The sequence below is a fragment of the Bubalus kerabau genome, chromosome 10 (genome assembly GCF_029407905.1).
Source record: "Bubalus kerabau isolate K-KA32 ecotype Philippines breed swamp buffalo chromosome 10, PCC_UOA_SB_1v2, whole genome shotgun sequence".
NCBI lineage: Eukaryota > Metazoa > Chordata > Mammalia > Artiodactyla > Bovidae > Bubalus > Bubalus kerabau.
Window position 1 is genome coordinate 81,757,340 of NC_073633.1, and position 224,600 is coordinate 81,981,939.

At 48.4% G+C, this 224,600-nt stretch overlaps 3 protein-coding genes and 2 long non-coding RNA genes across 11 annotated transcripts; 3 read left to right on the forward strand and 2 right to left on the reverse strand.

Moving 5' to 3' along the window:
- Positions 1 to 7,020: 7,020 nt before the first annotated feature.
- LOC129620639 (40S ribosomal protein S17-like) lies at positions 7,021 to 7,501 on the forward strand. The gene has a single exon (XM_055536426.1). It carries the CDS (start codon positions 7,036 to 7,038, stop codon positions 7,441 to 7,443), a length of 408 nt encoding a protein of 135 aa, XP_055392401.1. The 5' UTR covers positions 7,021 to 7,035; the 3' UTR covers positions 7,444 to 7,501.
- A 3,317-nt stretch (positions 7,502 to 10,818) lies between these two features.
- Positions 10,819 to 29,716, reverse strand: LOC129621669 (uncharacterized). 2 transcript variants are annotated; one of them, XR_008699593.1, is made up of 3 exons: positions 29,614 to 29,716; positions 21,741 to 21,928; positions 10,819 to 11,009 (listed from the first exon to the last, which is right to left on the reverse strand). It is a non-coding gene; the product is annotated as an uncharacterized LOC129621669 (long non-coding RNA). The 2 variants fall into 2 exon arrangements; XR_008699594.1 differs by having other exon boundaries at positions 21,741 to 21,905; positions 29,614 to 29,670.
- Positions 29,717 to 29,919: 203 nt separating this feature from the next.
- Positions 29,920 to 75,571, forward strand: PLEKHG3 (pleckstrin homology and RhoGEF domain containing G3). 4 transcript variants are annotated; one of them, XM_055538354.1, is made up of 18 exons: positions 29,920 to 30,306; positions 60,370 to 60,759; positions 61,895 to 61,992; positions 63,153 to 63,222; positions 63,495 to 63,541; positions 63,648 to 63,798; positions 63,881 to 64,012; positions 64,248 to 64,430; positions 64,652 to 64,744; positions 65,018 to 65,104; positions 65,335 to 65,368; positions 65,717 to 65,809; positions 68,679 to 68,717; positions 69,132 to 69,151; positions 69,583 to 69,921; positions 70,384 to 70,497; positions 72,447 to 73,830; positions 74,226 to 75,571. In XM_055538354.1, exons 1-18 carry the CDS (start codon positions 30,043 to 30,045, stop codon positions 74,954 to 74,956), a joined length of 4,269 nt encoding a protein of 1,422 aa, XP_055394329.1. In that variant the 5' UTR covers positions 29,920 to 30,042; the 3' UTR covers positions 74,957 to 75,571. The 4 variants fall into 4 exon arrangements, with proteins under 4 accessions (XP_055394329.1, XP_055394330.1, XP_055394331.1 ...); XM_055538355.1 differs by having other exon boundaries at positions 69,583 to 69,834; XM_055538356.1 differs by having other exon boundaries at positions 30,164 to 31,048.
- On the forward strand, positions 31,060 to 39,662 carry LOC129621668 (uncharacterized). Its single transcript, XR_008699592.1, has 3 exons — positions 31,060 to 36,676; positions 36,938 to 36,996; positions 37,438 to 39,662. It is a non-coding gene; the product is annotated as an uncharacterized LOC129621668 (long non-coding RNA).
- On the reverse strand, positions 75,409 to 214,230 carry SPTB (spectrin beta, erythrocytic). 3 transcript variants are annotated; one of them, XM_055538352.1, is made up of 36 exons: positions 213,105 to 214,230; positions 150,779 to 150,977; positions 131,640 to 131,791; positions 130,031 to 130,204; positions 129,038 to 129,129; positions 128,513 to 128,593; positions 128,077 to 128,192; positions 127,584 to 127,696; positions 126,404 to 126,591; positions 124,597 to 124,714; positions 123,367 to 123,525; positions 122,069 to 122,371; positions 120,895 to 121,045; positions 119,461 to 120,331; positions 118,302 to 118,439; positions 112,293 to 113,049; positions 111,467 to 111,669; positions 111,279 to 111,369; positions 109,903 to 110,049; positions 108,827 to 109,090; positions 108,238 to 108,444; positions 107,721 to 107,810; positions 104,286 to 104,564; positions 102,596 to 102,726; positions 101,490 to 101,694; positions 100,847 to 101,221; positions 99,038 to 99,282; positions 97,755 to 97,893; positions 97,217 to 97,301; positions 96,418 to 96,614; positions 96,070 to 96,119; positions 95,524 to 95,602; positions 84,275 to 84,537; positions 80,995 to 81,168; positions 80,691 to 80,733; positions 75,409 to 80,545 (listed from the first exon to the last, which is right to left on the reverse strand). In XM_055538352.1, the coding sequence occupies exons 2-36, from the start codon at positions 150,924 to 150,926 to the stop codon at positions 80,378 to 80,380; spliced, it is 6,996 nt and encodes a 2,331-aa protein (XP_055394327.1). In that variant the 5' UTR covers positions 150,927 to 150,977; positions 213,105 to 214,230; the 3' UTR covers positions 75,409 to 80,377. The 3 variants fall into 3 exon arrangements, with proteins under 3 accessions (XP_055394327.1, XP_055394325.1, XP_055394328.1); XM_055538350.1 differs by lacking the exon at positions 213,105 to 214,230 and adding an exon at positions 207,835 to 208,017; XM_055538353.1 differs by lacking the exons at positions 75,409 to 80,545; positions 80,691 to 80,733; positions 80,995 to 81,168; positions 84,275 to 84,537; positions 213,105 to 214,230 and adding an exon at positions 207,835 to 208,015 and having other exon boundaries at positions 95,249 to 95,602.
- Between the last annotated feature and the right edge of the window lie 10,370 nt (positions 214,231 to 224,600).

Consider the following 224,600-nt stretch of genomic DNA (forward strand, 5'->3'; position numbering starts at 1 on the left):
CTCAGTGGCAAAGAATCCACCTGCCAATGCAGGAGACATGGGTTTGATCGCTGGTATGGGAGGATCCCACGTGTGGTGTAACAACTGAGCCCAGGGGCCACAACTATGGCGCCTCTGCTCTAGAGTCCGGGAACCACAACTACTGAAGCCTGAAGCCCTAGAGCCCGTGCTCAGCAACAAGAGAAGCCACTGCAACGAGAAGCCCGAGCACCGCAACTAGAGAAAAGCCTGCACAGCAACAAAAACCCCGTACAGCCAAAAAATAAGTGAATAAATAAATAAATCATTTTAAAAGTGGTTTTATATTAATATAAGTAAATAAAAATGTCTAAAAGTTTAAAATGGTACAAATGAACTCATTTGCAGAACAGAAATAGATGTAGAAAACAAACGTACGGTCACTGGAAGGGAAAGGGGAAAGGGAGGGGGAGGGGTAAATGGGGGCAGGGGGCCTTTGGACCAGGGGATTCCAGAGCCTGGTCTGGAGCAGTGCTACACCACTGAACATTCTTCCATGTTGGAAAGGCTCTATATCTGTACTGTGCCATCGCTAGCCTCGGTGGCAATTGAGCATTTTAAATGTGGCTAGTGCACACAAGGAATGGAATTTCTTAACTGAAACGTTGTCATTAAGGGACTTTTAAGTTGCCACATGTGGCTTCTGGCTACCATAGGCCTAGAAAGTAGGGCGAGGGGGACTCTGAATGGACACGTCCTGTTGACTCCATCCTACGGGGGCGGTGGGGTGGGGGTGGGGGGTGGGAGGGGTAGGCAGGGGCTGGAGGAGCACCAGAATAGGGCTTTCAGGTCTCGGGAAGATACTAGAGATGAGATTTGTTCTCAGAAGGAAAAGGCTATATAAGGCTGCTTATCCCTGGGCAGTGTGCTGTCCAGATCTGAGAAGAGGGGCAGAGGGCTGTGTGCTGGGGGAGGGGAGAGACTCGAGGGCACCCCCAGACAAGTCCTTCTGAGATTTTTGCAGGGACCTGTTTCACATGAGAGGCCTCCTTTGGTAGCTGAAGCCTGCTAGGACTGTGGGTACTGGCAGACGGAGAAGATTGTTATTTTTTTCTTCCAAGGCCATGTGAACGGGGCAGGCCGTGTGCATAGTTTCCATGGCATAATCTGACTAGAAAGCCCTGTGTGTCTGTGGGGGAGGGATGCAGAGGGGCCCTCAGCCCAGCCTCAGTCAGAACTGGGCACCAGCCCAGGAGACGCATTCCCTCCCGATTTCTGCAGGGTCCTGAACCGAGAGGTGGGGAGGGCCGTGCCAGGCTGGCCCAAGCCTTTGGAAGCTTGCTTGGTTGCTAACTGGGGTGAGGAGGTTGGCTCTTCCTGTTGCCTGGATGTGCAACAGAGGAAAGACACCGTCCGGAGAACTAGGCCAGGTGGAGGCTCAGGTGGAGCACGGGAGATGGATTCTCAGGGAGGCAAAGCCCAGGAGAGGTGAAGGAGGGTCTCTGCACTTGGCTGCCTTCTCCCACCTGCAGAACAGAAGCTGCCAGCAGGCTGGCTGGGGCCCAGCCCTGGGGAGGAAACAAGCAGGATTATTTCCCCAGTGTGAGTCCAGGCAGGTTCCCTGAACACTTTCGCTGGCTGCCGGAGAAAGGATATCTGTAAAGAAAAGAGGCCTCCCTCCCAGCCCTCGAGAACTGGAGATGCAGAGATGTCAGGGATGCAGAGCAAAGGCTAGCATTAATTAAGTATCTCTGTACTGGGTACAGGGCTCTGTGCTAAGCGTTCTGAACTTCTGATCTCATTTGAAACAATATAGATTAATAAAATCATTATAAGGGACTTTCTTGGCAGTCCAGTGTTTAAGAAGCTGGGCTTCATTTGACAGAAAACAAAATTCTGTAAAGCAATTATCCTTCAATTAAAAAAATTAATTAATTTTTAAAAAAAGAAGAAGAAGAAGCTGGGCTTCCACCTCATGGGGTATGGGTTTGACCCCTGGTCAGGGAACTAAGATCCCACATGCTGGTGGCCGAAAAATAGAAACAAACAAACAAAAAAATCATTATAATAGCTAATATTTCTTGAGTGTCTACAAACGGACCAGACATCAATCCATTTAATCCTTATGACTCCCTTGTCTTTAGAAGGAAGGAAACTATTTCTCATTTACAATTTTACCCCAAGTTGCTCAGTCAGAAAATGTTCCAACTGAAATTTGAACCCAGACGCTGACCTCACACGCCTGCTCTTAAACCACTGATTTTCCTGACAGCTGTTCTGGGTGTAACATGGATTTCCTGAGGCTCTAGCCCAGGGTCTTCAAAATGATCCCTCAGCTCCGAATTACCCAGCTTTTCCCAAAGCTCCTGTTTTCCTCCTCTCTCCTGGCTCCTTGGAGTCTGGAAGCCTGGCATCTCAAAGGCTCCCTGTCCTTGGATAGCGGCTGTCCCTTCACTTGCTCTGGGTTTGTTGTGACGTGCAGGCCGGCTGCCCCGGGGCCACGGAGGTTGCCCAAGACAATCCTGCCTTTCTGAGGGGCTGCTGGCCTCCGGTCTCAGCCACAGCCCGCACACACAATGCCCTCTGTCTCCACCAGGGCAGAAAGGAGCATTATTGCAGTCGGGTGACTCGGGCTCCACTGGGGTGATGTTTGTGGTCTGCGCCTCCCCCACCCGGCACCTCCCCACTGGCCAGAGGCAGGCCCAGGGCACTCGGGCCTGGGAGTCCCTTCCCCTCAAGGCCCCTGCCTTGGCTCCCAGATCAGACTTACCTCTCCCCTTCCATCCCCTCCTGCTGATCCTCCCCCAGACTCACGTCTCACACTCCCAAGTCTGTGATGCTCTAATTTCAGTTACTTCTGGGAAAGCACACAGCCTTGTGCCTGGTACAACAGGCTGCCACAAATGGGACTTTCTCTTCTGCTTTCTGGTTTCTCATGCTTGGATGTCAGGCATGTTGGAGATTATTTTGTTATCAGGAATTTTGAAAGAGACCCTGGAAACAAGTGTGTTCTTAACAGCAATAGCAGCCACAGTTTTCTAAGCCATTGGCCATATGCCCAGCATGGGGCGAAACCCATATCCTCAGGACAGTCCTGGGAGACTGGGCTCTATTTATTTATTTAGTTATGGCTGTGCTGGGTCTTCTTCAACCCATGCAGTGGGATTGCTGCATCCAGGCTTTCTCTAGTTGTGGCCAGCAGGGGCTACTCTTTGTTTCTGGTGCTCCGGCTTCTCATTGGAATGGTTTCTCTTGTTGAGTAAGAGCACAGGCTCTAGACGCAAGGGCTTCAGTAGTTGCTGTGCACAGGCTTAGTTGCTCCGAGGCATGTGGAATCTTCCCGAACCAGGGATCAAACCCGTGTCCTGCATCGGCATACTTGCATGCTCAGTTGCTAAGTCGCGTCTGACCTTTGGGACCCCATGAACTGGGATTTTCCAGGCAAGAATACTACAGCGGGTTGCCATTTCCTCCTCCAGGGGATCTTCCTGACTCAGGAATTGAACCTGGGTCGCCTGCATTAGCAGCGGATTCTTTACCACTGAGTTAAGTGGATTCTTATCCACTGAATCATGGGGGAAGTCCAAGGCTGTGCTCTTTTCTAGTCCCACGTGAAGTATGAGAAGAGGATGCTCAGAGGCTTGGAGTGACTTGCCTGAGGCAGCAAAACTAGTAAGTGGTGCCCGTGGGAGTGGAGCTCAGCTCTGACTTCAAGCACGAGCGATTGACCATTTTCACAGCGCCTTGGATTCGTTTCCCAGGGCTCCAAAAGCTAGGTGGCCTAGAACAACAGACACGTATTGTCTCAGGGGTGTGGAGCCTAGGAGTCCGAGGTCAAGGCCCTGAGAGGGCTTGTTCTTTCTGAGGGGTATGCGGAGGCTCTAATCCTGCCTCTCCCCCAGTTCCTGGGGGCTCGCTGGTAATTCCTGGTGCTCCCTGGTCTCTGGATGCATCACCCCAACGGCTACCTTCATCTTCACTTGTATCCTCTCTGTGTGCGTGTCCATCATTTTCTCTTGTTGTTAGGACACCAGTTGTGTTAGACTAGAGCCCACCCTGATGGCCTCATTTTTATTTGAATATCTGCAAAAACCTTATTTCCAAATAAAGTTGCATTCACAGGTACTGTGGACTGGGACCTCAAAATCTTTTTGGGGGCACACAATTCAACCCATAATAGTGCCTTTCCCTGCTCCGTATCCTGGTGGCTCAGGCTTTCTCTCTATATATATTTCTTTCTTTCTTTCTTTCTGTATTTTTAAAAAAGATATGTATTTATTTGTTTGACTTTGCTGGGTCTTAGTTGTGGCACGTGGGATCTAGTTCCCTGACCGGGGATCGAACCCAGGCCTCCTGTATTGGGAGCGCAGAGTCTTAGGCACTGGACCACCAGGGAAGACCCGCAGGCTTTCTTAAGTGGACGTGATGTTTCCCTCAGTTCTAAGGGCAAGACAATCTTCATTCCAGGACCTCTTTCACTGGCTCACATAGTGTACACACACACACACACACACACACACACGGCAATTCAGTCATGTTGACTGAAAAGAAAATGCACAGCCTAGAAGTTGAGAATTGTATATATTTTTTTCAGTTGACAGAACAGAGGCTGGACTGCCACATTAACCACACGAACCCCTGGACTCTGTGGAAAGATGGCCACATCCAGCCAGGATGAGGTGTGGAGGGCACCAGGGCCACATCTGCGTGGACTGGAGACTGCCTGCGGTGCAGACGCTCGACCCTCTGAGCCCAGCTGAGCTGCTCTGAAAACATCCCCTCCCCCACCCTCTACTCTCCGGACTCAGGCCTCCTTCCCTCCACCTCCAGGCTCGCAGGAGCAGAGGGCGTCATCTCTGAGCTCCAGCGCGTGGCCTGGGAGTGCTGTTTAGGGAGCACTGAGGGCGGAGGGAGGCAGCCTCCAGCTTGTGAGCCGCTATATGTGGATCCTTCCATCTGCACCTCCAGCTACACACAGGTTTCCTTACCTGGTTAATTGTTACTTCTGCTGGGTCTCAGCTGATAAGCCCCCTCATCAGGTGTAGATGGGGCCTGAGGAGGCCCCAGCCTGGGGTAGGAATGGTGCTTCCTGGGCCCTTGACCTGAGGCGTACGGGCCCTGCAGACATCTGGCCCCAGGCACCCAGGGGCTCACCTAGCCCACAGGCCTTCCCCCCACCTTCCCCCAAGCTCCTCCTGGGCCTGCCCTAGCCTCCACTCCCTGCTCGTCCTCCCATTCCCCATGGAGGTTCCTGCTCTACTTTCTGTCTCCCGTGTCCCTCACTCATCTCTGTGACTGGTTTCCTTCTGCCAGGCTGCAGTGCACACACTCATACATGCTTTACACAGTTACACGTGCTCACACCCACCCTCACAAGCCCACACACGTTCACATACACCCAGAAACACTTACACACCTGCACACACCCTCTCACAAGGCTCACACGCTCACACATGTGCACACATTCCCATCTGCCCAGACACACACAGCTGTACCTTCTCTCTCACACACCCATACACTCATATACACACGCGCCTTAGATTTGCTCCCAGAACCTCCCTGCTAAGAGCTCTGCTGTGTCCTGGGCATGGGCTTCCTTGAGTTGGGTCCTTAGTGGTCGCTTATAAATGGATCTCCTGGGGATGAAGCACCCATTGCTCTTACTGGGAGAAAGAAAACTGAGGCAGAAAGAGAGGTTCAGCCCTCCAATCAAACCTAGATGTCCGCCTGACTTCCGCTTGGATCCCAGCTACACCACTCTGTGGCTGTGTGGATGGAGGCGCATGCCTTGTTTCTCTGAGTCTCAATCTTTTTATTTGGAAAATGGGAATAATGTTCTCAGTTTTACAGAGCTGTGCTCAAACTAAAACATAAATTTGAAAGATATAGCCTGGCATAAAAGAAGCATTTGTTGTTATTTATTTCAAAATTCAATTGTGTTTATATTTAAAAGATAAGTCACATAATTCAAAATTCAAAAGGCAGGAATGGGTATAAAGCGAAGTCCCCTTCTCATCGTATCCCCAAACCACCTAGCCTCCTTCCTGCAACCACAGAATCATTGCTCTGTGCCTCTTTTTCTCACTTAACTATAAATATAGCTCAGAGACTGTTCCATATCAGTACATAAATGTCTTCCTCATTGTTTCATGGCTCCATTGAGTTCCATTATGTAGAGGTACCATCATTTATTCAACTAGTTCTCAGGGGATGAGACATTTAGGTTGTTCCTAATCTTGTGCTATTTTGAACGAAGCTAAAGTGAGGAATCTTGTATGGACATCAATTCCAACAGATGTGAGTGTATCCAGTAATACAGAAAATATTGTCAAATATCCATTAAGACCCCCAAAGCCACTTTTCCTGACACATGGGTCACTCCTCTTCTTTCACAGGTACTCACTCTACAACCGAGAAATCTGATGGGAAATACTCCAGCCCTGGATTTTCCCAGCGCCTTAAACCAAACCCTAAGACCCTTGCTTTGGCTGAAGAGACAACTCTATAACCTTTTGATTCTTAGCATTTCAAAGGATTCGGCCCACCTGGAAGGAGCAAACACTGCCAGGATGTGGAAGGACAGAGAAGAGTTATGTTATAGATCTGCTGAGGAGAAGAGCATTTGCAAACCAAAGAGCCCAGTTCTCAAGGATTTGCCTATTGGATTCAATCAGCGGATAGAACTCGGACACATAGGACCTGCCATGCACTGTGCTGGGGATGAGGAGGGGTTGAGGGAAGACAGGGCAGACCCTACCCTCACAGAGCCTGCAGTCATATGGTGGAGACAAACACAAAGCAAGCAATTCACAAACAATATGAGCTGTGGCAAAAAAGCAGGGAGCAAGAATTTCCCTGGTGGTCCAGGGATTAAGAATCCACCTTTGAGTGCAGGGGCATGGCATGGCATGTTAGTTGCTCAGTGGTGTCCAACTCTTTGCAACCCCATGGTCTGTAGCCCTCTAGGCTCCTCTGTCCATGGAATACTGGAGTGGGTTGCCATTGCCTTTTCCAGGGACCTTCCAGGGACCCAGGGATCAAATCTGGGTCTCGCTCTTTTACCAAGGACCCGCCAATATGGGCCGCGTTCACACCAAAACCGTAAAGAAAGCTGCCCGGGTCATCACTGAGAAGTACTACACACACCTGGGCAATGACTTTCACACCAACAAGCGGGTGTGCAAGGAAATCGCCATTATTCCCAGCAAGAAACTTCGCAATAAGATCGCAGGCTACGTCACACATCTGATGAAGCAGATTCAAAGAGGCCCGGTTAGAAGTATCTCCATCAAGCTGCAGGAGGAAGAGAGAGAGAGGAGAGACAATTACGTGCCTGAGGTCTCAGCCCTGGATCAGGAAATCATTGAAGTAGATCCTGACACTAAGGAAATGCTGAAGCTCTTGGACTTTGGCAGTTTGTCCAACCTGCAGGTCACTCAGCCTACAGTTGGGATGAACTTCAAAACACGACGTGGAGCCGTTTGAGTCTTTCTACTGTGCTGTAATATTTTCAATAAACCTCAGACAACAACAACAACAAAAATCTGGGTCTCCTGCATTGCAGGCAGATTCGTCACCTCCTGAGCCACCAGGGAAGCCCCTTCCAACGTAGGGGACTTGGGTTCAATCCCTGGTACTGAACTAAGCCCATACGTTGCACTGGAGAAGCCAGAAAATTGCAACTACTGAGCCCATGTGCTCTAGAACCTGTGCTCCTCAACTAGAGAAAGCCTGTGTGCCGCATGAAGACCCAGTGCAGCCAAGAAAAGCCTTCTTCAGCTTAGACCAGAATTCAGAGACAGGCTAGGACATCCCTTGACTCTTCTTTTCTGAAGCCCCTTTAACTTTTCTTTTCTGAAGCCACTTCTGGTTTTCCTTAGAGTGTGCCCAGAGGCTCAGCCTTCTTCCCTGGTTCCTTCTACCCCCTCACTGTCTTTCTCGCCCTGGCTCTGGGCAGCTGGGGGCCCACACACTGCCGTGGAGAGGTGGATGCTGCCCTTGGGCACAGCTGGAGCGGTGGTGGCTCCTCAAGATCTCCTGCTGCTGCCCACCACCCACCTCCCCAACCTTGGAGAGCTGCTCTGGAGCTAGAAAGTAAGAAGGGCTGGTCTGCCACCCACTCCCCTTCCTCCTGTCAAAACTTGCTTATCAGGGCCAGCTCACCCTTCCTGACACACAGGAAGGCAGCCATCTGATAAACAGGGTTGTACCCTGGTGTCGGCCACTCCCTGGAATATTTGCATATTTGATAATACAATGCAAAGGAGTGAGTTGCTAATTAGGGGCCATCCAGGCTCCTGGGAAGATTTTCTTTAGGAGACACACAAGGGACTGGCTTATATTTAACAGCATATCTCTGCGCTGTTGCATTGCTGTTTTTAACTGTGAGGAGTCTGTAGAAACCAAGCAATTGCCCAAGAACAGGAGCTCCTCATGTCCACCAAACTCGCCTCCTGAAAGGTCAACTCTTGCATCCGTGGACCCGCGGCGTGGTGAATGCAGTACCGCCCCATGGAGGAAACGCACTGGCAAAGTCTCAATGGTGTTAGCACAGCGGGCTGATGTTTAGCTCCTAGAAACAATCTATTGTGAAAGAGAAAAATGGAATGAATATTATCAACATAACAATATAAATGTAGGCATACAACTGACAGAAGTTGGGGCTGGAAGGGGCATCTTGATGGAAAGATAGGTAAAAGGCCCTAGTAAACTCATTTTACAGAGCTAGGAGACTATCAAAAATTGACCCAGCTAGTAATCAAGTGAGTTTTAAGTACATTGCTTAAAGTTACCAAGATAACCAATAGAGGGACATCCCTGGTGGTCCAGTGGCTAAGACTCTGATCTCCCAATGAGGGGGGCCAGGGTTTAATCCCTGGTCAGGAAACAGATTTCACAGGCCGCAACTGATTTCCCACGCCGGAAGGAAGATTGAAGATCCTGCGTGTTGTAACTAAACCTAGCTCAGACAAATAAGTATTAAGGGACTTTCCTGGTGGTCCAGTGGTTAAGAATCCACCTGCCAATGCAGGGGACATGGGTTCGATCCCTGGTCTTAGAAGATTTCATTTGCTGAGGGGCAATTAAGCCACAACTACTGAGCCCACGCTCTAGAGGCTGTGTTCTGCAACAAGAGAAGCCACCGCAGTAAGATACTTGCGCACGGCAACTAGAGAGCAGCCACCATTGGTACAACTAGAGAAAGCCCTCCCATGGCAACAAAGACTCAGCTCAGCCAAAAATAAAAAATATAATTAAAAAAATATTAAAAAAAAAAAAGAAAATGCATTTGAGTCAGTTCTAATGAAGTGGATGAACCTAGAACCTATTATACAGAGTGAAATAAGTCAGAAGCAGAAAGATAAATATCGTATTCTAACGCACATATACAGAATCTGGGAGAAGGTGATGGCACCCCACTCCAGTACTCTTGCCTGGAAAATCCCATGGACGGAGGAGCCTGGTAGGCTGCAGTCCACGGGGTCGCTAAGAGTCGGACATGGCTGAGCGACTTCACTTCCACTTTTCACTTTCATGCATTGGAGGAGGAAATGGCAACCCACTCCAGTGTTCTTGCCTGGAGAATCCCAGGGACGGCGGGGGCCTGGTGGGCTGCCGTCTATGGGGTCGCACAGAGTCGGACACAACTGAGGCGACTTAGCAGCAGCAGCAGCATACAGAATCTAGAAAAATGGTACTGAAGAATTTATTTACAGGGCAGTAATGGAGATATGCAGTTGACACCACCCTTATGGCAGAAAGTGAAGAGGAACTAAAAAGCCTCTTGATGAAAGTGAAAGAGGAGAGTGAAAAAGTTGGCTTAAAGCTCAACATTCAGAAAACGAAGATCATGGCATCCGGTCCCATCACTTCATGGGAAATAGATGGGGAAACAGTGGAAACAGTGTCAGACTTTATTTTTCTGGGCTCCAAAATCACTACAGATGGTGACTGCAGCCATGAAATTAAAAGACGCTTACTCCTTGGAAGGGAAGTTATGACCAACCTAGACAGCATGTTCAAAAGCAGAGACATTACTTTGCCAACAAAGGTTCATCTAGTCAAGGCTATGGTTTTTCCTGTGGTCATGTATGGATGTGAGAGTTGGACTGTGAAGAAGGCTGAGCACTGAAGAATTGATGCTTTTGAACTGTGGTGTTGGAGAAGACTCTTGAGGGTCCCTTGGACTGCAAGGAGATCCAACCAGTCCATTCTGAAGGAAATCAGCCCTGGGATTTCTTTGGAAGGAATGATGCGAAAGCTGAAACTCCAGTACTTTGGCCACCTCATGCAAAGAGTTGACTCATTGGAAAAGACTCTGATGCTGGGAGGGATTGGGGGCAAGAGGAGAAGGGGATGACAGAGGATGAGATGGCTGGATGGCATCACTGACTCGATGGACGTGAGTCTGAGTGAACTCCTGGAGTTGGTGATGGACAGGGAGGCCTGGCGTGCTGCGATTCATGGGGTCACAAAGAGTCGGACACGACTGAGCAACTGATCTGATCTGATCTGAATGGAGAATAAACTTATGGACATGAGGAGAGGGGAAAGGGTGAGATGTATTGGAAGAGTAACATGGAAACATACATTACCATATGTAAAATAGATAGCCAACTGGAATTTGCTGTATGGCTCAGGAAATTCAAACAGGGGCTCTGTATCAACCTAGAGGGGTGAGATGGGGAGGGAGATGGGAGGGAGATTCAAAAGGGAAGGGATATATGTATACCTATGGCTGATTCATGCTGAGGTTTGACAGAAAACAACAAAATTCGGTAAAGCAATTATCCTTCAATTAAAAATAAATAAATTTAAATTTTAAAAATATTTTAGAAAAAAAGATAACCAGTAGAATAACTGATAATTGTCATGACTAAAAATAAAGAGGAGTAGGGTGAAGAGTGGGAGTTGGTTAGTGGGTTAAATTCTCATCTTTCTTAGGCAGGAGTCAGAGGCATCTGAGGTTGATAAACCAATGTTGAGGAGCCAATTCCTTTGTGGGAGGGTGATGACCATCTAAGGACTGAGACCTGTCAAGCCAGTTGTCTCTGGAAAGGAATAACAGTCAGGCAAGGAAGTGTTAGTTATTCCCTATAAACCCCATGGTACTACATTGAAATGATAGACTGGTTTTACTTTCATGAAACTTATAAGAAATTCTTTTTCAATTTTCCACATTTTCTGTAATGGGTATTTGTGATGATGATAATGAATGATAAAAGAATATAGGAAAAAAATAATTAGTTGTAAATATTTATTGTGTTAAAAACATATTATAAAATCATGACAAAAAAATTAAGTCTACAGCTCAATAGTGTTAACTGTATTCACTGTTGTGCAAGAGACTAGAACACTTTCCTCTTGTGAAACTGAAACTCTAAACCTATTGAACAATAGCTCCTCCTTTCTCCTCCCTCCAGCCCCTGGCAACCACCTTGTTATTTTCTGTCTTTATGAATTTGACTACTTTAAGTATCTCATATAAATGAAATCATACAATACTTGGCTTATTTCACTTAGCATGATGTCCTCAAGTTTCATCCAGGTTGTAGTATGTGACAGGTTTTCTCTAATTTTTAGGGCTTAATAATATTCCATTGTATGTATTTATCACATTTTCTTTATTCATCATCTGTGAATAGACCCTTGAGTTGCTTTTACCTTTTTTGCTGTTGTAAGTAATGCTGCAATGAACCTTGATGGGTGTATAAGCTTGATTTATTTCTGAAAATAGATACCCCGGAGACTTTCCTGATGGTCCAGTGGTTAAGAATTGCCTTGCAATGCAGGGGACTCGGGTTTGAACCCTGGTCAGGAAACTAAGATCCTACATGCCGCGTACCACAACTACTGAGCCTGTGTGCTCTGGAGCCCGCGTGCCCCAACTAGACAGCCTGTGTGCTGCAGCGAAAGATCCCGTGTGCTGCAGCTGAGACCCAATGCAACCAAATAAATAAATAAAATAAAAAAAAAAGGATACCCCCAATACATATAGAAACTACAGTCAGAGAAGACCCATAACTTGTTTAAGTCCCTCTTAGACTACAGCAAGCTCAGGGGATGCACTTTTGGGCTCCTGCCTTCATTCTCCTGACAGCAAGAGAGTTAGTTAAAGCCTGATTTCTTGAGATGGTCTGGAAGCTGGAAGAAGCATGAATGGCATGGAAGGTACATAGAAAGAAGCCAAATCGACACCAGCCTGACACATAGTGCTCCTCCCATCCATCCACCTTCATGGTACTTTCCATTGTTGGCATTCTCCCAGCCCTGCCCATACCTAACCCAGTGCCCTACTATGGCTTCGGGTGCCTGTGAGCAGCTGTGATCTGAGTTCAGTGCAAAGGCATTTGATTAATCATCTCACTTTCCTGCAAGTTCACTCTTTTCTTTTGTCTTAGGCCTGTGTCTTGTGTTGATTTACAGGTTGGTGGAGGGCTCTGCTGGGTTGTCAGGATCCATTCACCTAGTCCCTGACTGTCCTGGTAGAGCAGATCCCTTTCTGGGCTGGAGGCTGAGGGTGGAGCCATGTCACCAGCGCTGGCTAGCTTGGACGGTTTCCCACAGTGTTAGGTGACAGATTGTTCTTGGAAAGGAAATTATTTAAGTTCAGCTTTTCCTCTGATGATCTGGGAGGCACTTGGTCAACACATGTGGGCTGAAACCCCGCAGGGACCTGGCCATTAATGGACATGTGAACTGGGTCCTCAGGCAGGGCATGAGACGCATCCCAAAGCGGGAGAAGACTGTGGGGTATGGGAATTCTGAAGCCTGGGGTGGGGGCCGTGAGCTCCCCACAGGGCTACTGGGAGGCGTGGAAGTGATTTCCTTCCTCATTGGACTGTGGTGTCGGGGCCACCTGGTAGCCTCGGATGACCCTTTGTGAGGTCCTTTTCTGAGCCAATGGCTCTGGGGGGTGGGGCTGGGTGACAGTTGTCAGAGTTCAGGCAGCTGATGTCTGTGTCTAGGAAGGAAGTTGACACCAGGGGTCTTCCCCATTTCCCATTCTACACCATCTGCCTTTTCTGACGTAGATCCTTGATTGGGATGTTCCGTTCCAATTTATCCTGCCTTTTCTCTCCCATGCCCTGGAGGTGGGTGAAGGAAGGATATTCTCCAAGGCCTTGTGTCTAATACATAGCCTCTAGCCACATGTGGCCATTGAGATTTACATTCACTGCAATTAAATAAAATTAAAAATTCAGCCCCTTGATTGCATTTAGCCACATTGCCAGAGGCTACCGTAATGGACACTGCACACTGTGGACATAAAACATTTCCATCATCAAAGAAAGCTCTGTTGACAGGCTGCCCTAAGCCTCCTGTCTTTTCTCCTCTATGATTGTGATCTGAAGTGACTGAAGCTGCTGCTTCCTTAGGCTGGGGACATGCAGAGAGTGCTGCCTATTGAGAATCTAAAAGCAGAGAATGAGTAGTGTGGAAATGCCCTCAGTCCCCCACTCAGGACTGAGTCCAGGGCAGCCTTGAGCTCTGAAATCTTGCTCTTCCTGAGGGTGGCACCACCTGAAGCTACCACCCAAGCCCTCTAGCTTCCCAGGTGGCTCAAGTGGTAAGGAATCCGCCTGCCAATTCAGGAGCTGCAGGAGCTGCATTTTCAATCCCTGCATCGAAAAGATCCCCTGGAGGAGGAAATGGCAACCCACTCCAGTATTCTTGCCTAGAAAGTCCTTATGAACAGAAGAGCCTGGCAGGATACAGCCCAGGGGGTCACAGAGTCAGACATGACTGAAGTGACAGAAAGTGAAAGTGAAGTCGCTCAGTAGTGTCTGACTCTTTGCGACCCCGTGGACTGTAGCCTACCAGGCTCCTCCATCCATGGGATTCTCCAGGCAAGAATACTGGAGTGGGCTGCCATTTCCTTCTCCAGGGGATCTTCCCGACCCAGGGATTGAACCCGGGTCTCCCACATCGCGAGCAGACGTTTTAACCTCTGAGCCACCAGGGAAGCCCCTGAAGTGACAGAGGACACTTGCAAACTATTTAAGTGAGTTCTGGCTTGCAGCAGGGACTTGGTTCTGCTTGCCACCAAATCCATTTCATGAATGTTTCAGGGTGTGAGGGTGCTCCCACCTAACCTGGTCTTCTGATCTAGATCCCTGTCCTAAAACACCACACCTCAGTGACCATCCAGTCAGTAACCCTCCTCTGATAGACAGTTGTTGTCTGTAGGCCATCGCTCCTGGCAATTAACCATTTGCTTCCCTGTGAAAAGACTGGTCATTAGAGTTTGGAAGGAAGTGGGGACATGTGTCTGTCTGGGACGTCTGTAACAGGAGATGAGGTTTTCCAGAACAATGCAACACAGCCTTGCTTTCTTCCCCATACCTGTCCAAGATTGTCTTTTTTGTCTTTCAGATCCACCCCTCAGCACCGGGTATTCCCCACATGACAGCCAACTTTGGGACTCCATCAATGAACCCTTTTTTTTTTTTAAGTTAATATATTTTTTATTGGAATATAATTGCATTACAATGTTGTGTTAGTTTCTGCTGTACAACAAAGTGAATCAGCTATTTGTAAACATATATCGGTGGCACAAGTGGTAAAGAATCCACATGCACAAGATGCAGGAGATGCGGGCTGGATTCCTGGGTCAGGAAGATCCCCTAGAGAAGGAAATGCCAACCCACTGCAATATTCTTGCCTGGGAAATCCCATGGACAGAGGAGCCCGGCAGGCTACAGTCCATGGGGTTGCAAAGAGTCGGACATGACAGTGTGCGCACACACACACACACACATACATATATCCCCTCCCTCTTGGACCTCCCTCCCCCCCACCCCCCACCCCCACCTCTAGGTCATCACAGAGCACCAGACTGCGCTCCCTGTACTATACAGCAGGTTCCCACTCACTAGTTTACACACAGTACTGTGTATATGTCAGTGTTACTCTCCCAGTCTATCCCACCCTCCCCTTCCCCACCCTGGGTCCACATGTTGATTCTCTACCTCATTGCATCTCTATTCCTGCTCTGCACACACCACTTTTCTAGATTGCACATGTATGCTTTAATATGCAATATTTGTTTTTCTGTTTCTGACTTACTTCACTCTGTATGACAGACTCTCGGCCATAAAAAGGAATGTAATTGGGTCTTTTGTGGAGATGCGGATGGACCTAGAAGCTGTCAGTGAATCTCTTTTACCTGCTTTGTCAGGATCCCTGACAAGAGGCCGAGAAGACGGTTAGGAGGGATACTTCGTCTCTTTTCAGTGGGGTGGATAAGTTCAGAGATTATGAATCTAGGGCTGCTAGCAGCCAGCTTTCCTGCCTCCCAGTGAGAGCCTACCTGGAAAGTGGAACTCAGCAGAGAGGGAAAAGGGGAGAAAACAGAGCCCTGGAATATTATTAGAGCCAGCCATACCTCAATATTTTGCAAACTAATGGACTTCCAAGGACTTTCCAGTTATAAGAGGCAATTAAAGCTGAAGAGAGTATCAAAGACAATTTTCTACTAGAGTTAGCTTATGTTGAGTCTCTGTCACTTGCAACCAAAAAACTAATACAAAGTCATTGAAGTGAAAGTTGCTCAGTCATGTCCAACACTTTGTGACCCCATGGATTATAGAGTCCATGGAATTATTCAGGCCAGAATACTGGAGTGGGTAGCCGTTCCTTTTAGGTTGAGATATTTGGTAGGAGGAAGTCTCTACTGGAAAATCAAGTTCAGGTCCTTGCTAAGATACCAGCAAGGAATGGTCAGACTGGGGACTTCCCTGGTGGTCCAGTGGCTAAGACTCCGTGCTCCCCATGCAGGTAGTCCAGATTCAATCCCTGGTCAGGGAACTAGATCCCACATGCTGCAACTAAGACCTGGCACAGCCAAACAAGTAAATAAATAAGATAAATATATATATTTTTTTAATTATTAAAAAAAAAAAGAGAGCCCACCTCTTTGAAGACACCTTCCCTGACCATCCCAGCCTCTACCCTCTGGCTTCTAATATCCTCTACCCTCTAATATCAATTATAATCATCAAAGAACTGAGAACTGTCTTTTACCAATGTCTGCTTTCATTGTCTAGAATGGCACTCTAAAGATTTTACTGTTACATGTTCACAGCTTGTCACTCTGTCTCACTTGGTCAAAGTCAGAGATGGGGCCTGACACTTTTGTGTCTCTGACAGGATCCAGCATAAGGCCTGGCACATAATAGCCCCTCAGTGAATATCTGTGGACTAGAAACTTGTGGATACAAGTGTGAGAGCCACAGGAGTCCAGTCTGTATGCAGCTCTGCTCAGGGGAAATGAACTCCACTCAAGTATCCCCGATGACAGTAGGTGACATTCCTCTAGCAAAGCTAGAGGGAATGGGGATAAAGAGGCAGGAGGAGCAGAGGAAGAGACTGGAGAAGAGGTGAGAAAGTAGATCTTTGCTGATGGCTGAGACCTTCCAGGGAACGTCTCCTAGGTCTCCTGGGACAGTGGGGAAGAGAAATGTCTATGTGTCTCAGACTTCCTCTGAGCTCCCTCGGGGAGGAATGCAGGCCAGGGGGCTGGGCATAGGGTGAGGAAAGGCACAGGTCAGAATTGGCTCCTCTTTGGAAACATCTTCAGAGCTGGGGCAGGAGCCACGTGGGAGAAACTAGGGTCCCTACTCCACGGTCACTCCTCCTTCTGGATCTATTTTTGATTGCTTCAGGTCTTAGTTGTGGCCTGCGGGCTCTCTAGTTGTGGTGCACAGGCTTAGTTGTCCCATGGCATGTGGGATCTTAGTTCCTCGACCAGGGATCAAACCCGCACTCCCTGCATTGGAAGGCCGATTCTTAACTACTGAAACACAAGGGACGTTCCTAAAGGTCTTTTGAGTGATGAGATCTTTGACATAAGAGTATGTCCGCATTCTTCGAAAGCTAACAGTATGTGAGCGTATGCATTCTGAGTCATTCCTAAAAGGGGAAGGAATCTCTCTCCTCCCTTCAGGTGTGATCGTTGTCACATCTGAGAGCACAGAAAATACTACACAATTAGGCCCTCAGCTGTTCCCTAATTGTTTTCTGACCCTTTTCTTTTTTGATTTGATTACACATTTCCCTCCTGGGGCAATGCTACATCTTATTGTAAAGTGTGTATCTCCCAGCAACCAGAACACACTTGGATGGATGGATAGATGGGGGTAACTTAGTAAATATTACCTTCCTACATAAACAAATGAACAACAAAATCTGTATGAGTCAGGGTTCTCCACAGAAATAGAACCAATAGGATGGAGATGAATATATACACAAAAAGTTTTACTATAAGGTGTTGGCTCATGTGCTTATAGAGGCTGAGAAGTCCCCTGATTCACCATCTCTAAGCTGGAGACCCAGGAAAGATGGTGGTGTGGTTCGGAAGGCCTGAGAACCAGATCACCAATGCTGTAGGTTCCAGGCCAAGTCTGAAGGCCTGAGAACCAAGAGTGCTGAGGACAGGAGAAGACCTATGTCCTAGCTCAGCCATCAGACAGAGATTGAATTCCACCAGTCAGAGTCTACCAGTTCAAATGCTAATCTCTTCTGGAAACATCCTCACAGACAACCAAAAACAACATTGAACCAGGTGTCTGGACATCCTGTGATCCAGTCAAGCTGACACATAAAATTAACTCTCACAAACCCTAACATTGACCAAGCACTTATTATATCCCAGGCACATGCTAAGTACTTTACTGATATTATCTCATTCTTAGGGATATATATGTGTAAGCATTCCATAGATCCTTTATATTAAGTGACTTCTAGGGTCTCTTCCAGTTATAAGATTCTTTAACTTGACATGGCAATAGGAAAACTAGGATATTGAGGTGTGGGGCTTGGATACCTAACACCTAGAAGCAGAAATACAAATAACATTATTAACTGTTCCTTTCTGTGGACTAGGAACTGTGCCAAGTACCTCACAGATATTTTCTCCCTTATTCCTGAGATAGGAACTACTACTATTCACTCCATTTTCAGATGAGGAAATCAAGGCAGAGAGAGATTAAATGGCCTAAGAAGCAGAGCTAGCGTGCAGGTCTGTTGACTCCCAAGTCTGTGCTCTTAACCATCCTGCTTCCAGGGGGACTGTAAGGCCCTCCACCTTGGCCTAGATGCCTGAGAAAGTGCCTTTCCCTGGGGCCACAAGGAAGCAGGTGATCTGGGGGAGGGAGAACCTTGCCGTGGGACCTGTGAGGCTTAGTGAGGAGGAGTGGCATGGAGGACATCTGGGGCTGAGGAAGGTTCTGGAGTTGATGTTACAGGAGCCTCTGAGCCCAGCAGGAAGGAGACTAACTCTCCACTCCCTTCAGCAGCACTTGGCAAACCCCAGCTTTGCTCCCTCTGTATCTCCCTGGGGCAGAGAGGACAGGATGTTCTGGAGTTCTAGCAAGGGGACCACTCCTTGGCAATAGGCAGCAGAGCTATGATTAGGGCTTAAAAGTCTACGGTTGCCAGGCAAAGGCTTTGCCTCACCTTTTATAGCCGGCTAGCTTGAGACATCATGTCACAAGTATTTAGAGACTTTTGCTTCCCACAACACCCCCCCCTCACCCCGCACCCCGCCCGCCACCCCATCTGCTTTATGACCCTGAACACATTCTTCCTTTTCTTCCCATTGGTTCAATTTTCCAGCCCCTGGAAGAAGGCTGTATCTCACTAGTGAGCCAAGAGGCTTTCTGGTGACTTGAAAGGGAGTTTATACTTTCAATTGGTTTTATTGGGCCAAACACGGTGGGGCATTTCTTATCTTGGGTTTAATTTGCTTAAGTTGCTTCTACCTTCTCTGCTCGGCTGTAGGGCTCCTTGGGAGCTGGGGTCGGGTACTTTGGTCGCCTGATGAGTTTAGGCTGCAGAGGGGCCTGGGAACATTGTCCTGGGTTTGCCATTAAGGACCACAGGACCTGGAACCTGGTACTTGACCTGAGACTCAATATTCTCATCTGTAAAATGAGAGAATACTACCTGTCTCCAAGGGTTGTTGGGCGATCCTCAAAGGATGGTTGACTAGCCTGGTACTGTGTTGTCCCCATCACAGCACAAGCTGAGGACAACCACAGGCCTGAGATAAGGGTGTTTGGATCAGAGAATCAGGAGTTAAGAAGCCAAGCTTCTCTCCCTAGACAAGCTTAGAGGTGAAGGGGAAAGAGCTTGTTGGAGGTGAAGGAGAAAGAGCTTGTTGTAGCTGAAAGATCCAGTGTGGGGTTCCTTCAGATGGTAGAATCCATGATTTCCAAGATTGAAAGAAACCCTGGCAATCCTCTAAGACCTATAGGAAGGCAGTTATATAGCAGGAGAGTGAGAGAGCAGGCAAGGCCCTGCTTCTGAAGGGATTGGAGATTTTGAAGGGAGTGCCTTCAAGAATAGGATAGGACCAAGTGGGGACTGACTGGGAGCCTGGTCACTGTTCAGGTGGACAAACAAAGTTATTCCATCCACCCTTCTGTTGATGCTTCATTCTCCGTGGAGAAGATGCCGGTGGTTTAGGAAACGAGATGGACCTGGTCCCAGTTGCCCTAATCCAGTTGTAACCAACCCATGTTTCCTGTGTGGTCTGGCACAGAAACCAAAGGAAGGGTTAGGCAGGTCTGGGCCCCATTGTCACCTTGGCACTGCTGCTGCATCCTCTTTGGATAAGACAGAGAAGCCAGGGAACCCAGAGGCCCCTGTTTGAGAGGAAAACATCAACAACCAAAATTACAGCCAGGAAGAACTGCCTCCATCTGCAAGTAACTGGGCAATTACCTCCTAATTAAGCTCTTATTAATTTGCTTTCTGAAAGTTACAGTATAGCACTTGGTAGGTGCACCCCACCCTGCTTCTCTCTAAGGTGTTGATTAAGCACTACACATGGAACCAAGGTGGAACTCTTTCATCTGATTAAATATAATAGCCTGATTAATTCCAACATCTGAGCTCTTAAAAGCCATACCCTTTTATCTTTGGAGCACTGGGAGGGATTTCGGGGGTTTTTATCTTGAGTCCTGTGTTTCAGGGGAGGGAGAAGAAGCACCAGGAGGGGAAAAGACACAAAACAGAATTCAGACTCATGTTTTTTAAAGTGTGGTCTAATGAATCTCATATCTGACTCACCTGGCTATTTAAAAAAATGCAGATTCCTGGGGTCTGTTTCTGAGTCAGAAATTTGCCAGGCAGTTTTTATGAACACCCAGGTCTGAAAAATTCTCATGTAGACGTGGCAAGCCTTCTAGGATATCAATAGCATAGATATATGAAGTACTCAGACAAAATCAATATGGTCCATGACCTCAGCCATGAAATTAAAAGATGCTTTATCCTTGGAAGAAGAGCTATGACAAACCAAGACAGAATATTAAAAAGCAGGGACATCACTTTGCCAACAAAGGCCATATAGTTAAAGCTATGGTTTTTCCAGTAGTCATGTATGGATGTGAGAGCTAGACCATAAAGAAGGCTGAGCACTAAAGAATCGATGCTTTCTAACTGTGGTGCTGGAGAAGATTCTTGAGAGTCCCTTGGACAGCAAGGAGTTCAATCCAGTCAATTCTAAAGGAAATCAACCCTGAATATTCATTGGAAGGACTGATGCTGAAGCTGAAGCTCCAATACTTTGGCCACCTGATAGGAAGAACTGACTCATTGGAAAAGACCCTGATGCTGGAAAAGATCGAGGGCAGGAGGAGAAGGGGGCAATAGTGGATGAGACGGTTGGATGGCATCATTGACTTAATGGATATGAGTTTGAGCAAACTTCGGGAGATACTGAAGGACGGGGAAGACTGGTGTGCTGCAGTCCATGGGGTCTCAAAGAGTTGAACATGATTGAGCAACTGTACAACAGACAACCCAAAACACCATCTCATCTAATAGTTCCTTAACCCCCCCTCAGAAAATTTTTCGCTTTAACATTAGGTTGGGTAAAGCTTGACTATTCCACGTTTACACTTCATTTATCGACACGTAGTGATGTGATGCAAATAGGAAAACTGCTAGCCCAAAGGCCAGAAGTCTTTCTGACTTACTTCCTTATTAAAAAGTCACAGATTCCTGGGGTCTGTTTCTGTCTGGAGTGAGAAACTTTCCAGGCAATTTTTATGAACACTCAGGTCTTAAAAGTCTCAGCTAGAGGAGGCCAGAAGTTAGAGAAGGAATAGCATGTTTATGTATAAATCACCCCTAGATCATCAAAGGCTGACATCTTAGTGCCAACTCCCAGGTCTCAGGTGTTGTAAATGCTGGTTTATAGCTCTTTTATCTACTGATAATAAAAGTGATCTCCAGAAATGGTTCACATGTGCTCCCAGGTTCTTGAAAAACCACAAGTGATTGGCAAATGTTTCTGTTGTAGACACAAAGTCAAATAAACAGCCCATTTTCCTCAAGAGCTCTCCACAGCAGCAGCCATGAGCCTGAATGTAGTAAGGAGAGGAGCTGTCTTCCTCTCCTTCACTCCACACTTTCTTCCTCTTTCCGATGTAAGATTTTTCTGACACTTAGGGAATCCAGGGGCTTTCCTTGTGGCTCAACTGGTAAAGAATCTGCCTGAAATGTGGGTGACCTGGGCTTGATCTCTGGGTTGGGAAGATTCCCCTGGAGAAGGGAAAGGCTGCCCACTCCAGTATTCTGGCCTGGAGAATTCCATGGACTGTATAGTCCATGGGGTTGCAAAGAGTCCGACATGACTGAGCTTCTCTAAGGAGTCCAGACTGAGGAAAAGAAGTTACTGACAAAGAACTTCAGGAAGCAGCTCCCGTGCACCCACTGCCCCTTGCCCAGGTCACTGCCCTTTCTCCTCTAATGGAGAGTTAGTTACAGACCTTCCATTCTACTCATTTCAGGAAGCCTGGGGGCTGCTTGGCTTTGAATCACTGTCTTGTCAGGCATAGTGAACTTCATTCAGTGTGCTCTGAGGACATGAAGAGTTGGGTCCCTGACTGCTGACAATTCTGATAGGATTCTGAACATAGGTAGCCTGGGTAACTCTGGAACATGTGATAATGGCATGCTTTAAAAAAAAAAAAAAACAGATTTATTGAGATGTATTTCACATATCACACAACTTGCCCATTTACAATATACAATTTAATGATTTTTAGTATATTAAATATTTTTAGCATTTTATCACTACTAAAAGAAACTCCGATCCTGGCAGCAGTCACATCACCCCTCCCCCATCCAATCTCCCTTCACCCTACTCCAGCTCTAGGCACCCATTCATCTACTTTGTGCCTATTTGCCTATTCTGGACAGTTCATGTAAATGGTATCACATACGTATGTGTGTGTGTGTGTGTGTATATATACACATAGATATATATGTATGTATGTACATATATATATACATATATCTGTGTGTATATATATATATACACACACATATATATATTACATATATATGTGTGTCCTAGTGACCAGCTACTTTCACTTAGCATAATCTTTTCAAGTTCATCCATGTTGTAGCATAAATCAGTACTTCATTCCTTTTTATGACTGGATAATAGTCCATTATATGGATATACATTTTGTTTATCCATTCATCAGTTGATGGACATTTGGATTGTTTCTACATTTTGGTTATTATGAATAATGCTGCTATGAATATTTGTGTACAAGGGTTTGTGTGGATAGATGTTTTCATTCCTCTTGGGTATATACCTAGAAGTAGAATTGTTGGGTCATATGGTAACTCCATGTTTTACCTTTTGAGGAACTGCTAGACTGTTTTCCAAAGTGGCTACACCATTTTACATTCATTAACTTTGAGAGTTCTAATTTCTCCATTTCTTCCTTAACACTTATTATTATGTGTCTTTTTTCCCCCGCCCCTATTATGTTCTTTTGATTTTAGCTTTTCTAAAAGGTATGAAGTGAGGACTTTCCTGGTGGTCCAGTGGTTAAGACTCCACGCTCCCAATTCAGGGGGCCTGGGTTTGATCCCAATGCAGGGGTCAGGGTACTAGATCCTGCCTGCTTGCTGCAACGAAGGTTCCTGTGTGCTGCAACTAAGACCCAGCGCTGGCAAAAAAAAAAAAAAGTATGAAGTGATATATATATTTTTTTTAATTTGCATTTCCATGATGGCTAATGACTCTGAGTATCTTTTTATGTGCTTATTTTCCATTTGCACATCTTCTTTGGAGAAATGTCTTATTTAGATCCTTAGCCCATTTTACAATTTGGGTTATTTGCCTTTTTATTATAAAGTTGAAGGAGTTCTTTACATATTCTAGATACAGTCTTTCATCAGATATATGATTGCAAAATCCTTCTCCCGTACTTTGCATTTTTTCACTTTCTTGATGTCCTTTGAGGCACAGAAGTTTTATATTTTGATGAGGTCCATTGTATCTGTTGTTGTTATGGCTTGTGATTCAGATTTTGAGAAACATGGCTAAAATGTAGCTTGAAACTCAAAGCTTTGAGGCCTCAGAGTTTGGTGGTGCTTTATAGGTTGCAGGGATTCCCTTCGACAGAGATTTCCTCCCAGTTTAGGATTTCACTCCCCACCCAGCCAACCGGCCCTAGCTCCTTCTCCGGGCTGGAAGCACAGAGCCCCAGGGAACCTTCACTGTGTTTACATCCCCTCCCTCTCCTGAGGTCTACCACAACAGAGCAGCTGAGATGACAGTTTGGAAATGTCCTTTATTGTGAAAACTCAATGGCCTTTGTCTCTGGGATTTGAAATTTAGATGCAAATGTTGGCAGCCAAGAGTCAGGAAGGAGGAGGGGAAGGGCTGGGAGAAGAAACCCTGCCATTGATTTCCATAGTGAGTCATTCCAACTCTGTGTTGTCTTGGTTTTCTCACCCATAAAATGGGGAAAAATAGTCCAACTCCCCATTTCAGTGGGGGTACTTTGAAGATGAGTTAGAATACTTTGAGATCTTGGATTAAATGCATTACTGAGACACAAGGTGTTATTATAATAATAAATGACTTAATAGCAGAAAGGGTGAGGTCGCTAAAGCAAAAGGCTGAAGGAGAGGCTCTGCGCTGTGGAGTGGCTTCAGTCTAGAGCTGCTGGGCCAGACACAGAGTTTAATTCTTTATTATTATTATTGTTCAGTCGATAAGTCATGTCCAACTCTCTGCAACTCCATGAACTGCAGCATGTCAGGCTTCCCTGTTCTTCACTATCTCCAGGAGTTTGCTCAGATTCATGTCCATTGAGTCAGTGATGCCATCCAACCATCTCATCCCCTTGCCCCCTTCTCCTCCTGCCTTCAATCTTTCCCAGCATCAGGGTCTTTTCCAATGAGTCAGCTCTTTGCATCAGGTGGCCAAACTCTGGGATCTTCAGCATCAGTCCTTCCAATGAATATTCAGAGCTGATTTCCTTTAGGACTAACGGGTTTGAGATTGTGTTATTTCATCTGAGTTCAGCACTGCTCTACGATGGTAAAGAGTCTTCCTGCAATGCAGGAGACCTAGGTTCAATCCCTGGGTTGGGAAGATCCCCTGGAGAAGGGAATGTCAACCCACTCCACTATTCTTGCCTGGAGAATCCCATGGACAGAGAACCTGGCAGGCTATAATCCATGGGGTCACAGAGTCGGACACAATCGAGGAACAAACGCTACTGAATATGTCCTATATGACTTCTGCCACAAGGCAAGATTACACTCTTTTTAGGAAATAAGCTATACATTAAAACAAGCAGAAGCAGCGCAAGACATTATAATCAAGGCGTGAACTGAATAGCAAGTGTCAAAAATAAAGCAGAAATGCTGAAGAGCCACGTTCCCTTATTATGAACCCAAGGTCTCCCACACATTAGCTGCATGACTTTGCCTCAGGTTCTTCTTCTCTGACTACAATCGTTCATATAAAGGACTTGGAATAATGGCTGGCGCATAGTAAGCCCTCAAATATTGTACCTATCTTGTCAGGCTTGGGTTTTGCTGGTTATGTAATATTGACTAAGTGGTTAGATCCCTGGGACCTCCTGTTATCCCATCTGTAAAATGGGGATAAGCATACTTACTAGCGAAATGGAAAAAGACCCTGTGGGACCCTCCCAGGTACAAGTCCTTTCTGTATTCCCCATTTCTAGTTTGTATAAAACAGACTTCGTTCAGCCTCCTGGAGTTCTAAGGGGCAGATTCAAACAGCTACTAATCAGGGAAGGGAGGTTATGCAGAAACAAAGGAGGAAAAGTTAAGAAACGATGGTGCAGAAATGGGGCAGGGTCCAGGTTCCAAGACATTTATTGTTTAGTCTCTAAGTTGTCGTTGACTCTTCTGCAATCCCATGGACTGTAGCCTGCCAGGCGCCTCTGTCCATGGGATTTCCCAGCCAAGAATACTGGAGTGGGTTGCCATTTCCTTCTCCAGGAGATCTTCCTGACAAAGGTCAGTGATCAAACCCACGTCTCCTGTAGTGCAGGTGGGTTCTTTACCACTGAACCACTAGGCAAGTTGGTACAAATCAAGGAACACACACAACATCTTTGAGTTCTTCTGCAGAAACTAAGGCCCCGCCCCCTGCTCCCCACCCCCACCCCCATCAAGGTGGAGCATCAGGAAAGATTCCTGGGATAGGGCCTTGTTACCTTCAGTTCAGTTCAGTAGCTCAGTTGTATGCGACTCTTTGCAACCCCATGAATTGCAGCACACCAGGCCTCCCTGTCCATCACCAACTCCTGGAGTTCACCCAAACTCAAGTCCATCGAGTCGGTGATGCCATCCACCCATCTCATCTTCTGTCGTCCCCTTCTCCTCCTGCCCCCAATCCCTCCCAGCATCAGGGTCTTTTCCAATGAGTCAACTCATCGCATGAGGTGGCCAAAGTATTGGAGTTTCAGCTTCAGCATCATTCCTTCCAAAGAACACCCAGGACTGATCTTCTTTAGAATGGACTGGTTGGATCTCCTTGCAGTCCAAGGAACTCTCAAGAGCCTTCTCCAACACCACAGTTCAAAAGCATCAATTCTTGGGCGCTCAGCCTTCTTCACAGTCCAACTCTCACATCCATACATGACCACAGGAAAAACCATAGCCTTGACTAGACGGACCTTTGTTGACAAAGTAATGTCTCTGCTTTTGAATATGCTATCTAGGTTGGTCATAACTTTCCTTCCAAGGAGTAAGCGTCTTTTAATTTCATGGCTGCAATCACCATCTGCAATGATTTTGGAGCCCAGAAAAATAAAGCCTGACACTGTTTCCACTGTTTCCCCATCTATTTCCCATGAAGTGATGGGACCAGATGCTATGATCTTCGTTTTCTGAAAAAGCCAACTTTTTCACTCTCCACTTTCACTTGCATCAAGAGGCTTTTTAGTTCCTCTTCACTTTCTGCCATAAGGGTGGTGTCATCTGCATATCTGAGGTTATTGATATTTCCCCTGGCAATCTTAATTCCAGCGTGTGCTTCTTCCAGCCTAGCGTTTCTCATGATGTACTCTGCATAGAAGTTAAATAAGCAGGGTGACAATATACAGCCTTGTATAAGGAAAATATACTCCTTTTCCTATTTGGGACCAGTCTGTTGTTCCATGTCCAGCTCTAACTGTTGCTTCCTGACCTGCATACAGATTTCTCAAGTGGCAGGTCAGGTGGTCTGGTATTCCTATCTCTTGAAGAATTTTCTACAATTTATTGTGATCCACACAGTCAAAGGCTTTGGCATAGTCAATAAAGCAGAAATAGATGTTTTTCTGGAACTCTCTTTCTTTTTTGATGATCCAGAGGATGTTGGCATTTGATCTCTGGTTCCTCTGCCTTTTCTAAAACCAGCTTGAATATCTGGAAGTTCATGGTTCACGTATTGCTGAAGCCTGGCTTAGAGAATTTTGAGCATTACTTTACTAGAGTGTGAGATGAGTGCAATTGTGTGGTAGTTTGAGCATTCTTTGGCATTGCCTTTCTAAGGGATTGCAATGAAAACTGACCTTTTCCAGTCCTGTGGCCACTGCTGAGTTTTCCCAATTTGCTGGCATATTGAGTGCAGCACTTTCACAGCATCATCTTTCAGGATTTGAAATAGCTCAACTGGAATTCCATCACCTCCACTAGCTTTGTTCGTAGTGATGCTTTCTAAGGCCCACTTGACTTCACATTCCAGGATGTCTGGCTCTAGGTCAGTGATCACACCATCGTGATTATCTTGGTCATGAAGATCTTTTTTGTACAGTTCTTCTGTGTATTCTTGCCACCTCTTCTTAATAGCTTTTGCTTCTGTTAGGTCCATACCATTTCTGTCCTTTATCAAGCTCATCTTTGCATGAAATGTTCCCTTGGTATGTCTAATTTTCTTGAAGAGATCTCTAGTCTTTTCCATTCTGTTGTTTTCCTCTATTTCTTTGCATTGATTGCTGAGGAAGGCTTTCTTATCTCTCCTTGCTATTCTTTGGAACTCTGCATTCAGACGCTTATATCTTTTCTTTTCTCCTTTGCTTTTCGCTACACTTCTTTTCATAGCTATTTGTAAGGCTTCCCCAGACAGCCATTTTGGTTTTTTGCATTTCGTTTCCATGGGGATGGTCTTGATCCCTGTCTCCTGTACAATGTCACAAACCTCCGTCCATAGTTCATCAGGCATTCTATCAGATCTAGTCCCTTAAATCTATTTCTCACTTCCACTTTATAATCATAAGGGACAGAATGTGGTCCACTGGAGAAGGGAATGGCAAACCACTTCAGTATTCTTGCCTTGAGAACCCCATGAACAGTATGAAAAGGCAAAAAGATAGGACACTGAAAGAGGAACTCCCCAGGTCAGTAGGTGCCCAATATGCTACTGGAGATCAGTGGAGAAATAACTCCAGGAAGAATGAAGTGATGGAGCCAAAGCAAAAACAATACCCAGTTGTGGATGTGACTGGTGATAGAAGCAAGGTCCGATGCTGTAAAGAGCAATATTGCATAGGAACCTGGAATGTTAGGTCCATGAATCAAGGCAAATTGGAAGTGGTCAAACAGGAGATGGCAAGAGTGAACGTCGACATTCTAGGAATTAGGGAACTAAAATGAACTGGAATGGGTGAATTTAACTCAGATGACCATTATATCTACTATTGTGGGCAGGAATCCCTTAGAAGAAATGGAATAGCCATCATGGTCAACAAAAGAGTCCAAAATGCACTACTTGGATGCAATCTCAAAAATGACAGAATGATCTCTGTTCATTTCCAAGGCAAACCATTCAATATCACAGTATTCCAAGTCTATGCCCCAACCAGTAACGCTGAAGAAGCTGAAGTTGAATGGTTCTATGAAGACCTACAAGACCTTTTAGAACTAACACCCAAAAAAGATGTCCTTTTCATCATTATAGGGGACTGGAATGCAAAAGTAGGAAGTCAAGAAACACCTGGGGTAACAGGCAAATTTGGCCTTGGAATACGGAATGAAGCAGGGCAAAGGCAAATAGAGTTTTGCCAAGAGAATGCACTGGTCATAGCAAACACCCTCTTCCAACAACACAAGAGAAGACTCTACACATGGACATCACCAGATGGTCAACACCAAAATCAGATTGATCATATTCTTTGCAGCCAAAGATGGAGAAGCTCTATACAGTCAGCAAAAACAAGACTGGGAGCTGACTGTGGCTCAGATCATGAATTCCTTATTGCCAAATTCAGACTTAAAGAAGAATGTAGGGTAAACCACTAGACCATTCAGGTATGACCTGTTACCTTACCACCAACCAATCAGGAGAATGTCTGCACACAGTGGAGTATAAGAAAGACTCTGACCTGTTCCCCAAATGATTCTCCTTTTAAAAATTTTCCATGGGGAGCAGAGACTCCACAGTTGGCTTTTGGCTAGGAGTCAGTCATCTCCCCAGGTGGCTGGCCTCCTGAATAAAGCAAGGTTTCCTTTCCAAGAAGGAAGCAGATGAACCTGATATCCAACACTAGCTCACAAGGCAGCTGTGAGGATGGAGGGAGACAGCGTTTGTAAACACTGCGGCATGGCAGGAACCCTGCAAATGGTAAACATTCACTAAATGAGTTACTATTACTATCAGTAACTGCCTGCTGCAGTCCATGGGGTGGCAAAGAGTCAGACCCAACCGAGTGACTGAACAACCACCACCACAACCTCGATTACCTGTCCTGGCTGGGGGTGAGGGGTACTGCTCACCAATGAGCTATCAGTAACTCAGTCCAGCGGGACTCTTTGCTACTCTATGGACTCTAGCCCACCAGCCTCCTCTGTCCTTGGAATTCTCCAGGCAAGAATACTGGAGTGGGTTTTCCTTCCTCCCCCAGAGGAACTTCCCTACCCAGGGATGGAACCCTCTGTCTCTTGCACCTCCTGCAATGGCAGGCGGATTCTTTGCCACTGCACCACCTGTGGCCTTAGTTAAGCCAGAAGCCTTCTTTGGAAGCCGGAATCTGAGATGGGCAGGACTGATAGGATTTGGGTGATCAGAGAAGAAAGCAGGATCAAAGAAAAAGCAGAAGCCTGAGGCTGAACTACACTCTGGAACGCTGAAGACTGGGGCTTCTCTTTCTCCCCGGAGCTCGGAGCCTGGCCGGCCGTTTCTTGCTGAGCCGCGGTGGCTGTTTACCTCCGATCCTGCCCCCGCCCCCACCTTCCGCAATCTCTTTCACCTTCCCCTTCGGGGCGGGCAGGGCTCTGCTAGGCTGGAGCCGGCTCTCCCTCCCGCAGGAATGTGCGACCCTCTCTCTCAGAGGAATGTGCGCCCGGCTTCCCGCGCGGATCAGGCCCAGCGCCTACCTCTTTCTCCCGCTGTGGGTAGCCGGGAGCCCCGCTGTCTTCTCCGTACCCTCGGCCTGGATCCAGTTTCAAAGTCACCTGAAAGCCATTTCCTTCCGCGCCCGCCCCTCCCCTCCCGGTAAATCACCTGGGGCTTGCATTTCCCGGGAGTAGCTTATTTTTCTTTTCTTTTGGGCTTGTTTTGTTTTTAAACAGGAATATTCGTCCTTTACTAGACACACTTAATGTCTACACACTAATGTCAAATGTACCCAGAGGTTCTGATGTCCGTGTCCCATCCATTCCTCCTCCCATCCCGGGCTTCTCTCCCTGTCTTGTGCTGGGACAGCATCTTTTTTTTTTTTTTTTTTTTAACACCTTTATTGACGAATTATTTCCGGTTTATTTAAAGTTTGTGCTCTTGCTCAAAAGCCAGCCGGTCCTTATTGAATGTCTCCGTTCCCGCCCTCAGCCCCTCTTTTCCAGGTGCGCACTTTTCCATGCCGAAATGATTACATACAGACATCAGAACAGGGGAGTTTCTCTTCGTTGTACCAAAATGGGTCTTTTATTACACGGGGTTCTGCCTCTTGCTTTTCTCATCTAACACTATCTTGGGGGACTCCCCAAGTTATCGGCTTCTTCATCTCTTTCTTGCTCGTTTCTCAGAGGTTTGGACTTACATCTGTAAAGGGTCACGGGAACCGAATTTCGGTGAGGAATTCAAGACGTGCCTTTCGGACTCAGAAAAGCCGAGGTGCCCGGCTTTGGAAGGGTCAGGGCTCCCAGATTCGATCCCCACTAAAGGACCTTTCCTGTTCGTAAAATCGGGGCCGTTTAGGCCCTCCGGTGCCCTCTTGGGAGGCGGTGATATCAGGTCTGTGACACCAGGGTGACCCCCTCGGCCCCCACCCCACGTGCGTCTTCGTGTCTTAGCGCGTCTAGGTGGCTCCCGGGCGGGTAGCGTTCCTCCCGGCGCACACCGCCGGGGCCGCGCGCTCGCCCCACCTGCGGAGTTAATCATTAGCAGCGTGCGAGCCCTGCCGCCGCCGTCGCAGCTTTTACCCCGATTTCCAGCTCGCAGTGCCGCGAGGTTCCCCCCGGCCCCCGCCAAGCCGCCAATCGCGGGATTCCAGCCGCCGGCCCAAGTCTCCACCCACTGGAAAAATTCCTGGTCCGCCCTCCCGGTTTCCCTGCCCCCTCCCGTGGCTGCTCCAGCTCGGCTCGGCCCCGACTTCCTGCTGGGCACTGGGAAGGCGCGCGCGGGCTGGGGTCCCCGGGGGCCGCGCTCGCAGCTGGCCGCGCCCCAGCCGCCAAGGGGTTGGCGGTGGGCGGGAGCGGCCGGCAGTCTCGGCCCCTTCCCGGAGCGACTTTCAAACTTGCGCCTGCGTTGCGGCGGCACCTGGGTGGCTTCGCGCGCCTTGCGTTCCGGACCCGGTGGGGCAGCCGCTGCTCGGTGAGTGTCCCTCGGTTCTCTCCGAGCCCTCCGCCAGCGCCGCCGGCCCAGCGGCAGTGCCCGGGTGGTTTTGAAACCCGCACCCTCCCAGGCACCCGCCCCAGCGCCCTGAGGGGTGAGGACTCGGGGGAGGCAGAAGGGGGCCCGGGTCCGCGTGGGCTGCTTCCAGGGCGACCCTCCTAGCCAAGGACTGGAGCGCGGGAGGCTCGTGCCAGGAGACATTGTGCTCTAGCCCCCACCCCGGAAACGAGAGGAGCGAATGGGCCGAGTGGCTCCAAGGGGCTCAGTTTGAAACCCTGGAAGCCCGCGAGGCTGCGCCCACCCGTGCCCACTGCGCGCTAGGTTGCCGGAGGGCTGGTCCTTGCCTCGGACTGTGGGCCCGGGCGGGGTGGACCCTTTTGGGGAAGGCTCCGCGCCTCTGACCCCGGGAGCCCGAAGGCGCCAGCAGTCTGTTCCGGGTTGGTGTCACACGGTACTCCTTCTGGGAATCTCAGCTCACGTCCCGGAGGGATTAGAGTGGGTGCCAGAAGTGGGGTGCCGGGGAGCCGAAAGCACAGAAGCCACTGCCTGCCACTGTCTACCTCTACCTCGCCCACTCCCGAAATTGGTTTGGTTCATTTTCTTCCTATTCTCAGCCGTTTGGTTTGGAAAGCTAGGAGACGGCGTGCCAATTTCAAGACGTTTCGGTAGCTACTTTTACTCTTTGGAGCTACTTTTGAAAAACAAAAGGAAGAACGGAGTGGGAAGTGTAATAGTGGGAGGCGGGAGGGGTGTGGCCTGGGCGGGGTGGGGGCGGCTGGTGTTATTGAGGCCATTTTAAGAGTTCATCCTCAAAGTCACTTGCCTGTCTCCCGTCGTGGGCCCCCCAGGAGGCGATGCGGACCGCATCACCCTCCAGGGAACCCTAACTGGGGTTCCCAGAGTCTCCTCAGCCCCACCTCTGCGCAGCTCAGTCACACCGACCTTGCTCAAGAAATAATAAGCAGAGTAATGACAGCCCCCCGGGCTCCGCGCTGAGCACGCTGCTTGCCTCCCTTCAGGCAAGTGCCGTTCCATCCTCTCCTTTGCTCAACTAGGGATGGAGTGAATGGCTGAACTGGGAGTGACTTCACCCCAACCATTTCCAGCAGAAAACCTAGGGAGTAAGAACCCAGAAAAGTTGTACCCCTTCTCTCTTATCCTCTTCCCTGTGGTCCTGAGAAGCCTCATCTTCCCTCTTTTAATAGGCTTCTGTCTCTGCTGCCCCCACTTCCAGCCCCTTGGATATCTAAACCCGGGATACTTTGCTCTGGGGCTGGGGAAGGGAGTAGGCTTGGGGTAAGCCAAGTCCTAGAAGCAGAGAGTGATTTGCTGAAGAGCTGCCTTGGGCTTTGTTTTTACTGATTTTTATTGGAAGCGGGATAGGGGGAGAGTGGGAAGAGTCCTGGCCTGGGAGCCCAGCACTGGCTCTACTGTGTAGCATCAAAGACTGAGTCATTCGGGCTGGAAGGCACCTCGGATGTGCCATTTACACACGAAGGCAGCAGAGCCCAGAGATGTGAGGTGATTGGAGCCAGGTTCCTACTGGGCAAACGGGGACCAGAACTCAGGTTTCCTCATGGTCTAACCCGTGCTTTTCCCAACGTGACCTAAGTCACAAAGTTTTTTTCTGACTCAGTTTCCTCTTGAGTAGAGTTGGAGGCTTGCCTACTTTTCCTCCTAGAGGGGCCTGGTAAGGATCAGAGGAAGCCAGGTATGTGGAAAGTGCTGCATAAACTCCTATACAAAATGAAGGCTCAGTGTGGCTAGGAGGAGCCCCCGAGAGTTTTACAGTTTATTGGAAACGTCCCATGTGTGCCACAAGGAGACAGGAGATACCAGGAGCCAACGGTGAACACTTCCCCGGCCTGTAATAGCTCAGCTCTAGGGTAAACATTTGCCCTACCGAATCGACAGCCATCCCAGGGTCACTGTGTTTACGCTGGAGGCGGCCAAAGGCCATGGCCTGAGGGCTGTCCAGGGCAGGAGGGGAAAAGGAACTGTGTTCCAGATGTACGGCTTGCCCCTTCACCTCTGCTGTCTTCTCGGAACCTTATAAAGGCTCTGCTTCCAAGCCTGGGGGTTGCCTTGAGCCCAGGCTGAGCACTGACTTTGAAGGGTTAATCGGAAGCCATCTAGCTCTTCCTGGTTGTATTGAGAGGTTGAGGGGACTCTGGGCACTGGGAGGTGCTGCCTTTGCAGCTGCCCTGAGGGCTGTCTTCAGCTCCTCATTTGTCCCCCTCTCCCCACCCCAGGCTGCCCCTCTGAACCCAGCGGCTGCTCAGTCCTGGCCAGCTGTGTGTCCATAGGCCTTTGTTTCAGAGTTGCAAACCGGCCCTCCCCAGCAGAAGCCCTGAGGCTGGGGCCCTGGCAGCTGGAAGTCACTTCTGCCAGCAGGAAGGCTTTACTGGAGTCCACCGGGGACCTGGCAGACCTTCATTTCCTCTTGTAGGTCCCATCTGGAGCCCCCAGCTCACCCTGGCCAGATTTCTCTCACCAGATCCACCGTGAATGGATGGATCATCCTCTTTTTCTTCCTACACTCACACCCCTTCGTTCTATTTTAAAGGGTTCTTTCATTCATTCAAGAGTTTTTTTTGCATCTGCTATATAGAATGCTGGACGCAGGCGACATGGCAGTGAACAAAATATATTAGAGTCATTGACCTCATGGAGCTGACTTCTAGTGGGGGAAGCTGACAACAAGCAAGATAAATAATGGAAAGCAAGTTGATGATGAGCAGAGTAATGTGATGGGAAAGGTGGATGTGAACTGTCATGGAGTGGGTAGGGTCATGGAGTGGGTGGGACGGTGTTTGAGATGGGGTGGCCCGGGAGACATCCCGAGGAAGGGTTCTTCAATAATGCCTGAAGGAGGAATTTTCCTTGTCTCTGGTTTCCTTTTCTTGAAACCCAGTTCAAGGAACTCACTGTGGGGCTTGACAGCTTCCTAGCCCTGCGGTGCTATAACCCTTTGAGCCTGTGTTTCTCACCTGTAAAGTGGAGTTAGTCATCATACCTACCATGTACAGTTTTGTGAGACTGAACAATGAGCTAACGTCTGTTTGATGCTTAGCAGAGCCTATAGAGGTCTTCAGCAAGTGAGAGTCTTCTATTTTGTTATTTCTCCAACCAAATTCTGCAAGGGTAGCCCAAGCTCTTTATTGCCATTGCTGAATGAAAAGCTTGAAGCAAGTGGGGAATTGGAGGCAGGTGAATGGAAACCCTACTCAGTGCAGACTTTTGTAGTTGGTGAGGCTCTTCAAGCCTCTCCTGGAATCAAGGCTGGGGGATTGTTGAGGATGTGGGCTTCCCAGGTGTGTGTGCTGCTTCTAGGGTGGAACTGGGGGCAGCCCTGACCCTCCCTTGCTCTGGAATTTCCCTTGCTTCCAACCAGCCCTGATGAAATCACACCTTCATCCCTGGCCTCTCTACCCTGCCTCACAGCTGGAAAGGCTAGCTGTCTCTCCCCCAATGTCTGTAGATGAATTCCACTGGGAGAGGGAGAGAAAAGGCTGGTGAAAACGAGGGAGGGGCAGGGAAGGCTGGGCAAATGGTGGGTGGAGCTGTTTGAGGAGAGCCTGCAGAGGTGCCAGAGGGTGCTCACAGAGGCTCAGGCAGCCCCAGAAAAAGTTTCAAGAAGGGTCCACCATGGACCAGAATTTCAAGTAACACGAACAGACAGACACTGAGTGCTGAGTCTGGCTGGACTCCGCTCAGCTCTGCTTCCACTCAGCCAATCTGAAGAGTCTTTTCCCCTCTCAGCTGAATCAGGACCTCAAAGGGAGGTGCCTGAGCTCAAAGATAGCTGCTGTCAAAAGCGGTGGGGAGCGGTTTCCTGGGGGCCGAGCCTGGCTCAGGAAGCAGCGATGGGCGGTGGAGGGCGGGGGCTGGGGAAGTGGTCATCAGCCAGACCGCGCCCTCTGAGAGCCCAGTTTCAGGCACAGGAGGCCCTTGAGGTGAAGGAGTTTTCTGAGCCTACCAGTGGGTGCCTGAAGACGAGGTAAAACTAGGTGTAATCTGGCTTCAGAGGAAGTTCCAGGGAGGGCCCTAAACAGCCTCAAGCAATTTTGTGATGTTGGGTGACCTCAAGTCAGGAGAATGAAAACTGGGCAGGGTTAACTAGTTTGTGATCCGAAGGAGGTACATCCAGAGTTGATGGCCACCCCTCTGGGTGTTGGCTGTCTGGGATAAAGACTGGCCTTGTGAACAGGGTTTCTGCTCTGTTCTTATTTTGATTAGCAGTTCTCTGAAGGAGCCCTCTTTGTTCCCATATAGCATGGAGAACAGTGTAATCCACAGGGTGTGATGAGCTTGTGCTGGGGTCTCATCCTGAGAACAGTCTGGGCTCCTCGATCTCACCTACTCCAGCTTTTGTTCCATGGAGTTAGAGGAAGAAGGCAGTGGTGGGGGTCAAGCCTAGCCCTGGGTGGACTGTTGCCATCTGGGAATGTCACCCAAGAGAGAATGGGACTTTTTATAGTTCTCTTGCTAGCCTCTGGGGAGGGAAGCCTCCTGGCTTAAGCTCAAGGAACGGATTTTTAAGGACTCTCAGACTCTGTTTCATGCTGAGCAGACTCTGGGGCCGGCCATAGGACTTGAATGAGGTTCCAGTGGGCACGGTGGTGACTGCGCATGTTGCGTTTTGGGAAATAGACTTTGAGGGTACTAAGGGTTGCTCTAGTTGTTGCTGGAATTTGGCTGAGAATGAAGGGAGGGATGCTAGACGAGTGAAGTCCATTTCACTATGGTAACGGGATCTCAGGAGGAAAGATGGGTTCTACAGGTACTGGAAGCTCTAAAAAACTTTGCTCCCCAGGCCACAAGACTATGTGTGTGTATGTTGGTCTATATATATAGGAGTGTGTGCACATATGTGTAAAAGTCAGAGATTCTTGAGCAATAGATGGCAAGTATTTATTGACAGGAAAAGGGAACCAGTATTCTTGCAGGCTCTGTCCTGTGCATCGCTGCATCTCCAGTGCTTGCTGCATAGTAGGATTCCAGTAAACATTTGTTGAACAAATAGAACCCTACTGTGTGAATGAAACTTTAGGAATTAGAGAAATTTTCACACTCTTCACAAATGTTCTACTCTGTCCTAGTAGAGCAGAAGATTCTAAGAAGTTGAAGCTGTGGTACAGGGGCAGGCAGCTCTGTATTCCTCCAGCCTGGACCAGTGAAAGGGTGCCTCGGGTCACTGGGACCAGTCCTCCCAGGCCTGCTGAGAGTTTGCCCCTTGCATGTTGTGTCCAAAGTAGAGTATGCTTTCAGTCTTGAAAATAGTTCATCCCATAATATGTCCTGTAACCCCTCTTCTACCGTATTTACAACATGGCCACCCAGTGGCCTTGCTTATTTGCAAGTAGCCAGGAAGGTCTCCAGGTCGACTAGGACTCAAGTTCCTGCATTCTCTTTCACACCAGCTCCCTCAGACCCTGTTTAACTTTTATGTAGGAGTTGTGTCATCTGATTTCTAAGCCCACAACTGAAAGGCAGCAGCAAAGGAAAGAGTGCAAAGAGACCAATGTAGAGAAGAAAAATGACCACAGTGCAATTGACAATTGATGGAGAGGATGGAGAACAAGACACTGGAAAACAGGCATGAGTGTAAGAGCCAGGGGTCATTATTTACGTAGGGGGCGTGCTTGGCACACCTTGGCCTTTGGGGGCATCATCATTTTGATAATTGATGCTTTGCTGGTAATTGTGACCCAGAGTCATCAAGCGGAGGTTAAATGATATTTCCTTGGATATTTAGGAAGGGAGGGAAGGACGTGTGTAACGTGCTTTTGAAAGATGTCCCAGTCAGATTGACTACAATTTTTTAAGTGTTGACTCTTAGGTAATATCACTAATCTTCTCAACAAGGCATAGTAGGTGGTGGTACCCTCAACTACAGATGAGGAAACTGAATCCACTCACACAAGGTAGGTCACTTTTCTGGGATCTCAGCTAAGACTTAGCAGAGATGAGGTCTGAACTTCTAGATGACTCTAGAGCACATGCTCTGAGCTCTACCCCAGACTCTTTGGAAACTGGGCACATGCTTAAAAAACGTGCCTTTTGGATAGCTCTCTCTGCAGGGGTTCCAGCTGGTCAAGGTTTTACTGTGTTACTGTGGAGTCAGGATGGGCCCAAACTTAATTCAGCTCCACCCATAGCAGACTGCCAGTTATCCCAGAGAATGCTTGCCTCAGTGGAAACAAGGATGCCTTTAATACATTTACATTTTTTAAGCTTCTACCTGAGTGCTGCACAACATTTCCAAGGCCAGAAACTGTTAGGGAGGGGCTGCAATTTCAAAAATCCCAGGCCTCTTTCCATCAGGAGCTTTTGTTCCTTTGTTTGGGTTCTGGATGCTGCTGAAGGGTGCTGTGCTGTGCTGCTCAGCCTCCACGCTGGTTGTTCCAGTCGTGTCCAGGGTGGTGCGGCCCGCCCCTGCGGAGGAGCACCTACTCCTGTCTTCTCACCATCCAGATCTGGCGAATGGTAATTTTCTCCAATTTATTTCTGTCATTTATTGTAGAGATAGAATGTTAAACAGATGCAGTCAGTGCTTTCTTTTCTAATTGCTTTCTCTTTCCTCCCTCCCCAGAAGTAACATTCTCTTGAATACGGTGTTTATCACGCCTATGCATGTCTTCATACTTTTTACTGTTGTCTGTAAGTGATTTATAGTTTCCTGTTGTTTTGATGTTGACATGTATAGCATCATGTTGAATAAACATTGTTGTCTAGATTTATCCATGTTGAAATATTTAAATCTAGTTTATTCACTGAACTGTTACATGGGGTCTGTCATATAATTATATTATAGCTTCCTTATGGACAGACTTAGATTGTTTCCGTTTTTCTCACCAATATCCTGTGTTTATCATCCATGTGTCAATCTTTTCTACCATGTATGTCAGTGGTAGGATTATGGGGTTGTAAATTGTGCTTTTCAAGATACTGCCAAATAATGTCGCTGCATGATTTGTGAATCAGTATATGTTCTTACTAGAAACACAAGAGCCCCTATTTCACTAACATTTGGATTGTGTCTTGTAATATAATAGATGTAATTTTAAGATTATTTTATAAACTGCCCCTTAAAATTAGCACTTTTGATTGAAGATAGGGATGAGCATTTTTCATGTTTATTGCCTATCCATGTTTATAATTCTGTGAGGTTTTTGCCTTTTGCATTAAAAAAAAAAAAAAAATTAAACCAAGTAATACATCCATGTGATTCAAGCCCCAGAATGTAATAATTAGTGAAAAGTCTCTACCCTTTGTTTCCTTGCTCCTAGTTCCCCACGCTTTGACAAGTTATAGGTTCTCAGTACTTTTTCAGTTTTAGTTGCCGTTTTCTTGCTGATTTTTAGAAATTAAAAAAATCTATGTATATGTGTTAAATGAAACAAAGTGAAAGTGTTCGTTGCTCAGTCTTGTCCGACTCTTCGTGACCCTATGAACCGTAGCCCATCAGTCTCCTCCGTCCATGGAATTCTTCAGTCAAGAATACTGGAGGGGGTTTCCATTTCCTCCTCTAGGGGATCTTTCTGACCCAGGTATTAAACCTGGATTTCCTGCATTGCAGGCAGATTCATAATCTTTTGTGGGTTTTATTCATCACATATAGCTCTGGATTGTTTTAACTTTAAGTTATTTTTCATAGGGAAATTTAAATTGTAATGTTGTCATATTTACCAGTCTTTTGTTCATATCAAGAAATCTTTTCCTACCCTGGTTTTGATTAAATGGGTTCTTAAAAAATCTTTTATTTAAAGTTTTTTTTTTTTTTTAACTGCACTGAGTCTTTGTTGTAGTATGTGTGCTCTTTGTTGTAGCTGGAGGTCTTCTGGCTCTTTTAATATATAATTTTATTTCTATATGTTTGGCCGTGCTGCGTCTTCATGCTGTGCGGGCTTTTCTCTAGCTGTGGTGAGTAGGGGCTGCTCTGCAGCTGCGGAGTGCAGGCTTCTCTCTGTGGTGTCTCTTGAGCACACAGGCTTCAGCAGTGCAAGCACGTGGGCTCAGCAGTTGTGGCTCCCGGGCTCTAGAGCACAGGCTCAATAGTTGTCGCCCTCGGGCTTTGTTGCTCCTCGGTATGTGGGATCTTCCTGGATCAGAGATTGAACCCGTGTCTCCTGCAGTGGCAGGAGGATTCTTTACCACTGAGCCACCAGGAAAGCCCTCGAAGGCCTGCATTGGAAGGTGGATTCTTAACCACTGGACCACCAAGGAAGCCCCTTTTCCTATTCTGATTTTATACTTTTTTTTTTTTTTTAATTTTGCTTCTACTCTTTAACATTTTAAATTCATCTGGAGTGTATTTTCTGAATGTGACCATGGTTCTTCTCTCTGGCTACATATTAAAGCCTCATGGGGAGCTTTTAAAAATAGTACTATTTGCTTTTTAAAATGTCTGAGCTTCATTTCAGATCAGCCCAATAAAATGAAAATATCTTGGGGTAGGGCCCAGGCATGGTTATGAAATGGCCCAGGTAACTTTTATGTTCAGCCAAGGTTGAGAACCACTCAGCCTTGTAGGATGGAAATGATTTTATTTTTTCCAGAGAAATAGCCAGTTTTCCCAGTGCTAGTTATTAAGCAGTCTATACTTTTCCTGCTGACTTTTTACTTTTTTTTTTTTTTTTTACTTTTTAAGAGTTGATTCGATAGCTTTATGAGATATATTTCCTGTATCTTAAAATTTACCCATTTTTTAGTATATAGGCACAGAGTTGTATAACTATCCCTGCTATCTAATCTTTTTTTTTTCTCTTTTGGCCCTGCCGCTCAGCTTGTGGGATCTTAGTTCTCGACCAGGGATCAAATACAGGCCCTCGGCAGTGAGAGTGCAGAGTCCTAACCACTGGACCACCAGGGAGTTCCCTCTGCTGTCTAATCGTGTGTGTTTAGTGGCCTCAGTCATGTCCACCTCTTTTGAGACACTACGGACTGTAGCCCACCAGGATCTTCTGTCCATGAGATTTTCCAGGCAAGAATTCTGCAGTGGGTTGCCATGCCCTTCTCCAGGGAATCTTCCTGACCCAGGGATCAAACTCAAGTCTCTTAAGTCTCTTGCATTAGCAGGCAGGTTCTTTACCACTGGTGCCAACTGGAAAGCCTGCTATCTAAACCATTTTTATTATCACAGTTTATTAAAAGAAACTACTTTTTGCAGTCATTTCCCCTATCCACTAGCCCCAGGCAATCACTAGTCTACTTTTATCTTTCTAGATTTGCCTGTTCTGGACCTTTTACATAAATGAGTTCATACAATGTATCGTTCTGTTGACTAGCCTTTTCATTTAACATAATGTTTTCATCAATGTTGTGGCAGGTTATCAGTTCTTCATTTTTCATTCCATTATATGGGTTTACTACATTTTGTTTATCCATTTATCAGTTGACAGACATTTGAGCTGTTTCCACTTTTTTTGTATTATAAAACTGCTATGAACAATTGTGTACAACTTATTGTGCGCAGCATATAGATCTCCTAGCTTCTATATGACCTGCTGGGAGATTATTATTTATAAGTTAACTTTTTGTGGAATTGTTAAATTGTTTTCTAAATAGGCTACACTATTTCTTACCAGCAATATATGAGTTCTAATTTCTCTTTATCTTTTCCAACACTTGTTATTGAACATGGTTTTGATTTTAGCCATCTTAGAGTGAGTATGAAATAGATTTAATTGTGATTTGATTTGCATTTTTCTAATGACTAATGATGTTGAGCATTTTTTCTTATGCTTATTGGCCATTTGTATATTTTTTTGGAGAAATATCTATTCAAATTGTTGCCTATGTTAAAATTGGGTTATTTTATTGTTATTGTAAGGGTTCTTTATATAGTCTGGATACAAGTCTATTATCAGGTTTACAAATATTTGCTCCCATTCTGTGATTTATCTTTTCACTGTCTCTCTTTTAAAAATTTTTCGAAAATGATGTGTAATTGATATATTATTATTAGTTTCAAATGTACAACTTAATGATTCAATATTTGTATACATTGTAACATGATCTAGTCTCATTTTTTTTATAGTGTCTTTGAAACATAAGTTTTAAATCTTGATGAAGTCCAATTTATCTATTTTTTTGTTTTGTTGCTTGTGCTTTTCCTATTGTATCTAAGAAACCACTGCTTGCCCAAGCTCACAAAATTTACCTCTGTGTTTCCTTTTAGGAGTTTTATAGTTTTAGCTTTTACATTTAGGTCTGTGATCCATTTTGACTTAATTTTTGTGCATGATATGAACTAGATATGCAGATTCATTCTTATGCATGTGAATATAGCTGTGCTAACATGGTTGAAAAGACTATTCTTTCCCTACTGAATGGTTTTGGTACCCTTAATGAAAATCAGTTGACTATAAATGTGAAGTTTTATTTCTGTACTCTCAGTTCTGTTGCATTAATCTATATGTCTGTCTATATGTCAGTACAGTCTTGGTAACTATAGCTTTGTAATCAGTTTTGAAGTTGGGAACTGTGAGTCTTCCAACTTTGTTCTTTTTCAAGATTGTTTTAGCTATTCCGGCTCCCTTGCTTTTCCATGCAAATTCTATGATCGTCTTGTCAATTTCTACAAAAATGCCAGCTCGAATTTTGAAATAGATCGCATTGAGTCTGTAGATCAATTTACTGAGTATCTCTAACTTTAAGAGTGTTCTGATCCATGAACATGGGATGTCCTTCCATTTATTCAGGTCTTTAGTTTCTTTCAAGTGTTTTGTAGCTTCCCATATACAATTCTTAGATTCCTTTTGTTAAATATATTCCAAAGTTTTCAATGCTTTCTGAAGCTGTTATAAATGGGATTGTTTTGTTTCTTGGGGGGAGGGTAAGCCACTCAATTTGCAGGAGTTAAACCCCTTCCCTTGGCAGTGAAAGTGTAGAGTACCAATCAGTGGACCAGCAGGGCATTTCCCTTCATTGCATTTTGTGCTACTAGTATATAGGATGGAGAAGGCAATGGCACCCCACTCCAGTACTCTTGCCTGGAAAATCCCATGGATGGAGGAGCCTGGTGGACTGCAGTCCATGGGGTCACTAAGAGTCAGACACGACTGAGCGACTTCACTTTCACTTTTCACTTTCATGCATTGGAGAAGGAAATGGCAACCCACTCCAGTGTTCTTGCATGGAGAATCCCAGGGACGGGGGAGTCTGGTGGGCTGCTGTCTATGGGGTCGCACAGAGTCGGACACGACTGAAGTGACTTAGCAGCAGCAGCAGCAGCAGTATATAGGAACACAATTGATTTTTGTGTATTGCTCTTGTATCCTTCCATCTTACTACACTCTTTCATTAGTGGAGTCCATTAATGGTTTCATTAGTGAATTTCTTAAGATTTTCTATATATATAAGATCATGTCATCTATGAATTTAGTTCAGTTCAGTTGCTCAGTCGTCTCTGACTCTTTGTGACCCCATGGACTGCAGCACACCAGGCCTCCCTGTCCATCACCAACTCCTGGAGCTTACTCAAACTTATGCCCATAGAGTCGGTGATGCCATCCAACCATCTCATCCTCTGATGTCCCCTTCTCCTCCTGCCTTCAATCTTTCCCAGCATCAGGGTCTTTTCCAATGAGTCAGTTCTTTGCATCAGGTGGCCAGAGTATTGTAGTTTCAGCTTCAGCATCAGTCCTTCCAATGAATATTCAGGACTGATTTCCTTTAGGATGGACTGGTTGGATCTCCTTGCAGTCCAGGGGACTCTCAAGAGTCTTTTCCAACACCACAGTTCAAAAGCATCAATTCTTCAGCACTCAGCTTTCTTTATAGTCCAGCTCTCACATCCATACATGACTACTGGAAAAAACCATAGCTCTGACTAGATGGGTCTTTGTTGGCAAAGTAATGTCTTTGCTTTTTAACATGCTGTCTAGGTTGGTCATAACTTTTCTGCCAAGGAGCAAATGTCTTTTAATTTCATGGCTGCAGTCACCATATGCAGTGATTTTGGAGCTCCCCAAAATAAAGTCTCTCACTGTTGCCATTGTTTCCCCATCTATTTGCCATGAAGTGATGGGCCCAGAGGCCATGATCTTCGTTTTCTGAATGTTGAGTTTTAAGCCAACTAGAAATACTTTTACTTCTTCCTTTTCAATCTGAATGTCTTTTATATCTTTTTCTTGCCTAATTTTCCTGGCTAGAACTCCAGTACAATGTTGAATAGAAGTGTCATGAGGGGAAATTCTTGTCTTATTCCTGATCTTAGGGGGAAAACATTTCTTCTTTTTCCATTGAGATGAAGTATCTGTGGGGTTTTTTGTATGTTCTTTATAAGACTAGGGATGTTCCCTTCTATTCCTAGCTTGTGTCTTGTTTTTATCATGGAAGGGTGTCAGATTTTGTCAAATGTTTTTTTCTGGGTCTATTAAGGTGACCAGATGGTTTTTGTATTTTATTCTATTAATATCTAGAATTATATTTATTTTTGGTTTTGGATGTTAACCCAGTCCTGTATTTCTGGGATAAATTCACATGGTCATAGTGTATATTCCTTTTTATATGTTGCTGGATTCAGTTTGTTAGTGTATTGTTGAGGATTTTTATAGCCACATTTGTAAGGGATGCTGGCCTGTAGCTTTTTTTTCCCCTTGTGATATTTTGTTTGGACTTTTATCAGGCCTCATAGAATGTGTTGGAAGTGTTCCTTCCTCTTCTGATTTTTGGAAGAGTTTGTGAAGAATTGCTGTTAATTCTTTAAATGTTTGGTAAATTCACCAGTGAAGCCATTGAGTCCTGGGCTTTTCTTTATTGGAAGTTTAAAAATTATTAATTCAGGCTCTTTGCTTGTTAACAGATCTCTTCAGATTTTCTGTTACTTCTCAAATCCTCATTGGTTTATGTCATTCTAGGAATTTGTCTAGGAATGGCATCAAAGTTATCTAATTCATTAGCATATGTTCGTTCATAGTATTTCCTTATAATCCTTTAAGATGTTCTTTTTTGTCTTTGATAATCTGCATTTATACTATGTATGATAGGTCTAAATGTGGACTTTTAAAAAATTTAACTTAGATGTGCTTTCAATATGAGGACAGATGTCGATATGTTCAGTTCTGGAAAATTCATATATATTCTGTCTTTGAAAATTGCCTCTCCCTTAATTCTTTTCCTTTTCTTCCTCTGGAACTCTTTGGATCTTGTCTCTCTCTCTCTTTTTTTAAAGATTTATTTATTTACTTTTTTTTTTATTTTTTATTTTTGGTTGTCCTGAGTCTTCGTTGCTGCACACAGGCTTTCTCTAGTTGTGGAGAGCAGGGGCTTCTCTTGTTTTGAAGCATGGGCTCTAGGTGTGTGGGCTTCAGTAGCTGGGGCTCATGGGCTCTACAGTGTGGGCTCAGTAGGCACATGGACTTAGTTGCTCCATGGCATGTGGGGTCCTCCCAGACCAGGGATCGAACCCATGTCCCCTGCATTGGCAGGCAGATTCTTAACCACTAGACCACTGGGGAAGCCCTGGATCTTGTCTCTTAATGTTCATATTTTCTATATTACTCTTCACATCTATTTCAGGATAATTTCCTCAGTTTTTTTTTTTTTCCCCATTTCACTAATTCTTTCTTTAGCTGTATTTAATTTTCTGTTTAACTTACCTATTGGGTTTAACATGTCAATATTGTATACAATTAACCCTTGAAAAATTTGGATATGAAATGTGTGGGTTCAGTTATATGTGGATTTTTTTCAATAAATATGTACCATAGTACTACATGGGGCTCAGTAGTAAAGAATCTGCCTGCCAGTGTGGGAGGTACGTATTTGATTCCTGGTTTGGGAAGATCCCCTGGAGAAGAAAATGGCAATCTGTTCTAGTATTCTTGTCTGGGAAATCCCATGGACAGAGAAACCTGACAGGCTCAGGGAGTCTCAAAAGAGTCGGATAACAGCGACTAAATGGTAACAGCAGTACCATGCAATCTGCAGCTTGTTGAATCTGCAGATGAGAAATCATGGATACAGAGGGCTGGGTGTAAAGTTATACATGGATTTCTACTGCCCCGAAGCCCCATATTGTTCAAAGGTCAACTATTTTATTTCCATTTAGTTCTTTGGAAGGAATGATGCGAAAGCTGAAACTCCAGTACTTTGGCCACCTCATGCAAAGAGTTGACTCATTGGAAAAGACTCTGATGCTGGGAGGGATTGGGGGCAGGAGGAAAAGGGACGACAGAGGATGAGATGGCTGGATGGCATCACTGACTCGATGGACGTGGGTTTGGGTGAACTCCAGAGTTAGTGATGGACAGGGAGGCCTGGCGTGCTGCAATTCATGGAGTCGCAAAGAGTCGGACACGACTGAACAACTGAACTGAACTGAGTACTTTTTCAAGTCTTTTTCAGATTTTTCTTTTATTCCTAGTTTTTGGAGTATCAATTTCTTTCATCTTCTGACTTGCTTGACATGGTTTGTTTTATTGTGTGGTTAGTAATTTTTATACTGAGAAATAGTGGAATGCTTAAAAGCATCATAAGTTTGTACTTACTATGATGATGGGCTTCCCTTGTGGCTTAGCTGGTAAAGAATCCGCCTTCAATGTGGGCAATCTGGGCTTGATCCCTGGATTAGGAAGATCCCCTGGAGAAGGGAAAGGCTGCCCACTCCAGTATTCTGGCCTGGAGAATTCCATGGACTGTATAGTCCATGGGGTTGCAAAGAGTCGGACACGACTGAGCGACTTTCACTTTTACTTTACTATGATGATGAGGTCTCAGTTCAATTCAGTTGCTCAGTCGTGTCCGACTTTTTGCAACCCTATGAATTGCAGCACGCCAGGCCTCCCTGTCCATCACCAACTCCCGGAGTTCACCCAAACCCACGTCCATCGAGTCAGTGATGCCATCCAGCCATCTCATCCTCTGTCGTCCCTTTTCCTCCTGCCCCTAATCCCTCCCAGCATCAGAGTCTTTTCCAATGAGTCAACTCTTCCCATGAGGTGGCCAAAGTACTGGAGTTTCAGCTTTAGCATCATTCCTTCCAAAGAACACCCAGGGCTGATCTCCTTTAGAATGGACTGGTTGGATCTCCTTGCAGTCCAAGGGACTCTCAAGAGTCTTCGCAAACACCACAATTCAAAAGCATCAATTCTTCGGCACTCAGCTTTCTTCACACTCCAACTCTCACATCCATACATGACTACTGGAAAAACCATAGTCTTGACTAGATGAACCTTGTTGGCAAAGTAATGTCTCTGCTTTTGAATATGCTATCTAGGTTGGTCATAACTTTCCTTCCCAGGAGTAAGCCTCTTTTAATTTCATGGCTGCAATCAGCCATCTGCAGCGATTTTGGAGTCCAAAAAAGTAAAGTCTGACACTGTTTCCACTGTTTCCCCATCTATTTCCCATGAAGTGATGGGACCAAATGCCATGATCTTCGTTTTCTGAATGTTGAGTTTTAAGCCAACTTTTTCACTCTCTTTCACCTTCATCAAGAGGCTTTTTAGTTCCTCTTCACTTTCTGCCATAAGGGTGGTGTCATCTGCATATCTGAGGTTATGGATATTTCTCCCGGCAATCTTGATTCCAGCTTGTGCTTCTTCCAGCCCAGCGTTTCTCATGATGTACTCTGCATATAGGTTAAATAAGCAGGGTGACAATATACAGCCTTGATATACTCCTTTTCCTATTTGGAACCAGTCTGTTGTTCCATGTCCAGTTCTAACTGTTGCTTTCTGACCTGCATACAGGTTTCTCAAGAGGCAGGTCAGGTGATCTGGTATTCCCATCTCTTTCAGAATTTTCCATAGTTTATTGTGATCCACACAGTCAAAGGCTTTGGCATAGTCAATAAAGCAGAAATAGATGTTTTTATGGAACTCTCTTGCTTTTTTGATGATCCAGCAGATGTTGGCAATTTGATCTCTGGTTCCTCTGCCTTTTCTAAAACCAGCTTGAACATCTGGAAGTTCACGCTTCACATATTGCTGAAGCCTGGACATACCAAATGTGTGGGTGGTGGGCTGAGGTGGGGCAGAGGAAAAGACTGGCAGAGGAACTTTGTATGTCTGGCTGCTTCCTGTCATACAGGTCTCTGCCAAGAGTCACCTTTACAGAGCCTTCCCAGGCCTCCCTAACTAACACTGTCCACCCGCATACTGCCTTTTCTCTTTTTCATCTTTTTCTTAACACTTAACACTGTCCAGGAATATATTAGATATTTGTCTACCTTTTGTGACCGTCTTCCATATTGGAGTGTAAGCTCCATGATAGTAAGGATTTGTCTTATTCACTGCGTGTGGTTTATACTGTCAACAAATATTTGTGAGCAGTCCTGTTTTTAGATGGAAGTTATTTGAGCCCTGATGATGCAGCTTTCAGCTGGGCTGAGCCTGACCAGGCAGCAGAGAAGAGGTGAACAGTTTGCCTCTCCATCCCCAAACCTTTTTCTGTGTCTCCACTGGAGATATCTCTTTCTCCCATTACAAGAGCCCAGAAAATACCATCCTTCCTGTGTGCTTCAGCTTTCTTCTGGCATGAGTCCTACAGCTGCCAAAATCAGGAGTAGGGACTGGAGCATCAGAAGCCCTGGGGGAAGAAAATGCACAAAACCCTGGGAAGATCTGCTCCTTAACCTTCAGGAGGCTGTGACTGAGTAAAGAAGGCAGCACACACAGAAAACAAGTGAGGACACGTGCCCATTCCCTGAGTCAGCTGTGTGGATTAGAACTCCTGCTGTGAGCTTGCGGTAGGGAGGGCAACCTGTGTGCTGGCCCCTGGGTCACATGTTGACACAGAAGTGGTTTCTGGAGGCATCAATGGGCAGGTTATGAATTCTCAGCCGACTCCATGTTGGCCTCCTTCTGAGGTTTGCTCCATGCTGTAGGAACTTGTTCTGAGCATAGTGTTACTTGTAAAAGGGCAGAAAGTGCCAGAAGGCGTTCCCGCGAGGTGGGCAGGGTTGGCACCTTTCCATCCGTCGTTGGCTGTATCTGTTGGCCCCACTGATGTTGGGGTTGAGGAATAGTGACGAGCACCGGAATTCCGGCAAACCCTGGCTTTCCTGCTGCACGGCTTTTGGCGAGTAAATAGCTCCGCCTCACTGGCTTCCCCGGTGGCTTAGCGGTAAAGAATCCGCCTGCAACGCAGGGGACTCAGGTTCAATCCCCTGGAGAAGGGAATGGCAACCCACTCCAATATTCTTGCCTGAAGAATCCCATGGACAGAGGAACCTGGCAGGCTACAGTCCATGGAGTCGCAAAGAGTCAGACACAACTGAAGCGACTTAGCACACAAACGGTTGTGGTAGGGAGAGTTCATAGAGAATGTGTTTATTACCACATTGCCTGCTATTGAGGTTATGCCAGCCCGGCATCTTGGGAGCCACTTATGCCTCAGTTTCCTGATCTGTAAAACAGGGAAATAACTCCCAGCCGCTGCAGCCATCTCTCCCCTCTGTCTCTGGCTGTTGTAAGGGTTAATGTCCTTAGGCTTTGAGGGCCTGAGGTGGGGGAGGAGCCACATAAATGGGTTATTGTTGTGCTGGTGAATGCTCCGGCTTTGTTCAAGTGTCTTCACTATTTGACTTCCTGCAGTTAGCGTCCCCAGTCTTGAATTGCTGGAGACACTTGCGCGTCCTCAGCGGTTGGTGGCGCTCACCTGGCCTGGCTGAGTTGGGGTGGGAAGCTCCATTTCCTCTGTTAGGGGGCCCCCTGGGCATCAGGAATGAAAGAAATGCAGAAAGTATGACCCACACGCGCAACTGATTCTGAATAGGACGTTTATTGAAGAGGTTTTGCAGGAGGCGGCGGGCGCTTTAATTCCCGAGGCTGTTGGTGGCAGCTCTCTGCTCGCCCCAAGCCTGTTAACTGCTCGGCTGCCAGGGCCGAATGCGGCTCCTGGGCCCCACGCGGCCCTCCTGGTGCTCAGATGGGAGCGCTTTTGAGGAAAGCGGTAGGTACCCGGCTGGCCAGGCCAGGGGGTGCGAATGGGGCAGGAGCAGCACTGTCAAAGGCCTCCGAGTCTTGCCAGACTCTGCCGTGAAACCCGGCTGGCCACAGGCTTTGGGGCGAAAGGTAAATTTCTCCCTTGGGCCTTCAGAAACTGAGGACAGGTTGAGTTGGTTCCTTTTTAAAATCCTGCCCGGTCTTCTTCCAGGGGATGTGTCCATTGAGGCCGGGCGAGAGCGAGAATCCTATGTTCCTCTTTGAGTTACTGCACGTGGTTCTGCGAGGGGCTTCGGAGGGTCTTGTGATCTCTGAACACTCGGAGTTGGGCGATTAGGGAAGGGGCTCTTTGTAGAAGAACCCAGCACACCCTGGGAAAAGCAGAGTTAATCTCCCACTTTTTCCGGAAGTTTCCTTTTCCCAGAATCCACAGAGGGTGGTTATTTTAGATAAAATCTAGGGGTGGTGGCAGGTTGGGCAGGTGGAAGGATGTTGTCCCTGACCTGGACTCTTCCCCTGGTGGACACCGCCAGGCCGGGGCCTTGTCCACCCCTCCCAGAGCTCTGGGCTGCAGAAGCCGGGAGGTCAGGGGCAGGTTGCTGCCCTGCCCTGCCTTGAGCTTCAGCCCTGAATCAAGGCCTGGCTTTTCCAGGAACAGGACTGCTACCTGGGCCATGCCCATGTGGACCCACCTGCCCCAGAATCTAGGGTTTGGTGACAGCTGCCCCCTCTGCATGTGTGTAACTGCTCAGCTGAGGGACAAAGCTGCTCTCCTCCCACTTGGAAACTGGTTGGATGAGTTTCTCGGGCCTCCCTGGTGGAGGCCCCTTAGAAGGGAAGGCAGGGATCTGGGGTGGGGTGGGGGTGCAGAGGGGCCCCCCTGGGCTCTGGGTTAGGGATCCCTGAGGGACAGGGTCATGCAGGAGGCCCTGCTCTCCGAAAGGCCAGCTGCTTTGAGAATTACAGACTCACACTTGTTGTGTGAGTCTGTAAGCTATGCCTTGGAAAATCTACTTTCCTAGGTTGTCTGGGTCAGGTGCCAGGCTCAGGGTCGGCGTCCAGGGCAACGAGGGGCTTTGGTTGGAGCTCTTGCTCTTGTTCCTGAGGGCCAGGAGAATCAGGGTGTGTGCCTGATGGCAGCAGTTCATGAAGGGGGCTGCTGTTGCTTGGAACTGAAGACCAACTTGTGTTTGGGGGAGCCTCCCTAATTCTGATTTCCTTGGGGAAGGAATTTGGGGAAGGGAAAAACCCTCAGGTGGTAACACTGACTCCCCCAGCCCCCACACAATGCCCCCAGCTGGGAGCTGCTGTTCTGGAATCCCAGGGGAAGATTCCCTTCTAGTTAAGCCCTGGCATCTCAGTGTCTAGACTTGGCATTCACCCCTCTGCTTTTAGAAACATTTCGTATCTGGGTAGTTTCATATCTCCACATTTATTGGGGGCCTTGTTTCTTCCCCCTTCTCAGGGGTTGGGATAGGTGTCATCCTTCTTCCTAGCACATTCTCCCCATCTCTTTCTCTCCTTGAAGCTCTCTGTAAACAGCCAGCATCTTCTTTGGCTTCTCGATGCTTCATGAACATTCTGGCTGTGTAGACCCCTGCGGCCATAGCACCACCTAGCAGTTTGTATATTTTAAGGGTAGTTTCTCACTTTGTCTCCCCGAGTCTCTGTGGTGGGTCTTCCAGGCCTGGCCCGGGTGTGCCCATCCCCTTGCTGCCATACGCCCCAGGTCCTTGTGTGGTCCAGGTCCTCACCTGGCAGAAGCTTTGTCATCATTCAAGACTCAGCGAAAATGTCACTCCCTTAAAGCTGCCTGGGTCCACCAGGTGGCACTTTCTACTTCTTCCATCAGCAGAGTTTATATGCATTTCTGTGCCAGCACTTGAAGCACTGCTTTGTGGATAATCTGTTGATATGTCTATTTTTTTTTTTTTTTATTGGTTACCTAGTCTTTTTTTTTTTTTTTTTTAATTTTATTTTATTTTTAAACTTAACATAACTGTATTAGATTTGCCAAATATCAAAATGAATCCGCCACAGGTACACATGTGTTCCCCATCCTGAACCCTCCTCCCTCCTCCCTCCCCATTCCATCCCTCTGGGTCGTCCCAGTGCACCAGCCCCAAGCATCCAGTATCGTGCATCGAACCTGGACTGGCAACTCATTTCATACATGATATTTTACATGTTTCAATGCCATTCTCCCAAATCTTCCCATTTTTTAAAAAATTATTATTATTATTTTTTGGCCGCACAGCGTGACTTGTGGGATTTTAGTTCCCCAACCAGGGATCGAACCTGTGCCTCCTGCAGTGGAAGCACTGAATTTTAACCACGGGACTGCCAGGGCAGTCCTTGCTTCCCTTTGTCATTGATGTGCTTGTCCGGTTTCTCCTGATGCAGTATTTGTTCTCCAGAGCGGGTTCTGTGTGTGACTCATCTTTGTGTCAACCCACAAGGCTGCCACAGTGTCTTTGTGCAAAGTGGGTGCTTGAATATACCTGAGCAGTGAATTCTGAAGCTCATGACTCGGGAAGGGCCGTTCGTCTTATCCCTAAATGAGCGGGTAGAGGTACGCTTGCGGTACAGATGGCTCACTGCCCCTCTCCCTGTCGTCCATCAAGTTAGGAATAGAACTAAACCTGGTTTTGAGCCATGCTGGCTGGAGTCCCAGGGCCCTTCAGGTCCATTCTGCTGCCTTCCCCTCTTGAATATTCCCTGTGATTTAGGAAATGGGCAAACACAGGGGCTTTTCCCTCTAAGTCCTGGCTCTCTCATTTGTCTACCCTGGAGTTGGATTATATGTTTTCTTTAAAATCCAAGGACGGGTGTCAAGGATGGTTTCCACCAATTGCTTCCCTACCTCACGGTACCTTAAATTCTGTTCGTGCTCAGGCCTGTTGTTCCGCATGGTCTGTTCCTCTCCAGCTCTCTCCCTGCAGAACCCAGAGGAATGAGCCCTGCCTGCTACAGCATAGGACTGACTCATTCAAACTTCGTCTTCTGGTTTGACCTTCTGTGGGGCCTGGATATCAGACTCGTTTCCATTTCCAGCTGAATTGCTTTATATTTGCCCTTAAAAGATCATGGTCCAAATCTGTGTTGGGATCATAGATGATGGATGATCAGCAGGATCAGGGTGAAGTGGGGAGGGGAGGGTTGGGTCATGGTGGTACATGATTAAACTTGTATCTCTGTTATTGACTTGAGATATGGGTCTACTGTTTTAGACACGCATCAGAAAAATCTCTTATCCTGATGCTTATGGACAAATAGTAACTCATCCATCCTTCTCATTGCTACCATTTATTGGAAGGTATACTGCGTGTCCTCTCGTTCTTGGAGACCAGCGAAATTGGTAGTATTGCTGTGTTTATTTTACGGGTAAAGGAACTTGAAGTTTGGTTAGATCCAGTGACTTGCCCAAGGCCACCCATAGCTAGTAAAACAGAGTAACTGGGTTTCAAGCCACATCTGCCTGACTCCAAAGCCTGTGAATCCGTTTACTGCATTTAATCTCTGCTCTCTGGACTCTCATGCACTGAGACACTTGCTCATTATCTCCTTCTCATCTGAGAACTCAGATCCAGTGGGCTCCTCTGTTCCCACTTGCTTTCCACTGAGATTCTCCAGTTCCTTTGAATCTGATGCAATAGTAAATGCTGCAACTCTTAAAGGTGTGGTTCAAGGTTGGCGGCCTCAAAATAAACACCCCCTATAGTGGGTGTACGGGGAGCAACTAGATGGTTAATTAGTGGGTCTGGGTCTCTGAATTTTGCTGATAAGGAGGGGTGGTCCTGTGAGCCTCTAGAGATGGGAGAGGTGAAGCCTCTGAGAACACTGGAGGTGTCTGTGATTTCTAGCATGGTCTTCATCCCCTCCATCTTCTGGGGACATTGTGTCTGTGTCATTTTCCTGCTTAGTGACAAGCTGTGACCTACCCTGGCTATGAGCAATAGCAATTTCTCATCCACAGTAATTGCTCTCCTTTGCCTTCAGTTTCGATGAAACCTCCTGGTGGACTGCTTTTCCTGGGATATCTGTAGGGCCCTTTTGCTGTAGTCCCTCTTCAAACTCCAGAGTGGTCTCTTCTTCCAGTTTTTGTGGCTGGTCATTTAATATGTGGCGTGGCAGGGCAGCTATGCCCCCGCTCCAGTCCCTCTTCTGGGGCCTAGAGTATGGGGCTGCTGGGGTGAATGGGCAGTCACTGCTCCTGCATGCCTCTTGGTGAATCGGAAACTTGCTGGCAGTGACTAATTGGAAACTCATTAGACAAGGAGGAACTGTCTCAGGTCTTGACTGAGGCCACTGTTTGTCTTTCGTCTGACTACTGTGGGAGTGGAGAGGTGCAGAAATTTACTGAACACCTAGTGAGTGAATTGCCTTCTGGGGGTGAAAGAAGGCCCAGCCCACTAGGTTTTTACTATCTAGTCTGGAAGGAGATCTTGCACATGAGAACCCCAAGGACCTGTGCTTTATGCGACACTCAGGCTCAGTGGAGTTCAGAGAAGTGCCTGTGTATTAGTGTCCCATGGCTGCTGTTAACAAACACTGCCATCTTAGTGCCTTAGAACAGCACCCGTGCAGACTTCCCTGGTGGCTCAGTGGGAAAGAATCCACCTGCCAATGCAGGAGACACAGGTTCGATCCCTGGTCCGGGATGACCCACATTCCATGGAGCATCTAAGACCCTGCGCCACCGCTACTGAGCCTGCGTGCTCTAGAGCCTGGGAGCCGCAGCTACTGAAGCCTGAGCGTGCTAGGGCCCCTGCCCTGCAACGAGAGGCCTCTGCGATGAGAAGCCCACTCCACAACTAGGAAGTAGCCCCTGCTCGCTGCAACTAGAGAAAAGCTCACACGGCGACAGAGACCCAGCACAGTGAAGAATAAATGAAGCAGCAGACATTTATTATCTTTTAGTTCTGGAGGTCAGATGTCAGTCTGGGCCTACAGGGCTATTTTCCTTCTGGAGTCTCCAGGGAAAATTTTGTTTGCTTGTCCTTTCCAGCTTCCTGAAGCTGCTTAGATGCTTTGACTTGTGGTCTCTTTCCTCCGTTGACGAAGCCAGCAGCCTAGCATTGACCAGTTTCTCGCTCTATCCCTCTGCCTCTGCTGTCACATCAGCTTCTGACTCCTGCTACTTCTCTCTTGTGAGGCCCCTCGTGATTACCGTGAGCCTACCCACATAATCTAGAACAGTCTTCCCCATCTCAAGATCCTTAACTTGATCATACCCGCAACATTTCTTTTGCCATATAAGGTTAGCTACATAGATAGTCTCCTTGTATCCAGGGATTAAGATGTAGATATTCCTGGGGGAGAAGCATTTTCGGCCTGCATCATTGTGTGTGTTGGATGGGTTGGTGATGGTTGGGGAGGCCTTTCTAAGGATGATGATTGGACCACATTTGGGGAGGGAGAGAATGTCTGGGACACCTTGCAGGTTTGAGAAGTAACATGAGCAGATATTGGGCTTGTGTGTGGTGGAGACAGGGGGATGTGGGTGAGCAGTACTCCCACTGACATGAGATGCCTGGGGCTTTCCTTCCCTTCCAAGGCCAGGCCGAGGGAGTTTTCTGGACTTTAGTCTGTAGGCCCAGACTCTGTCCCAGAATTCAGGTGGGAGGGCTCCATTGGCAACCAGAGTCCTTCCTAGCAGCTGACTCAGGCACACTTGGTGGCCCCCTGCTATTCTTGGGTGGTGGGAAAAGGAATTCATGAGGGAAAATGAATTCATGAGGGAACAGGAATTTGAGCCAGCTGGCCTGGGTTTGGGTGGCCCAGAAACCCTGGTCACACAGTTCGCACAGCCTCTGTGATAGTCACGTTGCTCACAAGGAACACAGTCCCTGGAGAGCTTCCCTTGTCCTTAGGTGCTTGGGGCCCCTGAGTCCCCAGGGAGGGACAGGAGGGTCAGAGGGAGAGAGGAAAGAGTCAGCCCCTCTCAGGGATCCTCCTTGTCCTCAGGAAAGCCTCAAGGGTGTGGCGAGAGGTGACCTCTGCTGGTGTGACCTCACCCACCTCTGCCCACCCTCTGCTGGCCCAGAGAACCATAGGAATAGATGCTCAGGAGCTGGGCTTCTGTGGGGACAGTGCTGGGCAGCAGCGTGTGTGTGTGTTGTGTGTGTGTGTGTGTGTAGACCCTCATGATACTGAGCTGTGTGTGTGTGTGTGTGTGTGTAGACCCTCATGATACTGAGCTCTGTGTGTGTGTGTGTGTGTGTGTGTGTGTGTGTGTATGCCCCTGCGTGTAGCACACCTGGGCTCAGGATCTTGAGGTGAGACCTCTGGAAGTTCACATTGCTCCCGTCCTGTCTGTCTGGAAGAGCTGGAGCATTTCTCTGTATCTCCCTTCTGCTACCTTATGGATGAGCAGATCCTGACAGTGCAATGAGGGGAAGATCAAAGGCTGTGGCTGCCCGGGTTGAAGAACCTTTGGAATACTTAGCAGGTGTTGGGAGCTGGGAGATGAGAGAAGGTGGAGAAGGAGGGCTGTGCTGCCTGCGGTCCCCAGGGAGGGAAGGACTTGGCCCACTTGGCAGGTACCAGATGACCACTCCCCTTCCCTCCTGGGGCCCCTGGACTTTGGAGCAGTTGCGTTTGGGGGAGCTCCTCTGTCGCTCCATCTGCCTCCAGAGCAGGTGTGGCATGTCGGCCTTCCGTCTCCCGGGTGTGGGGCGAAGGGTAGTAGGTGAAAGGATGACGTCAGCCACCTCCACACCTGGACCCAGCCTCTCTGAAGCAAAATGTTTTCTGGAGTATCTCCGAGTGCTGGCCTGCACAGCTCCTCCTACACAGCCTCCTGCCTTCTCGGCCTGCCGGCCCCTGAAGGAGGGCTGGAAGGGTGTGTTAGTGAGACCTGGGGACTCCCAGGACTAGAGAAGCCGAGGTTGTCCAGAAGATTCCATCCAGGTGAGCGCCCCCATGGGACCTTCTTTCTGAAGCTGGGGTGGAGCTGGAGAGCAGGGTCCTACTGCCTTATTGACAAGAGGCCTGAGGACAGAACATGGGGGCTCTGGTGGGTTTGGCTGGTCGTTTTTTTCTGTTGGAGGCAGGAGGCCGGGTCAGATCGGGGGCACGGTGCTAAGGCCTCGCAGGGAGGAGAAGGATGTGGAATCTGGCCCCAGTCAGCCGTCCTGGGAAACTCAGAGGCCTGCTGCAGCCTGCCTACCTGCCTCCCTGCCTGGGGATGTTCAGGAAAGGTCCCCAGGAGGTGTGAGTGGAGGAAGGGTGTGGATTGGGTTTAAATTTAGAGAAAGTTGAAAAGAAACTCATCTCGCTTTTTTTCCTGCACCCAAACTCTTAAAGGTACATGTCTGAGCAGCTTATGGGGCCGATTGGAAAGGTCTCAGGGACCCTATCACAGTGGGCTTCTCAGGTGTGGGAGATACAAAGTTTTCTAGAAGACTGACTGATGATTGATTGGATTGATTCCTGTTAAAAGACGGAAGGGGTCAGTGAGGAGGGATATTTAGGGAGCTGGAGACCAGGGTGATGCGGTGGGCTGTGGCTTGGGGTTTGGCTGCTGTCTGTCACCTCCTCTAGGCGCCCACTGTCCCAGCAGACAGTGTCTTCCAAGATGAGTTTAAAGACCCCTGAGTTCCAATCTTGGCCTTGGGGTGAATCTTACCATATGGGGTGATGTGATAGTCCATGGAGAGGAAGGAAAGGCTGCCTCTACCCGGGAGCCCTTCCGTAGGCAGGTCTTCCACTGTCTCTGGGGGGCCTGAACGCCACTACAGAAAGGTGTGTGTGTGCTCACTTGCTCAGTCGTGCTCAACTCGGCGATCTCATGGACCATAGCCTGCCAGGCTCCTCCGTCCGTGGAATTTTCCAGGCAGGAACACCACAGAAGGGTGGAGATTGGGTTTTTAGAACCAGAGGGCACTCACACGGGGTGTGATGTCCCTTTTCCCTCACTATCTGATGGTGTCTGCTAACAGTCCCACCTGGACTCTGCCTGGTCTTCTCTGACTGCTCCATTTGCTCTTTACCCTTCCTTTCTGGGTCTCTGTATTCTTTTCCAGCAAGTCCTATTGCCCAGGGGAGAGAACGAGAGGCTTGTGAATCTAGGTCTCCTGGTCACTGCAGGGCTTCTCTCATCATCCGAGGAGTTATAATCTGATCCTGGTGCCCTCCTGCCACTTCCCTTCTCTAGCACCTGCAGTCCTTTGACCAGGAATATGTGTTTTTCTGTGTTGTTCCAAGGAAAAGGTAAATGCGCAAAGGTCACATAGTAGGAGGTCTAGAAATAGCCTTAAGGAATCTTAATTCTCATTTTTTTTTTTTTAACCTCCATTGGCCTTTGTGAGGGAAGTAAAATATTAAAAGCCATGACCTTTATGTCTTAATATGTTCCCCATGGTTTATGCTTAGGCAAAGCCATGGCATCTAGGGCTGTGCTAATCCTTTGCTCTGGTTCTAGCTGGTGTGAAATCCATCAGGGAGGCAGCCATCAGTGGGCAGGGGCAGAAGAGCACGCACACTGAGGCCTGAGTGCCTGAGTCCAGATCCAGGCTCTACCGCATGCTCTTTCTGTGGCCTCAGTTTCTGCATCTGTAAAATGGGGATAATAATAGTACTGACTTCATAGAGTTGTTATGAGATAAAAGCGTCGTTACGTTTACAGCACTTGGACCATTTTTAGCTGTTAGCCATTATGCTTTCTTTTAACCCCAGGAGTATGTGGGCATGGGTGCTATGAAAATATGAGCTTGGTTTGCAGGCAGGTGGCTGTGTGCAGTCAGAGAAAATTTCTCCAAGTAGAAAAGATGCATTCGTTCCTGGGCTTTTGAAGTGTGCATGGGGACCCTATGGTGATGAAGTCCCTAATGAGTGACCTCGAAGATACCCTTTAGAGAGAAATCTCTTGAGAGACTGTGTGTGGGGTGGAGGTGGGGGGCTGTGACTAATCCTTCACTTTGAGGCCATGACCTGGCCAGCTGTGAAGTCCATTAGAGACCTGGGCCTTTTCCGCTTAGCATCCCCACAGGGGCTGACTGACCCCAGGTTTCATCTGGGAAAGGTCTTAGGCCACAAGTCCCTACCCCTTTGTCCCAGCTGGGATTGACAGGCCTCGGGGGCTGGAGGGGAGACGGGGTAGGGGGGTGGGGTGTGCCTGATGGTGCACTTGCTTTGAAGGACACATTTCCTGGCGCACAGCATATATTCAATATAGGTTTGCTGAATTAAATCAAACACGAAACTGTGTTATATAAAATGGTGCATGGACAGATGAATAATCACTGCTGAGATATACAGATTTTTAAGTCACAAGAGGGTCAGTCACTTCACAGAGTCTATTCAGCGAGTCCCACCGCGCCTGGGGTTAAGGGCTGGGTCGGAGTTCGGGTCTCTTTCTTTGTCTGAAACAACAGGCCACCGGTGGGTAGAAATGACTAGCTGGTTCATCTTAAAGGCTCTTCTGAGGAGACAGGAGAAAGCAGCAGTGCTGTGTTTCCCAGGGGCTCTCCTGAGATGCTGGGTTTCACCAAGGTGATCCTGTTAATTAATGCTTTGACTGCATCTGGAAGGAGGGAGCAGTCAGGACTGGCCCCAGCGCTGCCATGGTGTCCTCATCTGCAAGATGAGAGACTCATGTGGAGGGAATCCCCTCCTTTAGCTGAGACCTGCAGTGGGAAATTGCTGTGCTTGGGAGGGTCCTCGCTGGGCTAGCGTGCACGGCAAACAAGTCTCTGTGCTCCTGACTTTAGCTTGGTAGTCATACTGGTTCATCTACCATCATTATCGGTTTGCCATTTGCGGATCACGTTTTAAGGCCCCTGCCCTTAGGTCACTGCCTGCGGCTGGGAGTCTTACACAATGAGTGCTACAAAAGGGATAACCCTGGGGTGCTGTAAGAGTACACAGAAGGGACCCCCAGTTTTGGTTTCTGGGTGTATGTGGCTTCTCACTGAGATCCAAGGGTTGGTATAAGTGACACAGGCTAGGGGTATGGCGTGGGTGTTGGGGAGGAAGTAATGGCCAGGTAGCGAGAACACTTGCAAAAGCCAGAGCCCAGGTGGGGACACTGGTTCCAAGTTGGGGTAGAGGCACAGAAAACCAGGGGGGCAAATTCGAGATTGCCAGAGTGATAGCACCATCTTGACCCTTCTCATAGCTCTGACTTGTGGTCCAGTCACTTGTGAGTCCTAGCGCTAGGGGTGGAAGGCATTGGGACAGTAGGGTGGAACAGATGCTTTAGAACATTTTTCCTGTGGAAACAGCAGTCAAATGAACATTCTGGAAAGTGATGTTGATGGGCGTTGGTGCTCTGGGGTGGGGGTGGAGTGTCCTTGACTTTCCCAAAGGCCACAGCTACCGCCCTGCCTCCCCAGCTTGCCGCTTCAGGCTGGCCTATCTGTGAGCCACCCCATCTGTTTAGGGAGTAAAGTCCGCCTGAGGCTATGTTTGCCTCACCTGGGAGCAGTTTCCTGCTTGCTATGCTGCCCTGACCTGGCTGTGCCGAAGGGAGTTTGGGAGACGTACCCGTGCCTCAGCCCTGGGGAATTTCCTGTGCCTCTGGAGCCTGGCTGAGTCAGAAGCAAGCACCGGGGACTGGGGCAAGGAGGTGACGTGGGCTCAGCCTTTGCATCATCTCCTCTGTCTTCCCCGTCAGTATCCAGAAGGTTTCAGGTTCGTGGTTAAGGCACTGGTGCCCCAGAGATTTTGCAGTCCCACATACTCTCTGGCATATAGGTTGTTAAGAGCCAGATCCTTGACCGGTGGACACTTGGGGAGTGCTTTTTGACAACTGCCAGTACTATCACTGTTTTTGATGGTTTAATGGAGCCGTCGCTCTGTGCTGGGCACCAAGTACACCCAGCAGCTCGCTGCATACTGCGGGGGGACAGCCTCAGGGGAGCTGGTGAGGAGCAGAGGCTCTGGGAGGCTGGGTGATTTGCAGGAGCAGAGGGGCCGGGCTGCAGATTCCATCAGAAGGCACCCCTGACCGCTGCCAGCTGTTCTGGGGCCTCAGCTTTCTGAGCCCTTGGTTGATCCGGGAGGTGGTCCACCTTTCTTCCACTCTGGGAAGGATGGAGGCGACACTGTTGGATACAAGCAGGAATGTCACTTGGGCGTCCTCGTAGATGCTCATACAATCGGAAGGAAAGGACCTCCTTGAGATTCAGAATTGTTGCTTTAAAAATTGTGGTAAAATACATGTAACATAAAATCCACATTTTAAAATGTTCAGTGGCATTGAGTGAGTACATTCATATTGTTGTGCATCCGTCACTATCTTCCATCCATAGAACTTCCCATTATCTTGCACAACTGAAACTCTGTATCCATTAAACAGTAACTCCCCATTCCCTTCTCCCCCAGCCCCTGGCAGCCACCCTTTTACTTTCTGTTTCTGCGAGGATTCCAGAGGTTTGACCCTTTGTCTGTCCTGCCCAGAACATCCCCGGAACGCCCTCGCCAGGCAGCGATGCCAGGATGCCCGTCTCTGCCTCCCTGCACCAGAACGGCAGCCAGGAGCGGCCAGCAAGCCTGACCTCCACGACCTCCTCGTCGGGGTCCTCGCGCGACAGCCGCGGGGCCATGGAGGAGCCCAGCGGCTCCGAGGCTTTGGCCGAGAATGGGGAGGGCTCCCCGTGTGGCCAGCATCTCCCCAACAGCAACAACAACTCCAGCGGCTGGCGGAACATGCGGGGGTCCCTGTCGCCCTTCAGCAAACGCATGCGGCCGGTGGCACCTGGGGACAAGTTCGGCTACCTGGGCCGGGTGGTGCGGGAAATCGTGGAAACGGAGCGCACGTATGTGCGGGACCTGCGTAGCATCGTGGAGGTGAGGCTTCGGGGAGCTGAGGTCCAGAGGAACAGCCCTCTCTTCTGGGGCTGGGGCTGGCCTCTGGCTTCCGGTGGCCCAGCTCTTGGGCAAAACCCTACTTCCATCCATGGGAGGAGGAACGTTCTCCCTGACATATTGCTCTCAGTATCTGCTTCCCTCATGGCGCCTGCCGGGGATGCTGCTGGCCGCTCATGCCACCTTGTGACTTGGGGGGTCCCGTCAGTAGTTGGGCCAGCAGAACTTCTGCGGATGGTTGGGGTGTAGGCACCCTTCATGGAGAGTGGGGATTCCTGTGCTTAGCCAAGAGGGAGCCACAATGAAGAAACTGGCTCTGGGCCCCTCCCTGCACAGTGCCCAGATTCCTCTTGTTTCCTGCCTGTGGAGTCTTAGGCACCTGCGTAACCCCTGCCTCAGACTCCTCCTCTGTAAATTGAAGAGGCAGGGCCTTGCAGGGCCAACGTGAGCGTTTCACACTGGGAGGGGCAAGGAAGAAGGTGACTGTGTGGCTGCCGCTGAGGAAGCTCTCTGCCCTTTGGAGGGACATGTGCTCGTTTCCTAGGCCTGCCTAACGGGCAGCCACACACAGGGGAAGCTGAAGATGCATACGTTTATCTTGTCCCGGTTGAGGAGGCCAGAGGTCAAAACTCAAGACTGCTGGCCGCGTTGGTTTCTTCTGGAAACTCTGAGGGAGAGTGCGTTCCAGGGCTCTCCCCTAGCTCCTGGATGCTGCTGGCAACCCTCGCTGTTCCTTGCCCTGTAGCTGTGTCCCCCCATTATCTGCCTCTGTCTTCACGTGGCCTTTTCTGAGTTTGTCTGTGTCCTCTCCTCTTACAAGGACACCAGTCACTTGATTCAGAGCCCACTCTACATCCAGTGTGGTAGCATCTGATGATCCTTAATCATTATATCTGCAAAGACCCTATTTCAAAGAGGGTCACATTCTGCGATTCCAAGTGGGTATTATTATTTGTGAGGCGGAACCAGCCGTCCCAGGGCAGTAGGTGACGTCTGTGAAATGGTCACAGCAGGAAAATGCAGCCCAGGAATGAGGCGTGGCTGGTGAGTGGGGCGATGGGACAGGACTGGATTGTGCCCGGGGGGCTGCTGGGCTCTGACGCCTCTCTCCACGCAGGACTACCTCTTGAAGATCATTGACACGCCAGGGCTGCTGAACCCAGAGCAAGTCAGCGCCCTCTTTGGGAACATAGAAAGCATCTATGCACTGAACAGGTATGAGTGAGCTTGACACACCCCATGTTCTTAATGTGAGCCCCATCTCAGGGCCTGGAGAGGGGCCCCGATGTCCCTGATCTTACTCGGGGGCTGTGATGCACGGCCCAGGGTCTGATCGCTGAAGTGGGGAAGAGTGGTCCCTCCCTGTACAGTTAGCTCTCTTCAGGAGAGAGGGCCTTTGGGCCTGTGTGCCCTGGGCCCAGTGTGCTACCTGATGGGCAGAGGGGCTCGTGTGAGGCGGTGTTCATGTTGGGTCCAGGCTGGGCCAGCACCCCTTCAGGGACTATTGCACCCTTGCACGTGAAGCTCTTCCCCCGTCCCTCTCATCTTGGTCCCCCACATGCAGATCTCTTTGTTCTTCTCCACCTTCCCCCTGATTCCATGGGAAGCTGGGGCTCCCTGGAGGTGATCTGACCCATTAGGTAGGGGAACATACAAGCCCGGCAAGGAGTGAAGAGGAAGGCTGAGCAAGGCCTGGTGAGGGGCTGCTTCAGGGACAAAAGGGCTCCATGAAGATCACACATGAGTGGCTGCCAGGGCCCCCAGACTCCCCAGGGAGAGGGCACTGGCTAGGAGGAGCAGAGCTTGTGGGGGCAGCATTGACAGGATAGGAGGAACCTTGCCCCAGGCCCCTTAAGATGGGCAGAGGGACTTACTTCTGGGCAAGCTGGGAGGCCCGATGCAGCTTGGACCGGAGGGTGTGGGCTTGGGCGAGGAGTAGCACAGGAAGGGAGGCCGGGTGTTCCTCTCGTGCCCCCGTCTCAGAACAAGCAGTGGTGGGACTCACCCTGTCTCTCCCGTTTTCTGCATCCTTCTGAACTGGGGGCCTCGGTCCCTTTGCTAGTTCTCCCTATCTCCTTCCCCTTTTAATGTCTGGTTCTGTGTGTTTGACTCCTTCTGCCTGCAGAGGAGCTGTGTGCCCTTCCGAGGTGGGTACTGGTATGCTTTCTCCCTCTCCTGCTGGTGGAGCGCATGGCTGTTTTGCCCCCATCTTTGCTGCGGTGCTGGCTCCTTTCCATAGTTGCTGCCCCTGGTGGCGCTCACTGACACCAGGGCTGATGTGTGTCTGGGCACCAGGAGGTTGGGGAGGGGGTGTGTTGGTGACCATGGAGGCTGTGAGTGGTCCACGGTCTGATGACCACCTTCCCTTCACCTAGCCAGCTACTCAGAGACCTGGACAGCTGCAACAGTGACCCTGTGGCCGTGGCCAGCTGCTTTGTGGAAAGGGTAAGCACGGCTGGGTCCTGGCACCATTCTGCCTTGCTAGGGACCTCTCTCCAGGGGAAGCGCTGGGTGCCTTGCCTTGAATATCAAGGGCATTTCGGGTGGCACTGGGGGCTGCTGGGTGGATGGCATGTCTGAGACGGATGGGTACAGAGATGAATCTGCAGATGCTTGGGGAGAGTGTGCTCCGGGGCCCAGAGGCATGCCTTTGATACACCCAGGCTTACAGGCAAATGCGAGTCTCCCTGAAATGACTGTTTTTGGTCTTTCTTTAGAGCCAAGAGTTTGATATCTACACTCAGTATTGCAACAACTACCCCAAGTGAGTAATTAGGATGGAGAGGGGAGGCAGAGCCATCTGGCAAGTCCAGAGCACCCCGCCTCCTCCTCCAGAGCCCCTCTGGTGACGGCCCCTTTCCCACTGGCAGCTCGGTGGCCGCCCTGACCGAGTGCATGCAGGACAAGCAGCAGGCCAAGTTCTTCCGGGACCAGCAGGACTTGCTGCAGCATTCGTTGCCCTTGGGCTCCTATCTCCTCAAGCCAGTCCAGCGCATCCTCAAGTACCACCTGCTGCTCCAGGTAACCTGGGGCTCCTCCCGAGGACATGGGGGCCTGAGGGAGGGGCAGGGCCCTTGAGCCCAAGCTCCCGCCCCCCGCACAGGAGATCGCCAAGCATTTTGATGAGGAAGAGGACGGCTTTGAGGTGGTGGAGGATGCCATTGACACCATGACGTGCGTGGCCTGGTACATCAACGACATGAAGAGGAGGCATGAGCACGCGGTCCGGCTCCAGGTGCTCTGGAGCTGAGAGCTGAAGGGGCGGGCAGGCAGGGGTACTCGGGCAGGAAGAGGCTTGGAAGAGGGAATGCAAGCTGAGGGGTGATGTCCTTGAAGACGGGCTTCTCTGGGGGGAGCCTTTGGTGCGGCCTGTCTCTGTGAAACCCAGGCGGTGACTCCAGGGGGCCCTGCGTGGTCCCAGCAGGGTCTCCAGCATCATGATCCTGGGGCTTGGGGCTTCTCTGTTGCAGGAGATTCAGTCTCTGCTCCTCAACTGGACGGGGCCAGACCTGACCACCTACGGGGAGCTCGTCCTGGAGGGCACGTTCCGCGTGCACCGTGTGCGCAGCGAGAAGACCTTCTTCCTCTTCGACAAAGCGCTGCTTGTCACCAAGAAGCGGGGCGGCCACTTTGTCTACAAGGGCCACATCCCGGTAACCAGGCCACACCTCCTCCTCCCCTGCTTCCTGCCTTCCTGACGGGCCGGTTCCACTTTCCAGCTCTGCGCCAGACTTGGCTGGGCTTCAGGTTGGGGTGGACACAGCTCCAGCCTTAGAAGAATACTCTCCCTGCCTCCCCCAACGGCCTTGAGGGGTGGGGTCCCCGGTTGGCTCCCCGCCACGGGCTTGACTGCCATCTCCCCCTGCCCTCCCAGTGTTCCTCCCTGATGCTGATCGAAAGCACCCGAGAGTCCCTGTGCTTCACCGTCACGCATTACAAGCACGGCAAGCAGCAGTACAACATCCAGGTGAGGGGCGGGCCAGGACAAGACCCCCACGGGCCTGCGGGGTGCAGGCTGGGAAAAGACCCGCCCCTCCCTCAGCGGCGGGAGCCTTGGAGTCTCCCCCTGGAAGGCAGAGGTCCTTGGGGGTATCTCTCGGGCTTGTGCTGAGGAGTTGAGGGAGCCTCAGCACCCCCAGCCTTCTTTCTGCCTCTGCCCCCCTCGGCGGAAGCCCAGCCCATGCCAGATGGCTTCAGGCCTGTCATGGTGACCCCCTCCTTCTCTCTTGGGTCCACCCAGGCCAAAACAGTGGAGGAGAAACGAAGGTGGACTCACCACATCAAGAGGCTCATTCTGGACAACCACCATACCACCATCCCCCAGAAGGTGAGTTCCCGGGGTGCCTGATGGGGGGCCGGGAGTGGCTGTCCCCTAGAGCCAGCTCCGGGGAACCCTGGGGCCTCACCTTTGGACACTGGCCCCACTGGACAATGGGGTCAGTTCAGCGGATGCTGCGGTCCTCTGTACCAGCCCTGTGGGGGGTCCTGGTACTGCAAGGCCGAGGGAGAAATGGCTCATAGCAAGGTAGCCATGAGGTGGGTTTCCTTCCCTTCCAGGCCAAAGAAGCCATCTTGGAAATGGATTCCTATTGTAAGTTCACCCTTCCTGCTTGCTTTGTCCCTAATGGTGCTTGTCTCTTGGTCAGACTGTATCCTGGGGGAGCTTTGCTGGATACTTAGTCTAAAGAGTAGGGAGGATGGGGGAGGCTCCTTCTGTAAGGCTGGGGGTCTACTGCGAGACCAGGGCTTGGTGCTGATGACAGGCGGGACGCTATGTGCCTCGCGCTCCTGGTGCGCGGGGAGGTTGGAAGAGCTCTGCAGGCTTGTGGCCCTGGAGCTGAGTTGTGGTTGGGGGCAGCAGAGTTGTGGTCAGGGGTGGGCAGAGTCCATGCCAAGGCTGATGGTATCCCAAAGGCCTGGTCGTCTCTCTTGGGTGCAGATCCCAATCGGTACCGCCATAGCCCAGAGCGCCTGAAGAAGGGCTCCCAGGACGACGTGTCCACCCACGTGCACCAGGGGCGCCGGCAGTCTGGTAAGGCAGGGACTTTGTGGGCACAGAGGCTTCTTTTCAGGACCTTTAACCAAGTGGGGAACCAACCTTCTACAGCAGCATTTGGGGCTGGCTCTCACCTCTCTGGAAATCCCAGGAAGGGTTGAGGGGCCAGGGGTAAGTGTGGTGTGGATGGGTACGTCTGGAGCCTCCTGCCTTCCACCAGGCATCTCTGACACCTTCCTGCCTACCCAGGGCTGGACAGCTCTCCTTTTACAAGGCCCTAGGAAGGCTTGTTCCAGGCACCCCTTCTTAGCCCCCCCACAATTGACTCCTTCCTCCTTTGCCACTTGGAACACTGGGAGTTAGCCAGAGTAATGCTCGGACGTCATGGATGGTCCACAGCCCAGTTCTGGAACAGAGCAGAGGCAGGACGTGGGGAAAATGAGTTGGATTTCAAGTGGCACCAGATCCAGACAGGAAATATTTACTTTGGGTCTCAGGGAAGAGTTCTGTTCTCCTTTCCTGGGTTTTGTTCCACGACTGGGCTTGCTGCTGTGTACTTGGAGGTATTGAAATGAACCATTTATTGAAAAGAGAAAGCCTTGCTTTTATTCTCTGCCCTTGTAGTGATGAGTGTGTGTGTTTTCTGTGTCAATTTTCACCCTCTTCATTCAGTCTGAGGCCCAGGGATAGATCTGGTTTTGGCCAGGCACTTGTCAAACTACCACCTGAGGTGGGAATTGGGGTGAGAACCATCTCAGAGACCCCTAAAGAGAAAGACTAAGTAGTGATGGGAGCTGGGTCCTGGCTGGGATCCCCACAGTGCGTGGGGTTTGATTGGCAAGACCCACAGGTCCCCTGAACAACTGTGTGGATTGACGTAGAACCTTCGGTTTTTCTGGAGGATGAAGCCGAGCAGTGTCTGGAAAGCTCTTGTGTGTTTTGTTTGGTGGTGTTCTAGTGGATCTCAGACCTTAGGCAAACTTGCCGTGGTTGCAAAAGGTCTTTGGTGCCATGTGTTAAAAGCCTCAAATTGGGAGTGTTACTTCCTAAGTCTCTGGCCCCTCTTGCTTCTCTGTCCCTTCTTCTGTAATTCTCTCATCCCTCTAACATTACCTCTTAACTTGCCATAGCTTTGACTTGGAAGCTTCTAATATGTGGAGGTATTTAGTAAGTGGCGGCAGTGGTAATAATAGTACTACCTGTCCTAACATCAGCTGCAGCAAGCGAGGCACTCGGGAGATGAGCTGTTTCAGAGCTAACGGTTCCCCAGGCTGAGGTTTTAGCCTGTAAACACTAAAACAGTTGGGTTTTGTTTTTGTGTTTTAGTTTTGTTGTTTTTGTTGAGTTGCTAAGTTATGTCTGACTCTTGTGAACCCCATAGGCTATCCATGGGATTTCCCAGGGAAGAATGTTGGAGCGGGTTGCCATTTCTTCCTCCAGGGGATCTTCCCAACACAGGGATTGAGCCTGAGTCTCCTGAATTGCAGATAGATTCCTTTCCACTAATCCATCAGGGAAAGAATTCACTTGACAATGCAGGAGACGCAGCAGGAGACACGAGTTCGATCCCTTGGTTGGGAAGAACCCTTGGAGGAAGAAATGGCAACCCGCTCCAGTACTCTTGCCTGGAAAAACTCATGGACAGAGGAGGAGCCTGGCGGGCTACAGTCCATGAGGCCACAAAGAGCCAGACACAACAGAGCAGTTAAGCAGTTCCATCTTTACAGTGAACAGTGTTACTTCTTATTAGTCCGCGTGCTCTTCTATAGGAGCCCTTCCTTCTTCCCTCTTCTGTTACAAATTAATCGATTGAATGGGTAAGAAATGTGTGTAACATCAGTCAGGACCTCAATGAGAGGGAGGATCCGGGCCAGTGGGAGAGCGTTGGTGCTTGTTCTCAGTCATCTGTTGTGACCGCCTCCAGGCCTATTTCTGCTTCATACGTGCAGAGTTGGGATGGGCAGATAAGTACACTCTCTGGATAAATAAGGTGCTGTTGTCATCATCTTAGATATTCTTGTTAAATATTCCTGATTACACAGTTTAAACTGAAAGAGTAGAGCCTTTTGTACTTCTCGCTTTAAAAACGACTAGGTGTCTGGTTACCTCGATGCAGGTGGGGGGTAGGTGTGTGTGCCCGTGCGCATTTAGAAAAAACAGTTCTTCAATACTCTCTCCTGTCCAGGAACAGCTGAGGCACCTCGGGAGAGCTCCCTTCTGACTCCCAGTTTATAGTGGGGCTGCCATTTGATGCCAGGCGGTCGAGGGCAGTAGGGGCTAAGGGCACGGCTCTGTAGAGAGGTTCCTTAGACCTGTCCTCTCATCCTGGCCTCTCTATCTCAGGTCTGCCCCCAGAAAGGCTGCGTATAAGGTGCTGACACCATCGGCCTAATGGGTGTATTCTGTCCTCAGGGCCTGGGCAGCCCTTGTCCAGCTGGGCAGCGGGGCTTCGTGGTGCCAGGCCTTAAAGGCCATAGCAAGTTGGATGCAACCTCTGCTTTCCTGTGGGGGCGCTGTGAAGGGGCTTGGGTGTCACTAAGGCCCTGATGTGCTCTGTGCAGAGAGGTGGGGCTTGAGGTGGGGGCCAGGGCCCCCAAGAGAGGCTCGTCATTCTCAAGAGGACAGTGTGGGGCTGTGGCCCCAGAACTGAGGGCCCCAGCAGGGCTAGTGGGCAGGCCTCATTTGGGGGGCTGTCAGTCACAGCAGAGCCCCCCAAGCTGGGGTGGGCAGTGGCTCCCTGTGGACTGGGCGTGAGGGCAGCCTTTGTCAGGCCCCGGGGCCACGGGGGCCCGGCTGGAGTGGACTTTGAGCTGGTGATGGGCCGGTGGCGCTGTGAGTATGGGGCTTGGGCCAGGCCAGGCAGTTTGCAGCCTGCACTGACTCTGCCTGTTGCTCTCCTCCTCAGAGCCAACCAGACGTCTGTTCAGGCAACTCAGTGAGAAAGGTGAGTGAGGGAGTAGTGGTCGGCTATCCCCTTGAGCCCTAGGGCGAGAGTGAGCGGGAGGAGTGGACGACCAGCAGGGTGGGGGCGACGTGGATGGTGAAGAGGGGCCTCTGTTTCTCCCTGGAAGGGGGCCTCTCACCCTTGCTGTCCGGGCTCTCCCCCTACACACCTCGCACCCTGTCTCCCTGTCCTTGGTTGATAGCAGGAGCGAGTGACCCCCACCCCGGGCTCCTGTGCCATCAGTCATTCCTTTGGAAGTCCTGTGAAGATTCTGGGAGCAGGAGCCCCTGATGAGGGCTTTCCCGGGGGGTCGTAGGCCTCAGGCCTGTGTAAGGGGGCTCTTTCTCCTGCTCACCGATCTCCCCTCTCCCTCCCCCCTTGCCCATGTGCCGGGATCTGGCGGTGGTGGAGCAGCCAGAGCCACAAGAGTGAAGGTAAGGCCAGGGGTGAGGGGACTGTGGACAGGTTGGGGGGAACTGCCCGGCTCAGCCCTCATCATTGTCACTTACTCAGGAGACACCTGTCAAGCACCTACTGGGCACCAGGCTCTGTCTTGAGGGTCCTGGAGATGAATAAGCCCAGAGTACCCTTCTGTACCTTTTTCCTGGGGTGGCAGCCTGCCGGTGGCTGGCCCAAGCCTGGATCCTCTCATATTGCTCTCTCTCCCTGGGGCAGGCGGGCCTGTCAGGGTCCTGAGATCCTGCCCAGGCCCCAGGCCCAGCTTCCCACCTCTAGAGTCCCCCGCGCCACTCGGGAGCCCAGAGGTTGGGTGTCTATAGATGCGAAGCCTCCCCAGCCCCAGCAGCTGCAGGAGGAGGGGGGTTGCCCAGAGGCTGGTCACGAGGGGGCCTTGTGCTCTGCACAGCACGCGGGCAGTGTTGGCACGCTCCTGGACTTTGGACAGCCCCCCTGTGCTCGGGGCCTGCAGTTGGAGGCCGAAGGGGCTGCCCAGGAGGAGCAGGAGGAGGTGATGGAGGAGGAGGAGGAGGAGCAGGCCTTTCAGGTCTCTCTGGAGGACCTGGCAGGGCACAAAGGCAGCGAGAAGGGGGCCAGGCCAGAGCCCTCAGGCTCGGAGGAGGAGGAGGAGGAGGAGGAGAGCCTGGCAGTGGCGGAGCAGGTAGCCGACTTTGCCAGCTCCCTGCTGGCCGCCCTCCACTGCTGGCACTATCGGGCCAACGCTTTACTTTTCTCCCGGGGCGCTATGGTGAGGTGTCTCTTTGATCTCCCCTCCTCCTTGCATGCTTCCTGGCATGTGCATGCCCAGCCGTGAGTCCCCTTCCCTGCTGTCCTCACCCCTCCGTCCTTGTTCCTTCATTCCTGCCAATGGCGTTTCTTAACCCCCGGCTCGCTGTCACGCCCTGGTGAGCCCCTGGCATTCATTGTTCCAGTACTGGAGCTAACCAGCATGCTACTCAGTGGGCATGACTAATGGGGCAGGCTGGGGGGTGGCGGGGAGGTCAGCACACTGCGGGTGCATGCCTGGTGGGGATTTCTGAGTCTCCCAGACTTGGCAGTTCAGGCCAACTCTGGATGGCGCAGGTCCAATGCTGGATCTCAGTGTAGCCCAACCCCCTTGGGGCTCAAGAGGTGCTGTCAGGGTTGGGATGCAGAAGGGACCAGCTCCCTGTTGTTCTGGAAGCTGATGACTGCCCTCTGCTTGCTGCAGGGGAAGGAACGCAGGGAGTCTGAGGAACCCAAGAGCTGTGGGAGGACCAGGAGCCTGTCTCCAACTCCTGAGGAAAAGTGCCTGAACTTTGAGTCTGTGACTTCCCTGCCAGAGGTGAGTGGCCAGCAGGTGGAATGGGGATTGTGCATACCCTCCTGAGCCCAGATCTCCAGCTTTGTAGGTGGGGCTTTCAGACATGGCTCTCCTGTTAGGCCCATGGGGACAGGGAATCTTGCTCCCCAGGATTCTCATGCCTTCAGGAAACCTGTCTGGCCTATGGGCATGTGGCTTGGTGACAGACAGCTTCTTACTCTGAATTAGAAAACAGTACCCCTCCCTCTGGGGCTTCCCTGGTGGCTCCATGGTAAAGAACCTGCCTGCAGTTCAGGAGATCCCGGTTCGATTCTTGGATCAGGAAGATCCCCTGGAGGAAAGGGCATGGCAACCTACTCTAGTATTCTTGCCTGGAGAATCCCATGGACAGAGGAGCCTGGCAGGCTGCAGCCCACAGGGTCGCAGAGTCGGGAACGACTGAAGCTACTAAGTGGGAGCAGCACCCCTTCCTTTGGGCAGATGCAGTCTCTTGCCAAGGGACACAGTTATTGGAAGTGACCAGAGTTTAGGTCCTCTTGGCCAGGCCTCCTTGCATAGAGCATAAGGCCCTGCCCTGCCAGCATGCCAGACATTTAAATCATGCCTGTCCCACCTGGCGAAGGAATAAGGTGTTGATATCTACTGGACACCTTCTATATGCCTGGTGTTCTGTTTCTTCCTTCTGTTTTCTGAACCAGCTGTACCAGGGAGAACGAGACTCAGAGAGGTTAGGTGACGTGCCTGACATTGCACAGCTTCTAAGGGGCAGAGCTCAGGTTAGACTTGGGTCTGTGACCCAGAAGCCTGCACTCTTTCCTCCCCACCCGCACCACCAGCCCATCGCTATCTGTGGGTTATATGCAACAGAGTCCTTTGCTTTCCCAGAGATACAAGGAAAATTTCAAGAAATCTAGACCCCCAAGGTGATCCTTACAGCCAGGACAAGACTTATAGCCTGTGTGACACTGGAAAAGGGTTTAGAGTGGTGCTGGTTGATGATAATAGAATGTGAGCCTCGTGTAATTTTGAATATTCTAGCAGTCTCAGTAAAGGATTATTTAACCCAGTATATCCAGACTATTATCATTTCAACACATAGTATCAAAGCTACTCGTGAGGTATTTTGTACTTTTCGGTGTGAAGTTTTTGCAGCGTGGACTAGCTGCATTTCAGATGCTCGGGAGTCATGAGTGGCTGGCAGTCATTGTGTTGGACAGTGTCCAACCCAGGGCCTAGCTCCTGGGTCCCACTGTGCAGATGCTAGACTAGAACGGTTGGAATCAGCTCTGGTTCCTCAGATTTTAGAGTGCTGTCTTGTCTTCTCTCTAACGACTCTTCTGGAAAGCCGCCTATACTGGCTGATTTTACGATTCAAATGACCTGTGATGTGGTCAGAAGGGAGTTGCCGACCTTGTTTCCTCCTTTGCCATCTGCTGGGCAAAGGCAGAGTCAGGCACAAAGGTGGAGGCTGCCTGGTAGGAACCTCATCTCCATCTTCATCCTCTGATGGGATTTCAGCACATGGTCCTATTGCCCTCTGGATCTTGACCCACACAGGAGACCCTGGCCCTTCAGGGGAGTCATTCAGGCCCAAGTTTCAACCCAGAACAGACTCCCCACTACTAGGGCTTGATGAAGGGGCGTCCCGGGGCTGTGGATCTGATTCAGTATTGCATGTTCTCACCCTGTCCCTGTACCACTCAGGGAGGCTGCCACTGAGAGGTGCTACCACTCTGCATTCCTAGAATTTTCCTTGGCTTTGAGGACATGGGCCCAGCACCCCAGCTGCAGGGTGACTGAGGGCCATCCTCTCCTTGCTGCCCCACTTTTGAGTGCTGTTCCATCTGATTGCCTGCTTCTTAAACTGCAGCCCCTTCTTACTAGGCATTGAGCAGGCCACACTGTCCACACATTCCACGGGTCCCCTGAGGGAGGTTTTTGTCTCATGCGAGCCCTTTGTGCTATCCCAGGTTGAGCCAGACACCGAGTCTGGGACCGAGCAGGAGGTGTTTACTTCCGTGGAAGGTCCTAGCGCCGAAGAGATACCCTCAGACACAGAGGCCCCCGAGGTCCTCGAAATGCAACTTGACCCCCACCAGCTGCTGCTGGGGCTGGAACCCCCCGATGACATGGCAGAGTTCATGGTGGCCGAGAGCACCGAGGACCCTAAGGCCCTGAGCAGCGAGGATGACGAGGAGGAGGTGGGGGCCTCCCACGAGCCTGAGAGCCTCCTGCCTCCCTCTGTGCTGGACCAGGCCAGCGTCATTGCCGAGTTGTTCGTCAGCAGCGTCTCTCGGCGGAGCAGCCTGGCCCTGGAGGACGGCAAGTCCAGTGGCTTCGGGACCCCAAGGCTGACCAGCCGGAGCAGTAGTATGGTCAGCCTAGACGATGGTGAGAAGGGCCCAGCCCCACGTGGTGGCACCACAGACTCCCTGGGCTCTCAGCTCCTTCCAGAAGTGGACCTCAGCATTGGGATGGCCGCAGAGAGCGAACCTTCTGTCAATGGGACAGAGGCCCCGGGCCCAGGCTGCCTAGCAGAGCCAGACAGGTCTTCCTGCCCAAAGGAATCGAAGCTTTCCTCTCAAGACCGGCAGTTGCTGGACAGAATCAAGAGGTACTACGAAAATGCAGAGCACCAAGATGCAGGCTTTAGTGTCCGGCGCCGGGAGAGCCTCTCCTTCATCCCCAAAGGGCTTGTGAGAAACTCGGTCTCCAGAATCAACAGCCTTCGCAAGCCAGACCCGGAGCCACAGGCTCCACTGGGGCACAAGAGACAGGTGGGCTCACGGATGGCCCTCTTTGACTGCCCAGGACCAGGCCAGGCTGGCACTGGGGACCCAGCTCCTATCACAGATGCTGAGTTCCGCCCATCCTCGGAAATGGTAAAGATCTGGGAGGGAATGGAGGCTCCCAAAGGGAGCCCTCCGAAGGGGCCGGGCCAAAGCCAGGCCAACGGCTTTGACCTGCACGAGCCCCTGTTTATCCTGGAGGAGCACGAGCTGGCAGCCATCACCGAGGAGTCAGCAGCTGCCTCCCCAGATAGCGCCTCCCCCACCGAGCCCCGCAGCCCCACCCACCTGGCCCGGGAGCTGAAGGAGCTGGTGAGGGAACTGAGCAGTGACGCCCAGGGGAAGCTGGTGACCCCGCTGCACCCCCACATCCTACAGCTCTCCCATGTGATGGATAGCCACGTGAGCGAGCGAGTCAAGAACAAGGTCTACCAGCTGGCTCGCCAGTACAGTCTCCGGATCAAGAGCAGATCAGTGACAGCCAGGCCTCCACTGCACTGGGAGAAGGTGGCTTCCACCGTCCCCCTGGTGCAGGAGGAGGTTGGCGCACCATCCGGCGGCACAGGTACGACGGGGTGGGGAGGGGGCCTTTCCCGCAAGCCTGAGTTGGGAGCACCTTTTAGGAGCCAGTTGGCTTCTGGGGAAGTGACCCCCTACAGAACCTATACCAGAAAGAGGGCTGAGGTGAGCCCTGGAGCTGCTCTAAAGCCCAAGGGCACAGGGCCATGGGCCTCTCTTTTCCAGGAGAGCAGAAGCTCTTGTCTCCTCCTTTTGATTCCTGACTCCTCTTCCCCGCCTTTTCTTCTTTCTTCTCATTTTCCCTTTGATACGGGGGCTGCAGATGGTAAAAGGGATTTCTCTCCCATCACACCTCAAACCCCAGCAACCACCCTTGCCCAGAAGGGGAGCTGCTATAGCCAGTTCAGAGAGCCCTCACGTCCGCTTGCTCTCTCCCCACAGGTATGAGCAAGCTGGGGCCACCTCTCTCCAACCACGAGCAGTCTGCGGTCCAGGAGCGCAGCCTGCCCAGGCCTGGCTCTTCCAGGGAGATGTCGCCACAGCGTGTCTCCTTCAGCTCCTCGGCCACCAGCCCAAGGACCACCCCACCGGGAGCCTGGCACGGCCCTCGAAGCCCCTTTGACACTGAGACCTTCAACTGGCCCGACGTCCGAGAGCTCTGCTCCAAGTACGCCTCCCTGGACGAGGCGCTCCAGACCAAGGGCGGCTGGCCCAGCAAAGTGCCAGTCAACCGGAGCCGCTCGCTGCCGGAGAACATGAGGGAGCCACAGCTGGTTCCTTCCGGCAGGTTGGGCCGCTGCGGCAGCCTCAAGGCTAGGCGGGCCCCGTTGAGCCCAGAGGCGGCCCAGCCCCAGCCTCTGGGGGAGTTGCCCCCAAGCGAGCCCGACAGGGGGGAGGCCCTGCATGTCACCGCAGACCTCACGCTGGAGGACAACCGGCGGATGATTGTCATGGAGAAGGGACCCCTGCCTGGCCCTGCCGCAGGGCTGGAGGCGGCCAGTGGGCAGGGACTGAGCTCTGCAGCCGCCCAGATGGGGAAGGACCAGGAGTTGCAGGAGTCTGCAGAGTATCGGCCTAAGGAAGAGGGTCCCAGGGACCCAGCGGACCAAAGCCAGCAGGGCAGAGTACGGAACCTAAGGGAGAAATTCCAGGCCTTGAACTCCATAGGTTGACTCTGAGTCCTGGGGGAGGGAGGAACCACGGCGTCCTCATGCTCGCAGCTGGGCTCACCTTGCTCACTTGACCCCCTTCCCCTGCCCTCAGAAAGGCCGCCCCTGGGAGAGCACCTGCCATGGACCGGGACTTGCCGGCGACTTGACACAGGCCCATATGAGCGCCTTTCCCCTGTGAGGCCAGGGTGGCCAGTTTTCTTGTATATAGTTCTGGTAAGACGCCACATATTTAAGCTCATCTCTTCCCAGGGAGAGCAAGCCCTGCTCAGGCCTCCAGCATTGCCTGGCCACTGCCAGACCCAGGGCCCACCCAGGGGACACATAGGAAGCTGGCCTGGGGAGGCTTTGCTCTTTAACCGTGCCTTTTCTTAGGATCCAGGCAGGCACAAGGCCCATAATTTATTGCTTCCCATTCTGTGGTATGTTAGTGTTCTCGTGCACACGTGCGTGTATGTGTGTGTGTGTGTGTGTGTGTTGCTTCTCCCCTCCCAGGAAAAGTCTCGTGGCCTCTATTCAGGTACTTGTGTGGGTTGTCTTGCTGGCCCTGTGGTTGTTGCTAATGTACACACATTTCATTATTTGCCAATGGTGTAATAACCACTGCTGACCAACCAACCTGTGTGTGGTCTTCTTCCTGGGGTCTGGCTGGGTTGGGAAGGGTCGATTGTGCCCAGGGCTGTCTTAGGGGAAGGGGGACTTGGGCTTTTTGCTTCCACATGTACTTAATATGCAGCCATGCTCTCAAACCACAAGGCCCAGGTCCTGGTGGAGGAGGCTGGGGCAGCAGAATGTGCAGGAGGGGGCTTGTTCTCTGTTATTTCTACTCCGTGGGCTTCTGTCCACCCACAGCCTGGCGTCCTGTCTAGTCGTGACTGTGCCGGCCTTTCGCTCTTTTCCCCGAGAGCCAAAGTTGGATTGAAAGGGGTGAGGTGGAGGGCGGGATGTTTTTCTAACAGACAGATATTTCCATGACTGGTGCCTTTTATTCTCTCCCTCTCTGGTTCCCAAGAGGCATCCTGGGGGGTGAGGATTCTCAACTTAGAGCCTAGGAATATCTTAGGTGGCTTGCAGTGTCAGGTGAGGGGTACAAGTGCACGTTTTCTGAGATGGAGCCTTATTTTTCATTTCATTCGCAAAAGTGTCTTTGATTCCCAACGGGTGAGAACGCCTCCCTATTTCTAACTGGGTGTTCTGCCCCTTTCCCTTGGTGGACCAGCCTTGTTTCACCCTGTCTGCCTGGGAGAACTGGGTCTGCAGGGCCAGGTGGGAGAGCTGTCTTGCAGGTCTTCTGACCTAGGAGGATAGACTCAGCCTAAAGATGAGTCTGCTGAGTCTAATGAGGTCAAGTATCAGAGGCAAGAGGAGGCCTTCCCTGGGCAGAAGCCGAGCCGGTCTGGCCCACGTTCTACCAGCTGCCTGGAATGGTCTGTGGCCACTTGCGCAGTTGCCGAGGAGCGTGCTGGTTCCTACCAGGCAAGTCAGATTATAACGAGAAGTCACACACTGGAGTGAGAGTTAGGAGACCCAGCCCTGCACTTAACTGGCTGGGTCACCTAAACTCTTGCTTTTCCCTCCTCTATAAATTGAAGGGGATGGATGAGTTGTTGCTTCTCAAACTCTGACTCAGACTCTTCAAGGGGTAAGGCTTGGGGGAGGGGGTAGTAATGAACACTTTCCCCAGCAGATCCATAGACAGCCCTCTAGGTTATTATGTGGGAACCCTGAACCAGCTCAGTGGTTCTTATTGGCTGCCCATTAGAATCACTGGAGAGGGAACTTTTTGAAAAATGCCAATGCCTAGGTTTCATTCACCCAGACCAATTGAAACTGCCTCTCCAGAGATGATGGTCTTCCCAGGTGGCGCAAGAGGTAAAGAACCCGCCTGTTAATACAGGAGACAGAAGAGATGCAAGTTTGATCCCTGGGTTGGGAAGATCCCCTGGAGGAGGACATGGCAACCCACTTCAGTATTCTTGCCTGGAGAATCCCATGGACAGGAGCCTGGCAGGCTATAGTCCATAGGGTTGCAAAAAGTCAGACACGACTGAAGGGACTTAAAGCACACTCATCCTGGAAATGAACCCCAGGCGTGTGGGTTCTGATATTCAGATCTCTGTCCCGTGCTCCATGCAGAAAGGCCTGTAGCAGGCCCACAAGATGGCTGAATGCATGAATAAGCGAGTTTTCTCAGGGTCACAAGTGAAGCACAGGACCTGGGTCCTGGCAGGAGTTGTTTCTATGAGACTCCAGGGACAAGTCAATGGCCTGGCTGTACCTCTGTCTCCATGGTGGTCCTGGGTTCACAGATCCCGCCTTGCTTACTCAACCAGCCCTCTTTGGTCCAGTTCAAAGGGAAATAGGCCAAATAGAATTATGGAGCATTATTGATTTATTAGAAAAACTAGTAAATGGGTTTCCTCTGGTTCATGGAAGCACATTTGAGCAGGTGGAGGACAAGACCTGGTCGGCCCCAGGGCCAGCCCCAGATTGCAAGGTCTGTGCCCAACAGGGTTACAGTCGTCTGCCGCCGCCTCCTCCGTTGCATCCTCCCTGAGCTTGCTTGTCCAAGGGACCGAGCCATGGGGTCTTCTGGATCTCTGCCCCCTCCCACTAAAGGGAGGAAGGAGATCCAGGGCCACCCTTGGGGACTCTACGTGCCCTCCGATAGGCAGGAAGGAGGGGTGGGGTGGCAGGGAAGCCGAGCCTCCCGAGGACCCTCCTGACCTCCCTCAGCTACAGTCCACTGAGGCCAGGGGGACAAAGGGGAAGAAGAGAGGGTGGGAGGACCACCTGACCATGCCCAGAAGGAGCTTCCTCTAAACTGCCCTGGGGAGGAAGCCTGATATGCTGGTGTGGACTGGAGCTGTTTGGGGATACTGTTAAAAGACTGCAAAGTAGAAAATATAAGGAGGAAAAAAAAACTTGACAGGGTGCCAGGAGCTTAACCCCCCCATGTGGCTCAGAGTCCCAAAGCTGGGTGCCTGCAGTTTCATTCCAGATGGTCAAGGGTCTTGGGGCCTGTGTGATGTGGGAGAAGGCTGCATGGGAAGTTGGCGGTAGATGGTGGGTCACATGCAGCTGGTTGCTGCCCTTGCCCAGTCCAGGGGCCCAGGGGTGGCAAAATCCTAGCTTTTCCTTGAGGCCCCTTCATTCCTGGGACTGTGGAGTTGCTTGCTGAAATTCCTCACTTCAGAAGCACACGTGGAGGGCAGAGGGTGGCCCCTAGTGTCTTGGCTCCCACAGATTGGCCCATGGGGGCAGCTGAGAGAGACTTGCCACCACCTGCTCTTCAGCAAGGAACAGGCTATCTATCCTGGAGCAGGACATGCCTTCAGGTGCACCTGAGGCCTTTGTTATTGCCAGGTGAGCGTCACTACCTCATTGCCTCCTGCCTTGGTTTCCCCTATGTGTAGCGAGGTTGGCGAGTGGTATAGATTAGGTTCTCTGTGGATGCACAGAGGGCCACAGGGATAGGTCGACAGAGGACACATGAAGACCCTGGCTCCCAAGGTGGGACCATGTGTCAGGCCCCGTCAGAGAACTTCCCTCCTGTGGTTCTTGTCCGCTGAAGTTGCCTTCCCTTGGCATAGTAGTAATTGGTCTCGAGCACTAAGGGCTCCTGGGAGGGCCTAATAACTCCAGATGCTTATGCCTGTGGTTTCTGTCTTAGCTTCACCCAGTTCTGGGGGATCGTCTCAGTGTGTCTAAGGCTCCTTCCCATGGGGAAGGTGATGGAAACAGCAACTGCAGGTCCCAGGGTCCTTTCTGCTCTGCCCAGGGGAGTGTCTGCTGCCTGCAACTCAACTTTTGGACCTAACCCAAGTTAAGATGCTGGGCTGGAGCTGTATTGCTTTCAGAGGGTGGTGGAAAGAATACTGTGGAACCAGTGGTCTGTTCCCTCCAGATGTCTGACTTTGGCAGCACGGGGACGGTTATCCCTGGGGAGAGAGGTTGCAGGGCCCCTTTTGGCTGTACCCAGGATTGGGGGGTAGATACCCATGTAGCCCCTTGACTCTGGCCAGGCCCTTCAGGAGGACCTGCGTGAGGGTACTTGCCACATCTTAATGGCTCCGGCCCCAACATTTGTCCCAGCTCTCCTGGGGTTGTTACATGGGTTTAATACCCAGGTGTGGCTGCATCTGCCACCTCAGGGTGACAGGTCGTGAACTTTGCTGTCGGTTCAGCCAGCACCCTCAGGTGGTGCCAGCTGCAGCCAGGACGCATGGAGTATTTGGCTTTGGGATGCTCTAATGCAGGCGCTGCGGTGTCCATCTCATATGGGGACCTGCACTGTCTCCCTCCGGGACCTGGGGTCTGAGTGGGGTACTGCTGGTCTAGCAGCTACTGGGAGTGCGGCAGACCCCAGGGTGGAGAGGTGGCGCCTGGGGCAGTGTGGAAGTCTTATCTGCCTCCTTCTGGCCTGAGCCCTAAACTCTAGCTGTAGTTTTAAAAAGGAGGGCCGGCTTGAGAGCTTAGGGTCCAACCACCGCCTGGCCCAGTGGCAGCAAGGGGGTGCTGGAGGCGGCGAGAGGCCCTTCACACTTAGGACCTATCGATTTTGGACAGTGCCCCCTCTTTTTGTGGGAGGAGGGGCTGCGGTGACCCCTGAGGTGGGGAGGCAGCGGCCCCTGACCCCTGGCCCAGAGACTCTCTCCTCATGCCCCTAGGGAGCAGGCCGGGCCTTCCCAAGAACCTTTTTTCTTCCCCTGGCTATGACTGTGTGGGACGGACCCCAAGCAACACTTGCTTTGGGAGTGGGCAGCATCTCAGGAATCTTCCCTGCTGGCTCAGAGGGTAACGTGCCTGCCCGCAATGCGGGAGACCCAGGTTCGATCCCTGGGGCAGGAAGATCCATTGGAGAAGGAAATGGCAACCCACTCCAGTACCCTTGCCTGGAAAATCCCATGGAGAAGGCTTCGGTCCATGCGGTGGCTAAGAGTCGGATACGACTGAGCGACTTCACTTTCGCTTTTCAGCATCTGAGGAACCCCCATCAAGCCTTCTTCTCCAGCTTGTGTGGGAATGGGGGGGGGGTGGGGGCTGGCTCCCCTCGGCCCCGTAAGGAGGGTCGGGAGAGGAGGGTGTGGGCCTCAAAAATCGTTTCCTGCCCCCAGAGTCGGAGGCCCCGAGGGCCCGCGGAGCTGGGGGCCTGTCCCTGGAGCCCGCACTCGCTGTGTGCGGGGCCCCAGGGCAGCGGGCGCGGAGGCAGGCATGGGCCGGGCCGGGCAGGCGGGCGACGGCAGCGATCGCAGTGCAGCTGGGCCCGCGCCCGGCCGGCCGGCCGGCAGCTCAGAGCAGGAAGGCGGCAGGCAGCGGCAGCGGCCGGGCAGTGGGCGGGAGGAAGGCCCGGCCGAGGAGGGAGGCGCTAGTCCCCGCACGTCCCAACGACGCACCGGCTTCACTCGCCGGGCCCCCGAGAGGCTACTTCTTTTTGGGGAAGAAGCTGAATCTCTTCTCCTTGTCCTTCTTGCCGAGGCTGGCTTCGGGGCCGGTGATGGGGGGAAGGGGCAGGCTCTGTGCCTTGACGCGGATGCTCTGGGACTCGTTGATGGCCGTGCTCACGCCCTGCAGCCAGGACAGCATCTCCTCCTGCAGGGCGGGAGGGTCAGGACCCCCAAAGGACGGGCTGCCTCTAGGACAACCCCTTCTGAGGGAGCCTTGAGGCCAAGGGACACGGGTCCCTCCCAACTGCCCCTTGTTGGCGGGGGTCAGGGCCAGGCAGCCCTGCACTTACCTCATCCTTGCCGTGGAAGAGCCACTCGCTGCCGTTGCTCAGCCTAGGAGGACAAAGGGTTTCCCCCGTGGCCACCTCCGGATCTGACCCCCCAGCTCCCCGAGCTTTCCCATGACCAGGACCCTGTCAGGCAGCACAGTGCTTTCTGAGAGAGGCAGAAATCAGGACCACCAGCCTCTCTTATTTGAAAAATCCCTGAGGGGCACCTCAGGCCTGCAGCTGGTCACATACAGTGGAACCTTGATTGGCCACTTAGGCCAGATCGAGCCACCAGGGAAGGAGCGGTGAACAGGCAGGGCCTCACCTCAGCTTGAAGACATGCTTCTTCTTCTTGTAGTTGGCAGCAATCTCACAGATGGCATGTCTCAGGGCCAGGGGCTCCTCCCCGTGGTAGGGCACCCCCAGGGCCAGATTCTTGGCATCCTTATAGAAGGCCAGCTCACTATTCCTGAGCACACAGTACAGGTTGTTCCAGGACCTGTGAAGGTACACACAGGCAGGTCACCTACAGTCCTCACTTGCATGCTCAGTTGCTCAGTCGTGTCTGCTTCTTTGCAATCACATGGATGGTAGCCCGCCAGGCTCCTCTGCCCACAGGTTTGTCCAGGCAAGAATACTGGAGAGGGTTGCCACAGTCCTGATACAGCATCTCTATAATCAGTTCCCACAGCTTTACCATTTTAAACTACACCAACTTTACCGTGATCAATAGTAATACATTTTACGGCTAAAAAAATTGCAATTAAAAATAATCTGCATGTGGGATTTCCCTAGCAGCCCAGTGGTTAAAACTTGGCACTTCCAATGCAAGGGGTGCAGGTTCGATCCCTGGTGGGGGAACTAAGATCCCACATGCCATGTGGCATGGCCAAAAAAAAAAAAAAAAAGGATCATCTGCATGTAATTCCACTACCAAAGTCTACTATTGTTAACATTTTATGTATTTCCTTCTGGTTTATTTTCTATTCACATATATAACTAAAATTGGATTATACTGTATATTCAATTTTATTTTGTACTTTTAAGTTTAACACTATGTCATGAGTATTTCCCCATCCTCAAATATTTGAATCCTCAAATGTTTCTTGAAAATAATTTTAATAGCTGTATGATATCTTGGAAGGAAAGTTATGATCAACCTAGATAGCATATTCAAAAGCAAAGACATTACTTTGCCAACAAAGGTTCGTCTAGTCAAGGCTATGGTTTTCCCTGTGGTCATGTATGGATGTGAGAGTTGGACTGTGAAGAAGGCTGAATGCCAAAGAATTGATGCTTTTGAACTGTGGTGTTGGAGAAGACTCTTGAGAGTCCCTTGGACTGCAAGGAGATCCAACCAGTCCATTCTGAAGGAGATCAGCCCTGGGATTTCTTTGGAAGGAATGATGCTAAAGCTGAAACTCCAGTACTTTGGCCACCTCATGCGAAGAGTTGACTCATTGGAAAAGACTCTGATGCTGGGAGGGATTGGGGGCAGGAGGAGAAGGGGATGACAGAGGATGAGATGGCTGGATGGCATCACTGACTCGATGGACGTGAGTCTGAGTGAACTCCGGGAGTTGGTGATGGACAGGGAGGCCTGGCGTGCTGCGATTCATGGGGTTGCAAAGAGTCGGACACAACTGAGCGACTGATCTGATCTGATCTGATGGTATCCTATCACAAATAAAAATAATCCCTATATTGGTGGACCTTTTAATACTGGAAAATTTATCCACAATTGAAATAGCAATATGATAAACATCCTTATGGGGCTTCCCTGATGGCTCAGTGGTGAAGAATCTGCCTGCCAATGAAAGAGATGCAGGTTCAATCCCTGGGTTGGGAAGATCCTCTAGAGAAGGAAATGGCAACCTACTCTAGTATTCTCACCTGGGAAATACCAGTCTATGGGGTCACAGAAAGAGTCGGACACAACTGTAAAGAACAAGAGCAACAAAATGTCCTGATGCCTTAATCTTTCCTGTAACTCTGATCTTACCTTGAGATATATTTCTAGAATTATTGAGTCTAAGACCAACAGTGTAAAGAACTTTCCAAAGTACGTTCATAGCCACCAGCATATCTGAGTCTCACTCGTGCTTGTGCTCATTCAGTTGTGTCACTCCTTGTGACCCCATGAACTGTATAGCCCACCAGGCTCCTCTGTTCATGGGATTCTCCAGGCAAGAATACTGGAGTGGGTTTGAGTCTCACTACAGCCCATGAGTCTCACCACAGAACTGTAACATGAACAGAGCAGGGTTTTGTTTTGGTGGTAGGAGTATTTTGTTTTATTGATGATAAATGCCTGGTATACTGTGCTAGCCCTTTTTTAAAGGAACGTGTTTGCGCAAATCAATGCTCAATTCAAATGGGAGGCTTGGTGAGAACAACCAACAAGTGAGCTCATAAAGGAGTTCACCTGAGCTCCTTCTTTGACAAATACAGAGCACGTTGCCCTTGGACAATGAGAAGCATTAAGCGCATCTTCCTCCTCTTCCTCACCACCCCCTCCCCCACTCCCTTTTGAGGGCAGAAAGATGGAGAACTAGCAGAGCACATAGGGAGGAAGGACTGGAAGGTCAAAGAGAGAATTCGACCCGTTCAAAACTGGCTGCAGAGCCATTCCTCAAAGCCCAGATTTCCGATACCAGCTCAGGGATCCTCTGCTCAGACCTGGCCCTCACCAACTTCTCTGAGCTGGTAGCTGCTCAGGAGGAGTAAAATCCTGCCTTGGACAAAGGACAACCTCTTTGAAATGGTTTCCCCCGTCTGGAAAATGAAACCTCAATATCACAGGGTGGTTGTGAAAACTTTGTCAGTCCTGACGTAATGCCTGCCGCATAGTAGGTACTTTATACATGTTAGTTTCCCCTCTCCTGCAGCCCCTCCATATAAAGCAATAAACCTCTTCAGGGTGGTCGGGCCCCAAATTCATTTTTGGAATTTGAAATAGCTTTGGTGTTTCCTCCAGCCCAGGCTCTCTGTATGTTGCCAGCTGGCCCTGGGAATAGAGCTGGCTTCAACCTCTTGACGCTGCCCGGTTTCTCTGAGACCCTGGACCGCTGCCTGAAGGCAGAGGCCCATAGAAACTCTGGGTTGTGGCATCCCCGGAGTAGACCACACTCAAGGACACGACTGCCTCTGAATGAGTTCCTCAGGGTCATATCATTCCTAGGAGGGCCCTCCAGATGGCATATAGGTCAGCTCTTTCTCCTTCCCTATTTTATGGCTGGGGAAACTGAGGCCCAGACTGGGTAAAAAGGAGGACTGGGTCAAGGACAGGTAGGTCTTGTTAGTGCCAAGACCTACCTGTTAGCCTGCCCTGGTAGAGTACCAGCTAGTGTTCTCCTGCTCTGCACCAGGCCGCCCCCACCACCCCCATGTTACAAATGAGAGGCTGAGTAACTAGCATGAGATCATAGGATTTGAACTCAGGCCCACAGCTGAAGGCAGGCTTTCCCACCATGCCAAGTAGCCCCCCGGAGTTGGCTCAGAAGGCGCCCGGGAACTCTCAGACTAGAGGCGGAGGGCCTCCTCACCCACAGACTGCCCGGATAGCTTTGCGCATCCTGTGGCCCCACGGCCCCTCCCTGACACACCTGTTGGAGGCCTTCTTGTTGGGCCCCTCCAAGTCGTGCTTCCGGCCCAGGAAGCCCTCCATCTGCACGCTGTGCCCGCGGTCCCGCTGGGCCGGCAGTGTGGTAGGCTCATCGCCCTCGCTCAGCGGTGTGTCCAGGACCTTGAAGACGGGCTCTGTGGTGGGCCTTTCATCTGTGCTGGATTTCTCCTCCTGCCCGTCCTCGTGGGGCCCTGGTGGGGGTGGCGGCTGCAAGTCCTGGGGCCACGGCCTCTCTTCTTCCCCCTGCTCCAGGGCATATGGGAGGAGCGCACCTTGCTGAGGGCCCAGACCCGGGCGGCCACTCTCAGCTGAACAGGGGAGGTCAGCAGGCCTCACGGAAGTCTGGTTCCTTTCTCTTTGCCCTCCCTGACCCACCCTGGCCCTTCCCCAACCTGCTGTGGGTGTCTACCTGGCCTGCTTCCCCAAATTCCCCCCTTCTCCAACCTCAATAGGAGCAGAAGGTTCTTAGAGTGAGCTGAAGGGGCTGGGCCAGGGGATTTCTGACCCTGCTTGTTGCCTGACTCCAGGTGCCCATCCTGGCTTCCTGTCAGAGGCTCCAACTCTGACTGAGTTAGACCTGGGCTCTGACAAGATTTCAAAGTCAGATTTCAAATGAAGAAAGGGCTCTGCTGTTAAGATAGAAGAAAAAAACATTTGTACTAGGATGTTGTACAACTCTCAAGTATTAGTCGCTCAATCGTGTCTGACTCTTTGCGACCGTAGCCTGCCAGGCTTCTCTGTCCACGGAATTCTCTCAGGCAAGAATACTGGAGAATCCAGGCAAGAATATTGAAGGAATTGCCATTTCCTTCTCCAGGAGATCTTCCCAACCCATGGGTAGAACCCGGGTCTCTCACATTGCAGGCAGATTCTTTACCATCTGAGCCACCAGGGAAGCTGATGAGAACTTGCTTGTTATCTTCAACTTGTGTCTGGGCACCAGGCCCTAAGTCTCCAGGTTAGTGTTTTGTCACTAAGTCATGTCTGACTCTTGCGACCCCGTGGACTGCAGCCCACCAGGCTCCTCTGTCCATGGGGTTTCCCAGGCAAGAATACTGGAGTGGGTTGCCATTTCCATCTCCAGGGGATCTTCCCGACCCAGGATTTGAACCCATGTCTTCTGCATTGGCAGGTGGGTTCTTTTACACTGAGCCACCAGGGAAACCCAGACCCTCCCAACTCATGGGGGGAATAACTGGTCCCGCCCCCTTCATTTGGTGGGGATTTGCTGGAGGAGGGCAGTGGTTCCTAACCCCAGCTGCCTTTTACAATCACCTCGAGAGCTTTAACAAAATATGCGCAGGACCCATCCTCAGGATGCTGAATTAACTAGCTTGGAGTGGGGTCTGTGCATTGGTATTTCTTAACAAGCTTTTCATGCGCTCAAGTGTGCTGATGCAGAATCACCACCTAAGGAGTCAATGCCCCAGGGAAAGGCTGTGGCTTTTGCCTCCTTGCACCTCCCCATGGAAGGCGTAAAACTAAGATTATGGCATCTGGTCCCATCACTTCATGGCAAATAGATGGGGAAACAGTGACAGACTTAATTTTGGGGGGCTTCAAAATCACTGCAGATGGTGACTGCAGCTATGAAATTAAAAGATGCTTGTTCCTTGGAAAAGCTATGACCAACCTAGATAGCATATTAAAAAGCAGAGACATTACTTTGCCAACAAATGTCTGTCTAGTCAAAGCTATGGTTTTTCCAGTAGTCATGTATGGATGTCAGAGTTGGACTATAAAGAAAGCTTAGCGCTGAAGAACTGATGCTCTTGAACTATGGTGTTGGAGAAGACTCTTGAGAGTCCCTTGGACAGCAAGGAGATTCAACCAGTCCATCCTAAAAGAAATCAGTCCTGAATATTCATTGGAAGGACTAATGCTGAAGCGGAAACTCCAATACTTTGGCCACCTGATGGGAAGAACTGACTCATTGGAAAAGACCCTGATGCTGGGAAAGATTGAAGGCAGGAGAAGGGGACGACAGAGGATGAGATGATTGGATGGCATCACCGACTCTATGGACATGAGTTTGAATGAACTCTGGGAGTTGGAGATGGACAGGGAGGCCTGGTGTACTGCAGTCCATGGTGTTGCAAAGAGTCAGACACGACTGAGGAACTGAACTGAACTGAACTGAAGGCAGGATGCTCCCAGCTCCCACCCAAGCCAAGTGAGGGGCCTCTAGTGGAGCCATGGGCTGTATGTCAGGTGCCTGTGAGAAGGGGAAGCAGACTCTTGTCCCCTGGCTGGGTACCTCCTTGTGCAGAGCCTTGCTGATTCACTTCTGTGCCACTGCAGCGGGAGAGAGAAGAGGACAGACTGAGAGAACAAGGGGCAGCCTGCTTTCGAGTGCAGCGCAAGAATGCCAGCTGGGACAGGAATGGGTGGGTCTCCTATGTGCCAAATAAGCACCCAGGAAGGCAGCCTAGCTGGAGACATCTGTCCAGAACTCTGCCTCAAAGGTCTGATTGCTGAGGACCTTACAGCACCAGGTGGGAAAGGTCTTGTAGTCCCCAAGCAGGTGGGGACCAAGGCCATTGAAAGCCCAGGAGGACCAGAACCACCTCAGGCAGTAAGGAGACACTGCCCTCTTTTCTACTCTGTCCCAGCTGAAGATGGAGGCCCAGGAGAGTGCCGGGGAGGAGCCAGGAAAGAGCAGACCCTGTGTTTCCCACTGTGGGTCCTTCAGACCTTGGATCAAATCCAAAATAGAGAAATGGAGAATGAGAGGAGTTGAGTACCATTCTGGACATCAGATCAAAGCTTCAAACTGAAAGAGACTGATTGGACTTTTTAACAGTTAAAAATGATCAATGTCTGCCAGAGCTGGCACCAAGGAATGGGACGCGGAGGTTCAGTGGAGATGTTTGACGGCAGTGGTTGGAAGAAATGTAAAGCTGGTCATGTTTGCATCCCCTAAATTAGGACTAAACGACTTCCCTTGTGGCTCAGACAGTAAAGCGTCTGCCTACAACGTGGGAGACCCGGGTTCGATCCCTGGGTCAGGAAGATTCTCTGGAGAGGGAAATGGCAACCCACTCCAGTACTCTTGCCTGGAAAATCCCATGGACAGAGGAGCCTGGTAGGCTGCAGTCCATGGGGTCGCAAAGAATCGGACACGACTGAGCGACCAAACTTTTTCTAAATTAGGACTAGTCAACAAACTAATCTGGGGTTCCCTAAGATCCCATTTAAAGAAAGGAATAATATGGCTGGAAAAGGTTGAAAATCACTACTCTAGTCTAACACCTTCAATCTATGAGACAGTCTGAGCTCAGAGGTTAAGTGACTTACCCAGGGTCATACAGCTTTCATTTCCAGTTAAGAGCATGCACTGAAGAATTGGGCAGGCCTGACTTTTTATCACGTCCTTAGGGTTCTTATCTTTTCCTTGTCTTAGGGCCTCTGGAGAGTTGTGGCTGGGCCACACCCATCTTTATGCATCTTGCAGGATTTATATGTTTGAGTGTTGGCAATGAGCCAGAATCGACCACAAGGATCTGGAGGCCCTAAGGCCTTGCCTGGACCATCCTCCAGCAGGGAGGAAGGGTGGGAGTGGCAGGTTGAGTCTGGGAGCCTGGGTTCTGTGCACCCAGTCAGGCCAACCCTCTGACTCAGGCATAGAGGTCGGGGAGGTAGTGAAGCCTTTCATCCTCTCTCCCCAGCTGGCCCCTCTGCTCCTCCTGGCAATGGGCCAGGCTCTCCGGACTCCCTGGTGGGTCATGGAAGATGCCGTGGCAGATGTTGAGAGGGAAACCCAGCAGAACCTCTCGGCCTTGTTCACCCCCTCACTCAGCCTCTGCCCTCCTGGGACTGGTTTTACTACAGGCTTCTGTGTCCACATTCTCTTCCTATACTTTCATTTCCATGCTCCTTTCCTTTTGGGAGGTCTCCTCTGAAAACACATTTTTCCAGGACTGCCTCCCGACTTAATTTCACCTTTTGTCTATTTCCTCCTGATGGGTGCCTGATCCACATTCCCTGGCAGGGACAGTCAGAGCCCATGGCCAGTGTGATCAAAAGTTAAGCAGCCAGGTCGTGGGTGGGCTTTGGAAAATAGGGGTTTTCCGATGTATGCAAAGATTTCTTCTGTTCCCTTGACTATTCACATGGAGACAATTTAAAACACATCCTCGTCTCTCTACCCTGAAGGCCAAGGCCTGAGGAGGAGAGAGCCAAGAATTAGGTGGAGGCGAGGGGTCTGGTGGCAGCTGCTCCTTTCAGACCCAGGGCGTCTCTCCCTCCTGGGTTGGGGGAAGGGACACAGCAGAAAGACAGGGGCATGGCTTGGGCAAAAGGGTCCTCCTTTTATAGTCTCCAGGGGTGAATATGTTCTGTGCCAGCTTCTAAGAGAGCAGGGCAGGCACTTCTGCTGTCCCAGGAACCATATTGCACTCTGATACAGATTCTGCAGGCAGAGGGATCAGTGGACAGCAGACACCAGGAGGGGGTCGGCTACTTGTGTGCTGTAGGGACAGGCAGGCTCTATTCAAAGGCCCTGGATAGCTGAGACGATCTGACTCCCTTCTATCCTCCGTGATACGTGGCAGAAGGCAGGCGTGCTGCTCCGGCCCTTCGGTCAGCAGGAGGACGCATAGATTCCACCTGAGGGGTAGCCCAGCCTAGAGCCCTTGCCCAGAGGAGCTGGGGACACTCTGAAAAAAGGAGGATCCAGCTACTTGGGAGAAACTCTGGGTGTCGGGTCAGGAGGGATGGGGAGTTTAGACCGTGAGTGGGAGTAAGAGCAGGAGAGAGAAGGGCCTGAGATGGCACCTGGAATAAGCCTGGAGCTTCTGTTCCCTGGTGTGGGGGCCCAGGGGACTGGTGGATGGGTGCGTGGGGTGCATCTGAGGTGGGTGGGTAGGGCTCATCTGAGCTAGGTGTGTGTGCTGGCTGCTGGAGTAGGGTAGGGGACAGGCAGTATTGGCTGCTGTGGGACCATCAGGGGAGGAAAGGCCACAGACAGGAGAGCCTTTTAGGACCTCACAGAACTGTAATCAGACAAGGAGAGGCCTGAGCTCCTGACGGGCAGGGCGTGGCCACCTCAGAGTCTTTGCAGAGTCTTGTATGCTTGACTTTGTAGGGTCCTGCCTTGCTAGGAAGCTGACTTGGGCAGGGGAAAGCAGGTAGATGTCTCCTCCCCAGAGGACTTTCAAGAAGGTGAAAAGGAGGGGGACAGGATGGGTCCATTTCTTATGCGGAATAAAGGGGCTGAAGGTGTAGTTCCAGACCTAGCCAGCAGGTGGCATAAGGGGCCCGCACACAGACAACCAAGTCTCCATCCAGGGAGAAAAACCACCTGGGGTGTGACCACAGGGTCTCTGAGACGTTCTAGAAGATGCTCAGTGATCCCAGATATATGAACAAGCAAGGAAATGCATGTGAACTTCTCTCTGAAGGAAATGCTGGTAAATGAGAAACGGGGTATGGGGATGCATCCCAAACAAAGACTATTCGACCTTAGCTGTGAGAGGTCTTGCCCACCTACCTCACAGCAAGAACTGCGCCTCGAGTGTGTGTAGGGGGTCTCTGGGGAGGGGCGCTGCAGGAAGGCTGGTTTGGGAGGGTTTTGGCAACGAATGTTAGAATTCTTATGGGGGAGGTTTAGGAGATGAAGGACTGTGGTGAGAGAAGGAGAAAAGAGTGAAGGGAAAATGAAGACAGTCGCCTGCTGGGCATTCTACCTATATTCTCTTTTGCTGTCCTCACCCTTTCTGAGAGGTGGGCATCAGTACGCCTGTTTCATAGACGAGGGGAACTGAGGGCCAGGGAGAATGAGTAACGGGCCCAGAGTCACATGACTACTGAGTGAAAGCTGAGGATGCAGTGGTCTGGTCCCAAACCCTGAGCTCTTCCCACTAAGTCCTGCTGCAAGAGATGGGGAGGCACTACTGCTCGGGAAAAGGGGCTATCCAATGGGGTTCATGGTCTAAAGGGGAGTCTGGCTTACAGAAGATGCGTGGCTGACGGGCTGAGGCAGCGGGACTATGTCACAGCCATGCCGAAAAGGGCCAGAAGAGGGGCTGGGGGCCACACAAGACCTAGGCTTGAATACCTCAGGCAACCAAATAGCCCCGCGAGACAACAGGGAGGGGAAGGTGGCCATTTCTGCAGCCGAGAACTTCTTCCTTCCCTAAATGTCTGTGGTCTGGGCTTTTATTGTCTGGGTGAGAAGGCTCTCAGCAGACAGGCTGGGAAGGCTGTTCAAAAGACACTTGTTTGCAAGAGAAGAGTTGAGAGCAGCCAGAGAGATGGGAACAGAGGGTGAGCAGAGACAAATGCCGGAAGAGAGAACAGAGTTGTTTCTAAACAGAGGGAAATGCGCGGGAAGAGCTGAGGCCGGCCAGGTGGGGAGTCCTCCAGGTTGGGGGCCAAGGGGAGAAGCTCTCATGAGGAGTGGGAAGGGCAGCAGAGTGGCTCAGCCCTGTGCCCTGGGGGCCGACTGTTAGAATTCTTCTGGAGGATGTTTAAGAGATGAATGAGACAGTTGGATGGCATCACCGACTCCATGGACAGGAGTTTGAGTGAACTCTGGGAGTTGGTGATGGACAGGGAGGCCTGGCGTGCTGCAGTCCATGGGGTCGCAAAGAGTCGGACATGACTGAGCGACTGAACTGAACTAAGAGATGAAGGACTGTGGTGAGAATCCAGCCACTGGAAACCAGGGAAGACAAGGGAGGGATACACAGCAGAAGGCCACCAGGTGAAGTGAGGGGGAGGGAGGGGAGTGCGCAGGGTCCCTTTGGACAGGGAAGGTCTCCCCCCTGACCATCCTGGGGGAGAGAATGAGGCTTCCGCAAGGGTTGTCTTCGCCATTTCTATCACCAGTGTGGGCTCTTCAGGTCCCTACCATGAGGAACTGGAAGCTGCTTGATGTCTCTGAGCCAGGCATTCAGACCAAAAGGAAGACACTGACTCCCCCATCTGGATCTGACACCCAGTGGTCAAGTTGGCAACTTCCAACCCCATTTCTGAGATGCCTTCAGTGTTAACTGAGTCCCATGCTGGGTCTATCGAGATCTGGGATGCTCTGAAACATGGACTGGCAGACAAACCTAGGGGTTGGTTGCCTTTGAGCAGCAGGGATGGGAAGATCACGCCCAACCTCAGCATAGAGAGTGGGGCACACCCAGCCTCGGACAGATGTCCAGAAAGAGCCTAGAGCCAGTTTCCCCAGAGTGCCAGGGCATGGTGCCAGGCTGTAGGCAGACACAGCCCTGCCACGCTGACTCAGGCATTCTGGGGAGACAGACACACCCAGGTTCGTGGGAAAACTGATGTTCTTTCCCGACCGGGTCTGCTCATTATGGACAAACACACCATTTGCCTTCGCTGCAAAAACGCCTGAACCAGCAGCTCAGCTTGGCCTCGGAGTGGGAGGGGAGAAACGATCCGGTAGAAAGGATGGAGAGAGCTTGCTCAGGCAAGAAGCAGCACAGCTGCTGCGTCCACACCCACATCCCTTCCCTCCAAGGACGTCAGAGTCTGGCCTCTGGCAGCTGATTAAAGCTCTAGGCTGCCTGCTGCGGAGGCTGGTGCTGGGGGCTGGGGGCGGGGGGTGCGGTGGGTGGGTATTGCTAAGGTGTGGACCACCTTAGCAGCTGGAGCCACCAGGCACTGGCTGAAAGGTGAGCAGCTGCAATCCAGTGCCCACTCAGTCCCGGGACACCATCCCTCATGTTCGAAAGTGCTGGCAACTTGCCTGAAGCCACATCAACCTCCAAGGCTCTGGAAGGGACAGACAAGGCACCTGGGGGTCTGGACCCTCCTATTCATCCCAGATGAGTTGGCAAGTCTTCCCTCAGGGAAGCCAGCTGCAGGCAGACTTGGAAGGTCAAGGGGAAGAGTGACGTCTGTGAGCTGTGCTTGGCTAAGAGAGTTTTCCCTGACAACCTGATGAAGGCCTGACAATGAAACGCATCCAGGCAGTTGCTTTTTGAGAGGCCTGGCCCCAGAGTCCCTGCACCACAGAGGAATCCATCCTTGGGGCTCAGAGTAAGACAGGGCACATTTGCCCCAAAACAGTGAACCCCGAAGGCAGATTCTTTCTTGCTGTGGCAGCCCACTAGAAGCACCAACCCTTTTCAGGGTTCTCGCTCATCATTACAGCAGCTCACTGGGAGAGGTCCTAGAGCAGGCACAGGGCACAGAAGAGGCCCCCGGGGCTGGGCCCCCAAGCCTGGGTTGGCTCGGATCCTCTGCAATACCATTTCTTCTCCATAAATCAACCTCTGCATCTCACCACAAATGTTACACTGAGGATTCCCAGGCAGCCAGAGCCGAGCAGATGAGGGTGCTTAGCGGGACCTCCAAGCCCTCCCCAGAGCCGCACCCAGGGTGAAGGGGAGACACATAACGTGGAGGGTGTGGAGGGGGCAGGCTCAGCCTGCTGCCAGGCCCCCCTCTGCTACCCCAGGACCACCTTCAGGGTAGCCCTTCAGTCCACCTCCTGGCCTTGGCAGGAGCAGAGGTTCAACCCTGCCTTCCTCTCTTCCCCAGGCAACCAAGGAAATCACCCTAGCCCTTTGCCATCTCTTCCCATCTCCAGCCTCACGCCAGCTGGCACCTGACCACTGAACCAGGTTCTTCAGAGCTGAGAACACCACGAAAATGGAGAAACCCTTCTCTCCCAACCCTCCTTTTATTTAGGTACATGGTTCACATTCAGGAACGTTCTGGACTTTCTGTAATCCTGCAGAGAGAGATCTATAAAGGGCAAGGAGACCCAGGAGGATTAGGACGTTTGTCTAAAATCTCTCATGACATTTCTGCAATGAAGGACTGGAACCCAACATCTAGACTTCCAAAATTTCACTCCAGGAATTTTGCCATTTGTGAAAACTTGTTTCTTCTTAATCTCACGCACTCCTGCATACTTACCTGTAGAATGGATTTTTTTTTTTTTTAAATCAGAACATGCTCTAACATGGAAAGCTAGGAGGTGATGGAGGCAATGGATTGTATGATAATGATATGCTTGAGGAAAAAACCGAATGCGTGGAATAGCGCTCCAGCCCCTGCCTGTGCGTATGTGTGTGTGCACACACCCGGGAAAGGAGGAGCAGGTAGGGCTGGCAGGGTGGTCACTGTGGGCTGTGCAGCAGTCCGGACAGGGGTTCAGGTGCCTGGTCTGCTCCCCCAAGCAGGAAGCTGGCATGCACTGGTGATGGGTTTCACGGGGAGCCACAGTACATACATCTATCCCACGGGGCACCGACACCAGACCATACACAGCAGGGATCTGTCCCACGGGGCACCAACACCAGACCACACACAGCAGGGATCTGTCCCACGGGGCACCAACACCAGACCGCAGACACAGGACAGCACGAGCACCAAGCCTAGCCCGAGAGAAGGCTCAGCGGACCTTCCTGCTGCCAGCCTTCCTGGGAGAGGCCTGCAGCTTCTGGAAAGGTTTTCCAACCTGCATGGGACTCTTTCTCCACTCTTCTCATATCAAAGAACAAAGGGGTATCCCACTCTCCCCCTTGGAGTTCCGTGGATCCTCATGAAAACTCAACAAAGGGCTCAGAAAGGAGAAGCGGCAGGAAATCTGTTTGCATGAGGCCTTGGGCCTGGTGTTCATTTGATTTGCCATCTGGTCTCCTCCTGGTACCGTGCACAGGCCACTTGCCCCATCTGGCAGGGTGGCTGGCTCTCTGGGAAGGGTCTCAAGTGTGGGCTCACTCCTCCTTCCAGAGAGACACTCAGGTCCAAGCAGGTTTTATTCCCTCCAAATCCAGCGGCATTCAGGTGTTGGATGGAGGTGGCCCTGATGCACATGTAATTACATTTGCACAGACGTACACGACACAGACAATGGATGGATCGCTCAGGTGGTCACAAAGGAACCTGCAGACCTGGGACACCACCGCACACAGACACACAGGGACGCACAGCTGAAGCGCAGGTGGCAGGAACAGTCACAGCCCCAGTGTCCGCAGTCCATGCCAGCCCCCACCAGAGTTCTCTCTCCTTCCAGTGAGGCTGTCTCTGGGAAAGGAGGGGCCAGGGCGAAGTTCACTGGAGACCCCCACACTGCCACAATGGGATCTTCAGAGGGAACTCCTGGGAGAGACCCTCCAGAGGGAGTTCAGGAGTGCCCTCTGCTGGACATGATGGGCTGGTGCAGCTCAGAAAGGGAGGCCTCTGGTGGGGCTGGAGGCAGCTCAGAGTATGTGTCTGTGTTGTGTGTGTGTGTGTGTGTGTGTGTCTCAGAAGTGCGGGAACGGCCGAAATCTAGATCTGACAGGGATTCTGCGCAGGAAATGCATTTTTCTGGGGTTGATGTCATACCAGAAATTTCCACCAAGAACTCCTAAAGGTTCAGGCAAGCTCAACTGGGTACCTGCACAGGTGGTGGACACGCAGTGGCAAAGCCATGCAAGGCACATGCTGGGTTCTTGCTTTCTTCTCAGTCAGCGGCTCCCAGGACATTTCCCCAAAACCGGGGTCAGAGCCTCCCAGACTTCCTGCATAGACTTCCTGGGTCCTTTTAGCTAAAGGATCTGCCAGGAAAGGCCCTGGAGACATCTGGGCCTTGGGTACCCACCTCCTCTCCATCCTCCCTTCTACAAGTTGGAGACCTCTGAGGCAGAATCCCTGTGGCTCTCTTTTCCTCCCGAAGGGCTCCCTCAAGTCTATTCTTGCCTCAGAATCATCTCTGTCTCCAGCTCACTGACCCACAGGCATCAGGCCAGGAAGATGCAAAGTGGGGAGGGGCCTCTGTTTCAGTGGAAGGAGTCTACTCGAGGGTGAACGTGTCCACTTCACTCCCCTAAATGCCACGGTTGGGGCAGGGAAACCACACGGCCCATTTGTGAGTATGTGTGGATGTGGATGTGTGCATGCGCAGGGGGTACTGAATTAGGGACAATGTTGGGGGGAAGGACAGTGTATAAAAGGGGATCATCCCTGCTGTATAAACTGTTCCCCCTGATGGAGATGGGGATGTGTTTATATAACAAAATTTATTAGACCACATAAAACCAAACTAAGAGAGTCATGTCAGTGGGCTGGCATGTCAGTTTCTTCTTGATTGAGGGGAGGAGGGGAATTATTCTAGAAATTAAGCTAAGTAAAAAAGGAAAAGTGGTGGAAGGATTCTGGGGGTGGGGGTGGGGGTGTACCCATCCTGGCCTTCTGCCCCCGCAGAGCCTAGTCGGGACGATGGGTCTCTGGCAGCAATGAATCCCAGGAACTAGACAAACGGGACAGGGAACTGACCGGGGATGTTCTCTCAGTGGTGGCTTGGTGGGGACCTCGGGGAGCCTCCCCTGCTGTCTCGCCTTCCTCCTCTTGAAGCCTACGGAAAACAATGTCCCACTTCAGAAACGAGGCTGGAGGCCGAAGCCCATTTCCAAGGCCTGGCTTCCAACCTCCTCCCCAAAAAACACAAGCCAAGTCTGCAGCTCCACAATCTGCAAAGTGAAGGCAGATGCTTCAGAAAAGGCTGGTTCCAGGCAGCCCGGCCTCTGGGACACATGTTCAGCTGGTTCCCAGAACAGGGGGCGACGGTGCAGCAGCCATGGCCCGCCTCCCATCCTTCCCCATGAGGACTCCAGGACACCCAGGACTGGGGGGAAATGAAGTCTCTTTTCTGTATTTAAGCTCCAGACACTCTGGATTTCTCTGACTAGTGGCCCAGGTTTGAGAGGTCACATATGGTGTGTCAAAATGTCAGGGGGCCTGTTTCGAGTAGAAGCATCGCCCTTCCCCTCCCCCTCGCCCCCCCCTCAGCAGAGTGCTCCAGCCAGTCCTCCCCACACTCACCCAGGCTCCTCCTCGGTTCTCTCTGGGGTCTGGCGCTCTTTGAGCTCAAGCTAGGGAAGGGAAAGGCCAAGGAGTCAGAGCAGCCACAAGGGCGGCCTGCTCTGACAGCCTTCCCCGAAAGAAGCTCCCTGTACCCAACATATCTGATGTTTGTTCCTTCCAGAATCAGCCCCCCTTGTCTCTTGCCTTCAAAAGTCCATCCTTCCTCCCACTCCTGTTTCCTTCCTGCTCTCCCCACTTGCTCAGCCTTTTACATTGCCCACAGGTCCCCCAAAACCGCCTAAGAACTCTTGACTGGAGGGACCCCCAAGGCTGTCCACTACTCTGGGCCACCCCTGGCCAGCTCACCGTGGTGGGCTTTTCTAGGGCAGCGAAGCGGCCTTCCCAGCTGGCCGCAGATTTCTCAAAAGCCTCATGCCTCTTGATGAGCTTTTCCACACTGTCCACCGTGTGTCCATAGTCCCGGCTGGCCAGGTAGGGCTCCTGGGCGATCAGCCATGCTTCGGCCACGGAGGCGTCCCGGAAGAACTGACACACTTCCAGCACTGCCAAGACAACAAGGCCTGGGGTCTGTGAGCGCCCCCGGACCTAGGGGGCCTAGGGGAGGTCCGCTCACAGACAGAGGTGCAGCCGGCGGGTGGCTGGGCGGACTGGGCTGTCTTCCCAGGCTGTCTCACTCACTCACAGACGTGCACAAGCAGCCATGGGAGAGTCCAGGTCTTTGTGCAGCCTCCACCCGATTGGTGGGCTCTCCCCACCCCTCTGGTCTCCAGCCGCGGAGGACAGAACCCCTTCTGTGCAGCACACACCACAGGTCAAACAGCTGGGATGCACTAGAGCCTTAGCCTGACCCCGGGAGAGGCCACAGCTCTATGGGGATGCCAGTCCAGCAGGAGGCGGGGGTGGGGGCAGAGGGTAGACAGGGAGTGGGTGCTGGCTGTCAGAGGTGGGCTTCCATGACCGTGTCTGCTGGGTCTTCTCCGTGAACCTCCTCCCCCCAGCCCCTGAGGCTCCTGGCCCTGAGTTCTGCTGGTGAGTGGTGTTGTGTGTGTTGGGGGCCTTGTCTCCTCCACCGCCTTGTGTCATCACCCCTCCCCGCACCCATACCCACCCCTCCCCAATTGCCTGGCTCCCAGGCTTCACTCACACATGCGGAGCCGCTCCCAGCGGGCCTCCCACTTCTCCTTCATCTCCTCCCTCCTGGACACCACCTGCTCCTGCTTCTCCCTGATCTGCGGGAAGAAAGGGAAGGCAGCTCAGGCTTTGGTAACCCTTCCTCCCGCTGAGGGAGGCGGTGTGCGGAAGGGCCCTGCAAAGCCGGCCGGCCTTGGTCACACAGCCCTGGCGTCAAGTCTTGGCCCTGCCAGCTGAGCAGCCTTGGCCAGGTTACTTAACCTCTCTGGGGTTAAATGTGTCTCACCCAGGAAGCAGGGATTGCCAAGCCCAAAGCATGCACACGAGAGGGTTTAGGAGGGTTATGAGCCCACTAGCCCTTCGAAGCAGCCAGCTCCTTGAATGGGTTTGGTGAGGCTGTAAATCCCTGGGTCAGCACAGAGCCCCAGTGCTCCTGGGATGAAAGAAAGATGAGCCTCTATGGCCCACAGGCTCCTTCCCAGGAAGCTGTCTGGCCTGGCAGGAGCGGAGGCGAGAACAGGAGAGGACGCGTGTCCGTCCCGCTGGCCCACCTCGTCTGAGGCCTGGTGTTGCCTCTGCAGGAGGGACTCGCCGAGCTCCAGGCAGGTGCTGAAGTTCTTGCTGCGGGTCTCTATCTCCGCCTGGATGCCCTGGTGATACTTCATGAGGAGTTCCACCGAGGAGACGTCCCTGAGGGGCAGGGTTGGGAGTTTGGTGAAAAGGGAGACTTGGGGTGACTCTGGCCACTTGACATCAAGTCCCAATCAGAGGGGGGGCCCCCATCTGCCTGGGAGTCTGACCCCACACCCTCCTCTCTCTCTGGACAGCCAGGAAGTCCTGCCAACTGCCCGGTCCAGCAGGAACACTGATGCCCTAGTGGCCTCCCTCGGCCAGTGGTTAGGACACGGGCAGGGGTGCAGCAACCACACACACACAAAGAAATGTTACATTTGGCAATAAAGAGGAATGAAGTACTGATATATGCTACGTAGATGGACCTTGGAAATACTGTGGACAGTGAAAGAAGCCAGTCCCAGAGGACGACACATTCTATGATCACAGTCATGTGGAAAGTGTACAATAGGTAAATTTAGATACACAAAGCTGATTAGAGGGCGCCAAGGGCTGCGAAGAGATAGGAGTGGGGTGATGACTGCTAAGGGGTACCGGGCTTCTTTTTGAGGTGATGAAAATGTCCTAAACTTATACAGGGGCGATGGTTGTCCAGCTGTGACCATGCAAAACAAACAGCGAACAGCACGCTCTAAGTGGCTGGAGGGCGTGGCATGTGAATCATAAGCTCAGTCAAGATGTTAAATATAAAAATTTGAAAAAAACAAAAAATTTGACCACCAGGACAGGCGCCCTAGAGGCAGAGGGCCGGAGATGGGCACAAAGTGTGTGGTGAGTTCCAATCCTGGCCAACTGCCCACATACCTGCCTCTGTCTCTCATAGGCAATGAGCTCCTTTCCCGAGTTTTAGGGAAAAGGTCCCCAAAAGCCCGTGCTAGGAGAAGAGTGACCACTTCTGGACCTGCCCAGCTTTTGATGTATAAACTATTTATTTTCACTGACAACCGTGGCCACTTGTGCCCCATGATAGAATCTGAATGACAGATGTGTTTCTCAGCACTCTCAGGATTCTCTTTACTCTGCAATGGTCAGTCCTCCCAGTAGCAGCTGAGCCACTAAGATTCTGCCTGGACCCAGCCTCAGGTGCCCCTTGGGGATTCCTGCGTGCCCACAGTCTGGGAGACCTCTCCAGGACGGGCTGGCATCCCGGTCCTCCAGCCTCTGGGACAAAGTGGTCCAGGGGTGGGGATGCTGCTCTCACCTGGGCTTCTCCTGGGTCTCGATCTGCCGGATGATGCTCTCCATCCAGGAGAGGAGGTCTCGGGCCATGCTGAAGAAGCGGAATTTGTCTGCCGTGTCCACCAGCTGGGTGCGGCGCCCGGCACAGGCGTCGAGCAGTGCCTGCCACGCGGCAGACACTTCCTGCTCCTTGTTCTGGATGATGTCTGCCTTCTCCCCAGCATACGCCGTCTGCAGGCGGGAGGCCACGTCCTGGAACTGCTGTACCTGTGATGGGGCAAAACTGACTGTCGTTCCCCAGGCCTAGGATGGGTGAGAGTGTCTGCTTCCTCTGGGTATCCCTCCTGAGGACGGTGCTGGAGGCTCCCCACTTCTTGGGTGCTGGAGAGAAGGCTCCCTGCTTTGGCACCTCTGCTGACCCAAAGCGCCCCTTGGGTTCTGATGAGGATTTGGGAGTGAGAGGGGCTCTGTACCCTTTGATGTGTGATTATGAGAGTAATTATATACCGGGCACTGCTCTAAGCACCTTTTATGACTCTCTCTGTCTTTATAACAATCTCATCAAAGAGGTACTGTGCTTATCCCTGTTTCTGAAACAAGGAAACTGAGCTTCAGGGAGGCTCATGACTGGCCTGAGGTCACGCATGCTTGGAGAGGGCACAGCTGGGACTGGAGGCATCTCTCGACTCCCTGTTCCAGATTGTTCTTCATGATGCCATTCCCTGTTCAAGGCGGGCCCCAGGGCAGTCAAGCCTCACTCCCGAGACCCTGGTGGGGCAGTACCTGCCTCAAGGGCTCTGGCATCCCCAAGGCACCTCCAGCTGGATGACAAATCCCTAGGCTGTCCCCTTCTTGGTGACCCAGGGGCCCCACCTATTAATACTTTGGTGCTTTTTCCTGAAATCCCACTGCATCAGTGCAAGACTGCAAGTGAGCCCAGCTCTCCCTGTTCCTCTGGAAGCCCGGTGAGCACCCCCAAAGTGACCTAGCCCCCCATCAACCTTTTCACCACTCTGGACTCTGCAGAACCTTATGGGCCTATAGTAGTGCCTTAGGGGGCACCCCATGATGGGAGGGGGGAGTCTAGGCTGATGTTGGGCCCCCCTCCAGCTCCCACTTGGAAAGGCTGAACAGCCCCATGGCTAAGGGTTCAAAGTCTACAGCCAGACTGCCAGGATCTGAATCCTGGCTCCACTGCTTAGCTGCATGTTTCCAGGCAACTTAATTACCCTTCTATGCCTTGCTTTCCTTATCTAGAAAAGGCAGAAGACATTACTCCCTTCCTCAGAGTGTGGCTGAGTGTATTGCTTAGAACAGTATCTGGTGCTAGAAAAGCGCTACATGTGGACTCACTAATGATTCTGTAACACTCTGACAACCAGATAAATTGCATTTTAAGGTACTTTGCATTGGGTTTTGGAAAAGGCTCCATTTAAAGTGAAAGTGTTAGCCGCTCAGTCATGTCCGACTCATTGCGACCCCATGGACTGTAGCCCGCCAGGCTCTCTGTCCATGGGATTCTCTAGGCAAGAATACTAGAGTGGGTAACCATTCCCTTCTCTAGGAGATCTTCCTGACCCAGGGATCAAGCCCAGGCCTCCCACATTGCAGGCAGACTCTTCACCATCTGAGCCACCAGGGAAGTAGTTCTAAAGCTCAAGAACATTTGAAAGCCTCTGCTCCCTGCCTTCCTGCCTGGAGCTGTTGCCTCTCTAAGGAGTGCCTGTTCCAGAGATTTCCTCTCTAGAAGCCAGGAGAGGACCTGACACTACAGGGTCCCAGGGATGCTAGTCAGGGGCAAGGTGGAGGGACAGCTGGGGACCAGAGGCACCTGCTCCCCCAGCAGGTGGAGCTCCCGCTCAAAGGCAGTGTGCGTGCGGTGGAAGGACTCCGCGGTGCTGGCGTCCAGCCCCACATCCTCGGGCAGCTCGCGGTGCTTCTCGCCAATGAGGCCCAGGATCTCGGAACCAGTGTAGAAGTAGCGCTGCAGGTCATAGGAGGCGGCCAGCAACTGCATGCGCGTGTCGATGAGCTCTAGCAGGTCCGCCCACATCTCGTTCAGCCCGTCCTTCCACTCGGCGATGGTGGCTGCCTCGGAGTGGCCCGCGTCGATGAGCCGCTCAATGATGGCATTCACGTTGTCCACCCGCTCCTGCCCAATCGCCCCGGTCTCCCGGGCAAAGTCCCGGAACTTGTCCCGGAGCACCTGGACAAGGGTAGATGGAAATGTGGTTATTGGTTATCAGGGCTCGGGGTTCACATAGACTCCCAATGGCACCTGCCACCGCCTGGAGCTGGGCTCTGACACCTTCCCTAGGGTGCCTGAGCTCACATGGGGGAGCCCTCATCACTGCGGCACATTGCACCTGGCAGGTGTGTGTGTGTGTGTGTGTGTGAGCATGGAAGGGGAGAGACAGCTCCCAGGTCTGCTGCATCAGAGGGAGACAAAGCAAGCAGGGGCCGAGGATACTCACAGTCACGTGGTCAAAGTCTTGCCCCATTTCCGAGGAGGAGGCCACTGTATCCTTCTCTGCAATCCACTGCTCCAGGTCATCCACCTCCCTCTTGAGCTGGAACAGGTGGTACATGTTCTCCAGCTTCCGCCTGCGCTCCTCTGCCATATCCTTCAGCCCTGCATACTGCTTGTCCACCTGCCCCTGAAGTCTGATGATTTGTTCTCTGGGATTCAAAAGAAGAAAAGTCCTCAGAGGGGGCGGCCAAGAACCCAGGGCAGCCAGCTTCAAGGAGCCCGCCTCCTCCTTCCCAGCCCTGAGGCCTGGATGCATGGGGGAGCACAGCTTCCAAGATATGGCAGTGACTTTTCATGGGGAAGAGCTGGAAGAAAAGGAACCATCCCTTAGACCATGATGCTTCAGGGGATGAGGAAATGTGTCCTCTGCCAGGAGTTGCCTCCTGTCCCTGCCCCTGACTCTGGGAAGCTCAGAGAGACTGGTCTGGATGGAGAACTCTTCCACTGTTCTTCCAAGGAGGCTGCCAGGGGAGTGGGCAGTCTGAGCCTGGCTCCACCAGCAGCAGGCCTGCTTGGCTCCTTAGGGAGGGATATGCGGTACCAGGGGCTCTTCAGTCCCTGGGGTTCCTTAGGAGATGCTGAAGTGGCTGCTGTGGGTGCCCTGAGGACAGGGCCCGGCCTGGGGGCAGCCTGAGGTGCCTGACCCAGTGGGCTCCACTGACGCTGCACCCACACCACTCAACAGTTTAGACGGCATATCAGGATTTTGCCGAGGCACAGCGAGATCCTGACCTACCTTCTGGACCACACACAAAAAGCAAAGTTAGACTAGGCTAAAAGATGCAGAAGACTAACTCCTCCAAAGACGGGAGCTCTCAATTCACCACTCAGGCAGCTTTGCTACTCTGTTCCCTAATCTCTTTGCCAACCAGGCCTCCTTCCATCAGCCCTGTTTGAAGTCACACTAAACCACGATGCAAGAGGGAACTGGGGCCAACCAGCAGTCCAGAAGGTAGACTTCTCAAACTCGTGGACCTGAAGGGATCCTGCTTGGCAGGGGCAGGGGGCGTGACCAGGACCTGGCCAGGTCACCTACGGAGGCACACGCACCCCTCGGGGTGGCCTGCGGATAGCAGGCCCTGGGCCCGGCCAGCCAGCTGCTTGATGTTCCTCCCATATTCCTCCACTGCCCGCTGCTGCCGCAAGTGGCGCTTCAGCATCACGATGGCACTCTCTTCATCCTGGGAGGAAGTAGACTGTCAGGGCACGAGTTCATTTCATCCAGGTCACAGCCCAGCTCCAGGAGGTGCCCGAGATGCGGGAGGGCCAGGCTTGCGGGACACCCCAGGAGCACTGTACAGTCTCTTCCTGCTACTCCCAGTGCCTGGCAATGCCCGCATCCTACCTTCCTTTCGACGCCCTCAATTCTTACCTGACATCCACCCCCCCAGGCCCTGGTCCAACCTCTCTCCTCATGAAAACTTCCTGTATCACCCCAGCTTTTAGAGATCCCCTAACCTCACCTCTCACACCCTCCCACCACAGTACATCTGCATAGAACCCCTGACACACAAAAAGACGTGAAGAACTCTTGGGTTAGAGCAAATCTAACTAGAAAGCTGAGCGCCCAAGAATTGATGCTTTTGAACTGTGGTGTTGGAGAAGACTCTTAAGAGTCCCTTGGACTGCAAGGAGATCCAACCAGTCCATCCTAAAGGAGATCAGCCCTGGGTGTTCTTTGGAAGGGATGATGCTAAAGTACTCCAGTACTTTGGCCACCTCATGCAAAGAGTTGACTCATTGGAAAAGACTCTGATGCTGGGAGGGATTGGGGGCAGGAGCAGAAGGGGACAACAGAGGATGAGATGGCTGGATGGCATCACTGACTCGATGGATGTGAGTTTGAGTGAACTCCAGGAGATGGTGATGGACAGGGAGGCCTGGCGTGCTGTGTGCTGCGATTCATGGGGTCACAAAGAGTCGGACACAACTGAGCGACTGAACTGAACTGAACTGAACATCTGAGAAACTAGAAGCAACATAGGAGTAGGTAGAGGAATTAGTAAGAAATGCTACACGGTTAAATGTATAATGTGAAAGTGATTTGATATAGATACACACACTAAAATTCACAGCCAACTTCAGAAGGTCCATCTAGTCAAGGCTATGGTTTTTCCAGTAGTCATGTATGGATATGAGAATTGGACTATAAGGAAACCTGAGAGCCGAAAAATTGATGCTTTTGAACTGTGGTGTTGGAGAAGACTCTTGAGAGTCCCTTGGACTGCAAGGAGATCCAACCAGTCCATCCTAAAGGAGATCAGTCCTGGGTGTTCACTGGAGGGACTGATGTTGAAGCTGAAACTCCAATACTTTGGCCACCTGATGCGGAGAGCTGACTCATTGGAAAAGACCCTGATGCTGGGAAAGATTGAGGGCAGGAGGAGAAGGGGATGACAGAGAATGAGATGGTTGGATGGCATCACCGACTCAATGGACATGAGTTTGGGTGGACTCTGGGAGTTGGTGATGGGCAGGGAGACCTGGCATACTGTGGTTCATGGGGTTGCAAAGAGTTGGACATGACTGAGCAACTGAACTGGCAAACAGGGCACCTGGCTGGAGTACATGCATCATACGTTCTCAAGAGGAGGGGTGTCCTGAAGGCAGCTGGACCCCTGCCTGCTGCCCTCACCCCTCACACCTGGCCTTCCAGGTGCCCCTCTGACAGCCTACCTCCCCCCTGGCTCTTCTTCTCAGCTGGTTTTGGTTCCCAACCCTGGACCCTGCCCGAGCCGACCTGGGGGTTCTCATCGGAGAAGACGTAGAACTTCTGTTCGCCGATCCAGGCCTCAGCCTCGCCCGCGTCCAGGTAGTACTGCTGGGCCTCGCTGGCCTCCTGCAGGTGCTGCAGCCGGCTGGCTGCGGCCTCCCGCAGTGTGTCCCATGAGCCTTGCAGCTTCCCCAGGTGCTCCTCCATGTCCTGGCAGTCAATCTCGGCCGCCGCCACCAGCTGCTGCCCTCTGTGCAGCACATCCTCCACCCGGGGCGTGTGGCCCAGGATCTCGTTCTGCAGCGTCTGTGGCCAGAGGGGAAGGGCTCAGGGGCTGGCCTTCCCACCATGCAGGGCAGCCCAGGGCCCCTCCCGGGCACCTCTCGTCCCAAACCACTTAGGGAAGCTTGAGCAGAGCGGGTGGCCGTAAAAACGGACTGTGACCATGTGCCCAGCGCAGTGCTGGGTCCACCCACTCTCCTCTCACCCTCCTGTGAGCTTCTGAGATAAACACTGGAGGCCAACACAGAGCGGTTAAGTCCCTGTGGGCTTTGAGTGACAGGGTGGGATTTGAACACGGCTCTCTTGGATCCCAGAGCCGGAGCTCCTGACAGCTCCCTACTCCTGTTTCAGTAGAGCTCGATTTCAGCACAGCTCGATTTGCTGTGCGTGGTAGAGGAGAGGAAAATGACTTTTGTTTGTTTGTTGTTTTTGGAAAATGACTCCTAAATGGCCTTCTGGGATCTGATTTTAGCAACTTTTACTCTGTATAAAACAATAGTCAGCAGTTGTTCTTTATTCAGGGTAGGATTTTGTTTTGTTTTCTCCTGTTTCTATTTCTTAAATCTTTTCTGAGCTTTGTATTATTTCCTGCTTGAGACTTTGGTTACCAAAATGGTATTTTCTTCCCACTTTGGTGATGGGCAAGAACAGGATACATGGCCAGTGCTGTGACCGTCAGCATTCAAAATACATGGAACTATCAATACCTGTAAGTCACCTAACTTGTTGAAAGGCACCTTTACACCTGATGCTTGGAATCTCGAGTCAGACAATTTCCTGTGGTCTCTGCAATTGTATGCAAACAACCCAGGGTGTCAGCTTCCACTCACCTGTTTACTTTCCCTGAGATCTATGAACTCTTCAGGTATACTAGAAAGCTATTTCTGTCTCTCTCCTTTTAAGCAAATTCCTTCCTAGGCTTCTGCTCAGTGTGCTTACTTAGGACATCTTGTTCCTTGACTCCATCCATTTAATACCTAGTTATTAAATTATTTCCAAGGTAACAGGCCCAGTTCTAGGGACAATATGGGGACAAGATAAACAAAACCCCTGCCCTCATAAAGTGTACACTCTAGTAGAGGAAAGGGTAAACATGTAAATAAATAAATGAACATAGATAACAGGTGCTATGAGGAACAGACACCAATGAGATGAAGATTGTTCTCCGAGGCGTGGCAGTGGCCACTCTAGCTGGCGGTCCAGGAAGGGTTTTCTGTACAGATAACATCTGAGCGAGACGTGACAGATGAGAGAAAGAAACTCCAGAGAGATCTGGAGGATGAGTATTGCTGGCAGGGGGACAGAACCAGTGTCAAGGAAGTCCCTGGAAGGAAACCTGTATGGTCCAAAGGGCCAGGCAAGCTAGAATACTATGAGGGAGGGTGAAAGGGATAAGACAGAAGATTCAGGGGGAGGTGGGAGCCAGGCCAGGCTGGACAGTGGTTCTTAACCCTGGTTGAACATTGAATTACTGGGGGAAACTAGACATAGATAGGGCCACCCCATCCCCAGAGATCCTAATGAATTGATCTGAGATGGGACCCAGGCACTCATATGTCTAAAGGTTTCCCTTGGGTGATTCTAATGTGCAGCTAGAGTTGAGAACCCTTCATGAGGCACCTTGCAGGTTGGGTTCTAGTCACAGTGATGGCCATTAGAGCAGTGGTTCTCAAACGGAAGTTATCAGGCTCTGCTCCCAGAGTTTGCTGCAGAGGATCTAGGGTGGAGCCCGGTCAAGTGTGTTTTAACAGGCCCTCTGGGTGAGTCTGATGCACACGGACTACTGCAATAGAAGGAATGATAAAATGGAATTCCAGCTTTAGCGGGGCTAGCCTAAAATCATCTTTACTGGAGCAGCCACACTTACCCAAGAGATTGTCTTTCCCTTCATGTTAAGGGGAACCCCATCCATATTATTCTTGCCCTTCTCCTGAAATAGCCATATTCAGCCCAGGGAGGTGAAAATCATTTGGCAATAACTCTGAGGCTAAAGTATTGAGTGTTGAAAGGACCAGAGGTGGCTCATTTTATAGTAGAGGAAACTGAGGACTCAAGGATACTGTCTTCTGCCAGCCTTCCCCCTTTAACTGGAGGCTGATGTGTTAGTGGAACCCCTACCTCCACCACTTTCTAGTTTGGGTACCTACGTGCTGCCACTGGAGCCTCAGTGCCGTGATCATGCCAACTGGAAGCAAAGAGTTAGAGGGAGGTTTCAAGAAACCACTTTTAGTATAATTAATTCATGCCCTTGCACAGTTGCTGGGTTCTGTGGGCAGATGTTGGCTGCTGACATTTTTGGAAGAAGTAAGTACTGTCTGCCATGACCTTCCTTTCCCAAGTTGCTGCAGTACCGACTGTCGCTCTGGGACATTCTGCTCTTCTCTAAGTTCCCAGATTCTCCCTGATCGACACTGCAGCTGCCCCCCGCTTCCTGAGCCAGAGAGCAAACCAGGCAGGAGGGACTCCAACTAAGAGCAGGGGTACAGTCCGCCCCTGGCCAGACTGCATGGTCAGACCACAAACCCATACCACTGGCCTTCCCAGAGGACACAGGCTTCCCTGCAGCCCTGACAGAGGACGAGCCTCTGCTTGCTTCCAGGCTTCTGACCAAGGCCACAGAAGTTCCCAATCAGGCCTAAAACAGCAGAACAGCCAATGGATGTTTGCTCCTATGGCTCAGAGTCCAAGTTTAGTGGCTTCCTCTAAAGGAAGCGGGGGTTAGAGCCCCACAAGCATCCTCTTGTGTTTCAGAGAGTAGAAGCCTACTTGCCCTGAGGAGACCTAACTGGCTAAGCTTAGCCCTGAAAGAGGGACAAAGCAGCGACAGGAGAGACACCAGGAGCTATGAGCCTCCTCTCAGGGAGGCAACGGAATACAGAAGCTGCAAAGCACGTGAAACCCCAGGCCAGGGCCTCCAGGTCCTATACTCACCTGTGCCCTGAATGGCCCCAAATTCTAAAGCACCTGGACTCCTCATTCCTGTTCACCAACCCCCATGGTTCCCCTAGAATTCTCTCTGCTATCACCAAAGCTGCAGGAGAATACAGACTGGGAACCCTGAAACTGTCAACAAGAATAGTAGTCTGTAATCTGCTGCTGGGGCTTTGTGTCGTCAGAGCTGGGCCTTCTTCCCTGAGGAGTGGCAGGGGCAGGAGGGACTGACCAGGTAGCAGGACTCACCTGATTCTTCTTCATGAACAGCTGCACGGTTTGCAGGTTAGTGCCATAGTCGGTCGACTGGGCCAGAGGCAGCCTCTCCTCCACCCAGAGCTGCGGAGACCAGAGGGCAGGAGAGAGCTGATGACAACCACAGCCACCCTTCCATCACTCACCATGGGTCAGACACAGCTCTGCCTATTGTGTCCCTCCTGTTCCTCCCAACACCCCATCAGTGTTTTGTAAAAGGGGGGCATTCTGATACTCTGAACCGAGGCTCCAAGTAACTTGCTCCTGGTCACTTCAAGGCGGGTGGCAACATTGCTGGATCTCGAGCCCAAGTCTGTCTGGCCCCTAAGGTCCACGAGAGAGCCACTCTTCAAAGGGCACTGGCTTACTTTTATGTTTAATGTAATCATTACAAGCACCCTATGAAATGAGGTGGTGAGATGACCAGGCGTCTCCTACCAAGAACTGCCCTGGGCAGCAGCCAGCCACTCCGATGACAGCTGGGGAAGGGGGGGCTGCTGTGCCCACTCACCGTCTCATCCTCTAAGTCCCGGCTGATCTGCAGCTTGGCTCTGGATGATTCCAGCTGCTTCTTCCTCCTCCCCAAGGGCTCCAGAAGGTCCAGGAACCGCTTCTCGATGCTCAAGTCTTCATCCCCCGCCTCCTCTCCCAGCGAGGGCATCTGGGCAAACAGCTCCTCCAGCTCCTCCTTGCGCACATTCACTTGGTCCTCCACGCGCTGGGACATGAGAGGATGGTGTCGGCACCGGGCCTGGCACCTGGCAAGCCCCCCTCCTCCTCATCGTCCGTCCACGTCCCACCAATCCTCCAAGGCCTGGCTTGCACTCAGCCTTCCCCAGGGAGTCTTCTTGGATTGCCCCCACCTCACCTTTTGCTTCTCTGAGCACCTATGCCACACTTCTTATGCACACTTTTATCACCCTGGCTGGATCCATCCCTGTCTTACCTGCCGCAGAGGGCAGGAGCTGGGTTATAAACTGGGAGACATGATAAAAGCCAGCCTAGCTAAGGGAACAGGATGGTACTCCCTTTCAGGTTGCAGATTTGCTGCCAAGACTCCCTCCATGCCAACGGCCCCAGTCTGCAACCCGTTCACTTGCCTTCAGCTTAGCCAGCATCCTGTTGACACTGGTCAGGTCCTTGCCCAGGTCGTCTGACTGCAGCTGGTCCTCCATGGCCCGGATCCACTTGTTGAGGTCGGCCTGGGTTTGCGAGCGCAGGTCAGAGCTCCTGGCAGCTGACAGGTGCTGTGCCATCTCTTGTGTGTTGGCCTGAAGCTCGTCCCAGAGCTGGTGCAGGGCTTCCAGCTTCTGCGACACCAGGGCCGCAAACTGGGGCTTCTCTTCCATCAGCTGCTTTCCTTCCTGTGTGGCGAAGGAGAAATGTTCACCCTACAGTGTTGGAGAGGACCCTTGGAGAGTCGCCTTGCTCCAGGTGGTTGCCAAGGGCTAACTGAGGGGAGGTTGGTGAGGCAATGGATCTGTCTAGAACTTGGGTGAGGCTTAGCTGAAAAACTCTGTACCTCCAGAGTTATTTGCACCAGAAACTGAGGCATGTGGAGGTTAAGGAGTCAGGCAGCCTGGCTTGGAGCCTGTACACTTAACTACGATGGACACAAACTTGTGTGGCTCCCAGGCCTGCTTTTTCTGGATAGCCACAGGAGCAAGAGGTTCCTCTTTCTCCTCTCTTTCTCTTCCCAGGCCTGACTCCAGCCATATTTTTGACTTGGGCCCCTGGACAAGCTTGTCACAGACAGGACCTCTGCTATGAATGACAACTCCCTGGTGGTTCTGCTCATCCAAACAATGAGGGTCAGTAGTCCCTGGCCCACTCTGCTCATCTCACAGATCCCCCTGCCTCTGGGCAGGACATCCTGGTGAGGATGATGGATGGCAGACAAGAGATTACTGCCCTCCTGGCACTGGATGCACAGGCTCATGTTCTTAGCGTCCTGGACTGTCCCGAGACTCAAGTGACCCACAGGAGGCACCCATTCTATGTAGGCTTAACAACATCAGATTATCAGGAGTTCCAAGGTTTAACTACTACTTGGAGAAGTTTTTCACATCCAGGTTCTTTACTGCTCAGCAAGCTCCGGGCCAGTGTCTGTGCCCCATGTGCAGCCCCACTCAAGGAAGCATCCCCAAGCAGAGACCCCATAACTTGCTCTGCTCACCGCGTCAATGTTCTCCAGCCACCCCTGGTGGGAAGCCAGCTCTGCCATGAATGCCTGGTGCTTTAGCCATTTGTTATGAAGGTTTCGAGCTTCATCATAGGAGACATCCTGAGATGTTAGCAGCTTGTCATTGATCCAGAGAGTGAGCTGTGGGCAGAAAGAATGGGATCCATGGTCCCTGAGTGTCCCTCTTTGGCCAGGGGCTCATGGATGAACCTGCTGCCCACCTCTGGCTGCAGAAGAAGAAGGCCAAGGGGAGGAAGTATGAACACAACAGAGTACTCCCCTCTGACTCAGGATCCCTAACTCCCAGGACAGGAGACTTAACCTGCGTAGTCTCAGGGCTGAAACACAGGCTCCACCATGTCTTCCCCTCTAGGACACGTGCAGTACGACACCAGGATATTCACACTTCTCTCCACATTTCCAGGACCGAGGACAGGGCCTGGCCTATAACAGTAGCTCAACATGATTTTACTGAATGGTGGGTTAAACCCACCCTTTGGCAGTAGGGTGAAAAAAATGTTATCTGAGGACAAAGCCAAGGGCAGATCCTATAATAACAGTGAAGGAAGAACTTTTGAGTCTCTCATGTTTCCAAGATGTCCTGGCATTACACCAAGCTTGGCTTGTACCAAGGGCAGAGGTGGGTGAGTACAAAGTCATTTGAGTTGAGAGCAAAGGGGTATGAGGATGGAAGCAACAAAAATGTCAGGGGAAGCCCCATTCCACTTGGAAGCACTGTTCATGGAGAGACCTAGGAGTGCAGGGTAAAGATTTTCCTGGACAGCTCACCCCAGGCTGAGTGAGGAACTTCTGAGTCAGCAGTTCTCCAACCGAAAAGCTTGTTGAGAATGCTGCTCTCTATCTTACCCCCTAAGTTCTGATTCATCTGGGCCCAACTGGGGCCCAGAAGTCTGAGTTTAACTAGAGCCAGGACCAGCTCCATAATTTGCAGGGCCTGGTGTAAAATGGAAATATTCAAAGTCATTAAGAATTGCAAGCCAGCAACAGCAGAGTATTAAACCAAACAGGAGGCCCTTGTACATACCGGGCCCTGTATGAATGCAAAGGTCACATGACTTTCAGGCCAACCCTGACCAGAGCCCTAGGTGATTCTAATACAGATAGTCCTCGGGGCACTTTTTGAGAAATCTTGCCCCAGACTTGACAAATTAAAAGATATCTTTACAGATTTGAAAAAAAAAAAATCGTGAAACCAGATTCTAGAAGATGAAGGACTTAAGCCATTATGAGCCCAGAGCTCTCTGCTTGTGGAATCCAGACTCCTGAGTTAGAAAGGACTTCCCACCTCCAGGGCACCATGCTTCTAGAGGGAATCTCCTGCAAAGTGGCCAGCCTGGCTGGAGCCTTACCTCCTGGCAGTTCTGCAGGAAGTTCTGGAGCTCCAGGTTGTCTTTCAGAAGGTCCGAGGCCTCTTGGGCCTTCTCGTTGTTCTTCCTGTGCCTGCAAGGAAAGCCGGAACCACAAGTCACGAGGGTGCTGTGTACTGCACCACTACCCTACCTGGCTCCGGCCCCCTGACCCTCGGGGCAGAGAGTACCTGTCCTCAATCAGCTGCACCTTCTCCTTGATCTTGTCTGAGTAGAGGTTCCCCTCAGCTACCAGCTTGTTTCCAGAGTCCACAGGACTCAAAACCTTATCCCGGTTGTTCTCCATAGACACCAAGAAATCCTCAAACTTCCGGATCCCGGCCTCTGCAGCTTCTAGGGAGTCTGGGGGCTCCAAGTGAGCCAGGGTATATTCCTGTCGAAGCAAGTTTCCAGACAAGGCATGGAGGTGAGGAGGTGGAGGAGAGGGCCCTTGCCAGGCAGGAGCACCGTGTGCAGCCATGCAGGCTACAGCATGAATGGCACCCCCTGCAGTTGTGCAGGGAGGAAGGTCCCTGAGTCCTGTTTCCTGCCCGGGCCCAGGGCACCTGATGAGTAGGGTACCCAAACCAGATGGAAGGATAGCCATCCAGGGAAATATTCTTCTCTGAAGGCAAGAAGAGAAGGGGATAACAGAAGATGAGATTGTTGGATGGCATTGCTAACTCAATGCACATGAGTCTGAGCAAACTCCAGGAGATGGTGAAGGACAGGGAAGCCTCGTATGCTGCAGTCCATGGGGTCACAAAGAGTCAGACGTGACTGAGCGACTGAACAACAACAACAAGCCTTTAACTGGCCCAAGAATAAGACACAGTTTGGGACACGGGACTGGAAAGGGCACATGATAAGGAACAAAGAGGACTGTCCCCTGAACTAGAGAGAAACTAAGAAAAGCACAGTGTGATCCCTGAGCCCTGTAGCACGTCCGCAGGCTTATAACCTACAAATTCTCTCTTGCCTTGAGAGATGCCCCCAGCCCCCAGTGCCTCTCCCTACCTGGTTGCTGAGGATGGCCTCAGCCTGCTTGGCATCTTTCTGGAACTCCTGGAAGCCGAGGCACTGGGTGAGGGCCTGGCTGCGGCTCTCCCACATCCGGCTCAGGGCATCCCAGCCCTTTTCTAGGCCGTCTAGTCGCTGGCCCAGGAGCAGGTACTCTGGGTCCGTCTGGCCATGGGTCACCTTTTCCCCGGACACCCTGACTTTCTGGTAGCTCTCCTGGTGCCTGTCGATGTCGTCCTTGATGGCCATGTGCTGCTGCAGGAGCTGCTCGGCCTCCGGGAGGGACTCGGGCATGTCCTTGGAGGCCACATCCTTCTGGGTCGTGGATAGCCAGGCCTGGAAGGCATCCAGATCCTGCAGGAAGGCCTGCAGCTGGCTGGCTTCCCCCAGGGAGGCCTCCTGGCTCTTCAAGGCCTGCTTTAGGCCCTGCCACAGCTCCTCCACGTACGCCTGCCTCTGCTCAATGTCCTTCTTCAGCTCAGGGTGTGACGCCATCAACCTCTGTGACTCCCGCTCCAGGGTGCCCAGACGGGCCTGGATGGCAGCCACGTCACGCTCCAGCCCCGACAACTTGCGCTGGATGGCAATGACCCCCGCCAGGTCCCGACCCAGGTCCTTTGTGGACTCCACCACCTTCGTCTTGTCCATGATCCACTTGCCAGTCTCCTCGCAGTCCACGCAGTAGTTGTGGACCCGGAGGGCCGAGTCCACTTCCTCCCGCCGTTCGGACACCATGGTCTGGAAGTCCTGCCACCTGCCGAGGGAGACGGGAGTCAGCCTCTTCCTTCACCTTTCCCACAGGGTGTCCCTTCCAGATTTCCCACCAGAGTCTCCCCTGATAGAACCTGCACAGTGAAAAAAGAGTCATCTCTCCAACCAACTGTGATGCATCAGTGTATCCAATTTTACCCAAGACAACAGAACTGCCAGAGCTTTCCATTAGCAGGAGGTGAGCTGTGATGTTATTACAACCATCAATAAAGCAACATGATGCTCTGTATGTAAGCTCTATATGTAGTTGAAACTCAGGCAAACATACAAGTTCCCAGATTTTTTGAAATGCAAGCATATCTCGTTTTATTCAGCTTTGCTTTCCTGTACTTCACAGATACTATGGGCTTTTGTTTTTGTTTTCTTTTATGAATCGAGGATCTGTAGCAATCCTTTGTTGAAACATCTATTAGTGCCATTTTTGCAACATCTGCTCACTTCATGCCTATCATAGTTTGGTAATTACTGCAATATTTCAAACTCTCTCATTATTATACTCGTACGGTGCTCTGGGGCAGTGAACTTTGATGTTACTATTGCAAAAAGGTTATGACTCACTGAAGGCTCAGAGGATGGGCATTTTTTTTAGCGATAAAGTATTTTAAAATTAATGTTTGTACATTGTTTTCCTAGGCATAATGATGTTGCACACTTAGCAGCCTACAGTACTTTTTGTAAACAACTTTTATATGCACTGGGAACTCCCCAAATTTGTGTGTGACTCATTTTATTTTGATATTGATATCTTGATATTTGATTATTGGGCTGGTCTGCAACTGAACCCACATTATTTCTGAGGTATGCCTATACTGAAAATAATTGGAAACGCCCCATTATCAACATAAGAAAGCTTTATGACACAGGATCCCAGCTGCCCCAGAGGAACCACACAAATGTCTAAGACCATGTTCTAAGTGCCCAGGGCCTAAGGAAAGCCAGCATGGCTGTCAAAGAAAAGAATCGTAGTGAAGAGAAGGAAGAAGAAGAGGAAGGGGGAAGGAGAAGTTGGGATTGTAATGAAAACAGCTTAACCTTCATGTGCTGTGTGGAAGGAACCTGGGGAGTGTGCAAAAGATGGCCAGATGTCCTGCAACTGGTGTGCGGTCCACAGTAAGCCTCTTCTAAAGAGCCTCTCAGTAGCCTGGGCACACCACCAGGGACACCTCCCTGGACCTGGGTTTACTCATCCTGCATCACTGTGACCTGGAAGCACACGAGAGTGCACTGAACGTGCAGTCACTAACTGAGCTCATCTCTCTTGATTACCCACAACGTATAAGCATTATGAAGAGCTTTGGGAACATACGGTCATAGCTAGACTTTACTCTGGCTTTGGGCCTTAGGGAATAATAGTCATAGCCAGACTTTGCTCCATGGAGTGTATGAGTTAGAAAGAAAGTACGATAAACTCATCAAACAACAATAATATAAAAGTACGACGTACATAGCACACACCAGGCAGAAAGGACTAAGGGAGCTGTGAGGAGCAGGAGGGGTGGTAAGAGCAGGTCTCACAGTGGTCATCTGAGCTGTGCTTCAGTGAACACATCACCAGCAGTGAGCTATTTAAGGATGGGGCCCTGAGTCACTCATCTTTGAAGCCCAGGCACCTGGGGATGGAGGTAGAGGGAGGAGGCAGATGGACTGGGTAGAGTGCACTGTGGGCATTCCCAGGGTGACCTCAGTCTCGGGGTGGAAGACAGGTCTGCAAAGCAGTGGAAAGAGGGCTGGGAAGGATCGGGAGCTCCGAGAGAGAGAGGAGGACGAGCCCAGAGAAAGGATGGGAAATTCCAGGAAAGAGGGAAGAAGAGTCCAGAGGTAAGGCCCCTGACCTCTGGGGAGTTTTGTGCCTGTAACACGGATGCTGCTGAGGCTGGATGTTAAGGGAAAGGGGCTGGAGGTTCCCCTCAAGGTGGTCTGAAACTACTGTGAAAGGAAAGCGAGGTGCCCCCGGGCTGGGAGGCCTCCCAGCCCCGTCCAGAAGCCACAGGAGATCATCTGGCAGTGCCCCTAGGAAGGAGGCTCCATGGTGACTTTCCAGACTTTTCTTGGTTTGGCCTCACTGCAGCCACCAGGCAGGGGCCACACAGGGGACAGGGTGACGTTCGGGTCTCGTCTGCTTCCCAAACCCACCTTCCCCTCCCCGGCACCATCTCCAAAAGGGGGGACGTTGTTAGAGCTGCTCTAGGCAGCACTGGCCAGGCCATTCAGGAGTCCAGGTGTGGTCCTGGGCCCAAGATATTATAAGATAATATTGGTCAACCAGAATGTGTATGGTGGGCGGTAATCACATATTCGGTAAGTGCTTGAGTGACTCAGGTGTGCTGCTGCTAAGTCACTTCAGTCGTGTCCGACTCTGTGAGACCCTATAGACGGCAGCCCACTAGGCTCCTCTGTCCCTGGGATTCTCCAGGCAAGAACACTGGAGTGGGTTGCCATTGCCTTCTCCCAGGTGTGCTGAGCCTGGCACATTTCCGTTCTGTCCTCGGTCACGCACGGTGTCACATCACACAAGCATCACGTACGTGTCTTGTGCCACTGTTCTAGGCTCCGGGGGTAGAACCACGAATGAAGTAAAGTGCTCCCATTCAAATGGGCAGAGGCAAGTAAGTGCTTACTCCATCAAGTGGTGACAAGTACAATGGAGAAAAGTTAAGCACCAGTCCCTGGTGGTCCAGTGGTTGAGACTCTGCACTTGTAATGCAGGGGGCGCTACTTCAATACCAGGTTGGGAGACTAATATCTCACATGCTACGTGGTGTGACCAAAAACCCCCAAATAAACAGTTTTTAAAAATCCAATTTAAAGGGGAAAAAAAGGGGGACTTCCCTGGTGATCTAGTGATTGAGAATCTGCCTGCCAATGCAGGGGACATGGGCTCACTTTCTGGTCCAGGAAGATTGCACATGCTGCGGGGCATCTAAGCCCTTTTTCTGTAACTTCTAAGGCCTGTGAGTGGCAACTACTGAAGCCCACATGCCTAAAGCCTGGGGTCCACAAGAGAAGCCACAGCAATGAGAAGCCCGCACACTGCAGTTAGAGAGTAACCCCTGCTTGCTGCAACTAGAGAGTAGATCCCACTCACTGAAACTACAGAAAGCCTGCATGCAGCAATGAAGACCCAGCGCAGCCAAAAATAAACGAATAAACAATTTTTAAAAATCTTTAAAAGGAAGCAAGAAAATGGGATTGAGGCAGAGGAACTGGATGGGAAGGAGGAGATGATACTGTGAATGGGGTGGTCAGTGTAAACTGCACCAAGAAGAGGACACGTGACCTGAGGTCTGAGTAACGTGTGGGAGTGAGGATACCTGCGAAAAGAACATTCCCAACAGAGGGAGCCTCAGACAATAAAATCTTGGCACTCAGAGCTGTGGACGCTATATACGATGCTGTGGACACTATATAAGATACCGTGGGCATTGTATAAGATACTGTGGCCACTATAAGATACTGCTCTTTATTCACTTACAGTCTAGTAGAAAAGTTCTTAAAAGATGAAAGTAATTATAATAAAAGGTAGAGTGTGAAACTCTAAATCAGTCAAGGAAAGATACTTTTTCATCCTGGAAACTGTGAAGGAGAAAAACCTGTACTGGCCTGAAAATAAGCACAGTTTAGACCATATTGTTGGAGGAGGATGGACCCTGTAGAGAGAACGGCACCCACATGGAAGCAGGACCGTGGGAGCAGGTGAAGGAGGACAGTTGTCTTTAGAAACAGTCGAAGAGCTATCACGTGGAAGAAGAATTGGAGTAAGTTTCAATATCTCTAACAGGCAAAGCCAGAACCGATATATACAAATTTCAAGGAGGCAGATTTCCACTCACGATGAAAGCTGACTTTTTTTTTTTTTTTTTTAGTTCTACCAGTTTATTGCTACCAACCCGTGACCCTCCACCCTCGTGCACACATGCTCAGTCATGTAACCCCATGGACTGCAGCCAGCCAGGCTCCTCTGTCCATGGACTTTTCCAGGCAAGAATACTGGAGTGGGTTGCCATTTCCTTCTCCGAAAGCCAACTTTTTAACAAAAGGGACTGACCCCAAGTGGGGTGGGCTACATGGGAAGGAAGCGTTTGTGCAGGATGCGGGCTGCCTGGGAAATGTGGCTCGGGAAGCTTCCAATTCTCAGATGTAATGGAAACCCATCTTACCTTTTCAGGCCTCTAAGGATGGCAAGTACCTTGGTGTATTCCACTTAGGACAGTGCATGGATTAGGGGTCTGTAACAGCATTCTCTGACTATAGCTCCTCAAAGCAGCAGATTACTGGCTGACAAGTTCCTCCTGTCTGTCTCACATACGCGCGTGTGTGCGTGCACGCACGCACACACACACACGCATCACTGTTACCGCCAAGCCTAAAGAAGAACTGGAGGTATCCCCCTCCTTGGCATAAACCTCAGCTGGCAGAGGACCCTCCTGAACTACAGCCCCCTTCTTTGGATGCTGAGACAATCTGGTGGCTCCCAAGTATCAGGAGGTTACCCCTTGCCTCCTCTTAAGCACCCTGTGCTGCTCCTTTTCTTTACAGCCAAGTCTTCCCTAACCCCACCTCTCGGGTTGCCTCAGGCAGAGCAGGGCTCAGGCACAAGTGTGGGGTAATGGGTTGGGGCAGTGGTGAGGCAGTGAGCATGGAGCTGTGCATGTAAAGCCCAGGGCATTGAGCGGAACACAGGGGCATGTGCTGTCCTGGTGTGGCAATTACATCCTAAGCAGTCCCTCTCCAAAGGCTCCTTAGGGCCTGTTTTTCCTTCTGGCCATGACGTGTGCTCAAGGCTTCTTGCTAATTCTCCTCTTCATTCAAGCTAGTCTCATTATCAATGCCGCATTTTGGCATAAGCAGGAGCTTTCTTTTATGGACAGTACTTAAGAGCTCTCAGAAAACAATCTTCCCTGCCTAAGAACCTGCGGGGAAATGTGGCCTAAGAACCACATGGCCTGATTCTAACTGTGGAGGCACTCAGGGCATTCCTCCATTGCTCAGCACACACCCACTCCAGGCACAGCACTGCAGCTCTGTGAACACATCTCTCTCCCTGGGCTGGTCACCACCCAGGTCCCTCCTCCCTGAGGCTATAGCTCCAGGGTCAGAAGGAGACCATGGCAGATGGAGGCAGGAACTCTGAGGGTACAAACCTGGCACGCATAGCAGGCCTCCTGACTTCCGGGCCACACCCCACAGATGTGCCAGAAAAGAAGCCCCCATCTCCAAGCCCTCCCCACATCGCACCTGGTGTTCAGGCGGTCCTGGTACTTCTTCACTTCCGCACTGCGTGGGTGGTTACTCTCTACCAGGCTGTTGGCAGCAAGGTTCACGCCATCAATCTGAGTCATCAACGTCTTCATCTCCTGGTCCAGGATGTCAAACCTGATGTGGACAGAGAAAATGAGGATTGCTAAGGCAGCGGCGGCTTTTGCTTTCTGCCACGCTCTTGCTTTCTCCTTCCACCAGGTAAGAGGGGAGAAAGGAGAAAGGTGTGCTGACACTCCCTCTTTTCTGGTTCATGGGTCCAGTTTCATGGTTTAGCATTTCCTGGATGAGGCTAGGAGAGACTGGTTACTTATACAGGCCAGTGCCTCAACAGAGATGGAGGAAAAATGAGGTGTGGGCGGTGTTGATGGCCACAGAAAGCACCTGCCACACCTCCACTGGCCCAGCTGCTGCTCATGAACACGGTTCCACTGCTTCCACCTGAAGGTTACCTCCCCAATCAGGTGCTCTGTCCCTGGGGAGGAGAAGGGTGCGCTGCTGAGGCTGTGGGCATCCTGTGTTATGAAAGCTGACCCCTCTGATATAAGAGCCCAGGTCCCTCCAGCATCAGCATGGGACCACTGGGATGGGATCAAGGAGTGGCCTCTTTCTCTCAGCTCCTTGGATTCTGTACTCAGGATGCTGGGGACAAGCCTTGCCATGCTGGAGTGCTGATGGAACTCAAATACTGCAAATGAGAGTGGCCTTGGACTGACGGTTTACAAACTGGTCTCTGAGGCCCCTGAGGGTTCATGTGGTTTAGGGACTGCCACCAAAAGACAGAGCTTATGGGCTCTAGCCTCTCACCTCCCCCTTAATCATGTCCCCTCCACTTTCCTCTGTGTCACATATCAGGGGTTCCATATACAATTCATTTGAACAAAGGCTGTTGTCACTGAAAAGTCATTGAACACTTGGACTAGAAAGAGCCCCTTTGGGAAAGGCCCCGGGGTGGGGGAGGCGGGGGTGAAGTACCCAAAGCCACAGAGCCAGATGAGAACTCGTGACTCCTGGTGCCTGGCCTCTGGGACAAAGGGCATCCACAGCCTCTCAGAGAGGGCCTTGCTGATCTGCAGGCTGTTTGGGGACTAGAAGTGCAGACTGTAGCGGGTGGTGAGAGGGGAGGGCCAGCTCTGACCTGTGCTGCACGACCTCCAGGTCCTCCAGCGTGTCCGGGATCTCCATCTGGGCCAGCCACTTCCCCTTCTCGCCCATCCACAGCTCACAGGCGTCTGTCTCCCCAAACACCGTGTACAGGTCCAGGGCATCCTGCAGCCTCTGCTGCCGCATGTCCGCCTGGGCCACCACCTGCTGGTAGAGATCCCGGAGTGCCTGCAGCCGGTTGGTCACGTCTGGGGAATCCTGGAACCCTTGGGGGAAGGCCTGTGCCTGCTGTTCCAGGTGCTCCACCACTCCGCGGCTCTCCTCCAGCTCCTCCAGGAAGTCCTTGTGCTTTTTCCCCAGGGCCCGTGTGGCCCCTTCATCCTGCCCCACGTCTTCCCCTGAGAGCAGCCGGTGGGCATCCTGTAGCCAGGCCTTCAGATCATCTGCATCGCCCTGGAACTGGAAGAAGTTCTCAGTGTCCTGGAGGTTTTTCTTGCAAAAGGCAGCCAGGTCCTTCAGCTCGTTCCACTGGTCAGACACCTTCTTGATCCGGACCTCAATCTGCTCATGCCCAAACTGCTTGCGTGCCACCATGCCCTCAGCCTCCCGGAAGATCTGGTCCAGGTGGGCATCCAGCCCGCGCAGCTCATCCTCAAAGGCTTTGTGCTTACGCTGCAGGATGAGCACGCTGGTCAGGTCCTTGCCATAGTCCAGGGAGGAGTAAATCTGCTCCTTCTCCTTGATCCAGCTCTCGGCCTCATCCATCTCCCAGAAGAACTTACAGAGCCGCTTGGACTGCTCCAGCTGGGCCTTGCGCCCAGCTGCCGTGTTGCTCAGCTCCTCAAAGCACTGTTCCAGGTGGCTGACACGATCCCGGATGACCTGGGGGTCACAAGGCTGGTACCCTGGATGGCATGGGAAGAGGAAGGACAAAGGGGACAAGGGCTTCATCATCTCTGGGCAAGCTTCAGATCTAGAACCACACCACCTAGAACCTGCCATCTCACTGGGGCTTTGGGATTGGATGCAGGGGGTCTCAGTTGCTCAGAGGATAGGCTTTTAATTGGTTCTTTATAATGAGTTTCCACTAAAACTCCAGGAATAAGAGAGGTTAAAAGTTGGATCAGCTCTCAGCAGAAATGCAAAATGTGAAATTATTTTTAAAAAGACCCAGGCATTAATTTCTAGATGATTCTTCCGAGAGGCAGCAGGGGTCACCTATTTAAGACCTGAGCTAGCTGAAAGGATGAAAGACGAAGGATGCCTTCTTGGTGCTTACACACCTTTCTGATAATAGATGACTGAAGCAGTCACCTGCTCTCTGGAGAATTTTGCTCTCCCTCAAACTTCTTTCTGGTACCACGTGTTGGTGAAAGAGGCAGAATTCTACAGCTAGATTTATCCACCCTGGGGTGCTGGAGTGCTGGGCCAGAGGCCTCAACAGAAAAACCTCAACCCGCAGCCTTACCTGGCCCCTCAGTGAACTGCAGGGTGGCCGCGGTGATGGCCTTCACTTTGTCCCCTTGGATGGCAATGTCAGCCTCCATCAGCTTGTGTTTCTGTAGCAAGTCCTCGACCTCCAACAAGTGCTTCCCAAACTCAGCAGACAAGAGGTGAGCCTGGCGAAGAGGACAGACAGGGCAGAGGGAGTAAGGAGAGGTGAAGAGACCCACATGCTGGGAGAATAACCTTCCTAAGTGAGGGTCCATGACACTGGGGACCAGGATGTCAGATGCAGCTGGAAAATGCAGCTGCTCCATGGGAAAGAGGCTACAGAGCGGGAGTTCCCACTGGGGGTGCCCATCAGAATCATCCAGGGAGCATCTTTCAAGAGTTCAAGTCCTCTATTCAGTCTGCCCATGTGTGCCCCAGGGGTAGGACCTGGGTGTACGTATTTTAAGAAAGTTCCACGGGGGACTTTCCTCATGGTCCAGAGGTTAAGACTTCACCTTCCATGCAGGGGATATTGGTTTGTTCCCTGGTCGGGGAGCTAAGATCCTACGTGCCTCAGGACCAAAAAACCAGAACATAAAACTAAGCGACACTGCAACAAATTCAATACAGACTTTAAAAATGGCCTATATCTTCAGGATGGGGAACACATGTACACCCAAGGTGATTCATGTGAATGTATGGCAAAAACCACCACAATATTGTAAAGTAATTAGCCTCCAATTAAAATAAAAATAAAGAAAAAAAAAGATAAAAAAAATGGCCTATATCAGAGAAATCTTAAAAAAAAAAAAAGCCGCAGTCAGTCTGCTGTGAGTCTTCAGTTGAGAGCCGCTATGACAGCGGGAGAGGAGACTCAGACTTCCCAGTGGCCTGGATGCCAAGGTCTGGGTGCCAACTAGAGTCAGATCGTGATTACTCAGAGCCCGATTCTCCAGGCTCCTGAGGGAGGTCTGTCTTGTCCAGGGCCTGCAGGCCGGCACCTGTGTAACTATGAACCCCAGATTTCTTGATCACTGGGGATATAGCAGACTGGAGCAGAGCGAGCCAAGCTGTTGAGAGACAGATGCCATCAGACACTCTGCTGCCTTAGATGCTCTGCTCTGACTCGGCTGTGGGGCTGGGAGGCGCCTACAGAAGCACAGCTCGCTGAAGCCCCATGTGGAGGGGGCAGGGGTGCCCAGGCCCACCTTGATCCCGTCCATCCAGTCAATGCTGTGCAGCATGTCCTGGAAGAGCTTCTGCAGGTCCAGCGTCTTCTCCAGCCTCTGGCGCCGGGCCCGCAGCAGCTCCTGCAGGTAGTCCCACAGGCGCAGGATGTTGTCCTTGCGGGCCGTGATGCGCTTCTGGTCATGGTAGTTCTCCTGCTCCAGCTCCTGGGCCAAGTCCTCCAGGGCCCGCACCCGCTCCTCGTAGGCGGCCGTGTCTGTCTCGATGGCCTCGTGCTTCTTCTTGGCAGCCTCCACTGCAGCCAGGTCGTACCCGAAGTTATCCTGTCCCCCAGGGAGAAAAACAGGCAGTTTGGTTAGGGTCCCCTTGGTTGGTCCCCAAGCGCAGAGAAATGGCAGGTCTTTTAGGAGCAACTTCTGCAGGAGAAAGCCCTTCTGCCATCTTTTTCAGCCTACCTTATCAGAGACAAGTTCCAAAGACTAAATGTCTCATGAGAACCTTGGCAAAAAGCTCATGATTTTACTCACTGGGCCATCCGTGTGATGACTATCACTAACAGAGCTCTTTCCCACCTGCTGGCACTCACCACCTTGCCTGGAGAGGACCTGTTCTGGGCAGGAAGGGGCTTCTTACTGGAAACCCTGCAGCTGCACACAGAGGGCTTGCCCTGTGCTCTCTGGGGCGCCTGCACACTCTCCAGTTCTTTCAGAGTGCTTGCTTTCCCCTTCTAGATGGAATTTAATTTGATGCCAAGATCTAGGTGGGAAGGGACAGATGTTCTCATGGAGAATCAGTCCTGGGGTCAGTTTTTAGCTAGGGAATGTGACATAGTCCTGAAGGCCAGAGTCCAAGGGGCATGTCTGACACCCACAAAGTACACAGCTTCCATCGCATCCCCAGAGGACCCCTGAAATGTTGACTTGAACTCTGGCTCTGGGTGATGCTCCTGGCTCATGGGGGATAACTTTTGGGGCCATTTTTGTATTGTGTGGCTCTTGCCTAAAGTGAGACTTAATAGGGAATTCCCTGGAGGTCCAGTGGATAAGACTCCACGCTTCTAATGCAGGGGGTCCAGGTGCGATCCCTGGAGGGGAACTAAGATCCCACATGCTGAAACTAAGCCCGTGCACTGCAATGAAGACCCAGTGCAGCCAAAAAATAAATAATTAAAAAGTGAGACTTAGTCGATCTGGGAGAGTTCCTTTTCGGATGTCAATCCTGACCCACCCAATCACAGGGAGCAGGGCTGCAAGGCCTGTGGAGAGGCTTATCCCACTCTGCCCGCCCCACCATCTGCACCCCAAGTGCACCCCGCTACCTGGGCCACGAGGCGCTGGTTTTCGTTGAGCCACGTCTCTCTCATGGCAGCTTTTCTGTCAAAGCGCCGGGCCAGCTGCTCCAGCTTCTCCTGCCTGATGAGCTCATCCCTCAGGGCCAGCTCCCGCCGGTACTCAGCTTCCTCCAAGCTTTCCCAGGCCTGTGCGGGGGTGCAGATGAGAGCTCTTGGGATTTGGGGGTCCCATCTCGACTCTTTCACCAGTACTGAGTGATTTGAGGAATCTAGACAGAACCTAGCCTTCCGGTTTTCCTGTTTAAGCCAACTGAAGATTCAGGGAGCACTGATCATGACCTCCCAGTCCGCTCTTCCCCTAAACTGGCCTTCCCGTAAGTCGGTGTTGATTTCATATAGTGTTATTGCCTCTGTGGGTGCTCAGTAAATTCCTATTGAGTAAATGGCCACCCCCATTCCACTGGAATTTCCAGGTGGTGGTAGGCCTCCAAATCTCCAAAGTGTCACAAGGCATTCACCTTCATTAAAAATAGTTGATATTCCCTAAAAGCTCTCCAGGTTCTATAGAGAATAGGCTATAAACTGGACTCTGGGCATCTGAAGAGGGGACTGCACAGGTGGACAGTGGGTATAGCCTGACCTCTCAGTGCCAGGCTTGGATAGTACCCTCAACAGCCAGCTGGTCATTATTAACAGCACAGAGAGTGGCTTGGCTTAACCCTGCCCAGGAACTATTCCCTACGCCCGCATTAGGAGAAGCTCAGTTAACCCACTGGCAAGCCTGCTGAATCCCTATTCTCATGGCATTTGAGCTGGAACTGTGTAGCAACTGCCTGTTTTTATTTTTTTTTAATTGAAGTATAGTTGACTCACAGTATCGTATTAGTTTCAGAGGTATAGCATAGTGATTCAATATTTTTATAGATTATACTCCATATAAAGTTACCACAAAATATGGGCTATATTCCTTATACTGTACATTAAATCCTTGTATCTTATTTATTTGATAGGTAGCAGTTTGTACCTCTTCATCCCTGTCTCCTATCTTGCCCCTCTCCCCACCCCTGAATGGAAGGATGGTGGGCAGAGTCTGACCTCTCAGAGCTAGGCTCAGACAGCACCCTCAATAGCCAGCTGTGTCATTAACAATAGCACAGAGAGTGGCTTGACTTAACGCTTTCCAGGGACCATTCCCTGTGCTTCTATCAGGAGCTGAATCAACCCACTAGCAACGTGAAAGGGAAAACGCTGCTGTACCCGGTTGATGTCGGACACCAGTTTCCCATCGTGGGGCGTGTACACTTTCTGATTGTTGGCTCTCATCCGGGACTGGATGGTAAAAAGTAGGACTTCCAGATTCCCCTTCTCCTGAAACCTGTGGAAAAAACAGAGGTTGGGTGATAAGTGTTGAGACTCCCACAGCCAATGTTTCTTTCTTAAGTAAACATGGAACCCTGGCATCTTGGAGCTTGGATAGCAAAGCATATTTCTCTTTAAAAAGTAAAAAGAAACCCAACATTGTAAATCAACTATACTTCAGTAAAATTTTTAAAAAGTAAAAAAGGATAGAGGATCTATATGTTTTACCTGTTACAACATTAGTCTATCATACTCACCACCTGAGACCTAATAGGGGTTGAGTCTTTGCAACATAAATCAAAGAAAACACAACTACTTCAGTGTTTGCTTATCATTTGTTTCCATGGGGGAATGGCTAAGTGTTCTGGAAATTCCTGTAGGTATCAAGTTTTACCAATCAATACAAAGAAATTCTTCCCTGTTCTACAAATGCTAAAGGCTCCCCACTAGCTCTTTACTCAGTTTTTTATGGAGTGAGTCAATAAGCCTTTGAAGCAGCATTATCCATGTAAGAACATATTGCACAGAAAGCAACTTTCACCTGAGTACTAATGAGTTGGCTGTCCTGACAACTGTCCAAAAGTCCAGATGCTTCTGAAGGGGGCGGAAAGGCTGGGCTCGGGGAGGATCTCAGGGGGAGGGGATGATGGCAGCAGGATGGATGTCTAGAACCCAATGTCCAGATGAGCTCCAGGTAACTGAGTATTTTCCCATTTCTGCACGTGGCCAAGTATCTGCCCACTTTTCCCTCCTCCGTGTGGCAGCCGCAGATCAGCTGGTAAGCAAGGTTCCCAGGCAGCCCGAGGCCAGCCCATATACCTGCTGCTCATGGGCACGTCAAGGAGGCTGTGACCTTGAGCACTGTCTTATGCAGCCAAGAGCTACCACCCCTGTGTGCAGTGCCTGGTAGACTCACAGGAGGTATTACCTGGATTGGATTTAGGACTTTAAACATGGTTAGTGTCAGGCCAGAAATCAGATATTCATTTATAGTACATTCTAGACTTTGCGTCTGGCCTTTCCCTGTTTGCGAGTCATGAATGAACGAGCAGGGGAGGAATAAAGCACAGGTACCACCGATGAGCTAGAAATCTGTTTCAGGGGAGCTGGACAAGCTGAAGGCAGGCGAGCTAGAATGCCGTGTATGTACGTGTGCGTGTGTGTGCACATGCGTGGCTGTATTTGCGTGTGCATATGTGCATGCAGGCCCTGCACACACTGCAGTGGAGCAGAGTCCCAAGAGGCAGGCTAAGTGCTCTGCTGATGGATGAGCAGTGACAGACGGGAGAGAAGAAGAAGGATGTGTTTGATGATCAAGGAGGCCGCACGTGGCGAGCTCTGGGGCTGCGGATGCAGAGGTTGTTAACGAGAACAAACCCACAGCTCGGTGTGCAGGAAAGAGGAAGTCTCCAGCACAGGTTCTTTGAAGAGATTCTGAAGCCTGAGATTTCACTCCTGCTCCCCACTCAGGGATCTGGATCTGAGAAAGTACTTCCCTTGGCTGAGTCAGGGGTTACCCAATGCCCATTTCCTGCAGGCTGACAGCTTGGGAGCAGGGAGACAAGACAGGATGAAGCAGGTGACAGACAGGCAGCTCCCTGACGTCCAAGATATGCCTCTCAGATCCCTTCTCCAGGCCCTCTCACCTTTGGGAGGTGGTTTCTCAGCAGTTGATGCCCACCCTCCCAGGTGCCCGGGCCCTTACTTGGGTGGCTTCTCGACGGTGCGGTAGGTGCTGAAGGCCTGCAGCTGCTGCTGGACACCGGCCAGGGAGTTGGCAAACTTGCGGCTGTTCAGGACAGTGATGGTCTGCTCGATCCAGGTAAGCAGGTCCGAGGCCAGCCCACTGTACTTCTCAATCATCTTCTCAGTCTCAATGGCGTGGTCGATTACCTAGGGAATCACTTTGTGACTCATCCTCATGAGAAGAGTGAGGACATCAGTGAAGATGCCAACGGGGACCACAGTTGAGGTGGTCCTCCTCCTCACAAGCCCTAGAGTGTTTATGTTGGCTTTGTCCCCAGAGCCCAAGACCACTGCTGAGCAGAGGACTGGATAGGTGGTGCAGGAGGGACCCAGCTGTGTTTGGGATCAGGAACAGCTCCCTGCCCTCTGTCACCCTGTAAAAGACTGGAAAGCCCACTGTCCCAGGACATCAGTCACCAGAGGAGCCAAAGTCCTGTTTATTTAAAAATGGGTATTAAGGATCGAGGTCATTGGAAACGACCCTGATGCTGGGAAAGATTGAGGGCATGAGGAGAAGGAGGCAACAGAGGACAAGATGGTTGGATGGCATCACTGACTCAATGGACAGGAGTTTGAGCAAGCTCTAGGAGATGGTGAGGGACAGAGGAGGCCTGGCATGCTGCAGTCCATGGGGTTGCAGAGTTGGGTGTGACTGAGCGACTGAACAACAAGGATGGAAGGCTTCCAGGCATTGCCTTTGCTCAACACCAGTGCACAAAGATGAATGAGAAATGGTTCCTACCCTGGAGGACCTAAGGACCCAGCGTGAGGGTCTGTAGAATGGGGTGGCTCTTGGGTACGTTATGGAAGCCTGAGAGATCTGACACCACAATAGACTAATAAGTAAAAGCCTGTTTTGCTCCTGAGGGAATGTTCATGAGACATAGGTCTGCAGGAGGAAGGTGGATTCGGATCTATGACCTTGTTGAGGACAGATCATCAACCTGCGCTGGAATTCAGCTTGGGAGCCATCAATGTGGCAATGCTTGGCTTCAGAGGAGGCTGGTGGGAGTGATATGAGCCCTTTCCTATGGCTGGGGTCCAGACATAAAGCTCTTAGGCGAGAAAGGGAGTGTCTGTCAAGGCCTGCACACAGAGAGCAGGGACCCGGGGGCCCTGGTTTCACAGCAGCTCCGTACCTTACCAACTCGCTTGCCCTCCACCGCCAGCACCTTCATCTTGGAAAAGTAGTGGTAAAACGCCACCACGTAGGTAATGATGGATTTCTCATCAGGGTTTTCTGTGAAGACATCTGCAAGGGGAAAGTGTGGGCTCTCAGGACCAGTTAGAAGCTGGAAATGTCAGGCTCAAGGGGTTCATCTCCCTGTGTCTCCAGCACAAAGTTCAACTACACGTACAGAGTGACAGGCGAGAGTGGAAGAGGAATGGGGCTGCGGTTTAAGTCAGAGGATGAAATCCATATTACAACCACAAAGCAAGGAAGAAGGGAAAAGGAGGGCAAGACTACAATGGCTCCCAAGCGGGCAGGGGAGGCATTGGAGCCAGTCTGGAGCTGAAGATCAGATGGAACAGAGCCCTGGTCCGGCCCCCAGGCCCACATTGTGCCCCCGGCTTGTCCAACACCGCCACACACCTCCAGGTGCCCTGCCCGTCTGGTGGGTGCCAGCTCACCTTCAGGGTCAAGGAGCGGGATGATGCCCAGCTGACGCTCGGCCACTTCGAAGGCGTGTTCCAGGTTGTGCCGGGCGTTAGAGTCCTTCAGCTTATCGAAGTCGATCAGGTCAGGCCTGGGGATGAAGCTAGACTGTTAGAGGGCAGGGGGCATGGTGTCCCCCACCAACAGGGCAAAGACCCTGGGCGGATGCAAGGAAGTGGCTGAGCCGGAGGAGTGAGAAGAGGACATGGGATGGAGGAGGGAGCCGTGAGCACCAGCGTGTGGGGAAGGAGGATTTAAGGGAGGCAGGATGCTGAGGATGAGAGGAGCAGGCACAGTGAGTTTAACGTTCCTGTGGAGCTCGGATAGTAACCTACATGCTACGTGCAAAGTATCCAAACCCCCTTCCCCGCAAGGGTTCCCCGGCTCCCGCAGCCTGCTCCCCCTTCTTACCGGTGCTTGTGGATCAGGGCGTTAAAGGCCAGGCCATCCTTCCAGCTGGAGGTGAAGTTGGTGACATTGACATGGGGGTAGCTGCATCCAAGAGAAACATTAAGACCTAAGAAACAGATTCCTTTGTGGTCCCTACAAGTGTGTGAAGGAGAAGGGTGGACCTGACCCTTCTCGAACGGCTTCAACAAGACAGCAGCTGTTAAGTCCCACAGAGAGGCTCCCCCATCAGATGGGCCCAAGAGACACTCACCCCCACAGACCCCACATCTGACCCAGGCAATAGGGGATAGAATCCTGCATTCCGGGCCTCTAAGAATCAGGTCGGGATAGACTTTGCATTGAATATGCCCAAGCTGCTATAGCTCCGGGTAATGAGTGGTGGGGTGAAGAGGGCGGTGGGGCCGTGTCAGCGGCCGGCGCCCGTGGTGGGGTGAAGAGGGCGGTGGGGACATGTCAGCGGCTGGCGCCCGTGGTGGGGTGAAGAGGGCGGTGGGGCCGTGTCAGCGGCCGGCGCCCAGGCCATACCCTGCCGTCTTCATCTGACACCACAGCAGCAGCGCGTCCTTGGCCGAGCGCGTCTCACGGCCTTCTTGAGTTTGGACAACGATGTCCTGAATCTGGGGGCACGGGAACAAGAGAGGGGAGACTGAGATTTGCATCTGGCCCAGAGTTCTCCCTGGAAGAACCCCCTTCCTCTTTCCTCCTCAGGTTACCAGCCCTGCAGCCACACCACAGGCTGAGGCCTCGGGTCCCAGAGGCCTGCTACCCTGCTGTACTCCCCAGGTCAGAGGAGACGGCTCCCATCAGAAACTCAAAGGGGAGGCCAAGAATAAATGCACGTTGGCCTCATTCCTCCTCAGGAGGCACGACGCTGCGAGGGCCGTGGGATGGCATGACTGTTGGAAGGTGTCGCATTTGGATTAGCGGCTCCTCTTGCCTGTTCATCCTCCCTGGTTCTGCTGTTACTACCATTTCATCATACACACCCACAGTGAGTGAGACTGGACCCCCGAGACCACTTGCAGGAGATCCTCAGGATGGGAGTTGAGTGTTATTTTTCTTCTCCCGGCCCTTCCCTCCTCCAACTTGGGTTCTTTCTGCCCCAAACCAGCAGGTGGAAGACCCTGCTTTCCTTCCCTTGGGCTTCCTAAATTTCCTTACATAACAGACCTGGACTTTCAGGGTGGGAAAAGAAAAGCTCCTGACTGGAAAACACAGAAGCAGATTTTCTGCACTGTCTTTGCAAATTTTGAATCAAACTATTTAGAAAACCAAAGAGTTACCCATGTGGGGGAAGGGGGCAAAAGCGGATCTGGCGAAAGCAGCCAGATCTGAGTCCAGCTCCCAGTTTCTAGCTTCTCTCTCAAAAGACCACGACACTGACTGGGCTGCTTGCGCTCAGATTCAGCAAGTTGGTGATGCTCAGGATGGTCTCTCCTTCCTACAAGCACTGTCGCTGGGGACACGCATGTGGGCACTCACACTCATTCACCATCTTCTCAGGCCCTGGGGACCCACCTGGAAGCGCAGGATGATGGTCCAGATGAGGCCGAGGACTAGGCGGTGGTTGCCGTCCACGATATCGTGGGAGCCCATGTTCTCCAGGTGCACTCGCTGCTCCCTCAGGAACTGCAGGGCCTTGTCCACATTCTCCAGGCAGTGGATGCGCATCTTCCCCTTCGTGGGCTTTGGCTGAGGAACGCCATTGCCCCCGTGGGCAGGGAAGAACCTCACGGTCATGCCTGGACCAGCTCCTGTCATCAGCATCCACCCTCCATGCCAAACTGCACCTCCCAGCTCACTCCTCAACAACGTTTCAACCCCCCCACTTTCAGCAAAGTTCAGGGGATCCCTCCCTTGAGCACCCAGAGTTCTGCAAGTGGGCTGTACAAGTACTGATCCTTGGTCTAAACAGAGCCTTGTGAGTGGTAATAGACAACATTCAGATAAGTAACACAACAGGGAGTTAACTGAGCACCTACTATGCGCCAGGCACACTTCTAGAACTATTTACTGCTGATTGGCGATAAGAGTGGCTTTCAGTTTGGAGATTAAAATGGGTCCATCCTGCCATCTGACCTCCTCCCTCCTCACCCTTGAATGGCCCCAACCGAAGCTCAAGGGACCACCATTGCTGAGTAATTGCATCATCTGAAGGGTTCTTAGTGGTAAGTCTCTCTAGTGGGCCTTCAGTGAAGGGTAAGAGGCATTCTTTAACTTCAGCCTGGAGTTGAAAAGGCAACAGAAGAATGTGGAATCTTTCATTCAAACCCCAAGGGTCTTAGCCTACGTCATCAGGTACAGGTATCATTTTACACGTGGGAGAAATGAGACAAAGAAGGTCCTGCCTGGTAGGTCCAAGGTCACAGTGGAAGTGACTGAACAAAACATGAGCCTTGACCTGGTTCTTCTGCAGAGGCAACATTGCTGCTGGGTGAGTTACAACTGAGAGGGCCTGAAATAAATCTCCACTTGTAAGAGTGATGAACACACAGGAAAATATCTTCCACTCTTTCCTCCTGGTTCCACAAAAGATGCAAATTCTCCAGTTGGGTAATGGGATCTGTCTTAGCCTTTGCAAGGAGGCTGAGGGTAAGCTCACTGCAGGCCAGACAAAGACAACCAGATCCCAAGAGAAGAAAGTCAAGGAGGTGGGAGTGGCCAGAAAAAAGCAAGAAATTCTGAGACATGTCAGCAAAATTAACTGAAGTTTTGATTGATATATTAGATGGAAAGTCATTGCATTTATGCTGGGACATACACGTGGGGCTAGTGGTAAAGAATCTGCCTGCCAATCCAAGGGACACAAGAGATGTGGGTTTGATCCCTGGGTTGGGAAGATCCCCCGGAGTAGGAAATGGCAACCCACTCCAGTATTCTTGCCTGGGAAATTCCATGGACAGAGGAGCCTGGCGGGCTACAGTCTTTAGGGCTGCAAAGAGGTGGACATGACTAAGTGACTAAGCACAGCACATGTTTAGATGAGTAAGTTCAGAGAACCAATCAGTCATGTGGACACACTGCATCGTTACTATTGCAGGTTGCGAGAAGTGGAGAGGTCCCAGGCCGTGTCTTTCCTGCAGAGGGGACCCAGGACCAGCCACAGGGCCCAGGGGAGGGGCTTTACCAGCATCTCTCCGGAGAGCACCTCCAGCAGCTTGATGAGCATCCGCCCGTCCCGCAGGTCCTTGTAGAGGTCGGTGATGCGGCAGGACACGCGCGCCAGGTGCGAGTTTGCCCATTTCGTGAAGGTCTTCTTCTGAACAACTTCCCGCTCGTCTGGGTGGGGAGAAGAGCCTTGGGTGAGGTGTCTGAGATTGGCAGAGTCCATTTGCCATGTGATACGGGGCCAGAGCGTTTTCCACCTTAACCCAGAATTGCCCCATCCCTGGCAGAGGAGGTGGGTATATTTATTCCATCCCATCTATCCTATTCCCCTCTGGGGAGCATTGGTGACCAGAGAGCAACCTTCTGTTAACTTCCAGCACTATGGTATCAAGGCGCCCCGAACCTAGTCACCTGCTTGCCTGTGCCCATCAGAATGCTCTCTACCCCTGGGTCAGCGAGCTCAGATTTCAACGTCAGGTTCACCTGTCCACTCACCCAATACTCCCTCTGTCTAGAAGGCTTTCTCTCTGGCCCTCTATCTCATCCCATCCTTTTCACCTAACTCCTAGTCATACTTTAAGAGTTAGCGGAAACAGTGCTTCTCCGGGAAGCTTTTGTGACCCCTAGGTTGGGTCTCACATGGTGTGCCCTGATCCCTACATCTGCATTGCTCATTTCTCTCTGCTCGTACTTGGATTTGTTGAAAGTCTGTCTTTCCTGCAAGATTGCAGGCTCCTTGAGTCCAGCAAAGTTGTCTGTCTTGTGCATCTCTATATCCCCAAAGCCTGGAGCCTGGCACACAGCAGGTCTCCAGAGCTGTACTGTAGCTGGCTGTGTGGAGGTTTATCCAGCTCCTACACCAGGTCTCCTGATACATAAAAGCAAAACACACTGCCTGCCCTCAAGGAGCTGCTGGTACGTAGAGGAGAAGGAAGAACATGGAGACAATGAGACCATGTGGAAAATGCAATCCACGTTGGGTGAAGGGTTGGGGCTTGGGCTGGAGGCTGTGCACTAAGTTCTCTTTCTTGCCTCCAGAATGGCAGGCAGGATTTTCCATCTTCAGACCTTGGAAGCTGACACCCTTGGCCTGAATGAGCCTCAGTCCAAACCAGGCTGCTGGCCCAGGCTTTGCCAGTTCAGGTGGGCTACCTCTTATTACTTCCATTAAAATAGTTACTGTAAAATAAATGCTGGTATCTGTTTGGTTAGGGCTGGGAAGCTTGATTGAGATGCTGGAGAGAAGACAGGGACTGGGACTTTAAAAAGAATGGAGGACAAGTTAAAAGAGAGAGAAGAGGAGCAGAAAAGATAGAAACAAGGAGAGCAGTTTAGTGAACAGCCTGTGGCAAACTGCTTCTGGGCATTGTGGCTGAGGGTTCCAGGTGGGAGCTGACCTGGCAGTATGGCTGGGCCATGGAGGGTCCCTGGGGAGAGTGTGCTTAGGTTGGTTACAGTCAGGGCAGACTCCAAGCAGTCCAGCCAGGAGGGAATGTCAGCACCGTGAAAGCAGGATAAATGTCGGCTCAACTGAGCCCAAACCGTGGAAGGGCTGGCTTCTTCAATTATTAAATATCTGACTTAACAACAACAAGAGGAGCCCGGCCAGCATGGCCTCTAGGGGATACTCCTGGCGGTTCCTGAGGCTCACAGCATCCATTTCCTTCCCACTTCGTGGCTATTTTGGTGTTAGCAACTCAGACCCTTTATTCGCTTATTCATTCATTCAGCAATTGCTCACTGTACAGTCATTAGGTGCCAGGCTCTGAGTGGAGGTGGGGCATTCAAGGACAGGAAAGAGTCCCCTCCTTGTCGCAGACAAACTTGATTATAAATATGATGAGTTCTGGAGTCATGTGTAAAGAATTCTCTGGAAGCCATCTAAATAAGACTTCTAAGAAGAAGAAAAATACTACAACTGACTACACAAATCCACCATAACAAATATAAAATTAAAATGTGGCTTATTCATTCTGGGCCTCTGGGCAAAGTTTCAAGGGGAAAAAAAACCCTTATTCTACTGGATCCTTCCCTAATTTCTAGGTTTGCTTCAGCAAAATGTAAGTAAACTTTTGATGATATATTGGAAGGAAAGCAATTGAATTTAAGCTGGAACATGTTTAGATTCAATAGAGCCAGCCTCAGCCCCATGCCACAATGCATTCCCTAGAGATCAGACCGGCTCTGTAAGAAGCTAACCTTTCTAGTCGGTTGTGGAGGGTTGGTCCAAGGGGCTGGAATTTTTGCCCTTTAGGAGGTAACTGTCTCAAAAGGTCAAAGTCCTTTCTTTCCTTCATCTTTTCTTGTCTTTAAAAATCTAAAGAGTTCATTATGTGGGTGCTGAGATCTGTTTACTTGTGCTCAGCAAAGTGTAAGGAAGAGCTTCTAACTGGGACATGGAATTTGATTCTAGGCTGCCTGCCTGGTACATGGATCGGTACAGATGTAAATCACGCTTAGAGCTCTCCAGTTCTCAACAAATGACGTGTATGAGGCCTCTAAATGCTGGAGCTGCAGGTTTAGAGCTCAGGCAGGTAGCCTCCTGGCTGCCTTTTACATGAAGGCTGGGGTGCAATTGCCTAGGACACCGGGCACCCTGAAACAGTCTGTACTGTTGAGATGGGGGAAATATTCCAAGAGGCTCACGACTGTTAAGGAGAGGCAGGCCCCGAGGTGGGGATGATTTCCATCAGCTCATAGCCCTGGCTGCTTCTCATCAACACGCTTCACGCTCACTCCCATCAGGTGCTCAGCAAAGCTGTCCGAGTGCAGGAGAGGGAGGCGAGTGGTGCAGAGCAAGCTGGGCTGGGAACCCTGGGGTGCGGACAGACCAGGGAGACAGCCAAGCACTGGGACCGCTGTCCCCAGGGGACCCAGGCCATCCTGCAGGGAACCACTGTGGAAAAGAGGCCTCAGCAAGGCCCTGCCATGGGCTAGGCCTTATTTCCGGGGCCCTAACTCTGCCAGTGTAGGGCAAGGGGCAACTACCAGCACGGCCTGACTTGAAACCACCAGAACCTCAGAAAATACTCATCTCCACAACCATCAAGCTCAAGGCCTCTTCATTCCTGCCTGTTCCTCTCCCCTCCCTTCCTTGACTCTGGCCATCCTCCTCAGAAAATTCCCCTTCCTCTCTGATCAGTGAGCTAGAATCACTGTCTGGGTATTGTGACCAGCTGATCTTTTTTTTACATTCCCCTTCAAAGGTTTAGTTTGAGGTCAAATAAACCCAACACAACTCAAGTATTTACCCGCTAATCAGTTCATACATGGAAAGTGCTTAAAATGTACCCGCACACAGAAAGTCTGAATAAACGTGAACTATCATTGCTATCACTGACGTTACTACCATCACTGGCTGCAGGGCCCAGAGGCTGAAAGAAGCAGGAGACAGGCTCACTCTCCCCAAAGGCCTCGCAATCTAGTTGAGGAAACAAGGCAAAGACCCACTGATAGTTTTATAGCCACCTAAGAGATAAAAGCGGAGAAGGCAATGGCACCCCACTCCAGTACTCTTGCCTGGAAAATCCCATGGATGGAGGAGCCTGGTGGGCTGCAGTCCATGGGGTCGCTAGGAGTCGGACACGACTGAGCGACTTCACTTTCACTTTTCACTTTCATGCATTGGAGAAGGAAATGGCAACCCACTCCAGTGTTCTTGCCTGGAGAATCCCAGGGATGGGGGAGCCTGGTGGGCTGCTGTCTATGGGGTCGCACAGAGTCAGACACGACTGAAGCGACTTAGCAGCAGCAGCAGCAAGAGATAAAAGACCCTGATGCTGGGAGGGATAGGGGGCAGGAGGAGAAGGGGACGACAGAGGATGAGATGACTGGATGGCATCACCAACTCGATGTACATGGGTTTAGGTGAACTCCGGGAGTTGGTGATGGACAGGGAGGCCTGGCGTGCTGCGGTTCATGGGGTCGCAAAGAGTCGGACACGACTGAGCAACTGAACTGAACTGAAGAGATAAAAGGCAGTTCATTTTAATAATACAAAAGCTGTCACAAGGTAATATTGGATTATTATCAGATAAGAAGCACACAGAATAAATGGTCAAGGATCAAAGTGGAGAGAGGTCATTTCTAACTGGATCATTTAAGAAGGGGCTTGTGAAGAAAACCATTTTGCACAGGCAGAGGAGGAAGGAGGGGACCCGTGACACGGGATACATAAAAGGGTGGTGCTTGTTCAGGAGTTGCTGACTAGCTACAGGTAACAAGAAAATATGTGGAAAACAGGTTTTAAATCAGATGTGGAAAGCCTTGAAGGAAAAGCTAAGAAGTTTAGATTTAATCCTAGAGGCTAAAGGACCCACTGAAGTGATGGCAAGATCATTTCCTGAAAAAGGAATTTGGAAAACTCCCAATGATAATAAAATGACAAAACGTTTCAGCTTAAATTTAAAAATAATTGTGCAAATTCTATATTAATCTAGAAAGTCTCCAAAGGCTCACCAAAGACTTGAACAAATGGAAAAATCACACAAAATTCTTGAATAGGAAAACTCAATATCATAAAGATGTCAATTTATCCTAAATTTATATATTTAATATTATTTTTTAAAATATATAAGTTTGAGGGGAAACTAGAAAAACAACTAGAAAACTCATTTTAAAAATAGCTAAGAAAATTTCAGAAAAGAAGAGTAATAAAGGGTAACCAATCATCCCAGGTGTTTTTTCTAATAAATATTATAGTATAAAGTTATAATAATGAAACTGTGTGATACTATCATATGGATAGACACATTAATGGAACAGAAATAGTCCCAAGTATATATAGGCATTTAACATCTGATAAAGGTGGCACTTCAAATATGAAGAGGAAAAATGGATTATTGGGTATAGGGTGTCGATGATAAGATCTCTTCAAGAAAATTAGAGATATCAAGGGAACATTTCATGCAAAGATGGGCTCGATAAAGGACAGAAATGGTATGGACCTAACAGAAGCAGAAGATATTGAGAAGAGGTGGCAAGAATACACAGAAGAACTATACAAAAAAGATCTTCACGACCCAGGTAATCACGATGGTGTGATCACTCACCTAGAGCCAGACATCCTGGAATGTGAAGTCAAGTGGGCCTTAGAAAGCATCTCTACGAACAAAGCTAGGGGAGGTGATGGAATTCCAGTTGAGCTATTTCAAATCCTGGAAGATGATGCTGTGAAAGTGCTGCACTCAATATGCCAGCAAATTTGAGAAACTCAGCAGTGGCCACGGGACTGGAAAAGGTCCGTTTTCATTCCAATCCCAAAGAAAGGCAATGCCAAAGAATGCTCAAACTACCACACAATTGCACTCATCTCACACGCTAGTAAAGTAATGCTCAAAATTCTCCAAGCTAGGCTTCAGCAATATGTGATCCGTGAACTTCCAGATGTTCAAGCTGGTTTTAGAAAAGGCAGAGGAACCAGAGATCAAATTGCCAACATCCGCTGGATCATGGAAAAAGCAAAAGAGTTCCAGAAAAACATCTATTTCTGCTTTATTGACTATGCCAAAGCCTTTGACTGTGTGGATCACAATAAACTGTGGGAAATTCTGAAAGAGATGGGAATACCAGACCACCTGACTTGCGTCTGAGAAATCTGTATGCAGGTCAGGAAGCAACTGTTAGAACTGGACATGGAACAACAGATTGGTTCCAAATCGGAAAAGGAGTACGTCAAGGCTGTATATTGTCACCCTGCTTATTTAACCTATATGCAGAGTACATCATGAGAAATGTTGGGCTGGAGGAAGCACAAGCTGGAATCAAGATTGCTGGGAGAAATATCAATAACCTCAGATACGCAGATGACATCACCTTTATGGCAGAAAGTGAAGAACTAAAGAGCCTCTTGATGAAAGTGAAAGAGGAGAGTGAAAAAGTTGGCTTAAAGCTCAACATTCAGAAAACTAAGATCATGGCATTTGGTCCCATCACTTCATGGCAAATAGATGGGGAAACAGTGGAAACAGTGTCAGACTTCATTTTTGGGGGCTTCAAAATCACTGCAGATGGTGACTGCAGCCATGAAATTAAAAGACGCTTACTCCTTGGAAGGGAAGTTATGACCAACCTAGACAGCATATTAAAAAGCAGAGACATTATTTTGCCAACAAAGGTCCATCTAGTCAAGGCTATGGTTTTTCCAGTAGTCATGTATGGATGTGAGAGTTGGACTATAAAGAAAGCTGAGTGCCCAAGAATCGATGCTTTTAAACTGTGGTGTTGGAGAAGACTCTTGAGAGTCCCTTGGACTGCAAGGAGATCTAACCAGTCCATCCTAAAGGAGATCAGTCCTGAGTGTTCATTGGAAAGACTGATGTTGAAGCTGAAACTCCAATCCTTTGGCCACCTGATGCAAAGAGCTGACTCATTTGAAAAGACCCTGATGCTGGAAAAGATTGAAGGCAGGAGGAGAAGGGGGTGACAGAGGGTGAGATGGTTGGATGGCATCACCGACTCAATGGATGTGAGTTTGGGTAAACTCCAGGAGTTAGAGATGGACAGGGAGGCCTGGTGTGCTGCGGTCCATGGGGTCACAAAAAGCCGGACACGACCGAGCAACTGAACTGAACTGAACTGATAAGACTCGGTGGCCATCCAGGAAAAATTAAATTAAATTCACATCACATACTCTAAGACAAATTTCATTTGGGTCAAAAATTGAAACATAAAAAACAAAACCATAAAAATACCAAAATCAATTATAGTAGAATGTTTTTTATGTTAGTGTAGGGAAGGGTTTTCTAATTCCAACACAAAATCCAAAGCCGTAAAATTAAAGACTAAAAGTTCAACTGCATTAAAAAATGTTTGTGTGGGATAAAATACCATAAGCAAAGTCAAACAAACGAGGCAAAGTATTTGTAACTCACATCACAAAGGGCTAACTTACCTTGTAGGTAAAGAAAATCTATAAACTAATGAGAAAAAAGACCAATAATCCAATAGCATAAAGAAATAAGAATGTGAATAAAGAGTTAACAGAGAAAAGTTATAAAAGTCTCTTAGATGTATAAAAAATTATCCAAGCTATTCATAATAGAAATACAAATTAAAAACATACATATACATACAAACCTAATACATAGTCCTTAATTAGTTTAAACAAACTAATGATAAAAGACATCTTTGAGACAACAGGAAAATTTGAATATTAAGTGAGTATTAGATTGTATAAGGGAATTATTCATTTTATTAGGTGTAGTGACAGTATTATAGCTAAGTGGGAAATGCTCTTGTTATTCAGATATTCATGCTAACCTATTATGATAAAGTAAGAGTAGAATGTCATGATAATCTTCACTTTACTTTAAAAATATTTCAGCCCCAACATGAACAAGCAAATATGGCCAAATATTAACAGTTCTTAAATCTAGGTGATAATTCATTTTACTTTTATCTCTACTTTCTCACATGTTTGAAAATTTTCATACTAAAAGTACAAAAGTAAAATGAAAGTACATCAAGACACTATGTTTTACTTATCAGATTCACAAAGATCCAAAAGTGTGATAAAATACCATGTTGGCAAGGAAGTGGGGGAGAAAACATTCATATGTTTTTGGAGAGGGTGTAAAAGGCAATTTGGCAAGATGGATCAGAATTATAACTGTACTTACTTTGGGACCCAGTAATTCCATTTCTAGGGATTTATCCTTCAGATAGACATACATTTGCAAAATAACACATATCAGTTTATTCACTGCATTTTTGGAAATAGAAGATTGGAAACACTCTAGATGTCTACCAATGGAGGACTGGTTAAATTAAAATTATGTCTAGACCATGGAATACTATATCTGCATAAAGAATGAGAAGCCCATTTGTGTACTAATATAAAATAATCTTCAAGATACACTGGGTGGGGAAAAAAGGACAATAAGGGACAATATATGGTGGGGAAAATCTGAGAAAAACAATACAGACTATTTGCTAATATATGCAAAAAACATTCCTGGAAAGATACATGAAAAGCTGGTAACACTGGTTATGGGAAAAGAACTGAGCCTGGAGAACTGAGATGGGAAATGTTGTTGTTCAGTTGTGTCTGACTTTTTGTGACCCCATGGACTGCAGCACACCAGGCTTCCCTGTCCTTCACCATCTCCCAGAGTTTGCTCAAATTCACATCCAGTGTGTCAACGATGCCATCCAACCATTTCATCCTCTGTTGCCTTCTCCTCCTGCCTTCAATCTTTTCCAGCATCAGGGTCTTTTCCAATGAGTCTGCTCTTTGCATCCAAAGGACTGGAGTTTCAGCTTCAGCATCAGTCCTTCCAATGAATATTCAGGACTGGTCTCCTTTAGGATGGACTGGTTGGATCTCTTTGCAGTCCAAGGAACTCTCAAGAATCTTTTCCAACACCACAGTTCAAAAGCATCAATTCTTTGGCACTCAGCTTTCTTTATAGTCCAACTCTCACATCTATACATGACTACTGGAAAAACCATAGCTTTGACTAGACTGATCTTTGTTGACAGAGTAATGTCTCTGCTTTTTAATATGCTGTCTAGGTTGGTCACAGCTTTTCTTCCAAGGAGTAAGCGTCTTTTAATTTCATGGCTGCAGTCACCATCTGCAGTGATTTTGGAGCCCCCCCCAAAAAAGCATCTGTCACTGTTTCCATTGTTTCCCCATCTATTTGCCATGAAGTGATGAGACCAGATGCCATGATCTTAGTTTTCTGAATGTTGAGCTTTAAGCCAACTTTTTCGATCTCCTCTTTCACTTGCATCAAGAGGCTCTTTAGTCCTTCTTCGCTTTCTGCTATAAGGGTGGTGTCATCTGTGTATCTGAGGTCATTGATATTTCTCCCGACAATCTTGATTCCAGCTTGTGCTTCATCCAGCTTGGCTTTTCACATGAGGTACTCTGAATTGAAGTTAAATAAGCAGGGTGATAATACACAGCCTTGACGTACTCCTTTCCCGATTTGGAACCAGTCTGTTGTTCCATGTCCAGTTCTAACTGTTGCTTTCTGACCTGCAAACAGATTTCTTAGGAGGCAGGTAAGATGGTCTATCTATTTATTCCTGCTATGGCTTCCTATAAAATTCCTTGACTGTTTCTTGTATCTCTCTTATCTCTGTTAGAAATCTGCTCTCAAAAGTAGAAAATAAAAAAAAAATTTTAAATAGAGAATAGCAGCCTAAATATTCAACAGGGGATTATTTAATGATTTTGGCACATTTATATACATGAATAAGGTGGAAGAACTTCCAATAGCAAGAAAAGATATTATTATATATTTTAAGGGAAAATTCAGATTATAAAACTACCTGTATAATATAAAACTACAATATAATATTGTAGACCTATATACATAGATTCATAGAAAAAAGCTAATGATGTGCTATATTATAGCGGGGTGTTAAGACTGTGGGTGACACTTTGTTTTGCTTATCTATGTTTACTAAAATGTCTGCAATGTACATACATGACTTTTATAATAAGAAACAACAGATGTCATAAAGAAAAATGGGACATAGAACTCAAATCCCAAAGAACAAACGACTGATTAAAAGTCAAAATGTATCCTTCTTAAGGAAGTCTGAATTTTCACCAGAGCATGGCTTTAAGCTATGGGTAAAGCTAGGTGGTCAGAAAGGCAAGTGGGAGAAAAGGTACCAAGGGAGGCCTTGGATCAATAGCCTGGCCTGGAAATAAGCATTTACTTTTTTTGCAGGTTTACAAAGGGATTTCCCTCCATTTCATGCCAGGAAGCCAAGAACTTAGATAACCTGAGAGAGGGATATCTGAACTTGTGACAAACCCCAGTGGTAGAGATACCAACCCATTATAAAGCCTAGCATGGGGCGGACTCTCAGGGACATGTCAAAAATGATCCTGCTGGCACAAATTCTACTCCTCCTGTTTAGTCTGGGGAGGAATTGTTCTTTCTGCTAACCAACTTTCATCATACTGGCATTGTGAACAGCTTGGGCACAGTTCTTTCTGCCCATAAGGATTTCAAAGCCAACTAGGGTTGATCCTAAGAGAAAACTTAAAGATGCTTACTACATATGCCAATGCATATTTGAATATATACAGATTCCTTTAAATGCAAGAATAAAGCACACAAGACTGACTCTAAAAGTAAGCAAAGTTAAACACTAAGATGCTGGTTAACTGGATCTGGGTACATTAACACAAAGGAAGGCTATAAAGCCATGAAAATGATAATCTGCATATTTACAGGCATGAAAAGATATTCATAATATATTTCTCAGTGAAAACCAGTCTAAGATTATAGATGATGTTTATATTTATACATATACATAGTCTATGTGTATGTATAAATACAAAAATGTATCCAAAGACATTACAATATCTATATGGGGTATTCACAAATGTCTATACTTTCTTTTTAATCAGTTTTTCTAATCTTTTCTACACTAAATATATATTCTTATGTAATAAAAATGTTTAAAGATGTAAATCACTTTGTTTTTAAAATATAAAAGAGGATTTTTATGTATTTCTTAATAAAATAGGGTTTTTATATATTATAGGAAAAGTTTAAACTTAAAATATTTCATGCGAACAAATGAAGAAATGAAGCCACCAGTCTTCCATGGTGGCTCAGACGGTAAAGAATCTGCCTGCAATGTAGGAGACTTGGGTTTGAAATCTGAGTTGGGAAGATCCCCTGGATTAGGGCATGGTAACCCACTCCAGTATTTTTGCCTGGAGAATCCCCCTGAACAGAGGAGCCTGGCAGGCTACAGCCCATGGCGTCGCAAAGAATTGGACACGACTGAGCAACTAAGCACAGCACAGCATGTGAAGAAGGCTAGTTTTGATCCAGGGCTTGAAGATGATAATACTTCTAGAATGGCAGGGAAGGAAGGAGGGGTCTCTGGTGAAAACTTGCAAACCCGTGTGTGTGTGCATATGTGCATGAAGGTGTATGCGTGCGTGCTTTGGGGGTGAGGGTGAGAAGAGTTTACTGGAGCAAAGAAGTCAAAGGACAGCCTACAGAAACTGAACTTTATCCTCCAGGAAAAGAAGAGCCAGATAAAGTGATACCTCACTAAAAAATTGCTGGAGGAGAAAGATTCTAACCACCCTACATAAATGGGATTGGACAAGGGAGAGGCTGGAGCCCAGGAAACTCGCTCAGAGGCAGCAGCAAAAGTCTGTCTGATATGCCAAGGCCTCATTGACATGTGAACTATGGGAATGAAATGACAGGAGATGATCTGGACAACATCACAGGACAAGGGGCAGCTGGCCCTGGCAGGTGACAGCATTTGGAGGCTGTAAGACAGAAGTAAAAATGAGTTCAGGGTTTTGATTAAAGAGGCTCAAGAGGCTGGTGGTGAAAGGAAACATGGGAAGAGATGTCTTAGATGGAGTGCCGAGGAGGAGATAATGCAGACCTGAAGGACATTCAAGTGCTGTTGCCTCAACAGCAGAGGGCTGATCTTAATACCCTGGGATTCTAGGCTTGTCCTGGCCCTTCCTGCTGTGGGACTTCCCTTGTCTAGAAAGGAGAGGGCAATAGTTACACCTTGCCAACTTCAGAGTGGTTGAAGGGCCAGTGAGATCTGGATAAAAAGCACCTAGAACACGAAGCAGCTGTACAAACACCAAGCACTGCTGTTATGCACGCAGGTGGTGGCTGCATGGAGAGAGGACACTTGCTGAGAACACGAGGCCGCAGAAGTCAAAGATGGCCCAGGATTCAGCCTCAGCCTAGCTGTTAATGAACAGAGAGAATTTCTGGAGAACCCACTGATTTACTGAAAAGGGTCGATTCCCTTCCCCCAAGCCAGGAGTCAAAGCTCCGAGGTTCAGGGTAAAGACACATGGTCAGCCCTGCCTCAGGGAGCTTCTCCCCAGGTTCTGAGCTGGAAAGTCCTCCTACAACATCTGGTTCAAGCCCCTTATGTTACAGGTGAGGAACCCGAGGCCCAGAGCAGAAGGAAAGTAAGTTGGCCAAGGTCACCACACTGGGGAAAGTGTGATGGCAACAGGAGGGCAGAAGAATTATGTGGTGGGGACGAACCACTTTTCTGCTTCTGGTGGCCACCAAGCTGACTCTCCCCGCCACCTTCTCTTTCCTGGACATTTGTGGAGCCTCTCTGCAACCTGTTCTCCCCATTGAGGTTAGAGTGATCTTTCAAAGCTAAAAGTAACCACATCACTTATCTGTGGTGGGTTGGGATACATGCTAACTTCCTTCATAGCTCAGTTGGTAGAGAATCCACCTGTGATGCAGGAGACCCTGGTTCAGTTTCTGGGTTGGGAAGATCCGCTTGAGAAGGGATAGGCTACCCACTCTAGTATTCTTGGGCTTCCCTTGTGGTTCAGCAGGTAAAGAATATGCCTGCCATGTGGGAGACCTGGGTTAGATCCCTGGGTTGGGATGCATGCTGATGGGTCGGGAGCAGCACCGTCCGTCTGTCAGGCCCTTTCCTGAAGGCTACAGTCTCTGTCCTGAAAGCCTACAGCTCTTCCTGTTGAAAATTCCCACCCTTTGATGCTTCAATTCTGCCGGTCCTTTGCAAGCAATCCCCTCATCAAACATCACCACTATGAGTTACCTGCTGCTTCCTGCCAGGACCCTGAGGATACTCAGGGCCTTTGAAGGCCCCCAGTGACTTGGTTCTTACCCGCCCCTCCTATCTCCACTCACTCATCCCACACTCTTACTCAAACAAGCCCCCACTCATCCTTGGACAAATTATAAGCTGTGGGTTATGTTATAAATGCACAATTCCTAGTAAGTCTTCATAGCATTTATCCTAATTTGTCATGACATACATGTCTACATGTACAAAGACACATGTGTGGCTATTTTTTTTTAATTTTTAATTGGGAGATAATTGCTTTACAATGTTGTGTTGGTCTCTGTCATACATGAACATGAATCAGCCATAATACATGTGTCCCCTCCCTCCTGAACCTCCCTCCCACCTCCCACTCCCATCCCACCCCTCCAGGCTGTCACAGAGCACTGGGTTGAGCTCCCTGTGCCATACAGAAAATTCCCACTGAGCTATCTATTTTACATACGGTAATGTGTATGTTTCAAGGCTACTCTCTCATGTGTGACTATTTGATCGATTTCTTTCTCACTAGACTGTAGAATGAGACTCCCTGGTTGATCCAGTTTTCAGAGTCTGAAGGCCAAAGGGTTTGGAGACAAAATGCTGCCAGAGACTCAGCTACTGGCCTCCCTGTCATTCTTTCTCTGTGACAAGATATAAAGGGAAAATGAACAATTGCTTCAGTTGCTCTGAAAATGACACTCTTGGCACCTCTTCAGCCAAGCAGCAGGCAGGGGGCCCCTGTGGGGGTAGAGGGGCGGGGGTGCTGGCTGCTCCCAGGAGCCAGAAGCACAGGCAAGGCCTGGTGTCAGGACCTGCCTTTGGGAACGAAGCTGACAGTCCACAGGAATGGCCTAACGATGGAGGAAGCTATTAACATGGCTCACTCAGACTGCACCCCACGGGGAGGGAACAGTGTCTCATTATTAACCTCGGTGTATTAATATTTGATAAAGCATCTTCATGATGATAGATAGCAGTCACCCAGAGAAGGGGAAGAGCCGAAGTTCTGCAAAGCATTCTCAGAGAGGAAGAACAGCTTTTATTGAGAGGGGATGATGGGAGAAGGTGTATGTCCTGGGCAGGAGAAAACTGCCCTGACCACACAGGGCAGTCAGCACAATGGCCTCTCTCATAGGTTGGGCTGCACAGGTAACTGGCAGGCTTCTCTGTGCAGTGGCTTGTCTCAGGGGAAGGAGGGGGACTCACAATGGCTGACCTCCAAGAGTAAGCTGCTGAGACAATTATTTTTTTTTTCTTCTGACAGTACATTAAAATGATGGCTGATGATTAAAGATATTTCCGTGAATAGTACATTTTCCCAATACGTGGTCTCTAAATAGAACTCCATTCCACGTTTTTAAATCAGAGAAGAAAACATCTTAAAAAGTTCTCACTAATGACACCATCTTTGTTCTCACAGGTAGCTTAAGAGAGACACTTGGGCTGTGCACACCTGATGGATGCCTTTTGGTCTCCAGCAGCTGCTTTTGAAATTGTCATCTTACCAGGCTGCCAAGAAGTTGCTGAACCCTCCTGGCACAACCGTGGTGAAACCCTGCTTTCTGAAAGAAATCATTCACCCTCTGGACATAAAGCCCTTCTCAGGCAACTGGGGCACCTGGGCTCAGCATCATCCTGGGGTAGGTGGGGAAAGGGGAAGGTGGGGGGAGGCCAAGCATCACTTTTTGCCACCAAGATCAGGCAGGAATCCACAGCACCGTCTCCGGGGAGTGTCTGGGGTGTCAAGGCTGGCGGGTGGGGAGCAGCACTGCCTGCTGTGTCCGAGGACCACTCCCCTAAGGCTCTGATGGAAAACCTGCTGGCCACAGACCTTAACCTGGGGGCCTGGGTTCAGTGGGTCTGAAAGGCGTTCCAGGTTCCCAGCGGAGCAACTGTACGCTTCAGAGCACAGGGACACAGCCTGCAGTGCGCCGTGGCGTTCTCTGAATCATCCCTGACCAACCTCACCATCGGCCTCACCTCATTTCTAGCAAGAAGGCAACAAAGAGAGAATGCGGGAAGGAGGCCCGTCTCTAGTTCAAAACATCACTTGCATTCCAATTTAGAGGCAAAAGCAGAGTGAGCTACACAGTTTAGTGAGTTAGGTCTTAAAAGGGAGGCTCTGTGTAGTCTGTCCCTTAGTAAGTGTTCAATGGGCCAAAGAAGGAGAGGAAGGACATGTTGGTCCTCCCCTCCCCACAGCCTCCTCAGGAGGCCCCAGTCTGCTCTCTGCATCACCGCCGTCCAGATGTCTCTACAGCGAGGAGCTGGAAGTTACACAGCGGGCGGCACTTGAGAGGCGGGGAAGCTGAGCTGTGTGTGTGCGCAAGGCAGGCAGGGGATGTGGGGAGGATAAGGCACAGGGTTTCTCTTCTCGGGGCACCTTTCTGTTGCTTTCCTCCACTCCTACCCCCCTAGCTGGGTCACATCTGCCCCGAGGCAGCGCCCTCACCCAAATCTCGGGGGTACACAATCGAGTGCAAGGCTGTGTGCAGTGCAGAGGCCTCCTCTGGGATGAGGAGAGGGGGCACAGAGGGCGGGCATTTGGGCCAGAAATTCCGCACAGCCTGCAGTCCCTCATCCAGACCGGCAAGTGCTTACTCGGTGGCATCCAGGATGAAGGACAGGAGATGAGGTGAGACACAAAGGGGAAGACACAAAGGCTGGAACCTCTTGGAGGGATGGGAACGTGGGCTCTCCAGCTGCCTTCCTTCCTCCAGTCTTTCAAGGCAAGTCCCACAAGTAGGCAGGTGCCAGAGGCAGGCATCAAAGCAGAGGACGGCCTCCTGTTCAGGAAGAAGCCTCAGGACTCACCTGCCACCAAACCTCAAGAACCGCTGCCAGCTTTAGAGGCCAACACTGAGGGCAGCATTTGCCCGGGGACCTACCAGGCTTCCAATCCTCCCTTGCATCGCCAAGGTCAAATCCATCCCCATCCAGCAGCCTCCTGCAGCATCTTCTTACCCACCTCCCCCTTTGCTTTAGTCAGGCTGATCCAGTTTCAAATGCAGAGTAATTCATTCTGGAGAGAAGTCAGGTATCTGTATACCAAGGTGGAGGTTTCCAGGCAGAATAGCCAGATGGCTTGTTTATTTTGACTCCAGGAGGAAGAGCTGGGAATGATTTGAAAGGCAGGAGGGAGACTGTCTCCTTTGGAGCTCAGAGGAAGGTGACTCAGGAGGCAGAATAGACACAGTCCACTTAACCAAAGGCAAGTCTTCTAACCACGGGTCACTAAGTAGAGAGGGATCAGGAGGCACTGCCGCACTAAGAAGGGCATCTAACAAGGCCCCGTCATCCTTGGTTTCTTGGGTCTTCCCATCGCCCAGCTAATGGCAGAGACACACCTGGGATCCTGACTGGATGCCTAGGAAGAAAGTGCTGCACAGCAGGGGGCTTCGTCCCCATGGCCACTGGGTCCCTGGGGTCCAAGCCAAGAGCTCCAGGCACAAGCATCAGCCTAATTTTACTGGTTCCTGGCTCCTTGTCAGACCCAACCCTTCTAAGACAAAGCAGGGTGGTGGTTAAGAGGGAAGAAAATGGCCCCGGAATGGCCAAGGTAACTGGGACATTGTCTGGACTGATGATCTCAAATATTTGAAGTTGGAAGAAGACAAGGAACAGAAAGATACTATTAATATTCCTGGGAGTTCCCTGGCAGCCCGGTGGTTAGGACTCTGCACTTTTGCTGTCGAGGGCTTGGGTTCAATCCTTGGTCGGGGAACTAAGATCCCACAAGCCGCTGGACTGGAAAAAAAATACTGTTCCCAAATAGATTTCCTGTAAATACTAACACTCATCAAAGGATTTAATTAATACAAAACTTTCATAAACCTTATCTTACTCGATCTTCACAACAACCTTGGCAAAATACTACGGTCTTCATTTTGTAAAACAGGAGACTGACTGAACTGTCCTGCAAGGCGGTAGCCTCAACGGTGGAACCAGGACCTGAATCTGGGTCTTGTGACATTTTCCTCCTCACTCCAGGACCTTCAATTTCAGGTGGAAAAGGCCAGGCCAACCTCTCCAGTCCTGCCACATGTACCTATGAAGCAGATCACCACCATCTTAAAAGAAAAACAGGGCTGCATGCCTTCCTTGCAGTAATACACCTAGGAGTGGGGGAGTGGCCATGGAGAGTGCAGAAATGGTGCAGACCAAAGGTAGCTTCAGCTCCCTCAGCCTCTTTGGAGAGGCTGACAGCTGCCTAGACTGCCAGGGGAGCCCCAAAGATGGCACTGAAGAGAAAAACATCAAGAAATTAAAACTGGTGGGGATCCGGGTGTGGGAGGCTATTGCTCCCTGCTTCTGCTCCACCCACCCACCAGAATGGTCAATTCGGCCACTCTACCTTGGACCTTCTCAAAGCTTTAGCTTCTCCCACAGATCACTCAGAGTGGACACTCAGGAGAGGAAAGTCAGTTAACTGGTTAGGGTTTTATTTGTTAAAAAAAAAAACCCTGAATAGACCCCAAACTTGCGTGTTTACTTGCTAGCCAGATGTTCTAAATGGCTAAGATCCAGGCATGTAACTCTATACTCTGTGGTTCTGCTCCTCCTGGGGGGCTTTCAGATGCTATGATAGAGGAGATGCACACTTGTATGAGGAATACACAGGCTGAAGGACGCTCTTTCCCGATCAACCGGCTCAACTTACTTCCACCAGTTTCCCAGGCTGCGCATCAATCAGACCAGGCGGCCATACATATCAGCCAACTGGACCAGCTCTAAGCCCATTGTCCTGTGAGCCACACACACCCTTCAGTCCCCAGCCCAAGGACCAAACAAGTCCCTGATTCTCCCTGTGTCTCCCGCTTTGTTCTCTCATTGCTATTTAATTATGTGTCTTTCCCATAGTTCTTCTCTAATTCTATTCTTGCTAATTAATTATGAACATCATTTATTTCCCTAATAGATCATAAACTCCTCAGAGACAGATACTATGTTGAGTCCAATTCTGTGCTCCCCTTTATCCATGTTCATGTCTGGGTAGAGGTTCAGCTTTGCACATAGTAGGCATGTGACTGATAATTGTTAAAATGGAATTTACCCTGGTTTCTTCAAAAACAGGCTATCTGTGAAACACAAAAGACAGCCCTACCCGTCAAGCTGCCCTTTGACAAACTTTACAGAGTATGGTATCCTCTCCCCCCGGGTGTATCTCAGGGTCACTGCAGCCAGACCTGGCCAGCACGAGACACAAAGAAAGTCAAACCAGACTGGCAAAGGCAAGGGCTTCAAGCCTGGTTATTTAAAGAGGTTAAAATTACATAAGCAAAAGCAAGGGACTGGTGCTGTTATACATTCCCAAGGAAAACCAAGGAAGGATTTTGTGGGGTCAGGGGTGGCGAGGAGGAAATGAGGGAAGAAGAAAGGGAGTTTCTTGCAAAGAGCAAAGACCAAACGGGGGATGGCTGAGACCTGAAAAGATTCCCCCCCACCACAAGGAGTGAGACATACCATCCCTTTTACAGGGATGGGAGGCCCAGACACTCCTGCGATGAGGGGTCATCATGGTCTCAGAGAGGCCCTGCTCATGCCTCAAGATGCTGGAGAACTGGGCACCAGGGAGCTGAATGCAGGGAGAGAAGGTGGAAGAGAACCACCAGGAACCTCAGAGAGGGCCATGAGCACTGGCAGAGGGAGAATCACCCCAGAGAGTGCTTATGGGAAAGGCTGTGCCCTTCATACCAGGCGGAAGATGGAACAACCAATGAGGGGGAAACAAGTCTGATCTGGGCCAGTCACCAATGGAGCAGGTGAAGGAATCCACCCCTTTCCTGGGATAAAGCCACACACACCCACCACCACAGGACCTAAGCTTTCTTTATTGGTTGAGGACTTAGGGTCAGACAGAACACAGCTACCCTGGGACAGGTTCCAGGGAGGCAATGGTCATAGTGACTGGTGGGGGAAAAAAATCTCAAGAATCAGCTCTCAGCCAGCAGGGGAAAGAGAAGCCATTTCTACTAGAGATTTGAAGATCTCTCTCTCCCTCTCCATCCCTCCCAGTCTCTCTCTCTCTCACACACACACACATATCTATTATGAACCTGCTAAGTAAAAATCTAATTCCAGTTTAAGTATAAGAGGTTTAGTCCAGAAAATCCTCCTCTCTGAGGCAGTGTGGGGAAGATCTTATCTGTTCTCCATTTCCTATCAAATCACCCTTTTTCCTTTTGGGGCCACAGAGGAGATTATGAGAATTCCCCTATCCAGGACCAAGCAGGAGATCGAGGTAGAGAATGAGGCCCATGCCCCTCTGCCCGGCTGACCCACCCCTCACAGGCTCTTTCGCCCAGACCTCCTCTTTATTTCTGACTGCAGCCACAGGTCATTCAGGGCAGAGGCAGAGGACAGGGCCCACCTGGCACCACTTTCTGCCTGGAAGAAAGTTGAGGGCACGTGGGAGGAGAGGCTGCCTACCCTGTGCTCAGTCCCAAGGGGCCCTGGCCTCTGAGCCACGTGGCCACGTCTCCATCGCCTCCCTGCCAGGGCTCACGCCAACACACCCAGGGGATTCATCACAGGCGGAAGGGCAGTGAACCTTGGGATTAGGAGAGAGGCTGTCCTAACCCCCATGGCCCCAAAGAGTACCTGCCAAGGCCTTGATCCGGGACCTCTCAAAGAGCCTGGCTGAGCTGTTGTCATTATCCAGCTCATCATCCGGGCCGTCCCAGCGGGCATTGATCCGGCTGTACGGTGGCTGGTTGCCCACGTTTTCAAACTCCGTGGCTGATGTCATGTCAGCAGGCTGTCCGCAGCTACGCCTGCCTCAGTCTTCATGGAAGGGTCCCTGGTGGGGGGACAGTAACACAGTCAGAGGGTTAGCGCCCAGCCCCTCGGACTTTGTCTCAGGGGAAACTTATTTGGAGCGGCCGATAGGAGCAGATCCTTGTGGGAGCAGCACATAGCACATGGTGCCCTGTGCCCAGCCACAGCTGACCAGGGGTCACTGGGTCACCCAGTAGAAAGTATTGCAGCAGCAGTAACAGGGACAGTGCCAGCGGGGACAGAAGGTTGCAGGCAGCAAGGGTCAGGACGGCCAGCAGGTGGAGATGTCGGACGCAGCAAGCCTGCTTCCTCCAAACCCGCTGCTACGGCCACAGAGGCGGGTGGCTCTCCTGGGAGCCAGAGGCTGGCAGGGACGAACTGGGCAGAGCAGCGCTACCCTATGACCTGGGGACCCAACCTGGAGGGGAGGTGGGGACAGGGCAGGAGAGGGAGAAGCTGGGAGCTGGTGGAGTCTGACTCGAATGTGAATCAGTGGGGAGAGCGGCAAGAATGAGCTTTGAGATGCCACTGGTGCCACCAGCCCGGAAGCTGCACTGGGGAACGTTAACTCCTCCCAGAGGCTCCCAAGAGCCCTCTGAGTTCTTGGCCTACAGCCAACAGTCAGAAAGCTGGCTCTTGCTTTTGCCTTCTCTGAAGTGTGCCCAGGTGCTTGGACAAGCTCTCTGGTTGCATCTCAGGACAGACCATGGAGCCAGACCAGCCTGTTGTCCCTTTGAGGCCATCAGCATGATGGTGGGGTGGGGTGGCGAGGGGATCCCACAGACAACAGAGCTGTGTGTGTTCATCTGTGCTGTGCACACAGGTGGCAGGAGCACTGGGTCCTTACTCGCCTGTCATGTATCACGTTTATGCTTTCATTCATGATTAATTCACATATGCGCCAATTCCCTACGAGGTGGCGGGTACTATGCCAGGCATAGCACCTTATGAGTGAGACAGAAGGGCCCTGTCCTCATGGAGCTTATATCCCGGCAGCAAGCGGGATGATTAAAGAAGCACATACAATACGGTGTGATGCTGTGCCACAACTGGGAAAGAAGGGTAGCATGAGGGACACATGCTGGATGCTGGGTGTCAGGGGAAAGAGTTTAAGCGGATTCCTAGAGGGAGCTTGGAGGCATCCTGTAAAGGGAAGATGGAAAGGAACGAGTCCAGAAAAAAGGAATGAAGAGCAGGTGCAAAGTTCTGATGGTGAGAAAGGGTGTGGCAAAATTTAGCAATCTTATGATGTAGCTGGAGGATGAGGGCAAGGTCAGGGAGAGGGAGGCTAGAGCAGCCAGGCTGGGACCTGATGTCCTGGGCTTTTGAAGCAAGACGGGCTTCCCTTCAGTCTTAACTGCCTCAACTGTACCTGTCCTTCAGTCATCCCCCCAGGGAGCTTAAGAGACTCCAAGATCAAGTCTGTAAAAGAGAACAGGGAACCCGGAGCCTTCCTATCCAAGAGGACAAAAGGGGGTGGGGGTGGGGAGGCTGTGAGGCAGACAAATGACAAGTGTTGACAACTAGTGAGCTGTGAGGTAAGCCACTCCCTCCAGGAGCGTGCGTGCACACACACAGTCATCCAACACACACACACTCAGCCACCCAAGCAGACGCGAGCCTGAGGAAGAAATGAAGCAAGCTGGTGTGCTGCAATTCATGGGGTCGCAAAGAGTCAGACACGACTGAGCGACAGAACTGAACTGAACTGAACTGAACTGAACGAGCCCAAGCATCACTGCAGCACCAAGGCCCTTGTTTTTCAGACAGAATCCCTTCAGGCTCTTTTTCCCTCACCTGACTAATCAATCCCACCACATCCCTTCGAGGTAAGACTGGAGCCAGAGTTATCCACACTAATTGCGCAAGGGAGGAAACCAGGGCCTGCTAGGAGGAGGCCCCCCCAAGGTCAACTAGGGAATGACGGCTGTTGGCTGGGAAGGGGGCCAGGCTGGGAAGGGGCCGCTGTACCCCCTTTGAGCGGGCAGGTGGATTTTAAAGAAGCAGGTGAGGAAAGAACATGGCCCGGGGGCCAGAGGGCATGCCTCAGCTTCCAGAGCTTGCCAAGGTGTTTGCTGCTGGGGGAGGGGAGGGTAAAGATGGGGGAGTCAGTCATCACCCCACCAGGTCCGCCCTGTGATTCCAGACCTGGGACCCAGAACACCCTCGTCCCTTCTGAAACCTGGCATCTTCAACGGTCAGGTGTGCTGCTTCCGGGGCGGAGATGTCCCACTCAGCTGGCCGGGCAGGGTGGCTAGGAGGGACCCCTTACGGGACATCACCAGCAGCTCGGAGCTGTGAGTGGGGCGGGACCAACAGGCTGATCGTCTGAGCTGGGCTGAGCTGCCAGACGCACGGGGGGAGATGAGATCAGATCCTGCGTGCAGGAGGTAACCGGACCCTGGCTCTCTTTCTCATCTCGGGCTATTTTTAAGAGTGGCTGAGCTGAGCGAGGCCCAGGCTGGCCGCGGGGCCTGGGGAGTGAGATTACCTTTGCCGCGGCTCCGTAAATAAGTCTGCCCCAGAAAGATGAGCCTGAGTGGGCAGACCAGCAGGCCGGGCGTTCATGACAAGATTGATGGCCCTGGGTGCAGAGGAGCAGCCACTCGACAGCCATTCATTCTGCTTAAACCCGCCCTGCCTCCTGCGACCGGAGCTCAGAGGAGGTAGCAGCCAGGCAGCAGCTCTGCCAGGAACGTAAAAAAACACATGTGCGTGTCTAAATACACAACTCAAGGTGTTTTTTCTTTTTTCTTTAGGAGGGTCAGGTCTCCAAAGAGACTCAGAAACTAAAGAAAGGCCCTCTTCCTCTGGCTCCCCAGCCTTGCCCACCCCAGTGGCCTGCCCAGATGGCATCCCACCAGGGCCAAGGGGGTAGGGGTGGGCTCGTGTGCTCAGTGGCAAGGGGAGAATCGGGTGTGAGAGGCAGGAGAAGAAAATAAGAAAAAAGGAAAGCTACAGATGGTGATTCCAGGAAAACAAAGCAAAACTCGCCTAAAAACAAATTCAACCCAGGGTCACCCATAACCGCTACAATGTCCCTTGCAAGGCCTGGCAATAAAGAAACCACCATGATTGAAAAGAATAGCATATGCTGGGGACACATGGTGGGAACACCTAACCAAATGTGGGGCCATGAAAATTACATTAAATTGGTATTGGAGAGGAAGTTGGAGCTGAGGCGATTTAGTCATGTTTTTAAGGATATAGGTAATTTCTGCAGCCAGACTGGCCCTCCATGAATATGTTAGTTACTCAGTTGTGTCCAGCTCTTTGTGACCCCATGGACTGTGGCTCACCAGGCTTCTCTGTCCATGGAATTCTCCAGACAAGAATACTGGAGCAGATAGTCATTCCCTTCTCCAGGTGATCTTCCTGACCCAGGGACTGAACCTGGGTCTCCCACACTTCAGGCAGATTCTTTACCATCTGAGCCCTACGTATGGCGGACAGCAATTAAATGGCTAAAAAGAGGCCCCAAACTGCATCTCACTTCCCTGCCAGCAAATCCAGGAAAAAAAATAGAAGAAGTAGTTCCATGTCCATCTACTCGCTAGTTTACTCTGAAGCCCCTTAGAAGTCCTTCTCATGACCCACCACCAGGGCCTCGTCAGGGTCTTCTCTGGTCTGTGTCCAGGAGAACCTGCCTTCCCTGTCCATCTACCGGTCTGACAAGCAGCTGAGCAAGTCTGTCTCCAAAACCACAGTCTGAGGCTCAGCCTCACCTGGTAGGCTTCTGTCACCCCATGACTCCAGGATACACTTTGAGTGGGATGGGTTGGGTCACTAGAAAACTTGCCCACAGCTCTGTACTGAAAAGCTCATGCGATTACACAGCACACTCGCTTGCATAACAAGCTCCTGCCTGGGAAATGGATTTCACAATATCACTGATGCAACCCACAGCTCCACCCTTTTCTGGTGTGCCTAGGGACCATCTGCTTTTGAGATCAGGTGTTAGGCCTTGGAATTTCAATCCCATGCGCTATGTCCTGTTAATCCCTGGGGTGGGTAGGAACCCAGGAAGTGGCTGTCATGGTATCTGAGCAGAAGAGGACGGATGCTTTTTTCTTCCTCTCTGTACCCCATCTCTTCTTCCCTGGACCACACAAATGTGAGCAGTAACAAAGCCCAGGAGTGAGAAATGGAAGAAACATAGGCTGATGCTGTATTTCCTTAGCAGGGTCACGGGTACAGGCTATTGCAATAGCTTAAATACAGTCTTCCAAAAGCAGAGATCTTAGATTCTCTCTCTCTTTGTCTTTAGCTATAAGATTTGACCCCTTACTTGCTTCCTATTTTGTCCTGCTCCTTTATGCTACCTCTAGCCTGCTTTTAATGTGTTTTGGTACCATGCCAACCCAGGTCAGAAGATTAAATCCTAAAGTTTCCCTGGAACCTTCCTGCCAATCCTTTTTACCAAAACAGAACATTCCTCTACTCCCTTTGATTGTAATCTCACTGCATATTCACAGATACCTTAAAGAATAAATACATAAACACTCACTAAAACAGCAGGAGAACCAGTGAGACGCCCAGTGCAGAGTACTCTAAATCTATCTCCACCCCCACCCACCTCCCCATCCCCCAGCTCCAGTCTGGCACCTCCATCTGTTTAGCAGACATCTCCACCTAGAAATTACGGCTCAGTCTCAGTATGGCTGAGGCTGAGCCCACGGCTCCCAGCACAGAAGAGCAGGGGAGTTTGGGGACCATGGGGTGACAGTGAGGCCCAGACAAGCGTACCACTTGTGGATGACCATTTCTGCATCTAGACATCACCAGCTGTGCCTGGGCCAAGCCGCTGCCTCTCCTTAGAGCATGCTCTGCTTTCCCACATTCCACAGATCCCATCCCAACCCAGCCTGGCTGCCAGTTCATTGTTAGCAGGGTATGGTTTGGGGGTTCTTAAAGTCTCAAAATTTCTCTCCATGGTGGCCACCATCGAGGATATCCATCCATCTGCAACATCCTGGCCATTCTGGTTCACTACTGTTTGGTAAGGCTTTGCCCAGACCCTTCTGCTCCAGTTTCTATCAACAGGCAGGGACTTCAGGCCCACATGTCACAACTTGCCCGTCTTCATCATGGAAAAATCTCCTACTAAGAACTGGCTTCAGTCATGCTGCAGCTGCTTGGACAGGGGAGGGGGGGTGGGATCCTGGCCCCAACAGTTCTTACAGGGATTTGATTGGGGAACAGGTGCTGCCCAGCTCTGATACAGGGATTGGCCCATCAACCCTCTATCTTAACACCACCTATCAGCACCTCACATCCAACACAGAGGCAAAGGTCTACTGGGAATGATTAAAGGCAAGGGGAGAGAGGTAATCTTAATATACATTAAAAAACAAACAAACAACTTTTAGTTGTGGAATGTGGGATCTAGTTCCACCACCAGCGATCGAACTAGGGCCCTCTGCATTGGGAATGCAGAGTCTTTACCACTGGGCCACCAGGGAAGTCCCTAAATGGTTTTTAAAGATTATCTTCTATTCTGATTCTTGGGCTTAATATCTACATTTACAGAAAACTATTATAACCCGTCCTACTTCTTATCTCTCCCTACTCACTTCTTTCAAGATAGCCACTGGCCTCCTCCCCACAAATAAGCAAATTCTATAGTCATCAAATTAAAAACCTGAATACCCAATTTCTGTTCTTCCATGAAGACTTTTCTAGTTACCTCTCTCTTCTCTGATGAAAACTGCACAGGGAGATACTACGGTCTCAATATTTGAAGTAGTCAAGAATAGATTAAAATGCCTAGAGACTGGGAGAAAATATTTGCAAATGATGCAACCAACAGGCCTCAATTTTCAAAATATATAAAAAGCTCATACAATTCAACAATAAAAACAAACACCCAATCAAAAAATGGGCAAATGATCTAAACAGACATTTCTCCAGAGAAGACATTCAGATGGCAAACAGGCACATGAAAAGATGCTCAACCTTGCTAATTATTAGAGAAATGCAAATCAAAACTACAGTGAGGTACCACCTCACACCAGCCAGAATGGCCATCATTAAACAGTCTGCATATTGTCAATGTTAGAGAGGCTGTGGAGAAAAGGGAGGCCTCTTACCCTGCTGTTGGGAATGTAAATTTTCATACTGGAAAACAGTAAGGAGGTTTCTTAGAAAACTAAAAATAGAGTTGCTATATGATCCAGCAATCCCACTCCTGGGCATATATCCTGACAAAACTATTCAAAAAGACACAGGCACTCCTGTGTTCATAGCAGCACTATTCACAACAGCTAAGACATGGAAATAACCTAAATGTCCATTGATGGATAAAGACGATGTGGTACATATATACAATGGAATACTACTGAGCTGCCAAAAAGAATGAAATAATGCCACTTGTATTAACAGCAACATGGATAAACCTAGAGATTATCATACTAGGTGAAATGAGTCAGAAAGAGAAAGACAAATACAATATGATATCACTTATACATGGAATCTAAAACATGACATACATGAACTTATCTACAAAAAAGACACAGACTCACAGACATGAAGAACATATTGTTGTTTCTAAAGGAGTGAGGGAGGGATGGACTGTGAGTTTGGGATTATCAATGGAAACTATTATATATAAAATAAACAACAAGGTCCTACTATTTTAGCACAGGGAACTATATTCAATATCCTGTGATAAACTACAATGGAAAAGAATATGAAAAAGAATGTATACATATGTAAGACAGGATCGCTTTGCTGTACAGCAGAAATTAACATACTGTAAATCAACTATACTTTAATAACATACATTTTAAAAAGAATAGGTTGAAATAATTGTGAACAGCTGACTCATTGGAAAAGACCCTGATGTTGGGAAAGATTGAGGCCAAGAGGAGAAGAGGGCAGCAGAGGATGAGATGGTTGGATGGCATCACTAACTCAATGGACATGAGTTTGAGCAAACTCAGGGAGATAGTGAAGGACAGGGAAACCTGGTGGGTTGCAGTCCATGGGGTCACAAAGAGTCAGACATGACTTAGTGACTGAACAACAACAGTTGAGATATTTCTCATAAAACAACCAATTTGGAAAAGATAAGGAAAAATGAAACTATTAGATAACAGGTTGATGGAGAATTATACAAGATCAAGTTTCCAACACCTGAATTCAGCCATGAGTTTTAGTGTCATTAAGAATAAGACAATAAGATACTGTGTCTTCAGACATGAAGCAATTGTGAAGAGTATCATGGCCTATGACATTCTTACCAAAAAAGTTGAATCTCAATCTGATCAAGTCTGTAGAACTAGTTTTCCATTTACAGGAATTATACGTTGAAGAGACAAGTTAAATGACAACATGGGGAAACAAAGAGACAGATCCAGGAGGTGGGTCATTTTGCAGACAACTGGCTCCACTTCTTCAACAAGTCAATGGCATTAAAACAAATAGACTGAAAAAGAGGCAGAGGGTAGGGACTGCTGTGGATCAAAAGGGACTCAGGAGATGCAATAGTGAATGGATCACACACTTTGGAACTTGAATCAACACCAAAACACACCCAAACACGTTTTTAGACAAACAGGGGTATCTGAATTGTGGATGATAACCAGGAATTATAGTCAATTATGTTAGGTGTGATCAGGACAGTAAGGTTATGTTACTATAGCCCTAGCGCCCAGCACAGTCTGGGTTCTTCCTCCTGCTCCAAGCTCACTCCCCAACCCAGTCCCCCACCACTTCCTGCATCCTGCAAGTCTCCTTTCAGCTCTTCTCAATTGTCACTCCCGCAGCTCTGGCTCTTGTGCACACCATGTCCTTGGCTTGGGACATTTTCTGGAGCATTTTGCATGTCTGGCTCTTCCTCTCTCCTCAGGTCTCCTCTTGGGGAATATTCCCATGTGGGAGTCCTCCCCAAGCACGCCATATAGACTTAAGTCCTTTGTCATCCCGTCTGGGCGCTGTGCTCGACCCCTTCACAGCCCTTACCATAACTGTAATCACTCATGCATGTGTCAGTTTACCTTTGTTTTTGCCTCTAAAATCCCACAGACGGAGGAGCCTGGTGGGCTGCAGTCCATGGGGTCGCTAGCAGTCGGATACGACTGAGCGACTTCACTTTCACTTTTCACTTTCATGCATTGGAGAAGGAAATGGCACCCCACTCCAGTGTTCTTGCCTGGAGAATCCCAGAGACGGGGGAGCCTGGTGGGCTGCCGTCTATGGGGTCACACAAAGTCGGACACGACTGAAGTGACTTAGCAGCAGCAGCAGCAGCAGCACCTAGACTGTAGGTTCCTTGCAGGCAGCAGCCAAGCCTGTCTCATCCATTATTCTATTGCAGTCCCTAGCACCGTGCTCGGCACATACAGGTGCTCAGTGAATATTCTCCTCCTCCTCAAGACCTAAGCTCAAACTCTGGATCCACTATCCCACCTTATTCCCCATCCATTCACTGTGCATTCACACAGCCCACTTGCGTGCATTGAGGACTTATTCAATATTGATTCATCATCACAGCCAGTCATTAAGCCTCTGTAAAGTGTCTCCTATCCCTCAAACCTTTATGTTCTAAAACTTCCATTTCACTCCAGGCCCTTACCGTTACCCACCAGGACATGGGTAATGGTCCAAATTTGCTTGCACTCAACCTCTTCGATCCATCCTGCACAGCCCTCCTCACAATGACTCGCCTCCGTTCCCTAGTTTTCAGCAACTGTCTGACGCACACCCTAACCCGGAGTTCTATGCCATTCGGTGTTGAGCGCATACGCTCTCTTATGCTAACTCTGCTCTAACGAAGAGGGTCCATATATCCTGCACTCCCACCTTTGTGTCATGTGTTTCTACAACTTTATTTGTCCCAGCAACCCATATGCTGAAATTCAGGCATCTTTCCTCTCTCCTGGCAATTTAAAACAAATACTATTTTTCACACATTTAGAATCACAGTGTAGCATTTTCCTAGAAGCTGAGGGAGGTCACCTTTCCCCTTCCATTCAGCTCCACGGATCACACACTGCTTCTATGACCACCAAGTGCAGGGGGCAGTCAGGTGGGCTCAGGGAAAGCTGCTGCTGATCTGTGTGCTGACTCCTCCTCCTCAGTTCCACTCCCTCCCCCAGTCTCATTTTTAATCCCTCATGAGGCCAGATCCTCATCATCTTTTCTTCTAGCCATCCTTCCCATCCTAGGAGGAGGATGAATCTTTAGTTTTTTCTTCCTTCCATCTTCATTTTAACACGTTCAAGTCTTTCTCATCTTAAATAAAACTCCTCCTTGTCATCCTTTCATTTCTCCCTTTCAAAGTCAAATTTCTTGACAAAGTTGCCAAGAATAAGAACAGGTGATTTACAGAAGAGGAAATCCAAGAGGCTAAGACCCTAAAAAGAGATACTCCAGTTCATTAGCTAGCAAGAAATGCTGATTAAAATAAGGAGACACCAAACTGGATAACACAAGGTGGTGATGTGCAGAGCAGGCACCTTGCACACTGCTTGCTGGTGGGAGTGTGGACTGGCCCAGCCATTCTGGAAGCTAGTGTGTGGTTCTCAGTCAGGTTACATATCTACAACCCTGTTCCTGGGCATACAGACTGAAGAAAACACAGGTCAAGAAAGAGTAGATATGAAGAGAAGTTCACCGCAGCATTGACTGTGCTGCGGGGAGGTGAAGACAAACTGTGTGTCCATCACTTGGCGATGGACAGTAAAATGGGATGAATGTACACATGGAGGATCTTAAAAAATAGTGGATAAAATAAACAGAATGATATTTATAGCACACCATTGACATAATTTCAAAGTGTTAGTCGTTCAGTCGTGTCCGACTCTTTGCAAGCCCATGGACTGTAGCCCACCAGTCCATGGAATTCTCTAGGCAAGAATACTGGAGTGGGTAGCCATTCCCTTCTGCAGGGGCTCTTCCCAACCCAAGCATCAAACCCAGGTCTCCTGTATTGCAGGTGGATTCTTTACCAGCTGAGCCACCAGGGAAGCCATTCAAACAAAAGGAAAACTCTTAAATACATGAAAATGGTTGCCTCTAGATGGAGTTAGGGAAATGGAGATGAAAGGAAATCAACCAACCAACCAACCAGGAGAGGTACCCTGACTAGAAAATGAGGACGATGAACTGAGAAGTATGATGAAGCCTCTGCTTCTAAAGTAAAAATAGATACAGTGTATTCATCTATAATATATTCATGAGAACCTCCTCATGCCATACCTAATTCACTCTTTATTGCACTGAAAGCTGGCTTCCCCCATCAGTTCTTGAAGCTATTCTTGAAGCTATTCATGGATACCTCCCTTCCTAGTTCCTTAAAACAACAGATGCATTTCAGGCCTTTATCTTGACTTCTCAGGAGGCTTAGGCTCTTTTGGTGGTCCCCAAGTTTCCTGAGATCACCTCCTTTGTCTTCCAGGACTTGCTCCTCATTCTGTCTTAACTGTCTGAACCTTCGTCCTTGGTTTGCTCTGTGGGCTTCTTTCCTCTACTGTCCCCTGAATGGTGATGTTCCCCAGAGCTCTATCCTGGGGCCCCTCTGCTCTTCGTCTGTCTACACACTCTTCTTAGACTATCTCCGGCACCTCTATGACCTAAATGATCTCATGCAAATGGCTTCCCAGTCTGTCTCAACTCCCATCTATCACCTTCAACTGACTTCTGAACATCTACCTGAAGGACCACAGGCCACTCATACTCAACATTATCCCCAGTTGAATCGGTCACCATTAGTCCTTATAGCCATGGTCCTAGTCCATCGATATCCCAATGGCCCAAACTCAAACCTGGGGTGATAGGACCCAGCATCTAATAAACTAAGGCCCTCAGTGTCTCTCAAATCTCCATTCTTCTGTCTCCACTGTGCCCCCTCACTTCTCACCACTGCCATCTCAAGTCTAGTGCTTTCCTGCTGAGTTCTCTGTACCCACGTTTGCTCTTTTGCCTACCATCCCGACCCATCTTCTACCTTGTGGTCAGAAAGATCTTCTTGGAATATAAATATGATGTCACTTCCATACTTTAATAGTTTCTCTCTCTCTCAGAAGGAAGTTTAAAACCCATAGTAAGTCATAGTCAAAGCCCTTCGTGATTTATCCCCTACCTGAACACTATTCTATCCAACCCTCCCTACTTCCTCAATCCTACTTTTCAGTCACAACAAACTCGATTCAGGTCCTCAGTGCTCTCTCTCTCTCTCTATACACACACATACACACACACACACACACACACACACACACACACACACACACACACATATATATATATATATATAGTTGCATATATTTTTCCCTAAGCCTGAAACAGTGGTTCAGTGGTAAAGGATCTGCCTGCCATTGCAGGAGACTCAGGAGACAGAGGTTCAATCCCTAGGTTGCAAAGGTCCCCTAGAGAAGGGAAGAGCAACCCACTCCAGTATTCTTGCCTGGGAAATCCCATGGAGGGAGGAGCCTGGAGGGCCACAGTTCATAGGGTCGCAAATAGTTGGACATGACTGAGCATGCACCCATGTATACATGTAAGCCTGAAACACACTCCCTCTTTTTCATAGTAATTTCTTATCCATTCGAACCCATCTCAGCCTCACTTCTTTTGAGAAAGCTCCCCATCTCCACGCATGTCCCCTGCAGTGGCAGTAGGTGGGGGGACATCTTCCAGGCTCCCCTCACTGTCATCAGAACACTTCCCATGACCTAGGAGAATAATCCATTTTTCTGTCTTTCCCAATAGATAATAAGTGGCTTGAAGCCAGGGACAGTCTTATTCATTCTTTTCATCCCAGCTATCCAGGGTAACTCCAGGAACATAAAATGAGGCCAGGAGATGCTGAACAAATGGGTGAGAAGGGAGAAATGCTGAGAAGGGCTCCTGAAGAGCTAAGAACAGCTACTGCAGAGGGCACACCATCGGACGGCCAATCTGGAGGTCAAGGTGGTGAAGAGGCTGGGGATGTGGCACATACAGGACTGCTGTGGATGCGGCTGGTCCTGACATTCTTGCTGTTGCCCCTGCTGTTTCAACATCACAATCCTGCCATCACCTCCTCTTTTGCTGGACTGTGCTGGCAGAAGAGCAGGCAGTGGCAACAGGGCCCAGCTCCATGATCCCATCTTGAAACCTTTCAGAGCAGCTCTGACTCAACCCACGCCTCAATCTCCTCACCCGAGACACTGATGAAAGCAGCCTCCTCTCACCCAGAACTCATCTAGACAGGGATGCCACGCCCCACTCAGCCGAGAAGTCTTTTAGATATTCTTTCCTGTGTCACAAAAATGTCAGTCACAGAATGGTTTCTATCCATACAGCTCTGCTACCCAAACAAAGAGAGCTACTTTAAGAGTTGAACCTATAAATAATATATAAGTTATGGGTGCCAATTTGGTATTCATTCACATTAGAGCTTTTCAAATAATTCAATTAAAATTAATCTTTTAGATGTTGCTCAGGCCCACAAGGACTCCCGAGGGAACGGGAGCTGGCTGGAAGAACTCCCTATCCTTGCCCAGGGCACAAGCCTGATGCAGTTGGGCCGTCCCCTGGAGACACACAGGGAGTTGCTGGCAGGGCTCCTGTCTCCCAGCAAAGCCACAGGCAGCCTCTTCCGGCCCTGTAGGGCCTGCCCCTCTGTGCATGATCCCCTACCCTGCAGGGAGAGCACCCCTCGGCTCCTGGAATCCACTCAGCCTTCTTCTGTGGGTGCTGCTGATGGGGAAGCCCCCACTGCTGGCTCATGCAGTCACTCTGCTGCCCACGGTCCTCAGGAAAAGGACTTCGCTCTCTGTAGGACTATGTAGCAAAGCCCAAGGCGAGGAAGGGAACATGGAATTTACTAAGACCATTATATTGGGTTGGCTGAAAAGTTCCTTCAGGTTTTCCATGAACTAGCATAGAGAAACCTAAATGAACTTTTTGTCCAACCCAATATATACTGCCCCACTTTATATGTGCCTACATTCACAAATTATTAGATATTATTACTGTTATTGGTGCTGTTAGTATTACTGTGCCTGCTCTATCAAAACAGCAGACCCGGGTTGAGATCCTAACTCTTATACTTAACGTCACTCACCCATGTTGTACCTTGGTTTCCCCATCTGTAAAATGGGAATACCTTGTGCTTCCATGCACAGGATCAGGCCTAACAATGGCTGAATGGCTCTTTCTACAAACAGCTTGGAGGCCTCTTCCAGTCATCCCTATGCTTAGGTGTGGCTGTGTGATCGAATGAGCACAAGTGACACCACTTCAAGGTCTAGACTAAAGGGCCAAGATGAAAAGAACCTGCTTTCCTGGATGACTATGGGGAACAAAGTCTCCCCCACAAGTTATACTCATTTACTCATCTATGATGTGAGCCAGAAGTAACATTCTCTTTTACAGTTTTTTATTAGAGCAGTTACAATGCCCTAATCAATACACTCATCATTTACCATATACAGCTATTGTACGGATACTATAAAGTTATATGAAAATGATGTATAAACTACAAAGTACCCTATAACCCCATGGTATTCTTATTTACAAAAAAAAAAAATGCAGTATCTCTCAGTATCAAGTTTTGAGTCTGCTCAATACACACTCACAGCAAAAAGAAAAGTTCATAGTCGATGGAGTCTATTGTCATCACCCCTCTGCCCCTTCTGTAACTGTCTTTCCCTTTCAACTCTGCTTCAAGCATCTAAGCTTTCCCAACCTCCCTTAATACCAGGTTCCTCTACTGAGTCTAATGACTCAAGTCTAATTCCTCCTTTAGACCTACTTCCATCCCTACTTCAAAACGAAATTGACTCTGACAGCCTAATTTCTTATCACAGTAAACCCCACAAACAGAAGGATGCCATTTCCACCTTGAAAGTCTTTGCCTATGGTTGTTGCTGTTGTTCAGTCGTTAAGTTGTGTCTGACTCTTTGCAACCCCATGGACTGCAGCACGCCAGGTTTCCCTGTCCTCCACTATTTCCCGGAGTTTGCTCAAGTTATGTTCATTGAGTTGGTGATGCTGTCTAACCATCCTATCCTCTGCTCCCCTCTTCTCCTTTTGCTTTCAATATGGTAGGGACTTTTGCCTTGCATATCCTAGGGACTCAATTGGTACATGTTAATTGAATGAAACTGATGTATCTACCTTCCCAAGGGGCAGAGTATCTCTCCAAGGAAACTCATCTTAATCAGTACCTTATGAAAATGGATTACCTTATTCAAAGGATGGATATAAAAGATACAACGTTAGAGCCAAACCAGACAAATAGGTGATAACTGGTTGGTTGGACAGGCCACTCAGCACATTCAAATTGTGTGAGGGAGGCAACTATGTATTATACCTATAGGGAAAGCCATCTTTGCCTAGAGAGCCCCTGAAAGGTGTAGCCTTAACTCAATGTATGACCTGTGCTAGGAGGCAGACCCTGGGTGGGAGAAGGAACCATTCAGAGCTAAAGAATTTAGCAAGAGAAATGCAGAATGAGGCCCTATTTCCTACCTTCTACAGTTATACTCTGGAGAAGGCAATGGCACCCCACTCCAGTACTCTTGACTGGAAAATCCCATGGACAGAGGAGCCTGGTGGGCTGCAGTCCATGGGGTCGCTAAGAGTCAGACACGACTGAGCGACTTCACTTTCACTTTTCACTTTCACGCATTGGAGAAGGAAATGGCAACCCACTCCAGTGTTCTTGCCTGGAGAATCCCAGGGACGGGGGAGCCTGGTGGGCTGCCGTCTGTGGGGTCGCACAGAGTCGGACACGACTGAAGAGACCTAGCAGCAGCAGCAGCAGAGTTATACTCAGACCTTTCAGCCTCACTGATGGCCTGACCATAACCAAGGACTTTGATGAATTTTCCAATGCTATTCTAGCATCTTGCATATGACTACAGAATCAAGATAAGCATTCACAGGTAGGTTGGTACTGTTTATTAATTCAACATTTTTTAATTGAATAAAGTACTCCCCAAAAGCCATGAAATACTTAAGTAATAAACAGAACAAAACATGTCCAGGATCAATAAGCAAATGATTATTGTCAAAACAATGTAATGGAGAAAGGGTAGTCTTTTTCAACAAATGGTGTTGAACAACTGGACATCAAATGAAAAATAAAATGAAACTCTACCTCACAACACATATTGAGGGTAACTCAATATAGATTATAGACCTAAATGTAAAACCTGAAACCTCTAGGGAAAAATACCAGGAGAAAAATCTTTGTAATGCTGGGTTAAGCAAAATATTTTAGGTACAACACCAAAAGTATGATCCATAGAAGATTGAGTATTAGAAAAGAACTCATTAATTTGACATCAGAAATAAAAATGTCTGCTCTTTGAAAGATATTGTTAAGAAAATGAAAATATAAGCCACAGACTGGGAGAAAATACTTGTAAAACTCATGTGATATCATACAATATATTTCTTTCTCTGTCAGACTTATTTCATTTGGCTCAATACCCTCCAAGTCCATCTATATTGTTGCAAATGGCAAATCATTCTTTTTTATGGCTGAGTAGCATTCTATTGTGTATATATATCTACCACATCTTCTTTAGCCACTCATCTGTTGATGGATGCTGGGGTTGCCTCCATGCTTTGGCAATTGTACATAATGTTTCTACAAACATCAGGGAACGTGCATTTTTCAAATTAGTATTTTTGTTCCTTTTGGCTATATACCCAGGAGTGGAATTGCTGGGTCATATGATAGTTTGATAGTTCTATCTTTAGTTTTTTGAGAAACCTCCATACCGTTTTCCATAATTGCTGCAACAATTTACATTCCCACCAACAGCGTAAGAGGGTTACCTTTTCTCCACATTCTTGTCAACATGTTATTTTTGTTTTTTTGATGACAGCCATTCTGACAGATATGAGATGATATCTCACTGTGTCTTTGATTTGCATTTCCCTGATGACTAGTGATGCTGAGAATCTTTTCATGTGCCTGTTGGCCATCGGCCTGTGCTCTTTGGTAAAATGTCTATTCAAGTCTTTTGCGTCTTTCTAATTAAGCTGTTTGGGTTTTTCTTTTCATGTTGAATTGTATGAGCTGTTTATATATGTTGGATATTAATCCCTTACCAGTCACACCATTTGCAAATATTTCCTCCCATTCAGTAGGTTGCCTTTCCATTGTGTCAAAAATTTTTAAGTTTACTTAGGTCTCATTTGCTTATAACCCTTATTATCCCCATTTTATGGGTGAGGAGACTGAGGCTTAGTGAGTTTGGCAACTTGCCCCAGTCCATTAGCCAGCAAGTGATGGAGCCAGGATTCAAACTCAGGCAATTGGGCTCAGAGCCCCTGCCCTTAACCACTGTGATCGCAGCCCTGCCTGACCTGAGCCCTCTGCAGGAAGGAATGAGAGACATCAAGGAAGCAGGGTGCCTATAAACAGTTTTTAAATCATCTGGGACAGATTTTTCCACACCAGGCAACAAGAACATCAAGGAAGGCAACAGGAAAGAAAGATGATCTATGTTGGGAGGCCATGAGGCCTTTTAGGGTCACAGTTAATCCAACCCTGATTTCAGAACACAAATACACCAGGCCTCTAGTGGGCATCAGATCCACATTTCCTCTGAGGATCTCCAAGCACCTTTCTCCCCCAAATCCTCACAGACGCAGAGATGACAGGAAAGCAAGGTGGGGTAACTTTCCCATGACAAACCAGTGGCAGCATCGGAAGAGAAATGTCTGTGTTTAATCCCCCAGCTCTTCTCTGAAGATGCAGTCTAATTTTAGGGTCCCTCCTTAACACCACACACATCCATCTATTTTCAGAAGAAGGGAAACCCAATGTGTGGAGCCAGAAGAGGGTTTCTGCAGGTTTTCCAAGGTGCCGCAGCTTGATAACACTCTCCGCCCATCTGTTAAAGAGCGCGGCAAATATTATCACCTGAACGCAGCTGAAGCCAGTGTATCCCCGGTTCTGAGCACTGGAAGTGGGCTACCCGGAACTGGACAGCAACTGGACAGTATGTCAGTGCTTCACCCCATAATCAGGCTGAGCTGCTTGCAAAGGAACCGCTACCACATTCCTCTCTTAAAGAGGCCTGACTCCAAATAGCTTGGCTGGGGCCAGGGCAGCGAGAGGTGCCAAGTGCCTGCCGTTCCCAGGGAGGCGTGTGTGTGCGGCCAGGGTGGTGGACACATAAGCCAGGGGAGGTCATCTGAACAGTGTGGAGAAATGAGCGGTCATTGCTAAAATAGTCTGCAAGTAGCTCCCAAAAGCTCGCTATGCCTCAACATTCTCAAGTACGTGGTAGCAATACTCGACCATTCCGAGGGCTTGAGCTAGCTTCCAGAAAGAACCACAGGGTAGCACATGGGAGATTTAGTCCAGAAATAGTAGACTAAGGTGACTTTGACTTGGGAAAGTGAACCAGGCAGTGCTGCACCAGTGGTTGGGGACATCTGGAGTTAGGCAGCCATGGGATGACCCCGGATTTAGCCACTCACTAGCTGTGTGGTCTTAGGCCATTTCTTTAAACTCTAAGCTTCCGTTTCTTCATCTATATATAAAATGGAGTTAAAGATATGTGTATCCCAATGTTCAGTGCAGCACTACTTACAATAGCCAGGACATGGAAGCCACCTAAATGTCTGTTGACAGATGAATGGATAAAGATTGGTACATATTTACAATGGAATATTACTCAGCCATAAAAAGGAACAAAACGGGGTCATTTGCATGGACCTGTGGATATGGATGGACCTGGAGTCTGTCATACAGAGTGAAGTAAGTCAGAAAGAGAAAAACAAGTATTGTATATTAACATGTATATATGGAATCTAGGAAGATGGGACTAATGAGCCTGTTGGCAGGGCAGGAATAGACAGACTGATGCAGTGAATGGGCTTGTGGACACAGGGAGAGAAGAGGAGGGTGGAACAATTGAGAAAGTAGCACTGACATATATACACTACCATGTGTTAAACAGACAGCACAGGGAGCTCAGCTCAGCGTTCTGTGACAACCTAGATTGGTGGATCTGGGGGGTGGGAGGGAGGTTCAAGACAGAGGAAATATATGTATACACATAGATGATACACTTCATTGTACAGCAGAAACTAACACAACATTGTAATGCAATTATATACCAATAAAAACAAAGTGGAGTTAACAATCATCAGCTCACAGCACTGCTGTTTGGCTCAAATGAGATGTGTTTAAGAGTCTTTAACAGAATGCCTGGCTGGGGGTGCAGCCCTCAATACGTGTGTGCTGTACCAGGTCTGTGACTGGCCTCACAACTGAGAAGAATGAATTGTTGCCCCTCTTTGTACCTCAGTTTCTCCAGCAAGAAAACAGCAACTGCTCTTGCCCCGCCTCTACTGATGGCACTTCAAAGCCAGGGATATGCAGAAGTAGAGGGTTTCTTTAATCATCAGAAATGTTATTCAGTGTTTACATGGCATCTCCTCAGGGACTGGCCATCTCGCCCTTTTTGGTATCTGTGCAGATCCTCCAAATGCTGGATGACAGACTTCTGATGAAAACAAGCAGGCTACACTCTTGCACTTCTCAAGTTTTGATGGTGCCAGGAGCAGACATGGGGAAGCAACCATCTCCCGCGTGTCAAAGACTCGGGGAGGGACTCGGAGCAGTCATGCTGATCCCACTCCAGATTTGTCATCTGACGCCCCCTCTTTCCTTCCAAAGAAGGGAAAGATGTCTTTATTCCATGGGGTGAGGGTAGGGATAAAATCAGTGTTTGAATATTCATCACAATTCTTCACAACAAACACAACAGTAACTTCATGACTTTCTCTTTTCCACTTGGTCACAGCCCATCACAATGCCCTTATTCCATCACAATCCTTACTTCTCAGGCTAGAAAAAAGGGATGGCAGTGACATTTTGTTGAGAGTTAGGACAGGTTTCTGGCTTGCTCAAGCTGCCTTCTCTGGATAAAGGCCATCAGCTGTCAAACTAACCTGAGGAGCTGGGCTGTGAGACAAGAGTGGCTTTGCATAGAGGGGGATGCTGCCTGCCTCACCTGGGCAGCTTCCCCACCCTGTGTCACTTGGCAGGCATGGCGAACACTGACACTAACCATCTTCTCCTAGCATTAGCTCCCATGCCTTGACCTGAACCATTCCACCACCACCACCACCACCACCAGCCAACCTCCCATCCCAGAACTGCCTAGGACAGGACCATTATTAATTTTCTGTATTTCCTTTTAGCCAACCTAATATGTTTTATTAGATTTTTTAAAAGATTTTTTGATGTGGACCATTTTTGAAAGTCTACTTTATCACAGTATTGCTTCTGTTTTTACATCTTGGGTTTTTTGGCCCTGAGGCATGTGGGATCTTAGTTCCCCAACCAGGGATGGAAGACCACCTACATTAGAAAGCAAAGTCTTAGCCACTGGACTGCCAGGAAGTCCCTAGATCATTTTTTAAGTATAGAAGTGTTATATGCCAGGCCTTTAGAAAATCCAACAAAACAGGCTGCAGTAGAGATCCGACAATAGCAGTCTATGCATCCTCAAAATGGTGCCCCCACGCTGAGTAGACTGTCCTCACATGAGTAAGTGACAGTGGTCCTGCCAAGAGTTGCTTAGCAGGAGTTCCTGTGTAAAAGTGAGGGCTAGAAAACCCAGCCTTCCTTTATTTTCACAGTTACCCTTGATTACCAGTTGTGAATGCCCTCAGTTGTGAACTGTCCACAGCTCTGCCCATCTAAATCCTCTCCTTGCATGTTATGCAGCCAGACCTCTGGCTGTTCATGGGATAAGATCAGGTCCCAACGCACGATAGGAATTTGTATCTCCAACAACAAATGCTTGTAGAACACCATCACAGAACAGCAATGATAATAACAATAACAAAAACAGTAACACACGTATTCAGCGATGACTCAGTACATGAGATGCATTATGCTAAGTGCCAGGCCTACGGAGGAGCGTATTGATAATGAAACCAGCTGTGAGTAATTTCCACTTTCTCCATTTTATAAAGGAAGAAAGTGAAGCTTACTGGAGTTCAGGAACTTCCTCAGGTCACACAACTGTAGAAGCAAGCGGTGAGGTGCAACCCACAACTGGTCTGACCCTGGTCTAACAGCATAACTTTAGGATGAATTGCCACTCATGGTAAATTTTAACTTTGTTAACAGTCCAGTAATCCATGTTGACACCTAGCAGGGTCTCAGTCAAAAAGAAAGGTGAAGATGATGCTAGAGGTCCCATTATAGAAACACCTCCTATGTATAAAAGTCAGGTTTACTATTCTCCCCGACACCGCATCCCATCTCTACCCAAAATAACATTTAAAACACATTGAGGGGATCCTACCTGCTCTAAGGTTTCCTCTTGGTGTTTAGAAGTCTGTCTGCATCCTGTTCCCTTTGTGACCATAGCAAGCCACTTTAGAAGAGGCAAGCACATGGCTCCTCCTAAAGGCCTGACCATTTCAGGTCATTGACCCACCAGATATAAGACTTGGATGTCCAGAGACCTCGAGCTGTTGTTCTGTCTACATATAACACTCCCTTGTAAAAGAGAGAGACAGAAGGACACACAGACACACAGAAACACTGGAAAATGAAAGATTCAAAGTAACCCATAACCAACGCAGGCTAGGGCTCCCCATATGAAGTGAACTCCTCTAAGCCCCGGCCCATTATCTGGGCTTGGCAGAATTAGCCCACTCCCCAACTTATCTCTCTTTGTACTTACACAGCTTGCTACACCCACTGCGTGTGGACATCCTTATCAGAAAATACCCACACACAACAAGCGTTTGCCTTTGAACAGAAGTAGCTGTTTAGCCCGCCAAACATTAATAACTTTGCATAACCATTGATACATATATTGTGAACACGTACAGAAAGCTCATGACCACAGAACAGACACTGACTGCAGGGCACAAGTGGTCTGTGTGTCTTTGGAAACTGTCAACCTATTCCAAAATACCTGCCACTCTCCTCTTTCCCAGCAACCAGGAGAACAAAACTTGCCATCTCTGAATCATTCATTCATTCTTCAAATATTTTCTGAGCACTGTGTGCTCTTAAAGTTTTACCAAACTGTAGGATTCTAGAGATGAGAAGAAAGTTGTCCCCTAGTTCTTTTTATGACACTGGTATCAGGAGGCAACGGGATCATCCAGCATCAGACTTGCCACAAGGTAAGAGCCTTTGACAGGCTTCCTAGGTGGTGCTAGTGGTAAAGAAACTTCCTGCCAATGCAGGAGACTGAGAGACGCGAGTTTGATCCCTGGGTTGGGAAGATCCCCTGGAGGAGGGCATGGCAACCCACTCCAGTATTCTTGCCTGGAGAATCCCCATGGACAGAGGAGCCTGGCGGGCTACAGTCCATAGGGTCAGAGGGATGCACAGACACGCAAAAATACTGGAAAATGAAAGATCCAAAGTAATCCATAACTATAAGGTCTCAAAGAGTCGGACATGACTGAAGCAACTCAGCACAACAGCCGTTGACAATGTGAAGTTATTGCTTTTGGGGTCAGGTGGTACCATGTGCATCTCCAACACTGGAAAACAAAGACTCAGCAACAGCCTCATCTACTCCCTTCATTTCTGAGTCAAATTATTGTTGACTCTTTAAAGTTTAGCATTTTGGTTTTTAATATGTGCTTGTCATTTGTTAAATATACTTCATGGTCAGACATTTGGGGCCAATGTTGATTGGTTTTTAAAAACACAGAACTATGTTTTATGCATAAAGTCGGTAGATCGTGGAGTCGAGATAAAATGTTTACTGGCTGAATAGTTCTTGAAAGATGGAAAACCACCACCGTAAAGCACTGTTGCAGCCATGGCTTAAAGCACCTAGTGAAATTCGAGCTGCTTCTTCCCTGTATCACCTGCTGTGATCAGAATGAAAGCAGAGAACTGTTACTCCTGACTTGTGGTAAGTAACTTGATTATAATGCATCAGGATGACTGGAATTCCCTTCTCCCTGCACTGAGAAGCCTGATCTCAACAACAGAACAAAAGCCCACACGGTAATTAAAAACCCTGCCCCAGAAGTGGAGTGGGAGGTGGACCTCATTCTCCTTAAAAGCCTTCGAAGGGTCAGGAAACACTGAGGGAGGGAGAGAGAACAGGGGTTGTAGAGACCCTCAAAGTTGGTGTATGTATCACATGAGCTGTGTGTAAGAGGACTGGTGGGGCCTCAGAACATGTGTAGCTACAGGGGTCTAGATGACGGGCAGCTGCAGAAAGCCCTGCACATATGGGGGGTGCGGGTGGGGAAGCCATGCTCCTGGGGCAGCTGAATGCACAAGCTGTATCTATAGCTGGATGAAAGCACAAGGCAGATAAATGTGTGCACCTGTGTTGTGGCAGTTGATTAATTCAATTAATAGTTACTGAGCACCTGCAGGGCTTATGGCTGCTTACTGTGGGGAAAGACAGACAGTATCTCCTGCCTTCAAGGAACTCATGATTGCCTTACAATACGACGATGACAAGGAAATGTTGTAACTGAGTGTAGTCAGGGACTGCATGAACCATGTACATGCACGGCTTGTTTAAATTGGGCCTTTGTCTCACTGATCCTTCAAATTCTTGAAGGCTGACAGCAAGAAAGAAGTCAACTCAACAATCAAATTCCAATCTGCTCTAGTTCTGCTTGATAAGGTGAAAGAGGACATCAGGAGCTCTAGCCACAACCTCAGGGCAGAGGAGCTGTGTGTATGTGTGCATCTGTGTGCGTGCGTGTGTGTGTGTGTCTGTGTGTGTGTGTGTAGAAGCACTTGTTGAAAGCATGGATATCAAGATCTAGGGTGGTCTGCAGGCAGCCCATTAAGCTATCAGGAACACGCCATCCACCAGTAGCTCCACACCCCATATGTCCTTTTTTTTTTTTTTTTTTAGATTTTTTGATGGGGACTATTTTTAAGTCTTAATTGAATTTGTTATAATATAGCTTCTGTTTTACATTTTGTTTTTTTGGCCCTGAGGAATGTGGGATCTTAGATCCCCAACCGGGGATTGAACTTGTACCCCCTACACTGGAAAGAGAAACCTTAACCACTGGACTGCTGGAGAAGTGCCCCCATATGTCTTAACAGCCATAAAAGCCACTTGTCTATATGTCAAATCATCTCCAGGTTTTCCACAAGTTTTGCAGCATTAAGCCTAACCACTTTTTAGCACATTTAGTTCAAAAAGCCTCAGGTAATTGAAATAGAATTTCACTAGAAAACAATGATTCAACAGGCCAGTTTAAACCAACCTGGCTGCTGGTCTTCTCCCAAAGAAACATCAAATCCCAAAATCCTGGCCCCATTTGAAGGTGTGGTCCAGCCATATAAAGGAGAATGGGCAGAACACATCTGCAGATAGCACTCTTCAACTATAGACCAGAGCTCAGGCTAAGAGGACCCTCATGTGGGCTTCTAGGAAGACTTTTCCAAGCTGTATCCAGTGGGCATTGGGGAATAAATGGATGAGTAGAGAAAAGCCTATTCATCTAGCCTTCAGGTACCTTGAAGATCGACTGTGGCTCCTTCAAGACACGCTGGCCTTGAATCAGAACATCAGTTCAGAAATGTAAATCCCAGAATGGGAGGAACCACCAAACTCCTAAGTTAAAACAGCAAGTGGGACTCAGAGCCTGAAGTGAGAGCATTTACTACCATGAGACACAGTGCCAGCTGTTGGGAAATGGTGACCTGTTATAGTCCCTTCCTTTTTCAGCTATAGTCTAAATAAACTACTTGAAACTCACTGTGGAATCCATGCCTAACAGGGAAGCCACCCTTTGCCGTTATGTTGGACAGAGCAGGCCAGCTCTTGAAAAGAAGCTGCCTTCTATATTCACAATAGCCAAGACATGGTAATAACCTTAATGTCCATCTACAGATGAATGAATAAAGAAGATGTGATACACACGCACACACACACACTGTGGAATACTATTTGGCCATAAAAGAATGAAATAATGTCATTTGCAGCAACATGGATGGACCTGGAGATTATTATACTAAGTGAAATCAGCCAGACAGGGAATGACAAATACCATATGATATCCCTTATATGTGGAGTCTAAAATATGATACAAATGAACTTACCTATGAAACAGAAACAGAATCACTGACAACAAACTTATGGTTATCAAAGCAGAAAGCGGGTGGGGGAGGGATAAATTAGGAGTTCTGGATTAGCAAATACAAACTACAATATACAAAATAAACCACAAGGGTCTTGCTGTATAGCCCAGGGAACTATATTCAATAATCTGTAATAAACCATGATGGAAATGAATATGAAAGAGAATATATATGTATATGTGTAATTGACTCACTTTGTTGTACACCAGAAACTAACATAACATTGTAAATCAACTATACTTCAATTGGAAATAAAAGCAACTATGAATAAAAAATAGCGGAAAAAAGAGAAAACAAGCTTCCTGTTTTCTTCAATGCCACCCTATGGATGAGTAGGCAAAGGGAGGCATTCCACATCCACACACACCTCCACTTCCACTACAGCTTCTGACCAGGTGACCCTTTTACCTTCCCTGTAAAATGCGCTCAGCCCTCTCATCTGTACCCTCACTTTGATACCCTTCAAGACAGCGAAGGCCACCCTTAAACACCCTCTGAGAATAGAGGCGTCCGTGACACTTTTTCATGACCCTTCTGATGACTCACAACTGTCACATTTATAAGTTTTATGTTTTACTTTAATTCTTTTACTGCCATTTAAATCTACCTTAAAAAAATAACCAAATGATGGTTCCTCCTAGTTTACCTTCAATATAAAGATAGAGGTCTGATTATAGACACATACTTAAGAAAATCATTCTTACTCGTTTTCTAATATCATGATCCAAATCCTTTTGGCTTTTATTGAGGATCCTTATAAACCACATTCCTTTTTTTTTTTTTTTTTCTGGTCTCATTAATACCCACTCCAATTTCCCTCATTTCTCTCTAACTGGGACCTCCTCAGAGAGACTTATCCCTGTGAAGGGCCAGCCAGATGCTTTGAAAGTATGACCTCATGGTTCCTCTCCTGTTGCGGCTGCTGCTGCTGCTAAGTCGCTTCAGTCGTGTCCGACTGTGCGACCCCATAGACGGCAGCCCACCAGGCTCCCCTGTCTCTGGGATTCTCCAGGCAAGACCTCTCCTGTGGATAACTTTGCAATATTGTCAGTACATCACCTAGTCATTTTCAATTCATGGTTTAGATAAGTAGTTAAGGCTATATAGCCCAAGAAGCCTCCTCTGACATTGTTTTCATCAACTGACTGCTGATAAGTCAATTCTTGTGCATATTACATTACTGAATTACAAAACTAGGTGGTCCTTCACCCACCTACACTCAGAGTCCAGGTGCTTTTACTTTATTTACTATCTTCAACCTACGATCCATCAAGGCGGTTTTTGTTTTAGTTACAGCTTATAAGGGAGACTCAACATTTTTGAAAATACACTTTGAAATTTTTAAAAAATGGAAAAATAAATAAGATGTGGTTGTTTAACAGAAGCATAACACTCTTGACTTACATCATGTTTATGTTAATTAAAAAAAATCCAATTGCCTTTTAATGAGCACCTACTATGTATATGCACCATACCTGGACACATCTATACTTGCAGTTTTCAGACCCAGTTAGACATCATACAGATCATAATCCCTTATCTGTAGCAATTCTGAAATTCAAGAAGCTTTGAAAGCACAGAAAAATTTGTAATTCATTTGGTGGTAGAGTCTCTGCCCTGAACTGAAGTTAGGCTAATTTATATTCTTCATTTATCCACCTTCATGTGAATATAAGTTTTGCTGCCAAAATATCATGCCCAATTATAGGATGCCACCCCAAACACAGTATAATTTTTCTAAATCTAAGAAATTCTGAATTCCAGGCTAATTCTAAACCCATCCCCTTAAACGCTGTATCATGTTTTTTGCAATATTGTCAGTATATCACTTAGTCATTGACTCCTTGGTCATAGTTTACTAAAGAAGAAGAAGAGAAAAGAAAGAAATTCTGAATTACAAACACATACCTCCTATTGGCCTCAAAATAAGTTGACCATGAACCTGAACTTTAGGTTGCCTGTTAAATTATTTTATGGGTACCTCAGTTTCCCTATTCTCCACAGCCTCTTCTCCCAATGATGCCATCATTCTTTCTCTCTCTCCCCCTTCCCTTTCTTCCCATCAAACTCTGCTCTGAGGGACCAAAGATGCCAGAGTTTAAATGTGTTCCCACCTTTGTCCAATAGAGTGATAGTCAAAGGACCAGACGGTTGAAGGTGGTCTTTGAGGCATTAGACACAGAAGTGCTAAATGTGGGACTGGCCCGATATGGTCTGCTTTCTGTCTACCTAGTGGTCATATTCCTCATAAACCTAACACTGCTGCTGCTGCTGCTAAGTCGCTTCAGTCGTGTCCGACTCTGTGCAACCCCGTAGACGGCAGCCCACCAGGCTTCCCCATCCCTGGGATTCTCCAGGCAAGAATACTGGAGTGGGTTGCCATTTCCTCCTCCAATGCATGAAAGTGGAAAGTGAAAGTGAAGTCTCTACTTCCCTGGTAATAACTCACTTCTTATAGAAATACCTAGAGAGTTTATGGCCATATCACCCTGAACATGCCCGATCTCATCTGATCTCGGAAGTTAAGCAGAGTCAGGCCTGGTTAGTACTTAGATGGGAGAAATGTCTAGAGAGACCCATTCCCTGCTCACTTAGCCCTTTTCGGATTCTTTTAACCCTCCAAGGAAACAGACCCATATCAGGCTCTCTGAACAGCACAACGAGTTAGATGCACGGTTTTTTAAAGTCCATGGATGTTATCTTTGCTAATGGAAAGGCAGTACAATGACAGGATCCAGAGCCAGGGCTCTGGAGCAGGCCACCAGAATGCAAATCCCAGCTCTGCCACTTATTTGCTGTGCCACCTAGGTCAAAATAACCTAACCTCTTTGTGCCTTGGTTCCTCCATCTATAAATGAAGATACTAACATTACCTACTACATGAAATGGTTATAAAAAAAATAAGGACTTCAAATATCTAAAATACCCAGAAAAATTCTTGGCACCTAGAAAGAATGTAAAAAACACCTATTAGTATCAATAGTAGTAGTTTGCTCCTCAATCCCATTGTTCTGAGCTCATCTGTTCTTTTCTTTAAAAGGCATGCTATGCACCAGATACTCTGCTAGGCACGGGAGTTTCAAAGATGATTAAAACCTGGTCTTTGTTCTTAGGTGCTGGTGGATGAGTATGTGAGACAGTGATAAAAACCCTGTTTAGGGGTTACATTGGACAGTAACCCCAAAGTGGAGAGAGAGAAAAACCCAATGCTTTATGGGAGCACAGCAGAAGCATATAGGAGGCCTCTGCAAGTGTGGGTGGGTAGGAAATCAGTGAAGTGAAAGTCACCTAGTCGTGTCCGACTCTTTGAGACCCTATGGACTGTAGCCTGCCAGGCTCCTCTGTCCATGGAATTCTGCAGGCCAGAATACTGGAGTGGGTAGCCGTTCCCTTCTCCAGGGGATCTTCCCAAACCAGGGATCAAACCCAGGTCTCCTGCACTGCAGGCAGATTCTTTACCATCTGAGCCACCAGGGAAGCCAGGAGTAGGGCTCAGAGTCAGGAGTTATGCAGGTACAGTTGTGGGAGATGGAGAAGGGAGGCATGTCTGGCAGGCAAAGGTATTCCCAGTAAGAGGAAAACATACCCCAGGCATGAAGGAAGGAAGAAACAGCCGGGAGTCAATGGGAAACTACCAGGAGCCTGGTGAAGGATGAGAAATGGACAAGCACCCTATCACAGTTGGCCTTTCTATTCCATGCTAAGGAAATTGAGTAACAGGGAGTCAGTGAAGGGTTCTAAATGGATGGAGTGGCTAGATTTGCCATCTAGAAAGATCCCTCTGGTAGGTGTGTGGAGGGATCGATTTAAAGGGGGAGGGACAAGATAACAGGCAGAGAAGATGGTTAGGATGTTATAGTAGGAGTAGTCTCAGAGACAAGAGATGCTGTGGGCCACAAACTAGGGTTCTGGTAGTCAAGGTGGCGAAGAGAGATCAAGTCCTGAATAGTTTTATTCAGGATACTGATGGTTTTAGTGGAAATGGCAAGTTAGAAGAGGGGAGAAGTCAAGAATGACTTCACCTTGAGTGACTAAGTGGATGGTGGGTCTTTATTAACCAAGAGGGTGATTACAAGAGAAGGAAGAAGTTTGGGCAAAGGAATGAAGATTTCAGTGCATTAGAAATACATATCAAGCCCTATAGCTGTGTTAGCCATGGTGTTAGGTGCTGGAGATGTGATAATGAAGCAAAAGAGAGAGGCTTTTTGCTCTCATGGTAGCTTTTAGTGCAGTGGAGGAGGCAAATTGCCAATGAATATTTACAAATAATTAATTTATAATTTACAAATTGTATAATGCTGCAGAGGAGTGTAGAGTACTAGGCTAAAGGTTAACAAGGAAGCTTCACCTAGCCCAGGGGACATGGGACAGCTTCCCTGAGCAAGTGGCCCTTACATTGATACCTATGGAAGAATAATCAGTAGGCAACAAATGGGGCAAGAGCTTGTACGAGGCCAGCAATAGAGTTTCTAGACACCCGTGAGACCTCCAAGGGAAATGCTTAGCTGGAGGCTGAGTGTTCAAGTCCTAAGGAAATCATCTGGGTTGGAGTTATTTTAGAATCATCAGAGATAAATAGGTGGCATCAGAACCACCAAAAGTGGGAAAGATTATCCCAAAAGAGGCTATAAGTGTCCAGAGTGGAAGCTGAGGAGGAACCCTGGGGAACTCCTTCCTGGGGGTACACTGAGGAGGAGGAGAAGCCAGCAAAGAACAAGGGAAGGCAGGAGATGAGCATACCTAGAAGTCTTGGGGGAAAGGATTTCTGGAAGCAGGGAGCAAAGAGCAGCATCAGGTACCCAGGGAGCTTTAGTAATCCAAAACTGGTGACCACAGTGAGAAGAGTTTCTGAAAAGTTGTGGGGATGGAAGCCCAGGGATGTGGGGAGTGGAATAAATGACAGTAAAATCATAAGTATAGCTCCTTTGTTCACAGTGTCTGCTGAGGGAGGGTATGAAGCTTTGAGGGTGGGTAGACAGAGATGTGGGGCTTCCCAAGTGGCTCAGTGGGAAAGAATGTGTCTGCCAATGCAGGAGACAGGGGTTCAACCCCTGGGTTGGGAAGATCCCCTAGAGACAGAAATGGCAACCCACGCCAGTATTCTTGCCTGGGAAATCCCATGGACAGAGGGGTCTGGGGGGCTACAGACCATAGGGTCACCAAAGTGTTGGACACAACTTAGTGACTAAAGCAACAACAACAACAAGATAGAGATTCAGGGCCAGAGGACAGTTAACCAATGAGAGAAACCCAGGCATGTCTAGAGGTTCTAGGAAAACAGCAGGAGAGAGGGAAGGATGACGAATTCAGAAGAGCTTGGGGTCTCCTACGGTGCACACGTCAGCACTTATCATTGGGCCAAAACCTTCCATTCTCATGACTGGATACTATTCTTTCTCCCTCCACGACAGGGTCTAATTCCGGACTCGCTATATCACTTAGGTCTCAGCTGATTTTGTAGAATTCCCACTCACTAGGCCAGCTGGAAAGCCACGTGGGTAAGAGGGACGCTCTTCAAATCACCCCCTGCCCACTCAACTCTCTGGGAATCTGGGAGACAATCACCGCTCCAGGCCAAGGCTCTGCCCTTCGCTAAGTGGAACACGGAGAAACCTGCTATTATTTCCTGGTGAACAAAACAAAAGCACTACCACACCCCAGAAACTTGCCTACAAATGAGTTCTCTGTGCACAGAGAGGCTGGCTGAGAAGGGCAGCTGACGTCCTTAGATGGGCCTGGCTCCGCGCTCACCGCTTTCAGGAAGTGGCGCCCCGTGAAATCACCCTGGGGACCCTGGCCCTTCACTGACTGACGGCAACTAGCTAGAAAGTAGGCACCTCTCACCACCACGCTGGCCGAAGGACAGCAGGGCCTCCTGCAAGTAGCAGGCTCCATGGAAGAGAAGGGTGACCCCCAGGTGCCACTAACCAAGCAAAGGGCTTCCCAACCAACAGAAAGCTGGGAGGGGTGATAAATAGAACAAACAAGCAGCAGCTTGGAAAAAGTAACAAGAGAAGGTGAAAACATGTGAGAGGGACAGACCAACCTTCAAGGAGATGCCCAGGAGAAGAAGAAAAGTCTAGGTGATTCAATGAGTACACCGACATGGGGACCCTGACACACCCCCTAAACACTATTCTTTTTGAAATATGAAAACAACCCCTTAAACAATTATTCTTTATAGTTCAAGTTGATAGAGAGAGAGAGATTGTGTTAGATAAAGTATTTCTATCACAAGACATCATCGCCCCTGTATCCTAAGACAATATACCTGGCTGAAGAGAAAGGTAGGCTCTTAAGTAAGGGGCCTCCAAACTTGGATCTTGGATACAATTCATCTTGCAGCCACTGGGACCACAAAAGTCGAAACACACACACAAAACAGAGCAAGCAACCGAGGGACTGTGGTGAGTGTCTGAACACCAGCAGGGCAGGAAGTTCCGAACCCCTCCCACCTTCTCTCAGCCACACCGCTCCACAGGACTGGAGCGGCACCCCGGTGGGACCCCGGCCGGTGTCACCAAGAGCCCTGCAGGGCTGGACGCTGGGCAGAGCCGCGGAAGCCCTGGCGGAAGCCCAGGCTCTGGTCCGAGGAGTGAGGCCTGGCAGATGGCAAGGACACACCGCGCCCAGCAGGCCTCGGAGCCTCCTTGCCTGGTTCGGGGGAGGGAAGAGAAAGCCACGCGCTAATGCTGGGTCTATGGCTTCTACTGGCTCAGCAGGCAAAAAGCAGTGAAGCCAGGGTGGCTGCCTCTCCAGGCACCGGGCTTCGGGAGCAGATAGGCCTGCTGTTGTTCTACAAGGCAGCTCACCTCCACAGACACAAGCTTCCGGAAGCACAGGTTACAAGGTCAGTCCAAGATCCCTCCCTGAGCCTCCTCCCCAGGACTCTGCACAACGGCCACCTGAGAGGGAAGATCCGGAGGCGGAGGTGGGAGGAGCCCACCGCCAAGTTCTTCCCCTCTGCATCAGACCAACCAACTTCGTCAGCTCCACAGACCTGTCTCAGAGCCATCTGCTCAGTGAGCTCAGCACGAGGCCCCTCAAGGCTCAGCCAAGTTCAACCAGGGAGTAAGAGTCTCCAGGCTTTGATGGGAAAATTCAGTCCTGCTGATGGTAACTTTGGGATGCTGTTGGTGAGTCATTTCTCTTACTCACAAAGCCTTCTTCCACTTGAAAAGGAAGAGACTGTTCTATCCAACCTGCCCCCAAAGGATCAGCAGGAGCAAACTTTACAAAGAGAATGGCTGGAGTTTTCTAACCCCTCCATCCAAGGTAATGAAAGATTCCCAGGCTTCATGGAATGCCTGTCTATATGAGAATTCAAAACACCTCAGAAGAGATGGGCTCTGCCTAGAGAACAGAAGTCCTCAAAATCTGTTCCTTAGTGGGCATGAGAAGGAGGACAACTCACCCCAAGTGTGGAAGAGGCCATAGCCTCGCTGGCCAAGACAAAGCGAGTTCTACCTGCTGTTGATCTGCTGGAGGCCTTGGACCAGATCACGACCTCTGTGTGTAAGGAACAAAGAGCTTGGTTTTCCTTTGGGACTTGAAGAAAATTTGCCTGTGTTTTAATCTCATCATTTGCCCATTCTGTCCAGCGTATCACTTTGGGGGATTAGCACTAGAAATCAGTAGATGAAGAATGAACCCAAACCAAGTGACTCCAGAATGCTGTGCGTGAAACCGCAAAATCCAGCAGGCCTTCTGCAAGGAACCAAAGCACGCTGGTTTTTGAAGTCCCTTGTGCAAGAAAGCATTTGTATTTTCCAGAGAATGGTGGTTTCCATTTATCCCGAATGGTTTCTAGAATCTGGATTTTTTTTCTCCCTCTGAGGTCCAGCAACTGAGTTGAAGAATGCTCTTTGTAGTTTAATCCTTGCTACAAATGTGCATAAAGAGTTTCTCAGCAAAGACTTTCCCAGTTCATTTGGGAGTTTGTCATAGATTAAAATGGCACTGGTTTTCTTAAAAAAGACATCTAAATTCTTGCCCCAAATTTTCATTTTATTAATTATTAATATGTTGTTTACTATTGCCAAAAATATTGGCCAAATATTTATGTTCAAATTTTTACACATCATTATAGGATCCATTTCTAGTAGAACCTTGGATACATTTTCTTTGACCCCTTATACCATGTAATGAGATCAACGAAAAATTCACAAATTTGCTCAAGAGAAACCAAGTTATATGACAATAGAAACTATCATTTTTGCTCACCTCCCATTTGCCATCTGACACACATTTTTATCCAGTCCATAGAGCAATCCTATCTGCAAGGTAGGTATCTTTATTCTCCATTTTACCAAAGAGGAAAATGAAGATCAAAAAGATTAAATTACTAGCCGAGGCCACAGAGCTAGTAAGTGTTGAAACCTAGATTCGAAGCCAGGTCAGGCCATAGCCAAAGCATGTACTCTCTTTGCCACAACATAGAGCAGGAGTTTCCACTAGAAATGAAGTTGCCTCATGAGGAATGGAAATTTACTATTCAGAGTACAGTGAACAGAGGGTGAGAATAAATACCAGGCACGTGGGCAAAGGGGCAGCTGTGTTAAGCTTGGTTTGTATTGATATTAAATCCTTTAAAGGGTAGGGCAAGTGACTTGGGAGAGCAGTAGATTTAAAATATTTTGCAGATGAGACCACGGGGGAAGCCAGAGGATACCAACAAGGGCACCACCTAGAGAAACTGGAAACATGAGCAGGGGATAAAATGAGATCCAAGTCAGGAGTGGTGGGAGGCCGGCTGTGGGAGAGGAAGGCCGCGGAGCCTGGACACTCATGGGGGACCGAAGAGAGGAGAAGGGGAGGGAAGCTGCAACTGGACACTGAATAAAAAAGAGGAAGGAAGATGGGAGGAAGACAGGAAGGAAGGAAGCAGGAGAAGCAAAACAAAATGGCAGTGTAATCTGGCCCAAGTCGCTTCATAACAACATGTCTGTGCCAGGGTCCTGCTGGGGAGAAGGGGCAGGGGACCGCCCTGGGCTGCAGGAGAGGTCTTTCCCTATCCTGTCTGTCAGGAGAGAATGGAGAGAATCACGGAGACAGCCTTCCACTTTCCCAACAAACTTGGCCTCATTTTCTAGCCCCTTTAGCTTAAACGGGGCTTCCCAGGTGGCTCATTGGCAAAGAATCTGCCTGCTCAACGCAGGAAACACAAGAGACGTGGCTTCAATCCCTGGGTCAGATAGGTCCATCCCTGGGTCAGATAGGTCCCCTGGAGGAAGAAATGGCAACCCGCTCCCATATTCTTGCATGGAAAATCCCATGGATAGAGGAGCCTGGCAGGCTACAGTTTATGGGGTTGCAGAGACTCAGACACAACTGAGCATGCACGCACACTTTAGCTTAAACAGCTTATCTGCTTCCAGGAGTTTAAAACTAGCTCCATACTATTGATTAAAGCCAAAACACACAAAAATAAAAATAATCTAATTTGGCATCATTAAAAATTGGTTAAAAAAAAAAGTTGGTTAGGGACTTTCCTAGTGGTCCAGGGGCTAATAAGTCGTGCTCCCAATGCAGGAGACCTGGGTTTGATCCCTGGTCAGGGAACTAGATCCCATGTACCACAACTAAGAGTTCACATGCTGCAACTAAATAGAGATATTACATGCCGGATGCTGACATATCACTTAATGTAAATTAATAATTTTAAAAAACTGATTAAGTGAGTTCCCTGGTGGCCTATGGTTAAGGATTTCAGGCTTTCACTGTCATGGCCTGAGTTCAGTCCCTGGTTGGGGAACTGAGATCCTGTCAAGCTGGGCTGCATGGACAAAAAGAAATGGTTAAGTAGTGTGGTTTCTTCATACATTGAAACCATGTTGAATGAGGAAAATATATACGTATGCATATGGGTAAGATGACCTTGTGTATGATGAGCAAAATAATGTAAACTGTCAAACAGTATAGTATACATAATAGAAATCCTTTTCTGTAAAAATAAATAGCAACCATATATTTTATTAGCATATATGTAAAAAATATTGGCAGAATATGCATCAAATTTTAGTGAATGATTATCTAGCAGATAAGAAAGGTGGATAATGAGGAACTTTCATTTTCTATGGTCTGTATTTCTGCAATATTTAACATTAGTAAAACTTTTTACGGTATTTGTAAATAGAAAGGAAAATAACTATCCCTGAAAAGGCTATAAATATAAAGTTGTCTCCCACCTCATCACAATCAGGAAAGGTAAAACTGCCAAGACATAAGTCAGATTCTTCCCATTGAATAAAATGCGTCATACTCTTAGAATCTAAGAGAACCACACCAAATACAGCCTGATCCTTGGCTTTCTGACTTTCCCCAAAATACAGCTTGAGGTGGTAGGAGCTGGACTTCCTAGCAAAGATCCCTCTTGTTCATTGGGCATCAAGGAAATCCCCTAGTGACATGAACCAAGCAAAGAAAGTGCATTAACACCCAGAGGGCCCTCAAGAAACCAGATCCTCTCTTATCTCCATCAACAAAGGAGACTCATTTTTCACCAACTCATTGAATGAGCCCCTTTGTTTCTCCTTAAGGATCATCATATATTCTTTCCCTGCTTCTACAGGAAGTCCAGAGACGCCCCAGAATTCGGAACGGAGAGGCCGAGGAGGAGTCCCAGTGCAAACTTACTTGTCCACATTTTTAAGACAGCCAGGACCTGAGATGGTGGGCCACTGAGAAAAGGGGAGGGAATTGCAGGTAGGTGCACAGTGTGCCTGCAAGAATGTTTGCATTATAACTAAGCTTCCCAGCTTGCATGAGCAGCACCTACATCATATGTCCCACAGTAGAACGTGAAAAAAGAGAAGGGACGGAGCCTGCCTCGGTATGTTGTGGGACAGGCGGCCTGAGTCCACCAGCGCTCTGACAAATACACAATGATGCATCCATTATCCCATGCTAGGCACTACTCAAGGCATGGAGAACAAGCCGTCAACATAAAGCCCATGTTCTTGAGGAGCAGAGTCACCTCACAGCCTCACAGCACTGTGGGATGCACTGGGATCCCATCACGGGGCCTTGTATGTGGAAATACTTGATAACCTTCACAAGATCAGTTTAGTTCAGTTCTGTTCAGTTGCTCGGTCGTGTCCAACTCTCTGCGACCCCATGGACTGTGGCACGCCAGGCTTCCCTGTTCATCACCAACTCCCAGAGCCTACTCAAACTCAAGTCCATTGAGTAGGTGATGCCATCCAACAATCCCATCCTCTGTCGTCCCCTTCTCCTCCTGCCTTCAATCTTTCCCAGCATCAGAGTCTTTTCCAAGGAGTCAGTTCTTCTCATCAGGTGGCCAAAGTATTGGAATTTCAACTTCAACATCAGTCCTTCCAATGAATATTCAGGACTGATTTCCTTTAGGATTAACTATTTTGATCTCCTTGCAGTCCATGGGACTCTTAAGAGTCTTCTCCAACGCCACAGTTCAAAAGCGTCAATTCTTTGGCACTCAGCTTTCTTTATAGTCCAACTCTCACATCCATACACGACTATTGGAAAAACCATAGCTTTGACTAGATGGACTTTTGTGGGCAAAATAATATCTCTGTTTTTTAATATGCTGTCTAGGTTGGTCATAGCTTTTCTTCCAAGGAGCAAGTGTCTTTTAATTGCATGGCTGCAGTCACCATCTGCAGTTATTTTGGAGCCGAAAAAAAATAAAGATCACACTTCATCAATGTCAGGGCACAGGTGAGACCAGGCTGGTCGGCCTTACCACTCAGTGCTTTCTCAGCCCCCCAGACTTCCACCAGCCACCAATTCTTTCTCAGTCCAACTTCCTTTCCAAAGATTCCTCAAACTCTCAGTGCAAAATCATATCCCTCCAAACTTTCTTTGTGGTCTGCAGTCACCACCTTCTGCTCCTCACCATGGCTTCACTCTTTTTCCTGATAATTGAGACCTTCCACTAAAACTTTGAAGGTCACTTGAGACTCTTATAAGGCTAACAGCATCCTCCCAGCCTTTCCTCTCAGCCTCCTCCTGCATCAGACACTATTAACCATCCTTTTCTTGAAACTGGATTTGCATGGCTTTCGAGTCCCTTGGTTCCTTCATCCTCAGTGTTGCTACATCACAATCATGTTCTCTAGATCCTCCACCCATCCCTTAAATGTGGGTATTACCCAAATTAAAGTCTGCTCTCTTCCCTCATGTGACCCTCTCTTCTTTCTGGGCTGACCGAGGGCTGTCAGATCAACACCCCCAACCCCAGCGGCTTCTGGCCTCCAAAATCACTGCAGCAGTTCCACTGGAACATGCCACTGACACTCCCCACTCCACAGTGTCACCTGAACTCTTTCCTTGTGCCTCCTCCCGGCTCTCAGAGCCTCTCCTTCTTCTAAGATGTAAATCTCAGGAAATCAGCAATGCCAATATGCCAGACACCTGAGCTAGAGAACGCTGTCACATTCATTAGCTCCCCTTCCCCTCTACTTCAGTGCCACTGAGTTTTAAGGACCGGCAAAAATACTCTAAGACTTGAAAAAAAAACTGACTTGTGCTAGAGTATAAAATTAAGACTGTAAAATCAAAGTTAAGAATAATACCAATGGAGGGAGGGGTGAACTAGGAGTTCGGGACTGACATATTGCTGTTTTCAGTCGCTCAGTTGGGTCTGACTCTTTGCGACCCCATGGATTGCAGCATGCCAGGCTTCCCTGTCCTTCACATATTTACACTCTATATATAAAATAGATAACCAGTAAGGACCCACTGTATAGTACAGGGAACTATACTCAATGTTTTGTAATAACCATAAGGAAAAAAGAATTTGAAAAAGAATATATATACATATATATGGGCTTCCCTGGTGGCTCAGTGGTAAAGAATCTGCCTGTCAATGCAGGAGATACAGATTCGATCTCTGGGTTGGGAAGATCTCCTGGAGGAGGAAAAGACAACTCACTCCAATATTCTTGCCTGGGAAATCCCATGGACAGAAGAGCCTGGCAGGCTACAGTCCATGGGGTTGCAAAGAGTTGGAAGTGACTTAGCGACTAAACAACAACAGCAATATATATATATATTGGGCATATATATGTATATAAACATTGTATATATATGTGTGTATATATATAATGTATATATATATGTGTGTGTTATTTATGTATACATATACAGGAATCACTGTGCTATAAACCTGAAACTAACACATTGTAAATCAACTATATTTCAATTAAAAAAACTAATATGCTCACTAAAAAATAATTCCAAAATCCCTTCAAATATTTTTGGAAGCAAAAACATTGTATTTAATATAGGATACTGGCAAATTTTAACATGTTTGACCCTTTATGTGTCAGGGCTCACAAAGAGAAACAAGGGGTCTGATCTCACACAGGAAGATCAGACTTCTCATTTTGACTTCTCAGAATCTCTTGAATTCATCCCCTCCCTTCCATTTCTATTGCCCTGGCTTGGACCCACTTGAGCACTTTGTTGTATTTCTGTGCCACAAGGGAAGTTCTATATTTCTTCAGGATGTCTTAAAACACAAGGGACAGCATATCACTCCCATGTTCAAATATCTGGATAGTGCTCCAGGACCTGGGATCTAAACTACAAGCTCTTTCCACAGCATTCAAGACTGCTACAGTCCAACCCCACCCTACCTCTTAGGCCCCTCGTCACTACCTCATCCTCTGCTGCAGCCATACTAGACTCCTATGTCCCATGTGCCCTCATCTGCTCTGTGGAATGCCCTCTCCCCTCTGTGGCCAGAGGGCAACTGGCACTTGTCTCCAGGATCAGTTCAGATGGCTGCTCCTCAGTGGGGGTTGCCTTCCCAGGATCCCTGGTCCAGACCAATGTTAGCTTCCTAGAGACCCTGGAGCAGTTTGTGATACACTCAGTCCCACATGAGTCCCCCACTGCCAAATCAGAAACTTCCCAAGGCAGAGCAGAGAGCTGTGTGTCAATCACCTCTGTGTTTCCCTCATAGTCTAGCTCATAACAGACAGCACTGTGCCCTGAAATGCAGCCACCTCTTGTCCTTCCTCCCGCCATCATTCTCTCTCTGCTCCACTGCTACTTGGTCCTCTGCATCATCACTGGAGTGTGCAGTGGATCCTTGTGCTATGCTAAGTCACTTTCCTCATGTACGACTCTTTGTGACCCTATGGACTGTAGTTCCCCAGGCTCCTCTGTCCATGGGGATTCTCCAGGCAAGAATACTGAAATGGGTTTCCATGCCCTCCTCCAGGGGATCTTCCTGACCCAGGATCAAACCCTCGTCTCTTATGTCTCCTGCACTGGCAGATGGGTTCTTTACCACTAGTGCCTCCTAAGTAGACCCTTAGCTAGGTCTATACCAGCAAAACTTGGAAGCTATGAAAACTGAACTTCAAACCCATTATAACCATTCTTCCTAGTGTCCCAGATTTCAGACAATGAAAAAGGCTCTGGAGTCAAGCAGATCTGGGTTCAAACCTGGAGTCTGGCACTTGATTGACTGTGTGACTCTTAAGCGAAGTTGGCTTGATCAGCCTCAACCTTCTCACCAGTAAAAGAGGAATTATATCTAACTCAATGGACTGTTGTGAGAAATTAAATGAGTTAAGGCACTTAAAGTCCCAAGCATGATACCTGACATATGACAGGGGCCCACAAGTTAACTAGCAACAGGAAACAGAAGCAAGGTCTCAGATTTCTCAAACCATCTGAACTTGACAGAAGTTCTTCCCCTCCCTGGATGCTAATATAAAATATTATTACATCGGTAACATGATAAACTCCATGGTGCTGCCTGTACATATTAAAGTCATCATGAAGAGATAGGAGTATACAATACCATACTGCTTTTAAGAATGTGAGAAGGTGGGACTTCCCTGGTGATCCAGTGGCTGGGATTCTGCACGCCCAATGTGGGGGGCCTGGGTTCGATCCTGGTCAGGGAACTGGATCCTGCATGCCACAACTAAGACCCGGTGCAGCCAAACAAATAAATTTTTTTTAAAAAAAGAATGAAAGCAGGCAATCTAATAATCTGATACAGAAGACATCCAAAGCGTCTCATCATTAAAAGAGCAAGGTGCAGAATAGTACAAAAAATAACCACAACACACATATACACAGATGTGCATGTATATATGTTACGCACATAACATATGTACATATATAAACCTATGTATGTTATATACACTTACATATGCATACATAAACCTGTGTTGCATACACATACATATGCACATACATACACGAACACAACCACATACCTATATCTATGTGTATATGTCTATACATGCCTAGAAAATCTCTAGAGGGATATATGAGAAATAGTTAATGGTGGTTGCCTCCAGTAATAGGTCTAGGAGTGCCATTCACACTCTTCTGTACTGTTTGAATTATTTTTATCATGGGTATGTGTTCATGTTGCAATTTTTTAAAGCCAGTTTTTAAGAGCTGTAGGAAGAGGAGGAGGAAAGGGAGGAGGAGAAACAGGGAGAGAGGTAGAACTATGCCATGGATTAAGAGAACTGGGTTCCACTTGTAGCCCTGCAACCAGCTAACTTTGCAACCTCAGGCAAACCACCTTCCCTCTGCAGATCTCCCTTACTGGTATTATAAAAAAGGGAGCTGAGGAGCTTAACCAGATGATCTTTGGGGAAAATTTCTAGGTTATTAGGGGATGTCTGCAAGGTGCTCAGAGAGTACATTTTATCTGTGGAACATCTCTAAGCTGTTTTGATGCTTTAAGCATCAGGTTTTTAAAAAGGAAAATACACTATTTCATTTTGACCTCTTTCACATTTCAATGAGAAAGCTTTCCCACCATTTCACAGGCAGAGAAACCAAGTATAGACTGTGATGATTACTTGCCAACCAAATACACTGCTCACTAGACTGCTGTTTGCAAAGATTTATGACGCCAGGAGTTTTATAGCTCCCAGTTCATTCCCTGCCTCTTCCGCAGAGGAGGCACAAGGCTTATGCAAAACAAGCAGAAGGCACTGTTCGCTGGTGGAAACAGGGCGAGATGTAAAGTGACTTCCCCTGGGTCAGAGCATAAACCAAGCTCACTCCCAGCACATTTAGGAAGTATTGAACCCTGGGGATCGGCTCCGCATCCCTCCCCCCACCTGGACTGAAAGCTTCACCTTGCAGATGTGTCTCACTGCAGTCATTTTCTGAGTGTTTTCTGGGTCAGAAGCAGTGAGAGCAGCTAAACCGAGGCTGCCGATGGAGTCGCACATTGAGGGCACAGTACTGAGTTACCTGCTCTTCTACGCACCTACCAGCTCACCCAACGACCTGCTGCTGGTCCGAGTATTTTTCCAGTCTCCTGGACAAAGTGACTGCACATGGCTTTGAATGCAAGTGACCTCGTTTGTCCTCACAGGTGCGGGTCCCTGCCTTGCAGAGGGTATCTACTTCCTGCCCCAGAGCAGTCTGCTTCGGTTCTAACACAGCACCTCACTCTCTGTGCCTGTAAACACCTCTGTTCTTCTGATAACTTTCTACCATGAGGGACCCTCCTGCTTCAGACTTGAAGTGTCTGGGCATCGAGATTTCCCAGCAGTTGCAGAAAGCACGTACAGAGTGCACACATCCACCTCGCAGAGAAAGGAAGAGCCTGAGCCGTCAGCAATAGCCTAGATTTTAAATGGGAAAACCGAGACGAGAGCACAGCTAACATACTACAAAGTTAATCATCCCTGAAAATAAAAGAAAAAGGCCTGTCCACTCAAAAAGCATGCAGCCAGGCCACTAACCAGTAGTCGGCCTGCTGGTAGCCTTTACGATGGCACCTAGTAATCCTTGAGATGGATAGTGACCACTGACCTCCATGCCATTCTATCTAGACCTTCTAGAGGTAGCTATGAGTTGATCCTATGCTCACTGTCATCTCTGCATCAGATTTGTTGGCTGTTGTCTGCTCACCACTGACCTAATTATGACCCTCAGGGCTCCCTGGGGCCTTTGGTTGTCTCGGTAGAGTCCCTTCTTTGTTTCTTTACCTCCGGGTCCCTCTATGGCCCTCTTTATCCCAGACACATCTTTCCAAGGCATTTTAATAAAATCTTTTTGGCTGTTCCACGCAGGATCTCGGTTTCCCTACCAGGGGTTGAAGCCATGGCCCCTGCAGTGGAAACAGGGAGTTTTAACCACTGGACCACCAGGGAGGTCCCTTTCCAAGGCATTATGAGGACCTTTCATTTATTGGTTCCCCTCAGAACCTCTGCACATGTTTATAAAGGCCTAGCAGCCCCACTCATAGCCTTTGGAAGCTAAAAACCAAGTCCTATCAATTGGGCACAGAACAGAGCAAAAGAAGAGAGTGGCTGGATTGCAGTGGGAGTGTGTCCATGACAAAGAATTTTGTTGAAAGAAACAAAACACTGTCAAAGGCCTGAGCAAGCAGTATGCTGGGAGTCCAGCCCCTGGTGAAACTCACTTTTTGTCTGGGTAAGGCAAAAAGGAGGGCAGAAATACCAAGAAATAAGTGCTGTAATACTTTACAGGATTGTTTCTGCTTTGACATGCCTTAAGGACAAACAAAGGTTAAATGCACCCAGAAAAAAACACAAAACCTCTATGCAGGAATTTTGGTTTTTTTTTTTTTTTTTTTTTTTTTTCTGAAATGCCTTTCTTAACTCTTCACCATTATAAAGCAAATCTTGTGTATATTGGCCTAAAACACCCACTGAAAGAGCTTTACATAGCTACATTCTGAGGGTCAGCCTCAAACATTCACTGAAAAATGAGGTAGGAGTGACTATATTCTTGATGAGTAACTAAATTTTTCTAGCAATACACATATTCCGATGATGTATGTTAAAAGTCAGAGGTTACTTTTCTCTCCACTAAGCAAAAAGTAATCAGGGCTTACAGAGGTGGGAAGACAGCCTCCTCAGGTCTAAAGCACGCGCTCTACTCCTTATCCACCCCCGTCAACAGCCGGTGCCTCCCATTAACCCTTCTTCACAATCTTCTATAGGTCAAAATGTGGGGGATTATTTTCTGTATTAGATATTCTTAAAACTTCCTCTATCACCCAACTCAACCATGTGGGATCTTAGTTCCCCAACAAAGGATCAAACCTGTGCCCCCTGCACTGAAAGGCAAAATCATAACCACTGGACCACCAGGGAAGTCCCCTCAACCAGCATTTTTTGAGCATCATACATGAGCCAGACCCTGAGTTAAGCACCCATGGGCACCAAACAAATATCTCTTCTTTAAGGAACTCATAATCTAGAGGAAAGCCACACCTGTATACAAGCAGCCAGGGTACCATGTGAAAAGTGACAACATAAGAACTCAGAGGAGAGTGAGGTGTCTTCCTGGGTTATGGAAGAGGGAAAGAATCAAAGTGGTTATGTTTGATCAGGGCCTTTAGCAGTATTTGTGTGAAAGTTCAAGGCTGAGGAAAGGGAAAATGATATTCCAGGCCTAGAAAACAACAGAAGAAAAGTCATGGAGGCATGAAAATGCACCCCAAGTTTAAACAGTCACAAGCATCCAATGTGGGATAAATGGGAACTTCCCTGGTGGTTCAGTGGTTAAGACTCTGAGCTCCCAACACAGGGCACATGGTTCAATCCCCGGTCAGGGAACTAAGATTCTGCATGCCACTCAGTGTGGCCAGAAAAAAAAAAAAAAAATTGCATCCCAACGTGGGGTTAATGGAGAGGGAATGAAGCTTGGAAAGAAGGTTAGGACAAGTTGTAAAGGTCCCTGTCTGCCTGTTTAAACTTTATTTGGGGGCAACAGGGAACCATTAAGGATTTTCAAGCAGTTGAATAACTCAGTCAGTCTCATGTTTTTAAAAATAATTCTGAGATCAGGTTAGGAAGACAGAGACTGGAGGCCAATTATTCAAACATGAGATAAGAATAGGGACAGTGGAAATTGAAAGAAAGAAACTAAGTTGAAATTGTTAGAGAAAAAATGAATAGAAGCTGGCAGCCAACAGGATGTAGAAGCGTGAAAAGAAGAAAAACTACAAAGTTGCTGAGGTTCTTACTTGGGAGGATGGTGACAACATGAACCAAGCTATGAAAAAGGGCAGAAGAGCAGGTCTGGAGGCAAAGAAGGGGACTGAGAAGTCCTATTGCTACATGGGGAGTTTGGACCTCTTGTTACAGCCAAATGGAGACAGCTAGTAGACAGCTTGAAGGCAGACCTGGAACTGAGAGAGGAGACTGGGGCTAGAGATACAGATTTGGATGCACTGGCCACCCCAATAGTTACAAACTGGTAGAGAGGAAGGAGATGTGGGTTTGATCCCTGGGTTGGGAAGATACCCTGGAGGGATGGCAACCCACTCCAGCATTCTTGCCTGGAGAATCCCATGGACAGAGGAGTCTGATGGGCTAAGTCCATAGGGTCGCCAAGAGTCATACATGACTGAAGCAACTTAGCACAGTACAGAGAGGAAGGAACAGAAAAACCAGAAAGACGCAATGGTAAGCAAGCTGGGAGGAGAGGAAAGGATGCCAAGAGAGGGCATAGTTTCAAAGCAAGCGTGGTTACTGGTCAAATATTGCAGAGAACCTGGGACTTGGGTCTGGAAGGAGGCCACTGTGTCAGACATATCAGACCCCTTGGAACAGCGATAGGGAGAGCTGCCTTATGACAGAGGGTATATAGTATAATACTAATTAGCATCTTCATCCTCAGATGTCAAAGAACTATTTCAGAAATAGGATTCAGAACATTAATTATTTATTAACAGCTAATCAGGGGATTCAAGCCTATAAGGTAAATCATTGAAAATATATAGAAACACATAAAGGTATACAACTAATTATCTTTCCAAATTCAGATCATTAAAGATGCAGGATAAAAGAAAAAGAGTCTGAGAATCAAGACCTGTGGAATATTGATGTATATCCAAAACCGATGGGTGTGGTGACTCCAGGCGAGCACTCTGGAAAAATATACCAGTGTTCAGCTTTGATCCTCTAGGTATGTAATTTAGGGTAATTAAACTTCTCTAAGACTGATTTTTTCATCTAATTAGGATGATAATAGAAATAACAAATACATATAAAAACTCTCACCATAGTGCCAGCACATAATAAATGTTGAATTAGAAAAACTCATTATTCTAATTATGCAATTATGGTAATGTTTCATTATTATATTATATATTAAATAATATTTCATTAGTCTTTACTTTTTTAATCAATAACTATTTTTGAGTCACTCCCCTCCATGTACCAAGCATGACTCTAGGTGCTGGGAATATTAACTTAAAAAAGAGTGCAATCTTGTTCCCCATCACAAGAAGCATGACCTAAACGTGTAGAAGGCAAGTGGTCAATTAAAAAACAAGATGATCCTTCCTGTAACAAAAGAATGAGAAAGGTGCTCAAAAATATGCAGGAGGAAGCACTCGGTGCTACCCCAGGTCCTGGGGAAGGAAAGGGGCTGTCAGATGAGGTAACGTTCAATCATTACAAGAAAATCTGAAGCAATTTAAAGGATAATAATAAATATTAAGGTGCCATCACACACACATACACACACACACCACTGAAAAAATGTCAGAAAAGAAGGTTCTTTGCCCAAGGGCAAACAGCAAGAGAAAAGGAGCTGGAAGCAACCCAAACTCTTGTCATTCAGCTCAAGGATATATTTTGGCTGAAACAATCATCATGTAATATTTACACCCTTACCTCTTGAGCTTGGACTCCATGCTCTACAAAGCAAATTAAACATCTCTTGCCTGTCCTCTAAAAGTCTACAGTTTAAAAATAGGTAACTAATAAACGGACAAATTGAAGAACTTTGATGACAAACTAAGGTAGAGTTCTCAAAGGAACAATTTTCAAGATCAGTTCAGTCCCAAAGGTGAGGATGTTAACAGATTTTGTCCTTCCCTTTTAAAACAACAAATATCAGGGAGAAATATTAAAACTGCATGGTTTTGTTTCTTAAAAAGCTAAAAATAGACTATCCAGCAATATACTGGGGTAACTTCTGAGTATATACCCAAAAGGAGGGAAAGCAGACTCTGGAAGAGATGTTCGTATATCCATGTTCACAGCAGCATTAATCACAACAGCCAAGAATGGAAGCAACTCAGGTGCCCATCAATGGATGAACAGATAAAGATGTAAAAAAATGCATACAATGGAATATATTCAGGAAGGGAATTCTGACCCATATGACAACATGAGTGAACTTTGAAAACATACTAAGTGAAATAAGCCAGTCACAAAAGAACAAATACAGCATTTTTTGATTCTATTGATATTTACATGCGGCATGTAGAGTGCTCAAATACATAGAGACAGAAAGTAAAGAGGTGGTTGCTAGGTGATTCATGGGAGTTAGTGTTCAGTGGGTTTCCCTCCCCAGCACAATTCTTCCCCCACAGCGTCCTCTTCGAGGCGACATGCTCACTCAGTCTTTCCAAGTGCACACAAACCACCTTGCACAAATTAAAATACAGAGTCTCATACAATTCAGCTAGCTATAGATTCACACATTGGGCAGGCTGTTGAAAGTGAAAGTCGCCCCGCCATGTCTGACTCTTTGTGACCCCATGGGTACAGTCTATGGAATTCTCCAGGCCAGAATACTGGACTGGGTAGCCTTTCTCTTCTCTAGGGGAACTTCCCAACCCAGGGATCAAACCCAGGTCTCCCACATTGCAGGCAGATTCTTTATCAGCTGAGCCACAAGGGAAGCCCTATGTCACTGAACTGAGCACTTAAAATGGTTAAAGTGGTAACTTTTATGTTATATATGCTTTTCGTAATTTAAAAAATTGAATGGCTGCCATGCTCATTAAGGGCTTCCCTGGTGGCTCAGAGGTAGAGAATCTACCTGCAATGCAAGAGATGCAGGTTTGATCCCTGGGTCGGGAAGATTCCCTGGAGGAGGGCATGGCAACCTACTCCAGTATTCTTGCCTGGAGAATCCCACAGATCCCACAGTAATGCCCTGGCAGGCTACTGTCTATAGGGTCGCAAAGAGTCAGACATGCCTGAAGCGACTGAGCATGCACACATGCATGCTCATTAAATACCTGTTCTTTATCATTTCAGGGCAAATAAAAATATCTTCTTTCTGGCATTTAGATGCAATGCCATCTGAAGAGGGGATGAGAAACTGAGCCCGAGCATATTAGAAAGCTCTTCATCCAAAGGAGCAGTATCCAGTTACCATTCCCTGAGAATGGACACCTTTGTGACCCACTAAGAAGGTGGCTTTGTTGGCAGCTATCATCTGACAAGTTTTAATTAAAATAATCCCAGTGTACCAGCATCACCCCACTAGGGATCGACTGTCAAAGCACACATTCCAAAAATTACTAACTGAATTTCTATGTGTAAAATCATTAGGCAGAGCTTTATGTAAGACCTGTGACTATAATTCATATCAAATTAAATCTGATAAAATACAATTCAAATCAGTTATTGCTCTTAAGATATGTCTTGTTGAATAATAGATGGACACAAGGAAATGGCAACCCACTCCAGTATTCTTGCCTGGAGAATCCCAAGGACAGTCCATGGGGTCGCAAAGAGTTGGACACAAATGAGCAACTAACACTCTTCAAGAACAGCTAAATAGCAATAGAAGAAATATATAATTATGTTCAAATTAAGTAGTATATGTAACTAGCCCTTTAACAAACTTGGATAATGGAGAGATTACTTGGGCCAGGAATTTCCAGGAAGACTGATGGAAAGGACTCTGAGAGAAATGTTCAGGACTCGGGAAGTATGTCTCAGGTCATATGCTTATAGGTGCACTGAGTTTTTCTTAAAGGATATACAGGATACGGTTGACACTGGTTAACTTTTTAGGAGTAGGACTGAAGGGAGGGGAAGAAAGACTTTTACTTTTCCCTGCGTTCCCTTGTACAGAGTGGATACACTTTTCAACCATTCACTTCATAATTTTAAAAGTTCTTTTTAAAAATGATAACCAAAAAGTGTTAAAAAGTGGGCTCTAATCAGCAAATTGAAAACATTTCTAATTACAGAAAGTGAAATGTATCTCAATCTTGTCTGTACTGTGTCTTAATTTCTATCACATAATGGATATATTGTGAGAATGACCTAAAAGTAAAGGTACAAAGCACAGAGAACTAACTGCACATTTGAGGCTTTACCTCAAAACAAACAGATGAGTCACTCATAATAAAACACCTTTCTGGTATTACCTACCTGAGTCTATTCCAAATCAACTCCTCAATGAAAACAGAAATTAAAAACAGCAGCCCACAGTACATTTGATAAGACATATCCCCATCTTACTATATGGCTTTTTCATTCTTCTAGTTCAGTTCAGTTCAGTTCAGTTCCTCAGTCGTGTCTGACTCTTTACAACCCCATGAATCGCAGCACGCCAGGCCTCCCTGTCCATCACCAACTCCTGGAGTTCACCCAAACTCATGTCCATTGAGTCGGTGATGCCATCCAGCCACTCATCCTCTGTCGTCCCCTTCTCCTCCTGCCCCCAATCCCTCCCAGCATCACAGTCTTTTCCAATGAGTCAACTTTTTGCATGAGGTAGCCAAAGTACTGGAGTTTCAGCTTTAGCATCATTCCCTCCAAAGAAATCCCAGGGCTGATCTCCTTCAGAATGGACTGGTTGGATCTCCTTGCAGTCCAAGGGACTCTCAAGAATCTTCTCCAACACCACAGTTCAAAAGCATCAATTCTTCGGCGCTCAGCTTTCTTCACAGTCCAACTCTCACATCCATACATGACCACTGGAAAAACTATAGCCTTGACTAGACAGACCTTTGTTGGCAAAGTAATGTCTCTGCTTTTGAATAGGCTATCTAGGTTGGTCATAACTTTCCTTCCAAGGAGTAAGTGTCTTTTAATTTCATGGCTACAGTCACCATCTGCAGTGATTTTGGAGCCCCCCAAAATAAAGTCTGACACTGTTTCCACTGTTTCCCCATCTATTTCCCATGAAGTGATGGGACCAGATCTCATGATCTTTGTTTTCTGAATGTTGAGCTTTAAGCCAACTTTTTCACTCTCCTTGTTTCACTTTCATCAAGAGGCTTTTTAGTTCCTTTCACTTTCTGCCATAAGGGTGGTGTCATTCTTCTTGTAGCTCAGATCAAAACCAGTTGAATCATCCTTGACTTATTCTTTTTCTCCCATCTTCTGTATCCAAGTTCCATCAACTCTACCTAACTGATTCATCCAGAAGCCAGCTGCATCTCTCCACCCCCACCACCATCACACTGGGTCTACATCTCTACCCTGGACCACTTGCAGTAGCTTTCATTTCACTCCTTTACAATCAATCTTCCACAGGACAGCCAGAAAAATTCTTCTAAAACACCAATATGAACGAGTCACTCCCTGCCCACAACTTCCTGTGACTTCCAGTTGTAGGGCTGAAACTCAACGTTGTCACCTGGCTACAAAGCCTGCATGATCCAGACCCAGTTTCCTCCCCAGCATTACATCCTGTGCTCCCCTGTGGCTCCCTCCACTCCAGTCATACTGGCTTCCTGCCACTCCATGGACATAGCAGTGACACCCGTCTCTGGACCTTCCCGCTCGACCTGAATCTCTTCCCCCCAAACATCCTCATTCCTCTTCTTTGTTCCACTTGGGTCTCAACTCGATGGAAAATTTAGAGAGGCCCTTCCAAGCCATCCTACATCAACTAGTAGAATCACCTACCTCTCTTTCTCTTCGCACTATTTTTCCTTTTCTATCACCTAAAATTATGATAGGCGTTCATCTGTGGTTTGTTGTTGTTTAGTACCTGTCTCACCTAACTAGAAAGTGCTCCATGATGTCAGACTATTTTTACCATCTTCACTGCTGTATCCCCTGGGCCTAAAATATTACTGGCAAGTAAATGAGAGCTCATTAAGTATTTGTTGAAGACTGAAGTAAGCACAAATCAAGGCACACAGGATCACTGGATAAAAAGAAGTTCCTGAAGCCCAAAATGAGACATATGCATAATAACACCCAGTAAATTGGGGGTAAGAGACTGAAGAAGCCAAAACATCAATTAATAGACATATAAATCCATCACTTAGCTATAGCATGCTCAAAATCCACATGTATGCTTGACACTACTTTGTAACATCATCTGTGTAGAAGCTGAAGGGCTACTCTTTTTTTTTTTTTTTTTTGAAGGGCTACTCTTAAGGTTTTGTGGCTAAAGAGTAAATACGGTAACAACTTTTCTTCTCCTTTTCTCCAGGAACAAAGAACTTAGACTAAAAGTTCTGCAGGAGAAAGAAAGCAATTATTATCTCAACCAGAAGGCCCAGAATATTCAACTATTCCACTGAGAAGATCTGGACAAAGTCCCAGCCTTGAAATAAGGAAACTGACTGAAGTCAAGTTCTACCACAAATTCAGGGATTTTGGACAAACTCTTGTATGTTTCTGATCCTGTTTCCTTGACTGTTCCCTGTTTCGTCACATGGTCATTGTAGAATAAAATGAAGCGACACACTTAACAAAGGCCTCCTGAAAACTAAGTGAACTGCATATCATGTGTGGTCATCATCTTGTACTGGCTGATCTTAGTTCACATTCCCTTTGCTGCCGCCAGTGAGCTCTGTGTAAACAAGGATCTGATCAAGTCTCTCCTCTACTCAAAACGTTTATTTATTTCAACTTGAACCTTCAATGGTTCAACTTCTTCACACACTAAACTCATACCATCTTTAGGGTCACATATCTAGCCCATTCGTGGACTGTGGTCTGTACTCCAGACACAGAGAACTACTCCTCTTCTGATCTAGTCACACTCTATCGCTTGTCTCTGACAGGCTATGTGCTAGGGTCCCACCCGTGCCCATTCTCCCTTCTTCCATCAGGAAAACCCCAGACACTCTCCAGCCTGAATCAGACTCTTCCCCAGTGGGGCTATTTCTCAGGCATCCTGTAGAAACACTGTTTTCAAGTCCTTTCCCCACCAGACCAGTGAGTCTCCACTAGACACCTTTTTATGTCCTCAGGATATGACAGGGTAATGCATACAGTAGGTATCCAACATCTGCTCTTTCTAAATATTTCTCAGGTGGCTCTCTCAGGCCTTTCCATCTCTAAGGCTTGGAGTCAGTATTATGAAAGGCCTTTTCTAACTCTTTCACCCTGAAGGAAATAGTCATGAAGGTGAAACTGACTGAACACTCCTAAGGGGCTTCAACAGAACCAAGAACTCCCAAATGTTCAAGCTGGATTTAGAAAGGCAAAGGAACCAGAGATCAAATTGCCAATACCTGTTGGATCATAGAAAAGGCAAAAGAATTCCAGAAAAGCATCTACTTCTGCTTCATTTGACTATACTAAAGCCTTTGACTGTGTGGATCACAACAAACTGTGAAAATTCTTCAAGAGATGGGACTACCAGACCACCTTACCTGCTGCTGCTGCTAAGTCGCTTCAGTTGTGTCCGACTCTGTGCGACCCCATAGACGGCAGCCCACCAGGCTCCTCTGTCCCTGGGATTCTCCAGGCAAGAACACTGGAGTGGGTTGCCATTTCCTTCTCCAATGCATGAAAGTGAAAAATGAAAGTGAAGTCGCTCAGTCGTTCCCGACTCTTAGCGACCCCATGGACTGCAGCCTACCAGGCTCCTCTGTCCATGGATTTTCCAGGCAAGAGTACTGGAGTGGGGTGCCATTGCCTTCTCCAACCACTTAACCTGCCTCCTGAGAAATCTGTATGTATGTCAAGAAGCATCAGTTAGAATCGGATATGGAACAATGAACTGGTTCCAAATTGAGAAAGGAGTAGGTCAATGCTGTATGTTGTCACTCTGCTTATTTAACTTATATGCAGAGTACATCATGAAAAATGCTGGACTGGATGAAGCACAAGCTGGAATCAAAATTGCTGTGAGAAATATCAATACCCTCAGATATGCAGATGATACCACCCTTATGGCAGAAAGCAAAGAGGAACTAAAGAGCCTCTTGATGAAAGTGAAAGAGGAGAGTGAAAAAGCTGGGTTAAAACTCAACATTCAAAAAACTAAGATCATGGCATCCAGTTCCATCACTTCATGGCAAATAGATGGGGAAACAATGGATACGGTGAGAGACTTTATTTTCTTGGGCTCCAAAATCCCTGCAGATGGTGACTGCAGCCATGAAATTAAAAGACACTTGCTCCTTGGAAGAAAAGCTATGACCAACCTAGACAGCATATTAAAAAGCAGAGACATTACTTTGTCAACAAAGGTCCATCTAGTCAAAGCTATGGTTATTCCAATAGTCATGTATGGATGTGAGAGCTGGACCATAAAGAACACTGAGCACAGAATTGATGCTTTTGAACTGTGGTGTTGGAGAAGATTCTTGAGAGTCCTATGGACAGCAAGGAGATCAAATCAGTCAATCCTAAAGGAAATCCGTCCTGAATATTCATTGGAAGGACTGATGCTGAAACTGAAGCTCCAAAACTTTGGCCACCTGATGTGAAGCACCAACTCATTAAAAAAAGACCCTGATGATGGGGAGAGAGGTTTGGGAGGGAGGGGACATGGGTGTACCTATGGCTGATTCGTGTTGATGTCTGACCGAAAACCACAAAATTCTGTAAAGCAATTATCCTTCAATTGAAAAAAAAAAAAAAAGACCCTGATGCTGGGAAAGACTGATGGCTGGAAAAGAAGAGGAGGACAGAGGATGAGACAGTCGGATGGCGTCACCAAATCAATGGACATGAGCTTGAGCAAGCTCCAGGAGACGGTAAAGGACAGGGAAGCCTGGTGTGCTGCAGTCCATGGGGTTGAAAAAGAGTCGGACATGACTGAGCAACTTAACAACAACAGCAAAGGGGCTGCTGGAAACAGGCCAGAAGTGAGCAGAGGGACAGAATGAGGCTAGAAGTCTCTTTCCAATCCTTGTAAGTTATGTCTTCAAGGTATGCTTCATTTTGAGGTGCTTTGAATTCTCAAGTGAGCGACATCCATATTTACATCTGGTATAAATGGAAATGATTTTCAACCTATTTTCAGAATTATCCAAGTTTCTCCTTTTCATGATGGAGGAAACTCTTGAGCTGAACATAATTCAAAGCAATTATTGTTCTTTAGCTGTCAAGATGCCCCTGTTATTCTTTTCATAAATATCCTGGATGATCTGAGCCCAGTTCATCACAAAGTCTTTTTTTTTTTTTTTTTTTAAGCCCTGTACCCTTTTCAGTTGCTAAATTTATAGCATTCAAATGAAAAGAAGAAAGGAAGCCCCACTTTTGCCCCCACTGCTAACATGATATGTGTCTGGGTTTTAATTGCCCTTGTAATTATACCCTTGGCCAGGTCTGCACAGGTATAATGTAGAAATTAAACATTATGGCAAAGCCTGAAAAGGCCTCGCTGAGATAGGAAGACACGACAGCTTTGTAATATCTCTAGTTACCAGGAAAAGGCAAAAGAAAAATGAAAAGGAGGCCTGGGAATGTCATAAGCTAGCTAGATAACAATCCACTGAGCAGGCATTTCTGTCTATGACCCCCTCTAAGACTGTGAGCTGGAAGGCTCGGAATCCCCTGGTGGTTTGATAGTCAGCTAAGGCTGGATGAAAATGGAAGAAGGTGGAGTGCCTGGCTTGTGAGTTAAGAAATAAGCACAGCAACAAAGGGAAACACGCTATGACATTTTCTAAATATTTACCAAGGGGAGTTGACAATTCAGTGAGTGCAGCCAGACCTGACAGTGAATTCTCCTGACTGCCTCCTACACCTTCGCTCAATCACCATCTCCATCTCTGAAAACCAGGTAACCTTCACCTCTGGGGGTGTTAGAGGGAAAACTGCCTCTCTGTGATAAACCCAGCAAATGCTACATGATGATTCTGGTACACAGACCACCGCATTTACTCTTTCTCCCCAGATTTCTTATCTAAAGCAGAGGAGTAATTGAACAGCTGTCTGTGTAAAAAAAAAAAAAAAAACTAAGTCGATATAAACTACTTTTAAGACAAAATATTTCTTTCCATGGTAATTTTCAACTAGTCATATCCATATGATTTCAGCACCCAGTATCCATGAACTTCCCTGCCAGTCCTCATTCTAAAACTAAATTTCTCATCAGCCCACACAGCAGAGTTACTTTCATTCTTGATCCTCCCAAGTCAATTGATAAATGTTAATCTGCAGGTCAAGGTTATTTTTAAAATTATGAAGAAATGTACTTTATATCACTCTAAACTTCCCGCTGGTCACATTTCCTACTATTTCAGGTCTTCAACAGAGAGCATAATTTTGTGTTTGATTTTGAAATTTGGAACAACGTACTTCAAGAGCAATTTAGTGACTGGGTTTAGATTAAAACAGGTATTTGACAGTCCCAATAACTCTCTAAAGTCTTTTCCTTCTCTACTGCTCCAGAAATGCTACATAATTATTTGTCTTAAAATCTGTATCAACTCAAGATATTAACACCTATTGTGCCAAAACGCATACATCTGTACACCTAACAGGCAATGGGGAGGTTATGGAGCAGTTTAGAGTGGAATGCCCCTTCATGTTTTCTATCCTATCTCCAATACCTTTTAAAGATTTTACTAGGATGGAAGTACTGGACATGAAAATATACCCTCTCACAATCTCTCTCAAAGGAAAGAAAATGGCAGTGGTTTAATATCAGGCAGAACTTCAGGAAATAAACCCGATACTGGCCTTGAGAGGGAGAAGGGAAAGAAACAGGCTAAAATGATAAGAAGCAGGAAAGGTCCGTACCACCACTGCAGATAAATCATCAGGTACATTACCGTTGGGTCTCACCTTTAAGCAAACAGCTACACAAATAGAAGGCTAGACTCAGTGACCTCCAAGGTCCCTTCCCAGTCCAACAGCGTTGCCTCATGAATTTTTTATAATTATCTTCTGTCCTATCACCCTGTCCCCATGCATCATCAAGCCCTCCTGGCCACGTCCACGACTGAAAGGAAAATCTGTTTTCAAAAAAAAAAATCCATGCTTTGACTACTGCCAAAATTACAGTTCTGTCCTTGAAACAATGACGGGCACATAATGGGCATGGCTAAATACCTCTGAGCAAGTGAGTCTCCAATACCTTCAGCAATATATATATTTTTACAACAAAATGTAAATAGCTTATTTTAACATTGATACCTGCTCTTCCTCAAAGTATTGACTGACATTCATGATTATTTTGTTCCTGCAAAACAGATCTTCTGGAAGGTGGCCACTGTGTGAGAGAAATAACCCATGTGATTTGAAAGTGAACCTTGGGGGCTTTGCAGGTTTGGTTCAGAATAGCAAGCTTCATCCTGCTAGGGTTGGAGGATCTCCCGTGGAGGACAAGTCAGGGGTGGCTTGCCACGGGGAAGGGGGCACTGGCGGGAACAGTCCGGGAGGTGGCCCGGCCCTTCAGCAATATTTTTAAAGCTTCTCTGATATATGCAGAATTATCACCCAAGGTCTGGAGAGTGAAAGACTGTGAAGCTAAGAGACAACACTACAACCAGCTCTTTCCACCTTGTACTTCTATATCCACTGCTGACTGCCAAACCTCAAAAAGAAGGTTGACCAGCTGAGTCTGAATCCCAGCCCCACCACTCATCAGCTGTGTGATGTGAGGCAAACTATTTAATCTCCTTGAACCTGTTTCCTCACTTGTAAAATGCTGATAATAAGAGCTACCTCACAGAGTGACAACTGAGTAGGATAATACAAAGAAAAGTCTGAGCGTTCCTTTACTCATTCTCTCATTCATTCAGCAAAGATTAACTGAGTGTCCACCACAGCCAGGTACTGGGTTAGGCATTGGTTTGGTATGTAAAAAACAGAAGAAGAAAAAAAAGCCCATTACTTTTATTTACTAAAAACAGCCTATATCCAGAACTGTGGCAGATTCGTCAGATTTTTAATTTAGTTCAACACTTTCATTCACAGCTAGTTTGCCTAAAAGAGTCATTTTTAGTTTGTCATATAGGATCCCAGGTGGGAGTCTGCCTCTGGCCCACCTTTACCTACTCTGAAGCTAACCATCTAGCAGGCGTTCTGCTAAAAGACGCCTTCACTGGGAAGAAGCGATGACCAGAGCAAAAGGCGGTATTCCAGCTCTCAGCAGAGCAAGCCACTCAGGAAAACTTGATATGCCTGTACACCCAGGCCCGTCCTGGATGCCTGGAAGGTCTGGGGTGCTTTCAATTCCACAAGCGGACTGAGTCTTCCGAGAATTGGGATTAACAGGGCTGGCTCATCCCCAGTCATTGTGACTGGATCACCTATAAAGCAAGGGCAAGAGCTAAGGAGCGGGGGTGTCTAAAGGCCACCTTTTTTTAGTGTAGGGCTGATGTCTTTCAGCTATACTTGACTTCAGAGTGTGATAAAGTTCTGTGTAAATGACCCACCGCTGAGAAGTCAGGTGGTCTCAAGGCTGGTGGGCTTTTCTTCAGTGTGAGCTTAATACTCCTTTTTCTAATTAGCCCAAAGCCTTTGGGCAAGTACAAGCCTAGCTGTGCTGGGTACTGAGCATTCAGCACTCTTAAATATTTTGCATTTACAAAAAAAAAAAAAAAAGAGTTGCCCAGGACATTCTGGAACCCAGGTCTCCTAGCAAAAGAGTTAAAGTCTGACACTGGAATAGGAAATGACCTGCTCTAGGTCATAGGATCAGAGGGTGATCAAAGAGGGAATTCTAGAATAAAATTTGGTACCATCTGTGAAGCTAAGAATCGGGTAGCAGATAATATACAGGTGCCTAAAATTTCTGATTTGCAGACTCCTCTCTTTCAAGAGCCACCTGAATCACTTCCCTTAGGAACTGAAGTATATAGATCGTGACTAACTCACCGCTGTGGGTCTCGCACGGCTGCCTCCTACCTAGAAGTGACAGCCTAGACTCTCGGCACAGGAGTTCTGGGTGCAAAAATACTGTCACTAGACATCCACCACTACCACCCCCATCTGAAGCATCTAAGAAACTAAACTATGGCTTCTTTTCATTTTCCTTCAGCGTGTTATTATTAACTCCTGGCGCCTCTAATTGCTCACTGAAAACAGTGGTTTGGATATTAATAGGCTGAAAATCAAGAACCCTACCTGGGGCTCGTTGTCACGGAAACGGTACTCAAGCCCGCCGCTACTTCCCCACCCTTGGAAGTCTGGGCGAGTTAGTGGAAGTTGGGGATTGTTTTAACGCTGTTAATTTCTCCCACTTTCTGCTGTTTCTCAGGGCCAAGTTGTTGGAGAAAGAGAAACTGGTAAGGCGAGTGACTGTAGTATGTAGCAGCTTGGAGGAGTGAAACTCTTTAGGAGTGGAAGGGTAAGGGTCCTTGGAGGATGGCTTGGAGCACACTGAGCTCCTCTCCTTGGGGCTGCACCCGGCCACTCCGCTTCGTTTCCCGGGCCCTTCCACTGCCCTTCTCTCCCAGCCTGAGCGCGGAGCTGCCAGCAGCGCGCAGACAAGTTCCCCAGAAGGGAATCTGAGCAGCCCCAGGGCTGAGACACCCAGCAGAAAAGGGAGTGGGGAGGTCGGACAGGCTAAAGGCAGAACCCTCTTCGTCCCCATGCCAAGGTTCTGGGGGAGGCAGCCCCGGGACCAGAACACGCATCCCGCTCACCGCCCTCCCAGCGCCCCCGGGCGATGCTCCAGGATCCGGCTCTCCAAAGCAAGCGCCCAGCTAGCTAAGCGCCTCCGAAACCCACGCGGATTCCCGCGCCCCGGGGCGATCTCTGCCGCAGCCGCCAGGGCCTCCCGCGGGCTCTACGCCCGGCACCCAGGGCTGGGCCCCCACCCGGTCCCCTGGGCGCCGTGCGTCACGCGCCCCCTGGGCCCAGCGCCTCCTCTGCGCTCGCGCCGCGCGCCCCAGCCTCGCGCATCCGCACCCGCACCCAGCTCCCTCCGGCCGCGGGGCCCTCCCGGGACTCACCTGCGCTGGGGCTGTAGAGGCGGCCACCCCTAGCCCGGGGGCGGCAGCGGCGGCGGCGCAGGGGGAGGAGGGCAGCGCGGGGCTCCTGGCACAGCGGCCGCCGGGCGCCTGGTGCTGCCGAGCCGCGGACCCGCCCAGAGATATAAATAACATTATCTGAGGAGGGACATTCCTGCCGGGGGACATCGCTGCTGCCGGGACCAGATAGTCCCGCGGCGGGGGCGGAGAGGCGGGGCCGCAGCCTCCCGCAGCGCCAGGCCCAGCCCCCGCCTTCCCCACCCACTCCCGCACCTGCCAATCAGCCTCCGAGCCCCGGGCCACCTGCCCGGCCTCCGCCCGGCTCCCCCGGCCAGCCTCCGCCTCCCGGAGGACGGCCCGAGTCCGAGCCACCCGAAGCCGGAGCGGTCCGCAGCGCCCCCATCGCCGCTCACCTCCCCTCACCGCGCACTACCCCGAGCCCCCTGCAGCGGGGAAAAGATTTGGCTGCAGCTCCGGCCTAATTCGTGCACCCAGAGCGGCAAGCCTGGCCAGGAAAATGAGCCCTCCAACCTTTCCCACCTCGCGTCCCCACTGTATAGAATCAGGCTTTTCAAATATGTTAAAAGACCCGCTGAGGCCGTAGGTTAGGAGAGGCGGGCGCCCGGGCAGCGCGCCCTCGCTGCGGCGTGTTTGGGAGAGACAGATTGTTCCCGGGGGCTGGTGTGTTAGAAAGCGCACTGTGGGGCAGGCTTCTCGGGGCTGGCAGTAAGAGCAGACGCTGGGAGGGCTGGCGTGGGCACTGGGCGGGAGACCCTCGCCCTCAGCCCGAGAGCTCGGTGTCTCTGTTTGCAAACCTGGTGTGGCCTGGGCGGACCCCGCAAAGCCGGAGGGGCACAGCGCGAAGTCCCACGGCTTGCATGTTACAGGGACTGGAATCAACAGGCAAGCTGCCACCCCAGCCCACCGACATCTCCTGGCCGGCCCTGGTTTCCAGGGAGCCGAGGCTTCCTCGCCTCAAGCCTGGGTGGGGTGGGATGCTGTAGGCCCGAGAAAACACTAGAAACGCTGGTGCCAAAGAGGAAAGACAACAGCACCTCCGCTCACCTCGGGAGAGACACAGAAGTGGCAGCTTGCAAGGCTGTCCACTTTCTTGACTTTCTTATTATACAAGGTCATTGTTCAGTAAGCCTTGGTGATACACCTTGCCGCAGTTTTCATCTCTTTTCTCCATCAGCCGTGCTGGGACAGTTTCTACCCAGACAACAACCCAGGGAATCTCAGGTGTTTTGGAGATGGCAGTGGCGATGTGAAGTGCAAAGATGTAGAAAAGAGTTTTAACTTTGATGATGCCTGGTGTTCTTCACAACTGAACAGTCTTGCTCCTGAGTTATTTGCTTGGGAGTATAATTATGCTGTTTTCCAGGATTCACCAGGAAAAGGGTGTTTAAGTGCCAGATGTGAGTTCTTAGTCTATATACTGAACATATGCAAAGATACTTCACTTCCTGCTGCAGTCACGCGTCTTGAGAGTGAGTATTTAGACCCTGGTTTGTGCTAAGTGGGGCAAACCCCACAGATGTCACAAAGCCACACAACTCTCCACACCCCCATCTTGTTTTCTGGGCCCTTATTAAGCTCAATTTCCCAAGACACTCTAGTAATATAGGGAAGATAATAGAAGAATATTTGTGGTCATGCATTAGATTAGCAATGATCCACCGTTTTCCCTTTCTGATAACATTTAAGAGTTCTTTTTTTTTTTTTACTGAGTTAGAAACAAAAAGGTCTCTTTCATTTAAAAATTAAGAACCAAATTCTGGCAAGGAGCACTTAAGAAAAACAGGCCAGCTTCAAAGGCTGAGACTATCATATATCTCAAGTAGAAATGCTTGATCTATTTTTGAAAGAAAAAAAATGGAGTAAATTATGTATTTATGTTTTTAAAAAGCCTTGTGTGAATAAACTTATTAAATAAATTCATGATTCCCTAGAATTGCAGCTCTGCAGCTACATAATTATATACTACAAAAACAGATAATTCCTTAGCTTTAGGTTTGTGGCTCTAAACTGAAGTTGCCCACATATATTTCTTTATAGCCCTAAAATTTATAATTTTCAACCATGAGGAAAAAATTAATATGATAAAAGCACCAATTCAGTGGACAGATTACCCCAGGATTTTACAAACCAGCCCAGCTGCTTTAGTTATCTCCACTTCAGCTGAAAGCTAAATAATTCAATACAACCTCATTTGCTCCAGAGCCTGTTATCCTGACAGCATCTCCAAATGCTTTACAGCTAATAGAGTTACAGTGAAATGATAAATTAGGACTGAGGGAGAGAGGAAGTTTAGAAGTACAGAGGAAAAGGATATTGTCAAATGAGGGAGGGAAATGGCAGATCCCAGGGAATGGGAATAAGAAATTGAGCAGAGTGAAATAGGCAAGAAGGACAAGCTCATATAAGGGTTCATAACTGAAGTCATTGTTGTGGGCAGCAGGGATTAATTTTGTAGGGACTTTCTGAGAAGAGTACCTAAAGCCTCCTGGAATCGTCCATCAGGGAAATGGGGGGCTTCCCTTGTGGCTCAGAAGTAGAGAGTCTGCCTGCCAGTGCCAGAGACATGAGTTCAGCCCCTAATCTGGGAAGATCCAACATGCCACAGAGCAACTAAACCCATGCACCTGTGCTCAGTTGTGTTTGACTCTTTGTGACCCCATGGAGCCCTGCAGGCTCCTCTGTCCATACTTGAGTGTGTTGCCATTTCCTCCTCCAGGGGATCTTCCCGACCCAGGGATCGAACTCAAGTCACCTGCATTGGCAGGCGGATTCTCTACCACTGAACCACCTGGGAAGCCCCAAGTAAGCCCATGAGTCACAACTATTGAGCCTGTGCTCTAGAGCCCTTGAGCTGCAATTCTGAACCCTGGTGCTGCAGCTACTGAAGTTCTCATGCCCTTAGAGCGCATGCTCCGCAACAAGAGACGCCACTGCGATGAGAAGCCCGCACACTACAGCTGGACAATAATAGCCCCTGCTCACAACTGGAGAAATGCCTGGTGCAGCAGTGAAAACCCAGCAGAGCCAAAAATCAATAAATTAATTAATTTTTTTAAAGAAAGGAAAGGTGGGAGATTGGCCCTCATCCTGGTTGGTCAAGGGGCTGCCACCCTAACCCCCTATTCCATATTGATACCCCACACTTCCGAGCTACCAAGCAGATTCCTAACAGGCAATCTACGGTTCCAGAGAGAAGGTGTGCATTTGAGGCAGAAGTTGTCAACCAAGAACTGGGACTTCTACTTATACAGGAAGAGAGGGTAAGCTCTCACAGAAATGTCGACCCAGCTCCAGCTAAAATCAGTAGGAGGAAAGAGGATATAAGTTGGGACGTTAGAGGAATCTGACACAAGAAGGAGTCTTCTATTTCTGTATTCTCTGAATTTTTTACATTGAGCTTATTTTATTTGATGAACAGTTGGAGATAATAAAGAAAATAATACGTAGAGATTGGATCAAGATGGTGGATTGAGCCCACACATCTATCTTCTCTTCCATCCCAAATCTCATTAAAAATATATATATATGCTGCTAAGTCCCTTCAGTCGTGTCCGACTCTGTGCGACCTCACAGACAGCAGCCCACCAGGCTCCCCCATCTCTGGGATTCTCCAGGCAGGAACACTGGAGTGGGTTGCCATTTCCTTCTCCAATGCATGAAAGTGAAAAGTGAAAGTGAAGCTGCTCAGTCATGTCCGACTCTTAGCGACCCCATGGACTGCAGCCTACGAAGCTCCTCCCATGGGATTTTCCAGGCAAGAGTACTGGAGTGGGGTGCCATTGCCTTCTCCCATATGTGTATGTATATATATATATATATATATATATATGTGTGTGTGTCTTAAAGAGAATAGAAATCTAACAGCACAACGAAATAAGAAAAAATGTGATCAATTTTCCAGAAATTCTTAGGAAATACTGAAATATAAAAGAGAGACAGGACCTGATCTACAGAAAAACAAAATGAGAGGAAATCAAAACAGCTTCAGGAGAAGGAATCATTTAGGGGGATTCCAAGCAGGAATCAAAGGATACAAGAGGTGGAAGGGGAACCTAGGACAGAATAATTCGCTGAAGAGCCTCCTCCCCTGCTGGCATTAGATATCAAATGTTTGCCTGTGGGATGAAGTTAGTGGGGCTATTGGGACCAGAGGGGCAGAGTCCAAGGATCCGCTGACCCCTGGAAGTGAGAGGGAACTTTCACTCTCTCTGGATAGCATGTTGTATCCTTCCTTCAGAGTTCCTGAAGAGAGGCTATGATAACCGAACAGGCAAGCAAACTGATTCTCAAATAAAAGATGATCGGACAATCAAAATCACCAAAGATTCTGTCAGGGGAGGGAAGCCAATACCATGAAAGAAAAGCACCAAACTCAACTAACAAAGAAGTGTTATCAGAGGAAACTAAGAAAAGGAAACAGAAGATAAATTTTAAATGATTTTAAATTTTATTCAGCAAGATTTGAAAGGATATTGTATCCATGAAAAATAATCAGTGAGAAAACAGAAATTTAAAAAGTGGTTCCTGAAATTTTAAATCCATTAGCTGATCAGAAGAACTGATCAAGTCAAAGAGCAGATTAGTGGGAACAAATTCTCCTCAAGCACAGGGCGAAAAACAGGGTGATGGGAAGTTTGTGAAAATGGTTGAAAGCCATGGAGGTGAGAGCCTCCACTCTAGTATCTGTTCAATAGAAGTTACAAAAGAAGAGAAAAGAGAGCATAGATGAGATGATTATAAGGAGAAAGTAGAATAAAATTTCTCAGAGTTGAGGAAAACTCTGAATTTTCAGATTCAGTAAAAGCAGCTTAAAGCAAGATGGAGATCTTTAAACATAGTTTACAAATTTTATGTATAGTTTAAAATTTATGATTTAATTTGATTTAATTAAGGCCCAAGAACTTGAAAAAAAATTAAACCATAAACCAAGAATATAGGCTAGACGAACTTCCTGTGCCTTGAATGAAATTAATCCTAAAGTTATTTTTTACTGAATCACAAAACCAATTTTAAATTGTTTGAAATTTAAAACTACTGTGACTTAGAAATGAACATGTATCAGAAAGCTACTTAAAAACAGACCTACCAAACCAAATAAACCCAACCCTATCCAATATTCCCTTCATTCAAAATCTTGCTAACAGTGGAAAAATCAAGAACTCATGATAATGAACAGAAAACTTCAAAATAGTGCTTAGGGCTTAAAAAACTAATGTTCCCTCCTTATTTACCTTGTCACCAAGAGATGCATTTCATAAAATTTGGCTGAAATTTCCATTCCATTTCTGGGAACATCTAGGGGAACCACACTGTCCACAAATGCCAAAAACAAAGCAGCCGCAGGACCGGTTGGAAAACCATTTACAATGTAGGGGCCCCGAGGACAAAGGACCAAACTTCCCCTTCCAATGCCTCAAACAGATCAGTCCCTGGAAGGAACCTAAAGCTAAATACCAAACTGACCACTCTTTAAGGCAGCAAGTGAAACTGATTTCAAATTTCCCTCCAATAATGGAAAGAAGTGGAAGAGCAAGGCTTACATCCTGTTATGCCCCAGTGCATGGAAGAACTAACCAGGCGTTGCGCATCTTTCCTTCCATGGCTGAGCCTGAGCTTTCCTTCCTTTTCAGGATTAGATTTTCTGTTACCTAAAGGATGTGAGTTTGTGCCCGTGTAATACCAGGCTTATATTGGGGTGTGCTGATAAACTGATGTCTGAAGGTACTTCTGTTCTGCAATTGCCTTGTTCAGGCTATACTATTAATAGTTTGCTCAGGCTTCCATGATGAATACCACAGACTGGGTGGCTTAAATAGCAAAATTTGTTTTCTCACAATGCTGGAGATTAGAGGTCTGAGATCAAGATACTGGCGGGGTTGTTTCTTCTGACCCTCTTTGGTTTACAAGTCAAAGATGGTGGCCCTCTTTTCCCTCTGTGTTCACATGCTCTTTCCTTTGTGTGTGTATCCTAATCTCCTCTTGTGAGGACACTAGCCATATGGGATTACGGCTAGCCACCTGACCTTATTTTACCTTAACTACCTCTTTAAAAGCTCTGTCTCCAAATCTGGTCACTTTCTGAGGGACTGGGGGGCTAGCATTTTAACATATGAATTTGCGGGGTGCCATAATTTTAGTCCATAACCCAGACCTCATCTTTTCCCACATGAATTGCTTCTTATAAGCCTCCCAATTGTTGTACCATTCTCCAGTTTCACTTTCTTTCAATTCTTCCCCCACAGAGTAGCCAAAATACACTTTCAGAAAAGGAAATCTGATCATGTCATCCCACTATTTTAAATCACCCAGTGGCTCCCTGTTGCTTTTGGAATACTGTTTCGAGTTTCCTAGGACTTAGCACAGTTTCTGACGCACAAGATATACTTAATAAAGGCCTGACGAGTGAATGAATAAATTAATGAATAAACAAATCATGGAAACTGAAAGAGAGTTGCAATTCTGAAGGTCAACCAAAGAAGTAGGTAATTCAAGGTTATTTCTATTTGATGTAAGAATATATATTTGTGATTTTTCTAAGAAGGATCATTTTCCTATTTATGTTTAGATAGTTATCTAAATAAATTCACATCCCTAAAACATAATTGGTAGTATCTATGTCTGAATTTCACCAACTCCTCGGTCACCTTGACACATTCACACCTGGACTTGCTGCCTGTGGATGAGAAATGGAATCAATAAAGCAGGCTTTCCGTTCACATGCTCTACCAAGTTCACCTGCCACCTTCTGATGTTCCATTCATAAAGTGTGAGTCGCTCAGTTGTTTCCAACTCTGCGACCCCGTGGACTGTAGCCTGCCTGGCTCCTCTGCCCATGGAATTCTCCAGGCAAGAGTACTGGTGTGTGTTGCCATTTGCTTCTCCAATAATGAGATACAGCAAATACAATAGTGATGCTTCAGATATGTGAACTTTGTCTCTGTTTATTCTGCCATCTCAGTGTTGTTTTCAGACTTCATCCTTGGGCAGTGGCCCCTCTCCAATCCCCATGGTCCAATATGCCAAAAGATTAAAAATATAGGAAGATGGATCAAAAAGCATTATAAGCAGTGAGTTGATCTTGTTTTGACATTAACGCTCTATTTTGGGTACTCCACAAACAGAATAATCTGTATGTGGATAATCAGAAGTACCTAAACCTGAAACCTTTGTTCTCTTCTTTTATAAATATTTATCAGGCCAGGAACTCAAATCAAGGGGAGAAAATATAATTTAAAACTTGAGTTTGTTAACAAAGAATGACAGCTAGAGTGCTAACAATTCAACCATTAAACCATTTTGTGCTTATGTGATAATTATTGCCAGCATAAATGATCTTGTTAATTGCTTTAATTTGTAAGTGAGCAGTTTCCAAGTTTACACATTTTTTTTTTTATAATATTAACCAAAACCTTTGGGAAATTTTCAATAAAATTTGGAAAGATATTGCAATGAAAGATTTCATTACCTCTGCAAATTCATCTCATTTTCTATTCAGTGGGATATTTCTGCAGCTGCTCAACTTCTGCTTAAATATTTGTTGAACGCTTTAAAGTCTACAAGAAACTCAAACATGATATATTTTGTAAAATAACTAGTTCTTATCAAAAACATCATTTTTCTTCATTTTCCTTTGTGTATGGCAAATTATATTTTTAAAAGATTTATCATTTTCTTTTTGCCAAATGCCATACAATCATTTGTATTCAATTTCATGAAGTAAATTGCAATCATTATCCTTATTGCCAGACAAAGAAACCAAGAAACTCAGAGTTCAAGTAATTCTCCAAAAATCACACAGAACTCCAAATCCCTTTCTAACGAAACAGTTATTTATCTAGAAAGCAGTATCTCATGGGTTTTTTAATTAACAGATCCCATGATAGTTAATGTAAATGATCTATATTATAGACTAATTTTTTAAGTCAATAATTAGATTAAAGATTTAGCCTCCAATTATGCTGAGTATGTGCAAGTAACAACTCGGTGCTACTTGTTCTATTGCATCATCATCTTAAACATCAAAATTCACTTAATTAAGCATCTAGCTCTGGACCTTCCATAGCAGAAACCAAAATAAGTGAAAGTTTTTGACCCTTCTTTTGGAAGTGTTTCAAAGCTGTGAGTGAACATCAATGTTCCATTACTGACCTCAACTACTGCTTAAACCTATTTCTCAACTCCCACTCCTCCCCTCTACCAAATATGGCCAGAAATCGAAGTCGGAGCTTGCCCCATACTATTTCAAGCACTTAAGGCATTCACTACCCTCATTCCAAAGATCTAATATCACCTACATATGAATCTTTTAACTTATTCCATAACTAACAACCAATATTAAAATGCAAATGACCTTGGGAAGAGTCAGCTTTTAAGGTACAGGCTTTCAGCTACTGCAGTAAGGAAAAGCCAATGCCATTTAGTGGCATTTTAATAGCCAAGCAAATTTTTAAAAGATGGTAATAGGCTTGTCTGAAGAGATCAGTAGATAGAGTCAAAAGACCTGGCTTCTACTCCCTGTTACCCTTTCTCTGTCTTCGTTTTTCTTCTGCAAAATGATGGCATTGAACTAGCTAGTCTCCAAGGACTCTTTCAACTCTAGCTTTCTATATTTTACACTTGTAGTAAAAACATACTAGATGTTCATTATAATAATGTTTTTAAAAGGAAAAATTGGGAATTCAGTGTTCATCACAATATAATTGATTAAACCAAGTATAGTGGGTATACACACACACACACACACACACACACACACACACACACACATTCTATGTAACCAGTTAAGTGATGATGTGGTTTTATATTTATTGATAGGGAAAGACATCATGACATACTGTTTAAGTGGCCATCAAATAATCCTAAGTTGACTAAGGAAGGATACTCTAAAAAATCTTAAATTATTTTTAGTTAATAGAATTAACACTAATTCTTACTTCCTTCTCTATTCTTCTATAATATTTGGTTATTTGTGCGTATAGAACATTTTCATAACAAATGACAAAATTATTTTTAATTTGGGGAAAATATCATTAAATATAAGTAGCAAATATTATATCCTTTCCTGTGAGCAAGTTTTGATAGAGAAGAGGGTTAGGGTAAGGACAAAACAGCAGTGAAGTAAAGGAAAACAATGAGTCAATAGTTTCATCGGTAATTCAGATAATGAAATAAATATGTGCCTTGAAGGTAAAACACAGTTGTTACACAAATTGTGCACAGCTGATCTGTTTTCACCATCCTCCCAGTCATCACATGCTGGATTTGCCTGATACATGCTCACTCCCTCACACATCTTATGCACAGTGGGAAGACTTGTCAAGCCTTCAGATCAGCCATTGGATTCAATCCAAGGCTAATCATCTCCGTAACTTTGTATTCTTTACCACTTCTGCCTTAACTGTTTGATTTTCCTAAGGTTGCCTAATCAATCTTGATACTTATCAATTATCACTCAACTTTGAAAAACATGCAGCCTCATGTATTAATTTTCTTTTCTCAAGCAGACTGTATAATACTTGATACTTAAAAAAGCACGTCTTTACTGTCTTTACAATTGCCCGAGATGCTTAAACAGTAATAGATGAACATACATAAATGTAATACTGAAAACTGTAATAATCAGCATAAGTACATAGTTACCACTGGTTACTTTACTTCCTAAGCCATGTTACAAATTCTGGCTCTTTTACTAGACCCCACAGAAGACATAGTGACCATAACGTGACATGTCCCTTACCTAAGACAATCGTGGCTCACACTTATTGTCCCTGCAGAATCAAGGGTCCCTTTGCTCTCTCAAAAATACACAAATTATGTAATAACACTATTGATCAGGCATCACTAAGGGGCTTCCCAGTAAATTCCAACATACAGAAAGTAATTTGTCTTTAGCAGTAAATGAAAGCTTTGTGACAAAAGATGACTATAGAGTACAATGTTTACATTAGATTATGTTAGATTACCTGAAGATTATATTACTAATTGCTATTTCCTAAGACAGTTTATATAAATTTGTCAACTCTGCCCTCTACTGTCTTACAACAATATTATGACATCATGTGGATAGCATTATTTTGGCTTCATTGATTGAAGCTGATTGTATTAGTCCTGTTTTACTTTAGAGGGCTGGCCCTCATCTTTGCCTTTCACTGTATTAGCTTTTGGGGACTTTTGGGGACCAGGTGATGCAGTGGTAAAGAATCCACCTGACAACTCAGGAAACACGGGTTCAATCCTAGGGTGGGGAAGATGCCCTGGAGTAGGAAATGGCAACCCGCTCCAGTATTCTTGCCTGGAAAATCCCATGGACAGAGGAGCCTGGCAGGCTACAGTCCATGGGGTCAAAAAGAGTTGGATGTGACTGAGCACACACACATATTATTAGCTGTTAAAGATCCCCACTCCTACACCCCACCCTCACCAGGTAAATCAGAACTTTTAGGGATGAGACCCAAGTATCCATTTTTAAAGACTCTCCAGTCACTACCAACATACAGTGAAAGTAAAGAGAAAATGGTAATCACTCAGTCATGTCTGACTCTTTGAAACCCCATGGATTGCAGCGCACCAGGCTCCTCTGTCCATGGAATTCTCCAGGCCTGAATAAAGAGTTGGTAGCCATTCCCTTCTCCAGAGGATCAACCCAGGGATCTAACCCAAGTCTCCCTCATTGCAGGCAGATTCTTTACCATCTAACAGTATAGGTTGAGAAACATCACTTAGAATGTCAGATCAAATAGTCTGTTGCGGTTCATTTAAGCTTTTGATTCCATAACCCAGATGGTACAATTCTCCTAAACTTGTCTGGAGAAGCCTTGGAGATTGGAAGAAAAAGATGAGTGTATCGGGACAAATCTACATCACTATTTGAAAAAATGGCTTAAAAAACATTCTGAGGGATTGTGTCTTTCTTAAATCTAAAAATATACATATATTTTTCACTGATGGTGATGACATATATCGACAGTACCTATTAGGAAGTAAGTCTGTTCAGCCATCAGCTTGATGCCACAGGTCAGTGCTTCTTTTCTTCGGATGGAGTTATCTGCTGAAGAAGCTCCAAAATAGCCAAGAGAGTTGGATCAGAAGATGAGAGCAAAGGAGGTAGAGCCCATTGCTTTGAATGACTGCTTTCTTTTCCCTGAATGTTCAGACTTGTTAATGGAGTTTATCATACAGAAATGCACTGATGTGAAAGCCCAGGAAATCTGCTGGAGTAAAAGTGGCACTAATGAGAACATTAACTAAATTAAACCACTGGAGGGAAGTGAATCACAAAGGGAATGAGGGAGAAAGAAAGATACAGAAAAAAATCATTAATAATCAGAGGGAAGAGATCACTTTTGTAAAAAAGAAAATTAAACAAGACGCAAGTTTTTAATAATAGATCAATGCTTACTTTCCACTTCCTTTTTCTAAAGTTTATCAGGAAAAGTTAATGATCTAATGTTGAGACTGGCCCTTGTTAAAAGAGTTTTTTTCTCTTAAACTTTTAACCAAAACTGTGGGACCAAAGTGTTGGCATGAAAAAGATGGGATTACTTGGGGATTTCGATAGTGGGCATAGAGTAAAAATTTCTTGTGAAAATAGCAAAACCCTCTTAATATTAAAAGGAGAGAAAAGGAAGATACATGTAACAAATGGTGAGATCCTTAAACGACATGTCTGGGACTGCATTATTCAGTACTTCAGTCTAGTCAAAGCAAGAAACTTAGCAAAAGTGAGAAGAGCATAGAGGTTTGGAAGAAGCATTAGGAATTAATTCTAAAGGATTCAATCAGTGCTACTTCTATTGTCTGTGGGACAACTGCTGATACTTTAAAAAATTCTGTTGCAAGAAATGAATAGGGACAAAGTAAAAACATTTCCATAGATATAGTAATACATAAAAATGGCTCTCACTCTTTTCTCTTTGATAGACACCTGTGAGTATCTGATGGAAGCTATGGACCCTCTCCCCAGAGAAAATCGAACATTTTTATACATAATTTTACATACTCTTCCATCCTAGTTTAAGACCCTAGGCTTACAAATGGCCAACAGGTACATGAAAAGATGCTCAATATAATTAAGTATTTAGTTCAGTTCAGTCACTCAGTTGTGTCCAACTCTTTAAGACCCCATGAATCGCAGCACTCCAGGCCTCCCTGTCCATCACCAACTCCCGGAGTTCACTCAGACTTATGTCCATCGAGTCCATGATGCCATCCAACCATCTCATCCTCTGTCGTCCCCTTCTCCTCCTGCCCCCAATCCCTCCCAGCATCACAGTCTTTTCCAATGAGTCAACTCTTCACATGAGGTGGCCAAAGTACTGGAGTTTCAGCTTCAGCATCATTCCTTCCAAAGAAATCCCAGGGCTGATCTTCAGAATGGACTGGTTGGATCTCCTTGCAGTCCAAGGGACTCTCAAGAGTCTTCTCCAACACCACAGTTCAAAAGCATCAATTCTTCAGTGCTTAGCTTTCTTCACAGTCCAACTCTCACCTCCATACATGACCAATGGAAAAACCACAGCCTTGACTAGACGGATCTTTGTTGGCAAAGTAATGTCTCTGCTTTTCAATATGCTATCTAGGTTGGTCATAACTTTTCTTCCAAGGATTAGCAAAATGCAAATCAAAACAACGAGATATCACTCACATCCATTAAAATGTATATTAGCAAAATGACAGGAAATAAGAGTTGTGAGGATATAGAGAAAAGGGAACACCTGTGCTCTGTTGGTGGGAATGTAAATTAGTGTAGTCACTACGAAAAACAGTAGGAAGTTTCCTCAAAAAGTTAAAAATAGAACTACCATATGATCCAGCAACTTTGCTTTTTAGTACCACTGGATATTTACCCAAAAAATGAAAACACTAACTCAAAAAGGTATTTGCACTCCCATGCACAATAGCCAAGATATGGAACCAATGTAAGAATGTCCATCAGTGGATGAATGGATAAAGAAATGTGTGTACTTATATACACACACATGGAATATTTTTAAGCCATAAAAAATAATGAAATCTTGCCACTGGTGACAAAATGGATGGACCTTTGAAGGAGGAAACAGAACAGGCTCCGTCTAGAAAGCAGGACTCCCTCTTGGGCTGGACTATGGACTTTGATCTATATGCCCAGTATCTATGGAAATGACATACCAACAGGAAAACCAGACCCCCCGGATAGAAGAGCCCCAGGGCTCATACCTAGACTCTCCTCACCTAAAAGAATACCCTAATTATCTGTGTAACTGAATAGAATCATAAATTCTATTATGTTTATTGGGGTATGACCACAGTCCTATTGATAATTGTCCACTGTTAACTACCTAGGCCTAAGGCATATGAATCACTGGTTATCTTTGACTGTATCTTTCTTTTCCTTTGTTCAGACTAGTTTCAGGGAATTTGGTGAGGTCAGTTTGGGCACATACACTTATGGTATATAAGGTTTTCACAAAAACTGGTCAGGGTCCTTGGCAAAGAGGAGACTCTTCATTGGGCCTGCCTGTGTAATAAACTGCATTCCACTATCTGCATTGTCCTTCTGAGTGAGTTTGTTTCCTGGAACACGTGGCTACAACGCCTTCAGGATATTGTACTTGGTTGCTCAATTGTGTCTAACTCTTTGTGATGCCATGGACTATAGCCTGCCAGGCTCCTCTGTCCGTGGAGATTCTCCAGGCAAGAATACTGGAGTGGGTTGCCGTGCTTTCCTCCAGGGTATCTCTATGCTAAGTGAAATAAGTCAGACAAAAAAGATAAATACTATATGATATCATTTGTGGAATCTTAAAAAAAGAAAGAAAAAACAAACTCATAGATACAGAGAACAGATGGGTTACCAGAGGTGGAGGTGAGGGGGCGGACCAGATGGGCAAAGAAGATCAAAAGGTACAAACTTACAGTTATAAAATAAGTAAGTCATGGGTAAGGTTTCAATGTACAGCATAGTGACTATAGTTAATAATACTGTATTGCATTTTTGAAAGTTGCTAAGAGAGTAGATGGTAAAAGTTCTCAACATAAGTTCTCAACCAGGCTTCTCTGGTGGCTCAGACGGTAAAGCGTCTGCCCACAATGCAGGAGACTGGGGTTCGATTCCTGGGTTGGGAAGATCCCCTGGAGAAGGAAATGGCAATCCACTCCAGCACTGTTGCCTGGAAAATCCCATGGATGGAGGAGCCTGATAGGCTATAGTCCATGGGGTTGCAAAAAGTCGGACATGACTGAGCGACTCCACTTTCCTTTTCCTAAGAGAGTAGATGGTAACAGTTCTCAACATAAGAAAAAATTTTTTTAACTATTAATATATGTGGTGATAGATGTTAACTAGGCTTATTGTGGAGATTGTTTCACAGCAATACAAATACTGTTATACAAATATATATCAGTATATATGGTATTTGTATATATATGTGTATGTGATTGCCAGAGAAGGCAATGGCACCCCACTCCAGTACTCTTTCCTGGAAAATCCCATGGATGGAGGAGCCTGGTAGGCTGCAGTCCATGGGGTTGCTAAGTGTCGGACACAACTGAGAGACTTCACTTTCACTTTTCACTTTCATGCGTTGGAGAAGGAAATGGCAACACGCTCCAGTGTTCTTGCCCAGAGAATCCCAGGGATGGTGGAGCCTGATGGGCTGCCGTCTATGGGGTTGCACAGAGTTGGACATGACTGAAGAAACTTAGCAGCAGCAGCAGCAGTATGTGATTGCAAATATCAAATCATTACATAACACAACTGAAATAGATTAGTCAATTATACCTCAATTTTGTTTTGTTTTTATTTTTGGCCATGCAGCATACTGGATCTTAATTCTCTGACCAGGGATCGAACCTATGACCCCTGCAGTGGAAGCATGGAATTTTAGCTACTAGACTGCCAGGGAAGTCCCATATACCTCATTTTTTAAAAAGAACACTTGATTTATTAAATAACCCACTGTGAATGGATTTATCATTAAAATTATTATTATAAAACATTTATTGAGAGCTATGTACATAAATCCTTAAGTTGAACATGACATGCACACTAGGTTAAACAATAAAAAGTTCCTGTCTTCTAGCTATTTATAATTTACTTCCCAGGTGGCTCAGTGGTAAAGAATCTGCCTGCCAATGCAAGAAATGCAAAAGACACAGGTTCGATCCTTGGGTCAAGAAGATCCCCTGGAGAAGGAAATGGCAACCCATTCCAGTATTCTTGCCTGGAAAATTCCATGGACAGAGGAGCCTGGTGGGCAACAGTCCATGGGGTCACAAAGAGTTGGACACAACTGAGCATCTAAGCACAGCACACATATAACATCATGATATCTGTGTAAAGGACATACAGTTGCTACATGAAAAATAAAAGCATTTGCATCTTCATAGGATCAAGTAAGGACATATTGAGAGGCAGTGGGCCAAGACAAGGTTTTTTAAGGCTCCACAACCTCTTTTGAATATAGTCAGGGAATTTTTTTTTTTTTTAATGTATTGAATGCCCCTAGTGTGAGGCATAGTACTAGGCTGTGGAGGCGATCAAAGATGAGGGCATAGTTTTTGTCCTGAGACTGCATTCACTCCCATAAGATGGAGACAGGAGAAGCACACAAATGACTCTACTATAATGCAGACTCTGGTAAATGCCCTATACAACTTGCTAACAAAAAATTTTGGAGAAGAGTTCAGATAGTAAGATCACATTTAACGAGACATGGAAAATGACCCCACACCTCCTACCTTCCTTTCTGTGGGAAGCCCCTATTGTTTTTCATGGAGAAATTTCACATGACCAATCCTGGTAGAAAGACCAACTGACTCTCTCTTTTTCATGGCTATAAATCAGTTTGAATATAAGAAAATTGTGGAGATTAAGACAGAAAGGCTAAGTCAAAGTCCTACTGTAGCTGGCTTTAAAAGCCAGGGTGAGGGGCCTGTACCTATTTCATTTGACAATAGGAATTTGTTGAAGGCTTTTAAATAAGGCACAGATTGGATCAGAGCTGTGCTTTAGGAAGTTAATCTGCCAGCAGTGCTCAGGAGAGCTGGAGTGGGAGACAGGAGACAGGCTATTACATCAGTCAAAGTGAGAAACACTGGGGGCCTGAACTAGGGTGGTGGCCGAGGAAGTGGCAAGCAGGACGGATGTCAGGCTGTGAAACTGATAGGCCACTGTGATGGCTGGATGGCATCACCGACTCAATGGACATGGGTGGGGTGGACTCCGGGAGTTGGTGATGGACAGGGAGGCCTGGCATGCTGCAGTTCATGGGGTCGCAAAGAGTCAGACACGACTGAGTGACTGAACTGAACAAAACTGAAGGTTCTTAACTGGGGGCTGATTTCGGGGTTTAGAGAACCCTCAAAAAACATGTCTTCCCGGTATTTTAGAGTGGTCCTCTCCTAACTTAAATGTCTGCCCCAGCTACAGATGCACACTCTTTCCACTTGAACAGAAAGGGGCCCTGATTATGTGGAAGAGACTGGGTCTATTTTCATCACCTGTTGATGACTAACTGTTGGATTCTTATCAGTTCTTTTCCTATCTGTATTTTTTTCCTTCCTTGCTCTAGTAAGCTTCTTGCTTGGAATTCAAAAGAAGAAAGGTACTATGAGCAATTTTAAAAATCAGAATTTATTCCAAGCAAATAAAGTGCTATCTACAGTCTAATATAGAACATAAATTCCTTATCATGTTCTTTAAAAAAGTCCTTCCTTAATCCTGGCTAATCCTTGAACTTTCATCATAT

Coding starts and splice junctions, on each gene's coding strand:
- LOC129620639 (XM_055536426.1), top strand. CDS start 7,036: ATGGGCCGCGTTCACACCAAAACCGTAAAGAAAGCTGCCCGGGTCATC.
- PLEKHG3 (XM_055538354.1), top strand. CDS start 30,043: ATGTCTCCGTTCCCGCCCTCAGCCCCTCTTTTCCAGGTGCGCACTTTT. Junction 61,993..63,152: donor AGCATCTATGCACTGAACAG/GTATGAGTGAGC, acceptor CCCTTCACCTAG/CCAGCTACTCAGAGACCTGG. Junction 64,745..65,017: donor AGCAGCAGTACAACATCCAG/GTGAGGGGCGGG, acceptor GGGTCCACCCAG/GCCAAAACAGTGGAGGAGAA.
- SPTB (XM_055538352.1), bottom strand. CDS start 150,926: ATGACATCAGCCACGGAGTTTGAAAACGTGGGCAACCAGCCACCGTAC. Junction 121,046..122,068: donor ACTGGATGGACGGGATCAAG/GTGGGCCTGGGC, acceptor CCTCTTCGCCAG/GCTCACCTCTTGTCTGCTGA. Junction 118,440..119,460: donor CTGGAGGTCGTGCAGCACAG/GTCAGAGCTGGC, acceptor TGTCCACATCAG/GTTTGACATCCTGGACCAGG.